The 247,935-nt window shown below is 48.6% G+C and overlaps 1 protein-coding gene across 1 annotated transcript; it reads right to left on the reverse strand.

The window, feature by feature from the left end:
* Positions 1 to 5,513: 5,513 nt before the first annotated feature.
* Positions 5,514 to 181,411, reverse strand: LOC137299725 (myosin-7B-like). Its single transcript, XM_067968664.1, has 42 exons — positions 181,321 to 181,411; positions 177,504 to 177,607; positions 174,592 to 174,735; positions 172,624 to 172,780; positions 165,114 to 165,141; positions 160,887 to 160,983; positions 160,690 to 160,716; positions 157,345 to 157,437; positions 155,502 to 155,565; positions 153,611 to 153,709; positions 152,922 to 153,025; positions 149,984 to 150,122; positions 139,506 to 139,624; positions 129,956 to 130,105; positions 127,997 to 128,167; positions 127,133 to 127,312; positions 118,240 to 118,372; positions 116,524 to 116,603; positions 113,383 to 113,470; positions 110,892 to 111,009; positions 107,732 to 107,855; positions 100,984 to 101,120; positions 97,781 to 98,015; positions 96,067 to 96,309; positions 92,781 to 92,957; positions 87,813 to 87,958; positions 82,767 to 82,857; positions 67,509 to 67,898; positions 44,986 to 45,112; positions 44,371 to 44,489; positions 40,635 to 40,831; positions 38,755 to 39,104; positions 37,628 to 37,752; positions 35,851 to 35,966; positions 32,737 to 32,929; positions 31,687 to 31,890; positions 26,670 to 26,795; positions 23,886 to 24,056; positions 21,373 to 21,477; positions 14,285 to 14,380; positions 7,594 to 7,743; positions 5,514 to 5,671 (listed from the first exon to the last, which is right to left on the reverse strand). Exons 1-41 carry the CDS (start codon positions 181,409 to 181,411, stop codon positions 7,609 to 7,611), a joined length of 5,793 nt encoding a protein of 1,930 aa, XP_067824765.1. The 3' UTR covers positions 5,514 to 5,671; positions 7,594 to 7,608.
* Between the last annotated feature and the right edge of the window lie 66,524 nt (positions 181,412 to 247,935).

The following is a 247,935-nucleotide window of genomic DNA, read 5'->3' on the forward strand; positions in this document are numbered from 1 at the left end:
CAAGGGTCAGGGATGTATCGGAGCGGCTGCAGGACATTCTGGAGGGGGAGGGTGAACAGCCAGTTGTCGTGGTGCATATAGGTACCAACGATATAGGTAAAAAACGGGATGAGGTCCTACAAGCTGAATTTAGGGAGTTAGGAGTTAAACTAAAAAGTAGGACCTCAAAGGTAGTAATCTCAGGATTGCTACCAGTGCCACGGGCGAGTCAGAGAAGGAATGACAGGATAGCTAGGATGAATACGTGGCTTGAGAGATGGTGCAAGAGGGAGGGATTCAAATTCCTGGGCCATTGGAACCGGTTCTGGGGGAGGTGGGACCAGTACAAATTGGACGGTCTGCATCTGGGCAGGACTGGAACCAATGTCCTGGGGGGAGTGTTTGCTAGTGCTGTTGGGGAGGGTTTAAACTAATGTGGCAGGGGGATGGGAACCGATGCAGGAAGTCAGTGGGAAGTAAAGTGGTGACAGAAACAAAAGGCAGTAAGGGAGAGTGTACAAAACATGACCGGACAGATGGTCTGAGAAAGCAGGGCAAAGACCAAGGGAAGTCTAGATTAAACTGCATTTATTTCAATGCAAGAAGTCTGATGGGCAAGGCAGATGAACTCAGGGCATGGATGGGTACATGGGACTGGGATGTTATAGCTATTACTGAAACATGGCTAAGGGAGGGGCAGGACTGGCAGCTCAATGTTCCAGGGTACAGACGCTATAGGAAAGATAGAGCAGGAAGTAAGAGAGGAGGGGGAGTTGCGTTCTTGATTAGGGAGAACATCACGGCAGTCGTGAGAGGGGATATATCCGAGGGGTCGCCCACTAAGTCTATATGGGTAGAACTGAAAAATAAGAAGGGAGAGATCACTTTGATAGGATTGTACTACAGACCCCCAAATAGTCAACGGGAAATTGAGGAGCAAATATGTAAGGAGATTACAGACAGCTGCAAGAAAAATAGGGTGGTAATAGTAGGGGACTTTAACTTTCCCAACATTGACTGGGACAGCCATAGCATTAGGGGCTTGGATGGAGAGAAATTTGTTGAGTGTATTCAGGAGGAATTTCTCATTCAGTATGTGGATGGCCCGACTAGAGAGGGGGCAAAACTTGACCTCCTCTTGGGAAATAAGGAAGGGCAGGTGACAGAAGTGTTAGTGAGGGATCACTTTGGGACCAGTGATCATAATTCCATTAGTTTTAAGATAGCTATGGAGAATGATAGGTCTGGCCCAAAAGTTAAAATTCTAAATTGGGGAAAGGCCAAATTTGATGGTATTAGACAGGAACTTTCAGAAGTTGATTGGGAGAGTCTGTTGGCAGGCAAAGGGACGTCTGATAAGTGGGAGGCTTTCAAAAGTGTGTTAACCAGGGTTCAGGGTAAGCACATTCCTTATAAAGTGAAGGGCAAGGCTGGTAGAAGTAGGGAACCTTGGATGACTCGGGAGATTGAGGCCCTAGTCAAAAAGAAGAAGGAGGCATATGACATGCATTGGCAGCTGGGATCAAGTGGATCCCTTGAAGAGTATAGAGATTGCCGGAGTAGAGTTAAGAGAGAAATCAGGAGGGCAAAAAGGGGACATGAGATTGCTTTGGCAGATAAGGCAAAGGAGAATCCAAAGAGCTTCTACAAATACATAAAGGGCAAAAGAGTAACTAGGGAGAGAGTAGGGCCTCTTAAGGATCAACAAGGTCATCTATGTGCGGAACCACAAGAGATGGGTGAGATCCTAAATGAATATTTCACATCGGTATTTACGGTTGAGAAAGGCATGGATGTTAGGGAACTTGGGGAAATAAATAGTGATGTCTTGAGGAGTGTACATATTACAGAGAGGGAGGTGCTGGAAGTCTTAACGCGCATCAAGGTGGATAAATCTCCGGGACCTGATGAAATGTATCCCAGGATGTTATGGGAGGTTAGGGAGGAAATTGCGGGTCCCCTAGCAGAGATATTTGAATCATCGACAGCTACAGGTGAGGTGCTTGAAGATTGGAGGGTAGCAAATGTTGTGCCTTTGTTTAAGAAGGGCGGCAGGGAAAAGCCTGGGAACTACAGACCCATGAGCCTGACATCTGTAGTGGGTAAGTTGTTAGAGGGTATTCTGAGGGACAGGATCTACAGGCATTTGGAGAGGCAGGGACTGATTAGGAACAGTCAGCATAGTTTTGTGAGAGGAAAATCATGTCTCACGAATTTGATTGAGTTTTATGAAGGGGTAACCAAGAAGATAGATGAGGGCTGTGCAGTAGACGTGGTCTACATGCACTTTAGCAAAGCCTTTGACAAGGTACCGCATGGTAGGTTGTTACATAAGGTTAAATCTCACGGGATCCAAGGTGAGGTAGCCAATTGGATACAAAATTGGATTGACGACAGAAGACAGAGGGTGGTTGTAGAGGGTTGTTTTTCAAACTGGAGGCCTGTGACCAGCGGTGTGCCTCAGGGATCGGTGCTGGGTCCGCTGTTATTTGTTATTTATATTAATGATTTGGATGAGAATTTAGGAGGCATGGTTAGTAAGTTTGCAGATGACACCAAGATTGGTGGCATTGTGGACAGTGAAGAAGGTTATCTAGGATTGCAACTGGATCTTGATCAATTGGGCCAGTGGGCCAATGAATGGCAGATGGAGTTTAATTTAGATAAATGTGAGGTGATGCATTTTGGTAGATCGAATCGGGCTAGGACCTACTCCGTTAATGGTAGGGCGTTGGGGAGAGTTATAGAACAAAGAGATCTCGGAGTACAGGTTCATAGCTCCTTGAAAGTGGAGTCACAGGTGGATAGGGTGGTGAAGAAGGCATTCAGCATGCTTAGTTTCATTGGTCAGAACACTGAATACAGGAGTTGGGATGTCTTGTTGAAGTTGTACAAGACATTAGTTAGGCCACACTTGGAATACTGTGTACAGTTCTGGTCACCCTATTATAGAAAGGATATTATTAAACTAGAAAGAGTGCAGAAAAGATTTACTAGGATGCTACCGGGACTTGTTGGTTTGACTTATAGGGAGAGGTTGGATTGACTGAGACTTTTTTCCCTGGAGAGTAGGAGGTTTAGGGGTGATCTTATAGAAGTCTATAAAATAATGAGGGGCATAGATAAGGTAGATAGTCAAAATCTTTTCCCAAAGGTAGGAGAGTCTATAACGAGGGGGCATAGATTTAAGGTGAGAGGGGAGAGATACAAAAGGGTCCAGAGGGGCAATTTTTTCACTCAAAGGGTGGTGAGTGTCTGGAACGAGCTGCCAGAGGCAGTAGTAGAGGCGGGTACAATTTTGTCTTTTAAAAAGTATTTGGACAGTTACATGGGTAAGATGGGTATAGAGGGATATGGGCCAAGTGCAGGCAATTGGGACTAGCTTAGTGGTATAAACTGGGCGACATGGACATGTTGGGCCGAAGGGCCTGTTTCCATGTTGTAAACTTCTATGATTCTATGATTCTATCCTTTGTCTCAATCCATATGGATACTGTTTGTACCTTAATGTTACTTATGTCCCTTTTTTCTATGGCCATTACGTTGTTTCTAATTAGTACAGCTACTCCACCCCCCTTCCTTCCCTTTCATTTCTAAATACATTGGGGCAGAACTTACTCAGCTTGCGTGCCGTTCCTCAGTGACGTCCTGTCCAACCGCCGTGAAATCCATCGGAGCAAGTTCGCGAATGCGCACGTGCACATTAAAACCCTGAAGTCGCGAACGTGCTCTGATTGGTTCACCGGCCCATTGACAGTTACGAATTAAAGGGCCACCTACGCTACAATTAATACAATCACCAAACAATCATAAACTTATCCCTCTGCCCATCTGGAATGAAAATACTTACACCACAAGAAGGTACGCGTGAAAATACCAGCCCTACACTACTTTTTAAAAGCGCGATGATTTATAATGACTGTAAAACATCAAAAAATTAAATTTTAAAAATGTGGAATGTCGAAATATTATTTTAATTTTTTTGATCATTAAAAAAATTTATTAAAAAAACCTAACTTTTAATTTATGTATGTTTCAGTACATTATAAATCATTTCCTTGCCTTTTTATAATAAGGTATGTTATGTTAAATTTTTATTTAGACTAACATAGGGACGACCACTTTAAATGAATGAGTATTACTTGCCTGCCTGTGGGCGGGGCTTGCGTTCCCACAGTCTTTGCATGCGCTGATCTCTGAGCGGGCGTGGCCTGCGCTGATCTCTGAGCGGGCGTGGCCTGCGCTGATCTCGGAGCGGGCGTGGCCTGCGCAGATCTCGGAGCGGGCGTGGCCTGCGCTGATCTCTGAACGGGCGTGGCCTGCGCTGATCCTGGAGCGGGCGTGGCCTGCGCTGATCTCGGAGCGGGCGTGGCCTGCGCTGATCTCGGAGCGGGCGTGGCCTGCGCTGATCTCGGAGCGGGCGTGGCCTGCGCTGATCTCGGAGCGGGCGTGGCCTGCGCTGATCTCGGAGCGGGCGTGGCCTGCGCTGATCTCGGAGCGGGCGTGGCCTGCGCTGATCTCGGAGCACACCACTGGAGAAGATTTCAAAATTCACCAAATGGACGTCGTGGCCTACGGAGTGAGTACATTCGTACTTTTTATCCGCAGGCTGTGCAGAGAGCCTTGCCACACCGGTCAGAGCAAGTTCGGGCCCATTATATCCTGCAATATTTAACTGCCAGTCCTGTTCCTTATGTCACCATGTTTCAGTTATCCCTGCCACATCTGGCCCCTCTCAGGGGAACTGGAGGCAATAATTCACAGTTTTGTTTCGGATGCTGTGCACATTTCCAGCAACATTCTGCGAGCACATATAGTCAACGATGTGCAAGGAGGAACTTGCATTTATAAAGTGGCTTTCTTGTCCTCAGGACGTCCCAAACTACTTCACAGACAATGAATCACTTTGAAGCGCAATCACTGTTGTTAATGTAGGTAAATACTGCAGTCAATCTGGAAGTGATCAGTTAATCTGTTTGGTGATGCTGGTTGAGTGGTAAATATTGACCAGGATACTGAGAGAACTCTCCTGCTGCTCTTCAAACAGTGCCATCTTTTATATCTACCTCAGCTGGCAGATGGGGACCTTGATTAAACATCTTATCTGAAAGACAGCATCTGCGACAATGCAGGGCTCCCTTGGTAGTGCACTGAAGTGTCAGTCTGGGCTATGAGCTCAAGTCCTCCAGCGGGACTTGAACCCACAACCTTTAGACTCAGAGAGGAGAGAGCTACTACTGAGTCACAGTTGACACGTGTATGTTTCTGTGTTTTCTTGATTGAGCAGAGATCCATGAAATATTAAAATGGTGCAGTGATGGAGTGGGGGTTTTACACTACTGAGAGCACACAGCAGGGAAGAGAAGCAATGACATTCTCCTTTCCCCCGGGAGTTGATATCAGCATACAGTGTTACAAGTGTCAAAAGAGCCAACATTTTCTTCATCTCTTTCAACTCTAATAAAGATTTTCTGTTTAATTGTTCAATTACATAAAATAACTCTTTCAATATAATGGCAAAAACCTGGGCCCCACTCCTCTCCCATAATCTATGATTCTAAGCGTGGGAATAACCTCTTCAGCAATGTGTCCATGACTGTTGCAGTCTAAGCCAGTGGGTCAGGGCAAGCGGGGAAATTTCACGGCAGCTCCTAACCAGTCGGGTCATCTTGCGTTCCCGTCGGTCGCTGCCCTAGAAGTGATGATAAGAAAATGAATAGCAAAAAAAAATTATTCGCTATCTGCCACCATTTTGGCCCAGCAACCTATAATCCTTAAATATTCTGGCTGCATAGTTCCTCAATGTTTGCGCTGCTTCCTATTTTGGTATCAAGTGGAAGCCAATATCCAAGTCATTAAAGCTACTTTTATTTTAAAATGTTGCATAGGATACAAACTTCCTGTCCACAAACCTTACTTCCTGTTGTCACGATTTTTAGTTATACTTTTGTCAACATTTACCACTGTAATTTGCTATGGCAACATTTCCCATTCAAATTTTCTATGTCAACTGTCACAATTTAGTGGCAGGCTCTGACCATTAGGTGGTTCTGTGGAGTGAGTTTCTGAAGTCTCCCAACTCTGTTGCCAACTTAGAAATTTTAAAAAAAGCTTCTATTCATCAACTGACCAACCTTTCCCCATGCTGCCAAACCCCAGGACTTATGCAGTGTCGCTAAACCGTACAGTCCTTACTCAGTTCTGCTAAATGCCACTTAATACTTCAAACCTGGTACGTGTTATCTATCATCTTGCTTTGTATCCTTGGTTTTAAAAAGATAACAGCAGTACAAATATAACATAATCTGAACTGGTTGATGTAAGACAGTTTGACGAGCTAAATTTGGACATCATTCTCTCTTAGACGGTAAACCCCAGATGATTCCTTGATGAGGGGGTTAAGGATTTGTCCGGTGCCCGTAATAAATATTCGTGCCAGGGTGCTGGTTCCAGTGTTCTTACATAACCTCATTCCAGTCTGAAAAGTTCCCATTTTTCGCTACACTCTGCTCAGTCAATTTTTTATCCCACTATTTTGAAACTTCTTACCTTTGTTCCATATTGGTGATCAGTAACTATGATACCGGGGCTAAATGGGTTAAACTAGAAGAACAGGTTCCATAGACTAGTCTTACATTCCCTCAAGTTTAGAAGATTAAGGGGTGATCTAATTGAGGTGTTTAAGATGATTAAAGGATTTGATAGGGTAGATAGAAAATATTTCCTCTGGTGGGGGAGTCCAGAACGAGGGGGCATCGTCTTAAAATTAGAGCTAGGCCATTCAGGGGTGATTTCAGGAAGCACTTCTTCACACAACTGAGATTGATAAATTTTTGTCAGGCAAGGGTATTAAGGGATATGGAACCAAGGCAAGTAAATGGAGTTAAGATACAGATCAGCCATGATCTGATTGAATGGCGGAGCAGGTTTGAGGGGCTGAATGGCCTACTCCTGTTCCTGTGTTCCTAACCTCATGAAATGATTTCTAAAATGCTGGTAATGTCTTTCAAGAATAGTTGTTCTATGTAAAGTATCCAGGGAAATTTGATTGGTTCTATATTGTTCTTTACTGAGATTTTGTTTTTGCTGATGATTTGTCAGACTCCCATTTATTTCAGTGGATGCTACGGGGGAGTGTAAACCTCATCCCCGGAATTTCTGACCCCAGCGGGAGCGTAGCAGGAAATCAATTTCCACGTGGATAAAACCCATTCGAAGGCCTGCTGGACCCACTTCTGCCAGAGATTTCGACCTGGCACCACCTTGTTGGGTGGATCAGACGGAACTTCCCTGACATCATTCCATCCCTCCTCCCTCTACTGGTGCCGTCACCATGGGAGGGGTGAAGGTCTCCCCTCTCCCATCAGAGTTTTGACTCGGGGGTGGGGTGGGGTGGGGAGGGGCAAGAGACCAGGCGGAACCTGGTTCCACCAAATTCCTCCCTTGGATTGCAAAATTTGTGCTATAAAAGCACGGGAATTTCTAGCCTCCTGTATCTATTGTTACCTTATAATATGCTCCTATCTGGGTGTTACTCTCTGTGTAATATTTATAAGAGTGTTATGCCACTATAGAGCAAAAGGCTGTTTTATAAATGAGGAATCTGATGTCCACCTGTCAATTCTTCATCTATCCACAGAGCTGCTTTGAAGTTGGCCGCAGTTTGGTCACTTGAGTTTCTGCTGCATCCGCTCGCTCCTCTGCATCTTGCAGTTCATGCCGTATCTTCCGGAACTTTGAAAGGTTGGTGTTGGCCTGTTCCTCCTGCAGTCAGGAAAACACACAACTCATGTAGTGATCTATTCACGTTGATTAGCCATACAGCTCGCTGCACACTCAGGACATGGTCACCAGATCCGTGCTGGTATACTGCACTCTCAATATGTGCACACTCAATATATGACATTCACACTGGCTACACCTCACTGAACACACCTCGTGTACACATTACACCATCTGCTGCACACATATGCTGTGTGCTTACTGAATACATATATATTAATGGTCCAAAATTGGGTCTTAAATTTAAATAAAGCCAATTCCGTAGGTATGAGGGGCGAGTTGGCTAAGGTAGATTGGGAAATTAAAAGATATGACAGTAGATAAGCAATGGCACACATTTAAAGAAATAATTCATAATTCTCAACGAATATACATTCCCTTGAGGAATAAAAACTCCACGGGAAAAATTATCCCAACCGTGGTTAACTAGGGAAGTTAAGGATAGTATAAGATTAAAAGAAGAGGCCTAAGAAAAGGACAAAGACAGGGCAGGAGATAAAGTTTTCAATTGGGGAAAGGCCAATTTTACTAAACTGAGAAGTGATTTAGCAGAAGTAAACCGGAAACAGCTACTTGAAGGTAAATCAGTGTCAGAGCAGTGGGAGGCATTCAAGGGGGTGATTCAAGGGGTTTAGAGTAAACATGTTCCCACAAAGAAAAAGGGAGGGACTGTCAAATCTAGAGCCCCCTGGATGACAAGAAGCATTCAGGGTAAGATAAGGCAGAAAAAGAAAGCCTATGATAGACACCGGGAACTCAATACTACTGAAAGCTTAGAGAAGTATACAAAGTGCAGGGGTGAAGTTAAAAAGGAAATTAGGAAAGCAAAGAGCGGGCATGAAAAAATATTAGCAGGTAAAATCAAAGAAACCCAAAGATGTTTTATAAATACATTAAGAGTAAGAGGATAACTAAGGAAAGAGTAGGGCCCATCAGAGACCAAAGAGGTAAACTATGTGTGGAGATGGAAGATGTGGGTATGGTTCTTAATGAATACTTTGCATCTGTCTTCACAAAGCAGAGGGATGATACAGGGATTGAAGTTAAGGAGGAGGAGTGTGAATATTGGATGGGATAAACATAGTGAGAGAGGAAGTATTAAGGGGATTAGCATCTTTGAAAGTGGATAAATCATCAGGGCCGGATGAAATGTATCCCAGGATATTAAAAGAAGCAAGGGAGGAAATAGCGGAGGCTTTAACAACCATTTTCCAAACTTCACAGGATACAGGCATGGTGCCGGAGGATTGGAGGACTGCTAACGTTCTACCGTTGTTTAAAAAGGGAGTGAAGGATAGTCTGAGTTAACACAGGCCAGTCAGTCTAACCTCGGTGGTGGGCAAATTATTGGAATCAATTCTGAGGGACAGGATAAACCGTCACTTAGAAAGGCACGGAGTAATCACGGACAGTCAGCGTGGATTTGTTAAGGGGAGGTCGTGTCTGACTAACTTGAATAATTTTTCGAGGAGGTGACAAGGAGGATCGATGAGGGTAGTGCAATTGATGTAGTCTACATGGATTTTAGCAAGGCTTTTGACAAGGTCCCACATGGCTGATTGGTCAAAAAAGTAAAAGTCCATGAGATCCAAGGGAATGTGGCAAATTGGATCCAAAATTAGCTCAGTTGCAGGAAGCAAAGGGTAATGGTCGATGGGTGTTTTTGCGACTGGAAGGCTGATTCCAGTGGGGTTCCGCAGGGCTCGGTACTAGGTCCTTTGCTTTTTGTGGTATATATTAACGATTTGGACTTAAACGTAGGGGGCATGATTAAGAAATTTGCGGATGATACAAAGATAGGCCGTGTGGTTCATAGTGAGGAGGAAAGCTGTAGACAGCAGGAAGATATCAATGGACTAATCAGATGGGCAGAAAAGTGGCAAATGGAGTTCAATCCGGAGAAGTGTGAGGTAATGCATTTGGGGAGAGCAAACAAGGCAAGGGAATACACAATAAATGGGAGGATACTGAGAGGTGTAGAGGAAGTGAGGGACCTTGGAGTGCATGTCCACAGTTCCCTGAAGGTAGCAGGACAGGTAGATAAAATGGTTAAGAAGGCATATGGAATGCTTTCCTTTATTAGCCGAGGCATAGAATATAAAAGCAGGGCTGTTATGCTGGAACTGTATAAAACACTAGTTAGGCCACAGCTTGAGTACTACATACAGTTCTGGTCACCACATTACAGGAAGGATGTAATTGCACTAGAGAGGGTGCAGAGGAGATTTACGAGGATGTTGCCAGGACTGGAGAATTTTAGCTATGATGACGGATTGGATAGGCTGGGGTTGTTTTCCTTGGAACAAAGGAGGTTGAGGGGTGATTTGATTGAGGTGTACAAAATTATGAGGGGCCTAGATAGAGTGGATAGGGAGGACCTATTTCTCTTAGTGGAGGGGTCAATAATCAGGGGGCATAGATTTAAAGTGATTGGTGGAAAGATTAGAGCGGAAACGAGGAAATATTTTTACATCCAGAGGGTGGTGGGGGTCTGGAACTCACTGCCTGAGAGGGTGGTAGAGGCAGAAACCCTCAACTCATTTAAAAAATACCTGGATGTGCACCTGAAGAGCCGAGACCTGCAGGGCTACGGACCAAATGTGGGAAAGTGGGATTAGGCTGGGTGGCTCATTTATCAGCCGACGCGGAAAAAATGGGCCGAATGGCCTCCTTCTGTGCCGTAAATTTTCTATGATTCTATAATGTTGCCAAGAAGAGTAGTAAGGCTGAGGATTGGGAAGGTTTTAGAAATCAGCAAAGGATGACCAAAAAATTGGTAATTGTAAACAATTTTACAACACCAAGTTATAGTCCAGCAATTTTATTTTAAATTCACAAGCTTTCGGAGGCTTCCTCCTTCATCAGGTGAACGATGTGAAAATGAAATCCTCGAGATGAAATCGCATTTATAATTCACAGAACAATGCTTGGTGAGTACAGACAGTTTTTTCAACTGCCCGTTGCCAAGGCAATCAGTGTGCAGACAGACAGGTGTTACCTGCCAGGTCTCACAGAATATACAAATCACCAAAAAAAACCAACAACTCGAGGATTTCATTTTCACATCGTTCACCTGAGGAAGGAGGAAGCCTCCGAAAGCTTGTGAATTTAAAATAAAATTGCTGGACTATAACTTGGTGTTGTAAAATTGTTTACAATTGTCAACCCCAGTCCATCACCGGCATCTCCACATCAAAAAATTGGTAGTGGGAGAAAATTGAATGAGAGTAAACCAGCAAGAAATATAAAAACAGATTGTAAAAAGTATGTAAGAAGAAAGAGATTAGGAAAAGTAAATGTGGATCACTTAGAGGCTGAGACAGGAGAAATTATAATGAGGAATAAGGAAATGGCAGAGACGTTAAACAAATATTTTGTGTCTGTCTTCACATTAGATGATATAAAAAACACACCGGAAATAGTGGGGAACCAAGGGTCTAATGAGAGTGAGGAACTTAAAGTAATTAAGATTAGTAAAGAAAATGTACTGGAGAAATTAATGGGACTAAACGCTGATAAATCCCCTGGACCCGATGGCCTACATCCCAGGGTTCTAAAAGAGGTGGCTGCAGAGATAGTGGACGCATTGGTTTTGATCTTCCAGAATTCCCTAGATTCTAGAATGGTCCCTGTGGATTGGAAGGTAGCAAATGTAACCCCACTATTCAAGAAAGGAGGGAGAGAGAAAACAGGGAACTACAGGCCAGTTAGCCTGACATCAGTCATCGGGAAAATGCTAGAATCCATTATTAAAGACGTAATAACAGTGCACTTAGAAAATCATAATATGATTAGGCAGAGTCAACATGGTTTTATGAAAGGGAAATCATGTTTGGCAAATTTATTAGAGTTTTTTTGAGGATGTAACTAGCAGGGTAGATAAAGGGGAACCAGTGGATGTCGTATATTTGAATTTTCAAAAGGCATTCGATAAGGTGCCACACAAAAGGTGGTTACACAAGATAAGGGCTCATGGGATTGGGGGTAATATATTAACATGGATAAAGGATTGGTTAAAGGACAGAAAACAGGGAGTAGGAATAAATAAATTCTCAGGTTGGCAGGTTGTAACTAGTGGGGTGCTGCAAATACCAGTGCTTGGGCCTCAGCTATTTACAATCTATTTTAATGACTTAGATGAAGGGACTGAGTGTAATGTATCTAAGTATGCTGACGATACAAAGCTAGGTGGGAAAGTAAGCTGTGAGGAGGATGCAAAGAATATTTCGCATCGGTATTTACCGTTGAGAAAGGCATGGATGTCAGGGAACTTGGGGAAATAAATAGTGATGTCTTGAGGAGTGTACATATTACAGAGAGGGAGGTGCTGGAAGTCTTAACGCGCATCAAGGTAGATAAATCTCTGGGACCTGATGAAATGTATCCTAGGACGTTATGGGAGGTTAGGGAGGAAATTGCGGGTCCCCTAGCAGAGATATTTGAATCATCCACCGCTACAGGTGAGGTGCCTGAAGATTGGAGGGTAGCAAATGTTGTGCCTTTGTTTAAGAAGGGCGGCAGGGAAAAGCCTGGGAACTACAGACCGGTGAGCCTGACATCTGTCGTGGGTAAGTTGTTAGAGGGTATTCTGAGAGACAGGATCTACAGGCATTTGGAGAGACAGGGACTGATTAGGAACAGTCAGCATGGTTTTGTGAGAGGAAAATCATGTCTCACGAATTTGATTGAGTTTTTTGAAGGGGTAACCAAGAAGATAGATGAGGGCTGTGCAGTAGACGTGGTCTACATGGACTTTAGCAAAGCCTTTGACAAGGTACCGCATGGTAGGTTGTTACATAAGGTTAAATCTCACGGGATCCAAGGTGAGGTAGCCAATTGGATACAACATTGGCTTGACGACAGAAGACAGAGGGTGGTTGTAGAGGGTTGTTTTTCAAATTGGAGGCCTGTGACCAGCGGTGTGCCTCAGGGATCGGTGCTGGGTCCGCTGTTATTTGTTATTTATATTAATGATTTGGATGAGAATTTAGGAGGCATGGTTAGTAAGTTTGCAGATGACACCAAGATTGGTGGCATTGTGGACAGTGAAGAAGGTTATCTCGGATTGCAACGGGATCTTGATAAATTGGGCCAGTGGGCCGATGAATGGCAGATGGAGTTCAATTTAGATAAATGTAAGGTGATGCATTTTGGGAGATCGAATCGGGCCAGGACCTACTCCGTTAATGGTAGGGCGTTGGGGAGAGTTATAGAACAAAGAGATCTGGGAGTACAGGTTCATAGCTCCTTGAAAGTGGAGTCACAGGTGGATAGGGTGGTGAAGAAGGCATTCAGCTTGCTTGGTTTCATTGGTCAGAACATTGAATACAGGAGTTGGGATGTCTTGTTGAAGTTGTACAAGACATTAGTTAGGCCACACTTGGAATACTGTGTACAGTTCTGGTCACCCTATTATAGAAAGGATATTATTAAACTAGAAAGAGTGGAGAAAAGATTTACTAGGATGCTACCGGGACTTGATGGTTTGACTTATAGGGAGAGGTTAGACAGACTGGGACTTTTTTCCCTGGAGAGTAGGAGGTTGAGGGGTGATCTTATACAAGTCTATAAAATAATGAGAGGCATAGATAAGGTAGATAGTCAAAATCTTTTCCCAAAGGTAGGGGAGTCTATAACGAGGGGACATAGAGTTAAGGTGAGAGGGGAGAGATACAAAAGGGTCCAGAGGGACAATTTTTTTTCACTCAAAGGGTGGTGAGTGTCTGGAACGAGCTGCCAGAGGCAGTAGTAGAGGCGGGTACAATTTTGTCTTTTAAAAAGCATTTGGACAGTTACATGGGTAAGATGGGTATAGAGGGATATGGGCCAAGTGCAGGCAATTGGGACTAGCTTAGTGGTATAAACTGGGCGACATGGACATGTTGGGCCGAAGGGCCTGTTTCCATGTTGTAAACTTCTATGATTCTATGATTCTATGAAAGAGTCTGCAAAGGAATTTAGACAGATTAAGTGAGTGGGCAAGAAGGTGGCAGATAAAGGGGAACCAGTGGATTGGTGGAAGGGTCAAGGACCAGAGGGCACAGATTTAAGGTGATTGGCAAAAGAACCATAGGTGATATGAGGAAAAACTTTTTTACACAGCGGGTGGTTAGGATCTGGAACGCACTGCCCGAGGGGTTGGCGGAGGCAGATTCAATCATGGCCTTCAAAAGGGAACTGGATAAGTACATGAAATGAAAAAATGTGCAGGGCAACAGGGATACGGCAAGGCAGTGGGACCGGCTGGATTGCTCTTGCATAGAGCCAGCACGGACTCAATGGGCCGAAGAGCCTCCTTCCATGCTGTAACCATTCTATGATATCTGACCCAGGAGTGTTTGACACTGATACCAGGAGCAGATGGTCGCAAAATGTTATATTGCCCGACTATAAGACCCCTCATTTTGATAATCACTCCTGTACGGTGAGTCACAACAGCTACTCATCGCTCGGTCAACCTGCATGTAACAGAGGCCCAGTTGTTCAACATCTGCTCAGCCCATCAGTAACGCGCTTTACTCACCGCCTGCTCAGTTTGCAGCTTGTAACTCTTTATCTTCAACTGGAGCTGGTCGATGATATCCTGCAGCTTTTTCAGATTTTTTTGATCTTCTTCAGACTGTTTTAAAATATAATTAAATAAAATATATAAAAAATCAAAAGCAGTTGAAGAATAGCCTCAGCTCATAATTGTGATTTTTTTTGCTGTGAAAATACACAGCACTTTATTGAAGAATGCTCCTCATCCCAAAGTTCAGTCAATACACAGGTGGGACGACAACTTTGGGATCAATAGCACTGTTGGTCTGAATAAATCGGCATGTTCTCCTTTTAAAAATTCCTTTCTATTGAACTTTCTACAGTATACATTATAACAAAAGTAAATGCTCAGAATGCCAGGTATTCTCACTAACAGAGGATGCACACCTAGAGACGATAAGGATATTAGGTATTATGGAATGGAAGAAGGTCGTTCGGCCCATCAAGCTCACAAAGACCCTGTACAATCTATCCTAACATGGACTGAAACCACCAGATCTACAATCTATCCTAACATGGACTGAAACCACCAGATCTACAATCTATCCTAACATGGACTGAAACCACCAGATCTACAATCTATCCTAACATGGACTGAAACCACCAGATCTACAATCTATCCTAACATGGACTGAAACCACCAGATCTACAATCTATCCTAACATGGACTGAAACCACCAGATCTACAATCTATCCTAACATGGACTGAAACCACCAGATCTACAATCTATCCTAACATGGACTGAAACCACCAGATCTACAATCTATCCTAACATGGACTGAAACCACCAGATCTACAATCTATCCTGATATGGACTGAAACCACCAGATCTACAATCTATCCTAATTGCAGTTCCAGAACTAGCCGCGCCCCTAGCCAAGCTGTTCCAGTACAGCTACAACACTGGCATCTATGTGGAAAATTGCCCAGGTATGTCCTGTCCACAAAAATGCTGGACAAATCCAATCCGGCCAATTACCGCCCCATCAGCCTACTCTCAATCATCAGCAAAATGATGGAAGGTGTCGTCGACAGTGCTATCAAGCAGCACTTACTCACCAATAACCTGCTCACCGATGCTCAGTTTGGGTTCCGCCAGGACCACTCGGCTCCAGACCTCATTACAGCCTTGGTCCAAACATGGACAAAAGAGCTGAATTCCAGAGGTGAGGTGAGAGTGACTGCCCTTGACATCAAGGCAGCATTTGACCGAGTGTGGCACCAAGGAGCCCTAGTAAAATTGAATGGGAATGGGAATCAGGGGAAAACTCTCCAGTGGCTGGAGTCATACCTAGCACAAAGGAAGATGGTAGTGGTTGTTGGAGGCCAATCATCTCAGCCCCAGGACATTGCTGCAGGAATTCCTCAGGTCAGTGTCCAGGCTCAACCATCTTCAGCTGCTTCATCAATAAGGTCAGAAATGGGGATGTTCGCTGATGATTGCACAGTGTTCGTTTCCATTCGCAACCCCTCAGATAATGAAGCAGTCCGTGCCCGCATGCAGCAAGACCTGGACAACATCCAGGCTTGGGCTCATAAGTGGCAAGTAACATTCGCGCCAGACAAGTGCCAGGCAATGACCATCTCAAACAAGAGAGAGTCTAACCACCTCCCCTTGACATTCAACGGCATTACCATCGCCGAATCCCCCACCATCAACCTCCTGTGGGTCACCATTGACCAGAAACTTAACTGGACCAGCCATATAAATACTGTGGCTACAAGAGCAGGTCAGAGGCTGGGTATTCTACGGCGAGTGACTCACCTCCTGACTCCCCAAAGTCTTTCCACCATCTTGAAGGCACAAGTCAGGAGTGTGATGGAATACTCTCCACTTGCCTGGATGAGTGCAGCTCCAACAACACTCAAGAAGCTCGACACCATCCAGGACAAAGCAGCCCACTTGATTGGCACCCCATCCACCACCCTAAACATTCACTCCCTTCACCACCGGCGCACTGTGGCTGCAGTGTGTACCATCCACAGGATGCACTGCAGCAACTCGCCAAGGCTTCTTCGACAGCACCTCCCAAACCCCCGACCTCTACCACCTAGAAGGACAAGGGCAGCAGGCACATGGGAACAACACCACCTGCACGTTCCCCTCCAAGTCACACACCATCCCGACTTGGAAATATATCACCATTCCTTCATCGTCGCAGGGTCAAAATCCTGGAACTCTCTTCCTAACAGCACTGTGGGAGAACCTTCACCACACGGACTGCAGCGGTTCAAGAAGGCGGCTCACCACCACCTTCTCAAGGGCATTTAGGGATGGGCAATAAATGCTGGCCTCGCCAGTGACGCCCACATCTTATGAACAAATAAAAAAAAATGGACTGAAACCATCAGACATTCTACAATCAAGGACTGTGTAGCACCAGCGTTCTGGCCATTTTTATGAATCATATTTTAATTCCAATACCCCCAAGAAAGACTGTACGGTTTGGCAAGCTTGTGGGAGTGGCTTAGAGAACAGGATTGACTGGCAGGAGTTTCGAGCCAGGCTAACCTGACTAAGGTGCATTCATATGCAAACGGACATTTCACACTGACAGCTTGGGTGGAAGGGAACCCAGGCCAATTGACGTCATCACCATTTAACATGAGCACTGGGAGCAGTAACCCGAGAGGTAACTCACAGACACTCAGTCCCAACCCAAACTGGTGGAAGGCAGGAGATGGCCGGGCCATTGTCTTCCAGGAGAAAAGCCAGTTAAGCAAGATCGGTTTGAGATCGAAACCCATGACCTGCTAATGGGGGCCAACAACTCAGGAAACAACAGACACCCAGTAATCAGCACCCATTGTCTCTCCAGGTGCAAGGCCTGGGAGCGGGAAAATTAAATAGCATTTTTCACAAAGATTTCAAAGGTTATGAGTCACTCCAGGTCACGGGGGGGGGGGTCCAGACAGATCACCTGAGTCAATACATTGATCAGTATTGGCGGGAGAAAAGGTGATGGGTTTTGGGGATATAAGGAGCCGTTTGGCAACGGTTCCTGGCTTGGCTCTGCTCTCTGCTCTGCTCTCTGCTCTCTGCTCTCTTCTCCTCGGCATCAATCTACAACGAGTCCCCCGAGTGGGGCTCGGCTCAATTCAACGGAACACCACCAGAAGCTGAGCGCTGCTCTTCATCCCTCATTAACGGACCTCGATTCAAACTGGAACTTGGATACTGCGTCGGAAGTACGGAACCAGGAGCGAAACGTGCAGGAAGAAACTGCAAGCAACAACGAGCAATCGGGGTGAGCATATTGCCTGCGCCTACACATCCACAAGACCACTTAGCTGTGTGAGGAGGTGAATGTAAGTCCTAACCAAACCTTAGAGGGTCTTAGTGCTGGGGGGTCCTGTGTTAGTTTATTTCACGGGGGAGGGGGTTTTCTCTTATTAGGCCGTAGTAATTTAGCACGGTAGGGTTTATTGGACAAGCCAGGGTTGTACTGTTTGTACTGTTTACTGGTGTCATTGTTAATCTTATTAAACACAATACAGTTGAGCCCGAAAGCTTGTGTCCAAGACTGATCGGTCCTTATAATCCCTATAATTCCAGAACTTATAGTAAGAGGTGTGTCTTCGGTACGCCCGGGAAAACCACTTACAACTGAAACTATCAGATCTACAATCTATCTTATCATGGACTGAAACCATCAGATCTACAATCTATCTTATCATGGACTGAAACCATCAGAGATTCTACAATCTATCTTATCATGGACTGAAACCATCAGAGATTCTACAATCTATCTTATCATGGACTGAAACCATCAGAGATTCTACAATCTATCTTATCATGGACTGAAACCATCAGAGATTCTACAATCTATCTTATCATGAACTGAAACCATCAGAGATTCTACAATCTATCTTATCATGGACTGAAACCATCAGAGATTCTACAATCTATCTTATCATGGACTGAAACCATCAGAGATTCTACAATCTATCTTATCATGAACTGAAACCATCAGATCTACAATCTATCTTATCATGGACTGAAACCATCAGAGATTCTACAATCTATCTTATCATGAACTGAAACCATCAGATCTACAATCTATCTTATCATGGACTGAAACCATCAGAGATTCTACAATCTATCTTATCATGGACTGAAACTATCAGAGATTCTACAATCTATCCTAATATAGACTGAAACTATCAGAGATTCTACAATCTATCTTATCATGGACTGAAACCATCAGAGATTCTACAATCTATCTTATCATGGACTGAAACTATCAGAGATTCTACAATCTATCTTATCATGGACTGAAACTATCAGAGATTCTACAATCTATCTTATCATGGACTGAAACTATCAGAGATTCTACAATCTATCTTATGGACTGAATCCTCTATGTGTTAATCTAATGCAGCTTAGTGTAGGAACAGGAAAATCTGCCCCATAATACATTATAAATTATATGGGGAGTACGTACTATACAAACCATAAAATAAATATCTATGTGTAGCACAGTCAGTGTATGTTATGAATGACTACAACAGCAAATTGCACTTCTATAGAGCCTTAATGCACAAGACAAGACATCTTACAGAGAAATAGTAAGAGGGATGGATGCTGAGCCAAGGGAGACAGGTTTTGAGAGGGGAATGAAGACTAAGCTGAAAAGATGGCCTTCGGGGAGGGTTTTAAAGGAGAACAGAGAAGTTGAGAAACAAAGGGATTTAGGGAGGGGGTTTCAGCGAGTCGGGCCAAGGTGACTGAAAGCTCTATCACCAATGGTGGGGCAAAGCGAGGAGAAGCAAACGAAGCCAGAGTCAGAGGACAAATGTATAACTGGAGAAGGTTGCAGAGGTAAGGAGGTGTGAGGCCATAGAGGAATTTGAAGACATAGTCAAGGATTTTAAATTGGATGTATTGAGGATGGGGAGCCAGTGTTGGCCAGCAAGGGCAGGGGGGATGACAGAGTGGGACTTAACGTGGAACACAATACAAGCCGGTGCATTGTGGAGCGCTGGGGTGTGACAATTTGGATTTTGCGTGAGTTGATTTTTTTTTACATATTTCTGCAATGCTAAATTCAGCATAACTTCTCAATAATAATCTAGCAGCCTGGAGCCAGGCTACAACGGTGATTTGAAGCATTAATTAAAAGGAAGATCGTTATGTACAATCACAAACATTTCGGCCTATTGTGAAAAGATGGCTTGTTAAAACACCCAATTGGATTTTCATAATGGGGAGGGGGATAGAGCTTAACTAGATAGAAGCTAACAAGCATTCTATTCCCACGTCAAAGGGTTGACATTCACCTCAGGATAGTAACTGATTGAAAGCACGGTGGACTGAGTTTCCGTTGCATTGACTTAAGGCGAGGGGGTTGGGAGGACTAACAGAGAGTAATTTCGCCCTGATACAGTAGTCTGCAGCATGAAGCTATGTGTGTTTTAAAAGTCTGGACCAACTTAGATTCAAAGCTTAAGCTAGAGAAGCTGAGCCCACATTTAGAGAGTTAGTAATTTGTGCCTTTATTGTTTTCCATAACTGAGAAGCATAGAAATAGTGATTGTTCTCACTGTGAAAATAGTATATTGTTCATTCATGTATTTTATGTAAACAACTCGGTTGATGAGCTGAATCTCTGCCCCATCTCGGTGAAGTGCTATTTCAGTCCTCCTTCCGTGAAGAGAGGAAAATTCAAGTGGCAGCACGAGATACCTTTCAGTTTCCGAGATACAGAGTAAGGGTTCTCTGTTACAATCCCTGGGCCATTCTATCATTTACCTAGATTCGGGCCAAGAAAAGTGCACTCTGGATCGTAAGGGATGTGAGGTCCACTTACAGGAGTGACCGGTAATGCTGAACTTCAGAGAATATCTAGCACAAAAACCTATGGAACTTATGACATCGAACTTATGGAGGGTGGACAGTGGAAGGCCAAGGATACTGTTGGAGTAATTGAGTCTGGAAGTGAGCATAGCGTGGATAATCATGTTTTAGTAGTTCCGGGGTGGGGGGTGGGGGCAGAGATAGGCCATGTTATGGAGATGGAAGTAAGGAGATTCGGTGATGGAGAGGATGTGAGGTATGATGCTTAGCTCAGGATCGAACATGACACTGAAGTTACACACAATTCTCTTCAGCCTAAGGAAGTGGCTGGGACTAGTTCACGGGATAAATGCCGGTAAGGAAGGCCATTTGGCTATTTTAGCTCATCCAATCAAAGAGACTGTACAACTCTCCCATCACTGTTTCTTAAACGATTTCATTCTTTTCCTCTGTTACCCTATCCTACCTAGTTCATTCCAAGTGTCGATCACTCTGTGTGAACAATTTTCTGACATCAGTCCTCAATTTTCTTTTTACTAGTTTAAAACCATGCCCACTGGTCCTAATATGATGGTTTAGTTTGGAGTAGTGCTCTGGGTTTATCTATTGTATACTGTTTACCATCGTATCTAACTCTATGAGGTCACCTCTCAGTCTTTCCAAGACTGAAAAGTCCAAGATTCTTCAGCCGTTTCTCACAATTCAGTCCTCTGATACCAAGTGGGACAACTCAGTGAATACAAGTGCACCATGTACACATGGTGTGGTCTGGCCACAGTTTGTACTCTACTGCTTTGGCTACATAGTTCAGCTTTCATCTCCCATGGTGTTTACAGACAAAAGGATTGTGTCTCTAATCCTCCAATTATCCTCCTCATCCCCTTCCTCTATTGTTCTGTATTTTCTCTCTCTCTCTCTCTCTCTGTATGGCAATGTCACTCTTCCTTTCGCTGAAGTCTCTGATTATTTTTCTCCCTCTTAAGATGCTCCTCTTTGTCTCTCCTCTACCACACTTTGTCTCCCCTTCTCTCTCTTTCTCTTTATTTCTCCGACTCCCTCCATTTCCTCTCCCCTCCCCCAGTGATCCGGAGCCACACCTTGGCCTCCAATCCTGTGATAGCTGCACAAATCCCTTCCCGGGTACGACGGAGAGAGTTGGAAGAGGCAGCCGGGGTCTGAAGGGGAATGAGGCCTGGGCTGTGGAGTAGCTGTACCGTGGGCCAGATTGTGTTACCTTCACAGCAGCTTGTAGTGTGAAGATACAGTCAGTTACCTGGAAGGTGAGTTCTTTAACAGAACGTTCTTGCTTTCTTATTCCTCTCTGTAACTCTGCATTTTTCTTCTTTTCGATGGAAATGTCCTGATCCAGCTCCCGAATCTGCAGTTCAAAAAAAACATTACAACATTCTTTGAAGGCAGATCACTCACTTGAACTGGCAATTTAATAAAAAGGATAGAGCCCGACTTTACAGTCATGAAGTATAAGATCTTCCAAGTGTGCAATCAGTCAGAGTCAACACGGCTTTGTGAAAGGGAAATCGTGTTTGACTAATTTATTAGAGTTCTTTGATGAAGTAACAAGCAGCCTGGATCAAGGGGATCCTGTGGATGTGGTGTACTTGGATTTCCAGAAGGTTTTTGACAAAGTGCCATGTCAAAGGCTACTGCACAAAGTAAGAGCTCATGGTGTCGGGGGTAACATATTAGCATGGATAAAGGATTGATTAGCGAACAGGAAACAGAGTAGGCATAAATGGGTCATTTTCAGGTTGGCAAGATGTAACGAGTGGAGTGCCACAGGGATCAATGCTGGGGCCTCAACTATTTACAATCTATATCAATGACTTGGATGAAGGGTCCGAATGTATGGTTGCTAAATCTGCTGATGACACAAAGGTAGGTAGGAAAGTAAGTTGTGAAGAGGACATAAGGAGTCTGCAAAGGGCTATAGTTAGGTTAAGTGAGTGGGCAAAAATTTAGCAGATGGAGTATAATGTGGGAAAATGTGAACTTGTCCACTTTGGCAGGAGGAATAGAAAAGCAGTATATTATTTAAATGGAGAGAGATTGCAGAACTCTGAGGTACAGAGAGATCTGGGTGTCCTAGTACATGAATCACAAAAAGTTAGTATGCAGGTACTGCAAGTGATTAGGAAGGCAAGTGGAATGTTGTCATTTATTGCAAGGGGAATGGAATATAAAAGTAAAGATGTTTTGCGACAGTTGTACAGGGCATTGGTGAGACCACATCTAGAATACTGTGTGCAGTTTTGATCTCCTTATTTAAGAAAGGACTTAATTGCTCTGGAGACGGTTCAGAGAAGGTTCACTCAACTGATTCCTGGGATGAGGGGGTTATCTTATGATGAAAGGTTGGACAAGTTGGGCCTGTATACATTGGAGTTTAGAAGAATGAGAGGTGATCATATTGAAACATATAAGATCGTTAGGGGACTAGAAGGGGTAGATGCTGAGAGGATGTTTCCCCTTGTGGGAGAGACTAGAACCAGGGGACACAGTTTAAAAATAAGGGGTCTCCCATTTAAGATGGAGATGAGGAGAAATGTTTTCTCTCAGAGGGTCATGAGTCTGTGGAACTCCCTTCCCCAGAGAGCGGTGGAGGCAGGGTCATTGAATATTTTTAAGGCTGAGTTAGATAGATTCCTGATTAACAAGGGGGACAAAGGTTATAGTAGGTAGACGGGAAAGTAGGGTTGAGGTCAGAAACAGATCAGCCATGATCTTATCAAATGGCAGAGCAGGCTCGAGGGGCCGAATGGCCTACTCCTGCTTTTAATTCATATGATTTGTATGAATTAGTGGAAGTTGCCAGAGAGGTTTCACCTGGCCCAGGGGCATGTACCATGTTTGCATTTAGTGCAGTGAATGCGAGCCTGTGCTTGGCGCAGTTTTACATGTGCCAAGTCTAGGTGTGGTATTAAGAGTGGCAATTTGACACATATAAAGCCTAGTACTATGGAGGGTGAGCAGTTTTACAGGGACCCACAGTTTGGTGCAGTGAGTGCAGTATTAGATGTAAAGTTTTTAGGGAGTAAGGACAGTTTTCCACATACACAGTCTGTACACTGTGCAGTGGGAGTCTCTTTTCCATTTACACAGTCTGTACAGTGTGCAGTGGGAGTCTGTGTTCCATGTACACTGTGCAGTGGGAATCTGTTTTCCATGTACACTGTGCAGTGGGAATCTGTGTTCCATGTACACTGTGCAGTGGGGGTCTGTTTTCCATGTACACTGTGCAGTGGGAATCTGTTTTCCATATACACTGTGCAGTGGGAATCTGTTTTCCATGTACACTGTGCAGTGGGAGTCTGTGTTCCATGTACACCGTGCAGTGGGTGTCTGTGTTCCATGTACACCGTGCAGTGGGAGTCTGTGTTCCATGTACACTGTGCAGTGGGAGTCTGTGTTCCATGTACACTGTGCAGTGGGAGTCTGTGTTCCATGTACACTGTGCAGTGGGAGTCTGTGTTCCATGTACACCGAGCAGTGGGAGTCTGTGTTCCATGTACACCGTGCAGTGGGAGTCTGTGTTCCATGTACACCGTGCAGTGGGAGTCTGTGTTCCATGTACACCGTGCAGTGGGAGTCTGTGTTCCATGTACACTGAGCAGTGGGAGTCTGTGTTCCATGTACACCGTGCAGTGGGAGTCTGTGTTCCATGTACACCGAGCAGTGGGAGTCTGTGTTCCATGTACACTGAGCAGTGGGAGTCTGTGTTCCATGTACACCGTGCAGTGGGGGGTTACTCTGCTCTGGAGCTCTCACCCGGGTCTCCATCTTGTACAGTTGCTTCTTGCCGCTCTTCAGCGCCACCGTCTCAGCCTCGTCCAGGCGATGCTGCAAGTCTTTGGCCGTCAGCTCCAAGTTCTTTTTGGCGTGATTCAGACTTGAGTTGATTTGCTGTTCCTTCTGAAGCTTCTCCGTCAGTGCCGTAACCTAAATAATGAAAAACACTTTCATTCCGCTCTCACCGAACTGGCCATCTCATTCACAGAGAATGTCACCACAACAACAACAACTTGCATTTATATAGCGCCTTTAATGTCCCAAGGCACTTCACAGGAGCGATTGTCAAATAGAATTTGACACCGAGCCACTTAAGGAGATATTAGCACAGGTGACGAAAAGCTTGGCCAAAGAGGTAGGTTTTAAGGAGCGTCTTAAAGGAGGAGAGAGAGGTAGAGAGGTTTAAGGAGGGAATTCCAGAGCTTAGGGCCCAGGCAGCTGAAGGCACGGCCACCAATGGTGGAGCGATTAAAATCGGGGATGAGCAAGAGGCCAGAATTGGAGGAGTGCAGAGATCTCGGAGGGTTGTAGGGCTGGAGGAGGTTACAGAGATAGGGAGGGGCGAGGCCATGGAGGGATTTGAACACAAGGATGAGAATTTTAAAATCAAGGCGTTCCCGGACTGGAAGCCAATATAGCGAGGTGATGGGTGAACGGGACTTGGTGTGAGTTAGGATACAGGCAGCAGAGTTTTGGATGAGCTCAAGTTTTTGGAGGGTGGAAGATGGGAGGCCGGCCAGCAGAGCATTGGAATAGTCGAGTCTAGAGGTAACAAATGGAAAAATGTTACCAAGATACAGTTGAGATATTGGATGAGCTAAAAATTGATAAAGAAGAGGTACTTGAAAGGCTAGCTGTACTTAAAGTAGATAAGTCACTTGGTCCGGATGGGATGCACCCTAGTTTGCTGAGGGAAGTAAGGGTGGAAATTGCGGAGGTACTGGCCATAATCTTCCAAACATCCGTAGATACGGGGATGGTGCCAGAGGACTGGAAAATTGCAAATGTTACATCCTTGTTCAAAAAAGGGTTTAAGGATAAACCCAGCAACTACAGGCCAGTCAGTTTAACCTCGGTGGTGGGGAAACTTTTAGAACGATAATCCGGGACAGAATTAACAGTGTGGATTAAGGAAAGCCAGCATGGATTTGTTAAAGACAAATCATGATTAACTAACCTGATAGAATTTTTTGATGAGGTAACGGAGAGGGTAGATAAGGGCAATGCAGTTGATGTGATGTATATGGATTTTCAAAAGGCGTTTGATAAAGTGCTGCATGGTAGGCTTATCATCGAGATTGCGGCCCATGGAATAAAGGGGGCAGTAGCAACATGGATACAGAATTGGCTAAGTGACAGGAAATAGAGAGTAGTAGTGAACAGTTGTTTTTCGGACTGGAGGGAGGTGTACAGTGGTGTTCCCCAGGGGTCGGTGCTGGCACCACTGCTTTTCTTGATATATATTAATGACTTGGACTTGGGAGTACAGGGCACAATTTCAAAATTTGCAGTTGACACAAAACTTGGAAGTGTAGTGAACAGTGAGGAGGATAGTGATAGACTTCAAGAGGCTATAGACAGGCTGGTGGAATGGACGGACACATGGCAGATGAAATTTAACGCAGAAAAGTGCGAAGTGATACATTTCGGTAGGAAGAACGAGGAGAGGCAATATAAACTAGAGGCACAACTCTAAAAAGGGTAAAGAAACAGAGAGATCTGGGGGTATATGTATACAAATCGTTGAAAGTGGCAGGGCAGGTTGAGAAAGCAGTTAAAAAAGCATACGGGATCCTGGGCTTTATAAATAAAAACATAGAGTACAAAAGTATGGAAGTCTTGATGAACCTTTATAAAACTCTGGTTCGGCCACAACTGAAGTATTGTGTCCAGTTCTGGGCACCGCACTTCAGGAAAGATGTGAAGGCCTTAGAGAGGGTGCAGAAGAGATTTACTAGAATGATTCCAGGGATGAGGGACTTCAGTTTCGTGGATAGACTGGAGAAGCTGGGATTGTTCTCCTTGGAACAGAGAAGGTTGAGAGGAGATTTGTTCGTGGTATTCAAAATCATGCAGGGTCTAGAGAGAGAAACTGTTCCCATTGGCGGAAGGGTCAAGAACCAGAGGGCATAGATTTAAGGTGATTGGCAAAAGAACCAAAGGTGACATGAGGAAAAACATTTTACACAGCGAGTGGTTAGGATCTGGAATGCACTGCCTGAGGGGGTGGTGGAGGAAAATTCAATCATGGCCTTCAAAAGGGAACTGGATAAGTACTTGAAAGGAAAAAAATTACAGGGCTACGAGAATAGGGCGGGGGAGTGGGACTAGCTGGATTGCTCTTGCATAGAGCCGCCATGGACTCGATGGGCCGAATGGCCTCCTTCCATGCTGTAACCTTTCTATGATTCTATGATGGTCTATGAGGGTGGGGCTGAGACACTTTGCTTTCAGTGATGTATGTGAAGGGAGCCTCGGCAGTAACATCACTTGGCACATTCTCACTTGTGTATTAAACCATCAAGGAAACACAAGGAGACGGGGAGCATTGGCACGTCCACTCCAGAACACTTCTGTGGGACTCCAGAGACTCACCATCTGTACAATTGCAATTAAGAACAATTCTCCGTACTGTGGATACACAACTGAAGCCTTTAAATTTTAATGGGGAGTGGAGCAGTGGTGCAGGGAGTGCTGTGCAGGACTAGTGACAGACCAGTCAAGCAATGTGTGAACTTACTAAGAAAAGGATATTGGATTTACCTCGCACTTGGCCTTCCTGAAGTTTTCTGCTTCAGTCCTGAATTCCTGCACCAATTTCTCAACTTGCTGGTTCAGTTCCTCAATGTCACATTCATACTTTTTCTTCTGGTTGATAAGGCCTATGTTCTGTGAATGGAAAGGAAAGAACTTGTATTTATATAGCGCCTGTAACATCCCTCAGGATGTCCCAAAGCATCTTTGAAGTGTCGTCACTGTTGTAATGTAGGGAAACACAGCAGCCAATTTGCACACAGCAAGGACCCACAAACAGCAATGAGATAATGACTGATTAATCTGTTTTAGCGATGTTTGTTGAGGGATAAATATTGGCCAAGACACCGGGAGAACTCGCTTGCTCTTCTTCAAAATAGTGTCATAGGATTTCTTATATGCACCTGAGAGGACAGACGGCACCTCCGACAGTTCAGCACTCCCTGAGTATTGCCCCTCCAACAGTGCAGCACTCCCTGAGTATTGCCCCTCCAACAGTGCAGCACTCCCTGAGTATTGCCCCTCCAACAGTGCAGCACTCCCTGAGTATTGCCCCTCCAACAGTACAGCACTCCCTGAGTATTGCCCCTCCAACAGTGCAGAACTCCCTGAGTATTGCCCCTCCGACAGTGCAGCACTCCCTGAGTATTGCCCCTCCGACAGTACAGCACTCCCTGAGTATTGCCCCTCCGACAGTACAGCACTCCCTGAGTATTGCCCCTCCGACAGTACAGCACTCCCTGAGTATTGCCCCTCCGACAGTACAGCACTCCCTGAGTATTGCCCCTCCGACAGTGCAGCACTCCCTGAGTATTGCCCCTCCGACAGTACAGCACTCCCTGAGTATTGCCCCTCCGACAGTACAGCACTCCCTGAGTATTGCCCCTCCGACAGTACAGCACTCCCTGAGTATTGCCCCTCCGACAGTGCAGCACTCCCTGAGTATTGCCCCTCCAACAGTGCAGCACTCCCTCAGTTCTGCCCCTCCGACAGTGGAGCACTCCCTCAGTACTGACCCTCCGACAGTACAGCGCTCCCTCAGTACTGACCCTCCGACAGTACAGCGCTCCCTCAGTACTGACCCTCCGACAGTGCAGCACTCCCTCAGTACTGCCCCTCCGACAGTGGAGCACTCCCTCAGTACTGACCCTCCGACAGTACAGCGCTCCCTCAGTACTGACCCTCCGACAGTACAGCGCTCCCTCAGTACTGACCCTCCGACAGTACAGCGCTCCCTCAGTACTGCCCTCCGACAGTGCAGCACTCCCTCAGTACTGCCCCTCCGACAGTACAGTGCTCCCTCAGTACTGACCCTCCGACAGTGCAGCACTCCCTCAGTACTGCCCCTCCGACAGTACAGCGTTCCCTCAGTACTGCCCCTCCAACAGTACAGCGCTCCCTCAGTACTGCCCATCCGACAGTGCAGCGCTCCCTCAGTACTGCCCCTCCGACAGTGCAGCACTCCCTCAGTACTGACCCTCCGACAGTGGAGCACTCCCTCAGTACTGACCCTCCGACAGTACAGCGCTCCCTCAGTACTGACCCTCCAACAGTACAGCGCTCCCTCAGTACTGACCCTCCGACAGTACAGCGCTCCCTCAGTACAGCCCATCCGACAGTGCAGCGCTCCCTCAGTACTGCCCCTCCGACAGTGCAGCACTCCCTCAGTACTGACCCTCCGACAGTACAGCGCTCCCTCAGTACTGCCCCTCCGACAGTGCAGCACTCCCTCAGTACTGACCCTCCGACAGTACAGCGCTCCCTCAGTACTGACCCTCCGACAGTACAGCGCTCCCTCAGTACTGACCCTCCGACAGTACAGCGCTCCCTCAGTACTGCCCCTCCGACAGTGCAGCGCTCCCTCAGTACTGCCCCTCCGACAGTACAGCGCTCCCTCAGTACTGCCCCTCCGACAGTACTGCGCTCCCTCAGTACTGACCCTCCGACAGTACAGCGCTCCCTCGGTACTGACCCTCCGACAGTGGAGCACTCCCTCAGTACTGACCCTCCGACAGTACAGCACTCCCTCAGTACTGACCCTCCGACAGTGCAGCACTCCCTCAGTACTGCCCATCCGACAGTGCAGCGCTCCCTCAGTACTGCCCCTCCGACAGTGCAGCACTCCCTCAGTACTGACCCTCCGACAGTGGAGCACTCCCTCAGTACTGCCCATCCGACAGTGCAGCACTCCCTCAGTACTGACCCTCCGACAGTACAGCGCTCCCTCAGTACTGACCCTCCGACAGTACAGCGCTCCCTCAGTACTGACCCTCCGACAGTACAGCGCTCCCTCAGTACTGCCCCTCCGACAGTGCAGCGCTCCCTCAGTACTGCCCCTCCGACAGTACAGCGCTCCCTCAGTACTGCCCCTCCGACAGTACTGCGCTCCCTCAGTACTGACCCTCCGACAGTACAGCGCTCCCTCGGTACTGACCCTCCGACAGTGGAGCACTCCCTCAGTACTGACCCTCCGACAGTACAGCACTCCCTCAGTACTGACCCTCCGACAGTGCAGCACTCCCTCAGTACTGCCCATCCGACAGTGCAGCGCTCCCTCAGTACTGCCCCTCCGACAGTGCAGCACTCCCTCAGTACTGACCCTCCGACAGTGGAGCACTCCCTCAGTACTGCCCATCCGACAGTGCAGCGCTCCCTCAGTACTGCCCCTCCGACAGTGCAGCACTCCCTCAGTACTGCCCATCCGACAGTGCAGCGCTCCCTCAGTACTGCCCCTCCGACAGTGCAGCACTCCCTCAGTACTGACCCTCCGACAGTGCAGCACTCCCTCAGTACTGCCCATCCGACAGTGCAGCACTCCCTCAGTACTGACCCTCCGACAGTGCAGCACTCCCTCAGTACTGACCCTCCGACAGTGCAGCACTCCCTCAGTACTGACCCTCCGACAGTACAGCACTCCCTCAGTACTGACCCTCCGACAGTGCATCACTCCCTCAGTACTGACCCTCCGACAGTACAGCACTCCCTCAGTACTGACCCTCCGACAATACAGCGCTCCCTCAGTACTGACCCTCCGACAGTGCAGCGCTCCCTCAGTACTGACCCTCCGACAGTACAGCGCTCCCTCAGTACTGCCCCTCCGACAGTACAGCACTCCCTCAGTACTGACCCTCCGACAATACAGCGCTCCCTCAGTACTGACCCTCCGACAGTGCAGCACTCCCTCAGTACTGACCCTCCGACAGTACAGCACTCCCTCAGTACTGACCCTTCGACAGTGCATCACTCCCTCAGTACTGACCCTCCGACAGTACAGCACTCCCTCAGTACTGACCCTCCGACAGTACAGCACTCCCTCAGTACTGACCCTCCGACAATACAGCGCTCCCTCAGTACTGACCCTCCGACAGTGCAGCACTCCCTCAGTACTACACTGAAGTGTCAGCCTGGATTATGTGCTCGAGTCTCTGGAGTGTGGCTTGAACCCATGACCTTCTGAGCCAGAGGTGAGAGTGCAACCCACTAAGCCAATGCTGGCACCAAGCGAGCAAAACGTGGGTGGGAGAGGGGAATAACTCGATGTTTCGAAGAAACTTACAATCAAATTCAAACACAAAATGCTGCAATGCTACCCCCAGATTGGGCTGTGGGCAACTCCCACTAACCCAGATTACATTCAGGATAAAAATAACATCGGGGTGTCTGCGAGGTCCCTCCGACCTCGCGCCGTAACTTTGGCAGAACATCAGCGGAAACCCTGGAGAAATGGTGGAGACGGCCGTTTCCGACGTATTCTCCAGGGTTTCAGTCAATCTCCCGCATCATTTACAGCGGGAGAACGGGAGAACCCACTGTGGAAATTCCAAACGATAGTCTTCAGTTTAGTCTGATGTGAATAGGAGTAGGATTAGTTCTGGATTGTTCCAGTAAAGAACTGGCCCAGAGAGGTCAAGAGAGGCTGGCGCCTTGGGAAAAACATCAACATTTTCAGGAACATAAGAACATAAGAAATAGGAGCAGGAGTAGGCCAATCGGCCCCTCGAGCCTGCTCCGCCATTCAATAAGATCATGGCTGATCTGATCCTAACCTCAAATCTAAAGAACACAAGAAGTAGGAGCAGGACCCGGCCACTCAGCCCCTGGGCCCTCTCCGCCACCCACAGGGCATTGACCGATCCGAACTCAGCTTCATGTCCAATTTCCTGCCCGCTCCCCGTAACCCCTAATTCCCTTTACTTCTAGGAAACTGTCTATTTCTGTTTTAAATTTATTTAATGATGTAGCTTCCACAGCTTCCTGGGGCAGCAAATTCCACAGACCTACTACCCTCTGAGTGAAGAAGTTTCTCTTCATCTCAGTTTTGAAAGAGCAGCCCCTTATTCTAAGATTATGCCCCCTCGTTCTAGTTTCACCCATCCTTGGGAACATCCTTACCGCATCCACGGGGTTGTTCGAGGGGTTGTTCATTAAGTTATAGTCCAACAAATTTATTTTAAATTCCACAAGCTTTCGGAGGCTTCCTCCTTCCTCAGGTGAATGGTGTGGAAATGAAATTTAAAATAAAATTGTTGGACTATAACTTGGTGTTGTAAAATTGTTTACAATTGTCAACCCCAGTCCATCACCGGCATCTCCACATCTTGTTCATTAAGAGCAGATAATGAAAGGAAAAGAAGCACAGTTTAAAATCCTTTAATTTAGCAGCAACTCTTCCTAAGTTTGCAGATCAAATTTTATAGGAATAAAGGATAGGAGACTTAATAAACATTAAAAAGAAATTTCCAGGCTCCCAGAAGGTCAACCACGTTCGAAGGGAGCACAGGTCAGAGATGAGGCTACAGCACTGTCACCCCAATTCTCTGATCCACACTCCCTTCACTCATTTCCTCCCTCCTGGGGATCTTGGGATTGATGAATTTCCCCTAACTTTCTACACCTCGTTCTTTAATCTACTCCAGTGTTGATCACTTACACACACGCGCTGCAAATCTAAAGGCAATTGCAGTCCTGGCCGCCTAATGCTTTATGACGTGAGCACTTTCCCCCTGACACCAGGCCGACGGGATACCTGAGAGAGAAGCAGCTCCGATCTTTCCCTGCTGTCGTGCAGTTCGTGTTCTGCCGCTTTCCAGTCACGTTCTGCGTTCTCCAGAGCGCTACGCAGCTCCTCGAGCTCAGCGCTCAGCATGGCCCCTCGTCGATCAGAGACGCTCAGCTCATCCTTCAGTTCCTCGTTTTGCTGAGTACTGGACTCGAGCTGAGCCTGTAATTCCTGGACACGCGGGAAAGAAAAAACCCAGCGGCGTTAACACTGGGAACGGTTAAATCGAAGGTACGAGTGGAAGCTCAGTGCAATACGCTGGACATGATTCACCCACCGAAACAGAAAGGTCACACCACCCAATGGGTCGCACACTTCCCAATCCAACTGGTTAAATTATTTCCCCACATGCCCCCATTTTCCTAAGTCCGCCATTCTATTTGTATTGTTAAAAATGGCTTTAAAAAATTGTTGTTTCAAGGCACAGGTCCAGTGACCTGAAATTATGTCTCATCATTACTCACAGATTGTTAAAAATGAATAAATTGTAGGATCATATAGCACAGAAGAAGGCCATTCGGCCCATCGTGCCTGTACTGGGTCTTTGAAAGAGCTATCCAATTAGTCCCACTCATGAATTACATAGAATGTACAGCACAGAAACAGGCCATTCGGCCCAACTGGTCTGTGATGGTGTTTATGCTCCACATGAGCCTCCTTCCACCCCTCTCCGTCTAACCCTATCAGCATATCCTTCTATTCCTTTCTCCCTCATGTGTTTATCTAGCTTCCCCCTTGAATGCACCTACGTAGGAGAAGCTTGATGGGTTAACTCTCTTTCTTCCGTTCCAAGGTTGTATGTAAGAAACAACCTTGACTTATTGAGTGCCTGTTATTGAGACTGATATTACTGCAATAACACACTGGCCCAATGAAGCAGTTCAATTCTTTCTCACCGGTGGGAGTGAGCAAGGAGTAGCCAGGGGGTATTTCTGAAGGTACCCGAGGAACGGGGATGGAGAAGTGACAGTGAATGAAGGAGTGCCGAGATTTTTTTTTGAAAGGAAGGAAACTCACTTTTGTTTGCAAAAGTAAATTACGAATGGCTCTCTGAGCCTCGCTGGCTCGTCGGATCGCTTGGTTCATTTGTTGCTCCATCTCATTGAGGTCGTTCTCCATTTTCTTCTGGATTCGGAGAGCTTCGTTTTTACACTTTGTTTCCCTCTCCAGGTCTGTTTCCAGGAACTCGACGGCACGCTGGTGGTTCCGTCTGAAAGGGACACCATTTAGATTGAGTTGGTTAGAGTCACAATGTGGGGGGGTTAGAGTTTACCTAACTCGCCGAGCGGGAAACCCAAGGGATGGGGTGGAACACCGGTTTTACACTCCGCCCAATATTACTTTCCACTGACTTCATTGGAGAGTAAAGCTGGGCAGGGTGTGAAACCAGCGATGCACCCAATCCCGTGGGCTTCCCGACAGGCGGGTTAAGTTAAAATTGCCCCAGTGGCCGGGAATTTCCACGGAGCTGCTCCCGCTCCGTTGCCGTAACCTCGCCGGAAGACGGTAACCCCATGTACGTGCATAAACGGGTCTTCCACCGCACTTACGGTGAAGTTACGGCAGCGGAGCGGGAGCAGCTCCGAGGGAATCCCTAGCCTGTATTGTGCATTCTACCAGGCAAGCTATACCTTCAAGTATTTGAGTGTGTCCAGCAACACTCACCACAATGATGCCCCTTTGAGGAGACTGAGTACTGAGTAACCTTGGGTTATGTTCCCTGGAGATGAGGTTGAGAGACAATTAGATCGAGGTATTTAAAATAATGAAAGCTGATGACAGCTGAGAAATGACACAGCCCAGTGGTGGGGATCCAGAACAAAGAGATGTAATCTTAGAATGTTACAATAGAATCTTACAGCACAGAAAGAGGCCATTTGGCCCATTGTGCCTGCTGGCTTTTTGGAAGAGCTATCCAGTTATGTTAAACTTGTAAAGAACCTTGGCTAGACCACACTTGTAGTATTGTGCACAGTTCTGGTCTCAGAGACTCAAACACAACCAAAGCAAACACAATGGTTGGAACTTTCTGTCTCCACCTCTTCTGTTTCTGGGGGGAGGAGAGAAAATAAGTTGAGACTGAAGGAGTGTATTTCCGATGTTTTTTTAAAAATTCATTCTCACACTTGGAGTATCGTGCACAGTTCTGGTCTCCATATTATAAAAAGGATATAGAGGCATTGGAGAGGGTGCAAAAAAGATGCACAAGGATGATACTGGAACTGAGAGGATATACTTATCAGGAAAGGCTGAATAGGCTGGGGCTCTTTTCTCTAGAAAAGAGAAAGCTGAGGAGTGACCTGATGGAGGGCTTTAAGATAATGATACGGTTTGATAGGGTAGACGTAGAGAAAATGTTTCCACTTATGGGGGAGTCCAAAACCAGAGGTCGTAAATATAAAATAGTCACTAGTAAATCCAACAGGAAATTCAGGAGAAACTTCTTTACCCAAAGAGTGGTTAGAATGTGGAACTCGCTACCACAGGGAATAGTTGAGGCAAATAGCATTGATGCATTTAAGGGGAAGCTAGATAAACACATGAGGGAGAAAGGACTAGAGGATATGCTGATAGGGTTAGATGAAGTAGAGAGGGAGGAGACTCGTGCGGAACATAAACACCAGCAGAGACCAGTTGGGCCGAAGGGCCTGTTTCTGTGCTGTAGTTTCAATGTAACTCGATGTAATTAGCCCCATTCCCCCTGCTCTTTCCCCATAGCCCTGCAAATTTTTCCTTTTCAAGTATATATCTAATTCCCTTTTGAAAGGTGCTACAGAGATAAGCCAGTTAATAGTGAATCCAGAAAAAGCCTTCGTCACACAAGGGAATGTGAGAATGTAGAACACACTGCCCCAGGAGATCATAGGTGTAAAGTTAACTGAGGTATTTCATAGAATCACACAGCACAGAAGGAGGCCATTTGGCCCATCGTGCCTGTGTCGGCTCTTTGGAAGAGCTGTCCAATTAGTCCCACTCCCCTGCTCTTTCCCCATAGCCCTGCAAATTTTTCCTTACATAAGAACATAACATAAGAAATAGGAGCAGGAGTAGGCCATTCGGCCCCTCGAGCCTGCTCCGCCATTCAATCTGATCATGGCTGATCTTCGACCTCAACTCGTCTTTCCCGCCCGATCCCCATATCCCTTGATCCCCTTAGAATCCAAAAATCTATCAATCTCAGTCTTGAATATACTCAACGACTGAACATCCACAGCCCTCTGGGGTAGAGAATTCCAAAGATTCACAATCCTCTGAGTGAAGCAATTCCTCCTCATCTCAGTCCTAAATGGCCGACCCCTTAACCTGAGACTATGTCCCCTAGTTCCAGACTCTCCAGCCAGGGAAAACATCCTCTCAGCATCTACCCTGTCAAGCCCCCATGGAATCTTATATATTTCAATGAGATCACCTCTCATTCTTCTAAACTCCAGGGAATATAGGCCCGTTTTACTCAATCTCTCCTCATAGGACAACCCTCTCATCCTAGGAATCAATCTAATGAACCTTTGTTGCATCACCTCCAAGGCAAGTACATCCTTCCTTAGGTAAGGAGACCAAAAATGCACACAACATGCCAGGTGTGGTCTCACCAAAGCCCTGTAGAATTGCAGCAAGACTTCCTTACTCTTGTACTCCAGCCCCCTTGCAATAAAGGCTGACATACCATTTGCTTTCCGAATTGCTTGAAAATATTCAGTTTTTCTATTTTTCCTCCCTGTTGGGAGAGGGTATCCACTCCATATCAAACAAATGGAATTTCTGCTTGTGTGGATGTTTTGGTCGGTTAGTTTGGAGACTCTTAAGCACAGCGATGGGTTCCCACAAATGTCAGACACTGGGTGGAACAGAAATGTTACCCCTGTCCATCCGCTGATGTTAATCCAGCTCTCTTAGACTTCCTTTAATGCCCCAGTGGCTGCATCCTCATTGGTATCCAAATCCCTCACTTTATTGGCTCAATAACACCCCCCCCCCCCAAACCCACTCCAGATAGTGTCCTATGTTAGTGGCCACATTGAACAGAGTAATTGTGCTCCAACCATTTTCCCCTCCGTATAAGATTCACATTCCTCCATGCACATTTGCAGTCTACAGATTGCCCAGCTCTGTACTGTACGCATTCCTCGGTACCTCATGGTGGCAATCTCTTCATCCTTCTCTTTCAGCTGCCTCTCGTTCTGGCTTTGAAGCTGAGTCAGGTCCAGCTGAAGTCGACTGTTCTTGTTCTCTGCAGTCTCGAGCACATTCTAACACATAAGGAAATAGACGGTTACTTGTTTCAGGTTGACTGCATCGCTGATGGAAAGATCCTGGAGAATACAATCAATGTTCATCTAAAGAGCACAAGAGGCCACAGGGTGTAATCGACATAGACCTAGAAGCAATAGCCTCATTAATCTGATACAATTCTTTGAGGCTATCCAGCGTATATAATTTACTTATATTTTCAAAAGGTAATTGAGCTCCCTCACTAACACCCTGTGACTCCTAACTCCCTCTTCTAGGAACATAGGAACAGGAGGAGGCCATTCAGCCCCTCAAGGCTGTTCCGCCATTTAATTAGATCATGGCCGATCTGAATCTAAATTCCATTTACTCCTCGCATCTGTTGACCAGTGAACTGTTGACCTTTGATTCTGTAGCATTTTGATCATTACCCTCATTGCTTGAATTGCTTTATAATATTTCTGTAACCTTAATTCAGCTGGTCGTCTTAGCGTTAAGCCTGCAGACATGGAACTCGGTTGGCTGCCCTGGTAATTTGAAATTTTAATTAGCTTCACAAAGAGGCAGGCTGGCATCAAAACTGCTTATTTATGTAGTTTTGAAACAATGGATAGACCTCCCAACATTGACAAGATTCTCAGGCAGTCAACTAAGTGGTTTCTATTTCAATGTTGATAGCACACCTACATGGGGTTAATTAAACAATGGCAAATGTGTTGTTCCCCACGTTTCTATGGGTGAGTCCAGTTTGGAGCCCTCGGTGATTGGCAGCTTGGTTGACCCCTGATCTCACAGTCTTACAAAGACAGACCCTTCCTTTCTCTGTCACTCTCTCTGAAACACTTGTAAGGAATCTTACAACACCAGGTTATAGTCCAACAGTTTTATTTGAAAATCACAAGCTTTCGGAGGCTTTCTCCTTCGTCAGGTGAGTGTCTCCGAAACCTTGTGATTTTCAAATAAAACAGTTGGACTATAACCTGGTGTTGTAAGATTCCTTACATTTGTCCACCCCAGTCCATCACCAGCATCTCCACATCATCTCTGAAACACAGGATGGGCAAATGAACCCAAGCAGCCTGTAAATCAGAGCCAATTAGATTTGGAATAGCTAGCCCGAAAGTGGGCTTACACCTAGACCATCAGTAAGGTTGCATCTTTGTTATTTTTCATGAAACGAGGAGCATAGAAAGTTGACCAATTTCACTGTGAAAATTCATATATTTCATGTAAAATAAACCAATTTGTTGCCCTGTCTCATCTTGATGAAGTGCTTCTCAGTCTGTGTTCCCTAAAGACCGGGGAACACACATGCGGCACATGCAATATTACAATGGCCAGTGTACACAGCAAGGGTTCTGTATAATCACTGGGTATTGCCATGGTTTTGGCTTGGATATTGGACAGTAAAAGCTGATCTCTGGATCGTGGTACAAGATCTGGGAACGACCAGTGACACTGGAGAAAATATCTGGTGCAAGATCCCAAACAATTGTGACAGATGCCCTGGTCCCACCAGGTCCTTCACACTGTCTTCCACCCTGCCATTCCCCTGGGATTGTTTCCATCTCTGTCCCTCAAGTCTTAGGGCCACAGACTCGGGCATATCCCGCACACGACTGGTCTGGTCATTCACAACCACATCCGGTTTGACCACCAGACCAAGGTTAAAAAAATATACCTGAAGATCTTCCACCGTTGCTTGCAGCTGAACCTCTTCCTCCTGGAGTTGTCTCTTAATTTTGTCAAGCTCGTTGTAGCTCTGAGTGCCTTCGGTCAGCTGATCTGTCAATGAAGCTATCTCCTCTGTTTTGAGAGAGAAAACGTGGAATAAACAAACACAAAGTTGGTACAGCAACAAGTTCATCTCAAAGCCCTTTGGGGAGGGACCTCCAACCTGCTTACCTACATGTCACAAAGAGCAAATTCATAGAATCTTACAACACAGAAGGAGACCATTCGGCCCTTCGTGCCTGTGCTGGCTCTTTGAAAAAGCTATCCAATTAGTACCACAATCCCCTGCTCTTTCCTGGTAGCCCTGCAAATTTTTCCTTTTCAAGTATTTATTCAATTCCCTTTTGAAAGTTACTATTGAATCTGCTTTTTTTTCATTCTTTCATGGGATGTGGGTGTCGCTGGCGAGGCCGGCATTTATTGCCCATCCCTAATTGCCCTTGAGAAGGTGGTGGTGAGCCGCCTTCTTGAACCGCTGCAGTCCGTGTGGTGAAGGTTCTCCCACCGCCCTTTCAGGCAGTGCATTCCAGATCATAACAACCATGGGGGAAATTTTCCCATCTCCTTGAACTGTGTACAGTGATCTCCCTAAGAGAGGCAACTAAGAGACAACAGATATCTGTGTAGATAGTGGGGGAGTCCAGAACAAGGGGGCATAACCTTAAAATTAGAGATAGGCCGTTCAGGGGTGATGTCAGGAAGCACTTCTTCACACAAAGGGGAGTGGAAATCTGGAAAACTCTCCCCCAAAACCCTGTTGAGGCTGGGGGTCAATTGAAAATTTGAAAACTGAGATTGGTAGATTTTTGTAAGGCAAAGGTAGTAACGGACGTGGAACCAAAGCAGGCACATGGAGTTAAGATATAAATGAGCCATGATCTAATTGAATGGGGGGGGGCAGAATGGCCTACTCCTGTCCCCGTGTTCCTATCTCCCCAAGGGAGAGGGCTGAGTCAACATTCAGTATATGATGTCTCCCTTTACAATACCCGGGATTATATTGGCAATTTCTGACAATGCACCTCTCTCTTATGCTCTGATCTCTGCTGTCAGTGCCGTGTGGCTGCCTCATACCCAGTAGGTGTTTATTGTCCCTCTTCAGCCCCTCTGTGCTTTCCACTGCCTCGTCAAAGGCGTTTTTGAGCTTGAGCAGCTGCGTGCTGATCTCCCTCGCCTCTCTCTGCGCAGTTTCCAGGTCCGCCTGTGACAGCTCGGACTTCAGTTTCCATTCGTTTAGGATCTTGTCGAAGCTCTGCTGTTTCCTGTCAAGGGCGGCCGCGGCAGCCTGCGACCTTTCGATTTCAAAGTTCAGGTCCTCCACCTCCGCCTGAAGTCGGTTCCTCGCCTTCTCCATGGAAGAGCACTTGCTGTTCACCGTCTCGATGCGCTCCTCCGCCTCTTGAAGACGTGCCAGCAGCTTCTTCCTGAGGGAGGAACACGCAATAATGTGAAGGGACGGTACAGTCCCCACAAAGAGGGACACAGTTCACTCCTGGCTTGTGCTGTACAACACTTGCATGTCTCAGGGCCGCCTCCTGTACATTGTGCCGTGCTGTGAGTTAGTTGAATGACTGGGTTCAAGTCCCACTCCAGAGACTCGAGCTCTTAATCTAGGCCGACACTCCCAGTGCAGTACTGAGGGAGTGCTGCACTGTCGGAAGTGCCGTCTTTCAGATGACACATTAAACCGAAGCCCCGTCTGCCCTCTCAGGTGGATGCAAAAGATCCCCCGGCACTATTTAAAGAACGGCAGGGGAGTTCTCCCCAGTGTCCTGGCCAATATTTATCCCCCAACCAACATCACGAGATTATCTGGTCATTTATCTCATTGCTGTTTGTGGGATCTTGCTGTGCACAAATTGGCTGTCATGTTTCCTACATTACAACAATAACTACACATCAAAAAGTACTTAATTGGCTGTAAAACGCTTTGGGACATTCCGAGGTCGTGAAAGGCGCTATATAAATGCAAGTCTTTTCTTTCTTTAACACATCAGAGTAGCTGAAATTTGACCATAAGATAGCATGCAGGGGGAGGGTGAAAAAAAGGTGATTTAACATCGTGAGATCACCCCTCCCTGGGAGACAAGCTGTGCTGAGCATAGAACGTTCATTTACTCAGCGCTTCGGATGGACAGAGCACACATCACTAATGGTATATGTCTGGCTCCTGTACAAAAAATGAGAGGTTGTCTCTGTCATTTTGTGGCTGGAACTTTCAACTTCAGCAGGGGTTCAATGCAAAGGACAATCGGCCGGGGTGTATAATGGCCGATCCGATCCGATCTCGCCCGTTATACGCCCCGCCCCCTCTCCCGAAGGTGGAAGTACTCACTGTCCATCGCTCCTATCTCTCCTTCTCTTCATCTTTCATCCCCTTCTCTCTTTCCCTCTGTGCAGATCTCTTTCACTCACTTAATCTATCAATGCCCCTTTGCAACTTCCTGCTCCCATCTACACAACTTACTGTGCCTCCTAACTTAGTGTCATCTGCAAACTCGGATATACAACTCCCCATTCCTTCATCCACGTTATTAATAAATATGGTGAAAAATTGAGGCCCCAGAACAGGTCCCTGGGGAACACCACCTGTCACATTCTGCCAATCAGAGAACGAACCCTTTATCCCCACTCGCTGGCTCCTAACTCCCATCCAATTTCCAACCCAATTCAAAAGACTCCCTCCAATTGGTGCCTCTTATTTTTGCTTTGACTATTGCTGTGCTAAGCCTCCTCCTCGACCAATGGCACAAGCTACTTGTTGGGGAGATACAGTTTTGTTTGTCTTTATGCAGAATATCGCTGTGACAGCCACGTGTTCCCAGTGTTCTTACAGCCAGGTGAGAGACCTTCAGAACGAGCTCCTGCTCATGTTATTTGAATTCCATGTTTGCATTCTGAACCTGTACCCCCTGCCCGTGGAAATGTGTGCGGTTTAAATTCAAAGATCATACTTGGCCTCCTCCAATTCCATCAGCTTCTGAATGCCGTCCGTCTCGTATTTAGCTTTCCACAGTAACCCGTCCGCGTTGGCTTTGCAGAGAGACTTCTGAAGGTTCAATCTTTCCTCCTGTTCTTCCTCGACCTGCCCCCGAAGGACATCGCAGTCATTGCGCGCATCCTGCAGATTGTGAGATAATCCCATCTTTGCCTGTGGACAGAGGGGAAAACGCTAACAATCAAATACAACAACAACAGCTTGCATTTATATAGCGCCTTTAACGTAGTAAAACCTCCCAAGGCACTTCAGACAAAAATTGACACCGAGCCAAAGAAGGAGGGTAATTAAAAGTTTGGTCAAAGAGGTAGGTTTTACAGAGCATCTTAAAGGAGGAGAAAGAGGTGGAGAGGTTTAGGGAGGGAATTCCAGGGCTTGGGGCCTAGATAGCTGAAGGCACGGCCGCCAATGATGGGGTGAAGGAAGCGGAGGATGGACAAGAGGCAAGAATTGGAGGAACGCAAAGTTCCCTGAGGGTTTTAGGGCTGGAGGAGGTTACAGAGATAGGGAGGGGGCGAGGCCACGGAGGGATTTGAACACAAGGATGAGAATTTTAAATCGAGGCGTTCCTGGACCGGGAGCCAACGTAGGTCAGCGAGCACAGAGGTGATGGGTGAACGGGGCTTGGTGCGAGTTAGGATACAGGCAGCAGAATTTTGGATGAGCTTAAGTTTATGGAGGATGGAAAATGGGATGCTGGCCAGGGGAGCATTGGAATGGTTGAGTCTCAAGGTAACAAAAGCATGGTTGAGGGTTTCAGCAGCAGATGGGCTGAGGCAGATTCACTTAAAATGTTTGTGTCTGTCACTGTACATAATTGTCACCATATTTTTGAAAAGTACAATCACTATTATGTTTATTTAAAAACATTGTGCAGGGTAATACTTTTTCACTCAGATCAGGGTACACAACTAAAAATAACATCGCTAGCAAAACAAATACATAAAGAATTTCACAATTCTGAAAATAATCAAAAAAGTTCTGCCTACTGTTATTATTTAATGCTAGATATACCTTTAAGAAGTTCCCTCCACAGGCCTGTCCTTCTGTATGAGGAAGGGAGGGGTGGGGGATGGGGATGGGCGGCAGAGCCTGAGTTGGAAATTTCGCCTGGTCCTTGAGTGTGAAGAATTTCCAGATGCTAATTGGTGCACCAAGGACAACTGGTGCAAAAATTGCAAATTCCCCACGGGAATTAAGGAGACGAACGCTATTTTTTATAACCATGTAAATAACTGAGAAAAGAGAGGTTTTGGGCAGGGGGGAGAGTAGAATAATAAATGAATTAGATACATACTTGAAAAGGAACAATTCTCAGGGCTATGGGGAAAGAGTGGGGGAGTGGGGCTAATTGGATAACTCTTTCACAGACACTAAATCAAAAGCAAAATACTGCGGATGCTGGAAATCTGAAATAAAAGCAGACAATACTCTGACTGACGAAAGGTCATCGACCTGAAACGTTAGCTCTGTTTCTTTCTCTACAGATGCTGCCTGACTTGCTGAGTATTTCCAGCATTTTCTGTTTTTATTTCTTTCAAAGACACAATGGGTTGAATGACCTCCTTCTGCGCTCTATGATTCCATGAGATTAAGCACTTACATTTTAAGCAAACATTGCAATTCTACATTGGGAGTTAGGGCCAAAAAAATTACTAATGTAAAAAACTGAGAATATGAGTTTTCAGGATAAAGAACATCTAAAGCAAATAAGTGGAGCGGTTTGTAAATAGTAATGCAAAATCTGTGTGGTATATCAGTATCAGTAAGGTATATAACTACTTTTACTTCACATCAGTCATGTATGACAGCGATCGGTGAAGTGCTGTTGTGTTTAGGCCACAGCAGGACTGCAGCAAATATATCTCAGGAGAACCTTCACCACACGGACTGCAGCGGTTCAAGAAGGCGGCTCACCACCACCTTCTCAAGGGCAACTAGCGATGGGCAATAAATGCCGGCCTCGCCAATGATGCCCACATCTAACTGAGTTCCCTCGAGTCTACAGCACAGGAACAGGTCATTCGGCTCAAAAGGTTCATGTTGGTGTCTATGCTGCACTCGAGCCTCCTCCCTCCCTACTTCATCTAACCCTATCAGCTCATCCTTCTATTCCTTTCTCCTTCATGTGTTTATCTAGCTTCCCCTTAAATGTATTTATGCTGTTCACCTCAACTACTCCTTGTAGTAGCGAGTTCCACATTCTTACCACTCTTTGGGTAAAGAAGTTTCTCCTGAATTCCCTGTTGGATTTATTAGTGACTATCTTATATTCATGGCCCCTAGTTTTGGACTTCCCCACAAGCGGAAACATTGGGCGCTAAATTGGGCCGTGTCGCGCCTGTTGTTTTGGCGCTACACAGCCTCTCCGATATCCAAGATGGCGTCTTGGATGCGCAAGCATGTTTCCTGCGTGACGTGCGCCAGATGCCATCTTGGTATAGGAGTTTGCGCAGGCGCAGATAACGAACGCTGGAATCATGTAAAGTAGGGAGAAAATGGCTTCAATCAGTGTACAACGCTGATTTAAAGTGATAGATACCATTTTGGGTCTTAACGCTCAACTCACGTACAGTCTTAATCCCGACCATCTGAATGTGTCTTAGAGTGCCTGGAGGACCCCCCAACAGCGCTATTTAATGGGACCATGCAGGATTTACAGGTTAGTGGCTGGATTATTGCCTCTGGCTGCCGAGACATTTGTAACTGTTTTTGGAGCTCTCCTGGACTTGAATACTAGGACGTGGGGACATAGTCCAACATTTAGAGTCAGGACGTGCAGAAGTGAAGTTAGGAAATGCTTCTACACGCAAAGGGTGGGAGAGGTTTGGAACGCTCTTCTGCAGACAGCAGTTGATGCTAGCTCACTTGTGAATGTTAAATCTGAGATTGATAGATTTCTGTGAACCAAGGATATTAAGGGATATGGGGCTAAGGCGGGTATATGGAGCTAGGTCACAGGTCCACCATGATCTCACTGAATGGTGGAACAGGCTCGAGGGGCTAAATGCCACTGCCACTTGCTGCCTCTTGATATGCGCCACCTTCTCCTGCAAGAAAGCGAGGCGTGTGCCTGGGTGATGTGCCTGTCATGGTTGAACAGCTGCCAGTGTGTGTGGCCTGTGAATTGTGGGTGGGCGGCTTGAAACAGTGGTAATGTGTAAGGGTGGGAAGAAGCATCTGATTGGAAGAGTTGTGTACTGATGGAAAGAGTTTATTGGTATGTGGGGCCTGGAATGGAACTCGATTGCAGGTAAGTGCTCCCTTGGGACCAAACCTGTGTCTTGCCTGCCCAGGGCCCATCGGACGCAGGGTGTTTCGCGCTAATATCGCCCAGAATGGACCCTTAACCAATTTTCCCCCCATTTTCTCTACGTCTACCCTATCAAACACTTTCATTATCTTAAAGACCTCTATCAGGTCACCCCTCAGTCTTCTCTTTTGTAGAGAGAAGAGCCCCAGCCTGTTCATCCTTTCCTGATAAGTATATCCTCTCAGTTCCGGTATCATCCTTGTGAATCTTATTTGCACCCTCTCCAATACACCTATATTCTTTTTATAATATGGAGACCAGAATTGCGCTCAGTACTCCGAGTGTGAGAATGAATTTTTTTTTTAAATTGGAAATTTCACTCCGGGTTCCCGGGCTGCTTTTGAGGAAGGGCCACAGGAGGCCAAACACAGACACAAACCCTCGATTCCTCCTCCAGCTGATTCTTCAGCTCCTCTATTTGTTGGGTGAAGGCCACTTTCATCCGTGTGAAGCGTGCGATTAGTGCATCCTGCTCCTCCAACTGGTGCGACAGGTTTCCTACAGCCAGAGATGTTCAAACACTGATCGTAAGAAAAACCCAAACAAGGCAATGACCTTACCCACAGAATACTCACTTTCATGCATCCCTTCAGTCTGGAGTTATTGTCTCCCCTCCTCCCAGAAACAGAAGAGGAGGAGACTGAAAATTCCAATCATTGTTTTTGCTTTGGTTGTGTTTTTTTTGGTTCTTATTTTGTATTGTGGAGCCTGACCCACGCCTTTCCTGCCCGGATCTGACCCACTGCAATTTTAAATTGCAGGCGACATGATCGCCCGCCCCCAAGCCACTGGGGTCCTCTCCAAATATGCAGATCGGGCTCCGATGACGTCATCGGCCAGGCCTGCTGGGTTTGGGCGGGAGTCAAGACCTGGATCTGGAAACGAGTTTGAATCTCTCCGGGCCTTGACGTATGAGTTTGTTGCTCGCCCTAGGCATCCCCCCGCATGCACCGTCCCCACCGCCGAGTTAAAATCGAGGCCTGTGTCTCCTTACCCTGCTCCAATTTCGCCCCGGTCATCTGAGTTCTCATATCGCTCAGTTGCCGTTGAAGCTCCTCGACTTTGTTCTTTGTGTCGCTCACTTCAACTTCATGCACTCGACAGAGTCTCTCAAAATTAACCTAAATTACACAGAAAACTTGTATTAAAGCACAAGGTGTGTCACTGCCGTGTGACGCTATCCTCGCCGGGGCTCAGCGGGCAGTACTCTCGCCTCTGAGTCAGAAGGTCAGTGGGTTCACAGTCTCACTCCAGAGGCTTGAGCACAAAATCCAGGCTGATGCTCCCAGAGCAGTGCTGAGGGAGTGCTGCACTGTCAGAGGTGCCGTCTGTCTGATGAGATGTTAAACTGAGGCTCTGTCTGCCCCCTTCAGGTGAATGTAAAAGATCCCATGGCATTATTTCAAAGAAGAGCAGGGGAGTACCCCACCCCTGTGTCCTGGGCCAATATTTATCCCTCAATCAACATCACTAAAAAACAGATTATCTGGTCCTTATCACATTGCTGTTTGTGGGACCTTGCTGTGCATAAATTGGCTGCCGCGTTTCCTACTTTACAATAGTGACTAAACTTCAAAAGTACTTAATTGGCTGTAAAGTGCTTAGGGTCGTCCTGAGGTCATGAAAGGCGCTATATAAATGCAAGTTCTTTTTTTTCTTTATAATGCAGAGATTTCCCTCCCTCCCACATTCTTCCCATCTCTCCTGAAAACATTGGTTCTGGGAGTATGAGGTGGCCTCTGGAACCTGGCCACAAACGGCCCTATCTGGAGTCTGGGCTATGAGAATTGGCCATGTTATCCGACAGTGAGGTGCATCACACACAAGCCCAATCCTGCCCTTACCCAATGCCCAAACATACCTTCCCCAGCAGGGATTGCTGACTAGCAAACAGGAGTTGCAGGCCTGACTGATTTTACCCTCTCTAAAGCACCGAGGTCCATTCTACACCCTCTTTCACCTCCCTGGCTTCTATCAGCTGCTAACCCAACACAAACTGGGGAATGAATCTGGGTTTTTTTTGGTCTGACACCGAATACCAAAAAAGAAACTTCGCAGAAGAAATTTGGGCGAGGCGGATATTATTTCCACCACCCTTCGTGTGAGGAAGTGCTTCCTGATTTCACTCCTAAATGGTCTGGCTCTAATTTTAAGATTATGTCCCTCGTTCTTGTTCTGGATTCCCTCACCAGAGGAAATAGTTTCTCTGTGAATCCCTTAATCATTTTAAATAGTTTAATTTAACGAGGTTTGTCAGCTGATTAAACGCTGTGTCATTGTTGGGTAGAAGCTCTCTGACCCAGTGGAGTGTGTAATACTCAGGGTATGAAGGAGGAGGCTGACTTGGTGAGGATCTGTCTCACAGGATGCAGTACTGAGACACAAGGCTCAATGTGGAAATAGTGGCGGGTTGGCAGCGGGGGGAGGGCGGTGAAGGTGCGTGTGGCAAACCCGAATGAATAAAACTTACTGTTTCCGACTCGATCGCATCGTAATTGATGGTGATTAACGGCCTCTCCGGGTTTCGCGCCCGGCAGCCAGCCTGATTGACAGCCTGGCTGCTGTCAGGAGCTGCAACATGAAGGGCGGGGGAGGGGGAGAGTGGAAGATCGGGGAGGGGAAGATCGGGGGGGGGAGAGTGGAAGATCGGCGGGGGAGAGTGGAAGATCGGGGAGGGGAAGATCGGGGGGGGAGAGTGGAAGATCGGCGGGGGAGAGTGGAAGATCGGGGAGGGGAAGATCGGGGGGGGGAGAGTGGAAGATCGGGGAGGGGAAGATCGGCGGGGGAGAGTGGAAGATCGGGGGGGGGAGTGGAAGATCGGGGGGGGGGAGAGTGGAAGATCGGGGGGGGGAGTGGAAGATCGGGGGGGGGAGTGGAAGATCGGGGGGGAGAGAGTGGAAGATCGGGGGGGGGAGTGGAAGATCGGGGGGGAGAGTGGAAGATCGGGGGGGGGAGTGGAAGATCGGGGGGGGGGAGTGGAAGATCGGCGGGGGAGAGTGGAAGATCGGGGGGGAGAGTGGAAGATCGGGGGGGGGAGAGTGGAAGATCGGGGGGGGGAGTGGAAGATCGGGGGGGAGAGTGGAAGATCGGGGAGGAGAGTGGAAGATCGGGGGGGGGAGGGGAAGATCGGGGGGGAGAGTGGAAGATCGGGGGGGAGAGTGGAAGATCGGGGGGGAGAGTGGAAGATCGGGGGGGAGAGTGGAAGATCGGGGGGGGGAGTGGAAGATCGGGGGGGAGAGGGGAAGATCGGGGGGGAGAGAGTGGAAGATCGGGGGGGGGAGTGGAAGATCGGGGGGGAGAGTGGAAGATCGGGGAGGAGAGTGGAAGATCGGGGGGGGGAGGGGAAGATCGGGGGGGAGGGGGAAGATCGGGGGGGAGAGTGGAAGATCGGCGGGGGAGTGGAAGATCGGGGGGGAGAGGGGAAGATCGGGGGGGAGGGGGAAGATCGGGGGGGAGAGTGGAAGATCGGCGGGGGAGAGGGGAAGATCGGGGGGGGAGAGGGGAAGATCGGGGGGGGAGAGGGGAAGATCGGCGGGGGAGAGGGGAAGATCGGGGGGGAGAGTGGAAGATCGGGGGGGGGAGAGTGGAAGATCGGGGGGGGGAGAAGGGAAGATCGTGGGGGAGAGTGGAAGATGTTGGGGGAGAGGGGAAGATCGGGGGGGGGAGAGTGGAAGATCGGGGGGGGGAGTGGTAGATCGGCGGGGGAGGAGGAAGATCGGGGGGGGGAGTGGAAGATGTTGGGGGAGAGGGGAAGATCGGGGGGGGGGGAAGTGGAAGATCGGGGGGGGGGAGTGGAAGATCGGGGGGGAGAGTGGTAGATCGGCGGGGGAGGAGGAAGATCGGGGGGGGGAGTGGAAGATCGGGGGGGAGAGTGGAAGATCGGCGGGGGAGGGGGAAGATCGGGGGGAGAGTGGAAGATCGGGGGGGGGAGTGGAAGATCGGGGGGGGGAGTGGAAAATCGGGGGGGGAGGGGGAAGATCGGGGGGGAGAGTGGAAGATCGGGGGGGGAGAGTGGAAGATCGGGTGGGGGGAGAGTGGAAGATGTGGGGGAGAGGGGAAGATCGGGGGGGGTGGGAAAGTGGAAGATTGGGGGGGGGAGTGGAAGATCGGGGGGGGAGAGTGGAAGATCGGGGAGGGAGAGTGGAAGATCGGCGGGGGAGGGGGAAGATCCGGGGGGAGAGGGGAAGATCGGGGGGGGGGGAGAGTGGAAGATCGGGGGGGAGAGTGGAAGATCGGGGGGGAGAGTGGAAGATCGGCGGGGGAGAGTGGAAGATGTTGGGGGAGAGGGGAAGATCGGGGGGGGGGGGAAGTGGAAGATTGGGGAGGGGAGTGGAAGATCGGGGGGGGAGAGTGGAAGATCGGGGAGGGAGAGTGGAAGATCGGGGAGGGAGAGTGGAAGCTCGGCGGGGGAGGGGGAAGATCGGGGGGGAGAGTGGAAGATCGGGGGCGAGGGGGAAGATCGGGGGGGGGGAGAGTGGAAGATAGTGGGGGGGAGAGTGGAAGATCGGGGGGGGAGAGGGGAAGATCGGGGGGGGGAGAGGGGAAGATCGGGGGGGGAGAGTGGAAGATCGGGGGGGAGAGTGGAAGATCGGGGGGGAGAGTGGAAGATCGGGGGGGGGAGTGAGGGGAAGATCGGTGGGGGGAGTGGAAGATCGGGGGGGGGGAGAGGGGAAGATCGGCGGGGGAGAGTGGAAGATCGGGGGGGGGAGAGTGGAAGATCGGGGGGGGCAGTGAGGGGAAGATCGGTGGGGGGAGTGGAAGATCGGGGGGGGGGAGAGGGGAAGATCGGCGGGGGAGAGTGGAAGATCGGGGGGGGGAGAGTGGAAGATCGGGGGGGGGAGAGTGGAAGATCGGGGAGTGAGAGTGGAAGATCGGGGGGGGGAGTGAGGGGAAGATCGGTGGGGGGAGTGGAAGATCGGGGGGGGGGAGAGGGGAAGATCGGCGGGGGAGAGTGGAAGATCGGGGGGGGGAGAGTGGAAGATCGGGGGGGGGAGAGTGGAAGATCGGGGAGTGAGGGGAAGATTGGGGGGGGAGAGTGGAAGATTGGGGGGGAGAGTGGAAGATGTTGGGGGAGAGTGGAAGATCGGGGGTGGAGTGGAAGATCGGGGGGGGGAGAGTGGAAGATAGTAGGGGGGAGAGTGGAAGATAGTAGGGGGGAGAGAAGGGAAGATCATGGGGGAGAGTGGAAGTTGTTGGGGGAGAGGGGAAGATCGGGGGGGGTGGGAAAGTGGAAGATTGGGGGGGGGAGTGGAAGATCGGGGGGGGGAGAGTGGAAGATCGGGGAGGGAGAGTGGAAGATCGGGGAGGGAGGGGGAAGATCGGCGGGGGAGGGGGAAGATCCGGGGGGAGAGTGGAAGATCGGGGGGGGGGAGAGGGGAAGATCGGGGGGGGAGGGGGAAGATCGGGGGGGGGAGAGTGGAAGATAGTGGGGGGGAGAGTGGAAGATCGTGGGGGGGGAGAGGGGAAGATCGGGGGGAGAGGGGAAGATCGGGGGGGGAGAGTGGAAGATCGGGGGGGAGAGTGGAAGATCGGGGGGGAGAGTGGAAGATCGGGGGGGAGAGTGGAAGATGTGGGGGGAGAGTGGAAGATCGGGGGGGGGGGAGAGTGGAAGATAGTGGGGGGGAGAGTGGAAGATCGGGGGGGGAAAGTGGAAGATCGGGGGGGGGAGAGTGGAAGATAGTGGGGGGGAGAGTGGAAGATCGGGGGGGGGGAGAGTGGAAGATATTGGGGGGGAGAGTGGAAGATCGGGGGGGGGGGGAGAGTGGAAGATATTGGGGGGGAGAGTGGAAGATCGGGGGGGGGAGAGTGGAAGATCGGGGGGGGGAGAGTGGAAGATATTGGGGGGGAGAGTGGAAGATCGGGGGGGGAAAGTGGAAGATCGGGGGGGGAGAGTGGAAGATCGGGGGGGAGAGGGGAAGATCGGGGGGGGAGAGGGGAAGATCGGGGGGGAGAGGGGAAGATCGGCGGGGGAGAGTGGAAGATCGGCGGGGGAGGGGGAAGATCGGCGGGGGAGGGGGAAGATCGGGGGGGAGAGTGGAAGATAGTGGGGGAGAGGGGAAGATCGGGGGGGAGAGTGGAAGATCGGCGGGGGAGGGGGAAGATCGGGGGGGAGAGTGGAAGATAGTGGGGGAGAGGGGAAGATCGGGGGGGAGGGGGAAGATCGGGGGGGAGAGTGGAAGATCGGGGGGGGAGAGTGGAAGATCGGGGGGGGGAGAGTGGAAGATCGGGGGGGGGGAGAGTGGAAGATCGGGGGGGGAAAGTGGAAGATCGGGGGGGGGAGAGTGGAAGATCGGGGGGGAGAGGGGAAGATCGGGGGGGAGAGGGGAAGATCGGGGGGGGAGAGGGGAAGATCGGGGGGGGGAGAGTGGAAGATCGGGGGGGAGAGAGGAAGATCGGGGGGGAGAGTGGAAGATCGGGGGGGAGAGTGGAAGATCGGGGGGGAGAGGGGAAGATCGGGGGGGGGGAGAGTGGAAGATCGGGGGGGGGAGTGGAAGATCGGGGGGGAGAGTGGAAGATCGGCGGGGGGAGAGTGGAAGATCGGCGGGGGAGGGGGAAGATCGGGGGGGAGAGTGGAAGATCGGGGGGGGGGAGAGTGGAAGATAGTGGGGGGGGAGTGGAAGATCGGGGGGGGGAAGTGGAAGATCGGGGGGGAGAGTGGAAGATCGGGGGGGGGAGTGGAAGATCGGGGAGGGGAGTGGAAGATCGGGGGGGGAGAGTGGAAGATCGGGGGGGAGAGGGGAAGATCGGGGGGGAGAGTGGAAGATCGGGGGGGGGAGTGGAAGATCGGGGGGAGAGTGGAAGATCGGGGGGGGGAGTGGAAGATCGGGGGGGGGAGTGGAAGATCGGCGGGGGGGGGAGAGTGGAAGATCGGGGGGGGGGGAGAGTGGAAGATCGGGGGAGTGAGGGGAAGATTGGGGGGGGAGAGTGGAAGATCGGGGGGGAGAGTGGAAGATCGGGGGGGAGGGGAAGATCGGTGGGGGAGAGGGGAAGATCGGGGGGGAGAGTGGAAGATCGGGGGGGAGGGGAAGATCGGTGGGGGGGGAGTGGAAGATCGGGGGGGAGAGTGGAAGATCGGGGGGGGGAGTGGAAGATCGGGGGGGGGGGGGAGAGTGGAAGATCGGGGGGGGAGAGTGGAAGATCGGGGGGGAGGGGAAGATCGGTGGGGGAGAGGGGAAGATCGGGGGGGAGAGTGGAAGATCGGGGGGGAGGGGAAGATCGGTGGGGGAGAGGGGAAGATCGGGGGGGAGAGTGGAAGATCGGGTGGGGGAGTGGAAAATCGGGGGGGGAGGGGGAAGATCGGGGGGGAGAGTGGAAGATCGGGGGGGGGAGTGGAAGATCGGGGGGGAGAGGGGAAGATCGGGGGGGGAGAGTGGAAGATCGGGGGGGAGAGTGGAAGATCGGGGGGGAGAGTGGAAGATAGTGGGGGGGGGAGAGTGGAAGATCGGAGGGGGGAGAGTGGAAGATCGGGGGGGGGGGAGAGTGGAAGATCGGGGGGGGGAGAGTGGAAGATCGGGGGGGGGAGAGTGGAAGATGTGGGGGGAGAGTGGAAGATCGGGTGGGGGGAGAGTGGAAGATCGGGTGGGGGGAGAGTGGAAGATCGGGGGGGGGAGAGTGGAAGATCGGGGGGGGGAGAGTGGAAGATCGGGGGGGGGAGTGGAAGATAGTGGGGGAGAGTGGAAGATCGGGGGGGGGAGAAGGGAAGATCGTGGGGGGAGAGTGGAAGATCGGGGGGGGGAGAGTGGAAGATAGTGGGGGAGAGTGGAAGATCGGGGGGGGGGAAAGTGGAAGATCGGGGGGGGAGAGTGGAAGATCGGGGGGGGAGAAGGGAAGATCGTGGGGGGAGAGTGGAAGATCGGGGGGGGGGAGAAGGGAAGATCATGGGGGAGAGTGGAAGATGTTGGGGGAGAGTGGAAGATCGGGGGGGGTAGAGTGGAAGATCGGGGGGGGAGAGTGGAAGATCGGGGGGGGGAGAAGGGAAGATCATGGGGGAGAGTGGAAGATGTTGGGGGAGAGGGGAAGATCGGGGGGGGGGGGAAAGTGGAAGATTGGGGGGGGGAGTGGAAGATCGGGGTGGGGAGTGGAAGATCGGGGGGGGGGAGTGGAAGATCGGGGGGGGGGAGAGTGGAAGATAGTGGGGGAGAGTGGAAGATAGTGGGGGGGGGAGAGTGGAAGATCGGGGGGGGGAGAGTGGAAGATCGGGGGGGGGGGGAGAGTGGAAGATCGGGGGGGGGGAGAGTGGAAGATCGGGGGGGGGAGAGTGGAAGATGTGGGGGGAGAGTGGAAGATCGGGTGGGGGGAGAGTGGAAGATCGGGTGGGGGGAGAGTGGAAGATCGGGGGGGAGAGTGGAAGATCGGGTGGGGGGAGAGTGGAAGATCGGGGTGGGGAGTGGAAGATCGGGGGGGGGGGAGTGGAAAATCGGGGGGGGAGGGGGAAGATCGGGGGGGCGAGTGGAAGATCGGGGGGGGGAGTGGAAGATCGGGGGGGAGAGGGGAAGATCGGGGGGGGAGAGTGGAAGATCGGGGGGGAGAGTGGAAGATCGGGGGGGAGAGTGGAAGATCGGGGGGGAGAGTGGAAGATCGGGGGGGAGAGTGGAAGATAGTGGGGGGGGGAGAGTGGAAGATCGGGGGGGGGAGAGTGGAAGATCGGGTGGGGGGGAGAGTGGAAGATCGGGGGGGGGGAGAGTGGAAGATAGTGGGGGAGAGTGGAAGATAGTGGGGGGGGGAGAGTGGAAGATCGGGGGGGGGAGAGTGGAAGATCGGGGGGGGGGAGAGTGGAAGATCGGGGGGGGGAGAGTGGAAGATCGGGGGGGGGAGAGTGGAAGATGTGGGGGGAGAGTGGAAGATCGGGTGGGGGGAGAGTGGAAGATCGGGTGGGGGGAGAGTGGAAGATCGGGGGGGAGAGTGGAAGATCGGGTGGGGGGAGAGTGGAAGATCGGGGGGGAGAGTGGAAGATCGGGGGGGGGGAAAGTGGAAGATCGGGGGGGGAGAGTGGAAGATCGGGTGGGGGGAGAGTGGAAGATCGGGTGGGGGGAGAGTGGAAGATCGGGGGGGAGAGTGGAAGATCGGGGGGGGGGAAAGTGGAAGATCGGGGGGGGAGAGTGGAAGATCAGGGGGGAGAGTGGAAGATAGTAGGGGGGAGAGTGGAAGATCGGGGGGGGAGAGTGGAAGATGTTGGGGGAGAGTGGAAGATCGGGGGGGGGAGAGTGGAAGATCGGGGGGGGGGAGAAGGGAAGATCATGGGGGAGAGTGGAAGATGTTGGGGGAGAGGGGAAGATCGGGGGGGGGGAAAGTGGAAGATCGGGGGGGGAGAGTGGAAGATCGGCGGGGGAGGGGGAAGATCGGGGGGGGAGAGTGGAAGATCGGGGGGGAGAGTGGAAGATCGGGGGGGGGAGAAGGGAAGATCGTGGGGGAGAGTGGAAGATGTTGGGGGAGAGGGGAAGATCGGGGGGGGGGAAAGTGGAAGATCGGGGGGGGGAGTGGAAGATCGGGGGGGGGAGTGGAAGATCGGGGGGGAGAGTGGAAGATCGGGGGGGGAGTGGAAGATCGGGGGGGGAGAGTGGAAGATCGGGGGGGAGAGAGGGGAAGATCGGGGGGGAGAGTGGAAGATCGGGGGGGGAGTGGAAGATCGGCGGGGGAGGGGGAAGATCGGGGGGGAGAGTGGAAGATCGGGGGGGAGAGTGGAAGATCGGGGGGGGGAGTGAGGGGAAGATCGGGGAGGGGAGTGGAAGATCGGGGGGGGGAGAGGGGAAGATCGGGGGGGGGAGAGTGGAAGATCGGGGGGGGGAGAGTGGAAGATCGGGGAGGGGAGTGGAAGATCGGGGGGGAGAGTGGAAGATCGGGGGGGGGAGAGTGGAAGATCGGGGGGGGGGAGAGTGGAAGATCGGGGGGGGAGAGTGGAAGATCGGTGGGGGGAGTGGAAGATCGGGGGGGAGAGTGGAAGATCGGGGGGGGGAGAGTGGAAGATCGGGGGGGGAGAGTGGAAGATCGGGGGGGGGAGAGTGGAAGATCGGGGAGGGGAGTGGAAGATCGGGGGGGAGAGTGGAAGATCGGGGGGGGAGAGTGGAAGATCGGGGGGGGAGTGGAAGATCGGGGGGGGAGAGTGGAAGATAGTAGGGGGGAGAGTGGAAGATAGTAGGGGGGAGAGAAGGGAAGATCATGGGGGAGAGTGGAAGTTGTTGGGGGAGAGGGGAAGATCGGGGGGGGTGGGAAAGTGGAAGATTGGGGGGGGGAGTGGAAGATCGGGGGTGGAGTGGAAGATCGGGGGGGGGAGAGTGGAAGATAGTCGGGGGGAGAGTGGAAGATAGTAGGGGGGAGAGAAGGGAAGATCATGGGGGAGAGTGGAAGTTGTTGGGGGAGAGGGGAAGATCGGGGGGGGTGGGAAAGTGGAAGATTGGGGGGGGGAGTGGAAGATCGGGGGGGGAGAGTGGAAGATCGGGGAGGGAGAGTGGAAGATCGGGGAGGGAGAGTGGAAGATCGGCGGGGGAGGGGGAAGATCCGGGGGGAGAGTGGAAGATCGGGGGGGGGGAGAGGGGAAGATCGGGGGGGGGGAGAGTGGAAGATAGTGGGGGGGAGAGTGGAAGATCGGGGGGGAGAGTGGAAGATCGGGGGGGGGAGAGTGGAAGATAGTGGGGGGGAGAGTGGAAGATCGGGGGGGAGAGGGGAAGATCGGGGGGGGGGAGAGGGGAAGATCGGGGGGAGAGGGGAAGATCGGGGGGGGGAGAGTGGAAGATCGGGGGGGAGAGTGGAAGATCGGGGGGGAGAGTGGAAGATGTTGGGGGAGAGGGGAAGATCGGGGGGGGGGGGAAGTGGAAGATTGGGGAGGGGAGTGGAAGATCGGGGGGGGAGAGTGGAAGATCGGGGAGGGAGAGTGGAAGATCGGGGAGGGAGGGTGGAAGCTCGGCGGGGGAGGGGGAAGATCGGGGGGGAGAGTGGAAGATCGGGGGGGGGGGAGAGTGGAAGATAGTGGGGGGGAGAGTGGAAGATCGGGGGGGAGAGTGGAGTGGAAGATCGGGGGGGGGGGAGAGTGGAAGATCGGGGGGGGGAGAGGGGAAGATCGGGGAGGGAGAGTGGAAGCTCGGCGGGGGAGGGGGAAGATCGGGGGGGAGAGGGGAAGATCGGGGGGGAGGGGGAAGATCGGGGGGGGGGAGAGTGGAAGATAGTGGGGGGGAGAGTGGAAGATCGGGGGGGAGAGTGGAAGATCGGGGGGGGGAGAGGGGAAGATCGGGGGGGGAGAGTGGAAGATCGGGGGGGAGAGTGGAAGATCGGGGGGGAGAGTGGAAGATCGGCGGGGGAGGGGGAAGATCGGGGGGGAGAGTGGAAGATCGGGGGGGGAGAGTGGAAGATCGGGGGGGGGAGAGTGGAAGATCGGGGGGGAGAGGGGAAGATCGGGGGGGAGGGGGAAGATCGGGGGGGGAGAGTGGAAGATCGGGGGGGGGAGAGTGGAAGATAGTGGGGGGGAGAGTGGAAGATCGGGGGGGGAAAGTGGAAGATCGGGGGGGGAGAGTGGAAGATCGGGGGGGAGAGGGGAAGATCGGGGGGGGAAAGTGGAAGATCGGGGGGGGGAGAGTGGAAGATCGGTGGGGAGAGGGGAAGATCGGGGGGGGGAGAGTGGAAGATAGTGGGGGGAGAGTGGAAGATCGGGTGGGGGGAGAGTGGAAGATCGGGGGGGAGAGAGTGGAAGATCGGGGGGGGAGTGGAAGATCGGGGGGGGGAGAGTGGAAGATCGGGGAGGAGAGTGGAAGATCGGGGGGGGGAGTGGAAGATCGGGGGGGAGAGGGGAAGATCGGGGGGGAGGGGGAAGTTCGGGGGGGAGAGTGGAAGATCGGCGGGGGAGAGGGGAAGATCGGGGGGGGAGAGGGGAAGATCGGGGGGGGGGAAGATCGGCGGGGGAGAGGGGAAGATCGGGGGGGAGAGTGGAAGATCGGGGGGGGGGAGAGTGGAAGATCGGGGGGGGGGAGAGTGGAAGATCGGGGGGGGGAGAAGGGAAGATCGTGGGGGAGAGTGGAAGATCGGGGGGGGGAGAGTGGAAGATCGGGGGGGAGAGGGGAAGATCGGGGGGGGAGAGTGGAAGATCGGGGGGGGGGAGAGTGGAAGATCGGGGGGGGGAGAGTGGAAGATCGGGGGGGGGAGAAGGGAAGATCGTGGGGGAGAGTGGAAGATGTTGGGGGAGAGGGGAAGATCGGGGGGGGGAGAGTGGAAGATCGGGGGGGGGAGTGGTAGATCGGCGGGGGAGGAGGAAGATCGGGGGGGGGAGTGGAAGATGTTGGGGGAGAGGGGAAGATCGGGGGGGGGGGGAAGTGGAAGATCGGGGGGGGGGAGTGGAAGATCGGGGGGGAGAGTGGTAGATCGGCGGGGGAGGAGGAAGATCGGGGGGGGGAGTGGAAGATCGGGGGGGAGAGTGGAAGATCGGCGGGGGAGGGGGAAGATCGGGGGGAGAGTGGAAGATCGGGGGGGGGAGTGGAAGATCGGGGGGGGAGAGTGGAAGATAGTAGGGGGGAGAGAAGGGAAGATCATGGGGGAGAGTGGAAGTTGTTGGGGGAGAGGGGAAGATCGGGGGGGGTGGGAAAGTGGAAGATTGGGGGGGGGAGTGGAAGATCGGGGGGGGAGAGTGGAAGATCGGGGAGGGAGAGTGGAAGATCGGCGGGGGAGGGGGAAGATCCGGGGGGAGAGGGGAAGATCGGGGGGGAGAGTGGAAGATCGGGGGGGAGAGTGGAAGATCGGCGGGGGAGAGTGGAAGATGTTGGGGGAGAGGGGAAGATCGGGGGGGGGGGGAAGTGGAAGATTGGGGAGGGGAGTGGAAGATCGGGGGGGGAGAGTGGAAGATCGGGGAGGGAGAGTGGAAGATCGGGGAGGGAGAGTGGAAGCTCGGCGGGGGAGGGGGAAGATCGGGGGGGAGAGTGGAAGATCGGGGGCGAGGGGGAAGATCGGGGGGGGGGAGAGTGGAAGATAGTGGGGGGGAGAGTGGAAGATCGGGGGGGGAGAGGGGAAGATCGGGGAGGGAGAGTGGAAGCTCGGCGGGGGAGGGGGAAGATCGGGGGGGAGAGGGGAAGTTCGGGGGGGAGGGGGAAGATCGGGGGGGGGGAGAGTGGAAGATAGTGGGGGGGAGAGTGGAAGATAGTGGGGGGGGGAGTGGAAGATCGGGGAGGGGAGTGGAAGATCGGGGGGGGGGAGAGTGGAAGATCGGGGAGGGGAGTGGAAGATCGGGGGGGGGAGTGGAAGATCGGGGGGGGGAGAGTGGAAGATCGGGGGGGAGAGTGGAAGATCGGGGGGGAGAGTGGAAGATCGGGGGGGGAGAGTGGAAGATCGGGGGGGGGAGTGGAAGATCGGGGGGGGGAGAGTGGAAGATCGGGGGGGAGAGTGGAAGATCGGGGGGGAGAGTGGAAGATCGGGGGGGGAGAGTGGAAGATCGGGGGGGGGGGAGTGTGGAAGATCGGGGGGAGAGGGGAAGATCGGGGGGGGGAGAGTGGAAGATCGGGGGGGAGAGTGAAAGATCGGGGGGGGAGAGTGGAAGATCGGGGGGGGAGAGTGGAAGATCGGGGAGGGGAGTGGAAGATCGGGGGGGGGGAGAGTGGAAGATCGGGGGGGGAGAGTGGATGATCGGGGGGGAGAGGGAAGATCGGGGGGGGGGAGAGTGGAAGATAGTGGGGGGGAGAGTGGAAAATCGGGGGGGAGAGTGGAAGATCGGGGGGGGAGAGTGGAAGATCGGGGGGGAGAGTGGAAGATCGGGGGGGGAGAGTGGAAGATCGGGGGGGGGGGGAGTGTGGAAGATCGGGGGGAGAGGGGAAGATCGGGGGGGGGAGAGTGGAAGATAGTGGGGGGGGGAGTGGAAGATCGGGGAGGGGAGTGGAAGATCGGGGGGGGGGAGAGTGGAAGATCGGGGAGGGGAGTGGAAGATCGGGGGGGGGAGAGTGGAAGATCGGGGGGGAGAGTGGAAGATCGGGGGGGGGAGAGTGGAAGATCGGGGGGGGAGAGTGGAAGATCGGGGGGGGAGAGTGGATGATCGGGGGGGGAGAGTGGAAGATCGGGGGGGGAGAGTGGAAGATCGGGGGGGGGGGAGAGTGGAAGATCGGGGGGGGAGAGTGGAAGATCGGGGGGGGGAGAGTGGAAGATCGGGGGGGGAGAGTGGATGATCGGGGGGGGAGAGTGGAAGATCGGGGGGGGAGAGTGGAAGATCGGGGGGGGGGGGAGAGTGGAAGATCGGGGAGTGAGGGGAAGATCGGGGAGGGGAGAGTGGAAGATTGGGGGGGGAGAGTGGAAGATCGGGGAGGGGGAGAGTGGAAGATCGGGGGGGGAGAGTGGAAGATCGGGGGGGGAGAGTGGAAGATCGGGGGGGGGGGAGAGTGGAAGATCGGGGAGTGAGGGGAAGATCGGGGAGGGGAGTGGAAGATCGTGGGGGGAGAGTGGAAGATCGGGGGGGGGAGAGTGGAAGATCGGGGAGGGGAGAGTGGAAGATCGGGGGGGGGAGTGGAAGATCGGGGAGGGGAGTGGAAGATCGGGGGGGGGAGAGTGGAAGATCGGGGAGGGGAGTGGAAGATCGGGGGGGGAGAGTGGAAGATCGGGGGGGGGAGAGTGGAAGAGCGGGGTGGGGGAGAGTGGAAGATCGGGGAGGGGAGTGGAAGATCGGGGAGGGGAGTGGAAGATCGGGGAGGGGAGTGGAAGATTGGGGGGGGAGAGTGGAAGATCGGGGGGGGGAGAGTGGAAGATCGGGGGGGGAGAGTGGAAGATCGGGGAGGGGAGTGGAAGATCGGGGAGGGGAGTGGAAGATTGGGGGGGGAGAGTGGAAGATCGGGGGGGGGAGAGTGGAAGATCGGGGAGGGGAGTGGAAGATCGGGGGGGGGGAGAGTGGAAGATCGGGGGGGGGAGTGGAAGATCGGGGGGGGAGAGTGGAAGATCGGGGGGGGGAGTGGAAGATCGGGGAGGGGAGTGGAAGATCGGGGGGGGAGTGGAAGATCGGGGGGGGGAGTGGAAGATCGGGGAGGGGAGTGGAAGATCGGGGGGGGAGTGGAAGATCGGGGAGGGGAGTGGAAGATCGGGGGGGGAGTGGAAGATTGGGGGGGGGAGAGTGGAAGATTGGGGGGGGGGAGAGTGGAAGATTGGGGGGGGGGAGAGTGGAAGATTGGGGGGGGGGAGAGTGGAAGATTGGGGGGGAGAGTGGAAGATCGGGGAGGGGAGTGGAAGATCGGGGGGGGGAGAGTGGAAGATCGGGGAGGGGAGTGGAAGATCGGGGAGGGGAGTGGAAGATTGGGGGGGGGGAGAGTGGAAGATCGGGGAGGGGAGTGGAAGATTGGGGGGGGGAAGTGGAAGATCGGGGGGGGAGTGGAAGATCGGGGGGGAGAGTGGAAGATCGGGGAGGGGAGTGGAAGATCGGGGGGGGAGTGGAAGATCGGGGAGGGGAGTGGAAGATCGGGGGGGGGAGTGGAAGATTGGGGGGGGGAGAGTGGAAGATCGCGGGAGGGAAGTGGAAGATCGGGGGGGGGGAGAGTGGAAGATCGGGGGGGAGAGTGGAAGATCGGGGGGGGAGAGTGGAAGATCGGGGAGGGGAGTGGAAGATCGGGGGGGGGAGAGTGGAAGATCGCGGGAGTGAGGGGAAGATCGGGGGGGGGAGAGTGGAAGATCGGGGGAGTGAGGGGAAGATCGGGGGGGGGAGAGTGGAAGATCGGGGGAGTGAGGGGAAGATCGGGGGGGGGAGTGGAAGATCGGGGGGGGGAGTGGAAGATCGGGGAGGGGAGTGGAAGATCGGGGGGGAGAGTGGAAGATCGGGGAGGGGAGTGGAAGATTGGGGGGGAGAGTGGAAGATCGGGGGGGGAGAGTGGAAGATCGGGGAGGGGAGTGGAAGATTGGGGGGGGGAGAGTGGAAGATCGCGGGAGGGAAGTGGAAGATCGGGGGGGGGAGAGTGGAAGATCGGGGGGGGAGAGTGGAAGATCGGGGGGGGGAGAGTGGAAGATAGTCGGGGGGAGAGTGGAAGATCGGGGGGGGGAGAAGGGAAGATCGTGGGGGAGAGTGGAAGATCGGGGGGGGGAGAGTGGAAGATCGGGGGGGGAGAGTGGAAGATAGTCGGGGGGAGAGTGGAAGATCGGGGGGGGGAGAAGGGAAGATCGTGGGGGAGAGTGGAAGATGTTGGGGGAGAGGGGAAGATCGGGGGGGGGAGAGTGGAAGATCGGGGGGGGGAGAGTGGAAGATCGGGGAGGGAGAGTGGAAGATCGGGGAGGGAGAGTGGAAGATCGGGGGGGGGAGAGGGGAAGATCGGGGGGGAGGGGGAAGATCGGGGGGGGGAGAGTGGAAGATCGGGGGGGAGAGGGGAAGATCGGGGGGGGAGTGGAAGATCGGGGGGGGGGAGAGTGGAAGATCGGGGGGGAGAGTGGAAGATCGGGGGGGGGAGAGTGGAAGATCGGGGGGGAGAGGGGAAGATCGGGGGGGAGAGTGGAAGATCGGGGGGGGGAGAGTGGAAGATCGGGCGATGGGAGTGGAAGATCAGGGGGGAGAGGGGAAGATCGGGGGGGGGAGAGTGGAAGATCGGGGGGGGGAGAGTTGAAGATCGGGGGGGGAGAGTGGAAGATCGGGGGGAGAGTGGAAGATCGGGGGGGGGAGAGTGGAAGATCGGGGGGAGAGTGGAAGATCGGGGGGGGGAGAGTTGAAGATCGGGGGGGGAGAGTGGAAGATCGGGGGGAGAGTGGAAGATCGGGGGGGGGAGAGTGGAAGATCGGGGGGAGAGTGGAAGATCGGGGGGGGGAGAGTGGAAGATCGGGGAGGGGAGTGGAAGATCGGGGAGGGGAGTGGAAGATCGGGGGGGGGAGTGGAAGATTGGGGGGAGGGAGAGTGGAAGAGCGGGGTGGGGGAGAGTGGAAGATCGGGGGGGAGAGTGGAAGATCGGGGGGGGGAGAGTGGAAGATTGGGGGTAGAGTGGAAGATCGGGGGGGGGGAGTGGAAGATCGGGGGTAGAGGGGAAGATCGGTGGGGGAGAGTGGAAGATCGGGGGGGGAGAGTGGAAGATCGGGGGGGGGAGTGGAAGATCGGGGGGGGGAATGGAAGATCGGGGAGGGGAGTGGAAGATCGGGGGGGGGAGAGTGGAAGACAGTGGGGGGGAGAGTGGAAGATCGGGGGGGGAGAGTGGAAGATCGGGGGGGGGAGAGTGGAAGATCGGGGGGGGGAGAGTGGAAGATCGGGGGAGGGGAGTGGAAGATCGGGGGGGGGAGAGGGGAAGATCGGGGGGGGAGAGTGGAAGATCGGGGGGGGGAGTGGAAGATCGGGGGGGGGAATGGAAGATCGGGTGGGGGGAGAGTGGAAGACAGTGGGGGGGAGAGTGGAAGATCGGGGGGGGAGAGTGGAAGATCGGGGGGGGGAGAGTGGAAGATCGGGGGGGGGAGAGTGGAAGATCGGGGGAGGGGAGTGGAAGATCGGGGGGGAGAGGGGAAGATCGGGGGGGGAGAGTGGAAGATCGGGGGGAGAGGGGAAGATCGGGGGGGGGAGAGTGGAAGATCGGGGGGGGGAGAGTGGAAGATCGGGGGGGGGAGAGAGTGGAAGATCGGGGGGAGAGGGGAAGATCGGGGGGGGGAGTGGTAGATCGGGGGGGGGGGAGAGTGGAAGATCGGGGGGAGAGGGGAAGATCGGGGGGGGGAGTGGTAGATCGGGGGGGGAGAGTGGAAGATTGGGGAGGGGAGTGGAAGATTGGGGGGGGAGAGTGGAAGATCGGGGGGGGAGAGTGGAAGATCGGGGGGGGGGAGAGGAAGATCGGGGGGGGGAGAGTGGAAGATCGCGGGAGGGAAGTGGAAGATCGGGGGGGGGAGAGTGGAAGATCGGGGAGGGGAGTGGAAGATTGGGGGGGGAGAGTGGAAGATCGGGGAGGGGAGTGGAAGATTGGGGAGGGGAGTGGAAGATTGGGGGGGGAGAGTGGAAGATCGGGGGGGGAGAGTGGAAGATTGGGGGGGGAGAGTGGAAGATCGGGGGGGGAGAGTGGAAGATTGGGGGGGGAGAGTGGAAGATCGGGGGGGGAGAGTGGAAGATCGGGGAGGGGAGTGGAAGATTGGGGGGGGAGAGTGGAAGATCGGGGGGGGAGAGTGGAAGATTGGGGGGGGAGAGTGGAAGATCGGGGGGGAGAGTGGAAGATCGGGGGGGGAGAGTGGAAGATCGGGGAGGGGAGTGGAAGATTGGGGGGGGAGAGTGGAAGATCGGGGAGGGGAGTGGAAGATTGGGGAGGGGAGTGGAAGATTGGGGGGGGAGAGTGGAAGATCGGGGGGGGAGTGGAAGATCGGGGGGGGAGTGGAAGATCGGGGGGAGAGGGGAAGATCGGGGAGGGGAGTGGAAGATCGGGGGGGGGGAGAGTGGAAGATCGGGGGGGGAGTGGAAGATCGGGGGGGGGAGTGGAAGATCGGGGGGGGGAGGGGAAGATCGGGGGGGGGAGTGGAAGATCGGGGGGGGGAGTGGAAGATCGGGGGGGGGAGTGGAAGATCGGGGAGGGGAGAGTGGAAGATCGGGGGGGGGAGAGGGGAAGATCGGGGAGGAGAGGGGAAGATCGGGGGGAGAGTGGAAGATCGGGGGGGGGGAGAGGAAGATCGGGAGGGAAGTGGAAGATCGGGGGGGGGAGTGGAAGATCGGGGAGGGGAGTGGAAGATCGGGGGGGGGAGTGGAAGATCGGGGGGGGAGAGTGGAAGATCGGGGGGGGGAGTGGAAGATCGGGGGGGGGAGTGGAAGATCGGGGGGGGGAGTGGAAGATCGGGGAGGGGAGAGTGGAAGATCGGGGGGGGGAGAGGGGAAGATCGGGGGGGGGAGTGGAAGATCGGGGGGGGGAGTGGAAGATCGGGGGGGGGAGTGGAAGATCGGGGGGGGAGAGTGGAAGATCGGGGGGGGGAGAGTGGAAGATCGGGGGGCAGAGTGGAAGATCGGGGGGGGGAGAGTGGAAGATCGGGGGGGAGAGTGGAAGATCGGGGGGGAGAGTGGAAGATCGGGGGGGAGAGTGGAAGATCGGGGGGGAGAGTGGAAGATCGGGGGGGAGAGTGGAAGATCGGGGGGGGGAGAGTGGAAGATCGGGGGGTGGAGAGTGGAAGATAGTGGGGGGGGGAGTGGAAGATCGGGGGGGGAGAGTGGAAGATCGGGGGGGGAGAGTGGAAGATCGGGGGGGGGGGAGAGTGGAAGATCGGGGGGGGGGAGAGTGGAAGATCGGGGAGGGGGAGAGTGGAAGATCGGGGGGGGAGAGTGGAAGATCGGGGGGGGAGAGTGGAAGATCGGGGGGGGGGGAGAGTGGAAGATTGGGGGGGGGGAGAGTGGAAGATCGGGGAGGGGGAGAGTGGAAGATCGGGGGGGGAGAGTGGAAGATCGGGGGGGGAGAGTGGAAGATCGGGGGGGGAGAGTGGAAGATCGGGGGGGGAGAGTGGAAGATCGGGGGGGGGGGAGAGTGGAAGATCGGGGAGTGAGGGGAAGATCGGGGAGGGGAGTGGAAGATCGTGGGGGGAGAGTGGAAGATCGGGGGGGGGAGAGTGGAAGATCGGCGGGGGGAGTGGAAGATCGGGGAGGGGAGTGGAAGATCGGGGGGGGGAGAGTGGAAGATCGGGGGGGGGAGTGGAAGATCGGGGAGGGGAGTGGAAGATCGGGGGGGGGAGAGTGGAAGATCGGGGGGGGGAGTGGAAGATCGGGGAGGGGAGTGGAAGATCGGGGGGGGGAGAGTGGAAGATCGGGGAGGGGAGTGGAAGATCGGGGGGGGAGAGTGGAAGATCGGGGGGGGGAGAGTGGAAGAGCGGGGAGGGGAGTGGAAGATCGGGGGGGGGGAGAGTGGAAGATCGGGGAGGGGAGTGGAAGATCGGGGGGGGGGAGAGTGGAAGATCGGGGAGGGGAGTGGAAGATCGGGGGGGGGAGTGGAAGATCGGGGGGGGGAGTGGAAGATCGGGGAGGGGAGTGGAAGATTGGGGGGGGAGAGTGGAAGATCGGGGGGGGGAGAGTGGAAGATCGGGGAGGGGAGTGGAAGATCGGGGGGGGGGAGAGTGGAAGATCGGGGGGGGAGTGGAAGATCGGGGGGGGGAGTGGAAGATCGGGGGGGGAGTGGAAGATCGGGGGGAGAGGGGAAGATCGGGGGGGGAGTGGAAGATCGGGGGGGGAGTGGAAGATCGGGGGGGGGAGAGTGGAAGATCGGGGAGGGGAGTGGAAGATCGGGGGGGGGGAGAGTGGAAGATCGGGGGGGGAGTGGAAGATCGGGGGGGGAGAGTGGAAGATCGGGGGGGGAGTGGAAGATCGGGGGGGGAGTGGAAGATCGGGGGGGGGAGAGTGGAAGATCGGGGGGGGAGTGGAAGATCGGGGGGAGTGGAAGATCGGGGGGGGAGTGGAAGATCGGGGGGAGAGGGGAAGATCGGGGAGGGGAGTGGAAGATCGGGGGGGGGAGAGTGGAAGATCGGGGGGGGAGTGGAAGATCGGGGGGAGTGGAAGATCGGGGGGGGAGTGGAAGATCGGGGGGAGAGGGGAAGATCGGGGGGGGTAGTGGAAGATCGGGGGGAGAGGGGAAGATCGGGGGGGGGGAGAGGGGAAGATCGGGGAGGGGAGTGGAAGATCGGGGGGGGGAGAGTGGAAGATCGGGGGGGAGAGTGGAAGATCGGGGGGGGGAGTGGAAGATCGGGGGGGGGGGAGAGTGGAAGATCGGGGGGAGAGGGGAAGATCGGGGGGGGGAGTGGAAGATCGGGGGGAGAGGGGAAGATCGGGGGGGGGGAGTGGAAGATCGGGGGGGGGGAGTGGAAGATCGGGGGGGGGAGAGTGGAAGATCGGGGGGGAGAGTGGAAGATCGGGGGGGGGAGAGTGGAAGATCGGGGGGGGAGTGGAAGATCGGGGAGGGAAGTGGAAGATCGGGGGGGGAGAGTGGAAGATCGGGGGGGGGAGTGGAAGATCGGGGGGGGAGTGGAAGATCGGGGGGGGAGTGGAAGATCGGGGGGAGAGGGGAAGATCGGGGAGGGGAGTGGAAGATCGGGGGGGGGGAGAGTGGAAGATCGGGGGGGGAGTGGAAGATCGGGGGGAGAGGGGAAGATCGGGGGGGGGAGTGGAAGATCGGGGGGGGAGTGGAAGATCGGGGGGGGGAGAGTGGAAGATCGGGGGGGGAGTGGAAGATCGGGGGGAGAGGGGAAGATCGGGGGGGGGAGAGTGGAAGATCGGGGGGGAGAGTGGAAGATCGGGGAGGGGAGTGGAAGATCGGGGGGGGGAGAGTGGAAGATCGGGGGGGGGAGAGTGGAAGATCGGGGGGGAGAGTGGAAGATCGGGGGGGGGAGAGTGGAAGATCGGGGGGGGAGTGGAAGATCGGGGGGGAGAGTGGAAGATCGGGGTGGATAGTGGAAGATCGGGGAGTGAGGGGAAGATCGGGGGGGGGGGAGAGTGGAAGATTGGGGGGGGGGAGAGTGGAAGATTGGGGGGGAGAGTGGAAGATCGGGGAGGGGAGTGGAAGATCGGGGGGGGGAGAGTGGAAGATCGGGGAGGGGAGTGGAAGATCGGGGGGGGAGAGTGGAAGATCGGGGGGGGAGTGGAAGATCGGGGAGGGGAGTGGAAGATTGGGGTTGGAGAGTGGAAGATCGCGGGAGGGAAGTGGAAGATCGGGGGGGGGAGAGTGGAAGATCGGGGGGGGGAGAGTGGAAGATCGGGGGGGGGAGAGTGGAAGATCGGGGGGGAGAGTGGAAGATCGGGGAGGGGAGAGTGGAAGATCGCGGGAGTGAGGGGAAGATCGGGGGGGGGAGAGTGGAAGATCGCGGGAGTGAGGGGAAGATCGGGGGGGGGAGAGTGGAAGATCGGGGGAGTGAGGGGAAGATCGGGGGGGAGAGTGGAAGATCGGGGGGGGAGAGTGGAAGATCGGGGGGGGGAGAGTGGAAGATCGGGGAGGGGAGTGGAAGATCGGGGGGGGGAGAGTGGAAGATCGGGGGGGAGAGTGGAAGATCGGGGGGGAGAGGGGAAGATCGGGGGGGAGAGGGGAAGATCGGGGAGCCGGGCTCCGAACCCGAACAGGATTTCCCCGATTTTCGGAGCCTCCCTGCCCCCAACGCACCAGCAATTTCCCGGGATAATCGAGCCCATCCTGACCAGATGGACCAGGTTCAATCCCTGCCTGAGTTGGCTGTGACCTCACGCAGGCAGCAGTTGGAGCAGGACAATTACCCTCAGCACCCTGGGGTAGGGACATGAAAAATTAAATCAGATTCCCAATTTCTAGCTCATGATTCCTGCTGGAAAGAGACACAGTGTGTGTGTCTGTACATGCCTGTGTGTGTCTGTGTGCCTGTCTGTATGAGTGTGTGTCTGTGTGCATGTGCATCGGTATGCGTGTGCTTGTGTACTTGTCCGTGTGTGTCCGTGTGTGTCTGTGCGTGTGCATGCCGGTGCGCATGTGTCGGTTGTGCATGTGTCAGTTGCGCGTGCGTGTCTGTGCATGTGTATGTCTGTATGTGTGTGCGTGCATGTCTGTACGCGTCTTGTCTATGCATGCCTGTGTGCAGCCTGTGCACGTGCGTGCCTGTGTGTGCGCGTGCGTGTCACTATGCATACCTGTGTGTGCACGTGTGTGTCTGTGTGTGTGTGTGTGTCTATCCACTTATGTCTATGCGCATGCTTGTCTGTCTCCATGCCTGTCTGTCTGTGTGCGTGTCTGTCTCCGTGCCTGTCTGTCTGTGTGCGTGTCTGTCTATGTGCGTGTCTGTCTGTGTGCTTGCATGTCTTTGCGCATGCTTCTCTGTGCGCGTGTGTATGCCTGTGTGCGTGCGTGTCTGTGCGCATTCATCTCTGTGTGCATGTGTGTCTGTGCACGTGCGTGTTTGTGTGCATGCGTGTCTGTATGCTGCATGTCTGTGTGTATGTGAATGCCTGTTTGTGTGCATGTCTGTGTGCGTGTATGTCTGTGCGCTTGTGTGTCTGAGTGAGAGTCTATGCGCATGCATGCCTGTGTGTTTGTGTCTGTGCACGTGTGTCTGTGTGCGTGCATGTGTGTATGTGTGTGTGTGTGTGTGTGTGTGTGTGTGTCTGTGTGTGTGTGTCTGTGTGTGTGTGTGTGTGTGTGTCTGTGTGTGTGTGTGTGTCTGTGTGTGTGTGTGTGTCTGTGTGTGTGTGCTCACAGCACCAGGTAAAGCAGCACTAAAGCTAACAGTGATGGCTCCTGCAGTCCAGTAACCCGCCAGTATTCACTGTTCAGGCTCACATGTAAAATATGTCCACTTGGGCAAAGTACAAGGGGACTGCCAGTGCCCATGGACCCATACTCCAGCCAGGTTAAGTGCCTTTGGGAAAAGAAGAAAGAATAAGGAGGAAGAGATTTCCAAGTTTATTTCCCTGGTCCTGTCATCCTTTGAATTCTAAAGCCCCGATTTTAACCTAACCCGCCCGGTGGGAACGGGGCCTGTTCGGATCTGACGCCCATTTTACACCCCGTCCAATTTTACTCTCCAATGAAGTCAGTAGAGGGTAAAATGGGGCGGGACTTAAAACGGGCGTCTGACCTGAACCCACTGGGCAAGTTGGGTTAAAATTAGGGCTTAAGTCCCCAAACTAAGTTAAACTCCTAGTAGATGTACCTTCGCCTTGGAAAGCTGATCGATGTTTGAAACCATCATATCCATGTCCATTTTCATGGCCTGCTTGTCTTTCTCCAGTTTTTGCTTCACATGCTGCAGCAAGTCCACCTGCTCCTCCAGCTCGCCCGCCGTGCCCACCTGCTTCCTCCGCAGCTCATCAGCCGCCTTCTCATGGTCGAGGCGGGTTTGTTCCAGCTCTCTCCGCAGGCGTTGGCATTCAGTCTCCTGCCTCTTGTTGAGCTCGGCCTGGACGCTGGTCGCCCCTCCCGCCTCCTGAAGCCGCTCGGAGAGCTCCTGCATCCGCAGGTCCAACTCGGCTCGCTGCTTTTCAGCTCTTGCTCGAGCACTTCGCTCCGCCTCCAGCTCCTGCGTCAACTCCTCGTTGTGAGACTGAGGAAAGAATCCAACAATTAATGCCTCCTATTGTCACAGCAATGCGTGTGTGGTTACAAGTGAGTACGTGTGGGTGTACGTGGGTGTGTGTGTGTGGGTGTGGGTATGTGTGTGGGTGTTTGTGTGGGGGTGTGTGTGTATGTGGGTATGTGTATGTGTGTGTAGGTATGTGTAGGTGTATGTGTGTGTGTGGGTGTGGGTATGTGTGTGCGGGTGTCTGTGTGTGGGTCTGTGTGTGTGTGTTTAGGTGTGTGTGTGTAGGTGTGTGTGGGTTTGTGTATGTGTGTGTGGGTGGGTGTGTGTAGGTGTGTGTGTGGGTGGGTATGTGTGTGTAGGTGTGTGTGTGTATGTGTGGGTGTGTATGTGTGTGTGTGGGTGTGTATGGGTGTATGCGTGGGTGTGTATGTGTGTGTGTGGCTGTGTATGTGTGTGTGTGTGTGGGTATGTGGTGTGTGTGTGGGTATGTATGTGTGGGAATGGGTTTGTGTGTGTGTGTGTGTGTGTGTAGGCATGCGTGTTGGTGTGTGTGTGCGGGTGTGTGGGCATGTGTGTGTGTGGGTGTGTAGGTGTATATGTGGGTATGTGTGTGGGTATGTGTAGGTGTGTGTGTGTGGGTGTGTGTGTGGGTATGTATGTGTGTGTGGGTATGGGTTTGTGTGTGTGGGTATGGGTTTGTGTGTGTGGGTGTGTAGGTGTGTGTGTGGGTATGTGGGTGGGTGTGTGTCGGTGTGTGTGTGGGTGTGTGTGTGGGTATGTGTCGGTGTGTGTGTGGGTGTGTGTGTGGGTATGTGTAGGTGTGTGTGTGGGTGTGTGTGTGGGTATGTGGGTGGGTATGTGTCGGTGTGTGTGGGTGTGTGTGTGGGTGTGTGTGTGGGTGTGTGTGTGGGTATGGGTTTGTGTGTGTGGGTATGGGTTTGTGTGTGTGGGTGTGTGTGTGGGTATGTATGTGTGTGTGGGTATGGGTTTGTGTGTGTGGGTGTGTAGGTGTGTGTGTGGGTATGTGGGTGGGTATGTGTCGGTGTGTGTGTGGGTGTGTGTGTGGGTGTGTGTGTGGGTATGGGTTTGTGTGTGTGGGTATGGGTTTGTGTGTGTGGGTGTGTAGGTGTGTGTGTGGGTATGTGGGTGGGTATGTGTCGGTGTGTGTGTGGGTGTGTGTGTGGGTATGTGGGTGGGTATGTGTCGGTGTGTGTGTGGGTGTGTGTGTGGGTATGTGTAGGTGTGTGTGTGTGTGTGTGTGTGGGTATGTATGTGTGTGTGGGTATGGGTTTGTGTGTGTGGGTGTGTAGGTGTATGTGTGGGTATGTGGGTGTGTAGGTGTGTGAGTATGTGTGTGTGTGTGTAGATGTGTGTGTGGGTGTGGGTGTGTGTAGATGTGGGTGTGGGTGTGTGTAGGTGTGTGTGTGTGTGTGTTTGAGTATGTGTGTGGGTGTGTGTGAGCTTGGAGGACAGAATGAGGTTAAACGAAAACAAGAAAATCCTATGAGTAAACATTCAGATGGGACTTAAGGTCTAATCACAGTTTGTCATAGTTGAGTCCCATTGATACGAACCGAAGGAGGCCATTCAGCCCCTTGAACATGTTTCACCATTGAAGTAGAACATGGCTGACCTGTACCTCAACTCCATTTACCAGACTTTGTTCCATATCCCTTGATACCCTTACCTAACAAAGATCGTTCAATCTTCAACCTGGAAATCAGGAAATCTGGAAAATTTCAATTGTTCCCCGGCCTCAACAGCCTTTAGATGGAGAAAGTCCAGATTTCCACTACTCTTTGTGTGAAAAAGTGTTTCCTGATGTCACTCCGAAGTAGCCTAGCTATCATTTTCAGATTATGCCCTCACCAGAGGAAATAGTTTCTCTGTGAATCCCTTAATCATTTTGAGAATGAAGTGGAGCAGGTACAGCATGTTTCAATGGGGGAGTATTTTGGGAACAGTGATCATAATATCATTGGCTTTACAATAGTTATGGAAAAGGTCAAGGAACAATCAAATGTGAAAATATTTAACTGTTAGGCAAAACAGTAGTTGAACAATGGGAGGCCTTCAAGGGGGAGTTGGTTCAGGTACAGAGTAGACACATCCCTTTGAGAGGAGGGGGTGTGGGACAGGAAGAGCTCCCTGGATGCCTAAAAATAGAGAGATTAAAGTGAAACAGAAAAGGAGACTTATGACAAATGTAAGGTTCATAATACAGTAGAGAACCAGGCTGAGTACAGAAAGTACAGAGGAGATCTAAAAAAGGGAATAAGAGGGGCAAAGAGAGAGTATGAGAATAGATTAGCGACTAACATAAAAGGGATATGAGTCTTTTATAAACATGTAAATAGTAAAAGGGTAGTCAAAGGAAGCTTGGGACTGATTAGGGACAAAAAAGATCTTATTTTGGAGGCAGAGGGTACGGCTGAGGCACTAAATGAGTACTTCACATCTGTCTTCTAGAGAAGAGGATGTTGCCATTGTAACAGTAAAGGAGGAGGTAGTAACGATATTGGATAGGATAAAAATAGATAAAGAGGAGGTGCTTAAAAAATTGGCAGTACTCAAAGTCACCCGGTCCAGATGGGATGCATCCTAGGTTACAGAGCGGCGGCAGACCTGATCGGGAGCAGAGGAGAGAGACCGAGAGCGGGGATAAAAGAGCGGCGGCCCCAGGCCCGAGACCAGAGCGGCGGCGGACCTGATCGGGAGCAGAGGAGAGAGACCGAGAGCGGGGATAAAAGAGCGGCGGACCCAGGCCCGAGACCAGAGCGGTGGGGGACCTGATCGGGAGCAGAGGAGAGAGACCGAGAGCGGGGATAAAAGAGCGGCGGACCGAGGCCCGAGACCAGAGCGGTGGGGGACCTGATCGGGAGCAGAGGAGAGAGACCGAGAGCGGGGATAAAAGAGCGGCGGACCGAGGCCCGAGACCAGAGCGGTGGGGGACCTGATCGGGAGCAGAGGAGAGAGACCGAGAGCGGGGATAAAAGAGCGGCGGACCGAGGCCCGAGACCAGAGCGGCAGCGGACCTGATCGGGAGCAGAGGAGAGAGACCGAGAGCGGGGATAAAAGAGCGGCGGACCCAGGCCCGAGACCAGAGCGGTGGGGGACCTGATCGGGAGCAGAGGAGAGAGACCGAGAGCGGGGATAAAAGAGCGGCGGACCGAGGCCCGAGACCAGAGCGGCAGCGGACCTGATCGGGAGCAGAGGAGAGAGACCGAGAGCGGGGATAAAAGAGCGGCGGACCCAGGCCCGAGACCAGAGCGGTGGGGGACCTGATCGGGAGCAGAGGAGAGAGACCGAGAGCGGGGATAAAAGAGCGGCGGACCCAGGCCCGAGACCAGAGCGGTGGGGGACCTGATCGGATCAAAAACAACAACAGAAAACCAAGGAGTGACGTCACAGGACAGCAGGTAAGTGATTGGTTGGTGAGTATTACTGTTTTGTTTTTCTTCTCTAAATTAGGGCATTGGTTTAAACTAAGAGCTGGGAAACTAAGCAGCTTTTATAGCAGGTAGTTTTTTTTTAGTGAACCTAGGTCCCTGGTATAGTTAACATTTTCAAATTTCAACGTAATTTAAAAGGGGTAACTAAGCTAAGGCAAGTCATGGCAGCAGACCTCGCACCCGTGATATGCTCCTCCTGCAAGATGTGGGAAGTCATGGACACTACCAGTGTCCCTGCCGACCATGTGTGCAGGAAGTGTGTCCACCTGCAGCGACTGACCGATCGTATCTCGGAGCTGGAGTTGCGGGTGGACTCACTGTGGAGCATCCCCGATGCAGAGAAACTCGTGGATAGCACGTTTAGCGAGTTGGTCACACCGCAGGTAAAGGCAGTACAGGCAGGAAGTGAATGGGTGACCACCAGGAAGAGTAAGAGGTGCAGGCAGGTAGTGCAGGGGTCCCCTGTGGCCATCCCACTCTCAAACAGGTATACCGTTTTGGATACTGTTGGGGGAGATGGCTCACCAGGGGAAGGTGGCAGCGGCCAGGTTCATGGCACCGTGGCTGGCTCTGCTGCACAGGAGGGCAGGAGAAAGTGTGGCAGAGCTATAGTGATATGGGACTCGATTGTAAGGGGAATAGACAGGCGTTTCTGCGGACGCAACCGAGACTCCAGGATGGTATGTTGCCTCCCTGGTGCAAGGGTCAGGGATGTATCGGAGCGGCTGCAGAACATTCTGGAGGGGGAGGGTGAACAGCCAGTTGTCCTGGTGCATATAGGTACCAACGATATAGGCAAAAAACGGGATGAGGTCCTACAAGCTGAATTTAGGGAGTTAGCAGTTAAACTAAAAAGTAGGACCTCAAAGGTAGTAATCTCAGGATTGCTACCAGTGCCACGGGCTAGTCAGAGTAGGAATGACAGGATAGCTAGGATGAATACGTGGCTTGAGAGATGGTGCAAGAGGGAGGGATTCAAATTCCTGGGACATTGGAACCGGTTCTGGGGGAGGTGGGACCAGTACAAATTGGACGGTCTGCATCTAGGCAGGACTGGAACCAATGTCCTGGGGGGAGTGTTTGCTAGTGCTGTTGGGGAGGGTTTAAACTAAAGTAGCAGGGGGATGGGAATCGATGCAGGAAGTCAGTGGGAAGTAAAGTGGTGACAGAAACAAAAGGCAGTAAGGGAGAGTGTACAAAACATGACCGGACAAATGGTCTGAGAAAGCAGGGCAAAGACCAAGGGAAGTCTAGATTAAACTGCATTTATTTCAATGCAAGAAGTCTGATGGGCAAGGCAGATGGGTACATGGGGCTGGGATGTTATAGCTATTACTGAAACATGGCTAAGGGAGGGGCAGGACTGGCAGCTCAATGTTCCAGGGTACAGACGCTATAGGAAAGATAGAGCAGGAGGTAAGAGAGGAGGGGGAGTTGCGTTCTTGATTAGGGAGAACATCACGGCAGTAGTGAGAGGGGATATATCCGAGGGTTCGCCCACGGAGTCGATATGGGTAGAACTGAAAAATAAGAAGGGAGAGATCACGTTGATAGGATTGTACTACAGACCCCCAAATAGTCAACGGGAAATTGAGGAGCAAATATGTAAGGAGATTACAGACAGCTGCAAGAAAAATAGGGTGGTAATAGTAGGGGACTTTAACTTTCCCAACATTGACTGGGACAGCCATAGCATTAGGGGCTTGGATGGAGAGAAATTTGTTGAGTGTATTCAGGAGGAATTTCTCATTCAGTATGTGGATGGCCCGACTAGAGAGGGGGCAAAACTTGACCTCCTCTTGGGAAATAAGGAAGGGCAGGTGACAGAAGTGTTAGTGAGGGATCACTTTGGGACCAGTGATCATAATTCCATTAGTTTTAAGATAGCTATGGAGAAGGATAGGTCTGGCCCAAAAGTTAAAATTCTAAATTGGGGAAAGGCCAATTTTGATGGTATTAGACAGGAACTTTCAGAAGTTGATTGGGAGAGTCTGTTGGCAGGCAAATGGGACGTCTGGTAAGTGGGAGTCCTTCAAAAATGTGTTAACCAGGGTTCAGGGTAAGCACATTCCTTATAAAGTAAAGGGCAAGGCTGGTAGAAGTAGGGAACCTTGGATGACTCGGGAGATTGAGGCCCTAGTCAGAAAGAAGAAGGAGGCATATGACATGCATAGGCAGCTGGGATCAAGTGGATCCCTTGAAGAGTATAGAGATTGCCGGAGTAGAGTTAAGAGAGAAATCAGGAGGGCAAAAAGGGGACATGAGATTGCTTTGGCAGATAAGGCAAAGGAGAATCCAAAGAGCTTCTACAAATACATAAAGGGCAAAAGAGTAACCAGGGAGAAAGTAGGGCCTCTTAAGGATCGTAAACAATTTTGCAACACCAAGTTATAGTCCAGCAATTTTATTTTAAATTCACAAGCTTTCGGAGGCTTCCTCCTTCGTCAGGTGAACGATGTGAAAATTCGTGAGACATGATTTTCCTCTCACAATCGTTTTCACATCGTTCACCTGACGAAGGAGGAAGCCTCCGAAAGCTTGTGAATTTAAAATAAAATTGCTGGACTATAACTTGGTGTTGTAAAATTGTTTACAATTGTCAACCCCAGTCCATCACCGGCATCTCCACATCACTCTTAAGGATCAACAAGGTCATCTATGTGCGGAACCACAAGAGATGGGTGAGATCCTAAATGAATATTTCGCATCGGTATTTACGGTTGAGAAAGGCATGGATGTTAGGGAACTTGGGGAAATAAATAGTGATGTCTTGAGGAGTGTACATATTACAGAGAGGGAGGTGCTGGAAGTCTTAATGCGCATCAAGGTAGATAAATCTCCGGGACCTGATGAAATGTATCCCAGGACGTTATGGGAGGTTAGGGAGGAATTTGCGGGTCCCCTAGCAGAGATATTTGAATCATCCACCGCTACAGGTGAGGTGCCTGAAGATTGGAGGGTAGCAAATGTTGTGCCTTTGTTTAAGAAGGGCGGCAGGGAAAAGCCTGGGAACTACAGACCGGTGAGCCTGACATCTGTAGTGGGTAAGTTGTCAGAGGGTATTCTGAGGGACAGGATCTACAGGCATTTGGAGAGGCAGGGACTGATTAGGAACAGTCAGCATGGTTTTGTGAGAGGAAAATCATGTCTCACGAATTTGATTGAGTTTTTTGAAGGGGTAACCAAGAAGATAGATGAGGGCTGTGCAGTAGACGTGGTCTACATGGACTTTAGCAAAGCCTTTGACAAGGTACCGCATGGTAGGTTGTTACATAAGGTTAAATCTCACGGGATCCAAGGTGAGGTAGCCAATTGGATACAACATTGGCTTGACGACAGAAGACAGAGGGTGGGTGTAGAGGGTTGTTTTTCAAATTGGAGGCCTGTGACCAGCGATGTGCCTCAGGGATCGGTGCTGGGTCCGCTGTTATTTGTTATTTATATTAATGATTTGGATGAGAATTTAGGAGGCATGGTTAGTAAGTTTGCAGATGACACCAAGATTGGTGGCATTGTGGACAGTGAAGAAGGTTATCTAGGATTGCAACGGGATCTTGATAAATTGGGCCAGTGGGCCGATGAATGGCAGATGGAGTTTAATTTAGATAAATGTGAGGTGATGCATTTTGGTAGATCGAATCGGGCCAGGACCTACTCCGTTAATGGTAGGGCGTTGGGGAGAGTTATAGAACAAAGAGATCTAGGAGTACAGGTTCATAGCTCCTTGAAAGTGGAGTCACAGGTGGATAGGGTGGTGAAGAAGGCATTCAGCATGCTTGGTTTCATTGGTCAGAACATTGAATACAGGAGTTGGGATGTCTTGTTGAAGTTGTACAAGACATTAGTAAGGCCACACTTGGAATACTGTGTACAGTTCTGGTCACCCTATTATAGAAAGGATATTATTAAACTAGAAAGAGTGCAGAAAAGATTTACTAGGATGCTGCCGGGACTTGATGGTTTGACTTACAGGGAGAGGTTGGATAGACTGGGACTTTTTTCCCTGGAGAGTAGGAGGTTGAGGGGTGATCTTATACAAGTCTATAAAATAATGAGGGGCATAGATAAGGTCGATAGTCAAAATCTTTTCCCAAAGGTAGGGGAGTCTATAACGAGAGGACATCGATTTAAGGTGAGAGGGGAGAGATACAAAAGGGTCCAGAGGGGCAATTTTTTCACTCAAAGGGTGGTGAGTGTCTGGAACGAGCTGCCAGAGGCAGTAGTAGAGGCGGGTACAATTTTGTCTTTTAAAAAGCATTTGGACAGTTACATGGGTGAGATGGGTATAGAGGGATATGGGCCAAGTGCAGGCAATTGGGATTAGCTTAGTGGTATAAACTGGGCGACATGGACATGTTGGGCCGAAGGGCCTGTTTCCATGTTGTAAACTTCTATGATTCTATGATTCTATAAGAGTGGAAATTGAGGAGGCTCTGGCCACAATCTTCCAATCCTGCTTAGATATGGGGGTGGTGCCGCAGGACTGGAGAATTGGAAATGTTACACCCCTGTCCAAAAAAGGGAGAGGGATACACCCGGCAATTACAGGCCAGTCAGCCTAACATCATTGGTGGGGAAACTTTGAGAGACAATAATCCAGGATAAAATTAATTGGCACTTGGAAAAATAGAGGCTAATAAATGAAAGTCAGCACGGATTTGTTAAAGGAAAATCATGTTTGACTAACTTGATTGAGTTCTTTGATGAAGAAACGGAGAGCGTTGATGAGGGTAGTGCGATTGATGTTGTGTATATGGACTTTCAAAAGGCATTTGATAAAGTAATACATTATAGACTTGTTAGCAAAATTAAAGCCCATGGGATTAAAGGGACAGTGGCAGCGTGGATACAAAATTGGCTAAGGGATAGAAAGCAGAGAGTAGTGGTGAATGGTTGTTTTTCAGACTGGAGGGAGGTATACAGTGATGTTCCCAAGGGGTCAGTATTAGGACCACGGCTCTTTTTGATATATATTAATGACCTGGACTTGGGTATAGAGGGTATAATTTCAAAGTTTGCAGATGACACGAAACTCGGAAATGTAGTAAACAATGTGGAGGATAGTAACAGGCTTCAGGAGGACATAGACAGACTGGTGAAATGGACAGACACATGGAATCATAGAATGGTTATAGCACAGTAGGAGGTCATAAGAACATAAGAACATAAGAAATTGGAGCAGGAGTAGGCCAATCGGCCCCTCGAGCCTGCTCCGCCATTCAATAAGATCATGGCTGATCTGATCCCAACCACAAATCTAAAGAACACAAGAAGTCGGAGCAGGACCCGGCCACATAGCCCCTGGGCCCTCTCCGCCACCCACAGGGCATTGACCGATCCGAACTCAGCTTCATGTCCAATTTCCTGCCCGCTCCCCATAACCCCTAATTCCCTTTACTTCTAGGAAACTGTCTATTTCTGTTTTAAATTTATCTAATGATGTAGCTTCCACAGCTTCCTGGGGCAGCAAATTCCACAGACCTACCACCCTCTGAGTGAAGAAGTTTCTCCTCATCTCAGTTTTGAAAGAGCAGCCCCTTATTCTAAGATTATGCCCCCTAGTTCTAGTTTCACCCATCTTTGGGAACATCCTTACTGCATCCACCCGATCAAGACCCTTCACAATCTTATATGTTTCAATAAGATCGCCTCTCATTCTTCTGAACTCCAATGAGTAGAGTCCCAATCTACTCAACCTCTCCTCATATGTCCGCCCCCTCATCCCCGGGATTAACCGAGTGAACCTTCTTTGTACTGCCTCGAGAGCAAGTATGTCTTTTCTTAAGTATGGAGACCAAAACTGTATGCAGTATTCCAGGTGCGGTCTCACCAATACCTTATATAACTGCAGCAATACCTCCTTGTTTTTATATTCTATCCCCCTAGCAATAAAAGCCAACATTCCGTTGGCTTTCTTGATCACCTGCTGCACCTGCATACCAACTTTTTGATTTTCTTGCACTAGGACCCCCAGATCCCTTTGTACTGCAGTACTTTCCAGTCTCTCGCCATTAAGAAAATAACTTGCTCTCTGATTTTTCCTGCCAAAGTGCATAACCTCACATTTTCCAATATTATATTGCATCTGCCAAATCTCCGCCCACTCACCCAGCCTGTCTATATCCCCTTGCAGGTTTTTTATGTCCTCCTCACTCTCTACTTTCCCTCCCATCTTTGTATCATCTGCAAATTTTGATATGTTGCACTCGGTCCCCTCCTCCAAATCGTTAATATAGATTGTAAAGAGTTGGGGACCCAGCACCGACCCCTGTGGAACACCACTGGTTACTGGTTGCCAGTCCGAAAATGAACCATTTATCCCAACTCTCTGCTTCCTGTTTGATAACCAATCCTCCACCCATGCCAGAATATTACCCCCAATCCCGTGATTTTTTATCTTAAGTAATAATCTTTTATGTGGCACCTTGTCGAATGCCTTCTGGAAGTCTAAATACACTACGTCCACTGGTTCCCCTTTATCCACCCTATACGTTATATCCTCGAAGAACTCAAGCAAATTTGTCAGACATGACTTCCCCTTCATAAAGCCATGCTGACTTTGTCCTATTAAATTATGCTTATCTAAATGTTCCGTTACTGTCTCCTTAATAATAGACTCCAAAATTTTACCCACCACAGATGTTAAGCTAACTGGCCTATAATTTCCAGCCTTCTGCCTACTACCCTTTTTAAATAACGGTGTTACATTAGCAGTTTTCCAATCTGCCGGGACCTCTCCTGAGTCCAGGGAATTTTGGAAAACTATCACCAAAGCATCCACAATCCCTACTGCCACTTCCCTCAAGACCCTAGGATGGAAGCCATCAGGTCCAGGGGATTTATCCGCCTTGAGTCCCATTATTTTACTGAGTACCATCTCTTGAGTGATTTTAATCGTATTTAGCTCCTCCCCCCCGAGAGTCCCCTGTTTGTCCAGTGTTGGGATATTCTTAGTGTCCTCTACTGTAAAGACTGAAACAAAATATTTGTTCAGCATTTTTGCCATCTCCATGTTTCCCACCATTAATTTCCCGGTCTCATCCTCTAAGGGACCTATGTTTGCCTTAGCCACCCTTTTTCTTTTTATATAACTATAGAAACTCTTGCTATCTGTTTTTATATTTTTTGCTAATTTCTTTTCATAATCTAACTTCCCTTTCTTAATCAATCCTTTAGTTACTTTTTGCTGTCTTTTGAAGAATTCCCAATCTTCTATCTTCCCACTAAGTTTGGCTACCTTATATGTCTTTGTTTTTAGTCGGATACTATCCTTGATTTCTTTACTTAGCCACGGGTGGCTGTCATTTCTTTTACACCCTTTTTTCCTCAGTGGAATATATTTATTTTGAAAGTTGTAAAATAACTCCCTAAATGAACACCACTGCTCATGTACCGTCTTACACTTTAATCTATTTTCCCAGTCCACTTTAATCAATTCCGCTCTCATACCATCATAGTCTCCTTTATTCAAGCTCAGTACGCTTGTTTGAGAATCAACCTTCTCACCCTCTAATTGGATATGGAATTCAACCATGTTGTGGTCGCTCGTTCCAAGGGGATCCTTAACTAGGACATTATTAATTAATCCTGACTCATTACACAGGACCAGGTCCAAGGTTGCCTGCCCCCTTGTAGGATCAGTTACATACTGCTCAAGAAATCCATCCCTGATGCATTCAATGAACTCGTTCTCAAGGCTGCTCTGCCCAATTTGATTTGTCCAGTTAATATGATAATTAAAATCCCCCATAATTATGGCTGTTCCCTTATTACATGCCCCGACTATCTCCTGATTAATACTTCTTCCAGCAGAGTTGCAACTATTAGGAGGCCTATATACTACGCCCACTAATGTTTTTTTTCCCTTATTATTCCTTATCTCCACCCAAACTGTTTCATTATCTTGATGCTTTGTCCCAATATCATTTCTCTGTATTACAGTGATTCCTTCCTTTATTAACATAGCCACCCCACCTCCCCTTCCTTCCTGCCTGTCCTTCCTGATTGTTAAATACCCTGGCATATTTAATTCCCAGTCGTTGTCACCCTGCAGCCATGTTTCTGTAATGGCCACAAGATCATACCCATACGTAGTTATTTGTGCCGTTAACTCGTCCATTTTATTACGATTCGGCCCATCGAATCTGTGCCAGTTCTTGGTAAGAGCAATCCAGTTAGTCCCATTCCCCTGCTCTTTCCCCTTAGCCCTGCAAGTTTTTTCCCATCAAATATTTATCCAGTTCCTTTCTGAAAGCCATGATTGAATCTGTTTCCACCCCCCCACCCCTGACAGCGCATTCCAGATCACACTCGCTGCGTAAAAAAGTTTTTCCTCAAGTTGTGTTTGGTTCTTTTGCCAATCACCTTAAATCTGTGTCCTCTGGTTCTCGACCCTTCCACCAATGGGAACAGTTTCTCTTTATTTACTTTATCTGAACCCTTCATGATTTTGAATACCTCTATCAAATCTCCTCTCAACCTTCTCTGCTCTAAGGGGAACTAAATTGAAAGAAGTACAAGTAAATCGCTGTTTCACCTGGAAGGAGTGTTTGGGGCCCTCGATGGTGAGAAGGGAGGAGGTGAAAGGGCAGGTATTGCATGTGGCAGATGAAGTTTAACGCAGAGAAGTATGATGTGATACATTTTGGTAGGAAGAATGAGGAGGGGCAATATAAACTAAATGGTACAATTTTAAAGGGGGTGCAGGAACAGAGAGATCTGGGGATGTATGTACACAAATCTTTGAAGGTGGCAGGACAAGTTGAGAAGGCTGTTAAAAAAGCATACGGGATTCTGGGCTTTATTAATAGAGGCATAGAGTACAAAAGCAAGGAAGTTAGACTAAACCTTTATAAAACACTGGTTAGGCCTCAGCTGGAGTATTGTGTTCAATTCTGGGCACCATAGTTTAGGAAGGATGTGAAAGCCTTAGAGAGGGTGCAGAAGAGATTTACTGCAATGATACCAGGGATGAGGGACTTCAATTATGTGGAGAGACTGGAGAAGCCGGAGTTGTTCTCCTTAGAACAGAGGAGGTTAAGAGGAGATTTGATAGAGGTGTTCAAAATCATGAACGGTTTTGACAGTAAATAAGGAGAAGCTGTTTCCAGTGGCAGAAGGGTGGGTAACGAGAGGACACGGATTTAAGGTGATCGGCAAAAGAGCCAGAGGAGACATGAGGAAACACTTTTTTACGCAGTGAGTTGTAATGATCTGGAATGCACTGCCTGAAAGGGTGATGGAAGCAGATTCAATAGTAACTTTCAAAAGGGAATTGGATAAATACTTGAAGGGAAAAACTTTACAGGGTTATGGGGAAAAAACAGGAGAATGGGACTAATTGGATCGCTCTTTCAAAGAGCCGGCACAGGTACGATGGGCTAAATGGCCTCCTCCTGTGCTGTATCTGCTATGATACTATGATTTTAAAAACCTCAATTAGATTGCCCCTCGACCTTCTAAATTCAAGGGAATATAAGCCAAGTTTATGCAACCTGTCCTCATGATTTAATCCTTTAAGCCCTAGTATCATTCTGGTGAATGTGCGCTGGAGCCCTTCCAAGGCCAATATATCTCTCCCAAGGTTCAGTGCCCAAAACTAACTGCAATACTCCAGATGGGGTCTGAAGAAGGTTCTGTACAACTGAAGCATAATGTCAATGTCCCTTTGTAACTTTCTCTTCCCATCCAGACAACTTACTGTGCCTCCTAATTTAGTGTCATCTGAAAACTTGGATATACAACTCTCCATTCCTTCATCCAAGTCATTAATATATATGGTGAAAAGCTGAGGCCCCAGTACAGATCCCTGGGGAACACCACCTGCCACATCTCGCGAATCAAAGAACGAACCCTTTATCCTTACTCTCTGTCTCCTACCTCCCAACCAATTAGCAACCCATGTCGTAAGGGTGAGTTGAGACAGTGTTTGCCTTTGTCGGGTTAAAGATAGAAGCACAGGCAAACTCCCATCTGTAGAAAAAGCTCCTCGTAAAATGGGAACATAAGAACATATGGAACATAAAAAGGCCCGTCAGCTAATTGAGCCACTCAATCAAACAGACCAGGTGGCTGCGTGAAGGGAGAGTGCCCAGACGCACGGAGCTTTAGTGCTCAGCATGATCGGGCTTGCGTTGTCTCCTAAATTAGAGAGTTCTATGTGGAGGAGGGAAAGAAAACACAGAAGGAGTCAACTTCAGCACTCTTGCCATCCTCTGCCTCCCAACTAACTTCCAACTCAAAACTAGCATGGCTTGCAAACTGGGGGCATGACAGCTCCCTGCCTTCTGAGTAAGGAGATGATTCAAGACTAGGGGCAGCTAAAACGAGAAAAGAAATTACAAATACTCACCGACGTTATCCTAAAGATTTTATAGTTTCTGCATTTACAGATTTTCATATCGCCCTGTGTCAGTTTGTGCTGCTGTGGTCTGTTCTGGTGAAAGATCTTTAAAATAGCTCAAAACCATAATTAAAACTGGCTGATCGCTCAGTGGTATTGTTCACGGGTAGTCTGGGATCAGCTAATATTTATCTGCCAACCTGCACTGTTCCTTTAAGACTATGGTCAGGTACTGCCTGTGGGGAAGTGGTCAACGTAGATACTGAGGTCAACTGGAGGTTAATTATTGTCGTTGGGAGTTTCTCCAGATTGGCAGCTGTTTGGCTGCTCCCCTTTTAAAACTTGTTCTCAGGATGTGGGTGATGCTGGCAGGGCTGCATTTATTGCCCGTCCCTAGTTACCCTAAGGTGTTGAAGATGGGCCTTCTCCGTACACGGCTGCAGTCCTTGTGGTGGTAGTGCACCCACAATGGTGTTTGATGGGGAATTCCTGGATATTATTAACTCAACATTCTCTCCAGGTTATCTCAAAGTCATAAAAACATAACAGGCAGTAATTGGGTCTCTCGCTCCTTTTGTATATTTTTGAAAAAAGTGTTCTGTTGTAATTATTTGGTACTTTCTGTAAAATGTGATTTTCATTTTTTATTGCCCATCCCTGGTTACCCTGAGAAGATTCTTGAACCACTGTAGCAGTTTGATATAATCAAGTAGCTTACTCAGCCACTTCAGAGGACAATTAAGAATCAATCATTTTGGTGGAGGACTGGAGTCACAAATGGGACAGACCAGGTAAGGACAGTAGGTTTCCTTCCCATCAATGAATCAGTTGGGTTTTTACAACAATCAAACAGCTTGGTCACAATGGTCACTTTTTATTTCCAGATTTATTTTAACTGAATTCAAATTCTCAAAGTGCTGTGGTGGGATTTGAACTCAATGTTCATCTAGATCATTAGTCCAGTAATATGACCACTACACTACCATGACTTTGGTGCATGAGGGATATTGTCAAATGGGAGTGGTATATGGGAGCGGAACCAGAGTAAGACTGGGAAGATAATGAGGAGGGGGTAGGAGTACATAAAACAAATACCTGTGCTTCTTTCAGCCTTTTCTGCAGTTTTGAAATTAAATTCTGTTCCTCGTTGATCTTTGATTGCAGCTCACTGATCTCAAACTCTTTCCTGGAAAGCAGCAGATGGAAACCATTAAACACGTACAGGACACCTGATGGAGATCTGGGATGCTCCTGAAAATAGTCACAAAGCAGCACTGGCCACGTGAGTCTCAAACATCACAAGTAACGGTGAGTCCTGTCCCCAGTGCTTTCAGTTCAGCAAACCCCGGCACTGGAACATGCTGTATCGTGTTAAACCTACCTACACTATTTTAGCCATGATGTGGAGATGCCGGTGATGGACTGGGGTGGACAAATGTAAGGAATCTTACAACACCAGGTTATAGTCCAACAATTTTATTTTAAAATCACAAGCTTTCGGAGATTATCTCCTTCGTCAGGTGACGAAGGGGATAATCTGACACCTGACGAAGGGGATAATCTCGGAAAACTTGTGATTTTAAAATAAAATTGTTGGACTATAACCTGGTGTTGTAAGATTCCTTACATTTACACTATTTTAAGAAGTTTCTGAGGTACTTTCATTAGTTTAATTCCCTTTTTAAAACTTTATTTTTTTTTTACCTTTCAATAAACAGCATGGACTCACAAGAATAACAGTGAAATTAGAAACTCTAGTAGCAGGAAGAGTGTAACATGAGAGTGGACGCTGACTAAATGAGACATCAAAAATACCTGCATTGGGTGAAAGAGGTCCCCTCTGGCTGGAGGCTGGACACTTACAGCATTGCCAAAACTCCAGAAGTCCCAACGCAACATTTAAATGGGTGCGTTGAGGTACTGCTGGAGCTGAAACAAAGCAGATAACTTCACTGCTTTTTGGGGTCGGGCCTCCGTTTGAAAACCGCAAGTGTTGGCAATACTGCACTCATATACAACGGCAGGGCTCTTGAGGCCAAGTTGATTACAAGAGTTAGGTCTCTCCAAGGGTTATGGCAACATGCTCTGTAGAGGGAGGTACAAACCGCTCCCAATTCCCAGTGGCGAAGTTTTTATAGCAGAATCAATCAGGGGGGGAATACAAGGAGGTGTTGACATCTCTCTTAGGGTAAGGGGAAGGGAGAGACAATAGAGCTTTACAGTGCGAAAAATCCTTTCACTCCTCAGTCCCGGTGCCCCATGGGTGTGCCTGAGAGGCCTGATGGATCTAAGAGTGTCCTGAATGCATGTGTTGCTCATAGCAGGGTTAATTCCCTGATCCTGCACTCCCAGTACGGAAGCCACATGTGAATGGGACTAAGCTGCAACAAAGTGTTCCAGAAAAGAGTCTGCTGGAATTTGTCTTGATGAAGATGGAGAGTTTTTCTACATTGGGCTATTTTTCATAACCTGTGAATCCAGTCAAATCTGGTTGATTGTCTCACCTGTAACCACATAGCTGGTATATGGAGTAAAGTAACAAATCAATTAGGTGAACTCTCCCAGGATTGAGAGGTATATTCACTTGCTGCCCTAAATAGCATTTTTTTCCGCCATTTTTGAGTACACTGACTGATTTTCATGTCAATGCTTTTGATATGTTTGACAACTGCATCATGTGATGCTGACATATCGTAGAAATAAAACGACACCATTCATTCGTGGGAAGGGTGATCATTGATGTAAGCACCAGTTAAGAGGTCACATGCACTGTGTACATCCACGTCCCATATCCACAGGCACAGAATGTCTGTCACTGAGAATCCACTGTCCTTCGATTTAAAAAGCCAGTGTCACACTCATTTTCTAAAATTAAAGTTGTTTATATATAGTTATTTTTTGGGGGGGAAGTGCAGTGTTGTTCTCGTAAGAAGTTATAGAACAAGAAAAAGCCATTGTGTCCATACTTGCTTGGGAGGAACAGGTGACTTTGGACTATGGTTCCCAAAGCTCTCCGCCACTGGGGGTTTAAATAAGGGCAATTATAAAGGAATGAGGGCAGAATTGGCTAAAGTGGACTGGGTAAACAGATTAGATGGTATGATGGTGGATAAGCAGTAGCAAACATTTAAAAAGATATTTTATGACTCAACAAAAATATATCCCTGTGAGGAGGAAAGACTCCACAAAAAGGGTGAACCAACCATGGCTAACTAAGGAAGTCTAGCATGGTATCAGGTTAATAGAAAAAGTATACAACATGGCAAAGATTACTGGTAAGCCCGAAGATTGGGAAAACTTTAAAAACCAGCAAAGGACTAAAAGAATAAGAAAGAGGGAGAAAATAAATTATGAGAGTAAACCAGCAAGAAATATAAAAACTGACAGTAAAAGCTTCCACAAGTATTTAAAAAGGAAGAGGGTAGTTAAAGTAAACATTGGTCCCTTAGAGGATGAGACTGGGGAAATAATAATGGAAAACAAGGAAATGGCAGAGGAATTGAACAGATATTTTGTATCTGTCTTCACAGTAGAAGACACTAATAACATACCAATAATAGTAGAAAATCAAGGGGCAAAGGGGAGGGAGGAACTAAAAACAATCACTATGACTAGAGAAAAAGTACTAGGTAAACTAATGGGTCTAAAGGCTGACAAGTCCCCTGGACCTGATGGCTTGCATCCGAGGGTCTTAAAGGAAGTGGCTACAGAGATAGTGGATGCATTGGTTGTAATCTTCCAAAATTCACTAGATTCTGGAAAGGTCCCAGCGGATTAGAAAACTGCAAACGTAACACCCCTATTCAAGAAGGGAGTGAGACAGAAAGCAGGGAACTATAGACCAGTTAGCCTAACATCTGTCATTGGGAAAATGCTAGAAACCATTATTAAGGAAGTAGTTGCAGGACATTTGGAGACTCATAATACAATCAAGGAGAGTCAACATGGTTTTATGAAAGGGAAATCATGTCTGACAAATTTATTAGAGTTCTTTGAGGAAGTAACAGGCAGGGTGGATAAAGGGGAACCAATGGATGCAGTATATTTGGATTTCCAAAAGGCATTCGATAAGGTGCCACATAAAAGATTACTGCACAAGATAAGAGCTCATGGTGTTGGGGATAATATACTGGCATGGATAGAGGATTGGCTAACTAACAGAAAACAAAGAGTCGGGATAAAAGGGTAATTTTCAAAATGGCAATCTGTAACTAGTGGGGTGCTGCAGGGATCAGTGCTGGGGCCTCAACTATTTACAATATATATCAATGACTTGGATGAAGGAACAGAGTGTCTTGTGGCCAAATTTGCTGATGATACAAAGATAGGTGGAAAAGCAAGTTGCAATGAGGACACAAAGTGTCTGCAAAGGGATAGTGACAGGTTAAGCGAATGGGCAAAAATTTCCAGATGGAATATAATGTGGGAAAATGTGAAGTCATCCACTTTGGGAGGAAAAACAAAAAAGCAAAATATTATTTGAATGGAGAAATACTGCAAAATGCTGCGGTACAGAGGGACCTGGGTTTCCTCGTTCATGAAACACAAAAAGCAAGCATACAGGTGCAGCAGGTAATCCGGAAGGCAAACGGAATATTGGCCTTTATTTCTAGGGGGATAGAGTACAAAAGCAGGGAAGTCATGCTACAACTGTACAGGGTGCTGGTGAGACCACACCTGGAGTACTGCGTACAGTTCTGGTGCCCTTATTTAAGGAAGGACATACTTGCATTGGAGGCAGTTCAGAGAAGGTTCACTAGGTTGATTCTGGGTATGGAAGGGTTGTCTTATGAGGAAAGATTGAACAGGTTGGGTCTATACTCATTGGAGTTTAGAAGAATGAGAGGAGATCTTATTGAAACATACAAGATTCTGAGGGGACTCGATAGGGTAGATGCTGAGAGGATGTTACCCCTCATGGGGGAATCTAAAACTAGGGGACGTAGTCTCAGAATAAGGGGTCACCCGTTTAAGACGGAAATAAGGAGGAATTTCTTCTCCCAGAGGGTCGTGAACCTTTGGAATTCTTTACCCCAAACAGCTGTGGAGACTGAGTCATTGAATACATTCAAGGCTGAGTTAGACAAATTTATGATCAGCAAGGAAGTCAAAGGATATGGGGAAAGGGCGGGAAAGTGGAGTTGAGGTAAAAATCAGATCAGCCATGATCTCATTAAATGTGGAGCAGGCTCGAAGGGCCGAGTGGCCTACTCCTGCTCCTATCTCTTATGGTCTTATGGTTTTCCTCGCCTCATGTCTGGATCGTTAGTAGACTAACTGATAGAGATTGATTGCCATGATTAGTCAACAACTCCATTATCGTCATGTCATGCGACTACCAGGATGGTAGAAGGCAAACTAGATGGACTTTGGTCTTTTCTCGTCTAGCAATTCCTATATCCCTCTGTCCACTTGTTTAGAATGCATGGGATTAGGAACGATCACTACGGCCTTCTGGCTGGTCCCAAAGTTCCATCTATTGGACCATCTACTCTGCCTTCAAGTTAAGGGTTTTGTTGTTGGGTTGTCCACTGCTTATGCCCAGTGTCGGTCTGAGGCACTCTCAGGGCATGTGTACCATCGGTTAGTTGCAGAGTAAAGCTTCTTCTTCTTTGCACCAAAGTGTTTTAATCCCCGCCTCAGAAGACTAGCTGCATTGTACCAGTGTGATATTTCCCATTCCCCCGCCACCCATCCTTGTGATCCCGTGAGCGAGTTTTCCAATTTAGTGCCAACTGAATACAATGTAAGAAATATGAAACAAGGAAAGCCCAATCCAGTCTGTTCCTTCTACAATCCATTGTACAATCCACTCTACCACGGACTCAGCACCCATTTAATCTCCAAAGAGAAAGTTTTCAGAAGTTTTGCTTGCCCTGAAAAGTAAACCAGGCCTGTGCCGAATTGTTCCCGGTGGGTAAAGTGGACAGCAGGAATAGTTCATAAATCATAGAAATCATAGAAAATTAACAGCACAGAAGGTGGCCATTCGGCCCATCGTGTCCGCGCCATGTCTGCTCATAAGCAGGAGCTAATTCAAGACAATATTTGTATATAACAGGGTCAGGGCTGCCAGTCCCACCTCCACTCCCTGCCACCCAAACTCACCCACCCTGCAGCTTCAGATCTTACTCCATTTACCTTTTCAGTCTTTCCTCCATTTGCACCTTGTCACCTTCCAGGTCGATCACTGTTTCAAGTGTCTGTTTCAGATTTTCCTCCAGCTTCTTCCTGGTTCGATCAAGTTCCATCCTGATCTTCTTCTCCTCCTCGAGCGATACTCCCAACTTCAGAGAAAAGAAATCTTTTAGAAATTGATCCAAAGATTTTAGAAATTCCCTGTATATTTCAAGCCAGCCAATCCATTATTCCCGTGTATTTCAATTCTGGATATCTATCATTTCCTGCGTATTTCAATCCTGCCTCACGAAAGATCATTGACCTGAAATGTTATCTCTGTTTCTCTCTCCACAGGTGCTGCCTGACCAGCTGAGTATTTCCAGCATTTTCTGTTTTTAGTTCAGATTTCCAACATCCACATATTTTGCTTTTGCTATCCATTATTCCCGTGTATTTCAATCCTAGATATCCATTATTCCCATGTATTTCAATCCTAGATATCCATTATTCCCGTGTATTTCAATCCTAGATATCCATTATTCCCGTGTATTTCAATCCTAGATATCCATTATTCCCATGTATTTCAATCCTAGATATCCATTGTTCCCTGTGTATTTCAATCCTAGATATCCATTATTCCCATGTATTTCAATCCTAGATATCCATTATTCCTTGTGTATTTCAATCCTAGATATCCATTATTCCCTGTGTATTTCAATCCTAGATATCCATTATTCCCTGTGTATTTCAATCCTAAATATCCATTAGGAACACAGGAACAGGAGTAGGCCATTCAGCCCCTCGTGCCTGCTCCGCCATTTGATAAGATCATGGCTGATCTGTGATCTAACTCCATATACCTGCCTTTGGCCCATATCCTTTAATACCTTTGGTTGCCAAAAAGCTATCTATCTCAGATTTAAATTTAGCAATTGAGCTAGTATCAATTGCCGTTTGCGGAAGAGAGTTCCAAACTTCTACCACCCTTTGTGTGTAGAAATGTTTTCTAATCTCACTCCGGAAAGGTCTGGCTCTAATTTTTAGACTGTGCCCCCTACTCCTAGAATCCCCAACCAGCGGAAATAGTTTCTCTCCATCCACCCTATCCGTTCCCCTTAATATCTTATGAACTTCGATCAGATCACCTCTTAACCTTCTAAACTCTAGAGAATACAACCCCAATTTGTGTAATCTCTCCTCGTAACTTAACCCTTGAAGTCTGGGTATCATTCTAGTAAACCGACGCTGCACTCCCTCCAAGGCCAATATGTCCTTCCGAAGGTGCGGTGCCCAGAACTGCTCACAGTACTCCAGGTGCGGTCTAACCAGGGTTTTGTATAGCTGCAGCATAACTTCTGCCCCCTTGTACTCCAGTCCTCTAGAGATAAAGGCCAGCATTCCATTAGCCTTCTGATGATTTTCTGCATCTGTTCATGACACTTCAATGATCTATGTACCTGAACCCCTAAGTCCCTTTGGACATCCACTGTTCTTAACTTTTTACCATTTAGTAAGTACCCTGTTCTATCCTTTTTTGATCCAAAGTGGATGACCTCACAGTTGTCTACATTGAATTCCATTTGCCACAGTTTTGCCCATTCACCTAATCTATCAATATCGCTTTGTAATTTTATGTTTTCATCTACACTGCTTACAATGCCACCAATCTTTGTGTCATCGGCAAACTTAGATATGAGACTTTCTATGCCTTCATCTAAGTCGTTAATAAATATTGTGAATAATTGAGGCCCCAAGACAGATCTCTGCGGGACTCCACTAGTCACATCCTGCCAATGTGAATACCTTCCCATTATCCCTACTCTCTGTCGCCTTTCGCTCAGCCAACTTCCTAACCAAGTCCATACTTTTCCCTCGATTCCATGGGCTTCTATCATTATTCTCTGAATATTTCAATCCTAGATATCCATTATTCCCATGTATTTCAATCCTAGATATCCATTATTCCCTGTGTATTTCAATCCTAGATATCCATTATTCCCATGTATTTCAATCCTAGATATCCATTATTCCCGTGTATTTCAATCCTAGATATCCATTATTCCCTGTGTATTTCAATCCTAGATATCCATTATTCCCGTGTATTTCAATCCTAGATATCCATTATTCCCTGTGTATTTCAATCCTAGATATCCATTATTCCCATGTATTTCAATCCTAGATATCCATTATTCCCTGTGTATTTCAATCCTAGATATCCATTATTCCCTGTGTATTTCAATCCTAGATATCCATTATTCCCGTGTATTTCAATCCTAGATATCCATTATTCCCTGTGTATTTCAATCCTAGATATCCATTATTCCCGTGTATTTCAATCCTAGATATCCATTATTCCCGTGTATTTCAATCCTAGATATCCATTATTCCTGTGTATTTCAATCCTAGATATCCATTATTCCCGTGTATTTCAATCCTAGATATCCATTATTCCCTGTGTATTTCAATCCTAGATATCCATTATTCCCATGTATTTCAATCCTAGATATCCATTATTCCCTGTGTATTTCAATCCTAGATATCCATTATTCCCGTGTATTTCAATCCTAGATATCCATTATTCCCTGTGTATTTCAATCCTAGATATCCATTATTCCCGTGTATTTCAATCCTAGATATCCATTATTCCTGTGTATTTCAATCCTAGATATCCATTATTCTCTGTATATTTCAATCCTAGATATCCATTATTCCCTGTGTATTTCAATCCTAGATATCCATTATTCCCGTGTATTTCAATCCTAGATATCCATTATTCCTGTGTATTTCAATCCTAGATATCCATTATTCCTGTGTATTTCAATCCTAGATATCCATTATTCCTGTGTATTTCAATCCTAGATATCCATTATTCCTGTGTATTTCAATCCTAGATATCCATTATTCCCGTGTATTTCAATCCTAGATATCCATTATTCCTGTGTATTTCAATCCTAGATATCCATTATTCCCTGTGTATTTCAATCCTAGATATCCATTATTCTCTGCGTAACTCACTCCACGAGGGGTGCTTTGTTGATGTAGGAGTTTTTCAATCTAGCAGTGTTGGGGCACCTCTGATAATCGGAGCAGGCATGTAATTTCTCCCCTCATCCCAGCAGTAGTCACTGCCTTGGAGAAAGGACATAGAATACATAGAATGCACAGCACAGAAACAGGCCATTCAGCCCAACAGGTTCATGCCGGTGTTTGTGCTCCACATGAGCCTCCTCCTGCCCTTCTTCATCTAACCCCATCAACATATCCTTCTATTCCTTTCTCCCTGATGTGTTTATCTAGCTTCCCCGAAAATGCATCTATGCTAGTCGCCTCAACTCTCCTTGCGGTAGCAATTTCCACATTCTAACCACTCTTTGGGTAAAGAAGGTTCTCCTGAATTCCCTATTGGATTTATTAGTGACTATCTTATATTTATGGCCCCTAGTTTTGGACTCCCCCGCAAGTGGAAACATCTTCTCTACGTCTACCCTATCAAACCCCTTCATAATTTTAAAGACCTCTATCACCTCACCCCTCAGCCATCTCTTTTCCAGAGAAAAGAGTCCCAGCCTGCTCAATCTTTCCTGATAGGTATGACCTCTCAGTTCTGGTATCAGCCTCGTAAATCTTTTTTGCACCTTCTTCAGTGCATCTCCATCCTTTTTATAATATGGAGATCAGATCTGTGCCCAGTACTCCAAGTCTAACCAAGGTTCTATACAAGTTTGACATAACTGCTCTGCTTTTCAATTCTATCCCTCTGGAAATGAACCCCAGTGCTTGGTTTGCTTTTTTTATGGCCATCAATTTGTTTTTAAAAGGATCAAAAAACAGTCGTGGTGTGTGAAGACACCATCGTGTTTTTGGCCATGTGATTGTCTCCTCCTCTGCTGACTAACCTGGCAGTTTACCAGCTGACGTTTCCCCTTTAAGTAAAAGTCTGCTGCTGGCCCATGTACCTCAGCGGTCAATGTGACATCATCAGAGCTCAGTGTTTCTCCAGGCCATTTCCAGTTGTTTATCCTGCCTGGAAACTCCCCACTGCAGCAACTCTAACATTAAAAAATATCGAGCTCCCCCATAGCCTCAGTGCAATACTCAGTGTGGAATCGAGTCACGCAGAGATAGACAATCTTAGGATCGATGCCGGTACGTAGTCAGCTATCTGATGAGCAGCAGGTGAGCTGCACTTGATCTCAGCACACTGTTTTAGCCACTCCTGCTCACTTTCCACTCCTGCTGCAAAGAGTGAACATTGGGTGAGAAAAGAATCGGGCTCAATTCTGGTGCCCCTCCCCACCCGTTGGTCAAATATTCCGCTGACACTCACTGTCTAGGCACAGGCGTGAAGAATGGCCTCTTGTGTGAGGTACAGAGGACAGCCAGTATTTGTGGAACTGCTCCCAGCAAGGCCTTCAGGAGAGAAATTGCCGGAAAAACCTTGGCAAGAGAAGTCATGAACCCAGTGAGGTCACCTCAGCATCTGTTTTAAAATTCTCATCCTTGTTTTCAAATCCCTCCATGGTCTCGCCCCTCCCTATCTCTGTAACCTCCTCCAGCCCTACAGCCCTCAGATCTCTGCGCTCCTCCAATTCTGACCACTTGCAGATCCCCGATTTTTATCACTCCACCATTGGCGGCCGTGCCTTCAGCTGCCTAGGCCCTAAGCTCTGGAATTCCCTCCCTAAACCTCTCCCCCTCTCTCTCCTCCTTTAAGACGCTCCTTAAAATCTACCACTTTGACCAAGCTTTTGGTCACCTGTCCTAATATCTCTTTATATGGCTTGGTGTCAAATTTTATCTGATAACGTTCCTGTGGAGCGCCCTGGGACGTTTTACTATGTTAAAGATGCCATATAAATGCAAGTTGTTGTTTCTAAACAGGTCAAATTGTCTTGAAGAAAGTTTATTTTCCCTCTGGGCAGTGATCGACCCTCCCCCGCTCCCCCCCCCCCCCCCCGCCTTCCCCTTTAACACCTTTGATGCACTTACATCGTCAGCCTGCTGCTCAAGTTTGGCTTTGGCCTTGCTTAAAGTGTTGACCTTCTCCTCCTCCATTTGCAGATCATCCATAATGTTCTGATGGGCCTCCTGCAGAAACTTCTTCTCCTTATTCAGCTTTGCAATCAGTTCAGCCATCGCCGCCATTTCCTCCGTTAGGTTTCTTACCTTCAACCAAAGATGGAGCTTGAGTTGAGAGTGCCCCCATGAACACAAAGCTACTCAAACATTTGACGGCTGCTACAAAATGCAGAAATATTCCAGCCAGTTGCAAAATCCTTATACCACGGAGAAAAAGGAACCATTGCAGTTCCCTCAATCACTGGTTAGGCCCCAGCTGCAATATTGTGTCCAATTCTGGGCACCGCACTTTAGGAAGGATGTGAAGGCAATGGAGAGGGTGCAGAGGAGATTTACTAGAGTGGTGCCAGGGATGAGGGACTTCAGTTATGTGGAGAGACTGGAGAAGCTGGGATTGTTCTCCTTAGAGCAGAGAAGGTTAAGGGGAGATTTAATAGAGGTGTTCAAAATTCTGAGGGGATTTTATAGAGTGAATAAGGAGAAACTGTTTCCGCAGGCAGGAGGGTCGGTAACCAGAGGACACAGATTTGAAATAATTGGCTAAAAAGCCAGGGGGGAGAGGAGGAGAAATTTTTTTACGCAGCGAGTTGTTCTGATCCGGAATGCGCTGCCTGAAAGGGTGGTGGAAGCAGATTCAGTAATAACTTTCAAAGGAGAATTGGATAAATACTTAAAAAGGAGAAAGTTGAAAGGCTATGAGGAAAGAGCAGGACTAATTGGATAGCTCTTTCAAAGAGCCGGCAAAGGCACGATGGGCCGAATGGCCTCCTCCTGCGCTGTATGATTCTATGCTTCTCAATAGCCCAGTGGGTAAATGTGTCTCTGATTATGGAACTGAGACATGAGACCTGAGGGTCCCATGGTTCCTGCTCCTCATCACTGTCCAATGATTTCTGATGGGAGGTGGGTGTGTTTATGGACATGTGGTGAGGGCAGCGGCAGGCTCCACTGTGATGTTGCCCCATAGTTGAATATCTTCCCATTATTCACTGCCTAGGTTGACACTTGCAAAAAGCCTCTTTGCTAAGGTACTGGAGGGTGGCTCGCACTCATTGAATCGTACCCCAGCAACAGTCAGCACTTTCAGGAGAGGAGGGGAGAAGTGATGAGACTCCACCACAAGTTAGACTTCCAAGTGATATTTGCGGATGAACTGATCATGCTCACTGCATGTGGTGAGCGACGAAAATCAGACAGCAATCAGGAAGTAGTTCATGCCTGGATTGGGTATGTAAGAAGTGTGTCCAGGACTTAATGGCACAATAGGTAGCCAAAGGAAGGCTAGGACCCCCAAGGGATGAAGATGACCATCTGATAGACATATGGCAAATGCAGTGAAGATCAATGTGAAGTGGTACATTTAGGAAAAAGAACAGAGAACAAATATGTACCCTAAATGGTAAAATTCTCAATGGAATGGAGGAACAGAGAGATAGAGATACACAGATCTTTAAAGTACAAATCTGGGTTTTGTATATTGGATACAAAAACAAGAAGGTGAAGTAACCTGCACAAGATGCTGGTTGGGCTATAGTTGGAGTAATGTGTACAGCTTTGGGCACCACATTATAGAAAGGATATTGCAGTCATGGAAAGAGTAATATAGATTGACTAGGATGTTCTTATGTTCTCAACCCCACAAGCTCAGGCAGAGTCAGTGCTGAGGGCACTGGTCGGCCCTGATTAAGTCCCTGAGAAGATTAAGAGGAGATCAACTAGAAGTGATCAAAACTATGAAAGGAATTGAGAGGGTAAATGGTGAAAGATGAAAGGTGAATGTGGACTAAATTACCACAAGTGGCAACTGAAGTCGATCAAACGGAATGTTTAAGAGGGAACTGATAAGCATGTGAAAGAAGAAAAATGTTAAAGGGTCTAGGGAAAAAGTAGTGAATTGGTCCCAGAGTAGATGCTCTGCTATGGAGCTGGCAGTGACCCAGGAATGATGGGCAGAAGTGGCTTCCTTCCGTGCTTAAATATCTGTGACGAGGTTAGAACATTGTCCTTCCTAGGTCCAAATTGAGCCCAAACCGATGGGATTAAGATCTCCCCTCCGTTGAATGCAAGGATCCTGTGTGAAACGAGTTTGGGCAAACTCAGCCCAGTTCCCAGTAGATGTGGGCTCATGTCGCATAATGTTCTGCAACCTGGTATTAAATTGGCAAATTCACTCAGAGATGGTTGGTTTGGAAATGGAAGTGTCATATTGATGCAGTAGCTGTTGCTCTGCTTAAGCCACATTGTTGGGACAGAGTTGGTTGGAGCTTTGCCATTGAAGCTGAATCAATCTTGGCATTAAAGGGGGAACAGATCAGAAAGATGGGATCTGACCCCAGCACAGGCACGATGGGCCGAGCGGTCTCCTTCTGTACTGTAACTTCTACGATTCTGTGCTTTACTCTACATCCGGGTGTTTTTTTTTTAACCTGACTTGACCGTGCTGATTGCTAACAAAGTGGAGATGTTTTCAGCTGCCCAGGACTGACAGTATGAGTTGTAATGAGAACCTTGGATAGATGGATTCTGTGGAGTACCTTTGGGGATCAGCGAATATTTAAACAGAGCAGAGGATTAAGTGCGTGGGGAGCAGAAATCATGAGAGTAAGGATTGTTATATAGGTCGGTGGAAGAACTGATGGGCAAATGGCTCCTTCTCCTTATGTTCCTATAATATGAGCGCCCAGGAATATATCAGAAAGTGTTAGGCTTGTATTCATTGGTAAAGAGACGTTGAAAAGACCAAATCGAAGTTTTCCAGATTATGAAGGAAATGGGCAAAATCAATCTAAATTATTCCCACTGACAAAGAATACAGAAATCAGGGGAAACAATTAAGAAATTGGGATTAAATATTTAACACATAAAGTAATCAACATTTAGAATGAATTACCAGGGAAGAACATTAAAATATATTGTATAAATTGGTCCCAGAGACAATTCGATATTTTTCCAGAGAGGTGATTATCGTGGCAAAAATGGGAAAGCTCATTGGGTCAAATGACCTCTTCCTAAAATTTCCAATGCCGCCTATGTCATCATAGGGTAAATGCCGGCCTTGCCAGTGACGCCCACATCCCAAGAATGATTTTTCAAAAAAATCAGTCTGTCCCTGGAGACAGCAGGTGCCAAATTTAGGAGCTGCCGGCGGACAAAGCAGCTCGCCAGCCACCAAGGGGCTCCTTTCCTCAGGCAGTACCTTGTTTTCTACAGCATGTTTCTCCTTGCCCACTTTATTCAGCGCGGTTTCCAGGAGGTCAACGTTGGACTTCAGCTCCCCGCATTCCGCCTCCAATTTCCTCTTTCTCATCCCCAGCTCTTGGCTCATTTCCGCCTGACTGTCCAGCCCTTCCAGGAGCTCTTGGATTTTGGAATCCAGTTGTCGCTTTGTCTTCATCAGCAGCTCACACCTCTCCTCAGCGTCAGCCAGGTTTTCCTGATCCTGAAAACATTTCGAGAAAAAGGGATAGCAAGAAAATAAAAGATTCGGCGGGAAAAGATTCTACCCTAAAATTTGTAAAATGAGCGACAGAACAAGAGTCCCAAATCTCATGTGAGTCCTTAGGGTGAAGAACGTTGAACTGCCAGTGGAATCTATTTTGAAACGCTAAATATTCTCCTAGTAGCTCAGATGTAACTCAGCCGAGGTTGTCTTAAGAAGTGTATAAGGCAGATTGGATTTTAGGTATTGGCTGAGGGAGAAATATTGTCCAGGACATCAGGAGAAAGCGACTGTTCTTCTTCAAATAGTGGCCGTGGGATCTTTAACGTCCACTTGAGAGGGCAGACGCGGCCTTGGTTTAACTTCTCATCCAAAAGACGGCACCTCCGACAGTGCAGCACTCCCTTAGTACTGGGTGTGGGGGGTGGGGCTGCGTAGGGTATGGGGTGGGTGCGGGGGTGGGATTGTGGGGGGGTGAGGGGCAGGTTGGGGGAGGTGGAGGGTGTGGGGGAATTGGGGGGCTGGTGTGCGGGGAAAGGCAGCAGCGGCTCACCATAAAATGGGAAGTTATGGTGGTGGCAGAAATGTGGGCTACTCGTTCACAGTGCCACACAAGGTACATTGAAACTGAGGAGCTGGCGATCCAGCTGCAGAAGGAAGGTGGCCCTATTTGGGACTTAAGTCCACCCTCCAGTAAAAGCACAGGTGTCTGGAGGAAGGCCAACAACCGAGTCAATGCAGCCACCTAACCCCCTTATAACTAGTGGCAAATATCAGGAGCAGATTGTGTGCACTTCATTTCTTGTAGCGGCCTATCAAGCATGGCACAAACCCAAGTTGAGAACTGCCTCTCCCTTCAGGAGGTACCATTTGAAGCACTGTGCACAACCACTGCACTTTTGCACACTTGTACCTAAGTTTCATGGCACACCTTGGCTCAGTGGTAGCACTCTCGCCTCTGAGTCAGAGGGTTGTGGGTTCATGTCACACTCCAGGGACTTGAGCACATAATCCAGACTGACACTCCAGTGCAGTACTGAGGGAGGTGCCGTCTTTTAGATGAGAAGTTAAACCGAGGTCCCGTCTGCCCTCTCAAGTGGACGTTAAAGATCCCACGGCACTGTTTGAAGAAGAGGAGGGGAATTCTCCCAGTGTCCTGGTCAATATTTATCCCTCAACCAACACCTAAAAACAGATTATCTGGTCAGTTATTTCATTGCTGTTTGTGGGACCTTGCTGTGCACAAATTGATTGCCCGTTTCCTACAATGCAACAGTGACTACACTTGAAAAAGTACTTAATTGGTTGTAAATCGCTTTGGGACGTCCTGAGGTCTTGAAAAGCGCTGTGTAAATGTAAGTTCTTTCTTTACTAGTTGACACAGTGCAAAATCCTCCAGCATTAGTCTATCTTATCCCAAAAATTCACAAAAAATTGATGAGGAAACATATAGTAACGATGTCAAGCTTACGGTCTGCATTTGCTGGAGTAGATCATCTTTTTCATAAATAAGCTTCTGATGTTTCTCCTCAATCTCCTTCCTCATGTACTCCGATTTCTCAAATGATTCCTTCAGCCGCAGAAGCTCCTTCTCAGTCTCAGCGCACTTGAGCAGGGGCTTGATTTTGAAAAACAGCTTCATCCAACACCAGTTCTTGACCATCCGGAATGCACGGAAGTTTCTCTGGATTATCTGGGCAGCATTCCTGAGCAAAAACAATAAACAACAAATAACAAGATGAGAAGAGTCCATGATGAGGAAAGAACACCTTTCCAGTACCGGTACCCGGTGTCAAGATCAGACAGTCCCGGGGTCTCTGGGGTCAATCGAAAGTTTCAAGACTGAGATCGATAGATTTTTGTTGGGGGTAAGAGTATCGAGGGATATGGAGCAAAGGCGGGTAAATGGAGTTGAGCTACAGATCAGCCATGATCTGATTGAATGGCAGAACAGACTCGAGGGGCTGAATAGCCTACTGCTGTTCCTATGTCCCACAGAAGTAGGGGAATTGGAAAATAGTGAGAAATACTGTACAAGACTTCAGGAGAACGTGGACCAATTAGTGAAATGGGCTGGCAGAGGGCAGATGCAATATGATGCAAAGATACGAGGGGTACTGTATTCTGGGAGGAAAAACCGGGAATGGGAGTATGGCGATGATGATGATCTGTCCATTGTTGCTGATGGTGACAGCCTATGATTCATCTCCAATTAATACAGGTTGTGGGTTCTCATATGACTGGAAAGTCCGATTTTCGCGAGGACGGTTTTTGAGCACATAATCCAGACTGACACTCCAGTGCAGTACTGAGGGAATGCTGCACTGTCGGAGGTGCCGTCTTTTAGATGAGAAATTAAACCGAGGTCCCGTCTGCCCTCTCAAGTGGACGTTAAAGATCCCACGGCACTGTTTGAAGAAGTGGAGGGGAATTCTCCCAGTGTCCTGGTCAATATTTATCCCTCAACCAACACCGAAAAACAGATTATCTGGTCAGTTATTTCATTGCTGTTTGTGGGACCTTGCTCTCCACAAATTGATTGCCCGTTTCCTACGATACAACAGTGACTACGCTTAAAAAAGTACTTAATTGGTTGTAAAGCGCTTTGGGACGTCCTGAGGTCTCGAAAAGCGCTGTGTAAATGTAAGTTCACACACAGGACATCAAATGTCAGAGGGCTAATTTTTCCTTGATTTCCTTCGGGCTCTCTTTTTATCGGCTAGCTGGATGCATAAGAGCATAAGAATTAGAAGCAGGAGTAGGCCATTCATTCCCTCGAGCCTGCTCCACCATTCAATAAGATCATGGCTGATCTTCGACCTCAACTCCTCCTTCCTGTCTGATCCCCATTTCCCTTGATTCCCCTAGAGTCCAAAAATCTATCCATCTCAGCCTTGAATATATTCAGTGACTCAGCAACCACAGCCCTCTGGGGTAGAGAATTCCAAAGATTCACAACCCTCTGCATGAAGAAATTCCTCCTCATCTCAGTCTTGAATGGCCCCTTATCCTGCGACTATGTCCCCTAGATCTAGACTCTCTAGACAGGGGAAACAACCTCTCAGCATCTACCCTGTCAAGCCCCCTAATAATCTTATATGTTTCAATGAGATCACCTCTCATTCTTCTAAACTCCAGAGAGAATAGGCACATTCTACTCAACCTCTCCTCGTAGGACAACCGTCTAATCCCAGGAATAAATCTAGTGAACCTTCGTTGCACTGCCTCCAAGGCAAATGTATCTTTCCTTAGATAAGGAGACCAAAACTGTATGCAGTACTCCAGGTGAGGTCTCACTAAAGCCCTGTACAACTGTAGTGAGACTTTCTTACTCTTGTACACCAACCCCCTCGCAATAAAGGCCAACATGCCATTTGCTTTCCTAATTGCTTGCTGTACCTGCATACTAACTTTTTGTGTTTCTTGTACGAGGACACCCAAATCTCTCTGAACACCAACATTTAATAGTTTCTCACCATTTAAAAAATATTCTGTTTTTCTATTCTTCCTACCAAAGTGAATAACCTCACATTTCCCCACATTATACTCCATCTGCCATCTTCTTGCCCACTCACTTAACCTGTCTTTATCCCTTTGCAGACTCTTTGTGTCCTCCTCACAGCTTACTTTCCCACTTAGCTTTGTATCGTCAGCAAACTTGGATACATTACACTCGGTCCCTTCATCTAAGTCATTAATATAGATTGTGAATAGCTGAGGCCCAAGCACCGATCCTTGTGGTACCCCACTAGTTACAGCCTGCCAACCTGAAAATGACCCGTTTATTTCTACTCTCTGTTTTCTGTCCTTTAACCAATCCTCTATCCATGCTAATATGTTACACAACTTGCTTCAAGCTTTGTTGTGCCATCATGTATCAACTTTTGCCATTTTTTCCTGTCACAAACACCAAGTCAGTTGAGATGCTACATTTGTTTAGATTGGTCTATAGGCAATCCTTATATCTTATTAACTGACCATCACGAGCGCAATTACCCATCTTCAGCTCACTGTAGGATACCTTCTTGGGTGGTCTAGTATCAGGCATTCGGACTAAGTGACCAGTCCACCTTAGCTACGCCTTTACTATCACTGCCTCTGTGCCTTGGCATATTTGCTCTTCTAAGGAGTGTCTGGAATCTTGTGGCACCATCGAATTTTTATGATCTTTCTGAGGTAACCCAGGTGGTTTTCTGATGTGGTGACTGTAAGTGATGCATCTTTCACACACATACGGTATGGATTTTATAACTATTGCCCTGTAGACCTTAAATTTTGAAGAGTTTTGATAGGCTGCATAGGAAAAGACCACTTTCTCTGGTTGAGGAAGTTTCATCAATGTAAGATTGTTACCACTCCCGCTCAGACCCCGGTTAAGATGTCTTCGGCATTCTATTGATGCAATAAGACCCTGATTTGCATAAATTCATTAGACTCCCATGACAGGTTGGATGACAGTTTTCTGGCCCAGATTTTCACTTGTTCTTTTTTTACCGTAAAGGATTTTTTCATATCACAAAATTCTTTTCAGGATCCAGGGATCCTATCAGCACAAAGTAGTCTGTCAGATCCTCTTAATATTGTTGAAACCCAAGCAGCCTGTCACATCCCATAGATTCTGTCAGGAAGAAAAGATGCTATCAGATCGCCTCTGTTTTCTCCCTCTTTTCTTACCTTATCTTGACCATGTTCCCAAATTCCAAGCGTGCCAATCTGCTGCGACATCTGGCTTGGATAAGGGTCAGAATCTTGGCCAATCGTTCATCTCTCATTTCCTCCAGTAGACCCAGCAGTCCAGCTCGGAAGAATACCTGTAGTGCAGGGATTTACTTTCAGTTACAAAGATTTAACATGGTCTCTGGTTATTTTATCTTCTCCCCTCTCTCTAGCTTTGCTTCAACCATTCACCACTTCTACCTACGTCCTCCTAAGCCTCTGCCAGAGTTGCTCTTGACCTGCCTCCTAGGAGGTGCAAGACTTCCCTTGCACACTTGTTCAGGGAATAGTGTGTGACACTGGGGTTTCTAAAGTGAGGAAGAATATAAGTCAGTAAGTAGAGAACAATGTCTGGTAGTGACTGATACATTTGCTTCTAAAGAGGATGCCTCATTGAAGCAGACATTGATTTCATGCCATGTACATATTATACTGGAGCAGTATGCAATGACCAACATAATGGCCCAATATTTCTCTCCTACCTGCCCGGGAAATGTTCAGTTTATAGGCGCAAAGGAGAGGAAAAATCCATTCATGCTTTTGTTACCTCAAGACTCGACTACTCCACTGCTCTATTGGCTGGCCTCCTTTTTTTATTCATTCATGGGATGAATGAGAGGAGCCGAGCGGAGCGGAGGGAGTGTCCGATAAAAGGCGGGATTTCAGAGGGAGCTGCGACTGAGTTCGAAGTGACGTCAGGAACCAGATCGGGACGCGACACAGGGGAGGCACCTGATTGGTGAGTAGGTTCAGGTGAGTATTTCTACTTTTATACAGTAACTAAAGTAAAAAGAAAGGGAAGGTCTGCAGGTCTTATAGGAAGTAGCGTTTTTTTTTTAGTGAATCAAGGTCCCTAGTGTAGTTAACATTCTCTAAATTAAGAACAATTTAAAGGAGTAAACTCCTTAAAGGGAGTGGTAAGCAGTTTTTCTTTTTTTTTCTCTTGACATTGCAGTTGTTGTTAAGCTAACTTAAGGGTTAAGTCATGGCAGGAGATCCCACAGCCGTGTCATGTTCCTCTTGTGGGATGTGGGAATTCAGGGATCCTTCCTGTATCCCTGATTCCTTCACCTGCGGGAAGTGTGTCCAGCTGCAGCTATTGTTTGACCGCTTGACGGCTCTGGAGCTGCGGATGGACTCACTTTGGAGCATCCGCGATGCTGAGAAAGTCGTGGATAGCACGTTCAGTGAGTTGGTCACACCGCAGATAAAAATTACTGAGGGAGATAGTGAATGGGTGACCAACAGACAGAGGAAGAGTAGGAAGGCAGTGCAGGGGTCACCTGCGGACATCTCCCTCCAAAACAGGTATACCGTTTTGGATACTGTTGGGGGAGATGGCTCACCAGGGGAAGGTGGCAGTGGCCAGGTTCATGGCACCGTGGCTGGCTCTGCTGCACAGGAGGGCAGGAAAAAGAGTGGCAGAGCTATAGTGATAGGGGACTCGATTGTAAGGGGAATAGACAGGCGTTTCTGCGGACGCAACCGAGACTCCAGGATGGTATGTTGCCTCCCTGGTGCAAGGGTCAGGCATGTATCGGAGCGGCTGCAGGACATTCTGGAGGGGGAGGGTGAACAGCCAGTTGTCGTGGTGCATATAGGCACCAACGATATAGGTAAAAAACGGGATGAGGTCCTACAAGCTGAATTTAGGGAGTTAGGAGTTAAACTAAAAAGTAGGACCTCAAAGGTAGTAATCTCAGGATTGCTACCAGTGCCACGGGCTAGTCAGAGTAGGAATGACAGGATAGCTAGGATGAATACGTGGCTTGAGAGATGGTGCAAGAGGGAGGGATTCAAATTCCTGGGACATTGGAACCGGTTCTGGGGGAGGTGGGACCAGTACAAATTGGACGGTCTGCATCTGGGCAGGACTGGAACCAATGTCCTGGGGGGAGTGTTTGCTAGTGCTGTTGGGGAGGGTTTAAACTAACGTGGCAGGGGGATGGGAACCGATGCAGGAAGTCAGTGGGAAATAAAGTGGTGACAGAAACAAAAGGCAGTAAGGGAGAGTGTACAGAACATGACCGGACAGATGGTCTGAGAAAGCAGGGCAAAGACCAAGGGAAGTCTAGATTAAACTGCATTTATTTCAATGCAAGAAGTCTGATGGGCAAGGCAGATGAACTCAGGGCATGGATGGGTACATGGGACTGGGATGTTATAGCTATTACTGAAACATGGCTAAGGGAGGGGCAGGACTGGCAGCTCAATGTTCCAGGGTACAGATGCTATAGGAAAGATAGAGCAGGAGGTAAGAGAGGAGGGGGAGTTGCGTTCTTGATTAGGGAGAACATCACGGCAGTAGTGAGAGGGGATATATCTGAGGGTTCGCCCACTGAGTCTATATGGGTAGAACTGAAAAATAAGAAGGGAGAGATCACTTTGATAGGATTGTACTACAGACCCCCAAATAGTCAACGGGAAATTGAGGAGCAAATATGTAAGGAGATTACAGACAGCTGCAAGAAAAATAGGGTGGTAATAGTAGGGGACTTTAACTTTCCCAACATTGACTGGAACAGCCATAGCATTAGGGGCTTGGATGGAGAGAAATTTGTTGAGTGTATTCAGGAGGAATTTCTCATTCAGTATGTGGATGGCCCGACTAGAGAGGGGGCAAAACTTGACCTCCTCTTGGGAAATAAGGAAGGGCAGGTGACAGAAGTGTTAGTGAGGGATCACTTTGGGACCAGTGATCATAATTCCATTAGTTTTAAGATAGCTATGGAGAAGGATAGGTCTGGCCCAAAAGTTAAAATTCTAAATTGGGGAAAGGCCAATTTTGATGGTATTAGACAGGAACTTTCAGAAGTTGATTGGGAGAGTCTGTTGGCAGGCAAAGGGATGTCTGATAAGTGGGAGGCTTTCAAAAGTGTGTTAACCAGGGTTCAGGGTAAGCACATTCCTTATAAAGTGAAGGGCAAGGCTGGTAGAAGTAGGGAACCTTGGATGACTCGGGAGATTGAGGCCCTAGTCAAAAAGAAGAAGGAGGCATATGACATGCATAGGCAGCTGGGATCAAGTGGATCCCTTGATGAGTATCAAGATTGCCGGAGTAGAGTTAAGAGAGAAATCAGGAGGGCAAAAAGGGGACATGAGATTGCTTTGGCAGATAAGGCAAAGGAGAATCCAAAGAGCTTATACAAATACATAAAGGGCAAAAGAGTAACTAGGGAGAGAGTAGGGCCTCTTAAGGATCAACAAGGTCATCTATGTGCGGAACCACAAGAGATGGGTGAGATCCTGAATGAATATTTCACATCGGTATTTACGGTTGAGAAAGGCATGGATGTTAGGGAACTTGGGGAAATAAATAGTGATGTCTTGAGAAGTGTACATATTACAGAGAGGGAGGTGCTGGAAGTCTTAACGCGCATCAAGGTAGATAAATCTCCGGGACCTGATGAAATGTATCCCAGGACGTTATGGGAGGTTAGGGAGGAAATTGCGGGTCCCCTAGCAGAGATATTTGAATCATCCACCGCTACAGGTGAGGTGCCTGAAGATTGGAGGGTAGCAAATGTTGTGCCTTCGTTTAAGAAGGGCGGCAGGGAAAAGCCTGGGAACTACAGATCGGTGAGCCTGACATCTGTCGTGGGTAAGTTGTTAGAGGGTATTCTGAGGGACAGGATCTACAGGCATTTGGAGAGACAGGGATTAATTAGGAACAGTCAGCATGTATTTGTGAGAGGAAAATCATGTCTCACGAATTTGATTGAGTTTTTTGAAGGGGTAACCAAGAAGATAGATGAGGGCTGTGCAGTAGACGTGGTCTACATGGACTTCAGCAAAGCATTTGACAAGGTACCGCATGGTAGGTTGTTACATAAGGTTAAATCTCATGGGATCCAAGGTGAGGTAGCCAATTGGATACAAAATTGGCTTGACGACAGAAGACAGACGGTGGTTGTAGAGGGTTGTTTTTCAAACTGGATGCCTGTGTCCAGCGGTGTGCCTCAGGGATCGGTGCTGGGTCCGTTTTTATTTGTTATTTATATTAATGATTTGGATGAGAATTTAGGAGGCATGGTTAGTAAGTTTGCAGATGACACCAAGATTGGTGGCATTGTGGACAGTGAAGAAGGTTATCTAGGATTGCAACGGGATCTTGATAAATTGGGCCAGTGGGCCGATGAATGGCAGATGGAGTTTAATTTAGATAAATGTGAGGTGATGCATTTTGGTAGATCGAATCGGGCCAGGACCTACTCCGTTAATGGTAGGGCGTTGGGGAGAGTTATAGAACAAAGAGATCTAGGAGTACAGGTTCATAGCTCCTTGAAAGTGGAGTCACAGGTGGATAGGGTGGTGAAGAAGGCATTCGGCATGCTTGGTTTCATTGGTCAGAACATTGAATACAGGAGTTGGGATGTCTTGTTGAAATTGTACAGGGCATTGGTGAGGCCACACTTGGAATACTGTGTACAGTTCTGGTCACCCTATTATAGAAAGGATATTATTAAACTAGAAAGAGTGCAGAAAATATTTACTAGGATGCTACCGGGACTTGATGGTTTGACTTATTGGGAGAGGTTGGATAGGCTGAGACTTTTTTCCCTGGAGAGTAGGAGGTTTCGGGGTGATCTTATAGAAGTCTATAAAATAATGAGGGGCATAGAGAAGGTAGATAGTCAAAATCTTTTCCCAAAGGTAGGGGAGTCTATAACGAGGGGGCATAGATTTAAGGTGAGAGGGGAGAGATACAAAAGGGTCCAGAGGGGCAATTTTTTCACTCAAAGGGTGGTGAGTGTCTGGAACGAGCTGCCAGAGGCAGTAGTAGAGGCGGGTACAATTTTGTCTTTTAAAAAGCATTTGGACAGTTACATGGGTAAGATGGGTATAGAGGGATATGGGCCAAGTGCAGGCAATTAGGACTAGCTTAGTGGTATGAACTGGGCGACATGGATATGTTGGGCCGAAGGGCCTGTTTCCATGTTGTAACTTCTATATGATTCTATGGGTGTCACTGGCAAGGCCAGCATTTATTGCCCATCCCTAATTGCCCTTGAGAAGGTGGTGGTGAGCCGCCTTCTTGAACCGCTGCAGTCCGTGTGGTGAAGGTTCTCCCACAGTGCTGTTAGGAAGGGAGTTTCAGGATTTTGACCCAGCGACGATGAAGGAACGGCGATATATTTCCAAGTCGGGATGGTGTGTGACTTGGAGGGGAACGTGCAGGTGGTGTTGTTCCCATGTACCTGCTGCTCTTGTCCTTCTTGGTGGTAGAGGTCGCGGGTTTGGGAGGTGCTGTCGAAGAAGCCTTGGCGAGTCGCTGCAGTGCATCCTGTGGATGGTGCACACTGCAGCCACTGTGCGCCGGTGGTGAAGGGAGTGAATGTTTAGGGTGGTGGATGGGGTGCCAATCAAGCGGGCTGCTTTGTCCTGCATGGTGTCGAGCTTCTTGGGTGTTGTTGGAGCTGCACTCATCCAGGCAAGTGGAGAGTATTCCATCACACTCCTGACTTGTGCCTTGTAGATGGTTGAAAGGCTTTGGGGAGTCAGGAGGTGAGTCACTCGCCTATCTTCCACCGTCCATAAACTTGAACTCATCCAAAATTTTGCTGCCCATATCCTAACTTGCACCAAGTCACCTTCACACATCACCCCTGTGCTCACTGATCTACACTGACTCCCGGTCCGGCAACGCCTTGATTTTAGAATTCTCATCATCATGTTCAAATCCTTCAGTGGTCTCACTCCTCCCTAACTCTGTAATCTCCTCCAGCCCTACAACTCTCCATATCACCCACTCCCTTCACCCCACCACTGGCGGCCGTGCCTTCAGTCATCTAGGCCCTACGCTCTGGAATTCTCTCGCTAAACCTCTCCACCTCTTCACCTCTCTCTCCTCCTTTAAGATGCTCTGTAAAACCTACCTCTATGACCAAGTTTTTGGTCACCTGTCCTAATATCTCTGGTTCATTGTCAGTGTTTGTCTGATTCCACTCCTGTGAAGCACTTTGGAAAATTTTATTACATTAAAGGCGCTATATAAATGCAAGTTGTTGTTGTGTTAGTGTTACAGTGACTGTGTTAGTGTCACAGTGACTGTGTTAGTGTCACAGTGACTGTATTGGTGTTATAATGGCTGTGTTAGTGTCACAGTGACTGTATTAGTGTCACAGTAACTGTATTAGTGTTATAATGGCTGTGTTAGTGTTACAGTGACTGTATTAGTGTTACAGTGACTGTATTAGTGTTGCAATGGCTGTGTTAGTGTCATTTTGGAACTACTGTTATTCGCAGAGAGTCATTGACTGTTGGAGTAAGTTGCCGGCACATGCAGTGAGTGCAGATTCCCGCAAAAGGGAGCCAGACAAGCTCCTTGGGAGTGGCAAACATATCTACATCTAGAAGGTTGGTGGGTTACTGGGGGTTGTGTCACCAGCCACCATGATCTCCTGGAGCATGACCACCTACAAGGGTCAGAAGAACTTTAAAGTGTTTGACTACTTTTTTTTGTCCTCTCCCAGGAGATTGCGTGGCTGGGTGTGGGAGGGAGGATGAGATGGGGGTGACGGTATGCAGAAGTTACACTGCGCCAGGATGCGACAGTCTCGCTGGACCAGCTGGGTCTTTCTCCTGTCCTTTTACCCACGTTGGTACGTGGTTGGATTTGTGGGGCCTTGAGGCCATGTCATGCTGTAAGGTCTGTGAGCGCCACCTCCGCGGTTCAACTGGACTGACGCCCGCAGTCTTCTCTCACCTTTGTGTGCCCAAAGCAATACTGATTGTGATCAATGTCCAGTGAAGCCAGAAGAGCTTCTGCCGCCGTTCTGCTGTCCACGTACGTTTCCTCCGGTATGATGTTAGGATTCAAGATCCAGTATCTGCAACAATCACATTCACTTAATTGTAAAGGTAATGTTATGTTTTATCAGGATTTGGGTATCAGGGTATGGCAGGCCAGTGGTTTTGGCAGTGGACCAGAGAGAGTTCAAATCCCACCCAGAGTTTTTTGATGAGGTAACAGAGAGGGTTGATGAGGGCAATGCGGTTGACACTGTGTATATGGACTTTCAAAAGGCGTTTGATAAAGTGCCATATAATAGGCTTATCATCAAGATTGAAGCCCATGGAATAAAGGGGGCAGTAGCAGCATGGATACAGAATTAGCTAAGTGACAGGAAGCAGAGAGTAGTGGTGAACGGTTGTTTTTCGGACTGGAGGGAGGTGTACATTGGTGTTCCCCAGGGGTCGGTGCTGGGACCACTGATTTTCTTGATATATATTAATGACTTGGACTTGGGTGTACAGGGCACAATTTCAAAATTTGCAGATGACACAAAACTTGGAAGTGTAGTGAACAGTGAGGAGGATAGTGATAGACTTCATGAGGATACAGACAGGCTGGTGGAATGGGCGGACACATGGCAGATGAAATTTAATGCAGAAAAATGCAAAGTGATACATTTTGGTAGGAAGAACGAGAAGAGGCAATATAAACTAGAGGGGTACAGGAACAGAGAGATCTGGGGGTTTATGTGCACAAATTGTTGAAAGTGTAGAGCAGGTTGAGAAAGCGGTTAAAAAAGCATAGGGGATCCTGGGCTTTATAAATAGAGGCATAGAGTACAAAAGCAAGGAAGTCATGATGAACCTTTATAAAACACTGGTTCGACCACAACTGGAGTATTGTGTCCAGTTCTGGGCACCGCACTTTAGGAAAGATCTGAAGGCCTTAGAGAGGGTGCAGAAAAGATTTACTAGAATGATTCCAGGGATGGGGGACTATAGTTACGTGGATAGACTGGAGAAGCTGGGGTTGTTCTCCTTGGAACAGTGAAGGTTGCGAGGAGATTTGATAGAGGTATTCAAAATCATGAAGGGTCTAGACAGAATAGATAGAGAGAAACTGTGCCCATTGGTGGAAGGGTCGAGGACCAGAGGACATAAATTTAAGGTGATTGGCAAAAGAACCAAAGGTGACATGAGGAAAAGCTTTATTATACAGCGAGTGGTTAAGATCTGGAATGCACTGCCCGAGGGGGTGGTGGAGGCAGATTCAATTGTGGCCTCCAAAAGGGAACTGGATAAGTACTTGAAAGGAAAAAAATTGCAGGGCTACAGTGACAGGGCGGGGGGAGTGGGACTAGCTGGATTGCTCTTGCATAGAGCCGCCATGGACTCGATGGGCCGAATGGCCTCCTTCTGTGCTGTAACCTTTCAATGATTCCATGACAGGTTTGTGGGCTGACATCAGAAGAATGGCCTTGGAAAGTTGCCGGATTGTCATAAAAACCCACGGCTCACTCATGTCCTTCAGGGAAGGGAACCTGCAACCCCAAGTCCTCTGGTCGACTTGTGACTCCAGACCCACACTATGTGGTTGACTCTTAATGCCCTGTAAAGTTGCCTCCACCATCTTCTCAAGGCAACCAATGAGGAGCAGTAAATGTGGCCTTCTCAGTGTCTCCAACATCCCGATAACAAATTACATTTTTTTAAAATCTTGCTGTCCACTTTGGGACCCCTGTACAGGAGGGTGACCTGGTCCCTCTACCAATATTGCTCTGTAATTGATCCCTATGTAGAATGGTCTTTGGGGGTGAACTTTCCATAAGCTTTTCTCCATTTCTGAAGTGAGGACAGTATCTGGCCTCTACCTAATGACTTCTCATTGTTGGCATGGACAAGGCCAATGGCTACAGCCCATTGGAGTCAGAGGGTTCGGGTTTGAGGCTCCCATTCAGTGACTCCGAGTGATGTTCAGGACACTCCCGTTCAGTGACTCCGAGTGATGTTCAGGAGACTCCCGTTCAGTGACTCCGAGTGATGTTCAGGAGACTCCCGTTCAGTGACTCCGAGTGATGTTCAGGACACTCCCGTTCAGTGACTCCGAGTGATGTTCAGGAGACTCCCGTTCAGTGACCCCGAGTGATGTTCAGGAGACTCCCGTTCAGTGACTCCGAGTGATGTTCAGGAGACTCCCATTCAGTGACTCCGAGTGATGTTCAGGACACTCCCGTTCAGTGACTCCGAGTGATGTTCAGGAGACTCCCGTTCAGTGACTCCGAGTGATGTTCAGGACACTCCCGTTCAGTGACTCCGAGTGATGTTCAGGAGACTCCCGTTCAGTGACTCCGAGTGATGTTCAGGACACTCCCGTTCAGTGACCCCGAGTGATGTTCAGGACACTCCCGTTCAGTGACTCCGAGTGATGTTCAGGAGACTCCCGTTCAGTGACTCCGAGTGATGTTCAGGACACTCCCGTTCAGTGACTCCGAGTGATGTTCAGGAGACTCCCGTTCAGTGACTCCGAGTGATGTTCAGGACACTCCCGTTCAGTGACTCCGAGTGATGTTCAGGAGACTCCCGTTCAGTGACCCCGAGTGATGTTCAGGAGACTCCCGTTCAGTGACTCCGAGTGATGTTCAGGAGACTCCCGTTCAGTGACCCCGAGTGATGTTCAGGACACTCCCGTTCAGTGACTCCGAGTGATGTTCAGGAGACTCCCGTTCAGTGACTCCGAGTGATGTTCAGGACACTCCCGTTCAGTGACTCCGAGTGATGTTCAGGAGACTCCCGTTCAGTGACTCCGAGTGATGTTCAGGACACTCCCGTTCAGTGACTCCGAGTGATGTTCATGAGAGTCCCGTTCAGTGACTCCGAGTGATGTTCAGGACACTCCCGTTCAGTGACTGTGTACTTGGGGCTCAGGACAGAGCCCAGGGAAATTGGTCCTTTTTGCTCAAGGTTTTCCATCTGGATAACGGGCTCAATGATGACCAATTTCTCCCCCTTTATCAGGCAGTGGTGTCTGCGTATGACTGACGTGGGAGGATTCATTTTGGGTCGGGGTCAAGGAGGAAAACAAATGGAAATTTTTAAGGTTATTTCAACAAAGGTTTAAGGTTTTTTTTTACCTCTGCTTGAAGTCACCGTAGAAGACCCGGTTGGGAAAACCTTTTCGGCAAATTCGGATTCCTTCCAGCACACCGTTACACCGCAGCTGGTGGAGGACCAGGTGAGGCTCGATCACACCTTAAAAATAAACACTCTTCGATTACATCTCAGCCATTGCCCATCATGAAGTGATCGCAATCCCTCACCTCCACACACAACCCTCCCCTCCCCCACAATTTCTGCCTCCTCTCTGAAAGTCACTTGACTCCTTAATGGGAGATAGTTACATCGGCTCCACAAGAGCCCTCCTGTGACTAATCTTCACATGTGAGCATAGACAGTCAAGTTTGGGATGGAGGGAAGGAGGAAGTGGAGAGGGAGGGAAGGAAGGAAATGAATTAAGGAAGGAAAGAAATTAGGAAGGAAGTGAGGAGGGAAGGAAGGAAGTGAGGAAGGAATTGAGGAAGGGAGGAAGAAAGAGAGGAAATGAAGGAAGGAAGGATGGAAGGAAGAAAATGAGGGAGGAAGGAAGTGAGGGAGGGATGGAGGGAGGGAGGGAGGAAGGAAGGATAAGAACTTGCATTTATACAGCGCCTTTCAAGAACTAAGGACATTCCAAAATGCTTTACAGCCAATTAAGTACTTTCCGAAGTGTAGTCACTGATGTAATGTAGGGAAATGTGACAGCCAATTTTCGTACAGCAAGATCCCACAAACAGCAATGAGATAAATGACCAGATAACATGATTAAGTGCTGTTGATTGAGCGATAAATATTGGCCAGGACACTGGGGAGAACTCCCCTGCTCTTCTTCGAAATAGTGTCATGGGATCTTTTATGTCCACCTGAGAGAGCAGACGGGGCCTCGGTTAAACGTCTCATCTGAAAGATGGCACCTCCGACAGTGCAGCACTCCCTCGGTACTACTCTGTAGTGTCAGCCTAGATTATGTGCTCAAGTCTCTGGAGTGGGACTTGAACCCAAAACCTTCTTACTCAGAGGTGACAGTGCTACCCTCTGCTGAGTTGATGATGACAACAACAACAATAACAACTTGCATTTATATAGCACCTTTAATGTGGTAAAACATCCCAAGGAGTTTCACTGGAGCGTTATCAAAAAAAATTTGACACCGAACCACATAAAGGAGATATTAGCACAGGTAGGTTTTAAGGAGTGTCTTAAAGGAGGAGAGAGAGGTCGAGAGTTGGAGAGGTTTAGGGAGGGAATTCCTGAGCTTAGGCACGGCCGCCAATGGTGGAGCGATTAAAATCAAGGATGCGCAAGAGGCAAAATTTGGAGGAGCGCAGAGATCTCGGAGGGTTGTAGGGCTGGAGGAGGTTACAGAGATAGAGAGGGGTGAGGCCATGGCGGGATTTGAAAACAAGGATGAGAATTTTAAAATCGAGGCGGTCCCAGACCGGGAGCCAAAATAGGTCAGCGAGCACAGGGGTGATGGGAGAACGGGACTTGGTGCGAGTTAGGATACGGGCAGCAGAGTTTTGGATGAGCTCAAGTTTATGGAGGGTGGAAGATGGGAGGCCGGCCAGGAGAGCATTGGAATAGTCCAGTCTAGAGGTAACAAATGCATGGATGAGGGTTTCAGCAACAGGTGAGCTGAGGTGGGGCGGAGATGGGCGATGCTACGGAGGTGGAAGTAGGTGGTCTTGGTGATGGAGTGGATATGTGGTCGGAAGCTCATCTCGGGGTCAAATAGGGCACTGAGGTTGCGAACGGTCTGGTTCAGCCTCAGACAGTGGCCAGGGAGGGGGATGGAGTCGGCGGCTAAGGAATGGAGTTTGCAGTGGGGACCAAAGGCAATGGCATCAGTCTTCCCAATATTTAGTTGGAAGAAATTTTTGCTCATCCAGTACTGGATGTCAGACAAGCAGTGTGACAAGTGAGAGACAGTGGAGGGGCCGAGAGAGGTGGTGGTGAGGTAGAGCTGGGTGTCGTCTGTGTACATTTTTTAATCTGACGTTGTGTTTTCAGATGATGCCGCCAAGGGGCAGCACGTAGATGAGAAATAGGAGGGGGCCAAGGATAGATCCTTGGTTGGACTCCAGAGGTAACGGTGCGGGAGTGGGAAGAGAAGCCATTGCAGTTGATTCTCTGGCCACGACTGGATAGATAGGAATGGAACCAGGGGAGCGCAGTCCCACCCAGCTGGACGATGGAGGAGAGGCACTGGAGGAGGATGGCGTGGTCAACCGTGTCAAAGGCTGCAGACAGGTCGAGTCTCACACTGGTCGGCTGGAATGGAGCGACACTGATGTCCAAAATGTTCCTGCAAGACATCCCAGATTCTGAACCGCAGCAGAGGAAAATGGTGCAGAGAAAGAGGGAAAAAAATGATCGAAATAGAGGTCAAGAGAGACAACAGATGTGAAGCGACTAAGTTGGTTTCCAGATCTTCATACTAATGAATTAAAACCCTCGTGCAGTGTCATATCTGTAACTCTGTACAATCTCCTTGCCCAGTGAAAAGTCTCCTGTTCCTGTTAACTGTACCTGGGGTCTTGGTCTCGTTGGGAATGATGCAACGGACAAAGTGGGGCTGTGTCAAGCGGAGGTTCGTCATCAGCTTATTCAAGTTTTCCTGAAAAGCGGAAGAACAAATTTGTAGGTTGATGGTTTCAGGGAAATCGAACTGTTCAAAGTCAGGACCCCTGCACATCCCCAAAAACAAAAAAAAAAGGCAAGTTTAGCCAGATGGACAGAAGATGTAATTTAATGTGGATAAGTATATGTTTTGGGAGAAAAAAATGAAGAATGGGAGTATGCACTTACAGGAAAGACACTGAAGGTGTGCATGAACAGAGACCTGGGATTCAAATGCTTCATTCACTGAAAGTGTGAGTGCAGGTAGGTAAAGCTATAAAAAAAGGCCCACAGAATTGCAGGTTTTATAAATAAGGCCATAGAGTACAAGAGTGAAGAGGTTTTGGTGAAATTATGCAAAATGTTGGTTAGGTGAAATTTTGGGTGTCCAATTATAGAATGGACACTAAAGCCTTGGAGAGCATAGATTGACCAGGATGATGCCAATGATGGGAAACTATAGTTAAGAGGAGAGTCTTGGAGATATTAGAACTATTTCCACTGGAGCACAGAAGCCTAAGAGGAGATTTAGTAGAAGTTTTTAAAATTATGAAGAGTTTTGATAGTGTGACAGTAGGGAAAATCTATTTTCTCTGGTTGGGGGGGGTCAGAGACAAAGGGATCATCAATTTAAAATTGTCACTAAGAGGATGAGGAGAGAGATTAGGAGAAACCTCTTTACATGGGAGGTTATTGGAGTATGGAATGCTTTGCCACAGAGATTGGTTGAGGCAGAAATCACTGCTTCTTTTAAGGGACAGTTGGATAAATATTTGAAGAGGAAGATAGAGAAGCCTAGTGCAAGAGCAGGGCAGTGCGATTAGTTTTGGATTGCTCTTGCAAAGAGCAGGCACAGCCACTACGGGCCGAACGGCCTCCTTCTGTGTTGTAAACGTCTATGGTTCTAATTAGGCATTAATCACATTCAGTTAACGTGAAGCTGCCAGCAAAGCACCATTCGGAGCTACTGTCGTTAGCTTATTCCGGCCATTATGTTTCAACCATCCAGCAGGGAGTTAGATGAAATTAATCAAACGTAACACACGCTTAACTGTGGGCAATGTGTCAGCTGCCATTTGTAAATTAGCCTGGCAATACCTGTCTGGTTGTAAAGGATGGAAACTAGCAACTAAAGCAAAGGCACAGCATAGAGCTTATTTTAATAAGTTATCTCTTCCATTTCTCTTTTATGCCTAATGGCACACGAAGCAACACATCTCTTCCACATCTTTTACATCCAGCAGATCGTACTCTGGGTTGTTTCCGTAACAAAGTCCCTTTTTAACTGGATAATGGCTGTGTTAGTGTTACAATGACCGTGTTAGTGTTACAATGACCGTGTTAGTGTTACAATGACCGTGTTAGTGTTACAATGGCCGTGTTAATGTTACAATGGCCGTGTTAGTGTTACAATGACCGTGTTAATGTTACAATGACCGTGTTAATGTTACAATGGCCGTGTTAGTGTTACAATGGCCATGTTAGTGTTACAATGACCGTGTTAATGTTACAATGGCCGTGTTAGTGTTACAATGACCGTGTTAATGTTACAATGACCGTGTTAATGTTACAATGGCCGTGTTAGTGTTACAATGACCGTGTTAATGTTACAATGGCCATGTTAGTGTTACAATGACCGTGTTAGTGTTACAATGACCGTGTTAATGTTACAATGACCGTGTTAATGTTACAATGACCGTGTTAATGTTACAATGGCCGTGTTAGTGTTACAATGACCGTGTTAGTGTTACAATGGCCGTGTTAATGTTACAATGACCGTGTTAATGTTACAATGACCGTGTTAGTGTTACAATGGCCGTGTTAATGTTACAATGACCGTGTTAATGTTACAATGGCCGTGTTAGTGTTACAATGACCGTGTTAGTGTTACAATGGCCGTGTTAATGTTACAATGACCGTGTTAATGTTACAATGACCGTGTTAGTGTTACAATGGCCGTGTTAGTGTTACAATGGCTGTGTTAATGTTACAATGACCGTGTTAGTGTTACAATGACCGTGTTAGTGTTACAATGGCCGTGTTAATGTTACAATGACCGTGTTAATGTTACAATGGCCGTGTTAATGTTACAATGACCGTGTTAATGTTACAATGACCGTGTTAGTGTTACAATGGCCATGTTAGTGTTACAATGGCTGTGTTAATGTTACAATGACCGTGTTAATGTTACAATGACCGTGTTAGTGTTACAATGGCCGTGTTAATGTTACAATGACCGTGTTAGTGTTACAATGGCCGTGTTAATGTTACAATGACCGTGTTAGTGTTACAATGGCCATGTTAATGTTACAATGGCCATGTTAGTGTTACAATGGCCGTGTTAATGTTACAATGGCCATGTTAATGTTACAATGGCCATGTTAGTGTTACAATGACCGTGTTAATGTTACAATGGCCATGTTAATGTTACAATGACCGTGTTAATGTTACAATGGCCGTTAAAGTTACAATGGCCGCGTTAGTGTTACAATGGCCGTGTTAGTGTTACAATGACCGTGTTAGTGTTACAATGGCCATGTTAATGTTACAATGACCGTGTTAGTGTTACAATGGCCATGTTAATGTTACAATGGCCATGTTAGTGTTACAATGGCCATGTTAGTGTTACAATGGCCATGTTAGTGTTACAATGGCCGTTAAAGTTACAATGGCCGCGTTAGTGTTACAATGGCCATGTTAATGTTACAATGGCCATGTTAGTGTTACAATGGCCGTTAAAGTTACAATGGCCGCGTTAGTGTTACAATGACCGTGTTAATGTTACAATGGCCGTGTTAATGTTACAATGGCCATGTTAGTGTTACAATGACCGTGTTAATGTTACAATGGCCGTGTTAATGTTACAATGGCCATGTTAGTGTTACAATGGCCGTTAAAGTTACAATGGCCGCGTTAGTGTTACAATGGCCATGTTAATGTTACAATGGCTGTATTATTGGTCAATGGTTGTGTTAGTGTGACAGTGGTTGTATTAGTGTCATTTTACAGTGGCTGTGTTTATTACACAATGTTTTTTGGCGCTATACCTACTTTGTACAGCTGTGACACAGTCTGGAATGAGGCAGCCTTCTTCCTCCTGATCTTCACTCCAGGCTTTGGATGTTCTTGTTCTGGAAAAACAAACTTTTTCATAATTAAATAGTCTCACAATTTTCAAAAAATTAACTATGGACACTAGGTGAATTGTATCTGAGGCATTTTCAGTCAGTCAATAGCTGAGGCACTAAAAACATCAATATAGTTAAAAGCAGTAAGGTGCAACCATCACATAGGATACAATGTGACCCGTCCAATGTGGGTTGATGGAGGTAGTGTGGTTGATGTTGTGTATATGGACTTTCAAAAGGCATTTGATGAAGTACCACATAATAAGCTTGTTAGCAAAATTAAAGCCCATTGGATTAAAGGGACAGTGGCTGCATTGATATGAAAATAGCTAAGGGACAGAAAGCAGAGAGTAGTGGTGAATGGTGGTTTTTCAGACTGGAGGGAAATATACAGTGATGTTCCCCAGGGGTCAGTATTGGGATCACTGCTCTTTTTTGATATATATTAATGACCTGGACTTGGGTATAGAGGGTATAATTTCAAAGTTTGCAGATGACACGAAACTTGGAAATGTAGTAAACAATGTGGAGGATAGTAACAGACTTCAGAAGGACAGAGACAGACTGGTGAAATGGGCAGACACATGGCAGATGAAATTTAATGCAGAGAAGTGTGAAGTGATGCATTTTGGTAGGAAGAATGAGGAGAGACAATATAAACTAAATGGTACAATTTTAAAGGGGGTGCAGGAACAGAGACATGGGGGTGCACATACACAAATCTTTGATGGCGATAGGACAATTGAGAAAGCATATAGGATCCTTGGCTTTATAAACAGAGGCATAGAGTGCAAAAGCAAGGAAGTTATGCTAAACCTTTATAAAACACTGGTTCTGCCCCAGCTGGAGTATTGTGTTCAATTCTGGGCACCTCACTTTAGGAACGATATCAAGGCCTCAGAGAGGGTACATAGGAGATTTACTAGCTGGAACTAGGGGTGAGGGACTTTAGTTATGTGGAGAGACTGGAGAAGCTGGGGTTGTTCTCCTTAGAGCAGAGAAGGTTAAGGGTAGATTTAATAGAGGTGTTCAAAATCATGAGGGGTTTTAATAGAGTAAATAAGGAGAAACTGTTTCCAGTGGCAGAAGGATCGGTAACCAGAGGACACGGATTTAAGGTGATCGGCAAAAGAGCCAGAGGCGAGGTGAGGAGAATTTTTTTATGCAGTGAGTTGTAATGATCTGGAATGCACTGCCTGAAAGGGCGGTGGAAGCAGATTCAATAGTAACTTTCAAAAGGGAATTAGATAAATAGTTGAAAGGGAAAAATTTTCAGGGTTATGGGGAAGGGGCGGGGGAATGGGACTAATTGGATAGCTCTTTCAAAGAGCCAGCACAGTCACGGTGAGCCAGATAGCCTCCTCATGACCTGTATCATTCCATGATTCTATGATCTCTGTTCTTTAATGCACCCCCTTTTTCACCCGAAAGGAATAGATTTGTTTTGTACTCTAAGCATCCCATATTTGATGATTTACCCCTGCTCATCCATTGAGCTGTTTACTAACTTTTCTGCCCAGTTACTTTGGGCCAGTTCCCCTTTTACCTCACAGAACACCCCTACTTCCAATCACTCAGTGACGAGTGAGAGGAGCAATACTTCGGCCAACCATTGGTAAGAAGGCAATCTTCTATCCACCTGTATCTGTGCTGACATAATCCTGGTACAGTGCAGCCAGCAGCTCATTCGAGGATTTCTGGAAGAGTTCCACCATAGTTTCATTCAAAGGGTCTTTGTTCTTGTCCAGCCAACCATTGAGATTGTAAGGGACCTGCAAAGGAAAGTAATCATTTATTAAAATCGGAGCCATCCAAGTCATTCATACTACAGCCTCTCTCTGAGTGGACAGTGGGTTTACAGCTCTGTCTAGCCGTGACCCCTGGGCTGAGAGTTTCCTCTCTCCACTGGCTGCGGTTGGGTTAATCTCAGCCAGTTTCTAATGGGCAAAGACCCACAAGAAAGTACTGGTCACAGTTTTCAACCTGCAACCCTCACTCATAGAGAGATCGCTTGCAAATGAAAAATGGCAAATTACTAAGACTTGTATTTATATGACGCCTGTCACAACCTCAGGATGTCCCAATGAAGTATTTTTGAAATGTAGTATTGTAATGTAGGAAACATGGCAGCCAATTTGTACACAGCAAGATCCCACAAACAGCAATGTGATAATGACCAGATCATCTGTTTCAGTGATAGGTTGGTTGAGGGATATATATTGGCCGACACACCAGGAGAACTTCCCTGCTCTTCTTCAAATAGTGCTGTGGGATGTTTTACATCCACCCGAGAGAGTAGATAGGACCTTGGTTTAACGTCTCACCTGAAAGGCAGCACCCTCTGACAGTGCAGCACTCCCTCATTACTGCACACGAGTGTCAGCCTGGATTTTGTGCACAAGTCTCTGGAGAGGGACTTGAACCCACCACCTTCTCACTCAGAGGTGAGTGTGCTACCCACTGAGCCATGGCTGACAGATCAGAGTTCTTCTGAGACTGAGGGTTAGGGCATATCATTGGGTGATATAGTGAGTGCTTTATCAATTTGTACCAGGCGTGACCTAATAGTATTTGATGTGCAGAGTCAAAAAAAAATTCCATTTTAGCACTGAGGTCCTGCACTTTAATGAATTCGCCACCTCCCAAAAATAAAAACAGGTGACTGCAGACAATTATTTACAGATGGACACCTCTGAGGATGTGTTTCCTTCAGTCACTAATGCGAATGTGGAAGTCGACTTTTTTGCTCACATTAGCGACCAGGGAAATATCCCCCTGGACAATTGTCACTCTGCCTAGTCCCTGTGACCTGAGCTCTGACTTCAACACTGCACCAATCCCACAACAGCCATCCTTGAGATGTCTCTATAGTGCCAATTTGTACTGACTTACAGATAGATCTATGTTATGAATTCATACCCATTCGGGACTGGATTGACACCTCATTTCATATACATTGCTTGCAGGCAGAAGACATTGGGACAGATTATTCTCTCTAGCCCTTGGACATAGAGCATAGCCTGGCTCCATCACCAAGACCCACCTACTTTCACCTCCATAACATCGCCCGTCTCCGCCCACCTCAGCTCATCTGCTGCTGAAATCCTCATTCATGCCTTTGTTACCTCCAGACTGGACTATTCCAATGCTCTCCTGGCCGGCCTCCCACCTTCCACCCTCCGTAAACTTGAGCTCATCTAAAACTCTGCTGCCCGTATCCTAACTCGCACCAAGCCCCGCTCTCCCATCGCCCCTGTGCTCGCTGACCTACATTGGCTCCCGGTCTGGCAAAGCCTCAATTTTAAAATTCACATCCTTGTTTTCAAATCCCTCCGTGACCTCGCCCCTCCCTATCTCTGTAACCTCCTCCAGCCCTACAACCCTTCGAGATCACTGCGCTCCTCCAATTGTGGCCCCTTCAACATCCCCGATTTTAATTGCCCCACCATTGGCGGCCGTGGCTTCAGTTGTCTGAGCCCTAAGCTCTGGAATTCCCTCCCTAAACCTCTCCGCCTCTCCGCCTCTCTGTCTCTCCTTTAAGACGCTTCCTGAAACCTGCCTCACCTGTCCACTATTTCCCGGTGTCAAATTTTGTTTGATGGCGCTGCTGTGAAACACCTTAGGGACGTTTTACTACATTAAAGGCACTATATAAATACAAGTTCTTGTGGCGAAATAGGAACAGGAGTAGGCCATTCAGCCCCTCAAGCTTGTTCTGCCATTCAATTAGATCATGACTGATCTGTAGTTCAACTCCATTTACTCACCTTAGCTCCGTACCCTTTGATCCCCGTACCACCGCAGTAATCAAAGTGCGAGAGCCTTTGCTCCACAGTTTTTGAATATTTGCTGCATTTTAGTACAGTAATCGTTCAAGAGGGAAAATGTAGTCATTCCGTCTTGTCTGTCCCACTGATATTAAGATGAGACAATGTACCACAATGGTGTTTCTATTGCCGGGTGAACACAGATGTAGGAAAGTGGCGGATTGTATTCCGACAGCAGAACCAAGCACTGAAGAGGAAAATCAGCCCCATCCAGTCCATTTGAGAAAGCCTCTTAAAATGGTTTAAAGATTGTTTGTGAATAACGTCTCTCTGATCAGATATTAAGCTGAGGCCACGTCTGCCTGTTCAGGTAAATGTAAAAGATCCCATGGCCCATCATTGGGAGAAGAGCACCCAGTGCCTTGGTCAATATTCATCTCTCAACCAACACCACCCAAACACAATATTCATCTCATTTACCGCCTGCCGCGTTTCCCTACATTATAACAGTGACCACATTTCAAAAGTACTTAATTGGCTGTCAAATGCTGTGGTTGCCCTCAGGATGTGAAAGGTGCTATATAAATGCAAATACTATTTTTCTAGGTATTGGTATAATTTCATCAACATTTTCTTTGTTTATATGAATACAAAGTTTGTCCTTCTCCACCATGCTTGATGGCACATTTCCTGCTCATTATCTAAAATGCTCCTAAGTAAAGTACCAGAATGGAATGCGTTGATTTCCTCTGGGAAGTCCCTCGCTTTCACTCAGTGCTCTCCCCCGACCCGTCCTCTCTTGAGATAGGGATGTCATTGTGTGGTGATCGTAGGAAGAATCCTATAGGTGTGTGTGTGTGTGAGATTGTGAGATGTGTGCGAGTGTGTGCGGAGTGTGTGTGTGTGATTGAATGTATGTTTGTGAGTTGTATATGTGTCGATTGTGCATGTGTGAGTGCGTATGTGTGTGTTTTTGTGATGTGCGTGTGTGCGAATGTGTGTGTTTGTGTGTGTGAGATGTGTGTGTATGTGTGTGTTTGTCAGATGTGTGTGAGAGATGTGTTTGTGTTTGTGTATGTATGTGAAATTGTGTGTGTTTGTGAGATAAGTGTGAGCATGTGTGTGTGTGAGTGTCTGTGCATGAGATATGTGTGAGTGTGAGTGTGTGTGAATATATGTGTATGTGTGTGTTTATAAAAATGTGTGTGTGTATATGGGTGTGTGAGTATATGTATATGTGTGTATTTGTGTATATGCGTGTGTACATGTGTGTGCATATGTATGAGTGTGTGTATATGTGTGTGTGAATGTGAGTGAGTGAGTGTGAGTGAGTGTGAGTGAGTGTGTGTATATGTGTGAGTGAGTGTGTGTATATGTGTGAGTGAGTGTGTATATGTGTGAGTGAGTGAGTGTGAGTGTGAGTGAGTGAGTGTGTGTATGTGTGTGAGTGTGTATATGTGTGAGTGTGAGTGTGTGTGTATATATGTGAGTGTGCGTGTATATGTGTGAGTGCGTGTATATGTGTGTGTGTGTATATGTGTGAGTGTGAGTGTGAGTGTGCGTGTATATGTGTAAGTGTGTGTGTGTGAGTGAGTGTGTATATGTGAGTGTGAGTGAGTGTGTGTGTGCGAGTGTGTGTGAGTGTGAGTATACGTGTGAGTGAGTGTGTGTATATGTGTGAGTGTGAGTGAGTGTGTGTATATGTGTGAGTGAGTGTGTGTGTATATGTGTGAGTGTGTGTGTGTGTGAGTGAGTGTGTGTGTATATGTGTGAGTGTGAGTGAGTGTGTGTATATGTGTGTGTGTGTGTGTGTGTGAGTGTGAGTGAGTGTGTGTATGTGTGAGTGTGAGTGAGTGTGTATATGTGTGAGTGTGAGTGAGTGAATGTGAGTGAGTGAGTGAGAGTGTATGTGTATGTGTATGTGTGAGTGTGAGTGTGAGTGAGTGTGTATATGTGAGTGAGTGTTTGTATGAGTGTGTGTGTGAGTGTGAGTGAGTGTGTGTGTATGTGTGAGTGGGTGAGTGTGTGTGTATATGTGTGAGTGTGAGTGAGTGTGTGTGTATATGTGTGAGTGAGTGTGTGTGTATATGTGAGTGAGTGTGTGTGTATATGAGTGTGAGTGAGTGTGTGTGTATATGTGTGAGTGAGTGTGTGTGTATATGTGTGAGTGAGTGTGTGTGTATATGTGTGAGTGAGTGTGTATGTGTGAGTGTGAGTGAGTGTGTGTGTATATGTGTGAGTGAGTGTGTGTGTATATGTGTGAGTGAGTGTGTGAGTGTGAGTGAGTGTGTGTGTATATGTGTGAGTGAGTGTGTGTGTATATGTGTGAGTGTGTGTGTATATGTGTGAGTGAGTGTGTGTGTATATGTGTGAGTGTGTGTGTGTATATGTGTGAGTGTGTGTGTGTGTATATGTGTGTGAGTGTGTGTGTATATGTGTGAGTGAGTGTGTGTGTATATGTGTGTGAGTGTGTGTGTATATGTGTGAGTGAGTGTGTGTGTATATGTGTGAGTGAGTGTGTGTGTGTATATGTGTGAGTGTGTGTATATGTGTGAGTGTGTGTGTGTATATGTGTGAGTGTGTGTGTGTATGTGTGAGTGTGTGTGTGTATATGTGTGTGAGTGTGTGTGTATATGTGTGTGAGTGTGTGTGTATATGTGTGAGTGAGTGTGTGTGTATATGTGTGAGTGTGTATGCTACATCCGTAATCACATTTTGATGAGCCAGACTGTATCTGTCAAACTCACCAAAGGTCGAGAACTGCTTCACTCAACGTGTCATGGAGCAATTCCACTACAGCTAGTCAGAATGGGGGAGGGAGCTCCCAGTGATGGGCCTGTGATACAGCTCACCTCACAGGTAGCAGGCCTCTCTCCGGCTGAGTGCACTGGATACAGCAAAGGCTATGGGCCCCGACAATGTCCCAGCTGTAGTGCTGAAGACTTGTGCTCCAGAACTAGCTGTGCCTCGATCCAAGCTGTTCCAGTACAGCTACAACACTGGCATCTACCCGACAATGTGGAAAATTGCCCAGGTATGTCCTGTCCACAAAAAGCAGGACAAATCCAATCCGGCCAATTACCGCCCCATCAGTCTACTCTCAATCATCAGCAAAGTGATGGAAGATGTCGTCGACAGTTCTATCAAGCGGCACTTACTCACCAATAACCTGCTCACCGATGCTCAGTTTGGGTTCCGCCAGGACCACTCGGCTCCAGACCTCATTACAGCCTTGGTCCAAACATGGACAAAAGAGCTGAATTCCAGAGGTGAGGTGAGAGTGACTGCCCTTGACATCAAGGCAGCATTTGACTGAGTGTGGCACCAAGGAGCCCTAGTAAAATTGAAGTCAATGGGAATCAGGGGAAAAACTCTCCAGTGGCTGGAGTCATACCTAGCACAAAGGAAGATGGTCGTGGTTGTTGGAGGCCAATCATCTCAGCCCCAGGACATTGCGGCAGGAGTTCCTCAGGGCAGTGTCCTAGGCCCAACCATCTTCAGCTGCTGCATCAATGACCTTCCCTCCATCATAAGGTCAGAAATGGGGATGTTCGCTGATGATTGCACAATGTTCAGTTCCATTCACAACCCCTTAAATAATGAAGCAGTCCGTGCCCGCATGCAGCAAGACCTGGACAACATCCAGGCTTGGGCTGATAAGTGGCAAGTAACATTTGTGCCAGACAAGTGCCAGGCAATGACCATCTCCAACAAGAGAGAGTCTAACCACCTCCCCTTGACATTCAACGGCATTACCATCGCCGAATCCCCCACCATCAACATCCTGGGGGTCACCATTGACCAGAAACTTAACTGGACCAGCCATATAAATACTGTGGCTACGAGAGCAGGTCAGAGGCTGGGTATTCTGCGGCGAGTGACTCATCTCCTGACTCCCCAAAGCCTTTCCACCATCTACAAGGCGTGTGATGGAATACTCTCCACTTGCCTGGATGAGTGCAGCTCCAACAACACAAGAAGCTCGACACCATCCAGGACAAAGCAGCCCGCTTGATTGGCACCCCATCCACCACCCTAAACATTCACTCCCTCCACCACCGGCGCACTGTGGCTGCAGTGTGTACCATCCACAGGATGCACTGCAGCAACTCGCCAAGGCTTCTTCGACAGCACCTCCCAAACCCGCGACCTCTACCACCTAGAAGGACAAGAGCAGCAGGCACATGGGAACAACACCACCTGCACGTTCCCCTCCAAGTCACACACCATCTTGACTTGGAAATATATCGCCGTTCCTTCATCGTCGCTGGGTCAAAATCCTGGAACTCCCTTCCTAACAGCACTGTGGGAGAACCGTCACCACACGGACTGCAGTGGTTCAAGAAGGCGGCTCACCACCACCTTCTCAAGGGCAATTAGGCATGGGCAATAAATGCCGGCCTCGCCAGCGACACCCACATCCCATGAACGAATAAAAAAAAAGTTCACCTCACAGGTAGCAGGCCTCTCTCCCGGGGTCCCAGTGATGGGCCTGTGATACAGCTCACCTCACAGGTAGCAGGCCTCTCTCCCGGGGTCCCAGTGATGGGCCTGTGATACAGCTCACCTCACAGGTAGCAGGCCTCTCTCCCGGGGTCCTAGTGATGGGCCTGTGATACAGCTCACCTCACAGGTAGCAGGCCTCTCTCCCGGGGTCCCAGTGATGGGCCTGTGATACAGCTCACCTCACAGGTAGCAGGTCTCTCTCCCGGGGTCCCAGTGATGGGCCTGTGATACATCTCACCTCACAGGTAGCAGGCCTCTCTCCCGGGGTCCCAGTGATGGGCCTGTGATACAGCTCACCTCACAGGTAGCAGGCCTCTCTCCCGGGGTCCCAGTGATGGGCCTGTGATACGGCTCACCTCACAGGTAGCAGGTCTCTCTCCCGGGGTCCCAGTGATGGGCCTGTGATACAGCTCACCTCACAGGTAGCAGGCCTCTCTCCCGGGGTCCCAGTGATGGGCCTGTGATACGGCTCACCTCACAGGTAGCAGGCCTCTCTCCCGGGGTCCCAGTGATGGGCCTGTGATACGGCTCACCTCACAGGTAGCAGGCCTCTCTCCCGGGGTCCCAGTGATGGGCCTGTGATACAGCTCACCTCACAGGTAGCAGGCCTCTCTCCCGGGGTCCCAGTGATGGGCCTGTGATACAGCTCACCTCACAGGTAGCAGGCCTCTCTCCCGGGGTCCCAGTGATGGGCCTGTGATACGGCTCACCTCACAGGTAGCAGGCCTCTCTCCCGGGGTCCCAGTGATGGGCCTGTGATACAGCTCACCTCACAGGTAGCAGGCCTCTCTCCCGGGGTCCCAGTGATGGGCCTGTGATACAGCTCACCTCACAGGTAGCAGGCCTCTCTCCCGGGGTCCCAGTGATGGGCCTGTGATACGGCTCACCTCACAGGTAGCAGGCCTCTCTCCCGGGGTCCCAGTGATGGGCCTGTGATACAGCTCACCTCACAGGTAGCAGGCCTCTCTCCCGGGGTCCCAGTGATGGGCCTGTGATACAGCTCACCTCACAGGTAGCAGGCCTCTCTCCCGGGGTCCCAGTGATGGGTCTGTGATACAGCTCACCTCACAGGTAGCAGGCCTCTCTCCCGGGGTCCCAGTGATGGGCCTGTGATACAGCTCACCTCACAGGTAGCAGGCCTCTCTCCCGGGGTCCCAGTGATGGGCCTGTGATACAGCTCACCTCACAGGTAGCAGGCCTCTCTCCCGGGGTCCCAGTGATGGGCCTGTGATACAGCTCACCTCACAGGTAGCAGGCCTCTCTCCCAGGGTCCCAGTGATGGGCCTGTGATACGGCTCACCTCACAGGTAGCAGGCCTCTCTCCCGGGGTCCCAGTGATGGGCCTGTGACACAGCTCACCTCACAGGTAGCAGGCCTCTCTCCCGGGGTCCCAGTGATGGGCCTGTGATACAGCTCACCTCACAGGTAGCAGGCCTCTCTCCCGGGGTCCCAGTGATGGGCCTGTGATACGGCTCACCTCACAGGTAGCAGGCCTCTCTCCCGGGGTCCCAGTGATGGGCCTGTGATACGGCTCACCTCACAGGTAGCAGGCCTCTCTCCCGGAGTCCCAGTGATGGGCCTGTGACACAGCTCACCTCACAGGTAGCAGGCCTCTCTCCCGGGGTCCCAGTGATGGGCCTGTGATACAGCTCACCTCACAGGTAGCAGGCCTCTCTCCCGGGGTCCCAGTGATGGGCCTGTGATACAGCTCACCTCACAGGTAGCAGGCCTCTCTCCCGGGGTCCCAGTGATGGGTCTGTGATACAGCTCACCTCACAGGTAGCAGGCCTCTCTCCCGGGGTCCCAGTGATGGGCCTGTGACACAGCTCACCTCACAGGTAGCAGGCCTCTCTCCCGGGGTCCCAGTGATGGGCCTGTGATACAGCTCACCTCACAGGTAGCAGGCCTCTCTCCCGGGGTCCCAGTGATGGGCCTGTGATACAGCTCACCTCACAGGTAGCAGGCCTCTCTCCCGGGGTCCCAGTGATGGGCCTGTGATACAGCTCACCTCACAGGTAGCAGGCCTCTCTCCCGGGGTCCCAGTGATGGGCCTGTGATACAGCTCACCTCACAGGTAGCAGGCCTCTCTCCCGGGGTCCCAGTGATGGGCCTGTGATACAGCTCACCTCACAGGTAGCAGGCCTCTCTCCCGGGGTCCCAGTGATGGGCCTGTGATACAGCTCACCTCACAGGTAGCAGGCCTCTCTCCTGGGGTCCCAGTGATGGGCCTGTGATACAGCTCACCTCACAGGTACTCACCACTCCAGCATAGTGCACAATCTCAAAGTGCGTCTCGTATTTTCTCTTCTTATCGGGCTTGGGTTTAACGAAGTTCGGGGACTTTCCCAGCAGGTTGTCGTGGAGTTTTGCTTTGATGGTCATGTCTGTGGCTTTTGGGAACATGCATTCCTCCTCCAGGATGGACAGGATTCCCATTGGCTGCAGCGTTTAAACAGAACAGGAAGAAAAGTTACATCTCCTCAACATGTGATGCTGAGCCCCGAAGGGGAGAAAGGATGACAGACTCATTTTAACAGCAGTTTTATTTTGAACTCCTGGGGGCCGGGACTCCCAGGCCTTCTGCTTCACGCCACGGAAGAGCCTGTCAATCTGGCTGGCCGTCTCACGGGAAACTAACAGAAAAAATTTGAAAGACGTCCTTACGTCAAAATTGTAAGGATGTCCGGGAAACCCATACTTCCGGGTTTCCCATCCAGAAATCTTTCCCCCCCCCCAACCCCACTCTCCCCCGCAATCCCGAGTAAATATCGGGACCCTGGTATCATGGATCTCCACCCCCCCCCCTGTTTTCCTCTCCATTGCTGAGTGATCCCTAAGGAACACTCCTTGCCTGTGATTCTGAGTAAATCCAGACTCTGTTGAATTGTTTTTCAGGTTCCTAATATTCAATCAAGGGAAAAAAATTAATTCATTTAAGTTTTAAACAACCTTACAGAGACCTTCACTCAACAGCCCACAAACTCCATCTTGCAGACTGCCTTATTTGTCCAAGGCTGGATCTAACCTCTTGCCTAATCTCAGTATTAATACATCTCTAGGGACCGTCTCCAAATTCTCATGCTCTGTTCCAGGCACTGGACCTGTTTCCAGCGAGCCACAGACCTTCTCGATGAGATCAATGCAGGACTGCAGATCCAGGCCGAAGTCAATGAAAGTCCACTCGATGCCCTGCATCTTGTACTCTTCCTGCTCCAATACAAACATGTGGTGGTTGAAGAACTGCTGCAGCTTCTCATTGGTGAAGTTAATGCACAGCTGCTCAAAACTGTTCAGCTGGAAAAAGAGAAGCAGCCGTCAGCCAAGGGGCCGTGCGCACAGAGCCTATCATCGAGTCTACAGGACAGAAACAGGCCATTTGGCCCAACTATTCGCCTCAACTACTTCTTGTGGTAGCCCATTCCACATTCTTACCACTCTTTGGGTAAAGAAGTTTCTCCTGAATTCTCTATTAGATTGATTAGTGACTATTTTATATTTATGACCTCTAGTTCTGGTCTCCCCCACAAATGGAAACATTTTCTCTACGTCTACCCTATCAAACCCTTTCATTATCTTAAAGACCTCTATCAGGTCACCCCTCAGCCTTCCCTTTTCTAGAGAAAAGAGCCACAGGCTGTTCAATCTTTCCTGATAAGTACATCTTCTCAGTTCTGGCATCATTCTTGTGAATCTTTTTTGCACCCTCTCCAGTGCCTCTATATCCTCTTTATAATATGGAGACCAGAACTGTGCCCAGTACTCCAAGTGTGGTCTAACCAAGATTCTATACAAGTTTGACATAACTTCTCTGCTTTTCAATTCTATCCCTCTAGAAATGAACCCCAGTGCTTGATTTGCCTTTTATATCGCCTTACGAAAAATCAAAAGACAAACATCGTGATGATTGGAATTCAGCCTCTCGATGCTCTCTGACTGCTGCAGCTACAAGATCACATGATAAATACCTACAGATAAGACCATTCGGCCCATCCTAATATATCCATCCAGAACAACCCTACACACCCTCCATGGCTGCACCCTATTGTTTCTTAAATGATTCTCGGGTTTTCGCCTCCACCACTCTGGACGTCCATTCCAAGTATTGATCACTCAGTCTGCATGCAGAAGAACCTCCTGATATCAGTCCTAAAGTTACGTTTTACTAGTTTGAACCTGTATCTTACTTTGACTGTTTAAAATAGTATTCCGGATTAACCTTTTCCATACCATTAACTATCTTCTGCACCTCTATACCATCACCTCTCAGACGCCTCCTTTCCAGGCTGGAATGCCTAAGCCTCTCCAGTCTTTCCTCATAACTCAGACCTTCTAGACCAGGGATCAGCCTCAAGGCTTTTCTCTGCACTGCCTCTAGCTGTGGTTTCTCGGTGACTAGAACTGGTCACAGTGCTCAAGGTGTGATCTGACCAGAGCACCGTACAGTTTGATCACTGTTGCAAGCATAGGAATTGCTAAAGAACAAGGTCCATCTAGTTTGCTTTCTACCATCCTGGCAGTCGCATGATCCAATGATGATGGAATTGTTGACTGATCAGAGCAATCAACCTTCATCAATTAGTCTACAACAGACCCAGACATGAGCCAGTGGTGGAGAGCTTTGGAAACCATAGGTCCAAAGTCACCTGTTCCTCCCAAGCAAGTTACACTTAACCACAAGTCCCAAATTACTCACATACTGTATCCCAAAATGACATTTTCTGAAAGAAATCTATCTAATTTGCATTTGAATGAATCAGCAGGAGCTGCTCCCACCGCCTCCCTCGAGAGCCTGTTCCATAGATTGATCACTCGCTCACTGAAATAATATTTCTCGCAGATTAGTTTTGAATTCAAATGTAGGCTTTGTCCTCTGGTTCTACTTTAATGGAGAAGATGAAATAGTTGGTCATGGTCTACATTATCTAGAATCCTAAAAACAGCAATCATATCAGCTCTCATCCTTTTCTTTTCCAGTGAGAACATCTGTGGATGGTACAAGGAACACCCAGTTTAGGGCGCGGGAAGAGCAATAACGACAAATTGGATTGCCACCATAATAAAAAGAACTGAAGTGAGGCTCACTTGAAAAATCTCGAACCCAGCGATGTCCAACACGCCGATAAAGAACTTTCGAGGCAGCTTCGAGTCCAGAGTCTTGTTTATCCGTATCAGGAGCCATTTAAACATCCGGTCGTACGTGGCTTTCGCCAAAGCTCCGACTGCATAGAGGACCTGTCACCAGTTAGAAAAAGTTCCAAGAGAAACACCTGAGTCTTTAAAGAAGGCAGAAACTTATGGAGTTAGTAGGAAAACGAGCTGAGATGAAAAGCGGCTTTGCAACAGGAAGCAGAAGGCGATGGTGAATGGCAGGAGCCCTGTCTGAGGACAATGACTAAATGGGACTTGCATATTGTTAATAGAACACGAGATGCCTCCTGATGGGATTCAGCACAGCAAAGCAATTGCACTCCAAGGTATATTGCATATATCTCGTATTGTTTTTGTTATCGGTGTCAGCTGTTGGCTCAGTAGCACTCTTGCCTCTGAGTCAGAAGGTTGTGGGTTCAAGCCCCACTCCAGAGACTTGAGCACATAATCCAGGCTGACACTCCCAGTGCAGTACTGAGGGAGTGCCGCACTGTCAGAAGTGCCGTCTTTTGGATGAGTCGTTGAATGGAGACCCCGCCTGCCCTCTCAGGTGGACGTAAAAGATCCCAACGCACTATTCGAAGAATCATAGAATCATAGAAAGGTTACAGCAAGGAAGGAGGCCATTCGGCCCATTGAGTCCGCGCTGACTCTATGCAAGAGCAATCCAGCTTAGTCCCACTCCCCCGCCCCCCGATCATCCCCGTAGCCCTGCAAACTTTTTCCTTTCAATTTCTTATCCCGTTCCCTTTTGAAGGCCATGATTGAATCTGCCTCCACCATCCCCTCGGGCAGTGCATTCCAGATCCTAACCACTCGCTGCGTAAAAAAGTTTTTCCTCATGTCATCTTTGGTCACCTTAAATCTATGTTCTCTGGTTCTTGACCCTTCCGCCAAAGGGAACAGTTTCTCTCTATCTACTCTGTCTAGACCCTTCATGATTTTGAATACCTCGATCAAATCTCCTCTCAATCTTCTCTGTTCCAAGGAGAATAACACCAGCTTCTCCAGTCTATCCACGTAACTAAAGTCCCTCATCCCTGGAATCATTCTAGTAAATCTCTTCTGCACCCTCTCTAAGGCCTTCACATCTTTCCTAAAGTGCGGTGCCCAGAACTGGACACAATACTCCAGTTGTGGCCGAACCAGTGTTTTATAAAGGTTCATCATGACTTCCATACTTTTGTACTCTATGCCTCTATTTATAAAGCCCAGGATCCCGTATGCTTTTTAACCGCTTTCTCAACCTGCCCTGCCACCTTCAACAATTTGTACATATATACCCCCAGATCTCTCTGTTCCTTTACCCCTTTTAGAGTTGTGCCCTTTAGTTTATATTGCCTCTCCTCGTTCTTCCTATCGAAATGTATAATTTCGCATTTTTCTGCATTAAATTTCATCTGCCACGTGTCCGTCCAAGCCACCAGCCTGTCTATGTCCTCTTGAAGTCTATCACTCTCCTCCTCGCTGTTCACTACCCTAACCTAGTTTTGTGTCATCTGCAAACTTTGAAATTGTGCCCTATACACCCTAGTCCAAGTCATTAATATATATCAAGAAAAGCAGTGCTCCCAGCACCGACCTCTTCCTCCAGTCCAATAAACCACCGTTCACCACAAGAGATGGGTGAGATCCTGAATGAATATTTCACACCGGTATTTACGGTTGAGAAAGGCATGGATGTTAGGGAACTTGGGGAAATAAATAGTGATGTCTTGAGGAGTGTACATATTACAGAGAGGGAGGTGCTGGAAGTCTTAACGCGCATCAAGGTAGATAAATCTCCAGGACCTGATGAAATGTATCCCAGGACGTTATGGGAGGTTAGGGAGGAAATTGCGGGTCCCCTAGCAGAGATATTTGAATCATCGACAGCTACAGGTGAGGTGCCTGAAGATTGGAGGGTAGCAAATGTTGTGCCTTTGTTTAAGAAGGGCGGCAGGGAAAAGCCTGGGAACTACAGACCGGTGAGCCTGACATCTGTAGTGGGTAAGTTGTTAGAGGGTATTCTGAGAGACAGGATCTACAGGCATTTGGAGAGACAGGGACTGATTAGGAACAGTCAGCATGGTTTTATGAGAGGAAAATCATGTCTCACGAATTTGATTGAGTTTTTTGAAGGGGTAACCAAGAAGATAGATGAGGGCTGTGCAGTAGACGTGGTCTACATGGACTTCAGCAAAGCCTTTGACAAGGTACCGCATGGTAGGTTGTTACATAAGGTTAAATCTCACGGGATCCAAGGTGAGGTAGCCAATTGGATACAAAATTGGCTTGATGACAGAAGACAGAGGGTGGTTGTAGAGGGTTGTTTTTCAAACTGGAGGCCTGTGACCAGCGGTGTGCCTCAGGGATCGGTGCTGGGTCCGCTTTTATTTGTTATTTATATTAATGATTTGGATGAGAATTTAGGAGGCATGGTTAGTAAGTTTGCAGATGACACCAAGATTGGTGGCATTGTGGACAGTGAAGAAGATTATCTAGGATTGCAACGGGATCTTGATAATTTGGGCCAGTGGGCCGATGAATGGCAGATGGAGTTTAATTTAGATAAATGTGAGGTGATGCATTTTGGGAGATCGAATCGGGCCAGGACCTACTCCGTTAATGGTAGGGCGTTGGGGAGAGTTATAGAACAAAGAGATCTAGGAGTACAGGTTCATAGCTCCTTGAAAGTGGAGTCACAGGTGGATAGGGTGGTGAAGAAGGCATTCGGCATGCTTGGTTTCATTGGTCAGAACATTAAATACAGGAGTTGGGATGTCTTGTTGAAGTTGTACAAGACATTAGTAAGGCCACACTTGGAATACTGTGTACAGTTCTGGTCACCCTATTATAGAAAGGATATTATTAAACTAAAAAGAGTGCAGAAAAGATTTACTAGGATGCTACCGGGACTTGATGGTTTGACTTATAGGGAGAGGTTAGACAGACTGAGACTTTTTTCCCTGGAGAGTAGGAGGTTTAGGGGTGATCTTATAGAAGTCTATAAAATAATGAGGGGCATAGATAAGGTAGATAGTCAAAATCTTTTCCCAAAGGTAGGGGAGTCTATAACGAGGGGGCATAGATTTAAGGTGAGAGAGGAGAGATACAAAAGGGTCCAGAGGGGCAATTTTTTCACTCAAAGGGTGGTGAGTGTCTGGAACGAGCTGCCAGAGGCAGTAGTGGAGGCTTTTAAAAAGCATTTGGACAGTTACATGGGTGAGATGGGTATAGAGGGATATGGGCCAAGTGCAGGCAATTGGGACTAGCTTAGTGGTATAAACTGGGCGACATGGACATGTTGGGCCGAAGGGCCTGTTTCCATGTTGTAAACTTCTATGATTCTCTGTTTCCTGTCACTTAGCCAAATCTGTATCCATATTGCTATTGCCCCCTTTATTCCATGGGTCGCAGTCTTGATGATAAGCCTACCGTGCGGCACTTTATCAGACGCTTTTTACACCACATCAACTGCATTGCCCTCATCTCCCCTCTCTGTTACGTCATCAAGAAACTCTATCAAGTTCGTTAAACACAATTTGCCTTCAACAAATCCGTGCTTGCTTTCTCTAATCAATCCACACTCGTCCAAGTGACTGTTAATTCTTTCCCGGATTATCGTTTCTAAAAGTTTTCCCATCACCAATGTTAAACTGACTGGCCTATAGTTGCTGGGTTTATCCTTGCACCCTTTTTTGAACAAGGGTGTAACATTTGCAATTCTCGAGTCCTCTGGCACTACTCCCGTATGTAAGGATGATTGGAAGATTATGGCCAGTACCTTCGCAATTTCCACCCTTACTTCCCTCAGCAATCTAGGATGCATCCCATCTGGATGCTATCTACTTTATCTACTTTATGTACAGCTAGCCTTTCTAGTACCCCTTCTTTATCAATTTTTAGCCCATCCAGTATCTCAACTACATCTTCCTTTACTGAGACTCTGGCAGCATCTTCTTCCTTGATAAAGACAGATGCAAAGTACTCATTTAGTACCTCAGCCTCCATGAGTAGATCTACATTCTGGTCACTAATTGGTCCCACCTCTCCTCTTACTACTCATTTACTGTTTACATGCCTGTAGAAGACTTTTGGATTCCCTTTTATGTTGGCCGCCAGTCTATTCTCATACTCTCTCTTTGCCCCTCTTATTTCCTTTTTCACTTCCCCTCTGAACATTCTATATTCTGCCTGGTTCTCACTTGCGATATCAACCTGACATCTGTCATATGCCCCATTTTTCCGTTTCCTCTTACTCACTATCTCATTTATCATCCAGGGAGCTCTGGCTTTAATTGCCCTACCTTTCTCCCTCGTGGGAATGTGCCTAGACTGTACCCAAACCATCTCCTCTTTAAAGGCCGCCCACTGTTCAAGTACAGTTTTGCCTGCCAATCTTTGATTCCAATTTACCCGGGCCAGATCCGTTCTCATCCCATTGAAATTGGCCCTCCTCCAATTGAGTATTTTTAGTTTAGAGTTGTCCATGTCCTTTTCCATAGCTAAGCAGAGCAGGGGAGTTCTCCCAGGTGACCTGGCCAATATTTATCCTTCAATCAACACCACTAAGACAGATTGTCAGGTCATTATCTCATTAGCATGCAACCTTCCCCACCCGATGTTCATCAATGCCCTTCACTCTGGCGATCGTTTCCACCCAAACACCAAAGAGGGAAAATCAGCCCCACCCCCCAATAATTCAACCCAATCCATTGTAAGTTTGTTTAACCTGTATATGCAATGATTTACAATGAGCAGTGTTGAATTTCACCTGCCTGATCACAAAGCCTATCTAAATCATTCTCTAATTCTGCTGCTGCTGTAACCTGGGCCCCAACAGTCACCAGGATTAGGTTCTGAGCAACTTAGCATTTCCTCAACCTGTAGTCTGTGGTTGTGCAGTGAGCAGGTGGCCATTTTACCTGTAGTCTGTGGTTGTGTAGTGAGCAGGTGTCCATTTTACCTGTAGTCTGTGTTGTGCAGTGAGCAGGTGGCCATTTTACCTGTAGTCTGTGTTGTGCAGTGAGCAGGTGGCCATTTTACCTGTAGTCTGTGGTTGTGTAGTGAGCAGGTGTCCATTTTACCTGTAGTCTGTGGTTGTGTAGTGAGCAGGTGGCCATTTTACCTGTAGTTTGTGGTTGTGTAGTGAGCAGGTGTCCATTTTACCTGTAACCTGTGGTTGTGCAGTGAGCAGGTGTCCATTTTACCTGTAGTCTGTGGTTGTGTAGTGAGCAGGTGGCCATTTTACCTGTAACCTGTGGTTGTGCAGTGAGCAGGTGTCCATTTTACCTGTAGTCTGTGGTTGTGCAGTGAGCAGGTGGCCATTTTACCTGTAGCCAATGGTTGTGTAGTGAGCAGGCGTCCATTTTACCTGTAACCTGTGGTTGTGCAGTGAGCAGGTGTCCATTTTACCTGTAGTCTGTGATTGTGTAGTGAGCAGGCGTCCATTTTACCTGTAGTCTGTGGTTGTGTAGTGAGCAGGTGGCCATTTTACCTGTAGTCTGTGATTGTGTAGTGAGCAGGTGGCCATTTTACCTGTAGTCTGTGGTTGTGTAGTGAGCAGGTGGCCATTTTACCTGTAGTTTGTGGTTGTGTAGTGAGCAGGTGGCCATTTTACCTGTAGTCTGTGGTTGTGCAGTGAGCAGGTGGCCATTTTACCTGTAGCCAATGGTTGTGTAGTGAGCAGGCGTCCATTTTACCTGTAACCTGTGGTTGTGCAGTGAGCAGGTGTCCATTTTACCTGTAGTCTGTGATTGTGTAGTGAGCAGGTGGCCATTTTACCTGTAGTCTGTGGTTGTGTAGTGAGCAGGTGGCCATTTTACCTGTAGTTTGTGGTTGTGTAGTGAGCAGGTGGCCATTTTACCTGTAGCCAATGGTTGTGTAGTGAGCAGGCGTCCATTTTACCTGTAACCTGTGGTTGTGCAGTGAGCAGGTGGCCATTTTACCTGTAGCCAATGGTTGTGTAGTGAGCAGGCGTCCATTTTACCTGTAACCTGTGGTTGTGCAGTGAGCAGGTGGCCATTTTACCTGTAGCCAATGGTTGTGTAGTGAGCAGGCGTCCATTTTACCTGTAACCTGTGGTTGTGCAGTGAGCAGGTGGCCATTTTACCTGTAGCCAATGGTTGTGTAGTGAGCAGGTGGCCATTTTACCTGTAACCTGTGGTTGTGCAGTGAGCAGGTGGCCATTTTACCTGTAGCCAATGGTTGTGTAGTGAGCAGGTGGCCATTTTACCTGTAACCTGTGGTTGTGCAGTGAGCAGGTGGCCATTTTACCTGTAGTCTGTGGTTGTGCAGTGAGCAGGTGTCCATTTTACCTGTAGCCAGTGGTTGTGCAGTGAGCAGGTGGCCATTTTACCTGCAGGGTATGGTTGTGCACATGGAATTACATAGAATTACATAGAATGTACAGCATAGAAACAGACCATTCGGCCCAACTGGTCCATGCCGGTGTTTATGCTCCATATGAGCCTCCTCTCTCCCCACTTCATCTCACCCTATCAGCATATTCTTCTATTCCTTTCTCCCTCATGTGCTTATCTAGCTTCCCCTTAAATGCATCTACACTATTCACCTCAACTACTCCTTGTGGTAGCGAGTTCCACATTCTAACCACTCTCTGGGTAAAGAAGTTTCTCCTGAATTCCCTATTGGATTTATTAGTGACTATCTTATATTCATGGCCCCTAGTTCTGGTCTACCCCGAAAGTGGAAACACCTTCTCTACGTCTACCCTGTCAAACCCTTTCATAATCTTAAAGACCTCTATCAGGTCACCCCTCAGCCTTCTTTTTTTCGAGAGAAAAGAGCCCCAGCCTGTTCAATCTTTCCTGACAGGTATAACCTCTCAGTTCCAGTATCATCCTCATAAATCTTTTTTGCACCTTCTCCAATGCCTCTATATCCTTTTTATCATCTGGAGATCAGAACTGTGCACAGTTCTCCAAGTGTGGTCTAACCAAGGTTCTGTGCAAGTTCAACATAACTTCTCTGCTTTTCAATTCTATCCCTCGAGAAATGAACCCTAGTGATTGGTTTGCTTTTTTTATGGCCTTATTACCCTGCTTCGATACTTTTAGTGATTTGTGTATCTGTACCCCCAGATCCCTCTCTCTTCCTCTACCCCATTTAGACTCTTTTTATCCAAACAATATCTGGCCCCTTTATTCTTCCTACCAAAATGCACCACCTCACACTTACCTATATTGAAATTCATTTGCCAATTACATGCCCATTCTGCAAGTTTCTTGAAGTCTTCCTGTATTTTGTCACAGTCCTCCTCGATATTAACTATACCCCCTAATTTGGTGTCACCCGCAAATTTTAAAATTGTACTTCAAATTCCCAAGTCCAAATCGTTTCTGTAAATAGTGAACAACAGTGATCCCAGCAGCAATCCTTATGGAACACCACTTCCTACCTTTTGCCAGTCTGGATAACTATCTTTAGCCCCTGTTCTCTGTTTTCTGTTTTGTGGCCAGTTTGCTATCCATTCTGCTACCTGTCCCCTGACTCCACATGCTCTGACCTTAGTCATCAGTCTACAATGCAGTACCTTATCGAAGGCTTTTTGAAAATCCAAAAATATTACATCAACTGCATTACCCTTATCGACCCTTTCTGGTACTTCTTCAAAGTATTCAATAAGGTTGGTCAAGCATGTCCTTCCCTTTTGAAATCTGTGCTGACTATTCTTTATTCCACATGGGAGACTGGTCAAAAAAGTACAAGCCAATGGGATCCAAGGGAGAGTGGCAAGTTGGATCCAAAATTGGCTCAGTGGCAGGAAGCAAAGGGTAATGGTCGACGGGTGTTTTTGTGACTGGAAGGCTGTTTCCAGTGGGGTTCCACAGGGCTCAGTATCAGGTCCCTTGCTTTTTGTGGTATATATTAAAGATTTGGACTTAAATGTAGGGGGCATGATTAAGAAGTTTGCAGATGATACAAAAATTGGTCGTGTGGTTGATAGTGAGGAGGAAAGCTGTAGACTGCAGGAAGATATCCATGGACTGGTCAGGTGGGCAGAAAAGTGGCAAATGGAATTCAATCTGGAGAAGTGTGAGGTAATGTATTTGGGGAGGGCAAACAAGGCAAGGGAATACACAATAAATGGGAGGATACTGAGAGGTGTAGAGGAAGAGAGGGATCTTGGAGTGCATGTCCACAGATCCCTGAAGGTAACAGGACAGGTGGATAAGGTGGTTAAAAAGGCATATGGAATACTTTCCTTTATTAGCCGAGGCATAGAATATAAGAGCAGGGATGTTATGCTGGAACTGTATAAAACATTGGTTAGGCCACAGCTTGCGTACTGTGTACAGTTCTGGTCACCACATTACAGGAAAGATGTAATTGCACTAGAGAGGGTGCAGAGAAGATTTGTGAGGATGTTGCCAGGACTGGAGAATTTTAGCTATGAGGAAAGATTGGATAGGCTGGGGTTGTTCTATTTGGAACAGAGGAGGCTGAGGGGTGATTTAATTGAGGTGTACAAAATAATGAGGGGCCTAGATAGAGTGGATAGCGAGGACCTATTTCCGTTAGTAGAGAGGTCAATAACCAGGGGGCATAGATTTAAAGTAATTGGTAGAAGGATTAGAGGGGAGCTGAGGAAATTTTTTTTTACCCAGAGGGTGGTGGGGGTCTGGAACTCACTGCTTGAGAGGGTGGTAGAGGCAGAAACCCTCAACTCATTTAAAAAGTATCTGAATGTGCACCTGAAGTGCTGTATCCTACAAGGCTACGGACCAAGTGCTGGAAAGTGGGATTAGGCTGGGTGGCTCATTTTCAGTCGGCGCGGACACGATGGACCGAATGGCCTCCTTCTGTGCCATAAATTTTCTATGATTATATTTTTGGTTTCTAGATGTTTATCTATTACAATTTTGAGTAAGGATTATATTATCTTTCCTGCCACCGATGTTAAGCTAACTGGTCTATAGTTCCCTGGACTTGTTCTATCTTCCTTTTTAAATATAGGAATCACCTCAGCTGTCTGCCAGTCCTCTGGCACTATTCCCTTTTCTAATGAATTTTTATATATATGTAAGAGTGCCTCTGCTATCACCTCCCTAACTTCTTTTATTATGCGTGGATGCAATCCATCCGGTCCTGGCATTTTATCCTCTCTAAGTTTGATTAGTTTATTAATTATCTCCCCCTTTCTATCTTAAATGTCTTTGTATCTTTTTTGATCTCTTCTTCTAATGTCATGCCCACCATCTTAATCTCCCTGGGAAATACTGAGGCAACCACAGACAACAGGTAAAATAGGGACCTGCTCTTTATCTGTGTAGTGAGCAGGTGTCCATTTTACCTGTAGCCTGTGTTTACCTGTAGCCTGTGTTTACCTGTAGCCTGTGTTTACCTGTAGCCTGTGTTTACCTGTAGCCTGTGTTTACCAGTAGCCTGTGTTTACCTGTAGCCTGTGTTTACCAGTAGCCAAGGGTTTCTTGTGTTGGTTACAATGTAATCAGCACGATCAAGTTTCACACTCATGTACCTGCCCAACACTTTGATCCTTGGTCACACATTCATTGCCGATTTTCACGTGGGGATGCAGTAGGCCCGAGATGAGATCTGATGCGCGGATTCCCATTAGGCAGGCGGCTTTGTCAACACCTGTTGAGGAAGGCAGGATGACAGTGATTTCCGTGTAAAATTTCTTGGATTACTAAGTATCTCCATGAATAAGGCAACAAATTTACTGGTTTAAAAGTCTGATTGATGGTATTTTTATCCCTACTCCCAGAATTCCGCACCATGTCACCTACAGGTCAGGCAGCCGATCTATTCATTGACCACCCGCTCTCTACCGCACTCAACTCGTTTTTAAAAATCATTCTCAGGATGTGGACATCATTGGCAAGGCCGGCATTTATTGCCCATCTCTGGTTGCCCCTGAGAAAGTGGTGGTGGGCCTTCTTCTTGAAAAATCACAGTCCCGTGTGGTGAAGTTGCTCCCACAGAGCTGTTAGGTAGGGAGTTACAGGAGTTTGATCCAGCGACCATGAAGGAACGGGGTATAGATACCCAGGAATGAGATATAGGCTAGGATCTAATCGAGGAGTTCGGGTGGTTTATATATAGAATAATGGATACCCAGGAGTGAGTTACAGTCTGGAATCTAATCGAGGAGTTCGGGTGGTTTATATATAGAATAATGGATACCCAGGAGTGAGTTACAGACTGGAATCTAATCGAGGAGTTCAGGTGGTTTATATATAGAATAATGGATACCCAGGAGTGAGTTACAGTCTGGAATCTAATCGAGGGGTTCGGGTGGTTTATATATAGAATAATGGATACCCGGGAGTGAGTTACAGTCTGGAATCTAATCGAGGAGTTCGGGTGGTTTATATATAGAATAATGGATACCCGGGAGTGAGTTACAGACTGGAATCTAATCGAGGAGTTCAGGTGGTTTATATATAGAATAATGGATACCCGGGAGTGAGTTACAGACTGGAATCTAATCGAAGGGTTCAGATGGTTTATATATAGAATAATGGATACCCGGGAGTGAGTTACAGTCTGGAATCTAATCGAGGGGTTCAGGTGGTTTATATATAGAATAATGGATACCCGGGAGTGAGTTACAGACTGGAATCTAATCGAGGGGTTCGGGTGGTTTATATATAGAATAATGGATACCCGGGAGTGAGTTACAGACTGGAATCTAATCGAGGGGTTCAGGTGGTTTATATATAGAATAATGGATACCCGGGAGTGAGTTACAGACTGGAATCTAATCGAGGGGTTCGGGTGGTTTATATATAGAATAACGGATACCCGGGAGTGAGTTACAGTCTGGAATCTAATCGAGGGGTTCGGGTGGTTTATATATAGAATAATGGATACCCGGGAGTGAGTTACAGACTGGAATCTAATCGAAGGGTTCAGATGGTTTATATATAGAATAACGGATACCCGGGAGTGAGTTACAGACTGGAATCTAATCGAGGAGTTCGGGTGGTTTATATATAGAATAATGGATACCCGGGAGTGAGTTACAGTCTGGAATCTAATCGAGGAGTTCGGGTGGTTTATATATAGAATAATGGATACCCAGGAGTGAGTTACAGTCTGGAATCTAATCGAGGAGTTCGGGTGGTTTATATATAGAATAATGGATACCCAGGAGTGAGTTACAGTCTGGAATCTAATCGAGGAGTTCAGGTGGTTTATATATAGAATAATGGATACCCAGGAGTGAGTTACAGTCTGGAATCTAATCAAGGAGTTCAGGTGGTTTATATATAGAATAATGGATACCCGGGAGTGAGTTACAGACTGGAATCTAATCGAGGGGTTCGGGTGGTTTATATATAGAATAATGGATACCCAGGAGTGAGTTACAGTCTGGAATCTAATCGAGGAGTTCGGGTGGTTTATATATAGAATAACGGATACCCGGGAGTGAGTTACAGTCTGGAATCTAATCGAGGGGTTCAGGTGGTTTATATATAGAATAATGGATACCCGGGAGTGAGTTACAGACTGGAATCTAATCGAAGGGTTCAGATGGTTTATATATAGAATAACGGATACCCGGGAGTGAGTTACAGACTGGAATCTAATCGAGGGGTTCAGGTGGTTTATATGTAGAATAATGGATACCCGGGAGTGAGTTACAGACTGGAATCTAATCGAGGGGTTCAGGTGGTTTATATATAGAATAATGGATACCCGGGAGTGAGTTACAGACTGGAATCTAATCGAGGGGTTTGGGTGGTTTACATATAGAATAATGGATACCCGGGAGTGAGTTACAGACTGGAATCTAATCGAGGGGTTTGGGTGGTTTATATATAGAATAATGGATACCCGGGAGTGAGTTACAGTCTGGAATCTAATCGAGGGGTTCAGGTGGTTTATATATAGAATAATGGATACCCGGGAGTGAGTTACAGACTGGAATCTAATCGAGGGGTTTGGGTGGTTTATATATAGAATAATGGATACCCGGGAGTGAGTTACAGTCTGGAATCTAATCGAGGGGTTCAGGTGGTTTATATATAGAATAATGGATACCCGGGAGTGAGTTACAGACTGGAATCTAATCGAGGGGTTCGGGTGGTTTATATATAGAATAATGAATACCCGGGAGTGAGTTACAGTCTGGAATCTAATCGAAGGGTTCAGGTGGTTTATATATAGAATAATGGATACCCGGGAGTGAGTTACAGACTGGAATCTAATCGAGGGGTTCAGGTGGTTTATATATAGAATAAAGGATACCCGGGAGTGAGTTACAGTCTGGAATCTAATCGAGGGGTTCGGGTGGTTTATATATAGAATAATGGATACCCGGGAGTGAGTTACAGTCTGGAATCTAATCGAGGGGTTCGGGTGGTTTATATATAGAATAATGGATACCCGGGAGTGAGTTACAGTCTGGAATCTAATCGAGGGGTTCAGGTGGTTTATATATAGAATAATGGATACCTGGGAGTGAGTTACAGTCTGGAATCTAATCGAGGGGTTCAGGTGGTTTATATATAGAATAATGGGTACCCGGGAGTGAGTTACAGTCTGGAATCTAATTGGCTGAGAGGAATGCTTAAGTGACTCTTACCTTAAAATCTTAAAATTAGAGCTAGGCCATTTAGGAAAGGAATCAGGGACCACGTTTTCACACAAAAGGCCGTGGAAACCTGGAACTCACTCCCCCAAAAAGCCGTGGATGTTGGGGACAAAAGGAGCTTTCAGGAATGAGATCGATAGATTTATATCACACAGAATTGTAGAAAGGTTACAGCATGGAAGGAGGCCATTCGGTCCATCAAGTCCATGCCGGCTCTATGCAAGAGCAATCCAGCTAGTCCCACTCCCCCGTCCTTTCTCCGCAGCCCTGCAAATTTTTTCCTTTTAAGTACTTATCCAGTTCCCTTTTGAAGGCCATGATTGAATCTGCCTCCACCACCCCCTCGGGCAGTGCATTCCAGATCATAACCACTCGCAGCGTAAAAATTTTTTTCTTCATGTCACCTTTGGTTCTTTTGCCAATCACCTTAAATCTATGTCCTCTGGTCCTTGACCCTTCCACCAATGGGAACAGTTTCTCTCTATTTACTCTGTCTGGACCCTTCATGATTTTGAAAACCTCTATCAAATCTTCTCTCAACCTTCTCTGTTCCAAGGAGAACAACTCCAGCTTCTCCAGTCTATCCACGTAACTAAAGTCCTCCATCCCTGGAATCATTCTAGTAAATCTCTTCTGCACCCTCTCTAAGGCCTTCACATCCTTTCTAAAGTGCGGTGCCCAGAACTGGACACAATATCCGGTTGTGGTCAAACCAGAGTTTTATAAAGGTTCAACATAACCTCCCTACTTTTGTACTCTACCCCTATATTTGAGGGGCAATTTTTTCACTCGAAGGGTGGTGAGTGTCTGGAACGAGCTGCCAGAGGCAGTAGTAGAGGCGGGTACAATTTTGTCTTTTAAAAAGCATTTGGACAGTTACATGGGGAAGATGGGTATCGAGGGATATGGGCCAAGTGCAGGCAATTGGGACTAGCTTAGTGGTATAAACTGGGCGACATGGACATGTTGGGCCGAAGGGCCTGTTTCCATGTTGTAACTTCTATGATTCTATGATTCTATGATTTATAAAGCCCAGGATCCCGTATGCTTCACCTTCAATGATTTGTGCACATATACCCCCCAGATCTCTCTGTTCCTGCACCTCTTTTAGAGTTGTGCCCTCTAGTTTATATTGCCTCTCCTCGTTCTTCCAATCGAAATGTATCACTTCGCATTTTTCTGTGTTAAATTTCATCTGCCATGTGTCTGCCCATTCCACCAGCCTCTCGATATCCTCTTGAAGTCTATCTCTATCCTCCTCACTGTTCACTACCCTTCCAAGTTTTGTGTCATCTGTAAATTTTGACATTGTGTCCTGTACACTCAAGTCCAAGTCATTAATATATATCAAGAAAAGCAGTGGTCCCAGCACCGAAACCTGGGGAACACCACTATACACCTCCCTCCAGTCCAATAAACAACTGTTCACCATTGCTGTCTGTTTCCTATCACTTAGCCAATTGTGTATCCATGTTTACTATTGCCCCCTTTATTCCATGGGCAGCAATCTTGATGATAAGCCTACCATGCGGCACTTTATCAAACGCGTTTTGAAGTCCATATACACCGCATCAACTGCATTGCCCATATCTACCCTCTCTGTTACCTCATCAAGAAACTCTATCAGGTTAGTTAAACATGATTTGCTTTTAACAAATCCGTGCTGGCTTTCCCTAATCAATCCACACTCGTCCAAGTGACTGTTAATTTTGTCCCAGATTATCGTTTCCAAAAGTTTCTCCACCACTGAGGTTAAACTGACTGGCCTATAGTTGCTGGGTTTATCCTTACAACCTTTCTTGAACAAGAACATTTGCAATTCTCCAGTCCTCTGGCACCACCCCCGTATCTACGGATGTTTGGAAGATTATGGCCAGTACCTCCGCAATTTCCACCCTTACTTCCCTCAGCAACCTAGGATGCATCCCATCCAGACAGGGCGACTTATCTACTTTAAGTATGGGTAGCCCTTCTAGTACCTCTTCTTTATCAATTTTTAGCCCATCCAGTATTTCAACTATATCTTCCTTTACAGAGACTCTGGCAGCATCTTCTTCCTTGGTAAAGACAGATGCAAAGTACTCATTTAGAACCTCAGCCATGCCCTCTGCCTCCATGAGTAGATCTCCTTTATGGTCCCTAATCGGCCCCACCCCCCCTCTTACTACCCGTTTACTGTTTACATGCCTGTAGAAGACTTTTGGATTCCCTTTTATGTTAGTTGCCAGTCTATTCTCATACTCTCTCTTTGCCCCTCTTATTTCCTTTTTCACTTCCCCTCTGAACTTTCTATATTCAGCCTGCTTCTCACTTGTGTTATCAAACTGTCATCTGTCATACGTCCCTTTTTTCCATTTCATCTTACTCACTATCTCTTTTGTCATCCAGGGAGCTCTGGCTTTAATTGCCCTACCTTTCTGCCTTGTGGGAATGTGCCTAGACTGTACCCGAACCATCTACTGCTTAAAGGCCGCCCACTGTTCAATTACAGTTCTGCCTGTCAATCTTTGATTCCAATTTACCCGGGCCAGATCTGTTCTCATCCCATCGAAATTGGCTGTCCTCCAATTGAGTATTTTTACTTTAGAGTAGTCCGTGAATTTTCCATAGCTATTCTAACCCTAATGATACTATGATCGCTGCTCCCTAAATGCTCCCCCACTGACACTTGGCCCACCTCATTCCCTAGAATCAAGTCCAGCAATGCCTCCTTCCACATTGGGCTGGAAACGTACTGGTCAAGGAAGTTATCCTGAACACACTTCAAAAATTCCTCCCCTCTTTGCCCCTTATATTATGATTGTTATCCCAGTCTATATTAGGATAGACTTACGTCAGGGTATGAAGGAACATGAAGCAAAGGCAGGTAAATGGAGTTGAGACACAGATCAGCCACGATCTGATTGAATGGTGGAGCGAGCTCGAGGGGCTGAACGGCCTCCTCCTGTTCCTTTGCTCCTTGTTTGCCACCTAGACCGTGATATTCTTGCGTACCTCAACCCCATGGATTTCTTAGTGATCATTATCTGCACCAGGCAGGAAACTTTAATTAAAACCTGTCTCCTGATGGCACAGGGTTGAATTTTGTCTGTGTGCTACTTTAAGTGCACTGATTCCCATTTGTGTCAGCTTTGTGTGTGTGTGCGTGTGTCACATGTGTGTGTCTCGTGTGTGTGCCGTGTGTGTCAGGTATGTGTGTGTGGAGAGTGTATGTGTGTGGAGTGTGTGTGTCAGGTGTGTGTGTCGAGTGCATGTGTGTGAGTGTGGGTGTCGGGTGTGTGTGTGTGTGTGTGTGTGTGTGAGTGTGGGTGTCGGGTGTGTGTGAGTGTGGGTGTCGGGTGTGTGTGAGTGTGTGGAGTTTGCATCAGTAAAGAGGATAGCATGCCGGAAATCCCAAGAAAACTAATATTGAATCGGAGACAGGGACTCAATAAAATTAACATAAGTAAAGCAACAGTAATGAAGAATATAATAGCACGAAAGAGTGACAAATCCCCAGGACCAGATGGTTTCCATACCAGGGTTTTAAAGGAAGTAGGTGAGCACATTGCAGATGCCCTAACTATAATCTTTCAAAGTTCTCTAGATTCAGGAACTGTCTCTCTAGATTGGAAAATTGCACATGTCACTCTGCTTTTTAAGAAAGGAGAGAGAGGGAAACCGGGGAATTATAGACCAGTTAGCCTAACATCTGTTGTGGGGAAAATGCTGGAGTCTATAATTAAGGATAGGGTGACTGAACACTTCGAGAATTTTCAGTTAATCAGAGAGAGCCAGCATGGATTTGTGAAAGGTAGGTCGTGCCTGACAAACCTGATTGAATTTTTTGAAGAGATGACTAAAGTAGTGGACAGGGGAATGAAAATGGATGTTATTTATATGGACTTCCAGAAGGCATTTGATAAGGTCCCACATAAGAGACTGTTAGCTAAGATAGAAGCCCATGGAATCGAGGGAAAAGTACGGACTTGGTTAGGAAATTGGCTGAGCGAAAGGCGACAGAGAGTAGGGATAATGGGAAGGTACTCACATTGGCAGGATGTGACTAGTGGAGTCCCGCAGGGATCTGTCTTGGGGCCTCAATTATTCACAATATTTATTAACGACTTAGATGAAGGCATAGAAAGTCTCATATCTAAGTTTGCCGATGACACAAAGATTGGTGGCATTGTAAGTAGTGTAGATAAAAACATAAAATTACAAAGCGATATTGATAGATTAGGTGAATGGGCAAAACTGGGGCAAATGGAATTCATTGTAGACAAATGTGAGGTCATCCACTTTGGATCAAAAAAGGATAGAACAGGGTACTTTCTAAATGGTAAAAAGTTAAAAACAGTGGATGTCCAAAGGGACTTAGGGGTTCAGGTACATCGATCATTGAAGTGTCATGAACAGGTGCAGAAAATAATCAAGAAGGCTAATGGAATGCTGGCCTTTATATCTAGAGGACTGGAGTACAAGGGGGCAGAAGTTATGCTGCAGCTATACAAAACCCTGGTTAGACCGCACCTGGAGTACTGTGAGCAGTTCTGGGCACCGCACCTTCGGAAGGACATATTGGCCTTGGAGGGAGTGCAGCGTAGGTTTACTAGAATGATACCCAGACTTCAAGGGTTAAGTTACGAGGAGAGAGTACACAAATTGGGGTTGTATTCTCTCGAGTTTCGAAGGTTAAGGGGTGATCTGATCGAAGTTTATAAGATATTAAGGGGAACGGATAGGGTGGATAGAGAGAAACTATTTCCGCTGGTTGGGGATTCTTGGAGTAGGGGGCACAGTCTAAAATTTAGAGCCAGATCTTTCAGGAGTGAGATTAGAAAACATTTCTACACACAAAGGATGGTAGAAGTTTGGAACTCTCTTCCGCAAACGGCAATTGATACTAGCTCAATTGCTAAATTTAAATCTGAGATAGATAGCTTTTTGGCAACCAAAGGTATTAAGGGATATGGGCCAAAGGCAGGTATATGGAGTTAGATCACAGATCAGCCATGATCTTATCAAATGGCGGAGCAGGCACGAGGGGCTGAATGGCCTACTCCTGTTCCTATGTTCCTATAAGTGTGTGTGTATGTGGAGTGTATGTGGGGTGTGTTTGTGTCGGGTGTGTGTGTCTGGAGTGTGTGTGTGTGTCAGGTGCGTGTGTGTGTGGAGTGTGTGTGTGTGTGTGTGTCAGGTGTGTGTGTATCGGGTGTGTGTGTGTTGGGTGTGTGTGTGTGTTGGGTGTGTGTTTGTGTGGAGTGTGTGTGTGTGGTGTGTGTGTGTCGGGTGTGTGTGTGTGGAGTGTGTGTGTGTCGGGTGTGTGTGTGTGGAGTGTGTGTGTGTGTGTCAGGTGTGTGTGTGTGGAGTGCGTGTGTGTCGGGTGTGTGTGTGTGTGTGGAGTGTGTGTGTGTGTGGAGTGTGTGTGTGTGGAGTGTGTGTGTGTGTCGGGTGTGTGTGTGTGTGGAGTGCGTGTGTGTGTCGGGTGTGTGTGTGTGTGTGTGTGTGTGTGGAGTGTGTGTGTGTGTGGAGTGTGTGTGTGTGGAGTGTGTGTGTGTGTCGGGTGTGTGTGTGTGTGGAGTGTGTGTGTGTGTGGAGTGTGTGTGTGTGGAGTGTGTGTGTGTGGAGTGTGTGTGTGTGTGGAGTGTGTGTGTGTGGAGTGTGTGTGTGTGTCGGGTGTGTGTGTGTGTGGAGTGCGTGTGTGTGTCGGGTGTGTGTGTGTGTGGAGTGCGTGTGTGTGTCGGGTGTGTGTGTGTGTGGAGTGCGTGTGTGTGTCGGGTGTGTGTGTGTGGAGTGCGTGTGTGTGTCGGGTGTGTGTGTGTGTGGAGTGTGTGTGTGTGTCGGGTGTGTGTGTGTGGAGTGCGTGTGTGTGTCGGGTGTGTGTGTGTGTGGAGTGCGTGTGTGTGTCGGGTGTGTGTGTGTGTGGAGTGCGTGTGTGTCGGGTGTGTGTGTGTGTGGAGTGTGTGTGTGTGTCGGGTGTGTGTGTGTGTGGAGTGTGTGTGTGTGTCGGGTGTGTGTGTGTGGAGTGTGTGTGTGTCGGGTGTGTGTGTGTGGAGTGTGTGTGTGTGTCGGGTGTGTGTGTGTGTGGAGTGCGTGTGTGTCGGGTGTGTGTGTGTGTGGAGTGTGTGTGTGTGTCGGGTGTGTGTGTGTGTGGAGTGCGTGTGTGTGTCGGGTGTGTGTGTGTGTGGAGTGTGTGTGTGTGTGGAGTGTGTGTGTGTGTGTCAGGTGTGTGTGTGTGGAGTGTGTGTGTGTCGGGTGTGTGTGTGTGGAGTGCGTGTGTGTCGGGTGTGTGTGTGTGAGTGTGTCGGGTGTGTGTGTGTGTGGAGTGTGTGTGTCAGGTGTGTGTGTGTTGGGTGTGTGTTTGTGTGGAGTGTGTGTGTGTGGTGTGTGTGTATCGGGTGTGTATGTGTGTGTGTGTGTGTGTGTCAGGTGTGTGTGTGTGGAGTGTGTGTGTCAGGTGTGTGTGTGTGGAGTGTGTGTGTGTGTTGGGTGCGTGTCGTGTGTGTGTGTCGAGTGTGTGTGTGTGTGTGTGTTGGGTGTGTGAGTGTGTCGGGTGTGTGAGTGTGTCGGGTGTGTGTGTGTGGAGTGTGTGTGTGTGGAGTGTGTGTGTGTGGAGTGTGTGTGTGTGGAGTGTGTGTGAGTGTGTGTGAGTGTGTCGGGTGTGTGTGGAGTGTGTGTGAGTGTGTCGGGTGTATGTGTGTGTGTGTGTGTGTGTCAGATGTGTGTGTGTGGAGTGTGTGTGTGTGGTGTGTGTGTATCAGGTGTGTATGTGTGGGTGTGTGTGTGTGTGTGTGTGTGTCAGGTGTGTGTGTGTGGAGTGTGTGTGTCAGGTGTGTGTGTGTGGAGTGTGTGTGTGTGTGTGTGTGTGTTGGGTGTGTGAGTGTGTCGGGTGTGTGAGTGTGTCGGGTGTGTGTGTGTGGAGTGTGTGTGTATGTTGGGTGCGTGTCGTGTGTGTGTGTCGGGTGTGTGTGTGTGAGTGTGTCGGGTGTGTGAGTGTGTCGGGTGTATGTGTGTGTGTGTGTGTGTGTCAGATGTGTGTGTGTGGAGTGTGTGTGTGTGTGTGTGTGTGTGTGTCGGGTGTGTGTGTGTGTCGGGTGTGTGAGTGTGTCGGGTGTGTGTGTGTGTGTGTGTGTGTGTGTCGGGTGTGTGTGTGTGTCGGGTGTGTGAGTGTGTCGGGTGTGTGTGTGTGCCTGTGTATGCACTGTTTACTCAGAGCTGTTTAGTTGGAGGTACTGCTCGTGTGACAGGACCCTGCAGTGTTTACTAGATGACCGAGGCAGCCACTCTGGACTATATAACGTGCCCTCGAGCAGGTCTAAGAACAGGAGAATATTTTAGTAACAGGAGCAGGCCAGCGGCCCATCGAGCCTGTCCCTTATTTGATCGACCCTCGAATGATGTAAATCACTCACTTTCCGTCCCGTCTGCCTCAGCCTGCTCCTCACGAACTCTCCGCTTGAACTTCATGTTCCCGAAATGTAAGATTATCCCCACCATTTTGTAGCAGCTGTATTTCTCCTCCGAGGTAAAACCCAAGATGTCCATGGCATGCTAATAGAAAACCAAACAAGAGTCATCCAACCATTTATTTCTAAGTCCACATTTATCTTTTAGTTTACATTTTAGTGCGTGCTCAAGGTGAGGGACAGAATACTCCACCGCTTTTTACACCCAGCGATAAGTGCTCCCACATCAAGTGTAAATCAGATGCAGGGTTACACTTCCTCTACTCTGTCCCATTAATCAATCTCAAACCAGGAAGCACGGTTAAATTCAGAGTAAGGATCATTCTGCCCTGTCTCATCCGGCATTCCCAACAGTTAAAGGCAAAGTAAAGTTTCCCCCTTTAAAACTGGGCTCCAGGAAATCATCAGATTTCTGTTACATACAAACATACAAAACTGACGGGCAGGAAAAGTCGAGCTGGTCCATCAAGCCTGCCCCAGACACCACGATGGCTGCAGCATCCTGACTAGACAATTCCTACCCCTCCCTCGCAGCCGTGTAATCTTCATGTCTTCTCAGGATGGAGACACCACCACACTTTTTGGCCATCCACAGTTGCCCTGGGAAGGTAGTAGTGGGCCACTTCAGAGGGCATTAAGAGTCAACTACATCGTGTGGACGTTTAGCTCACACCTCCTCGGATACGCAGAAATAACAAAAGGTCCAAAGTTTCGCTAAAGAACCTGGACCAGCAACTGTAACATAAAACGTATATAGCAGATTTCAACTGCCACAGTGGCTCTCCCCCATCAAAGAATCATAGGAAATTTACAGCACAGAAGGAGGCCGTTCAGCCCATCGTGTCAGCGCCAGCTGAAAATGAGCCACCCAGGCTAATCCCACTTTCCAGCACTTGGTTCATAGTCTTGTAGGTTTTGGCACTTCAGATGCATATCCAGGTACTTTTTAAATATGATGAGGGTTTCTGCCTCTACCACCCTTTCAGGCAGTGAGTTCTAGACCCCCACCACCCTCTGGATGAAAAAAGGTTTTCCTCTGCTCCCCTCTAATCCTTCTACCAATCACTTTAAATCTATGCCCCCTGGTCACTGACCCCTCTGCTAAGGGAAATAGGTCCTTCCTATCCACTCTATCTAGGCCCCTCATAATTTTGTGCACCTCAATTAAATCACCCCTCAGCCTCTGCTCTTCCAAAGACAACAACCCCAGCCTATCAATCTTTCCTCATAGCTAAAATTCACCAGCCCTGGCAACATCCTCGTAAATCTCCTCTGTACCCTCTCTAGTGCAATCACATCTTTCCTGTAATGTGGTGACCAGAACTGCTCAGTACTCAAGCTGTGGTCTAACTAGTGTTTTATACAGTTCCAGCATAACCTCCCTGCTCTTATATTCTATGCCTCGGCTAATAAAGGAAAGTATCCCGTATGCCTTCTTTAACCACCTTATCTACCTGTCCTGCTACCTTCAGGGATCTGTGGACATGCACTCCAAGGTCCCTCTGTTCCTCTACACCTCTCAGTACCCTCCCATTTATTGTGTACTCTATTGCCTTGTTTGCCCTCCCCAAATGCATTACCTCACACTTCTCCGGATTGAATTCCATTTGCCACTTTTCTGCCCACCTGACCAGTCCATTGATATCTTCCTGCAGTCTACAGCTTTCCTCCTCACTATCAACCACATGGCCAACTTTTGTATCATCTGCAAACTTCTTAATCATGCCCCCTACATTTAAGTCCAAATCATTAATATATACCACAAAAAGCAAGGGACCCAGTACTGAGCCCTGCGGAACCCCACTGGAAACAGCCTTCCAGTTGCAAAAACACTCGTCAACCATTACCTTTTGCTTCCTGCCACTGAGCAAATTTTGGATCCAACTTGCCACTTTCCCTTGGATCCCATGGGCTTTTACTTTTTTGACCAGTCTGCCATGTGGGACCTTGACTAAAGCCTTGTTAAAATCCATGTAGACTACATCAAATGCACTACCCTCATTGACCCTCCTTGTTACCTCCGCAAAAAATTCAATCAAGTTAGTCAGACACGACCTTCCCTTAACAAATCCATGCTGACTGTCCTTAATTACTCCGTGCCTTTCTAAGTGACAGTTTATCCCATCCTTCAGAATTGACTCCAATAATTTGCCCACCACCGAGGTTAGACTGACTGGCCTGTAATTACTCGGTCTATCTCTTTCTCCCTTTTTAAACAACAGTACAATGTTAGCAGTCCTCCAATCCTCCGGCACCACACCTGTATCCAGTGAGGATTGGAAAATGATGGTCAGAGCCTCCGTTATTTCCTCCCTTGCTTCTTTTAACAGCCTGGGATACATTTCATCCGGCCCTGGTGATTTATCCACTTTCAAAGATGCCAAACCCCTTAATACTTCCTCTCTCACTGTGTTTATCCCATCCAATATTTCACACTCCTCCTTAACTACAATCTCTGCATCGTCCCTCTATTTTGTGAAGCCAGACGCAAAGTATTCATTAAGAACCATACCCACATCTTCCGCCTCCACACATTGGTCACCTTTTTGGTCTCTAATAGGCCCTACTCTTTCCTTAGTTATCCTCTTTCTCTTAATGTATTTATAAAACATCTTTGGGTTTTCCTTGATTTTACTTGCCAATATTTTTTCATGCCCTCTCTTTGCTTTCCTAATTTCCTTTTTAATTTCACCCCTGCACTTTTTATACTCCTCTCGGCTTTCTGTAGTGTTGAGTTCTTGGTGTCTGACATAAGCTTTCCTTTTCTCCCTTATCTTACCCTGTATGCTCCTTGATATCCAGGAGGCTCTAGATTTGCACCAGTGCGACGTTGATAGAGGAGGCGAGAAAAGAGGGATGTAAAATCCGAGCAAAGCTTACTTACATCAGTCGCTATTAGCTCGGCGCCATCGTCAAGTTGGTCCACCGTGACTGCACCTTGTGAACAGCAGTGATAGTCCAAGGGGTTTGTGGAAACCATCAGGATGTCTGGAACAGGAAGGTGGAATGTGTGTGATTCAGTCTCTTATTTAGATGATGGTAATCGTCCCTCAATTATTTTAGTTTTAGTTACTTTCTACTCGTGTCACGGCCCATTCCTGGACAGGAAAGTAAACTGCCACCCCGCCGGGTCAGCAGCCCTGCCCCTTTAAATACAGCAACAACTTGCATTTATATAGCACCTTTAACATAGTAAAACGTCCCAAGGTGCTTCACAAGAGCGTTATTAGACAAAAATTGACACTGTTCCAAAGAAGGAGGCATTAGGACAGGTGACCAAAAGCTTGGTCAAAGAGTTGGGTTTTAAGGAGCGTCTTAAAGAAGGAGAGAGAGGCTGAGAGGTTATGGGAAAATATCGCACAGCTTGGAGCCGAGTCAGCTGAAGGTACTGCCGGCAATGGTGGGGCAATGGAAGTGAGGGATGTAGGACTGGAGGAGGTTACAGAGATAGGGAGGGGTGAGGCCCATGGAGTGATCTGAACACGAGGATGACAGACGATTTTATTATTCAACTAAGATATATGTGATTCCAATACCTTACTGGATTAATCCCTCACTCATGCTTTTGTTTACCTTGAAGTTCCTTTTTTTTCCCCGACAGGATTTGATAGTAAATGTGGTAGCTCCGCTCTCCGGGCTGTTGGAATATGACGCGGGATTTTTCCAGCAAGTCTGAGAACGTGAAGAAATAACAATTAAAGTCACGGCTGAAAGTTACCAATACTCTTCAATACAGTGCAGCTGGGATTCAGGTCCTGTGGGAAAATCAATCAGGTTGAATAAGAATGAGTTTTTCCCTCACCCTACAGCCTTACGTTCTCATGCTGACTATTCACGAGGTGCTCATGCTTCCTTTGCCTCACTGTGGTCAATTGTACCGGGCCCGCCCGGTCGTCAAACCTTCTGTCCACCTCAGTCTGAACAAGAGATGGCGTGGTGCCTGGGAAGGAACAGCGAAGGAGGCTTCTTTTTTCCTATCTTTTTTATTGTCACAAAGTCACGAATGACATTCTCTGTGTCCTCTTCAACCTCCCTGCAGAGTTTGACATGTTGCAGGAAATCCTCCTCCACTTCCTTTCCTCCACTGTCCAGCTCCAGGGAACTGCCCTTGCATAGTTCCGTTCCTATCTCTCTGTGGATGAAGCCACCTCATCTCCAGCTGACGGCTTCTTCCATCCTCCCCCCAGTACTGTGATCTCTGGAGATCCCCCTCCTTGGCCTTCCCAGGTGCTCTGGTTACATTATGGGGCTTCCCCCTCACTGATGTGTAATTTTTACATAGAATGTACAGCACAGAAACAGGCCATTCGGCCCAATTGGTCCATGCCGGTGTTTATGCTCCACAAGAGCCCCCTCTTTATCGAACCCTATCAGCATATCCTTCTATTCCTTTCTCCCTCATGTGTTTATCTAGCTTCCTCTTAAATGCATCTATTTAATTGGAGGCCTTATGTACCCTTACACATAGTGCATGCGCAGGCTCTGAATGCACAGAGCATTTCCAGTCTGCGCTGCCACGCCTACTGCACATAAGGGCATGGAACAGGCCTCAGGCCTCCATGCCCGATAATGCGGGGTTTCAGATGCTCCCGATTGCATCATCATTTTTAATTCATTCTCGGGATATGGGCATCACTCGCAAGGCCGGCATTTATTGCCCATCCCTAATTGCCCTTGAGAAGGTGGTGGTGAGCCGCCTTCTTGAACCGTGCAGTCTGTGTGGTGACGGTTCTCCCTCAGTGCTGTTAGGAATAGAGTTCCAGGATTTTGACCCAGGCGACTATGAAGAAATGGCGATATATTTCCAAGTCGGGATGATGTGTGACTTGGAGGGGAACGTGCAGGTGGTGTTGTTCCCATGTACTTGCTGCCCTTGTCCTTCTCAGTGGTGGAGGTCGCAGTTTTGGAGATGCTGTTGAAGAAGCCTTGGGGAGTTGCTGCATTACATCCTGTGGACGGTACACACTGCAGCCATGGAATGGTTTGAGGAAACAATTAAACTAGTGACTCAGCGCCAATCAGCGCACAGAATTTACTTGGTTTATCAAACGTTTTCATTGAAATTCTTCATCACAAGATGCTGGTCCTCTTCCCTCTCCCAGTTCATGCTGGCGCTCTCTCTCCTCATTCCCTCTCAGTTAATGCTTTGAGCTCCTGCCCTCTTCAACCGTTCGGTCCTACAGCCCAAGAACGAATTTCAGTCCCTGAATTCATGAGTACCTTCATAACCCATGCTTTACATTCCCACTCGAAAATTTCTTTGCAGTCCTCACCTTTGAAGAATTCACACAGCATATCTGCCATTTCCTGATTCCCTAGAATATTTCCACCCACCTCCCCCCTTCAAAGACTTTCCTGCTCTTTAGCACTCCATCCATTTGTTGACCGGAGTCAACAGAACCCACTATGTCACACCCCACTCACTGAGAACGGTTTCAGGACTCCACTCATTTCAGATACGTACATATCTCGATATCGGCAGATGACAGCTTGCCCGTGTGACCAAAATGGATCCTTATGAATTTGCCCTGGAATCAATGTAGATATTTTACAATAAGTAATGCTGTTCACAAAAAGAAACACATCATAATAATGTACAGTGGGGACTGAGTTAATGTAGCCAGTTAGCACACTGTCCCTTTCACCCCTGAGATTTGGGTCCCAATCCAGCCCAGACTGATGAGTTAAAAGCCTTCGTAGGAACATAGAAACAGAAGGAGGCCATTCAGCCCCTCGAGCCTGTTCCAACATTCAATTAGATCATGGCTGATCTGTATCTTAACTCCATCTACCTGCCTTGGTTCCATAACCCTTCATTCCCTCGCCTAACAAAAATCGATCAATCTCAGTTTTGAAATTTTCAATTGACCCCCAGCCTCAACAGCTTTTTGGGGGAGAGAGTTCCAGATTTCCACTGCCCTTTGTGTGAAGAAATGCTTCCTGACATCACCCCCTGAACGGCCTCTGAAGGGTGTCTGGGTCATAAGTGAAACAAGTTTGTGACAATCTGAACCCAGTTCCTAGTTCATGAAATTCACAACCTGTAATCGAGTCCAAGAGAGTGATTAATGTCGTACAATCCAACAGAAATATAATTCAACCTCAGAAATGACCCCCATCCCTCACCCCCCAATTCCCCGCCACAACAATTCCAGAGATCTTTTCAGGCAGCTTTTCATTTTATGATAGGTATGTAACGATGAACTATCTTTCTACCCTTTCTTCATCGGTTTCTTGTCTTCAAAGCTAACATTGGATCGCCAGGAATACCCTCAGGGATTCTCCCAATCAGCCGGCATAACCTCGGCAGAAGATTGGCAGGAAGTGTCTATCCGGGATATGCGCCCGATCTCCTGTCGAAGTTACTGCGGCCGATCGGGAGAGCCCCTCCCACCGATGAAACTCCCGGCGATTGTTACCAGTGAAAAATACTTGGTCTTCGTAGGAATGTAGTGTAATCATTAGAAAGTAGGGGAGGGTCAGATGTGTAGTGAGGAGGCCCAATGTTTACACTCAGTTGTGCCATCTGAGGGCAGGACCTTGTGAAGACTGCGTCCTAACCATGAGGAGAATTGAGAGGGAGGTGCCACTCTTTTGCACTGCCCGGTGGCAGGAACCTGCCATTTTGGAAGGGGAATGACGCATGGCAGGAGTGAGGAATCACTAAAAGAGGGCACTTTATTTTTTGTTGACATTCTTATGAACTTATTAAAAAGTGCTTGTGGAATAAGTTTGAAAGACTAGAGGAACAAAGGAAGCAATTTTTGTCTGTTCATTTTGTGCATTTGCGTTGTCACAGGCCACAAAGGGTGAAGTAATTGTGCAATGTTAGATTTAAAAATTAAACTAGTCGCTTCAGAAATCAAGGAAAACTTCATCGGTGACTATGGAAGCTGTTAGGGGTGTAATTCAAAGACTATACAGCTACATCACATTGTGAGATAACACACATCACAATATATAATGAAGTGTTGTATAATGGAACAGGCACGTGGAGGCATCGCCTGTGTGGTGCTTTGATCTTTGATCCCACCCGAGCCATTGGGGAAAAAAAAGCACTTCCCTACCGTCCACCCCTCCCCCCTCTCCTCGGGGGAAAGAGGAATATTCATGAGATTTCCTGCCCCCTAAAGCAGCATTGGCTTTGGGCTGACAGAGGGCCTCCTTGGTTAGGGAGTCGGTTAAGACGGGGATTGGGGGGGGGTGGTCGTGGGGGGCAGGAGGAGGAGACAATGGGCAGCAAAATAAATTGTGACGAACTTAGGGAAAGGAGATAGAAACATCAAACGGGGAATTTTTCCACTTACAAATCTGGAAGAATTATCGTTGCGAATAGTCTTTGCGTTTCCAAAGGCTTCCATGGCTGGGTTAGCTTCAATGATCTGGTTTTCTAGGGTCCCCTGTGTGATGAATAAATAAAAGATAATAAGACGGTAACAAAGTGTGTAATGAAGTGGGCCCATCGAGCCCCTTCCTCCCACAAGCCATGTACAATCTACCCTATCATTGATTCTATCCACCCTTCTGTTTAAACCTCATGAAGGAAGATTTTGGCAAATTTCCCCATCCCCCCACCTTCACCACCCCCCCCCCCCGACTTAAAAATAAACCAAGCAAAAATTTCACAAGAAAATTTAAAAGAGTTTTTCTCCCATTTCCTTTTGTTTCCATCATTCTGTGTTACACCCGGTCTCCAGCTGACAGGGGGTACTCGAGGGCACATGCCAATACCAGTCTCAGGGAGAGCTGAGATCTAACCCCCTCAGCCCCGTAATTCTCCTCTCCTCCAATTCCTTCCCACTTGCCCAAGTTCCACCCTTCCCTCCTATTCCCCAACAGGAAGTATCTGGACTTCACTTGGCACCACATGGGAGAATCATCAGCATCGACCCATCTTTGAGACAGGCGCAAAGTTGTTGAAGCAGCCGTGGTGCCCACCTGATGCCAGCGTTGAGAGGCCCAAACCACTTTCAGTGCCGGCCCCATACCCTCCCCATCATCAAGACTGCCTACTTCCACCTCTGTAACATCGCCCGTCTCCACCCCTGCCTCAGTTCACCTGCTGCTGAAACCCTCATCCAATGCCTTTGTTACTATTCCAATGCTCTCCTGGCCAGCCTCCCATCTTCCACCCTCCATAAACTTGAGTTCGTCCAAAACTCTGCTGCCCTAACTCACACCAAGTCCCATTCACCCATCCACCACTGTGCTCGCTGATCTACTTTGGCTACTGTTCCCCGGACGCCTTGCTTTTAAAATTCTCATCCTCGTGTTCGAATCCCTGCACAGCATCGCCCCTCCCTATCTCTGTATCCTCCAGCAGCTCTACAAACCTCCGAGAACTCTGCATTCCTTCAACTCTTGTGCATCTCCCACTTCCTTCTCCCTACCATTGGCAGCTGTTCCTTCAGCAGTGTAGGCCCTAATCTCTGGAATTCCATCCCTAAATCTCTCCCTCCTTCTTTAAGACGCTCCCTAAAAACTACCTCTTTTAATCAAGCTTTTTGTCACCTGTCTTAATATCTCCTTCTTTGATTCAGTGTCAATTTTTATCTGATTAGCTCCTGTGAAGCGCCTTGGGACATTTTACTGTGTTAAAGGCGCTATATAAATGCAAGTTGTTATTATTGATACATACATTAAACACCAATACTTTAGTGCACTACTGATTTTATTTAATCCCTGTTATGTACTTCAATATACTTTCCTAGTACTTGTTTTACCCCATTGTATGGTGCTTAACCCACTGCCTCTTAGACCTTATTTGGGGTGTATACTCATTGCCTTTCACCCTGGATGCATGGTGTAACTGTAAATAATCCATTGCTTCTCACACCCATAAATGAACTATAACTATCAAAAATGTGCTATCTCTAACAGCCAGTGTGGGTATAACTCTAAATACCCCCCACATCTCAGACCCCACATGGGCATAACTCTAAATACCCCCCTCACTACTCAGACCCCACATGGGTATAACTGTAAATACTCCCCTCACTTCTCAGACCCCACATGAGTATAACTGTAAATACTCCCCTCACTTCTCAGACCCCACATGAGTATAACTGTAAATACCCCCCTCACTTCTCAGACCCCACATGGGTATAACTCTAAATACCCCCTCATTCTAACCCCACATGGGTATAACTGTAAATACCCCCTCATTCTAACCCCACATGGGTATAACTGTAAATACCCCCTCATTCTAACCCCACATGGGTATAACTGTAAATACCCCCTCATTCTAACCCCACATGGGTATAACTGTAAATACCCCCTCATTCTAACCCCACATGGGTATAACTGTAAATAACCCCCTCATTCTAACCCCACATGGGTATAACTGTAAATACCCCCTCATTCTAACCCCACATGGGTATAACTGTAAATACCCCCTCATTCTAACCCCACATGGGTATAACTGTAAATAACCCCCTCATTCTAACCCCACATGGGTATAACTGTAAATAACCCCCTCACTTCTGACCCCACATGGGTATAACTGTAAATACCCCCCACATCTCAGACCCCACATGGGTATAACTGTAAATACCCCCTCATTCTAACCCCACATGGGTATAACTGTAAATACCCCCTCATTCTAACCCCACATGGGTATAACTGTAAATACCCCCTCATTCTAACCCCACATGGGTATAACTGTAAATACCCCCTCATTCTAACCCCACATGGGTATAACTGTAAATACCCCCTCATTCTAACCCCACATGGGTATAACTGTAAATAACCCCCTCATTCTAACCCCACATGGGTATAACTGTAAATAACCCCCTCACTTCTGACCCCACATGGGTATAACTGTAAATACCCCCCACATCTCAGACCCCACATGGGTATAACTGTAAATACCCCCTCATTCTAACCTCACATGGGTATAACTGTAAATAACCCCCTCACTTCTGACCCCACATGGGTATAACTGTAAATAACCCCCCACATCTCAGACCCCACATGGGTATAACTCTAAATACTCCCCGCATCTCAGACCCCACATGGGTATAACTGTAAATACCCCCCGCATCTCAGACCCCACATGGGTATAACTCTAAATACCCCCTCACTTCTGACCCCACATGGGTATAACTCTAAATACCCCCTCACTTCTGACCCCACATGGGTATAACTGTAAATACCCCCCCACTTCTCAGACCCCACATGGGTATAACTGTAAATAACCCCCCACGTCTCGGACCCCACATGGGTATAACTGTAAATAACCCCCCACGTCTCGGACCCCACATGGGTATAACTGTAAATACCCCCCACATCTCAGACCCCACATGGGTATAACTCTAAATACCCCCCACATCTCAGACCCCACATGGGTATAACTGTAAATACCCCCCACGTCTCGGACCCCACATGTGTACAACTGTAAATAATCCCCCACGTCTCGGACCCCACATGGGTATAACTCTAAATACCCCCCACGTCTCGGACCCCACATGGGTATATCTATAAATAGCCCCATACTTCTTAATCCCTTTCATGTGGTACAATTATAAGAGACCCCCTGCCTCTCTGATCACACTAAGACTAACACACACTGGGTGTTCAGTGTTCACTGTGACAGTGCCCCTATCTCACTTCCAGTTCCCTCTACAAATTAGTGAAATATTCAGAGTACTTACCCCGGTTTTTGTGGCAGGCTCATGACTCTGTTCAATAGAAAAGGAGAGTTATTACCAAATCAGGCGGAAATTCATAACAAATGAAACAATCAATTCCTAATCTAGCCATTTCCTATTTGTCTCAGTGGTGAGATGATATGGTTAATGTTAGACAAAACATGTAACTAATTTAACACAAAAATGAAGCAATTCCTTACCGCCTTCTTGCCCAGTACCTCTCCCTGTGCCGCAATAATAGCAAAATACTGGATCACCCGCTTGGTGTTGACTGTTTTCCCGGCACCGGACTCACCCCTGTGGAATAATAATTAGATTAAAAGGCACGCAGTCGAAGATGGAGCTATTCACCGGTGTCACAGAGTCACAGCCAACTCATTCCTCACATACTGCTCACAGGAACAGGAGGAGGCCATTCAGCCCCTCGAGCCTGTTCCACCATTCAATTAGATCATGGCTGATCTGTATCTTAACTCCATTTACCCGCCTTTGCTCCATATCCCTTGATGCCGTCACCCAACAAAAACCTAACGATCTCAGTCTTGAAAGCTCCAGTTGTCCCAGTACCCAAAGCTTTTTGGGGAAGTGAGTTCCAGATTTCCACTACCCTTTGTGTGATAAAGTGATTCCTGATTTCACTCCTGAATGGCCTGGGTCTAATTTTCAAATTAAGCCCCTTTGTTCTTGATTCCCCCATCAGAGGAAATACTTTCTCTGTATCGACCCTATCAAACCCTTTAAACATTTTAAACACCTCAATTAGATCACTCCTTAATCTTCGATATTCGAGGGAATGCAAGCCTGGTCTATGCAACCTGTCCTCATAATTTAACCTTCTAAGCCCTGGTATCATTCTGGTGAATCTGCGTTGCATCCTCTCCAAGACCAATATAGTTCTGGTTATGGTGAATTTATATCAAAGTGATAGCGCTGTGTTTGTTAACTAGTGTTTAGCTAATTTGTATATTGATTTTAAGTAAACTTCTTACTGAATTACATTCCATTCCAAGGTGCTAAAATGAGATTAACAAATGCAGGTATTGCAGCATACACAAACTGGCAGTTCGAGCCACTCACACTGAGCACCATTCCCCACAGGAGTTCCATTCTCACAGGGCTCCTTCCAATCAGTTTACCTTACCCACAGAGTGCTCATTCCCCACAGAGTGCTCATTCCCCACAGAGTGCTCATTCCCCACAGAGCGCTCATTCCCCACAGAGTGCTCATTCCCCACAGAGCGCTCATTCCCCACAGAGTATTCATTCCCCAGACAGCAATCATTCCCCACAGAGTGCTCATTCCCCACAGAGCGCTCATTCCCCACAGAGTGCTCATTCCCCACAGAGTATTCATTCCCCACAGATCACTCAGTCCCCACAGAGCACTCATTCCCCAGACAGCAATCATTCCCCACAGAGTGCTCATTCCCCACAGAGTGTTCATTCCCCACAGATCACTCAGTCCCCACAGATCACTCATTCCCCAGACAGCAATCATTCCCCACAGAGCGCTCATTCCCCACAGAGTGCTCATTCCCCAGACAGCAATCATTCCCCACAGAGTGTTCATTCCCCACAGATCACTCATTCCCCACAGAGTACTCATTCCCCACAGAGCACTCATTCCCCAGAGAGCGCTCATTCCCCACAGAGCACTCATTCCCCACAGAGTGCTCATTCCCCACAGAGTATTCATTCCCCACAGAGTGCTCATTCCCCACAGAGTGCTCATTCCCCAGAGAGCGCTCATTCCCCACAGAGCACTCATTCCCCACAGAGTGCTCATTCCCCACAGAGCACTCATTCCCCACAGAGCGCTCATTCCCCACAGAGTGCTCATTCCCCACAGAGTGCTCATTCCCCACAGAGCGCTCATTCCCCACAGAGCACTCATTCCCCAGACAGCAATCATTCCCCACAGAGCACTCATTCCCCAGAGAGCGCTCATTCCCCACAGGGCACTCATTCCCCACAGAGTACTCATTCCCCACAGAGTGCTCATTCCCCACAGAGTGCTCATTCCCCACAGAGTACTCATTCCCCACAGAGTGCTCATTCCCCACAGAGTGCTCATTCCCCACAGAGCACTCATTCCCCACAGAGTGCTCATTCCCCACAGAGCACTCATTCCCCACAGAGCGCTCATTCCCCACAGAGTATTCATTCCCCAGAGAGCGCTCATTCCCCACAGAGCACTCATTCCCCACAGAGTGCTCATTCCCCACAGAGTGCTCATTCCCCACAGAGCGCTCATTCCCCACAGAGCACTCATTCCCCACAGAGTGCTCATTCCCCACAGAGCACTCATTCCCCACAGAGCACTCATTCCCCACAGAGCGCTCATTCCCCACAGAGTATTCATTCCCCAGAGAGCGCTCATTCCCCACAGAGCACTCATTCCCCACAGAGTGCTCATTCCCCACAGAGTGCTCATTCCCCACAGAGCGCTCATTCCCCACAGAGCACTCATTCCCCACAGAGTGCTCATTCCCCAAAGAGCACTCATTCCCCACAGAGTGCTCATTCCCCACAGAGTATTCATTCCCCAGAGAGCGCTCATTCCCCACAGAGCGCTCATTCCCCACAGAGCACTCATTCCCCACAGAGCGCTCATTCCCCACAGAGTGCTCATTCCCCACAGAGCGCTCATTCCCCACAGAGCACTCATTCCCCACAGAGTGCTCATTCCCCACAGAGCACTCATTCCCCACAGAGTGCTCATTCCCCACAGAGCGCTCATTCCCCACAGAGCACTCATTCCCCAGACAGCAATCATTCCCCACGGAGCGCTCATTCCCCACAGAGTGCTCATTCCCCACAGAGCACTCATTCCCCAGAGAGCGCTCATTCCCCACAGAGTGCTCATTCCCCACAGAGTACTCATTCCCCACAGAGTGCTCATTCCCCACAGAGCGCTCATTCCCCACAGAGTGCTCATTCCCCACAGAGTACTCATTCCCCACAGAGTGCTCATTCCCCACAGAGCGCTCATTCCCCACAGAGCACTCATTCCCCACGGAGCGCTCATTCCCCACAGATCACTCATTCCCCACGGAGCGCTCATTCCCCACAGAGCGCTCATTCCCCACAGAGTGCTCATTCCCCACAGAGCACTCATTCCCCACAGAGTGCTCATTCCCCACAGAGTACTCATTCCCCACAGAGCGCTCATTCCCCACGGAGCGCTCATTCCCCACAGAGTGCTCATTCCCCACAGAGTGCTCATTCCCCACAGAGCGCTCATTCCCCACAGAGTGCTCATTCCCCACAGATCACTCATTCCCCACAGAGTGCTCATTCCCCACAGAGTGCTCATTCCCCACGGAGTGCTCATTCCCCACAGAGCGCTCATTCCCCACAGAGCGCTCATTCCCCACAGAGTGCTCATTCCCCACGGAGTGCTCATTCCCCACAGAGCGCTCATTCCCCACAGATCACTCATTCCCCACGGAGCGCTCATTCCCCACAGATCACTCATTCCCCACGGAGCGCTCATTCCCCACAGAGTGCTCATTCCCCACAGAGCGCTCATTCCCCACAGATCACTCATTCCCCACGGAGCGCTCATTCCCCACAGATCACTCATTCCCCACAGATCACTCATTCCCCACAGAGTGCTCATTCCCCACAGATCACTCATTCCCCACAGAGCGCTCATTCCCCACAGAGTGCTCATTCCCCACGGAGTGCTCATTCCCCACAGAGCGCTCATTCCCCACAGAGTGCTCATTCCCCACAGAGCACTCATTCCCCACAGAGCACTCATTCCCCACAGAGTATTCATTCCCCACAGATCACTCATTCCCCACAGGGCACTCATTCCCCACAGAGCGCTCATTTCCCACCGGGCCCTCATTCACTGGTAATGGTTTGATACAACTGAGTGTCTCACTAGGCCACTTCAGAGGGCAGTAAAGTGTCAACCACGTTGTTGTAGGACTGGATTCACATATAGTCCAGACTGGGTAAAGACGGCAGGTTTCCTTCCCTAAAGGAGATTAATGAACCAGTTGGGTTTTTACAGCAATCCGAAAGCTTCATGGTCACTTTTACTGATACCAGCTTTTTATTTCCAGCTCTTTAAAACTGTATTCAAGTTCCCACAGTACCGTGCTGGGATTTGAACTCATTCTCACAGAGTAATGTTATCCACAGGGTATCCATCCCTCCCCCACCAAATGTAACCATTCCCTACTGGGTACCCAGCCCCTCAGAGTAACCAGCTCCACATACTCATCCTCACTCAGCGTTAAAAAAAATAGACTAAATGGGATGAGACGTCAAACAGTAAGAAACATTTAGAACAAAGGAGCAGATCTGATTTAATGCGGCCCCTCTCTCTGCTCCCAGCAACTATTCCAAATATAAGATTACACATGGAGTGAGATGAATTTATCTTTGTCGCTGGTATCTCAAGGGTTACTCACGTGATCAGCATGGACTGGTTCTCACGATCTGGAATCAAGAATAACAGTGATTTAGACAACCTTGAATCCTCTCCGTAAACATCCTGAAGCCATCAGCCCCACACCACCCCCACACCACCCCAGACCCCATCACCCCCACACCACCCCCCGACCCCACCACCCCCACACCACCCCAGACCCCACCACCCCCACACCACCCCCCGACCCCACCACCCCCACACCACCCCAGACCCCACCACCCCCACACCACCCCCCGACCCCACCACCCCCACACCACCCCAGACCCCACCACCCCCACACCACCCCAGACCCCACCACCCCCACACCACCCCCACACCACCCCCACACCACCCCCCGACCCCACCACCCCCACACCACCCCAGACCCCACCACCCCCACACCACCCCAGACCCCACCACCCCCACAACACCCCCACACCACCCCCACACCACCCCCCGACCCCACCACCCCCACACCACCCCCGACCCCATCACCCCCACACCACCCCAGACCCCACCACCCCCACAACACCCCCACACCACCCCCACACCACCCCCCGACCCCACCACCCCCACACAGCCCCCCGACCCCACCACCCCCACACAGCCCCCCGATCCCACCACCCCCACACAGCCCCCCGACCCCACCACCCCCACACCACCCCAGACCCCATCACCCCCACACAGCCCCCCGACCCCACCACCCCCACACAGCCCCCCGACCCCACCACCCCCACACAGCCCCCCGACCCCACCACCCCCACACCACCCCCCGACCCCACCACCCCCACAACACCCCAGACCCCATCACCCCCACACCACCCCCACACCACCCCCCGACCCCACCACCCCCACACCACCCCAGACCCCACCACCCCCACACCACCCCAGACCCCACCACCCCCACACCACCCCCACACCACCCCCACACCACCCCCACACCACCCCCACACCACCCCAGACCCCATCACCCCCACACCACCCCAGACCCCACCACCCCCACACAGCCCCCCGACCCCACCACCCCCACACCACCCCAGACCCCACCACCCCCACACCACCCCAGACCCCACCACCCCCACACCACCCCAGACCCCACCACCCCCACACAGCCCCCCGACCCCACCACCCCCACAACACCCCAGACCCCATCACCCCCACACCACCCCCACACCACCCCCCGACCCCACCACCCCCACACCACCCCAGACCCCACCACCCCCACACCACCCCAGACCCCACCACCCCCACACCACCCCCACACCACCCCCAGACCCCACCACCCCCACACCACCCCAGACCCCACCACCCCCACACCACCCCAGACCCCACCACCCCCACACCACCCCCCGACCCCACCACCCCCACACCACCCCCGACCCCACCACCCCCACACCACCCCCGACCCCACCACCCCCACACCACCCCCGACCCCACCACCCCCACACAGCCCCCAGACCCCACCACCCCCACACCACCCCCACACCACCCCCACACCACCCCCCGACCCCATCACCCCCACACCACGCCCCGACCCCACCACCCCCACACCACCCCAGACCCCACCACCCCCACACCACCCCAGACCCCACCACCCCCACACAGCCCCCAGACCCCACCACCCCCACACAGCCCCCCGACCCCACCACCCCCACACAGCCCCCCGACCCCACCACCCCCACACCACCCCCCGACCCCACCACCCCCACACCACCCCCCGACCCCACCACCCCCACACAGCCCCCCGACCCCACCACCCCCACACAGCCCCCCGACCCCACCACCCCCACACAGCCCCCCGACCCCACCACCCCCACACCACCCCCCGACCCCACCACCCCCACACCACCCCAGACCCCACCACCCCCACACAGCCCCCCGACCCCACCACCCCCACACAGCCCCCCGACCCCACCACCCCCACAACACCCCAGACCCCACCACCCCCACACCACCCCCGACCCCACCACCCCCACACCACCCCCCGACCCCACCACCCCCACACCACCCCCCGACCCCACCACCCCCACACCACCCCAGACCCCACCACCCCCACACCACCCCAGACCCCACCACCCCCACACCACCCCCAGACCCCACCACCCCCACACCACCCCCCGACCCCACCACCCCCACAACACCCCCGACCCCACCACCCCCACAACACCCCCCAGACCCCACCACCCCCACACAGCCCCCAGACCCCACCACCCCCACAACACCCCAGACCCCACCACCCCCACACCACCCCCAGACCCCACCACCCCCACACCACCCCAGACCCCACCACCCCCACACAGCCCCCAGACCCCACCACCCCCACACAGCCCCCCGACCCCACCACCCCCACACAGCCCTCCGACCCCACCACCCCCACACAGCCCCCCGACCCCACCACCCCCACACCACCCCCCGACCCCACCACCCCCACACCACCCCAGACCCCACCACCCCCACACAGCCCCCCGACCCCACCACCCCCACACAGCCCCCCGACCCCACCACCCCCACAACACCCCCCGACCCCACCACCCCCACACCACCCCAGATCCCACCACCCCCACACCACCCCAGACCCCACCACCCCCACACCACCCCAGACCCCACCACCCCCACACCACCCCCGACCCCACCACCCCCACACCACCCCCCGACCCCACCACCCCCACACCACCCCCCGACCCCACCACCCCCACACCACCCCCCGACCCCACCACCCCCACACCACCCCCCGACCCCACCACCCCCACACCACCCCCCGACCCCACCACCCCCACACCACCCCCGACCCCACCACCCCCACACCACCCCCCGACCCCACCACCCCCACACCACCCCCCGACCCCACCACCCCCACACCACCCCAGACCCCACCACCCCCACACAGCCCCCCGACCCCACCACCCCCACACCACCCCCTGACCCCACCACCCCCACACCACCACCCCCACACCACCCCAGACCCCACCACCCCCACACAGCCCCCCGACCCCACCACCCCCACAACACCCCAGACCCCACCACCCCCACACCACCCCCCTGACCCCACCACCCCCACACAGCCCCCCGACCCCACCACCCCCACAACACCCCCCAACCCCACCACCCCCCTGACCCCACCACCCCCACACCACCCCCCTGACCCCACCACCCCCACACCACCCCCCTGACCCCACCACCCCCACAGCACCTGCACCCCCCGCCGATTGTTTTTGAGTTTGGCCAGTCAGTAGCTAAGCCAGAAAGGGAGGGATTCCCATTCTTGACCGTGATCCAGTACTTCCTGCTGGAAGTGCCCATATGTGGATGTTCAGCACAGAACTCTTCCCGGGAGGCCCCACCATCACAGATGCCAGTCAATCTGGTTCACTCCGCGTGATGTTAAGAAGTAACCGAGTGCACTTGGACACAGCAAAGGATTACAGGCCCTGACAACATCCCGGCTGTAGTGCTGAAGATCTGTGCGCCTGAGCTAGCCGCTCCCTTGGCCAAGCTGTTCCAGCACAGCTATGACACAGGCATCTGTGGAACAATGTGAAAGATTGCCCAGGTATGTTCTAGCCACAGAATCATAGAATCGTAGAAAGGTTACAGCACGGAAGGGGACCATTCGGCCCATCGAGTCCGTGCCGGCTCTATGCAAGAGCAATCCAGCTAGTCCCACTCCCCCGCCCTTTCTCCGTAGCCATGCAAATTTTTTCTTTTCACGTTCTTATCCAGTTCCCTTTTGAAGGCCATGATTGAATCTGCCTCCACCACCCCCTCGGGCAGTGCATTCCAGATCCTAACCACTCGCAGTGTAAAAAAGATTTTCTTCATGTCACCTTTGGTTCTTTTGCCAATCACCTTAAATCTGTGCCCTCTGGTTCTTGACCCTTCTGCCAATGGGAACAGATTCTTTCTATCTACTCTGTCTAGACCCTTCATGATTTTGAATACCTCTATCAAATCTCCTCGCAACTGTCACGGTTCCAAGGAGAACAGCCCCAGCTTCTCCAGTCTATCCACGTAACTGAAATCCATCATCCCTGGAATCATTCTAGTAAATCTCTTCTGCACCCTCTCTAAGGCCTTCACATCTTTCCAAATTGCGGTGCCCAGAACTGGACACAATACTCCAGTTGTGGCCAAACCAGTGTTTTATAAAGGTTTTATAACTTCTTTGCTTTTGTACTCTATGCCTCTATTTATAATGCCCAGGATCCCTTATGCTTTTTTAACTGCTTTCTCAACCTGCCCTGCCACCTTCAACGATTTCTGTACATATACCCCCAGATCTCCCTGTTCCTGTAGCCCTGTTAGAGTTGTACCCTCTAGTTTATATTGCCTCTCCTTGTTCTTCCTACCGAAATGTATCACCTCGCATTTTTCTGTGTTAAATGTCATCTGCCACGTGTCCGCCCATGCCACCAGCCTGTCTATATCCTCATGAAGTCTATCATTATCCTCCTCACTGTTCACTATACTTCCAAGTTTTATGTCATCTGCAAATTTGGAAATTGTGCCCTGTACACCCAAGTCCAGGTCATTAATATAGATCAAGAAAAGCAGTGGTCCTAGTACCGACCCCTGGGGAACACTACTATGATGACAAGCCGATTATGCGGCACTTTATCAAACGCCTTTTGAAAATGGAATAAATCTAACCTGGCCAATTATCTTACTATCAGCGCACTCCCGATCATTACCAAAATGATGGGAGTCATCAATAGCGCCATCAAGTGACACTTTCTCACCAATAACCTGCTCACCGAAGCTCAGTTTAGGTTCCATCAGGACCACTCGGCCCCAGACCTCGTCACAGCCTTGATACAGACACATAGTCAAGCCGTTTACCAGGGGAGAGCTGAAGAACAACTGCCTGTCTGACATCAAGGCAGCATTTGATAGAGTTTGACATCAAGGAATCTGAGCGATACTGAGGTCAAAAGGGGTGAAATGGAAAACTTTCCAGTGGCTGGAGTCGTACCAGACACAAAGGAAAATAGCTGTGGTTGTCAGAGGCCAATCATTACAGCCTCTGGACGTTGCTGCAGGAGTTTCTCAGGGAAGCATCCTCGGCCCAACCATCTTCAGCTGCTTCATCAATGGCCTTTACTCTGTCATAAGATTCAATCATGGCCTTCAAAAGGGAACTAGATAAGTACTTGAAAGTAAAAAATTTGCAGGGCTACGGGGATAGGACGGGGGAGTTGGACTAGCTGGATTGCTCTTGCATAGAGCCGGCACGGACTCGATGGGCCAAACGCCCTCCTTCCGTGCTTTAACCTTTCTATGATTCTATGATGTTACGGAGGTCGAAGTAGGCGGCCTTGGTGATGGAGCGGATATGATGTTGGAAACTCATCTCAGGGTCAAATTGGACGCCAAGGTTGAACACGGTCTGATTCAGCCTCAGACAGTGGCCAGAGAGAGGGATGGAGTCAGTGGCGAGAGGGAACGGAGTTTGTGGCGGGAACCGAAGAGAATGGCTTCGGTCTTCCCAATATTTAGTTGGAGGAAATTTCTGCTCCTTCAGTACTGGATGTCGGACAAGCCATGTGACAAATCAGAGACAGTGGAGGGGTCGAGAGAGGTGGTGGTGAGGTAGAGCTGGGTGTCGTCAGCGTACATGTGGAACCTGCCGTTGTGATATATATGACCGCCCCTTCCTTATCGCTGGTCGATATCCTGGAATTCAATACCTAACACTATTGTAGGAGCACCATCAGTGCACAGATTGTAGCAATTTAAGGTGAAGGTCCATCACCATCTTCTCATCGCCGAGGAATGGGCAATAAATTCCGGCCTTGTCAGTCTCGCCTACATCCAAAGAACAAATTAAAAACAGCCATACCCATGGCAACACTCCCCCCAACCCCACTACTATCAGAAACTCTCCATCTGAACACATGCTCGTGGTGTCTTGAGCGTTCCCACCATGCTTGGATTCATCCAGGGACAAAAATGGACTGGCTCTGGATATGAAAGATTGTGCGAAATTAAGGGACAATCAGGGAAATTTTCAGATCAGTTCTGGAGATTCAAAGATAGTCCTGGACATTCAGGATCAGCCATGGAGATTTAGAGATAATCGGGGAGATTTAGGGCCATTTGGAGATTTAAGGACAATTTTTTTTATTCGTTCATGGGATGTGGGCGTCGCTGGTGAGGCCAACATTTATTGCCCATCCCTAATTGCCCTCGAGAAGGTGGTGGTGAGCCGCCTTCTTGAACCGCTGCAGTCCGTGTGGTGAAGGTTCTCCCACAATGCTGTTAGGAAGGGAGTTCCAGGATTTTGACCCAGCGACGATGAAGGAACGGTGATATATTTCCAAGTCGGGATGGTGTGTGACTTGGAGGGGAACGTGCAGGTGGTGTTGTTCCCATGTCCTTCTAGGTGGCAGAGGAGGCGGGTTTGGGAGCTACTGTCGAAGAAGCCTTGGCGAGTTGCTGCAGTGCATCCTGTGGATGGTACACACTGCAGCCACAGTGCGCCGGTGATGGAGGGAGTTGTTTAAGGTGGTGGATGGGGTGCCAATCAAGCGGGCTGCTTTGTCCTGGATGGTGTCGAGCTTCTTGAGTGTTGTTGGAGCTGCACTCATCCAGGCAAGTGGAGAGTATTCCATCACACTCCTGACTTGTGCCTTGTAGATGGTGGAAAGGCTTTGGGGAGTCAGGAGGTGAGTCACTCGCCGCAGAATACCCAGCCTCTGACCTGCTCTTGTAGCCACAGTATTTATGTGGCTGGTCCAGTTTAGTTTCTGGTCAATGGTGACCCCCAGGATGTTGATGGTGGGGGATTCGGTGATGGTAATGCCGTTGAATACCAAAGAGAGGTGGATAGACTCTCTCTTGTTGGATTATGTAAATCTAGGGACAATTATGGAGATTTAGGGACAATTACGGGGATGTAGGGACAGTCCTGAGGGTTCGTCCTTCTTTCGCATTCTATCTGCACCCAATTTTTAAACTCCAGTTTAATCTTTGTGAACTAATCTACTTTTTCTATATCTTATTTCTCAAAAGAAATCTTTTAAATCCTTGCCTTACTTTGTTTCTTCTTCCCTGCTTATTTCGCGTATTTTGGAGATGGCAGCCATCCCAAGAAAAAGATGGGTTTGAATAGGTTTGAATAGCTTCAAAGAGCAGATTTGTCATCCATTGAAAACCAAAAGAGTGATGACTGACTTGATCACAACATAGATATGGCCAGGTCAACCTCCGAAAGATTTTCACTTGTCAAAACAGAGAGACATAAAGGACTATATTCGCCAGTAGCCCACAGAACAATGCCACGCCTGAATGGGTAAAGGGTTAGGTTCAGTCTTTCAGTTCGTTTATCCTTGGATGAAGCAGAGTGATGTGGAAAGTTTAATGATTTTGTGGGATAAACCCACAATGCTAATGCTGATGGGATCTGCCCACACACTCATCGATTATGACAATAAAATGACAGTAAATGCTTATTACACAGGTGATGTTCCATTTGGACCTCAGTGTAAACGTTAACTGTGTCCCTCTGTACTTACTGCGCAACATGTCGAAATAGGCGTTGTCTGCGATGGAGTATATATGTGGGGGAGCATCGCCTTTGCGTTTCCGTTTATAGGCTGCCACCACTGTCGGTGTGTACACAGGAAGCCACTTATAGGGGTTCACTGTCAAGCAAAATAGTCCCGAATAAGTCTGCGAAGAAATATAAGGCTTCTGTTAATCTGGTCATTTCACATCCTCTTCAAATTTACAGTCACTGACCAACAAACCCCTCCCTGTGGAGAGAATTAGCTATTCAGCTGTCTCTTCCCATTAAACATTCGCCAGAATGATATAAATGACAAAATTATAATCAACATTGAACTGAGGGTGTGTTGCTTTCCAGATAAAAATCAAAGTGCCTCAGGTGCTCGAAAGATTGCTTCTCTGCGAGATCTTCAGTCCTTCGCTTTGTCTTCCCATCTTCAATTCTCCAGGAAGAAGCAGCCTGCAAGCAAGTGAGGCACTTTGATAATTTTACCTGGAAGGTAACACACCCATAGTTCAATGTTAATTAGAATTTTCTCTATCTACAGGCTTTTCATATTATTATTTCTCCACTGACAGTCCTTAGAACAATTAACTTTCCATCTACAGACCTTCCGTGTGATTAACTTTTGATGAGGTAACAGAGAGAGTAGATGCAGTTGATGTGGTGTATATGGACTTTCAAAAGGCGTTTGATAAAGTGCCGCATGGTAGGCTTTTATGATCAAGATTGCGGCCCAAGGAATAAAGGGGGCAGTAGCAACATGGATACAGAATTGGCTAAGTGACAGGAAACAGAGTAGTGGTGAACGGTTGTTTTTCGGACAGGAGGGAGGTATATAGTGGTGTTCCCCAGGGGTCGGTGCTGGGACCACTGCTTTTCTTGATTTATATTAATGACTTGAACTTGAGTGTACAGGACACAATTTCAAAATTTACAGATGACACAAAACTTGGAAGTGTAGTGAACATTGAGGAGGATAGTGATAGACTTCAAGAGGATATGGACAGGCTGGTGGAATGGGCGGACACGTGGCAGATGAAATTTAACGCAGAAAAATGCGAAGTGATACATTTCGGAAGGAAAAACGAGGAGAGGCAATATAAACTAAAGGGCACAATTCTAAAAGGGGTACAGGAACAGAGAGATCTGGGGGTTTATGTGCACAAATCGTTGAAGGTGGCAGGGCTGGTTGAGAAAGCGGTTAAAAAAGCATACAGGATCCTGGGCTTTATAAATAGATGCATAGAGTACAAAAGTATGGAAGTCATGATGAACCTTTATAAAACACTGGTTTGACCACAATTTGAGTATTGTGTCCAGTCCTGGCCACCGCACTTTAGGAAAGATGTGACGGCCTTAGAGAGGGTGCAGAAGAGATTTACTAGAATGATTCCAGGGATGAGGGACTTTAGTTACATGGATAGACTGGAGGACCTACGGTTGTTCTCCTTAGAACAGAGACGGTTGCGAGGAGATTTGATAGAGGTATTCAAAATCATGATGGGTCCAGACAGAGTAGATAGAGAGAAACTGTTCTAATTGGCGGAAGGGTCAAGAACCAGAGGGCATAGATTTAAGGTGATTGGCAAAAGAACCAAAGGTGACATGAGGAAAAACTTTTTTACACAGTGAGTGGTTAGGATCTGGAATGCACTGCCCGAGAGGGTGTTGGAGGCAGATTCAATCATGGCCTTCAAAAGGGAACTGGATAAGTATTGAAAGGAAAAAATTTGTAGGGCTACGGGAATAGGGCGGGGGAGTGGGACTAGCTGGATTGCTGTTGCATAGAGCTGGCGTGGACTCGATGGGCCGAATGGCCTCCTTCCGTGCTGTAACCTTTCTATGATTCTATGATTCTATGATCTACAGTCCTTCCGTGTGATTAACTCGTTACTGACAGTCTTTAACTAGACTACATGCCTCAGAAACACAGTGGTTGCAACTCTGCTCTCACTATCCTGCTAGTACTCACATAGATAAGCCAGTTTGCATATCTTATCCTGAGGTTGTGGAGCACAGTGGCATCGCTCAGATGAGTTAGCATCGCGATGTCTTCAACCAACTCAAACTTAGGTGGGTTCATCTCCTCAACCTCCTCTTCCTTAAAAGTTACTTTCTAACAAGGAGATTTAAAACAAGGTGCATTAGAAAACAAAATTAAATTCACAAGTAACAAGAGAATGCTTACCTGTTGACATCCATTGCTCATACCTCATCCAAGTTGTCAGCCATTCAAACATGAGGCATCACTGCCGATCTCAATCCTATCTTTATCTGACTAATAACTAGTAACACGAGTAACTGGAGGATGATCAGGAGCAGAAAGTCTAACTGACTTATTTATTCCCTTACGGAAGGGGCGTTGATCTGACTGTACCTCCCATACCACTGCCCCAGCTATGATCAACTAAATCAGCACAGACATGGGTGCCGATTGAATATAGGACCTTCCTGGTCAGTGTGACTCCGTTGCACAATGGTTGAACCATCAGGGAAGCTCAAGGGATCTTTTTGCCCAATGCATGGTGTGGAATGAAAGCACTTGAGAAAGGCTGACTTCTCCAATCATTCCCGATTTGGCCATACATCCCATCATGGGTGGTTGACATTCCAATTAGACATTACAGAAAGGATTTACTCCCTTCCAATTGGGAAATCTATGAATAGAATACAGCGGTCAGCACATTGTCAATATATCATTGCGAGTCATTGCCTATTTAGCCAATAGTGCAATTGTCTAACAGATAAGACCACTTAGTAAGTATCTATTTGTAATGAGCCCCTTGTATAATGTACAGATTTAAATGGTGTGAATTGCATACAATGTTACTCCATATTAATAACGCTTGTGTATAATGAACAAATTTACAAAATTACATCAAGGTCGTGAGGGACAGAGAGGTGAGGAATTGAATTCTACTTGGTGGGAGAAGCAAAATGACATCACTGAACCGATTACGTTCATAGTCTATATTATTAAACTTAACACAATGCTGCAAATTAGACCTGACAATTTTAATGGACTCGTGCTGTTAGAATCCAAGATCTAACAGGAGGTAGGATTGCTAGTCACCACTACACAACTTTCCCAATCCCCAGCACGATCAACAAGCCTGTCCCAGGCATTTCTGCCATCCACAGATTCTCCACCCAATTCTCACAAAATACGGAAAGAAAAATGAGTAGGAGACACAAAACTCCCCCTATAATGAGACCATCAGGAAAGAAAATAACGTGTGGGGTCGACTCTGGGCTTGGTGCGGGCAGGGGGGGGTGCAATTGTCCCCCTCCTCTCCAATTATGCTAAACATTCTAGGTTAAAGTGTTTGGACAGTCAGCAGGACAGTGGCATTAGACTTGATGGCTCATGTGGAGAAAGATACTGGCACAGGCTTGATGGGCCAAGTGGCTTGTCTCTGTGTTGGAACATTCTATGATTCTATTAAACAGAGACCAGGCATTCCTGCATAGTGTAAATAGGAAAATGTGCCAGCCCAGGCTGCTCTTGGCTGAGATGCTACCTTACAAGTGGCATACTATAGGGTAATTTTCTGACTACAGGCTCCTGTATGGAGCGCCGCACTCTGGGAGCGCACACCAAAAACACAGGCAAGCGCTGTATGCGATTTCCAGCCATAAAGTTACACCTGACTGAGGAGTGCTCGATGCTAAGACATTCATCCTTCACTTTAATCAACACCGATATTTTATGTTTTTCCTGCCCGTTCTCTCTCCACTCCTTGAAGTCACCGATTGCTTGCATATTGACTGGTTCCAGAGCCACCAATAGAAACGGGAAGAGAAGGTGTCAGCGCAGATTTTGGTAACCCCTCCCTCTTCCACCAAATGGCCACTCTCCATGAGCGAGTCCAGACAGAGAGTGTGGGCAGGTTTGATCAAGGCCAGCAACACAACCCAGCCCAATCCCACATGCACCCCTCTGGCCGGAGCAATCAGGATTGGGGATTGTGGCCAGCTGTCCTCTCCCTAACCCAGGAGCACTCAGGTCAATTGTTAGCACCCTTACCACTACCCTGGTTGAAATCAGCGAACTCAACATAACCCAAGGATCAAACCCGGGATCTTGGCTAGCTTAACAACAACAACAACTTGCATTTATACAGGCTCTTAACATAGCAAAACGTCCCAGGAGCATATCAGACAAAACTTGACACCAAGCCGCATAGAGATATTAGGTCAGGTGACCAAAGGTTTGGTCAAAGAGGTAGGGTTTAAGGAAGTAGAGAGAGGTGGGGGGGTGGAGAGGTTTAGGGAGGGAATTCCAGAGCTTAGGGCCTCGACAGCACGGCCAATGGTGGAGCGATTAAAACCGGGATGCACAAGAGGCCAGAATTGGAGTAGCGCAGAAATCTCGGAGGGTTGTAGGGCTGGAGGAGGTTACAGAGATCTCGGAGGGTTGTAGGGCTGGAGGAGGTAACAGATCTCGGAGGGTTGTAGGGCTGGAGGAAGTTACAGAGATCTCAGAGGGTTGTAGGGCTGGAGGAAGTTACAGAGATCTCAGAGGGTTGTAGGGCTGGAGGAGGTTACAGAGATCTTGAAGGGTTGTAGGGCTGGAGGAGGTTACAGGGATAGGGAGGGGCGAGACCATGGAGGGATTTGAACACAAGGATCAGAATTTAAAATTCAAGGCGTTTCTGGACCAGGGGCCAATATAGGTCAGCGAGCACAGGAGTGATGGGCTTGGTGCGAGTTAGGATATGGGCAGCGGAGTAATTTGCTTAGCCAGCTGAATTATCAGACAGCCACAAAATTAATTGAAAACTAACAGCAATTAGCATATAACTGGAATGTTGCATTGCCCAGGGAGGGAATAAAATAAATTATAAAAACACATTCAACATAACATACAAGGTTGATACTTACTCGTCCAGTAATGGTCTCTGCGATGACTTTCCCTTTGCTTCGTTCCTTTATCTCCGCTTCAATGTAAGCTTCTTTCTCGTCAGGGACCCAGATTTTCTTTTTACCTTTGAGACAATAAAAATGTTTAGTTGAAATAAAATGGCACAAAGCATCTTGTTTGAGTCCAGCCCAGACGGATGAGCTGTAGCTCTAATCTCTCCCACATGATTTGCAATGAGTTGGGCAATCGGCCCAATGCACGTCCATATCACAAAACTGCTCCGAATTTACCGCTAAACTGGGAAATGGAGAAGTCTTACCCTGAGGTTAAATGCAGCTGTATCATACACTAACCTATTAGAGTCAGCTGTAGCTCAGTGGTAACACACTTGTTCCACTCCAGAGACTTGAGCACATAATCCAGGCTGACACTTCAGTGCAGTACTGAGGGAGTGCTGCATTGTCGGAGGTGCCGTCTTTCGGATAAGATGTTAAACCGAAGCCCGGTCTGCCCTCTCAGGTGGACGTAAAAGATCCCATGGCACTACTTTGAAGAAGAGCAGGGGATCTCTCCTGGCATTCTGGCCAATATTTATCCCTCAACCAACATCACTAAAAAAAGATTATATGTTTAGAAATTTAAAACATCTGTTTGTGGGATCTTCCTGTGTGAAAATTGGCAGCTGTGTTTCCCTACTTTAGGACAGTTACTACACATTGAAAACACTTAATTGGCTGTAAAGCACTTTGGGAGGTCCAGAGGGTGCTATATAAATGCAGGTCTTTCTTTTCCTAACTCAAACAACAATGCTTGTACCTGTTGATTTATCCAAAGAGAAATACCAACAATTGTACTGAAGTATCTTCTCTGACTGGTTTCCAATCACCTACCAATGCTGCACTTCTCCTCTGTCAGTCTTCATTGAGTTCCTCCCATTCTTTGCTCTTGATAGTGATGGTGCTCTCCCAAACAAGAGAGGATTGACATTCATGATTTGGATGCTGCCCACTCCCACCCACAACTGATTTGTTTAAAATACACACACTGAGGTGTAAAACAAAAACAAAAAGCATATATCAATGGGGGCAGCCATCTTACTGGGTGTTGGAAACTCACTGCAGCTTCCTGCTCAGGCGGTGGAGTTAAAATGGCAGTTCGGTCCTGACAATTTCATTGAGATCTGACATGCCTACGTTAAAAAGAAATGAACCCCACCGGCTTGGCGGGGCGGGCGGAGCAGTCAGCTTTAAGAACTGTCAGCTCCCGCTGTCTCCAAGGCGGGTAAATAACCAGGGCAATTTTAACTGTCTACTCTACCGGTTTCCATCGGGTGGGCAGGGTTAAAATCACCACCCCCCCCCCATCCCCCACCCTTGGCTTTTACTGCACCTTTAGACCAGTACATTGAGGAGCCAACCAGGGAACAGGCTATCCTAGATTGGGTATTGTGCAATGAGAAGGGGTTAATTAATAATCTTGATGTGCGGGGTCCTTCAGGGAAGAGTGACCATAACATGATAGAATTCTTCATTAAGGTGGAAAGTGAAGTAGTCCAATCTGAAACTAGGGCCCTAAATCTAAACAAAGGAAATGACGAAGGTATGAGGAGTGAGTTGGCTGTGATAGATTGGGAAGCTTCATTAAAAGGCATGACGGTGGATCGGCAATGGCTAACATTTAAGGAACGAATACATGAATTGCAACAGTTATACATTTGTTTCTGGCGCAAAAACACAAAAGGAAAAGTGGCCCAACCATGGCTAACAAAAGAAATTAAGGATAGTATTAGATCCAAAGAGGAGTCATTATAAAGTTGTCAGAAAAAGTAGCAAGCCTGAGGATTGGGAGCAGTTTAGAATTCAGCAAAAAAGGACCAAGAGATTGATTAACAGGGGAAAAATAGAGTGTGAGAGTAAACTTGCAAAGAACATAAAAGCGGACTGTAAAAGCTTCTATAAGTATGTAAAAAGAAAAAGATTAGTGAAGACAAATGTAGGTCCCTTACAGTCAGAAACAGGAGAATTTATAATGGGGAACAAGGAAATGGCAGAGCAATTAAAACAAATACTTGGTTCTGTCTTCATGGAAGAGGACACAGATAACTTCCCAGAAATGCTAGGGAACCAAGGGTCCAGTGAGAAGGAGGAATTAAAGGAAATTAGTATTAGTAAAAAAATAGTGCTGGAGAAATTAATGGGACTGAAAGCTGATAAATCCCCAGGGCCTGATAATCAGCATCCCAGAGTACTAAAAGAGGTAGCCATGGAAATAGCGGATGCATTGGTTGTCATCTTCCAAGATTCTATAGATTATGGAACAGTTCCTGCAGATTGGAGGGTGGCAAATGTAACCCCACTATTTAAAAAAGGAGGGAGAGAGAAAACAGGCAACTACAGGCCAGTTAGCCTAACATCAGTAGTAGGGAAAAATGCTAGAGTACAGGACACTTAGAAAATATCAACAGGATTAGACAAAGTCAACATGGATTTATGAAAGGGAAATCATGTTTAACAAACCTGCTGGAGTTTTTTGAGGATGTAACTGGTAGAATAGATAAGGGAGAACCAGTGGATGTGGTTTATTTGGATTTTCAGAAGGCCTTTGATAAAGTCCCACATAAGAGGTTAGTGTGCAAAATTAAAGCACATGGGATTGGGGGCAATATACTGGCATGGATTGAAAATTGGTTAACAGACAGGAAACAGAGAGTAGGAATAAATGGGTCTTTTTCGGGGTGGCAGGTGGTGACTAGTGGGGTACCACAGGGATCAGTGCTTGGGCCCCAGCTATTCACAATACATATCAATGATTTGGATGAGGGAACCAAATGTAATATTTCCAAGTTTGCTGACGACACAAAACTAGGTGGGATCGTGAGTTGTGAGGAGGATGCAAAGAGGCTTCAAGGAGATTTAGACAAGTTGAGTGAGTGGGCAAATACATGGCAGATGTAGTATAATGTGGATAAATGTGAAGTTCTCCACTTCGGAAGGAAAATCAGAAAGGCAGAGTATTATTTAAATGGTGATAGATTGGGAAATGTTGATGTACAAAGGGACCTGGGTGTCCTTGTACACCAGTCACTGAAAGCAAACATGCAGGTGCAGCAAGCAGTTAGGAAGGCAAATGGTATGTTGGCCTTCATTGCAAGAGGATTTGAGTACAGGAGCAAGGATGTCTTACTGCAGTTATACAGGGCCTTGGTGAGACCACACCTGGAATATTGTGTGCAGTTTTGGTCTCCTTACCTAAGAAAGGATATACTTGCCATAGAGGGAGTGCAGCGAAGGTTCACCAGACTGATTCCTGGGATGGCAGGATTGTTGTATGAGGAGAGAGTGGGTCGACTCGGCCTGTATTCACTCGAGTTTAGAAGAATGAGAGGGGATCTCATTGAAACATATAAAATTCTGACAGGGCTAGACAGACTGGATGCAGGGAGGATGTTTCCCCTGGCTGGGGGGTCTAGAACGAGGGGTCACAGTCTCAGGATATGGGGTAGGATATTTAGGACTGAGATGAGGAGAAATTTCTTCACTCAGAGGGTGGTGAACCTGTGGAATTCTCTACCACAGAAGGCAGTGGAGGCCAAGTCACTGAATATATTTAAGAAGGAGCTAGATAGATTTCTAGACACAAAAGGCATCAAGGGGTATGGGGAGAGAGCGGGAATATGGTATTGAGATAGAGGATCAGCCATGATCATATTGAATGACAGAGCAGGCTTGAAGGGCCGAATGGCCTACTCCTGCTCCTATTTTCTATGTTTCTATGTTTTGTAGACCACAGCCTGGGGTGAGCTGGTAATGTCTGCACAGAACCAGATAAAGAACTTACTGTCAAACGGAACATTCTGAATTGCCTTCAGTTCTGCTGCACTTTTCCTCAGGTAAGGAGCTGCTTCACCAAAGATCGACAGGTCCTCCATTTTGTCCAGTTCCTCAGACCAAAGCAGTCACGGAGTTCTCTGCGAAGGGAAAGAATGGACCCCAGATAATAATCAAAAAGGCTAATGGAATGCTGTCCTTGATATCTCGAGGACCAGAACACAAGGGGGTACAAGTTATGCTACAGATATACAATGCCCTGGTTAGATCACACCTGGAGTACCGTGTACAAGGGATATGGGGATAGGGCAGGAAAGTGGAGTCAAGGCAGAAGATCAGCCATGATCTGATTGAATGGCGCAGCAGGCTCGAGGGGCCGTATGGCCTACTCCTGCTCCTATTTCTTACGTTCTTATGTTGTTATGTTCAGCTCTGAGCACTGCACCTTAGGAAGGATATGGAGGGAGGGGGTGCAGCTTAGATTTACTAGAATGATACCTGGACTCCAAGGGTTAAACTACAAGGAGAGATTACACAAACCAGGGTTGTATTCCTTGGAATTTAGAAGATTAAGGGGTGATTTGATCAAAGTTTTCAAAATATTAAGGGGAACTGATAGGGTAGATAGAGAGAAACTATTTCCACTGGTTGGGGAGTCTGGGACTAGGGGACACAGCCTAAAAATTAGAGCCAGGACTTTCAGGAGTGAAGTTGGGAAACACTTCTACACACAAAGGGTAGTAGGAGTTTGGAACTCTCTTCCACAAACGGCAGTTGATGCTAGCTCAATTATTAATTTTAAATCTGAGATTGATGGATTTTTGTTAACCAAAGGTAATAAGGGATATGGGGCTAAGGCGGGTATATGGAGTTAGGTCACAGATCAGAATTAATCTCATTGAATAGCGGAACAGGCTCGAGGGGCTAAATGGCCTACTCCTGTTCCTATGTTCCCATCAAAACCTCGCATCACATTGTGAAAAATATGAAACGTCTGTGGAACCTGGGGGATCTGGGTCTGGACTCCTGACAATGAAAGTCCAATGAAACCTGGAAAAAACTTAACACAGTGGCTCTGGCAGTGTCAGCTTGTGTCCCAGTTAATGAAACTCCACAATGTAATGGGGGGGAATTTGGACTTTTTGCGATGGTATAAAACGGGTGATAGCAAATCGGCAGCGTGTTTTGCATCTCTCCTGATTTTTATTTCTGTTGAAGTCAATGGAAATAAAAAGCAGGAGAGATATAAAACGGGCGACCGATTTAACACTATCGCACAAAGTCAAAATTACCCCAATGTGCCCACAAAGTTAGCATCTGTCAGTGACCACTCATGGGATGTAAAGTGGGAGGGGGGGAACGGTCAGGCAAAGCTGCAGTGCCTACTTGGTGAACGCTGGCAGCTCACTCACACCTGGTGCTGTGCCAACTCCAGTACATACACAATACACCAGCGTGGTTAAGCCATAGTCCCTATGTACAATGTCTTTGATCTTGGGTGTTTGACAGCTCTGTCTTTGGAAACCGAGAAAGCTGTAAAAATGTTACAGAATTCTCCTAAAGGTCTGACAAAAATGTACAAACTCTGGATTTTGTATGGTCCACGTACATGGAACTTGATGTCGTACCAAGAGATGAACCCAACTGTTCCATCCAACAGGCCCTTATCTTAATAGATCCTGTAATAAATACCCGGGTTGATTTTCCTGTTTATGCACCCGGGTACATTAGATCGCAGCACATAAAGGAAAATCGGGTGATAAAGATTTGCCCCCGCCTGAATTTCCTCAATGCACCGTCAGCAAGTGACCCAAAACACCCAGACACAGGAAAATCTGCCCCACTCCTGGTGGACTGACTCCAATGTCATTGTTTTGTGTTGTGGAGATGCCGGTGATGGACTGGGGTTGACAATTGTAAACAATTTTACAACACCAAGTTATAGTCCAGCAATTTTATTTTAAATTCACAAGCTTTCGGAGATTTTCTCCTTCCTCAGGTAAATGTTTCAAGATCTCCTTGAAGCCTACGCATTTATACATATTGAATAATACATGGTGTTTACAGACTGCCCCTGCAACTGCCCGTTGCCAAGGCAATCACCGTGTTCAGACAGAGAGGTGTCACCTGCAGAACCCCCGAATACACATTCAACAAAAAAACAAACAGGGAAAAAAAACAGAGAAAAAAAACACAGAGAGAGGCAGAAACATCCGGAAGGCAGAGAGAGCCAGCAAATGACCCATTATATTAAAAACAGATAACATTTGTTCGCTGGTGGGGTAATGTGTAGCGTGACATGAACCCAAGATCCCGGTTGAGGCCGTCCTCATGGGTGCGGAACTTGGCTATCAATTTCTGCTCGACGATTTTGCGTTGTCGTGTGTCTCTCTGTGTTTTTTTTCTCTGTTTTTTTTCCCTGTTTGTTTTTTTGTTGAATGTGTATTCGGGGGTTCTGCAGGTGACACCTCTCTGTCTGAACACGGTGATTGCCTTGGCAACGGGCAGTTGCAGGGGCAGTCTGTAAACACCATGTATTGTTCTATATGTATAAATGCGTAGGCTTCAAGGAGATCTTGAAACATTTACCTGAGGAAGGAGAAAATCTCCGAAAGCTTGTGAATTTAAAATAAAATTGCTGGACTATAACTTGGTGTTGTAAAATTGTTTACAATTGTTTTGTGTGGTGCTGTTCAGTGCCTCAAAGTTTCTTTATAATATTTGTTCTGGTTTCAGCCCATCGCACTCTTCCCCCCCCGGCGACAGGGGGGATGTGAAGGGATCCCGTGTTCAACCTGCTCCCTGCGGCCCCACGCACGACACGGGCGGCGGCAGGTTGGGCTTCATCGGAGAGCCACGCCGTCCGGTAAGGGAAGGGAAACTTGCCCCTGGGTTTTTTTTTCCTCATGTTGTTGCCGGGATGGAGACTGAGAACCGACTCCAAAAAAAAACAAAAGGTTCATTCAGTTTAAATTCTGTATCGGCGGAGATCTGGCCGTGTTTTCGGCGGAGATCTGGCCCTATTTTCGGCGGAGATCTGGCCGTGTTTTCGGCGGAGATCTGGCCCTGTTTTCGGCGGAGATCTGGCCCTGTTTTTGGCGGATCGCTGGCCCGGTTTTCGGCGGAGATCTGGCCGTGTTTTCGGCGGAGATCTGGCCGTGTTTTCGGCGAAGATCTGGCCGTGTTTTCGGCGGAGATCTGGCCGTGTTTTCGGCGGATCTCTGGCCGGGTTTTCGGCGGAGATCTGGCCGTGTTTTCGGCGGAGATCTGGCCGTGTTTTCGGCGGATCTCTGGCCGGGTTTTCGGCGGAGATCTGGCCGTGTTTTCGGCGGAGATCTGGCCGGGTTTTCGGCGGAGATCCGGCCGTGTTTTCGGCGGAGCGAGTGCCGGCCTCTCACCGCCCCCCCGGTGTGGCCCCGGCAACTCGCCAAGTCTCCGCCCTCCGGCCGCGGGCGGTCTCGGAGGTGGAGTGCGAGGAACTCGACGTTTAATAAAACAAAAAACAAATCGAAGCGCCCGTGTGTGTCCGGCGTTCACTAAAGGTTTTACTGCATTTCATTCCTGATTCTTCCCCGCCGTCGCCCAGCGCTGATTCCTGTCACTGAATAAAAACAGGAAAATCCCGCTGGGAATTCTCAGCAGCTCAGGTCGGTTCTGTGGGGAAAACTCTCGAGTCAAGGGTTTCAGGTCGCTGGGGGTTTTTTCCTACCGTTGTATCCTGACCCGCTGAGTGGTTCCAACTTTGCTGTGTTTTTATTTTCGGGAATTACAGCGGCGTCTGCATTTTGGGTTTTTTTTTATTTGCGTGTAATTCTCACCCATTCTCCCAAATACCGGCCAACATTTCCGGGGGGAAACGCTGCAAGTGGCGGGGAGCTCGCGGAACGGCTCCCGAACAACTTAACCCGCGCTTTCCACTGAAGTTATCCGGGAGGCGGAAAATCAGAGCCATCGACTCCATTTCAAAAAATTGTTCAAATCAAATCTGTGTTTTTTGAAAACTGACCTCAGTATTTAGTGATTGGGGGTTAATTCAGGGCGCAGCGTGAGCAGAAAGATAAACTGCTGAATAGCATAATGGGGTTAGCAAGAGCAGAGAGTGAGGTCACCGAGACAGTGATACGGGAGAGTGAGGTCACCGAGACCGTGATACGGGAGAGTGAGGTCACTGAGACCGTGATACGAGAGAGTGAGGTCACAGAGACAGCGATACGGGAGAGTGAGGTCACCGAGACAGTGATACGAGAGAGTGAGGTCACAGAGACAGCGATACGGGAGAGTGAGGTCACAGAGACAGCGATACGAGAGAGTGAGGTCACCGAGACAGTGATACGAGAGAGTGAGGTCACAGAGACAGTGATACGGGAGAGTGAGGTCACAGAGACCGTGATACGAGAGAGTGAGGTCACAGAGACAGTGATACGGGAGAGTGAGGTCACAGAGACCGCGATACGGGAGAGTGAGGTCACAGAGACCGTGATACGAGAGAGTGAGGTCACAGAGACAGTGATACGGGAGAGTGAGGTCACAGAGACCGCGATACGAGAGAGTGAGGTCACAGAGACAGCGATACGAGAGAGTGAGGTCACCGAGACCGCGATACGAGAGAGTGAGGTCACCGAGACAGCGATAGGAGAGAGTGAGGTCACCGAGACCGCGATACGAGAGAGTGAGGTCACAGAGACAGCGATACGGGAGAGTGAGGTCACAGAGACAGCGATAGGAGAGAGTGAGGTCACCGAGACAGCGATAGGAGAGAGTGAGGTCACAGAGACCGTGATACGAGAGAGTGAGGTCACCGAGACAGTGATACGAGAGAGTGAGGTCACAGAGACAGCGAAACGAGAGAGTGAGGTCACAGAGACAGCGATACGAGAGAGTGAGGTCACCAAGACAGCGATAGGAGAGAGTGAGGTCACAGAGACCGTGATACGAGAGAGTGAGGTCACCGAGACAGCGATACGAGAGAGTGAGGTCACCGAGACAGCGATACGAGAGAGTGAGGTCACCGAGACAGCGATACGAGAGAGTGAGGTCACCGAGACAGCGATACGAGAGAGTGAGGTCACAGAGACCGTGATACGAGAGAGTGAGGTCACCGAGACCGTGATACGAGAGAGTGAGGTCACAGAGACAGCGATAGGAGAGAGTGAGGTCACAGAGACAGCGATAGGAGAGAGTGAGGTCACAGAGACAGCGATACGAGAGAGTGAGGTCACCGAGACAGCGATACGAGAGAGTGAGGTCACAGAGACAGCGATAGGAGAGAGTGAGGTCACCGAGACCGCGATACGAGAGAGTGAGGTCACGGAGACAGCGATAGCAGAGAGTGAGGGCACGGAGACAGCGATATGAGAGAGTGAGGTCACGGAGACCGCGATACGAGAGAGTGAGGTCACAGAGACCGTGATACGAGAGAGTGAGGTCACCGAGACCGTGATACGAGAGAGTGAGGTCACAGAGACCGTGATACGAGAGAGTGAGGTCACAGAGACAGCGATACGAGAGAGTGAGGTCACAGAGACCGTGATACGAGAGAGTGAGGTCACAGAGACCGTGATACGAGAGAGTGAGGTCACAGAGACCGTGATACGAGAGAGTGAGGTCACAGAGACCGTGATACGAGAGAGTGAGGTCACCGAGACCGCGATACGAGAGAGTGAGGTCACCGAGACAGCGATAGGAAAGAGTGAGGTCACAGAGACCGTGATACGAGAGAGTGAGGTCACCGAGACCGCGATACGAGAGAGTGAGGTCACAGAGACCGTGATAGGAGAGAGTGAGGTCACAGAGACAGCGATACGGGAGAGTGAGGTCACAGAGACCGTGATACGAGAGAGTGAGGTCACCGAGACAGCGATACGAGAGAGTGAGGTCACAGAGACAGCGATACGGGAGAGTGAGGTCACCGAGACAGCGATACGAGAGAGTGAGGTCACCGAGACAGCGATGGGAGAGAGTGAGGTCACAGAGACCGTGATACGAGAGAGTGAGGTCACAGAGATCGTGATACGAGAGAGTGAGGTCACCGAGACTGTGATACGAGAGAGTGAGGTCACAGAGACTGTGATACGAGAGAGTGAGGTCACAGAGACAGCGATACGGGAGAGTGAGGTCACAGAGACAGCGATAGGAGAGAGTGAGGTCACCGAGACAGCGATAGGAGAGAGTGAGGTCACAGAGACCGTGATACGAGAGAGTGAGGTCACCGAGACAGTGATACGAGAGAGTGAGGTCACAGAGACAGCGAAACGAGAGAGTGAGGTCACAGAGACAGCGATACGAGAGAGTGAGGTCACCAAGACAGCGATAGGAGAGAGTGAGGTCACAGAGACCGTGATACGAGAGAGTGAGGTCACCGAGACAGCGATACGAGAGAGTGAGGTCACCGAGACAGCGATACGAGAGAGTGAGGTCACCGAGACAGCGATACGAGAGAGTGAGGTCACCGAGACAGCGATACGAGAGAGTGAGGTCACAGAGACCGTGATACGAGAGAGTGAGGTCACCGAGACCGTGATACGAGAGAGTGAGGTCACAGAGACAGCGATAGGAGAGAGTGAGGTCACAGAGACAGCGATAGGAGAGAGTGAGGTCACAGAGACAGCGATACGAGAGAGTGAGGTCACCGAGACAGCGATACGAGAGAGTGAGGTCACAGAGACAGCGATAGGAGAGAGTGAGGTCACCGAGACCGCGATACGAGAGAGTGAGGTCACGGAGACAGCGATAGCAGAGAGTGAGGGCACGGAGACAGCGATATGAGAGAGTGAGGTCACGGAGACCGCGATACGAGAGAGTGAGGTCACAGAGACCGTGATACGAGAGAGTGAGGTCACCGAGACCGTGATACGAGAGAGTGAGGTCACAGAGACCGTGATACGAGAGAGTGAGGTCACAGAGACAGCGATACGAGAGAGTGAGGTCACAGAGACCGTGATACGAGAGAGTGAGGTCACAGAGACCGTGATACGAGAGAGTGAGGTCACAGAGACCGTGATACGAGAGAGTGAGGTCACAGAGACCGTGATACGAGAGAGTGAGGTCACCGAGACCGCGATACGAGAGAGTGAGGTCACCGAGACAGCGATAGGAAAGAGTGAGGTCACAGAGACCGTGATACGAGAGAGTGAGGTCACCGAGACCGCGATACGAGAGAGTGAGGTCACAGAGACCGTGATAGGAGAGAGTGAGGTCACAGAGACAGCGATACGGGAGAGTGAGGTCACAGAGACCGTGATACGAGAGAGTGAGGTCACCGAGACAGCGATACGAGAGAGTGAGGTCACAGAGACAGCGATACGGGAGAGTGAGGTCACCGAGACAGCGATACGAGAGAGTGAGGTCACCGAGACAGCGATGGGAGAGAGTGAGGTCACAGAGACCGTGATACGAGAGAGTGAGGTCACAGAGATCGTGATACGAGAGAGTGAGGTCACCGAGACTGTGATACGAGAGAGTGAGGTCACAGAGACCGCGATACGAGAGAGTGAGGTCACAGAAACAGCGATATGAGAGAGTGAGGTCACCGAGACCGTGATACGAGAGAGTGAGGTCACAGAGACAGCGATACGGGAGAGTGAGGTCACAGAGACAGCGATACGAGAGAGCGAGGTCACAGAGACGGCGATACGAGAGAGCGAGTTCACGGAGACGGCGATACGAGAGAGCGAGGTCACGGAGACGGCGATACGAGAGAGCGAGGTCACGGAGACGGCGATACGAGAGAGCGAGTTCACGGAGACGGCGATACGAGAGAGCGAGGTCACGGAGACGGCGATACGAGAGAGCGAGGTCACGGAGACGGCGATACGAGAGAGCGAGGTCACGGAGACGGCGATACGAGAGAGCGAGGTCACGGAGACGGCGATACGAGAGAGCGAGGTCACGGAGACGGCGATACGAGAGAGCGAGGTCACGGAGACGGCGATACGAGAGAGCGAGGTCACGGAGACGGCGATACGAGAGAGCGAGGTCACGGAGACGGCGATACGAGAGAGCGAGGTCACGGAGACGGCGATACGAGAGAGCGAGGTCACGGAGACTGCGATAGCAGAGAGTGAGGTCACGGAGACAGCGATATGAGAGAGTGAGGTCACAGAGACAGCGATACGAGAGAGTGAGGTCACGGAGACAGCAATATTAGAGAGTGAGGTCACAGAGACAGCGATACGAGAGAGTGAGGTCACAGAGACCGCGATACGAGAGAGTGAGGTCACAGAGACAGCGATACGAGAGAGTGAGGTCACAGAGACCGCGATACGAGAGAGCGAGGTCACAGAGACAGCGATACGAGAGAGTGAGGTCACCGAGACAGCGATACGAGAGAGCGAGGTCACAGAGACGGCAATAGGAGAGAGCGAGGTCACGGAGACGGCGATACGAGAGAGCGAGGTCACGGAGACGGCGATACGAGAGAGCGAGGTCACGGAGACGGCGATACGAGAGAGCGAGGTCACGGAGACGGCGATACGAGAGAGCGAGGTCACGGAGACTGCGATACGAGAGAGCGAGGTCACGGAGACGGCGATATTAGAGAGCGAGGTCACGGAGACGGCGATATTAGAGAGTGAGGTCACAGAGACAGCGATACGAGAGAGTGAGGTCACAGAGACCGCGATACGAGAGAGTGAGGTCACAGAGACAGCGATACGAGAGAGTGAGGTCACCGAGACAGCGATAGGAGAGAGTGAGGTCACCGAGACAGCGATACGAGAGAGTGAGGTCACAGAGACAGCGATAGGAGAGAGTGAGGTCACCGAGACCGCGATACGAGAGAGTGAGGTCACAGAGACAGCGATACGAGAGAGTGAGTCACAGAGACAGCGATACGAGAGAGTGAGGTCACAGAGACCGTGATACGAGAGAGTGAGGTCACAGAGACAGCGATACGAGAGAGTGAGGTCACCGAGACAGCGATACGAGAGAGTGAGGTCACAGAGACAGCGATAGGAGAGAGTGAGGTCACCGAGACCGCGATACGAGAGAGTGAGGTCACGGAGACAGCGATAGCAGAGAGTGAGGTCACGGAGACAGCGATATGAGAGAGTGAGGTCACGGAGACCGCGATACGAGAGAGTGAGGTCACAGAGACCGTGATACGAGAGAGTGAGGTCACCGAGACCGTGATAGGAGAGAGTGAGGTCACAGAGACCGTGATACGAGAGAGTGAGGTCACAGAGACAGCGATACGAGAGAGTGAGGTCACCGAGACAGCGATACGAGAGAGTGAGGTCACAGAGACGGCGATAGGAGAGAGCGAGGTCACGGAGACCGCGATACGAGAGAGGGAGGTCACAGAGACAGCGATACGAGAGAGTGAGGTCACCGAGACAGCGATACGAGAGAGTGAGGTCACAGAGACCGCGATACGAGAGAGTGAGGTCACAGAGACAGCGATACGAGAGAGTGAGGTCACCGAGACAGCGATACGAGAGAGTGAGGTCACAGAGACCGCGATACGAGAGAGTGAGGTCACAGAGACCGTGATACGAGAGAGTGAGGTCACAGAGACAGCGATACGAGAGAGTGAGGTCACAGAGACCGCGATACGAGAGAGTGAGGTCACAGAGACAGCGATACGAGAGAGTGAGGTCACAGAGACAGCGATACGAGAGAGTGAGGTCACCGAGACCGCGATACGAGAGAGTGAGGTCACAGAGACAGCGATACGGGAGAGTGAGGTCACAGAGACAGCGAAACGAGAGAGTGAGGTCACAGAGACAGCGATACGAGAGAGTGAGGTCACAGAGACAGCGATACGAGAGAGTGAGGTCACAGAGACAGCGATAGGAGAGAGTGAGGTCACCGAGACAGTGATACGAGAGAGTGAGGTCACCGAGACAGTGATACGAGAGAGTGAGGTCACAGAGACAGCGAAACGAGAGAGTGAGGTCACAGAGACAGCGATACGAGAGAGTGAGGTCACCAAGACAGCGATAGGAGAGAGTGAGGTCACAGAGACCGTGATACGAGAGAGTGAGGTCACCGAGACAGCGATACGAGAGAGTGAGGTCACCGAGACAGCGATACGAGAGAGTGAGGTCACCGAGACAGCGATACGAGAGAGTGAGGTCACCGAGACAGCGATACGAGAGAGTGAGGTCACAGAGACCGTGATACGAGAGAGTGAGGTCACCGAGACCGTGATACGAGAGAGTGAGGTCACAGAGACAGCGATAGGAGAGAGTGAGGTCACAGAGACAGCGATAGGAGAGAGTGAGGTCACAGAGACAGCGATACGAGAGAGTGAGGTCACCGAGACAGCGATACGAGAGAGTGAGGTCACAGAGACAGCGATAGGAGAGAGTGAGGTCACCGAGACCGCGATACGAGAGAGTGAGGTCACGGAGACAGCGATAGCAGAGAGTGAGGGCACGGAGACAGCGATATGAGAGAGTGAGGTCACGGAGACCGCGATACGAGAGAGTGAGGTCACAGAGACCGTGATACGAGAGAGTGAGGTCACCGAGACCGTGATACGAGAGAGTGAGGTCACAGAGACCGTGATACGAGAGAGTGAGGTCACAGAGACAGCGATACGAGAGAGTGAGGTCACAGAGACCGTGATACGAGAGAGTGAGGTCACAGAGACCGTGATACGAGAGAGTGAGGTCACAGAGACCGTGATACGAGAGAGTGAGGTCACCGAGACCGCGATACGAGAGAGTGAGGTCACCGAGACAGCGATAGGAAAGAGTGAGGTCACAGAGACCGTGATACGAGAGAGTGAGGTCACCGAGACCGCGATACGAGAGAGTGAGGTCACAGAGACCGTGATACGAGAGAGTGAGGTCACAGAGACAGCGATACGGGAGAGTGAGGTCACAGAGACCGTGATACGAGAGAGTGAGGTCACCGAGACTGTGATACGAGAGAGTGAGGTCACAGAGACAGCGATACGGGAGAGTGAGGTCACCGAGACAGCGATACGAGAGAGTGAGGTCACCGAGACAGCGATGGGAGAGAGTGAGGTCACAGAGACCGTGATACGAGAGAGTGAGGTCACAGAGATCGTGATACGAGAGAGTGAGGTCACCGAGACTGTGATACGAGAGAGTGAGGTCACAGAGACCGCGATACGAGAGAGTGAGGTCACAGAGACAGCGATATGAGAGAGTGAGGTCACCGAGACCGTGATACGAGAGAGTGAGGTCACAGAGACAGCGATACGGGAGAGTGAGGTCACAGAGACAGCGATACGAGAGAGCGAGGTCACAGAGACGGCGATACGAGAGAGCGAGTTCACGGAGACGGCGATACGAGAGAGCGAGGTCACGGAGACGGCGATACGAGAGAGCGAGGTCACGGAGACGGCGATACGAGAGAGCGAGTTCACGGAGACGGCGATACGAGAGAGCGAGGTCACGGAGACGGCGATACGAGAGAGCGAGGTCACGGAGACGGCGATACGAGAGAGCGAGGTCACGGAGACGGCGATACGAGAGAGCGAGGTCACGGAGACGGCGATACGAGAGAGCGAGGTCACGGAGACGGCGATACGAGAGAGCGAGGTCACGGAGACTGCGATAGCAGAGAGTGAGGTCACAGAGACAGCGATAGGAGAGAGTGAGGTCACCGAGACAGCGATACGAGAGAGTGAGGTCACCGAGACAGCGATAGGAGAGAGTGAGGTCACAGAGACCGTGATACGAGAGAGCGAGGTCACCGAGACCGTGATACGAGAGAGTGAGGTCACAGAGACAGCGATAGGAGAGAGTGAGGTCACAGAGACAGCGATAGGAGAGAGTGAGGTCACAGAGACAGCGATACGAGAGAGTGAGGTCACCGAGACAGCGATACGAGAGAGTGAGGTCACAGAGACAGCGATAGGAGAGAGTGAGGTCACCGAGACCGCGATACGAGAGAGTGAGGTCACGGAGACAGCGATAGCAGAGAGTGAGGGCACGGAGACAGCGATATGAGAGAGTGAGGTCACGGAGACCGCGATACGAGAGAGTGAGGTCACAGAGACCGTGATACGAGAGAGTGAGGTCACCGAGACCGTGATACGAGAGAGTGAGGTCACAGAGACCGTGATACGAGAGAGTGAGGTCACAGAGACAGCGATACGAGAGAGTGAGGTCACAGAGACCGTGATACGAGAGAGTGAGGTCACAGAGACCGTGATACGAGAGAGTGAGGTCACAGAGACCGTGATACGAGAGAGTGAGGTCACCGAGACCGCGATACGAGAGAGTGAGGTCACCGAGACAGCGATAGGAAAGAGTGAGGTCACAGAGACCGTGATACGAGAGAGTGAGGTCACCGAGACCGTGATATTAGAGAGCGAGGTCACAGAGACCGTGATACGAGAGAGTGAGGTCACAGAGACGGCGATATTAGAGAGCGAGGTCACAGAGACCGTGATACGAGAGAGTGAGGTCACAGAGACAGCGATACGGGAGAGTGAGGTCACAGAGACCGTGATACGAGAGAGTGAGGTCACCGAGACTGTGATACGAGAGAGTGAGGTCACAGAGACAGCGATACGGGAGAGTGAGGTCACCGAGACAGCGATACGAGAGAGTGAGGTCACCGAGACAGCGATGGGAGAGAGTGAGGTCACAGAGACCGTGATACGAGAGAGTGAGGTCACCGAGACTGTGATACGAGAGAGTGAGGTCACAGAGACCGCGATACGAGAGAGTGAGGTCACAGAGACAGCGATATGAGAGAGTGAGGTCACCGAGACCGTGATACGAGAGAGTGAGGTCACAGAGACAGCGATACGGGAGAGTGAGGTCACAGAGACAGCGATACGAGAGAGCGAGGTCACAGAGACGGCGATACGAGAGAGCGAGTTCACGGAGACGGCGATACGAGAGAGCGAGGTCACGGAGACGGCGATACGAGAGAGCGAGGTCACGGAGACGGCGATACGAGAGAGCGAGTTCACGGAGACGGCGATACGAGAGAGCGAGGTCACGGAGACGGCGATACGAGAGAGCGAGGTCACGGAGACGGCGATACGAGAGAGCGAGGTCACGGAGACGGCGATACGAGAGAGCGAGGTCACGGAGACGGCGATACGAGAGAGCGAGGTCACGGAGACGGCGATACGAGAGAGCGAGGTCACGGAGACGGCGATACGAGAGAGCGAGGTCACGGAGACGGCGATACGAGAGAGCGAGGTCACGGAGACGGCGATACGAGAGAGCGAGGTCACGGAGACGGCGATACGAGAGAGCGAGGTCACGGAGACGGCGATACGAGAGAGCGAGGTCACGGAGACTGCGATAGCAGAGAGTGAGGTCACGGAGACAGCGATATGAGAGAGTGAGGTCACAGAGACAGCGATACGAGAGAGTGAGGTCACGGAGACAGCAATATTAGAGAGTGAGGTCACAGAGACAGCGATACGAGAGAGTGAGGTCACAGAGACCGCGATACGAGAGAGTGAGGTCACAGAGACAGCGATACGAGAGAGTGAGGTCACAGAGACCGCGATACGAGAGAGTGAGGTCACAGAGACAGCGATACGAGAGAGTGAGGTCACCGAGACAGCGATACGAGAGAGCGAGGTCACAGAGACGGCGATAGGAGAGAGCGAGGTCACGGAGACGGCGATACGAGAGAGCGAGGTCACGGAGACGGCGATACGAGAGAGCGAGGTCACGGAGACGGCGATACGAGAGAGCGAGGTCACGGAGACGGCGATACGAGAGAGCGAGGTCACGGAGACTGCGATACGAGAGAGCGAGGTCACGGAGACGGCGATATTAGAGAGCGAGGTCACGGAGACGGCGATATTAGAGAGTGAGGTCACAGAGACAGCGATACGAGAGAGTGAGGTCACAGAGACCGCGATACGAGAGAGTGAGGTCACAGAGACAGCGATACGAGAGAGTGAGGTCACCGAGACAGCGATAGGAGAGAGTGAGGTCACCGAGACAGCGATACGAGAGAGTGAGGTCACAGAGACAGCGATAGGAGAGAGTGAGGTCACCGAGACCGCGATACGAGAGAGTGAGGTCACAGAGACAGCGATACGAGAGAGTGAGTCACAGAGACAGCGATACGAGAGAGTGAGGTCACACAGACCGTGATACGAGAGAGTGAGGTCACAGAGACAGCGATACGAGAGAGTGAGGTCACCGAGACAGCGATACGAGAGAGTGAGGTCACAGAGACAGCGATAGGAGAGAGTGAGGTCACCGAGACCGCGATACGAGAGAGTGAGGTCACGGAGACAGCGATAGCAGAGAGTGAGGTCACGGAGACAGCGATATGAGAGAGTGAGGTCACGGAGACCGCGATACGAGAGAGTGAGGTCACAGAGACCGTGATACGAGAGAGTGAGGTCACCGAGACCGTGATAGGAGAGAGTGAGGTCACAGAGACCGTGATACGAGAGAGTGAGGTCACCGAGACCGCGATAGGAGAGAGTGAGGTCACCGAGACAGCGATATTAGAGAGTGAGGTCACAGAGACAGCGATACGAGAGAGTGAGGTCACAGAGACAGCGATACGAGAGAGTGAGGTCACAGAGACGGCGATAGGAGAGAGCGAGGTCACGGAGACCGCGATACGAGAGAGGGAGGTCACAGAGACAGCGATACGAGAGAGTGAGGTCACCGAGACAGCGATACGAGAGAGTGAGGTCACAGAGACCGCGATACGAGAGAGTGAGGTCACAGAGACAGCGATACGAGAGAGTGAGGTCACCGAGACAGCGATACGAGAGAGTGAGGTCACAGAGACCGCGATACGAGAGAGTGAGGTCACAGAGACCGTGATACGAGAGAGTGAGGTCACAGAGACAGCGATAGCAGAGAGTGAGGTCACAGAGACCGCGATACGAGAGAGTGAGGTCACAGAGACAGCGATACGAGAGAGTGAGGTCACAGAGACAGTGATACGAGAGAGTGAGGTCACAGAGACAGCGATACGAGAGAGTGAGGTCACCGAGACAGCGATAGGAGAGAGTGAGGTCACCGAGACAGCGATAGGAGAGAGTGAGGTCACAGAGACCGTGATACGAGAGAGTGAGGTCACAGAGACCGTGATACGAGAGAGTGAGGTCACAGAGACAGCGATACGAGAGAGTGAGGTCACAGAGACCGTGATACGAGAGAGTGAGGTCACAGAGACCGTGATACGAGAGAGTGAGGTCACAGAGACAGCGATACGAGAGAGCGAGGTCACGGAGACGGCGATACGAGAGAGCGAGGTCACGGAGACGGCGATACGAGAGAGCGAGGTCACGGAGACGGCGATACGAGAGAGCGAGGTCACGGAGACTGCGATACGAGAGAGCGAGGTCACGGAGACGGCGATATTAGAGAGCGAGGTCACGGAGACGGCGATATTAGAGAGTGAGGTCACAGAGACAGCGATACGAGAGAGTGAGGTCACAGAGACCGCGATACGAGAGAGTGAGGTCACAGAGACAGCGATACGAGAGAGTAAGGTCACCGAGACAGCGATAGGAGAGAGTGAGGTCACCGAGACAGCGATACGAGAGAGTGAGGTCACAGAGACAGCGATAGGAGAGAGTGAGGTCACCGAGACCGCGATACGAGAGAGTGAGGTCACAGAGACAGCGATACGAGAGAGTGAGTCACAGAGACAGCGATACGAGAGAGTGAGGTCACAGAGACCGTGATACGAGAGAGTGAGGTCACAGAGACAGCGATACGAGAGAGTGAGGTCACCGAGACAGCGATACGAGAGAGTGAGGTCACAGAGACAGCGATAGGAGAGAGTGAGGTCACCGAGACCGCGATACGAGAGAGTGAGGTCACGGAGACAGCGATAGCAGAGAGTGAGGTCACGGAGACAGCGATATGAGAGAGTGAGGTCACGGAGACCGCGATACGAGAGAGTGAGGTCACAGAGACCGTGATACGAGAGAGTGAGGTCACCGAGACCGTGATAGGAGAGAGTGAGGTCACAGAGACCGTGATACGAGAGAGTGAGGTCACCGAGACAGCGATATTAGAGAGTGAGGTCACAGAGACAGCGATACGAGAGAGTGAGGTCACAGAGACAGCGATACGAGAGAGTGAGGTCACAGAGACGGCGATAGGAGAGAGCGAGGTCACGGAGACCGCGATACGAGAGAGGGAGGTCACAGAGACAGCGATACGAGAGAGTGAGGTCTCCGAGACAGCGATACGAGAGAGTGAGGTCACAGAGACCGCGATACGAGAGAGTGAGGTCACAGAGACAGCGATACGAGAGAGTGAGGTCACCGAGACAGCGATACGAGAGAGTGAGGTCACAGAGACCGCGATACGAGAGAGTGAGGTCACAGAGACCGTGATACGAGAGAGTGAGGTCACAGAGACCGTGATACGAGAGAGTGAGGTCACAGAGACAGCGATACGAGAGAGTGAGGTCACAGAGACCGTGATACGAGAGAGTGAGGTCACAGAGACCGTGATACGAGAGAGTGAGGTCACAGAGACAGCGATACGAGAGAGTGAGGTCACAGAGACAGCGATAGGAGAGAGTGAGGTCACAGAGACCGCGATACGAGAGAGTGAGGTCACAGAGACAGCGATACGAGAGAGTGAGGTCACAGAGACAGCGATAGGAGAGAGTGAGGTCACAGAGACAGCGATACGAGAGAGTGAGGTCACAGAGACAGCGATACGAGAGAGTGAGGTCACAGAGACAGCGATAGGAGAGAGTGAGGTCACAGAGACAGCGATACGAGAGAGTGAGGTCACAGAGACAGTGATACGGGAGAGTGAGGTCACAGAGACAGCGATACGAGAGAGTGAGGTCACAGAGACAGCGATACGAGAGAGTGAGGTCACAGAGACAGCGATAGGAGAGAGTGAGGTCACAGAGACCGCGATACGAGAGAGTGAGGTCACAGAGACAGCGATACGAGAGAGTGAGGTCACAGAGACAGCGATAGGAGAGAGTGAGGTCACAGAGACAGCGATACGAGAGAGTGAGGTCACAGAGACAGTGATACGGGAGAGTGAGGTCACAGAGACAGCGATACGAGAGAGTGAGGTCACAGAGACAGCGATAGGAGAGAGTGAGTCACAGAGACAGCGATAGGAGAGAGTGAGGTCACAGAGACAGCGATACGAGAGAGTGAGGTCACAGAGACCGTGATACGAGAGAGTGAGGTCACAGAGACAGCGATAGGAGAGAGTGAGGTCACAGAGACAGCGATACGAGAGAGTGAGGTCACAGAGACAGCGATACGAGAGAGCGAGGTCACAGAGACAGCGATACGAGAGAGTGAGGTCACAGAGACAGCGATAGGAGAGAGTGAGGTCACCGAGACCGCGATACGAGAGAGTGAGGTCACGGAGACAGCGATAGCAGAGAGTGAGGGCACGGAGACAGCGATATGAGAGAGTGAGGTCACGGAGACCGCGATACGAGAGAGTGAGGTCACAGAGACCGTGATACGAGAGAGTGAGGTCACCGAGACCGTGATACGAGAGAATGAGGTCACAGAGACCGTGATACGAGAGAGTGAGGTCACAGAGACAGCGATACGAGAGAGTGAGGTCACAGAGACCGTGATACGAGAGAGTGAGGTCACAGAGACCGTGATACGAGAGAGTGAGGTCACAGAGACCGTGATACGAGAGAGTGAGGTCACAGAGACAGCGATACGGGAGAGTGAGGTCACAGAGACCGTGATACGAGAGAGTGAGGTCACCGAGACTGTGATACGAGAGAGTGAGGTCACAGAGACAGCGATACGGGAGAGTGAGGTCACAGAGACAGCGATACGAGAGAGTGAGGTCACAGAGACCGTGATACGAGAGAGTGAGGTCACAGAGATCGTGATACGAGAGAGTGAGGTCACCGAGACCGTGATACGAGAGAGTGAGGTCACAGAGACCGCGATACGAGAGAGTGAGGTCACAGAGACAGCGATATGAGAGAGTGAGGTCACCGAGACCGCGATACGAGAGAGTGAGGTCACAGAGACAGCGATACGGGAGAGTGAGGTCACAGAGACAGCGATACGAGAGAGCGAGGTCACAGAGACGGCGATACGAGAGAGCGAGTTCACGGAGACGGCGATACGAGAGAGCGAGGTCACGGAGACGGCGATACGAGAGAGCGAGTTCACGGAGACGGCGATACGAGAGAGCGAGGTCACGGAGACGGCGATACGAGAGAGCGAGGTCACGGAGACGGCGATACGAGAGAGCGAGGTCACGGAGACGGCGATACGAGAGAGCGAGGTCACGGAGACGGCGATACGAGAGAGCGAGGTCACGGAGACGGCGATACGAGAGAGCGAGGTCACGGAGACGGCGATACGAGAGAGCGAGGTCACGGAGACGGCGATACGAGAGAGCGAGGTCACGCAGACGGCGATACGAGAGAGCGAGGTCACGGAGACGGCGATACGAGAGAGCGAGGTCACGGAGACGGCGATACGAGAGAGCGAGGTCACGGAGACTGCGATAGCAGAGAGTGAGGTCACGGAGACAGCGATATGAGAGAGTGAGGTCACAGAGACAGCGATACGAGAGAGTGAGGTCACGGAGACAGCAATATTAGAGAGTGAGGTCACAGAGACAGCGATACGAGAGAGTGAGGTCACAGAGACCGCGATACGAGAGAGTGAGGTCACAGAGACAGCGATACGAGAGAGTGAGGTCACAGAGACCGCGATACGAGAGAGTGAGGTCACAGAGACAGCGATACGAGAGAGTGAGGTCACCGAGACAGCGATACGAGAGAGCGAGGTCACAGAGACGGCGATAGGAGAGAGCGAGGTCACGGAGACGGCGATACGAGAGAGCGAGGTCACGGAGACGGCGATACGAGAGAGCGAGGTCACGGAGACGGCGATACGAGAGAGCGAGGTCACGGAGACGGCGATACGAGAGAGCGAGGTCACGGAGACTGCGATACGAGAGAGCGAGGTCACGGAGACGGCGATATTAGAGAGCGAGGTCACGGAGACGGCGATATTAGAGAGTGAGGTCACAGAGACAGCGATACGAGAGAGTGAGGTCACAGAGACCGCGATACGAGAGAGTGAGGTCACAGAGACAGCGATACGAGAGAGTGAGGTCACCGAGACAGCGATACGAGAGAGTGAGGTCACAGAGACAGCGATAGGAGAGAGTGAGGTCACCGAGACCGCGATACGAGAGAGTGAGGTCACGGAGACAGCGATAGCAGAGAGTGAGGTCACGGAGACAGCGATATGAGAGAGTGAGGTCACGGAGACCGCGATACGAGAGAGTGAGGTCACAGAGACCGTGATACGAGAGAGTGAGGTCACCGAGACAGCGATAGGAGAGAGTGAGGTCACCGAGACAGCGATATTAGAGAGTGAGGTCACAGAGACAGTGATATTAGAGAGTGAGGTCACAGAGACAGCGATACGAGAGAGTGAGGTCACAGAGACCGCGATACGAGAGAGTGAGGTCACAGAGACAGCGATACGAGAGAGTGAGGTCACCGAGACAGCGATACGAGAGAGTGAGGTCGCAGAGACCGCGATACGAGAGAGTGAGGTCACAGAGATCGTGATACGAGAGAGTGAGGTCACAGAGACAGCGATACGAGAGAGTGAGGTCACAGAGACAGCGATACGAGAGAGTGAGGTCACAGAGACAGCGATACGAGAGAGTGAGGTCACAGAGACAGCGATACGAGAGAGTGAGGTCACAGAGACAGCGATACGAGAGAGTGAGGTCACAGAGACCGCGATACGAGAGAGTGAGGTCACAGAGACAGCGATACGAGAGAGTGAGGTCACAGAGACAGCGATACGAGAGAGCGAGGTCACAGAGACAGCGATACGAGTGAGGTCACAGAGACAGCGATACGAGAGAGGGAGGTCACAGAGACAGCGATACGAGAGAGTGAGGTCACAGAGACAGCGATACGAGAGAGTGAGGTCACAGAGACCGCGATACGAGAGAGTGAGGTCACAGAGACAGCGATACGAGAGAGTGAGGTCACAGAGACCGCGATACGAGAGAGTGAGGTCACAGAGACAGCGATACGAGAGAGTGAGGTCACAGAGACCGTGATACGAGAGAGTGAGGTCACAGAGACCGTGATACGAGAGAGTGAGGTCACAGAGACAGCGATACGAGAGAGTGAGGTCACAGAGACCGTGATACGAGAGAGTGAGGTCACAGAGACAGCGATAGGAGAGAGTGAGGTCACCGAGACAGCGATACGAGAGAGTGAGGTCACAGAGACAGCGATAGGAGAGAGTGAGGTCACCGAGACCGCGATACGAGAGAGTGAGGTCACAGAGACCGTGATACGAGAGAGTGAGGTCACAGAGACCGTGATACGAGAGAGTGAGGTCACAGAGACAGCGATACGAGAGAGTGAGGTCACAGAGACAGCGATAGGAGAGAGTGAGGTCACAGAGACCGTGATACGAGAGAGTGAGGTCACAGAGACCGTGATACGAGAGAGTGAGGTCACAGAGACAGCGATACGAGAGAGTGAGGTCACAGAGACAGCGATACGAGAGAGCGAGGTCACCGAGACCGTGATACGAGAGAGTGAGGTCACAGAGACCGTGATACGAGAGAGTGAGGTCACAGAGACAGCGATACGAGAGAGTGAGGTCACAGAGACAGCGATACGGGAGAGTGAGGTCACAGAGACAGCGATACGAGAGAGTGAGGTCACAGAGACAGCGATACGAGAGAGTGAGTCACAGAGACAGCGATACGAGAGAGTGAGGTCACAGAGACCGTGATACGAGAGAGTGAGGTCACAGAGACAGCGATACGAGAGAGTGAGGTCACAGAGACCGTGATACGAGAGAGTGAGGTCACAGAGACAGCGATAGGAGAGAGTGAGGTCACAGAGACCGTGATACGAGAGAGTGAGGTCACAGAGACAGCGATACGAGAGAGTGAGGTCACAGAGACAGCGATAGGAGAGAGTGAGGTCACAGAGACAGCGATACGAGAGAGTGAGGTCACAGAGACAGCGATACGAGAGAGTGAGGTCACAGAGACCGTGATACGAGAGAGTGAGGTCACAGAGACAGCGATACGAGAGAGTGAGGTCACAGAGACAGCGACACGAGAGAGTGAGGTCACAGAGACAGCGATACGAGAGAGCGAGGTCACAGAGACAGCGATACGAGAGAGTGAGGTCACGGAGACAGCGATACGAGAGAGTGAGGTCACAGAGACAGCGATAGGAGAGAGTGAGGTCACCGAGACCGCGATACGAGAGAGTGAGGTCACGGAGACAGCGATAGCAGAGAGTGAGGGCACGGAGACAGCGATATGAGAGAGTGAGGTCACGGAGACCGCGATACGAGAGAGTGAGGTCACAGAGACCGTGATACGAGAGAGTGAGTTCACCGAGACCGTGATACGAGAGAATGAGGTCACAGAGACCGTGATACGAGAGAGTGAGGTCACAGAGACAGCGATACGAGAGAGTGAGGTCACAGAGACCGTGATACGAGAGAGTGAGGTCACCGAGACCGCGATACGAGAGAGTGAGGTCTCCGAGACAGCGATAGGAAAGAGTGAGGTCACAGAGACCGTGATACGAGAGAGTGAGGTCACCGAGACCGCGATACGAGAGAGTGAGGTCACAGAGACCGTGATACGAGAGAGTGAGGTCACAGAGACAGCGATACGGGAGAGTGAGGTCACAGAGACCGTGATACGAGAGAGTGAGGTCGCCGAGACTGTGATACGAGAGAGTGAGGTCACAGAGACAGCGATACGGGAGAGTGAGGTCACCGAGACAGCGATACGAGAGAGTGAGGTCACCGAGACAGCGATAGGAGAGAGTGAGGTCACAGAGACCGTGATACGAGAGAGTGAGGTCACAGAGATCGTGATACGAGAGAGTGAGGTCACCGAGACCGTGATACGAGAGAGTGAGGTCACCGAGACCGCGATACGAGAGAGTGAGGTCACAGAGACAGCGATACGGGAGAGTGAGGTCACAGAGACAGCGATACGAGAGAGCGAGGTCACAGAGACGGCGATACGAGAGAGCGAGTTCACGGAGACGGCGATACGAGAGAGCGAGGTCACGGAGACGGCGATACGAGAGAGCGAGTTCACGGAGACGGCGATACGAGAGAGCGAGGTCACGGAGACGGCGATACGAGAGAGCGAGGTCACGGAGACGGCGATACGAGAGAGCGAGGTCACGGAGACGGCGATACGAGAGAGCGAGGTCACGGAGACGGCGATACGAGAGAGCGAGGTCACGGAGACGGCGATACGAGAGAGCGAGGTCATGGAGACGGCGATACGAGAGAGCGAGGTCACGGAGACGGCGATACGAGAGAGCGAGGTCACGGAGACGGCGATAGCAGAGAGTGAGGTCACGGAGACAGCGATATGAGAGAGTGAGGTCACAGAGACAGCGATACGAGAGAGTGAGGTCACGGAGACAGCAATATTAGAGAGTGAGGTCACAGAGACAGCGATACGAGAGAGTGAGGTCACAGAGACCGCGATACGAGAGAGTGAGGTCACAGAGACAGCGATACGAGAGAGTGAGGTCACAGAGACCGCGATACGAGAGAGTGAGGTCACAGAGACAGCGATACGAGAGAGTGAGGTCACCGAGACAGCGATACGAGAGAGCGAGGTCACAGAGACGGCGATAGGAGAGAGCGAGGTCACGGAGACGGCGATACGAGAGAGCGAGGTCACGGAGACGGCGATACGAGAGAGCGAGGTCACGGAGACGGCGATACGAGAGAGTGAGGTCACAGAGACCGCGATACGAGAGAGTGAGGTCACAGAGATCGTGATACGAGAGAGTGAGGTCACAGAGACAGCGATACGAGAGAGTGAGGTCACAGAGACAGCGATACGAGAGAGTGAGGTCACAGAGACAGCGATACGAGAGAGTGAGGTCACAGAGACAGCGATACGAGAGAGTGAGGTCACAGAGACCGCGATACGAGAGAGTGAGGTCACAGAGACAGCGATACGAGAGAGTGAGGTCACAGAGACAGCGATACGAGTGAGGTCACAGAGACGGCGATACGAGAGAGGGAGGTCACAGAGACAGCGATACGAGAGAGTGAGGTCACAGAGACAGCGATACGAGAGAGTGAGGTCACAGAGACAGCGATACGAGAGAATGAGGTCACAGAGACAGCGATAGGAGAGAGTGAGGTCACAGAGACCGTGATACGAGAGAGTGAGGTCACAGAGACAGCGATACGGGAGAGTGAGGTCACAGAGACAGCGATACGAGAGAGTGAGGTCACAGAGACAGCGATACGAGAGAGTGAGGTCACAGAGACCGTGATACGAGAGAGTGAGGTCACAGAGACAGCGATAGGAGAGAGTGAGGTCACAGAGACCGTGATACGAGAGAGTGAGGTCACAGAGACAGCGATACGAGAGAGTGAGGTCACAGAGACAGCGATACGAGAGAGTGAGGTCACAGAGACCGTGATACGAGAGAGTGAGGTCACAGAGACAGCGATAGGAGAGAGTGAGGTCACAGAGACAGCGATAGGAGAGAGTGAGGTCACAGAGACCGTGATACGAGAGAGTGAGGTCACAGAGACAGCGATACGAGAGAGTGAGGTCACAGAGACAGCGATACGAGAGAGTGAGGTCACAGAGACAGCGATACGAGAGAGTGAGGTCACAGAGACCGTGATACGAGAGAGTGAGGTCACAGAGACAGCGATACGAGAGAGTGAGGTCACAGAGACAGCGATAGGAGAGAGTGAGGTCACCGAGACCGCGATACGAGAGAGTGAGGTCACGGAGACAGCGATAGCAGAGAGTGAGGGCACGGAGACAGCGATATGAGAGAGTGAGGTCACGGAGACCGCGATACGAGAGAGTGAGGTCACAGAGACCGTGATACGAGAGAGTGAGTTCACCGAGACCGTGATACGAGAGAATGAGGTCACAGAGACCGTGATACGAGAGAGTGAGGTCACAGAGACCGTGATACGAGAGAGTGAGGTCACAGAGACCGTGATACGAGAGAGTGAGGTCACCGAGACCGCGATACGAGAGAGTGAGGTCTCCGAGACAGCGATAGGAAAGAGTGAGGTCACAGAGACCGTGATACGAGAGAGTGAGGTCACCGAGACCGCGATACGAGAGAGTGAGGTCACAGAGACCGTGATACGAGAGAGTGAGGTCACAGAGACAGCGATACGGGAGAGTGAGGTCACAGAGACCGTGATACGAGAGAGTGAGGTCACCGAGACTGTGATACGAGAGAGTGAGGTCACAGAGACAGCGATACGGGAGAGTGAGGTCACCGAGACAGCGATACGAGAGAGTGAGGTCACCGAGACAGCGATAGGAGAGAGTGAGGTCACAGAGACCGTGATACGAGAGAGTGAGGTCACAGAGATCGTGATACGAGAGAGTGAGGTCACCGAGACCGTGATACGAGAGAGTGAGGTCACCGAGACCGCGATACGAGAGAGTGAGGTCACAGAGACAGCGATACGGGAGAGTGAGGTCACAGAGACAGCGATACGAGAGAGCGAGGTCACAGAGACGGCGATACGAGAGAGCGAGTTCACGGAGACGGCGATACGAGAGAGCGAGGTCACGGAGACGGCGATACGAGAGAGCGAGTTCACGGAGACGGCGATACGAGAGAGCGAGGTCACGGAGACGGCGATACGAGAGAGCGAGGTCACGGAGACGGCGATACGAGAGAGCGAGGTCACGGAGACGGCGATACGAGAGAGCGAGGTCACGGAGACGGCGATACGAGAGAGCGAGGTCACGGAGACGGCGATACGAGAGAGCGAGGTCACGGAGACGGCGATACGAGAGAGCGAGGTCACGGAGACGGCGATACGAGAGAGCGAGGTCACGGAGACGGCGATAGCAGAGAGTGAGGTCACGGAGACAGCGATATGAGAGAGTGAGGTCACAGAGACAGCGATACGAGAGAGTGAGGTCACGGAGACAGCAATATTAGAGAGTGAGGTCACAGAGACAGCGATACGAGAGAGTGAGGTCACAGAGACCGCGATACGAGAGAGTGAGGTCACAGAGACAGCGATACGAGAGAGTGAGGTCACAGAGACCGCGATACGAGAGAGTGAGGTCACAGAGACAGCGATACGAGAGAGTGAGGTCACCGAGACAGCGATACGAGAGAGCGAGGTCACAGAGACGGCGATAGGAGAGAGCGAGGTCACGGAGACGGCGATACGAGAGAGCGAGGTCACGGAGACGGCGATACGAGAGAGCGAGGTCACGGAGACGGCGATACGAGAGAGTGAGGTCACAGAGACCGCGATACGAGAGAGTGAGGTCACAGAGATCGTGATACGAGAGAGTGAGGTCACAGAGACAGCGATACGAGAGAGTGAGGTCACAGAGACAGCGATACGAGAGAGTGAGGTCACAGAGACAGCGATACGTGAGAGTGAGGTCACAGAGACAGCGATACGAGAGAGTGAGGTCACAGAGACCGCGATACGAGAGAGTGAGGTCACAGAGACAGCGATACGAGAGAGTGAGGTCACAGAGACAGCGATACGAGTGAGGTCACAGAGACGGCGATACGAGAGAGGGAGGTCACAGAGACAGCGATACGAGAGAGTGAGGTCACAGAGACAGCGATACGAGAGAGTGAGGTCACAGAGACAGCGATACGAGAGAATGAGGTCACAGAGACAGCGATAGGAGAGAGTGAGGTCACAGAGACAGCGATACGAGAGAGTGAGGTCACAGAGACAGCGATACGGGAGAGTGAGGTCACAGAGACAGCGATACGAGAGAGTGAGGTCACAGAGACAGCGATACGAGAGAGTGAGGTCACAGAGACCGTGATACGAGAGAGTGAGGTCACAGAGACAGCGATAGGAGAGAGTGAGGTCACAGAGACAGCGATACGAGAGAGTGAGGTCACAGAGACCGTGATACGAGAGAGTGAGGTCACAGAGACAGCGATAGGAGAGAGTGAGGTCACAGAGACAGCGATACGAGAGAGTGAGGTCACAGAGACCGTGATACGAGAGAGTGAGGTCACAGAGACAGCGATAGGAGAGAGTGAGGTCACAGAGACAGCGATAGGAGAGAGTGAGGTCACCGAGACAGCGATAGGAGAGAGTGAGGTCACAGAGACAGCGATAGGAGAGAGTGAGGTCACAGAGACAGCGATAGGAGAGAGTGAGGTCACAGAGACAGCGATAGGAGAGAGTGAGGTCACAGAGACAGCGATAGGAGAGAGTGAGGTCACCGAGACAGCGATAGGAGAGAGTGAGGTCACAGAGACAGCGATAGGAGAGAGTGAGGTCACAGAGACAGCGATAGGAGAGAGTGAGGTCACAGAGACAGCGATAGGAGAGAGTGAGGTCACAGAGACAGCGATACGAGTGAGGTCACAGAGACGGCGATACGAGAGAGTGAGGTCACAGAGACCGCGATAGGAGAGAGTGAGGTCACCGAGACAGCGATACGAGAGAGCGAGGTCACCGAGACAGCGATACGAGAGAGCGAGGTCACCGAGACAGCGATACGAGAGAGCGAGGTCACCGAGACAGCGATACGAGAGAGTGAGGTCACAGAGACAGCGATACGAGAGAGCGAGGTCACCGAGACAGCGATACGAGAGAGCGAGGTCACCGAGACAGCGATACGAGAGAGCGAGGTCACCGAGACAGCGATACGAGAGAGCGATACAATGTGTAATGAGAGAGTGTAGGGTATGAGGATACGATGTGTACTGACAGGGTCTGAGGTATGGAGGATACGATGTGTCGGGAGAGGGTGAGGGGTGTGAGGGTACGATGTGTAGGGTGAGGGGTGTGAGGGTACGATGTGTAGGGTGAGGGTGAGGGGTGCGAGGATACGATGTGTAGGGAGAGGGTGAGGGGTGTGAGGATACGATGTGTAGGGAGAGGGTGAGGGGTGTGAGGGTACGATGTGTAGGGAGAGGGTGAGGGGTGTGAGGGTACGATGTGTAGGGAGAGGGTGAGGGGTGTGAGGATACGATGTGTAGGGAGAGGGTGAGGGGTGTGAGGGTACGATGCGTAGGGAGAGGGTGAGGGGTGTGAGGGTACGATGCGTAGGGAGAGGGTGAGGGGTGTGAGGGTACGATGTGTAGGGAGAGGGTGAGGGGTGTGAGGGTACGATGCGTAGGGAGAGGGTGAGGGGTGTGAGGGTACGATGTGTAGGGAGAGGGTGAGGGGTGTGAGGGTACGATGCGTAGGGAGAGGGTGAGGGGTGTGAGGGTACGATGTGTTGGGAGAGGGTGAGGGGTGTGAGGGTACGATGCGTAGGGAGAGGGTGAGGGGTGTGAGGGTACGATGTGTAGGGAGAGGGTGAGGGGTGTGAGGGTACGATGCGTAGGGAGAGGGTGAGGGGTGTGAGGATACAATGTGTAGGGTGAGGGGTGTGAGGGTAGGATGTGTAGGGAGAGGGTGAGGGGTGTGAGGATACGATGTGTAGGGAGAGGGTGAGGGGTGTGAGGGTACGATGTGTAGGGAGAGGGTGAGGGGTGCGAGGATACGATGTGTAGGGAGAGGGTGAGGGGTGTGAGGGTACGATGTGTAGGGTGAGGGTGAGGGGTGTGAGGATACGATGTGTAGGGAGAGGGTGAGGGGTGTGAGGGTACGATGTGTAGGGTGAGGGTGAGGGGTGTGAGGATACGATGTGTAGGGAGAGGGTGAGGGGTGTGAGGGTACGATGTGTATTGAGAGGGTGAGGGGTGTGAGGATACGATGTGTAGGGAGAGGGTGAGGGGTGTGAGGGTACGATGTGTAGGGAGAGGGTGAGGGGTGTGAGGATACGATGTGTAGGGAGAGGGTGAGGGGTGTGAGGATACGATGTGTAGGGAGAGGGTGAGGGGTGTGAGGATACGATGTGTAGGGAGAGGGTGAGGGGTGTGAGGGTACGATGTGTAGGGAGAGGGTGAGGGGTGTGAGGATACGATGTGTAGGGAGAGGGTGAGGGGTGTGAGGGTACGATGTGTAGGGAGAGGGTGAGGGGTGTGAGGGTACGATGTGTAGGGAGAGGGTGAGGGGTGTGAGGATACGATGTGTAGGGAGAGGGTGAGGGGTGTGAGGGTACGATGAGTAGGGAGAGGGTGAGGGGTGTGAGGATACAATGTGTAGGGTGAGGGGTGTGAGGATACGATGTGTAGGGTGAGGGGTGTGAGGATACAATGTGTAGGGTGAGGGGTGTGAGGATACGATGTGTAGGGTGAGGGGTGTGAGGATACGATGTGTAGGGAGAGGGTGAGGGGTGTGAGGGTACGATGTGTCGGGAGAGGGTGAGGGGTGTGAGGGTACGATGTGTAGGGAGAGGGTGAGGGGTGTGAGGATACGATGTATAGGGAGAGGGTGAGGGGTGTGTTGGGCTTTGAACGTGACCTGAGGTTGTGGGGAAATGAGGACTCTGCGGAAAGTGGGTGGGCAAATGTTGGCTGAGTGGGTGAAGGGAGAGCCATTGGAGGGCTGAGTGTCTGGGGAGATATCAGTGCAGCGAGCGGTTCGGGGCAGTACATGGCACGAATATTTACTGAGAAGGGGAATGGGTAGAGAATGTCATAGGAGCAAAAGGGTGGTGCGAAGAGGAGGGTGTTACTTGGAAGGGATAGTAGGAACGTGTGTGGGCTGAATTGCGAAGGGATGTGGTGGGAAACAACGACCTCAGTGGAAAACATAACCTCCCGTGGCTTCCTTCCCCACCACCTCCATCAGCAACCCCCACCTGACAGCAAAGAAGAATAGGAAGCACAGATCTCGGGAAGCAGAAAGGAAGGAAATACACAGATCAGCAGAAAAGGGGGGAAAGAGACATGGAAGCAGAAGACAGCGACGGGGAGAAAATGACAGACACATATTCTCTGACATATCATGAGCAATACCACGGGAATGTATACTATACACGAATAATGTACTGAATGTATTGCATAGAGAAGCACTTCTTAAAAGTCTCACACTTATTTTTTTTATTGGTTCATGGGATGTGGGCGTCGCTGGCGAGGCCAGCATTTATTGCCCATCCCTAATTGCCCTTGAGAAGGTGGTGGTGAGCCGCCTTCTTGAACCGCTGCAGTCCGTGTGCTGTTAGGAAGGGAGTTTCAGGATTTTGACCCAGCGACGATGAAGGAACGGCGATATATTTCCAAGTCGGGATGGTGTGTGACTTGGAAATATATCGGGAATGTGCAGGTGGTGTTGTTCCCATGTACCTGCTGCCCTTGTCCTTCTAGGCGGTAGAGGTTGCGGGTTTGGGAGGTGCTGTTGAAGAAGCCTTGGCGAGTTGCTGCAGTGCATCCTGTGGATGGTGCACACTGCAGCCACAGTGCGCCGGTGGTAAAGGGAGTGAATGTTTAGTGTGGTGGATGGGGTGCCAATCAAGCGGGCTGCTTTGTCCTGGATGGTGTCGAGCTTCTTGAGTGTTGTTGGAGCTGCACTCATCCAGGCAAGTGGAGAGTATTCCATCACACTCCTGACTTGATGTGGAGATGCCGGTGATGGACTGGGGTGGACAAATGTAAGGAATCTTACAACACCAGGTTATAGTCCAACTATAGCCTTGTAGATGGTGGAAAGGCTTTGGGGAATCGGTGCTTTGGGAAAGCGATATTGATAGATTAGGTGATTGGGCAAAACTGTGGCAAATGGAATTCAATGTAGACAAATGTGAGGTCATCCACTTTGGATCAAAAAAGGATAGAACAGGGTACTTTCTAAATGGTAAAAAGTTAAAAACAGTGGATGTCCAAAGGGACTTAGGGGTTCAGGTACATCGATCATTGAAGTGTCATGAACAGGTGCAGAAAATAATCAATATGTCTAATGGAATGCTGGCCTTTATATCTAGAGGACGAGAGTACAAGGGGGCAGAAGTTATGCTGCAGCTATACAAAACCCTGGTTAGACCGCACCTGGAGTACTATGAGCAGTTCTGGGCACCGCACCTTCGGAAGGACATATTGGCCTTGGAGGGAGTGCAGCGTAGGTTTACTAGAATGATACCCAGACTTCAAGGGTTAAGTTACAAGGAGAGATTACACAAATTGCGGTTGTATTCTCTGGAGTTTCGAAGGTTAAGGGGTGATCTGATCGAAGTTTATAAGATATTAAGGGGAACAGATGGGGTGGATAGGGAGAAACTATTTCCACTGGTTGGGGATTCTAGGAGTAGGGGGCACAGTCTAAAAATTAGAGCCAGACCTTTCAGGAGCAAGAATAGAAAACATTTCTGCACACAAACGGCAATTGATACTAGCTCAATTGCTAAATTTAAATCTGAGATAGATAGCTTTTTGGCAACCAAAGGTATTAAGGGATATGGGCCAAAGGCGGGTATATGGAGTTAGATCACAGATCAGCCATGATCTTATCAAATGGCGGAGCAGACACGAGGGGCTGAATGGCCTACTCCTGTTCCTATGTTCCGAGGAGGTGAGTCACTCGCCACAGAATACCCAGCCTCTGACCTGCTCTTGTAGCCACAGTATTTATGTGGCTGGTCCAGTTAAGTTTCTGGTCAAGGTGATGGTGGGGGATTCAGTGATGGTAATGCCGTTGAATGTCAAGGGGAGGTGGTTAGATCCTCTCTTGTTGGAGATGGTCATTGCCTGGCACTTTTCTGGCGCGAATGTTACTTGCCACTTATCAGCCCAAGCCTGGATATTGTCCAGGTCTTGCTGCATGGGGGCATGCGGGCACGGACTGCTTCATTATCTGAGGGGTTGCGAATACAACTGAACGCTGTTGAATCATCAGCGAACATGACCATTTCTGACCTTATGATGGAGCGAAGGTCATTGATGAAACAGCTGAAGATGGTTGGGCCTTGGACACTGCCCTGAGGAACTCCTGCAGCAATGTCGTAGGTCTGAGATGATTGGCCTCCAACAACCACTACCATCTTCCTTTGTGCTAGGTAACGTACAGAGTGGATAAAGGGGAACCAGTGGACGTAGTGTATTTAGACTTCCAGAAGGCATTCGACAAGGTACCACATAAAAGATTATTGCTCAAGAAAAAGAATCACTGGATTGGGGGTAATATTCTGGCATGGGTGGAGGATTGGTTATCTAACAGGAAGCAGAGAGTTGGGATAAATGGTTCATTCTCGGACTGGCAACCAGTAGCCAGTGGTGTTCCGCAGGGGTCGGTGCTGGGTCCCCAACTCTTTACAATCTATATTAACGATTTGGAGGAGGGGACCGAGTGTAACGTATGAAAGTTTGCAGATGATGAATACGTGGCTTGAGAAACGGTGCAAGAGGGAGGGATTCAAATTCCTGGGCCATTGGAACCGGTTCTGGGGGAGGTGGGACCAGTACAAATTGGACGGTCTGCATCTGGGCAGGACTGGAACCAATGTCCTAGGGGGAGTGTTTGCTTGTGCTGTTGGGGAGGGTTTAAACTAATGTGGCAGGGGGATGGGAACCGATGCAGGAAGTCAGTGGGAAGTAAAGTGGTGACAGAAACAAAAGGCAGTAAGGGAGAGTGTACAAAACATGACCGGACAGATGGTCTGAGAAAGCAGGGCAAAGACCAAGGGAAGTCTAGATTAAACTGCATTTATTTCAATGCAAGAAGTCTAATGGGCAAGGCAGATGAACTCAGGGCATGGATGGGTACATGGGACTGGGATGTTATAGCTATTACTGAAACATGGGTAAGGGAGGGGCAGGACTGGCAGCTCAACGTTCCAGGGTACAGACGCTATAGGAAAGATAGAGCAGGAGGTAAGAGAGGAGGGGGAGTTGCGTTCTTGATTAGGGAGAACATCACGGCAGTAGTGAGAGGGGATATATCCGAGGGTTCGCCCACTGAGTCTATATGGGTAGAACTGAAAAATAAGAAGGGAGAGATCACTTTGATAGGATTGTACTACAGACCCCCAAATAGTCAACGGGAAATTGAGGAGCAAATATGTAAGGAGATTACAGACAGCTGCAAGAAAAATAGGGTGGTAATAGTAGGGGACATTAACTTTCCCAACATTGACTGGGACAGCCATAGCATTAGGGGCTTGGATGGAGAGAAATTTGTTGAGTGTATTCAGGAGGAATTTCTCATTCAGTATGTGGATGGCCCGACTAGAGAGGGGGCAAAACTTGACCTCCTCTTGGGAAATAAGGAAGGGCAGGTGACAGAAGTGTTAGTGAGGGATCACTTTGGGACCAGTGATCATAATTCCATTAGTTTTAAGATAGCTATGGAGAATGATAGGTCTGGCCCAAAAGTTAAAATTCTAAATTGGGGAAAGGCTAATTTTGATGGTATTAGACAGGAACTTTCAGAAGTTGATTGGGAGAGTCTGTTGGCAGGCAAAGGGACGTCTGGTAAGTGGGAGGCTTTCAAAAGTGTGTTAACCAGGGTTCAGGGTAAGCACATTCCTTATAAAGTGAAGGGCAAGGCTGGTAGAAGTAGGGAACCTTGGATGACTCGGGAGATTGAGGCCCGAGTCAAAAAGAAGAAGGAGGCATATGACATGCATCGGCAGCTGGGATCAAGTGGATCCCTTGAAGAGTATAGAGATTGCCGGAGTAGAGTTCAGAGAGAAATCAGGAGGGCAAAAAGGGGACATGAGATTGCTTTGGCAGATAAGGCAAAGGAGAATCCAAAGAGCTTCTACAAATACATAAAGGGCAAAAGAGTAACTGGGGAGAGAGTAGGGCCTCTTAAGGATCAACAAGGTCATCTATGTGCAGAACCACAAGAGATGGGTGAGATCCTGAATGAATATTTCACATCGGTATTTACGGTTGAGAAAGGCATCGATGTTAGGGAACTTGGGGAAATAAATAGTGATGTCTTGAGGAGTGTACATATTACAGAGAGGGAGGTGCTGGACGTCTTAACGCGCATCAAGGTAGATAAATCTCCGGGACCTGATGAAATGTATCCCAGGACGTTATGGGAGGTTAGGGAGGAAATTGCAGGTCCCCGAGCAGAGATTTTTGAATCATTGACAGCTACAGGTGAGGTGCCTGAAGATTGGAGGGTAGCAAATGTTGTGCCTTTGTTTAAGAAGGGCGACAGGATCTACAGGCATTTGGAGAGGCAGGGACTGATTAGGAACAGTCAGCATGGTTTTGTGAGAGGAAAATCATGTCTCACGAATTTGATTGAGTTTTTTGAAGGGGTAACCAAGAAGATAGATGAGGGCTGTGCAGTAGACGTGGTCTACATGGACTTTAGCAAATCCTTTGACAAGGTACCGCATGGTAGGTTGTTACATAAGGTTAAATCTCACGGGATCCAAGGTGAGGTAGCCAATTGGATACAAAATTGGATTGACGACAGAAGACAGAGAGTGGTTGTAGAGGGTTGTTTTTCAAACTGGAGGCCTGTGACCAGCGGTGTGCCTCAGGGATCGGTGCTGGGTCCGCTGTTATTTGTTATTTATATTAATGATTTGGATGAGAATTTAGGAGGCATGGTTAGTAAGTTTGCAGATGACACCAAGATTGGTGGCATTGTGGACAGTGAAGAAGGTTATCTCGGATTGCAACGGGATCTTGATAAATTGGGCCAGTGGGCCGATGAATGGCAGATGGAGTTTAATTTAGATAAATGTGAGGTGATGCATTTTGGTAGATCGAATCGGGCCAGGACCTACTCCGTTAATGGTAGGGCGTTGGGGAGAGTTATAGAACAAAGAGATCTAGGAGTACAGGTTCATAGCTCCTTGAAAGTGGAGTCACAGGTGGATAGGGTGGTGAAGAAGGCATTCGGCATGCTTGGTTTCATTGGTCAGAACATTGAATACAGGAGTTGGGATGTCTTGTTGAAGTTGTACAAGACGTTAGTAAGGCCACACTTGGAATACTGTGTACAGTTCTGGTCACCCTATTATAGAAAGGATATTATTAAACTAGAAAGAGTGCAGATAAGATTTACTAGGATGCCACCGGGACTTGATGGTTTGACTTATAGGGAGAGGTTAGATAGACTGGGACTTTTTTCCCTGGAGAGTAGGAGGTTAAGGGGTGATCTTGTAGAAGTCTATAAAATAATGAGGGGCATAGATAAGGTAGATAGTCAAAATCTTTTCCCAAAGGTAGAGGAGTCTATAACGAGGGGACATAGATTTAAGGTGAGAGGGGAGAGATACAAAAGGGTCCAGAGGGGCAATTTTTTCACTCAAAGGGTGGTGAGTGTCTGGAACGAGCTGCCAGAGGCAGTAGTAGAGGCGGGTACAATTTTGTCTTTTAAAAAGCATTTGGACAGTTACATGGGTAAGATGGGTATAGAGGGATATGGGCCAAGTGCAGGCAATTGGGACTAGCTTAGTGGTATAAACTGGGCGACATGGACATGTTGGGCCGAAGGACCTGTTTCCATGTTGTAAACTTCGATGACTCTATGACTCTATGATACAAGGAAGGGAGTGAATGTTTCGGGTGGTGGATGGGGTGCCAATCAAGCGGGCTGCTTTGTCTGGATGGTGTTGAGCTTTTTGAGTGTTGTTGGAGCTGCACTCATCCAGGCAAGTGGAGAGTATTCCATCACACTCCTGACTTGTGCCTTGTAGATGGTGGAAAGTCTTTGGGGAGTCAGGAGGTGAGTCACTCGCCGCAGAATACCCAGCCTCTGACCTGCTCTTGTAGCCACAGTATTTATATGGCTGGTCCAGTTAAGTTTCTGGTCAATGGTGACCTCCAGGATGTTGATGGTGGGGGATTCAGCGCTGGTAATGCCGTTAATGTCAAGGGGAGGTGGTTAGACTCTCTCTTGTCGGAGATGGTCATTGCCTGGCACTTGTCTGACGCGAATGTTACTTGCCACTTATCAGCCCAAGCCTGGATGTTGTCCAGGTCTTGCTGCATGCGGGCTCGGACTGCTTCATTATCTGAGGGGTTGTGAATGGAACTGCACACTGTTCCTGTATTTCCTGTATACATTTCTGTCACACTTTCCCTGCAACACATTGTTTGGAACAACCCAATTGATATCAAACAATGCGCCCCGGACTCACTGTGAGCAACTCCACTGGAGATTAATAATATAATATAGAATATATATTACTGGGTACAATGCTCGATTTTATATATATGATGTTACAGTGCTGTATATATAACACACACTGTTAATAACCATAACACTAAGTGATTGGGGGACAGGTTCGGAGAAACATTTTTGTGCAGCATGCACTGCTTTGTCATGGAGAGCAGTTAAGGAAGAGACAATTTCATCTTTTAAGGCAATAGTGTATAAATATTTGAAGTTTAGGAAGGTGCTCGGCCATGGGGAGAGAGCAGGGCATTGGGATTAGATACTGTAGAGCTGTATGTTCTATGGTATATGACGCACTCTGTTAATGGGTATAACACTTGAGTATTGTATAATACACTGGATATAACACTCACGTATAGTCAGAGTTAAAGGTCGTTACTCAGACTGGCAAAAGATGGGAAGTGGTGTTCCACAGGGATCGCTGCTGTGACCATGTTGTTCACCACATACATAAATGATTTGGACTCAGGAATCGGAAATACAATTTCACAATTTGTGGACGACAACAAATTGGGGTTAATACCGAGGAGGACTGGGCAGAATACAGGAAGACATTAGTAAACATGTAGAATGGGCGTGTAATTGGCAAATGAATTTCAATATAGATATGTGTGAGGTGGTACATTTTGGTAGGAAGGATAAGGAGGCCACAAACTGCTTGGATAATAAAAGTCTAAATGGGGTAGAGGGGCAGAGGGATCTCGGGGTACTGATACACAAATCACTAAAAGTAGCAACTCAGGTTAATAAGGCCATAAAAAAAAAAGCACTCGGGTACATTTCTAGAGGGATAGAATTGAAAAGCAGAGAAGTTATATTAAACTTGTATAGAACCTTGGTTAGACCACACTTGGAGTACTGTGAACAGTTCTGGTCTCCATATTCTAAAAAGGATGTAGAGGCACTGGAGAATGTACAAAAAATATTTACTAGGATGATACCAGAACTGAAAGGTTATACCTATCAGGAAATATTGAACAGGCTGGGGCTCTTTTCTCTAGAAAAGAGAAGACTGAGGAGTGACCTGATAGAGGTCTTTAAGATTATGAAAGGGTTTGATAGGGTAGATGTAGAGAAAATGTTTCCACTTGCGGGGGAGACTAGAACTAGGGGCCGCATTTCCTACATTACAACAGTGACTGCAATTTAAAAAAGAACTTCATTTGTCGTAAAGCACTTTGAGATGTCCCCAGGTCATGAACAGCGCCATATAAATGTAAGTCTTTCTTTATGTAATAGTATATACCACACTCTGTTACTGGGTATAACACTCGGGTATATTATATACCACACTCTGTTATTGGGTATAACACTCGGGTATATTATATACCACACTCTGTTATTGGGTATAACACTCGGGTATAGTATATAACACACTCTGTTATTGGGTATAACACTCAGGTATATTATATACCACACTCTGTTACTGGGTATAACACTCGGGTATATTATATACCACACTCTGTTATTGGGTATAACACTCGGGTATAGTATATAACACACTCTGTTATTGGGTATAACACTCAGGTATATTATATACCACACTCTGTTACTGGGTATAACACTCGGGTATATTATATACCACACTCTGTTATTGGGTATAACACTCGGGTATAGTATATAACACACTCTGTTATTGGGTATAACACTCAGGTATATTATATACCACACTCTGTTACTGGGTATAACACTCGGGTATATTATATACCACACTCTGTTACTGGGTATAACACTCGGGTATATTATATACCACACTCTGTTATTGGTTATAACACTCGGGTATATTATATAACACACTCTGTTATTGGTTATAACACTCAGGTATATTATATACCACACTCTGTTACTGGGTATAACACTCGGGTATATTATATAAGACACTCTGTTATTGGGTATAACACTCAGGTATATTATATACCACACTCTGTTACTGGGTATAACACTCGGGTATATTATATAACACACTCTGTTATTGGTTATAACACTCAGGTATATTATATACCACACTCTGTTACTGGGTATAAAACTCGGGTATATTATATAAGACACTCTGTTATTGGGTATAACACTCGGGTATATTATATAACACACTCTGTTACTGGGTATAACACTCGGGTATATTATATACCACACTCTGTTATTGGGTATAACACTCGGGTATAGTATATAACACACTCTGTTATTGGGTATAACACTCAGGTATATTATATACCACACTCTGTTACTGGGTATAACACTCGGGTATATTATATACCACACTCTGTTATTGGGTATAACACTCGGGTATAGTATATAACACACTCTGTTATTGGGTATAACACTCAGGTATATTATATACCACACTCTGTTACTGGGTATAACACTCGGGTATATTATATACCACACTCTGTTACTGGGTATAACACTCGGGTATATTATATAGCACACTCTGTTATTGGGTATAACACTCAGGTATATTATATAAGACACTCTGTTATTGGGTATAACTCTCACATATAGTATATAACACACACTGTTAATGGGTATAACACTCACATATAGTATATAACACACTATTATTGGGTATAACACTCACATATAGTCTATAACACACTCTGTTATTGGGTATAACACTCACATATAGTATATAACACACTCTGTTAATGGGTATAACACTCACATATAGTATATAACACACTATTATTGGGTATAACACTCACATATAGTCTATAACACACACTGTTAATGGGTATAACACTCACATATAGTATATAACACACTCTATTATTGGGTATAACACTCACATATAGTATATAACACACTATTATTGGGTATAACACTCACATATAGTCTATAACACTATTATTGGGTATAACACTCACATATTGTATATAACACACACTGTTAATGGGTATAACACTCGAGTATAGTATATAACACACTATTATTGGGTATAACACTCACATATAGTATATAACACACTATTATTGGGTATAACACTCATATAGTATATAACACACTCTGTTAATGGGTATAACACTCGGGTATAGTATATAAGACACTCTGTTATTGGGTATAACTCTCACATATAGTATATAACACACTCTGTTATTGGGTATAACTCTCACATATAGTCTATAACACACTCTGTTATTGGGTATAACACTCACATATAGTATATAATACACTATTATTGGGTATAACTCTCACATATAGTATATAACACACTCTGTTAATGGGTATAACTCTCACATATAGTATATAACACACTGTTAATGGGTATAACACTCACATATAGTCTATAACACACTGTTAATGGGTATAACACTCACATATAGTCTATAACACACTGTTAATGGGTATAACACTCACATATAGTCTATAACACACTCTGTTATTGGGTATAACACTCATATAGTATATAACACACTCTGTTATTGGGTATAACACTCACATATAGTCTATAACACACTGTTAATGGGTATAACACTCACATATAGTCTATAACACACTCTGTTATTGGGTATAACACTCACATATAGTATATACCACACTCTGTTATTGGGTATAACACTCGGGCATAGTATATAACACACTCTGTTCTTGGGTGTAACACTCATATGGAGTATATAACACACTGTTCTTAGATATAACAGTCACATATTGTATATAACACACTTTGTTATTGGGTATAACACTCACATATACAACATCAACTTGCATTTATATGGCGTCTTTAACGTAGTAAAACATCCCTAGGCGCTTCACAGGAGTGTTAACAAACAAAATTTGACACCGAGCCACATATATTAGGATAGGAGATATTAGGACAGAAGACAAAAAGCTTTGTCAAAGAGGTAAAGGAGCGACTTAAAGGAGGAGAGAGAGGCGGAGAGGTTTAGGGAGGGAATTCCAGAGCTTAGGGCCTAGGCAGCTGAAGGCACGGCCGCCAATGGTGGTGTGATTAAAATCGGGGACGCACAAGAGGCCAGAATTGGAGGAGTGCGGAGATATTGGAGGATTGTAGGGCTGGAGGAGGTTACAGAGATAGGGAGGGGTGAGGCCATGGAGGGATTTGAAAACAAGGATGAGAATTTTAAAATCAAGGCGTTGCTGAACTGGGACAAAGGGTTAGCAGGTCAGACGGGTACAAAGAGTACTGAAGTATTCAGACATGAGAATTGGGGATAGAACACAGCCTCTCATTATTTCCAACTGGACCCTATCGGAGGGCTTTGCAACCCTCTTTCTGATGCAACCCCTGAAGAGTTAAAGCCCAGTTTGTATTGTGGTGACGTCTGTCGTGTTGCCAATGCCATTAATACGGCGGAACAAAATAAAAATAATTTCTACGTTACACGGCTGAAGTTTATGTGCAACAAGTTGCGTGATCTAGGCTGAGTCAGGACACTGTCCAATGCTGATGCTTAAAGTTGGCACACTCCAGGTTAGGCGATTTGAATATTATTTCTCACCCTTTCCTGCCATGGATGATGACTCATACTAAGGTACAATTCCATTGGTGCCCGTCACCGCCTGGTACCTTGTTCAAGTGGCCATTATTTGGGTGGGCACCTTGACAGTCAGTGTCAGTGGGCTATTCTACCACAGTATGGTGTCACAGTCATTGCCCCATCCCATCCTCACCTGGTGTCCACATGTACCGCAATTAAGCATGTAACACACTCTGTTATTGGGTATAACTCACATATAGTATATAACACACTCTTATTGGGTATAAGTTGTGAAGGGGACATAAGGAGTCTGCTAAGGAGTATGGATAGGTTAAGTGAGTGGGCAAAATGTGGGAAAATGTGAACTTGTTCACTTTGGCAGGAATAGAAAAGCAGTATGTTATTTAAATGGCGAGAGATTGCAGAACTCTGAGGTACAGAGAGATCTGGGTGTCCTAGTACACGAATCACAAAAAGTTAGTATGCAGGTACAACAAGTGATTAGGAAGGCAAATGGAATGTTGTCATTTATTGCAAGGGGAATGGAATATAAAAGTAGAGATGTTTTACTACAGCTGTACAGGGCATTGGTGAGACCACATCTAGAATACTGTGTGCAGTTTTGGTCTCCTTATTTAGGAAAGGATATAATTGCTTTAGAGGCGGTTCAGAGAAGGTTCACTCGACTGATTCCTGGGATGAGGGGTTATCTTATGAGGAAAGGTTGGACAAGTTGGGCCTGTATACACTGGAGTTTAGAAGAATGAGAGGTGATCTTATTGAAACATATAAGATCCTGAGGGGACTAGAAGGGGTAGATGCTGAGAGGATGTTTCCCCTTGTGGAAGAGACTAGAACTAGGGGCCACAGTTTAAAAATAAGGGGTCTCCCATTTAAGACGGAGATGAGGAGAAATTTTTTCTCTCAGAGGGTCGTGATTCTGTGGAACTGTCTTCCCCAGAGAGCGGAGGAGGCAGGGTCATTGAATATTTTTAAGGCTGAGTTAGATAGATTCCTGATTAACAAGGGAGACAAAGGTTATAGTAGGGAGATGGGAAAGTAAGGTTGAGGTCAGAAACAGATCAGCCATGATCTTATCAAATGGCAGAGCAGGCTCGAGGGGCTGAATGACCTACTCCTGCTCTTAATTCATATGTTCGTATGTTCGTATTGCTATAGTATATAACACACACTGTTATTGGGTATAACACTCACATATAATATATAGCACACACTTATTTATGTGTTGTATATAACACACAGTTATTGGGTATAACACTCATGTATATAACACACACTGTTATTGGGTATAACACTCGTGTTGTATATAACACACAGTTATTGGGTATAACACTCATGTTGTATATAACACACACTGTTATTGGGTATAACACTCGTGTTGTATATAACACACACAGTTATTGGGTATAACACTCGTGTTGTATATAACACACAGTTATTGGGTATAACACTCGTGTTGTATATAACACACAGTTATTGGGTATAACACTCGTGTTGTATATAACACACAGTTATTGGGTATAACACTCGTGTTGTATATAACACACAGTTATTGGGTATAACACTCATGTTGTATATAACACACAGTTATTGGGTATAACACTCGTGTTGTATATAACACACAGTTATTGGGTATAACACTCGTGTTGTATATAACACACAGTTATTGGGTATAACACTCGTGTTGTATATAACACACACAGTTATTGGGTATAACACTCGTGTTGTATATAACACACAGTTATTGGGTATAACACTCGTGTTGTATATAACACACAGTTATTGGGTATAACACTCGTGTTGTATATAACACACACAGTTATTGGGTATAACACTCGTGTTGTATATAACACACAGTTATTGGGTATAACACTCGTGTTGTATATAACACACAGTTATTGGGTATAACACTCATGTTGTATATAACACACAGTTATTAGGTATAACACTCATGTTGTATATAACACACACTGTTATTGGGTATAACACTCACATATAGTATATAACACACACTGTTATTGGGTATAACACGTATAGTATATAACACACACTGTTATTGGGTATAACACTCATGTGTTGTATATAACACACACTCTTACTGGGTATAACACTCATGTGCTGTATATAACACACACTGTTATTGGGTATAAGGCTCCTGTATTGCGATACTATATAACACACTTTGTTATAGGTTATAACACTCGCATATAGCATATAATATACTATGTTACTTGGTATAACGCTTCTGTGTATAGTAAATAGCACACTCTGTTATTGGGTACAAAATATATATTGAAAATAATAATACTCTATGGGGTTTAATTTTCACCTTACACTTTTTTTTAGTAAAAGTTGATACACTTGTTAAATTCCTGGTTGTGTTATTTTATCACTGTTGTTGCCCCGATGAAAATCAACACAACAATGTATTTAACATAATGTGTTATACAGTATGCAAAAAGTAGCATCCAGAAGAAATTAAACTCCACTTATCACACTCATTCGCATACGGTATAATAATTAACTGTGTCATTGAAAAATTACTCTGTGGGATAACCGTTAAGAACTCATATTGCCTCCATCGGAGATTAATTTCTGTTATTTAATTGTAGGGAAATGGGTTAATACCTCCACTAAAATAGTGCAGAGAGGAATTTCAGAATAACATGTTAAATGTTTGTACCTATAACATAGCATAATCTCAAGCCAGTGAGGTACTGGCTGCAACGTGCACATATTACACTGGATTTAACATTCTCATAATATATAACCCACTGTGTTACTCGATATAACACTCCCATAATATGTATCATAGAGTAACCCACTGTGTTACTGGATATAACACTCCCATAATATGTATCATATAGTAATCCACTGTGTCACTGGATATAACACTCCCACAATATGTATCATAGAGTAACCCACTGTGTTACTGGATATAACACTCCCATAATATGTATCATATAGTAATCCACTGTGTCACTGGATATAACACTCCCACAATATGTATCATAGAGTAACCCACTGTGTTACTGGATATAACACTCCCATAACATTGTATAATAACCGTTATCATTATCCCACAGAGTAATTTTTCAATGACATAGTTAATTATTATACCGTATGTTCTGGATATAACACTCCCACAATATATGTTGTATAATAACCCACTGTGTACTGGATATAACACTCCCATAACATTGTATAATAACCCACTGTGTCACTGGATATAACACTCCCACAATATATGTTGTATAATAACCCACTGTGTTACTGGATATAACACTCCCCCAATATATGTTGTATAATAACCCACTGTGTTACTGGATATAACACTCCCACAATATATGTTGTATAATAACCCACTGTGTCACTGGATATAACACTCCCCCAATATATGTTGTATAATAACCCACTGTGTTACTGGATATAACACTCCCACAATATATGTTGTATAATAACCCACTGTGTTACTGGATATAACACTCCCACAATATATGTTGTATAATAACCCACTGTGTTACTGGATATAACACTCCCACAATATATGTTGTATAATAACCCACTGTGTTACTGGATATAACACTCCCACAATATATGTTGTATAATAACCCACTGTGTTACTGGATATAACACTCCCACAATATATGTTGTATAATAACCCACTGTGTTACTGGATATAACACTCCCACAATATATGTTGTATAATAACCCACTGTGTTACTGGATATAACACTCCCACAATATATGTTGTATAATAACCCACTGTGTCACTGGATATAACACTCCCACAATATATGTTGTATAACATCCCACTGTGTTACTGGATATAACACTCCCCCAATATATGTTGTATAATAACCCACTGTGTCACTGGATATAACACTCCCACAATATATGTTGTATAATAACCCACTGTGTCACTGGATATAACACTCCTACAATATATGTTGTATAATAACCCACTGTGTTACTGGATATAACATAATATATTATAATGCACTGTGTTATGAAGTGTAACACTGCTGTGTCTATTGGAGGATGTTCGGTTGGATAAATTAGCAATACAAACAAGCACATCAAAAAAAAATTGTAAAGAACACACATCAACTACTTACCTTGTTGATAGACCCAACAATTAATACAATTATCAGGCATGTAACTGCGGGGTGAACCTCACTAATAAATGCAGATACATCAAAGGGTCCTGTGCTATTGGTCCCTATTTGTAGATAGAGCCCAAAGCATTAGCAAGATTGAGAGAAAGGAAGACTTTCCGATGACTCACTGCTTATTCAGGGAATAGAAACTCAACAAGACAATTGACTCATTGTTATTTTTGATAAAGTTTGTAGCACAGAACAAACCCTACAAATGTAGCCCGAGGGAAGGAAAGGAGCCAAGAATCAACATCACAGCAGCTCAAAAGGGAGCCAGCTGGACCTCTGTGAGACATTGCCTCATGGACCCTTAGAAAAGATGAGTGTCATCATTCGGACAATTGTAAAAGAGGGAACCTCAATATCAAGACCGGTGTAGCTAAAGGAGCGACTACCTTCAGACCCCTGTAAAAAAGGGCAAATTGCCATCAAGACCTTTGTGACAGTACAGAATCACCATCCAGACCCCCATGAAAGAAGGAGCCTCAATATCCAGCCCACTGTAAAAGAGAAAGCATCACTCTTCAAACCTCTGCATCGATACTCAGACCCATGTAAAATAGATGGAGAATATTGGAAAAAAAAGCATGGTTTTCTAAAAGGAAGGTCATGTTTAACTAATCCTATTAAATTTTAAAGATGTAACGAAAGAATGGACAAGGGTATTGCAGTGGATGTGATGTGATATACATAGACTTTCAAAAGGCCTTTGATAATGTGCCACATAAGAGATTCATGACAAAGATCAGAGTGTGTGGGGTCAGGGGTCAGGCAGCAGAATGGATTGAAAAGATGTCTTGAAAAATGATAGAACTTGCATTTCTACAGCACCTTTCACAACCTCAGGACGTTCCAAAGTATTTTACAGCCAATGAACTACCTTTGAAGTGCAGTCACTGTTGTAATGTAGGAAAAGCGGCAGCCAATTTGTGCACAGCAAGATCCCACAAACAGCAATAGGATAATGACCAGATCATCTGCTTTTTTAGTGATGTTGGTTGAGGGATAAATATTGGCCCGGGACACCGGGAGAACTCCTCTGCTCTTCTTCGATATTGTGCCATGGGATCCTTTATATCCACCTGAGAGGGCAGACAGGGCCTCAGTTTAACATCTCATCTGAAAAGCGGCTCCTGCGACAGTGCAGCATTCCATCAGTACTATACTGGAGTGTCAGCCCAGAAAGAGAAGAAAAGAGAAGAAACTTTTAATAAGAGAAAGTTTCATCCCTTCAACCAACAAAAAAATAAAAGTTTCAGAGATTGAGCTAATATATTAAATCTCAGTTGACTTTTAAGCCTTGTCCTGAAGCGCATTCAGTGACAACGTGCAGTTTTGTTATGAAACTTTCTATGTTCCATATTAAATATAAAATTAAATGTATGAGGTTCAGTTTGTTTCACAAACAAACAAACATTCCCAAATCAGACAAATGGCAATTTTAACATTTACCAGAAGACTGGGAGGCCAAAGAGCACAAGGTTAAAATTGGACATTTATGCCCAATGATGTCACCCTATTTTATTTTTGAAATTGGTCTTCAGCGATAGCTAACCGGCAGCCGATTTAACAAGATGCCCAATTTTGGAGGCAGAGGGCATGGCTGAGGTACTAAATGAATACTTTGCATCTGTCTTCACTAAAGAACAATGTCACAGTAAAGGAGGAGTTAGTAGAGAAATTGGATAGGATAAAAATAGATAAAGAGGAGGTACTTAAAAGATTGACAGCTCTCAGAGTAGAAGAGTCACCCGGTCTGGATGGGATGCATCGTAGGTGCTGAGGGAAGTAAGGTGGAAATTGTGGAGGCTCTGGCCATAATCTTCCAATTGTTCTTAGATATGGGAGCAGTGCCAGAGGACTGGAGGATTGCAAATGTTATACCCCTGTTCAAAAATGGGGAGAGGGATAAATCCGGAAACCACAGGCCAGTCAGCCTAACATTGGTGGTGGGGAAACTTTTAGAGACAATAATCCGAGACAAAAGTAATTGTCACTTGGAAAAATATGGGTTAATAAATGACAGCCAGCACGGATTTGTTAAAAAGTAAATTGTGTTTGACTAACTTGATTGAGTTAATTGATGAAGTAACAGAGAGGGTTGATGAGGGTAGTGCGGTTGATGTTGTGTAAATGGACTTTCAAAATACCACATAATAAACTTGTTAGCAAAATTAAAGCCCATGGGATTAAAGGGGCAATGGCAGCATGGATACAAAATTGGCTAAGGGACAGAAAGCAGGGAGGTTTTTTTTATTTGTTCATGGGATGTGGGCGTCGCTGGCGAGGCCGGCATTTATTGCCCATCCCCAATTGCCCTTGAGAAGGTGGTGGTGAGCCGCCTTCTTGAACCACTACAATCCGTGTGGTGAAGGTTCTCCCACTGTGCTGTTAGGGAGTTCCAGGATTTTGACCCAGCGACGATGAAGGAACGGTGATATATTTCCAAGTCGGGATGGTGTGTGACTTGGAGGGGAATGTGCAGGTGGTGGTGTTCCCATGTGCCTACTGCTCTTGTCCTTCTAGGTGGTAGAGGTCGTGGGTTTGGGAAGTGCCGTCGAAAAAGCCTTGGCGAGTTGCTGCAGTGCATCCTGTGGATGGTACACACTGCAGCCACAGTGCGCCGGTGGTGAAGGGAGTGAATGTTTAGGGTGGTGGATGGGGTGCCAATCAAGCGGGCTGCTTTGTCCTGGATGGTGTCGAGCTTCTTGAGTGTTGTTGGAGCTGCACTCATCCAGGCAAGTGGAGAGTATTCCATCACACTCCTGACTTGTGCCTTGTAGATGGTGGAAAGGCTTTGGGGAGTCAGGAGGTGAGTCACTCGTCGCAGAATACCCAGCCTTTGACCTGCTCTTGTAGCCACAGTATTTATATGGCTGGTCCAGTTAAGTTTCTGGTCAATGGTGACCCCCAGAATGTTGATGGTGGGGGATTCGGCGATGGTAATGTCTTTGAATGTCAAGGGGAGGTGGTTAGACTCTCTCTTGTTTGAGATGGTCATTGCCTGGCACTTGTCTGGCGCGAATGTTACTTGCCACTTATCAGCCCAAGCCTGGACGTTGTCCAGGTCTTGCTGCATGCAGGCTCAGACTGCTTCATTATTTGAGGGGTTGCGAATGGAACTGAACACTGTGCAATCATCAGCGAACATCCCCATTTCTGACCTTATGATGGAGGGAAGGTCATTGATGAAGCAGCTGAAGATGGTGGGGCTTAGGACACTGCCCTGAGGAACTCCTGCAGCAATGTCCTGAGGCCTCCAACAACCACTACCATCTTCCTTTGTGCTGGTTATGACTCCAGCCACTGGAGAGTTTTTCCCCTGATTCCCATTGACTTCAATTTTACTAGGGCTCCTTGGTGCCACACTCGGTCAAATGCTGCCTTGATGTCAAGGGCAGTCACTCTCACCTCACCTCTGGACTTCAGCTCTTTTGTCCATGTTTGGACCAAGTCTGTAATGAGGTCTGGAGCCGAGTGGTCCTGGCGGAACCCAAACTGAGCATCGTGAGCAGGTTATTGGTGAGTAAGTGCCGCTTGATAGCACTGTCGACGACACCTTCCATCACTTTGCTGATGATTGAGAGGAGACTGATGGGGCGGTAATTGGCCAGATTGGATTTGTCCTGCTTTTTGTGAACAATTGTTTTTCAGACTGGAGGGAAGTATACAGTGGTGTTCCCCAGGGTTCAGTATTAGGACCACTGCTCTTTTTGTATATATTGGGTATACAGGATATAATTTCAAAGTTTGCAGATGACACGAAACTTGGAACTGTAGTAAGCAGTGATGAGGATAATAACAGACTTCAAGAGGACATAGACTACGCAGCGAGTTGTTGTAATCTGGAATGCACTGCATGATAGGGCAGTGGAAGTAGATTCAATAATAACTTTCAAAAGGGAATTGGGTAAATACTTGAAGGAGAATAATTTGCAGGGCTGTGGGGAAAGGGCAGGGGAGTGGGACTAATTGGATAGCTCTTTCAAAGAGCCGGCACAGGCACGACGGACTGAATGGCCTCCTTCTGTGCTGTATCAGTCTCTGATTCTTTGGTTCTATTTTCTTTCCCATCGAGCAGCCAATTTGCTATCGTCCAATTTGCGAGACCACCAAAGATCAATTTCGCCCCTCCCCCCTTGGATCGTCTCCGTTCTTCTCTAAAGACAATTATATTCTAATTGAATTGACCTGCTGCAACATATCCTTAAAGGTCCTGTCTAATTATACTTACAGAAGCTTTAAATGTGATGACAGGAGTCTATTAATGGTCACCAGTTAAAATGCTGCTGCAAAGTGGTGTGGAGTAAACTCACAGTGGAACAAGTTAATGCTGCACCAATTGATGCCGGATGGGTATTTTAATTAAAAATGTTTAAATTTACCTGTTGATGGCGGCCGCAGAGACTGCCGAAGAATCCTGAGCGGTCCAGGCCTGACTCTTGCCCCACTCATCGTTCCCAAATTTTGAAAAGCCTAAACAAAAGTATGGAGTGAGAAAAGGCCATTCAGCCCATCAGGCAAGATCCTTCCGCCATTACAGTTGCCCCTTGTGTGGACCCTAGCCCATCTATTTAATCTCCCGAGCAAAACTCTGTGTAGATACTCCCGGATACCCAAATGCTAATCAAACAGAACTCCAGAATATTCATACGTCCCCTCTATTGAAACCTGGCCTGCTGCCTCCCAGAGACAACACCTTCCCTTCCCTAAGAACACAGGAATCTCGTTGTTCCATGTGACCCAGGTGGATGCCTAAAACAGGAGTTAGGCTGCTTAAATATGCAAATTAGGGGCCTAATGGCTGTTAAAGCAATGGTGCAGCACAGAAGGAGGCCATTCGGCCCATTGTGCCTATGCCGGCTCTTTGAAAGAGCTATCCAATTAGTCCACTCCCTCGCCCTTTCCCCATAGCCCTGTAATTTTCTCTCCTTTAAGTATTTATCCAATTCCCTTTTGGCGCAATATAAATACAAGTTGTTGTTGTTCTTGTATCTCCCTGTTTTACCAGAGTTTGAATAGACTGATTAACTGTCTATGAATTTCTTTCAGGTAATCTGATTTATCAATCTTCCTGCTAAACATGTAACTTACTGAACACCTACAACACAAAAGTATACTTCTACAGATGTAGAAGTATATTAGACAACAACTTACATTTATATAGCGCCTTTAATGTAGATAAAACATCCCAACACTCACTGTAGTACGGCAAATGAACACCATGTCATTTAAATTGTAATGTAGCCGTCTAAACATCTGGGCTCGCGTTTGACAAAACGATTAGAGTTTTTTGAGAGTGTAACTGGCAAGGTAGATAAAGGGGAACCAGTGAATGTTGTATATTTGGATTTTCAAAAGGCATTCGATAAGATAGAACCATAGAAAAGACAAAGCACAGAAGGGGGCCATTCGGCCCATCGTTTCCGCGCCAGCTCGAAGAACAACCAGGTGCCCATTCTAATCCCACCTTCCAGCACCCAGTAAGATGCCACATAAGAGGTTGTTACACAAGATTAGGGCTCATGGGATTGAGGGTAATATATTAGCATGGATAGAGGATTAGTTGACGATCAGAAAACAAAGAGTAGGAATAAACGGGTCATTTTCGGGTTGGCAGTCTGTAACTAGTGGGGTGCTGCAAGGATCAGTGCTTGGGCCTCAGCTATTTACAATCTATATTAATGACTTAGATGAAGGGTCCGAGTGTAATGTATCCAAGTTTGCTGACAATACAAAGCTAGGTGGGAAAGTAAGCTGTGAGGAGGACACAAAGAGTCTGCAAAAGGATATCAACAGGTTAAGTGAGTGGGCAAGAAGGTGACAGATGGAGTATAATGTGGGGAAATGTGAGGTTATTCACTTAGGTAGGAAGAATAGAAAAACAGAATATTTTTTAAATGGTGAGAAACTATTAAATGTTGATGTTCAGAGGGATTTGTGTGTCCGTGTACATGAAACACAGGAAGTTAACATGCAGGAACAGCAAACAATTAGGAAGGCAAATGGTATGTTGGCCTTTATCACAAGAGGGTTGGAGTACAAGAGTAAGGAAGTCTTGCTGAAATTGCACAGGGCTTTGGTGAGACCTCACCTGGAGTACTGTGTACAGTTTTGTTCTCCTTATGCAGGCATGAGGGGCCGTATGGCCTACTCCTGCTCCTATTTCTTATGTTCTTATGAATGAAAGGTGATCTCATTGAAACATATAAGGTTCTGAGGGGGCTTGACAGGGTGGATGCTGAGAAGATGTTTCCCCTGGCTGGAGAGTCTAGAACTAGGAGACATTGTCTCAGGATAAGGGGTCGGACATTTAGGATTGAGATGAAGAGGAATTTCTTCACTCAAGGGTTGTGAATGTCTGGAATTCTTTACCCCAGAGGGCTGTGGATGCTGAGTCGCTGAGCATTATCAAGATTGAGATCAATAGATTTTTGGACTCTAAGCGAATCAAGGGATATGGGGATCTGGCAGGAAAGTGGAGTTGAGGTCAAAGATCAGCCGTGATCGTATTGAATGGCGAAGCAAGCTCGACGGGCCATACGGCCTACTCTTGCTCCTATTTTTATGTTCTTATGTTAGAATCTTAGAAAGGTTACAGCACAGAAGGAGGCCATTCGACCCATCAAGTCCATGCCGGCTCAATGCAAGAGCAACCCAGCTAGTCACTCCCCCGCCCTATCCCCGTAGAACCCTGCAAATTTTTTCCTTTCAAGTACTTATCCAGTTCCCTTTTGAAGGCCATGATTGAATCTGCCTCCACCACCCCCTCAGGCAGTGCATTCCAGATCCTAACCACTCGCTGTGTAAAAAAGTTTTTCCTCATGTCAACTTTGGTTCTTTTGCCAATCACCTTAAATCTGTGCCCTCTGGTTCTTGACCCTTCCGCCAGTGGGAACAGTTTCTCTCTATCTACTCTGTCTAGACCCTTAATGATTTTGAATACCTCTATCAAATCTCCTCGTAATCTTCTCTGTTCCAAGGAGAACAACCCCAGCTTCCCCAGCCTATCCACATAACTGAAGTCCCTCATCCCTGGAATCATTCTAGTAAATCTCTTCTGCACCCTCTCTGAGACCTTCACATCTTTCCTAAAGTGCGGTACCCAGAACTGGACACAATACTCCAGTTGTGGCCGAACCAGTGTTTTATAAAGGTTCATCATGACTTCCATACTTTTGTACTCTATGCCTCTATTTATAAAGCCCAGGATCCCATATGCTTTTTTAACCGCTTTCTCAACCTGCCCTGCCATCTTCAATGATTTGTGCACATATCCCCCCAGATCTCTCCGTTCCTGTACCCCTTTAAGAATTGTGCTCTCTAGTTTGTATTGCCTTTCCTTGTTCTTCCTACCAAAATGTATCACTGCATTTTTCTGCGTTAAATTTCGTCTGCCATGTATCCGCCCATTCCACCAGCCTGTCTATATCCTCTTGAAGTCTTTCACTATCCTCCTCACTGTTTACTACCCTTCCTAGTTTTGTGTCATCTGCAAATTTTGAAATTGTGCCCTGTACACCCAAGTCCAAGTCATTAATAAAAATCAAGAAAAGCAGTGGTCTCAGTACCGATCCCTGGGGAACAGCACTGTACACCTCCCTCCAGTCCGAAAAACAACCGTTCACCACTATTCTCTGTTTCCTGTCACTTAGCCAATTCCGTATCCATATTGCTAACCATAATGCCCCCTCTATTCCATGGGCCGCAATCTTGATGATAAGCCTACCATGCGGCACTTTATCAAATGCCTTTTGAAAGTCCATATACACCACATCAACTGCATTGCCCTCATCTACCCTCTCTACCTCATCAAAAAACTCTTATCAGGTTAGTTAAACATGATTTGCCTTTACAAATCCGGGTTGGCTTTCCCTAATCAATCCATCCTCGTCCAAGTGACTGTTAATTCTGTCTTAGATTATCGTTTCTGAAAGTTTCCCCACCACTGAAGTTAAACTGACAGGCCTATAGTTGCTGGGTTTATCCTTACACCCTTTTTTGAACAAGGGTGTAACATTTGCAATTCTCCAGTCCTCTGTCACCACCCCCCGTATCTATGGATATTTGGAAGATTATGGCCAGTACCTCCGCAATTTCCACCCTTACTTCCCTCAGCAACCTTGGATATTCCAAATATTGGTGTATACTATAGAACATTTAGTATAATGAGAGAGGCAAAGAGAGAGTATGAGAATAAACTGGCGGCCAACATAAAAGGGAATCCAAAAGTCTTCTGTAGGCGTGTAGACAGTAAACGGGTAGTAAGAGGAGGGGTGGGACCGATTAGGAACTATAAAGGAGATCTACTCATGGAGGTAAAGGGGATGGCTGAGGTACTAAATGGGGTGGTGCCAGAGGACTGGAGGATTGCAAATGTTACACCCTTGCATTCCATCCAGACCGGGTGACTTATCTACTTTAAGTACAGCTAGCCTTTCAAGTACCTCTTCTTTATCAATTTTTAGCCCATCCAGTATCTCAACTATATCTTCCTTTACTGAGACTCTGGTAGCATCTTCTTCCTTGGTAAATGTAAACAATTTTACAACACCAAGTTATAGTCCAGCAATTTTATTTTAAATTCACAAGCTTTCGGAGGCTTCCTCCTTCCTCAGGTAAATGTTCAGGAGCTCCTCGAAGCCTACGCATTTATACATATAGAACAATACATGGTGTTTACAGAATGCCCCTGCAACTGCCCGTTGCCAAGGCAATCACCGTGTTCAGACAGAGAGGTGTCACCTGCAGAACCCCCGAATACACATTCAACAAAAAAACAAACAGGAAAAAAAACAGAGAGAGGCAGAAATATCCGGAAGGCAGAGAAAGCCAGCAAATGACCCATTATATTAAAAACAGATAACATTTGTTCGCTGGTGGGGTAACGTGTAGCGTGACATGAACCCAAGATCCCGGTTGAGGCCGTCCTCATGGGTGCGGAACTTGGCTATCAATTTCTGCTCGACGATTTTGCGTTGTCGTGTGTCTCGAAGGCCGCCTTGGAGTACGCTTACCCGAAGGTCGGTGGATGAATGTCCTTGACTGCTGAAGTGTTCCCCGACTGGGAGGGAACCCTCCTGTTTGGCGATTGTTGCGCGGTGTCCGTTCATCCGTTGTCGCAGCGTCTGCATGGTCTCGCCAATGTACCATGCTCTGGGGCATCCTTTCCTGCAACGTATGAGGTAGACAACGTTGGCCGAGTCACAGGAGTATGAACCGTGCACCTGGTGGGTGGTGTCCTCTCGTGTGATGGTGGTATCTGTGTCGATGATCTGGCATGTCTTGCAGAGGTTACCGTGGCAGGGTTGAGTGGTGTCGTGGACGCTGTTCTCTTGAAAGCTAGGTAATTTGCTGCGAACGATGGTCTGTTTGAGGTTGGGTGGCTGTTTAAAGGCGAGTAGTGGAGGTGTGGGGATGGCCATAGCGAGGTGTTTGTCCTCATTGATGACATGTTGAAGGCTGCGGAGAACATGGCGTAGTTTCTCCGCTCCGGGGAAGTACTGGACGACAAAGGGTACTCTGTTGGTTGCGTCCCGTGTTAGTCTCCTGAGGAGGTCTATGCGATTTTTTGCTGTGGCCCGTCGGAACTGTCGATCGATGAGTCGAGCGTCATATCCCGTTCTTACTAGGGCGTCTTTCAGCGTCTGTAGGTGTCCATCGCGTTCCTCCTCGTCTGAGCAGACCCTGTGTATTCGCAGGGCCTGTCCATAGGGGATGGCCTCTTTGACGTGGTTAGGGTGGAAGCTGGAAAAGTGGAGCATCGTGAGGTTGTCCGTGGGCTTGCGGTAGAGTGAGGTGCTGAGGTGCCCGGCTTTGATGGAGATTCGTGTGTCCAAGAAAGAAACTGATTCTGAGGAGTAGTCCATGGTGAGCTTGATGGTGGGATGGAACTTGTTGATGTTATCGTGTAGTCTCTTTAGTGATTCCTTGCCGTGGGTCCATAGAAAGAAAATGTTGTCGATGTATCTGGTGTATAGTGTTGGTTGGAGGTCTTGTGCAGTGAAGAAGTCCTGCTCGAACTTGTGCATGAAAATGTTGGCGTATTGGGGTGCGAATTTGGTCCCCATGGCTGTTCCATGTGTTTGGGTAAAGAACTGGTTATCGAAGGTGAAGACATTGTGATCCAGGATGAAGCGGATGAGTTGTAGGATGGCGTCCGGAGATTGGCTGTTGTTGGTGTTGAGTATTGAGGCTGTCGCAGCGATGCCGTCATCGTGGGGGATACTGGTGTATAGTGCCGAGACGTCCATCGTGGTGAGAAGTGTTCCTGGTTCCACTGGTCCGTGGGTACTGAGTTTTTGTAGGAAGTCTGTAGTGTCGCGACAGAAGCTGGGGGTTCCCTGTACGATGGGTTTCAGGATGCCCTCGATGTATCCAGAGAGGTTCTCACACAGGGTTCCGTTGCCTGATACGATGGGACGTCCGGGTGTGTTGGCTTTGTGTATCTTTGGGAGGCAGTAGAAGTCTCCCACGCGGGGATTACGTGGGATGAGAGTGCGTAGGATGCTTTGAAGGTCTGGATCGAAGGTCTTGATCAGTTTGTTGAGCTGGTGGGTGTGTTCTTTGGTCGGATCTGCGGGTAACCGTCTGTAGTGTTCCTGGTTGTCCAGTTGTCGGTATGCTTCTTTGCAATAGTCTGTTCTGTTCTGTATGACTATGGCTCCTCCTTTGTCCGCTGGTTTGATGACGATGTTGCGGTTGGTCTTGAGAGCGTTGATGGCGTTGCGTTGTGCTCGGGTGACATTCTGGACTGTCTTCTGAGTGCGGCTGATGAATCTGGCATTGACGCATTTCCTGACAGCTTGAGCATACATGTCAAGCTGAGGGCAGCGACCCTCCGGAGGAGTCCAGTTTGACTCTTTCCTCTTCGGTTGCTGTACCGCGGATCCCTCTGTCTGCTGTTCCGGATCGTCGATTGTCTCATTGGGTTCGCTGCTGAAATCTTGGGGTTTGTGGTAGAATTCCCGGAGCCTCATTCTCCTGATGAATTCCTCTGTGTCCGCCGCGAGACTAATGGGGTCCATTTTGGTAGTGGGGCAGAAATTGAGCCCTCGGCTGAGAACTTCGATTTCGTCTGGTTGAAGGGTGTGGTCGGATAAATTGACAATAGACTTCCCTGTGGTTGCAACCGTGGTACCAGGGGAAGCTTGGTCGTTGCTGGTGGTGATGCCGAGTTTCTCAAGCTTCCTGCTCTTGGTTTTCATGTAGGCAGCGTAGTTCCGTTGCCTCGTCTGTTTGGCGGTATAACGTAGCTGGTCTGCTGTGTCCTGAGTACAGGTTGAGAGTATGGACTCTATCTTGGTTTCGAGGTTGTGGCGTCTGCTGTAGAGTTGGTGTATGAGATGGTTGCGGAGTGTGCGAGAGGTACGGCGGCAGAGTCTCTCAGCGTAATCCGAGTTGTATGTGGACTTGAGTGGGTTCGTGATCTGGAGTCCTTTCGGGATCTTGTCTGCTTTCTTGCAGCTCTGTAAAAACTTTCCTGTTTGTTTTTTTTTGTTGAATGTGTATTCGGGGGTTCTGCAGGTGACACCTCTCTGTCTGAACACGGTGATTGCCTTGGCAACGGGCAGTTGCAGGGGCATTCTGTAAACACCATGTATTGTTCTATATGTATAAATGCGTAGGCTTCGAGGAGCTCCTGAACATTTACCTGAGGAAGGAGGAAGCCTCCGAAAGCTTGTGAATTTAAAATAAAATTGCTGGACTATAACTTGGTGTTGTAAAATTGTTTACAATTGTCAACCCCAGTCCATCACCGGCATCTCCACATCATTCCTTGGTAAAGACAGATGCAAAGTACTCATTTAGTACTTCGGCCATGCCCTCTGCCTCCATGAGTAGATCTCCTTTATGGTTCCTAATCGGTCCCACCCCTCCTCCTACTACCCATTTACTGTTTACATGCCTATAGAAGACTTTTGGATTCCCTTTTATGTTGGCCACCAGTCTATCCTCATACTGCATATTCTGCGCTGTCTAATCTGCCCAGAGCTGGGCTTGACTCCTTGGTTGTTTTGGATGCCTGCAGCACTGTTGCTGGATTCTCATTGCCATTGGTCAGTTGTTGCAGCATGACTGCTCTCATTTCTGAGATTTCTGCTTTCCTGATTCATAGCATCATAGTAGGTACAGCAGCACAGGAGGCCATTCGGCCCATCATGCCTGTGCCGGCTCTTTGAAAGAGCTATCCAAATGGTCCCATTCCCCTGCTCTTTTCCCGTAGTCCTGTAAATTTTTTCCCTTCAAGTATTTCTATAATTCCCTTTCGAAAGTTACTACTGAATCTGCTTCCACCGCCCTTTCAGGCAGCACATTCCAGATCATCACAACTGGCTGCGTAAAAAAATGTTTCCTCATCTGGCTCTTTAAATCTATGCCCTTTGGTTACCGACGCTTCTGCTACTGGAAATACTTGAAGGGAAAAAATTTACAGGACTATGAGGAAAGTGCAGGGGAATGGGACTAATTGGATAGCTCTTTCAAAGAGCTGGCCCAGGCACGAATGGCCTCCTCCAATGCTGTACCTATTATGATACTATGATAAAAGACTTTTGGTTTCCCCTTTATGTTAGCCACTAATCTATTCTCATACTCTTTCATTGCCCCTTTTATTCCCTTCTTTAGATCTCACCAGTACTTTCTGTATTCAGCCTGGTTCTCTACTTACATTCGTCATAAGCCTCCGTTTTCTGTTTCATTTTAATCTCTATATCTTTAGTCATCCGGGGAGCTCTAGCTTTGGATGCCCTTCCTTTCCCCCTCATAGGGATGTGTCTATTCTGTACCTGAACCAACTCCTCCTTGAAGGCCTCCCATTGTTCAATTACTGTTTTGCCTGCCAATGTTTTTTTTCCAATCCTGCCTGCCAATCTTTTTTCCAGTCCACCAGGGAAAGATTCCTTTTTAACTCACTGAAATTTTCCCTCCTCCAGTTAAGCCCTCCACCTAGAAGTTTTGGTTTCACCCGTTGGCAGCATTGGTGGAGGTATCTCAACAGGTGGACCTCGATCCTGGATGTTCCAATGTGATGATATGATGCTCCATGATCAGAGCTGATGTAACTGTCTGCGTTTCTGATATTAATTGCAGGTTTCCACACCTATTTCTCTGGATTCTTACTGTGTCAACTTTTCTCATAGGTTTCAGAGGTTTTGCTGCTCGATCATGATAGTGTTTCTCATTTTCCTGACATACTGGGCATGACTGCTGAATCCCCCTGATCTTGGCTGGCCACTACACCTGATCTCTAGCCTTTCTTTTGCAGCATTCTGTGGGCAAATTGGCTGCTGTGTTTCCCTACATTACAACAGTGATTACACTTCAAAAGTTCTTCATTGGCTGCAAAGTACTTTGAGTCGTCCTGAGGTTGTGAAAGGTGTAAGTTCTTTCTTTCAAATATTGACCAGGACACAGGGAGGACTCCCTCCTTCTTCTTCGTCAAATAGTGCCATGGGATCTTTTACATCCACCTGAGAGGACAGACAGGGCCTCAGTTTAACGTCTCATCCGAAAGACAGGGGGGACATTAAGTACCCGAGGCCAGATTACGCAGCCAGATATTGTGAGCCGCAGGTATCGGTAGAATCGGCAGGTTATTGTTTTAACTATATAAGTAAATTGGAGCTCAGTGTTGACCTTACTAATCATCGCCACCACTGTTAAAAATTATCTCCATGAATCCATTTAGGAACATAAATATCAGCAGTCAAATTAAAAAATCCATCTATCACAAGTAATCTAATGGGGTTTATACATTTCAATGACTTTGGTGTGAGCAATGTTTTGCGGTGATGGTGTACTTATTTGGCTTTGTTCTGTTCATTTCCCGGCGACCTTGAGCCATGTGTTCCCTTCAATGCTTTCAACACCTTAGTAGGTGACAAACATTGTCCAATAACTCAGCATTCATGGCAGTCACTGCAGTCTCTTTTGTGGATAACAAGGGGACAGCTGGTTGCTAGGAATAGCCTTGGGAAAGCTGCCAAGCTTTCTACCAGCTATGACAGCTCTTTGTTGGCGACCACTATTAGTCTGAATGCACATGGCTGAATGATGAGCGGAAGTGATGGGCCTTGTCTATTTTCCCTGCTGGGAACTCTGAATATGATCAAATGAAGGTGTGATAATGAGACAGAGTGGGTGTGGAAGAAAGAGTTATGCATTTCTGAGGAAACTGAACATTCTTCGAATAAGGACAGAATGTATCTGAGAGAGACGGCTGTGCAGTGACAGTTTTGAAATGTTTTGTACTAGTGTCAAAGAGTTTAATGGCGATTAGTCTGTATATTAACCCTTTGAGGATCATAATGATACATCAGCACCACATTCCAAATCAAGTAGGGGGATTGCGAGGGAATGTAGCAGTGTTTCGATGGATTATTTTTCAAAGTTTCTAGGATTGCAACGGGATCTTGATAAATTGGGCCAGTGGGCCGATGAATGGCAGATGGAGTTTAATTTAGATAAATGTGAGGTGATGCATTTTGGTAGATCGAATCGGGCCAGGACCTACTCCGTTAATGGTAGGGCGTTGGGGAGAGTTATAGAACAAAGAGATCTAGGAGTACAGGTTCATAGCTCCTTGAAAGTGGAGTCACAGGTGGATAGGGTGGTGAAGAAGGCATTCAGCATGCTTGGTTTCATTGGTCAGAACATTGAATACAGGAGTTGGGATGTCTTGTTGAAGTAGTACAAGACATTAGTAAGGCCACACTTGGAATACTGTGTACAGTTCTGGTCACCCTATTATAGAAAGGATATTATTAAACTAGAAAGAGTGCAGAAAAGATTTACTAGGATGCTACCGGGACTTGATGGTTTGACTTATAGGGAGAGGTTGGATAGACTGAGACTTTTTTCCTTGGAGAGTAGGAGGTTTAGGGGTGATCTTATAGAAGTCTATAAAATAATGAGGGGCGTAGATAAGGTAAATAGTCAAAATCTTTTCCCAAAGGTAGGGGAGTCTATAACGAGGGGGCATAGATTTAAGGTGAGAGGGGAGAGATACAAAAGGGTCCAGAGGGGCAATTTTTTCACTCAAAGGGTGGTGAGTGTCTGGAACGAGCTGCCAGAGGCAGTAGTAGAGGCGGGTACAATTTTGTCTTTTAAAAAGCATTTGGACAGTTACATGGGTAAGATGGGTATAGAGGGATATGGGCCAAGTGCAGGCAATTGGGACTAGCTTAGTGGTATAAACTGGGCGACATGGACATGTTGGCCCGAAGGGCCTGTTTCCATGTTGTAAACTTCTATGATTCTATGATTCTATGAAAGTTTCAGGAAAATCAATGGTACCATACACAACCTGACCTCAGGAATGCTGCAATTACACCCTCCCCCATACAGATTAGAGACACTCTTCAACACCCACACGCACACAATCTAAAGAGAGTCAAAACCCATCGTGTGCATGTACACACACACACACACACACACACACACTCTCCACCTATGGTGGGTCCAAATTTGTAAATTCATCTCACTATAATGATTTTTTAAACATCTTATATACAATGGTATAAAATAAGAACGTAAGAAGTAAGTGCAGGACTAAGCCATAAGGCCCCTCGAGCCTGCTCCGCCATTCAATAAGATCATGACTGATCTTCTACCTCAACTCCACTTTCTCGCCAAATCCCCATATCCCTTGATTCCCTTATTGTCCAAAAAGCCAACGATTTCAGTCTTGAATATACTCAACGACTGAGTATCCACAGCTCTCTGGGGTAGAGAATTCCAAAGATTCACAATCCTCTGAGTGAAGAAATTTTTCCTCATCTCGGTCCTAAATGGCCGACCCCTTATCTAAAGTCTATGACCCCTAGTTCTAGACTCACCAGCCAGGGGAAGCAGCCTCTCAGCATCTACCCTGTCAAACCCTCTAAGAATTTTATACGTTTCAATGAGATCACCTCTCATTCTTCTAAACTCCAGAGAATACAGGCCCATTCTACTCAATCACGCCTCATAGGACAACCCTTGGCCTTGCCTGTCTTTATTAATCATGATTGATATGCCTTTTCTAAAACAATTTTAAATACCAAGAATTTCCCCCATCAAAGTACCATTTCCTCTGGGTCATATCCTGCTGTGCATATTCATAGTTTCGATTTGGGACAGTTTAAGAAAGAAAAAAACTTGCATTTATATAGCACCTTTCACGATCTCAGGACGTCCCAAAGCGCTTTACAGGCAATGAAGTACTTTTGAAGTGTAGTCACTGTTGTAATGTAGGGAAACACAGCAGCCAATTTGTGCACAGCAAGATCCCACAAACAGCATAGAATCATAGAAAATTTACGGCACAGAGGAGGCCATTCAGCCCATCGTCTCCGTGCCGGCTGAAAATGAGCCACCCAGTCGAATCCCACTTTCCAGCACTTGGTCCGTAGCCTTGTAGGTTACGGCACTTCAGGTAGTCCAGATAGTCTGTGTTAGTGACGTTGGTTGATGGATAAATATTATCCAGGACAGCGGGAAGAACTCTAAATAGTGCCATGAGATCTTTTACCTGAGAGAGCGGATGGGGCCTCGGTTTAACCTCTCATCCAAAAGGAGACACCGCTGACAGTGTAGGATTCCCTCAGTACTGCACTGGAGTGTCAGCCTGGATTTTGTGCTCAAATCTCTGGCGTGGGACTTGAACCCCCCCACGATTTTCTGATTTAGAGGTGAGAGTGATGCCCACTAAGCCATGGCTAATACCTGTAAGCCATTTAGCACCTATGTGCTAAATGTGCTTCAGGAGTGAAGAGCTGGCCAGTGGGCATTCCATGAGATGCGTATAGTCTTCTTGTGATTGGAGTGTGGCTCTTTGAATGCTTTAATTCTGTAACCTTTATAAAATGAAGAATAAGAGAGACGAGGGCGGAGGGCACCTTTCGCTTTCTGTTTTTCTGAAATCTGGTTGAAACAAAACGTAAAGGCAGACAAATTAATAGTCTGCCTCCTTTTAAGCAATAATCTGGTCCAAAGCAGAAGAAAAGGTTAAGAAAGGGGAAAAGAGGAATGAAATCGGGGAGAAAGGTGTAAAAGAGAGGAAATGTGAGCATGAAGAAAAAAGGGAATGAGGTGGAAAGTGAGGAAATTAGAGAAGTGGAAAGAATGAATGAGATAATGAGTTTGGTATTTTGGGGTAGGGAGACTGGTGGAAAAAAGGGAATGAGAGAGGCCTTAGAGAGTACAATTCAGATTTCAAGTAAATAGTTGGAAACAAGAAGTGTCAAAAGGCACATTGATGGGCTAGATTTCAAGATACTTGTACAAGTTGTACTTACAGCCTGAATACCAGTGAGCATATGCGTACCCTATATTTAAAACATGTGTTCTTTTGCCCATATACAATTTCTTATTCTGGCTTTTGAGCTTTGATAGACTGGTACTCTTGGCAAAGGGGGAAGCTAAGGCCCTGCTGTGTAGATGCCGACAGTGAGACGTCCTCTTTAAAAACAAACCTTATGGCTCCCTCTTTCAAAGGGGTCCTGAGAGGGACGCCCTCTGTAAACAGGCCGTAAGCTGAAACTTGTATCCATGGCTAGCCTGGAAACAACAGAGGGTGGTAGAAAAAAGAACTTGCATTTCTACAGCAGCTTTCACGACCTCAGGACATCCCAAAGCACTTTACAGCCAATGAAGTCTTTTGAAGTGTAGTCACTGTTGTAATGTTGGAGCCTTTTGAATTAACCAAATTCCTCCTTATCGTGGAGTATAACATCAGCTGTACCTCCTTCCTCCAAAGTGGTGTATCTGCATAAGGAGTTACGGCATATTAAATATACATTAACATTTTAAAAGCACACAGCTCCTTAAGAATAGGGCTATGATATCAGCATGAGAATGTTAGCAGTTGTTGGAAAGAGGTCCTGTCTGATGGGAGTGTCAAAACTACTACATAATTGGTCACTATAATAAAACATGTTACTTATTTAGGCACTGAATAACACAGTGTGCTGATATATAGCATCTCTTTTCTTAATGGGGAAGAGATTAGAAACTGTGGAGGAGCAAAGGGATTTGAGTGTCCAGGTACAAAAGCTAGTGCACAGGTACAAAAAGGATAATGGAATGTTGGCCTTTATCTCAAGGGAGCGGAAGTAATGCTTCAGTTGTACAGAGCCTTGGTCAGACCCCATCTGGAGAACTGCGTTCAGTTCTGGGCACTGCACCTCAGGAAGGATATATTGGTCTTGGAGGGGGTTCAGCGCAGATTCACCAGAATGACACCAGGGCTTAAAGGGTTCAATTATGTGGCCAGGTTGCATAAACTCGGCTTGTATTCCCTTGAGTTTAAAAGGCTAAGCGGCAATCTAATTGCGGTGTTTAAAACGATAAATGGATTTGATAGTTTAGATACTATTTCCTCTTGTGGGGGAATCCAGAAAAAGGTGTTAAGATTGAGAAATAGTAAAAGGAAACCATCTTGTACAAAAAGAATTTATTTATGTTAAGTTCCATTTGATATTAAGCTCCATAGTTGAAAGTCTACGACTGAAAGACAGCAAATATAACAGACAATGGTTAACAGTACAACTTCTGTACAGAGGTTGTGTGCAGCCTGGTTCTGGGCCAGGCTGCACATTGTTCACAGTTAGAACTTAAGTTCTATAATTAATTTAAGTTCTATAACTAGCATAATAATATTCTATGCCATGCTAACCCTAAACACCAGCCTGCTTGTCTTGGAATTGCAGATAGAGATAAATGTTTAGGACGCCAGGAACTTCTTGATAAGAATGGTGAGAATTGGTGCCAAGTTCATCAAGATCATGTGAAATAATGTAGTTAGAGATATAAAAATGGGGAAATAGTAATGTGAGGTTGGGAGATGAAGGAAGACATCTGGAGGGTTGAGCTCCACTGACTGTGATGTGAGTATCTTTTGGAGCAAAACATCATTTGTAACCTTGGTGTTGGCCATGAGCACGTAATACTTAACTTTTAATAAATGAGCAAATTGTTTGACAGAACAACAACAACTTGCATTTATATAGCGCCTTTAACGTAAAACATGCCAAGGCGCTTCACAGGAGCGATTATCAAACAAAATTTGACACCGAGCCACATGAGGTATTAGGACAGGTGACCAAAAGCTTGGTCAAAGGGATAGGTTTTAAGGAGCGTCTTAATGGAGGAGAGAGAGGCGGAGAGGTTTAGGAAGGGAATTCCATAGCTTAGGGCCCAGGCAGCTGAAGGCACGGCCGCCAATGGTGGAGCGATTAAAATTGGGGATGCGTAACTGGCCACAAGTGGAGGAGCGCAGAGGTCTCGGAGGGTTGTAGGGCTGGAGGAGGTTACAGAGATAGGGAGGGGCAAGGCCATGGAGGGATTTGAAAACAAGGATGAGAATTTTAAAATTGAGACGTTCCTGGACCGAGAACCAATGTAAGTCAGCAAGCACAGGGGTGATGGGTGAATGGAGTTGGTGGCTAGGGAACAGAGTTTGTGGTGGGGACCAAAGACAATGGCTTCGGTCTTCCCAATATTTAGTTGGAGAAAATTTTTGCTCATCCAGTACTAGATGTCGGATAAGCAGTGTGACAAATCAGAGACAGTGGAGGGGTCAAGGAAGGTGGTGGTGAGGTAGAGCTAGGTGTCGTCAGCGTACATATGGAACCTGACGTGTTTTCAGATGATGGCGCCAAGGGCAGCATGTAGATGAGAAATAGGAGGGAGCCAAGGATGGATCCTTGGGGGGACTCCAGGGGTAGCGGTGCGAGAGTGGGAAGAGAAGCCATTTCAGGTGATTCTCTGACTACGACTGGATAGATAAGAATGGAACCAGGCAAAGGTAGCCCCACCCAGCTGAACGACAGAGGAGGTATTGGAGGAGAATGGCATGGTCAACCATGTCAAAAGCTGAAGACAGGTCAAGAAGGATGAGGAGGGATCGTTTACCATGGCCACAGTCACATAGGATGTCATTTGTGACTTTGATAAGGGCCATTTCAGTACTGTGGAGGGGCGGAAAACTGATTGGAGGGATTCGAACATAGAGTTGGGGCAAAGATGGGCACGGATTTGGGAGCCAACACGTCCAAGGACTTTGGAGAGGAAAGGGAGGTTGGAGATGGGGCGTTAGTTTGCAAGGACAGAGGGGTCATAGAAAGGTTACAGCACGGAAGGAGGCCATTTGGCGCCGGCTCTATGCAAGAGCAATCCAGCTAGTCCCACTCCCCCGCCCTATCACCGTAGCCCTGCAAATTTTTTCCTTTCAAGTACTTATCCAGTTCCCTTTTGAAAGCCATGATTGAATCTGCCTCCACCGCCCCCTCGGGCAGTGCATTCCAGATCCTAACCACTCACTGTGTAAACAAGTTCTTCCTCATGGTGGTTTTTTTAAGGAGGGGGGTAATTACAGCAGATTTGAAAGGGAGGGGGACAGTACCTTAAGAGAGGGAACCATTAACAATATCAGCTAACCTGGGGGCCAGGAAGGGAAGTTGGGTGGTCAGCAGTTTGGTGGGAATAGGGTCGAGGGAGCAGGAGGTGGGTCTCGTGGACAAGATGAGCTCAGAGAGGGCATGAGGGGAGATAGCAGAGAAATTAGAGAAAGATGCGAGTTCAGGGCTGGGGGAACCGTAGGGGAAGTTTGGATTGGTGGGCTAGGGGAAGGGAGGGAAGTGGTAGAGGCAGCTGAATGGATGATCTCACTCTAAGGGACGAGGAAGTCTATGAGCTTCTCGCACTTGATGTTGGAGGTGAGGTTGGAGGGGGCAGGGGAGTGGGGTTTAAGAAGACGGTTCGTAGTGAAGAGAAGCTGGGGGTTATCTTTGCATTCCAGGATGATCCTGGAATAGTGAGCAACTTTGGCAGAGGAGAGCAATGTCAGTGTCCAAGGACTCATTTTTGGCATGTAGGCAATATAGTATTACAAAAATACATTTCTAGCAAAGGGCACAATCTTAAAATTAGAGCTAGGCCATTTAGGAGTGAAATGAGGAAGCACTTTTTCACACAAAGGGTAATGGAAATCTGGAACTCTCTTCCCCAAAAGGCTGAGGATGCTGGAGGAAATTTTCAAGACTGAGATCTACAGATTTTTATTAGGTAATGGTATTAAGGGATGTGGAACAAAGGCGGGTAAATGGAGTTGAGGTACAGATCAGCCATGATCTAATTGAATGGCGGAACAGGCTCGAAGGGCTGAATGGCCTCCTCCCCATTCAGTTCAAGCACTTGCATCAAGCCCAATGATATAGAAAAGATGAATCCAAGATGTTATGTCCAGGTATATCATGAAAGTAGCAGCAGGGACACAGAATCAAGTAGGAAAAAGGCAAATAGGATGGACTGTCTCATCTCTACCTCAGCTGCAAAGGCCATTGCAACTTTTAAGTATCTTTATTGCCATAATATTAGGGTTTGTTTCATCATGATGTGAGCTGAAAGCTTATTAAAAAATGGCCAGCCCACAGAGTCTGAAATTCAATCCTTACACTGATCTTTGTAAACAATTTTACAACACCAAGTTATAGTCCAGCAATTTTATTTTAAATTCACAAGCTTTCGGAGATTTTCTCCTTCCTCAGGCAAATGTTTCAAGATCTCCTTGAAGCCTACGCATTTATACATATTGAACAATAATAAATGGTGTTTACAGACTGCCCCTGCAACTGCCCGTTGCCAAGGCAATCACCGTGTTCAGACAGAGAGGTGTTACCTGCAGAACCTCCGAATACACATTCAATAAAAAAAACAAACAGGGAAAAAAAACAGAGAAAAAAAAACAGAGAGAGAGGCAGAAACATCCGGAACTTGATCTTGGGAACGTTCCATGAACAATTTTCCATACTTAAGAAAAGACATACTTGCTCTCGAGGCAGTACAAAGAAGGTTCACTCGGTTAATCCCGGGGATGAGGGGGTGGACGTATGAGGCGAGGTTGAGTAGATTGGGACTCTACTCATTGGAGTTCAGAAGAATGAGAGGCGATCTTATTGAAACATATAAGATTGTGAAGGGGCTTGATCGGGTGGATGTGGTAAGGATGTTCCCAAGGATGGGTGAAACTAGAACGAGGGGGCATAATCTTAGAATAAGGGGCTGCTCTTTCAAAACTGAGATGAGGAGAAACTTCTTCACTCAGAGGGTAGTAGGTCTGTGGAATTTGCTGCCCCAGGAAGCTGTGGAAGCTACATCATTAAATAAATTTAAAACAGAAATCGACAGTTTCCTAGAAGTAAAGGGATTTAGGGGTTACGGGGAGCGGGCAGGAAATTGGACATGAATTTAGATTTGAGGTTAGGATCAGATCAGCCATGATCTTATTGAATGGCGGAGCAGGCTCGAGGGGCCGATTGGCCTACTACTGCTCCTATTTCTTATGTTTAATTTTGCTTCAAATGGCATTCCTGAACCTACCAAACTGTAAATAAGCAGAACAGTGGAAGATGAAGTTCAGCACGGATCAGTGTAAGATACTGTACACTGGAAGAGGTGGGCGACATACGCAGTGCAGGAATGGAGTTAAACTAGCCAAGAGTGAAACTGAGAGAGATCCCGGAATATTAAACCTTCGCACTTAAAACACGTGGTCCTTGTGAAGAAGCAAATTGAACGCTACCTGATTATCTCAGTAAAACCGTACTGTACAAGTCACAGGCCATCGCCTTCAAACTGGACGACACTCTGGTCAGTTTTGGACCCCAAGATGCATGGCAAATATTCAAGTCCTGGCACCAGTACACAGGTGAGCCACGAGACTGACTAGTAATATCAGAGGACTGAGTTACAAGGCATGGACTGTTCAGCCTTGAAAAGAGGGAGCTGAGAAGGGATCTTAAAAAGGTACATAAAATATTAAATGATACAGAAAAGATAAATCCAGAACACTACATCAAAGTGTATCATGAAAGTGGGACACAGGATCAAACAGGCCAAAGGTAAATTTCTGACCAATGTCAAGAGATACCTATCTTATGAGGTACACAATACTCAGCTGCATGTTTGTTTATTTTTACATTTTTTTTAACCAATTCTCCAGTCGCCCCCCCGAGGGGGTTCACTCCTTTCTGGAATATGATATGATTTGATACAATATATATATAATTGGCTAAAGAACCAGGCGGAGACGAGGAGAATTTTTTTTTTGCACAGCGAGTTGTTACGATCTGGAA

This window comes from Heptranchias perlo, chromosome 2 (assembly GCF_035084215.1).
Source record: "Heptranchias perlo isolate sHepPer1 chromosome 2, sHepPer1.hap1, whole genome shotgun sequence".
In the NCBI taxonomy this organism is placed as follows: domain Eukaryota; kingdom Metazoa; phylum Chordata; class Chondrichthyes; order Hexanchiformes; family Hexanchidae; genus Heptranchias; species Heptranchias perlo.

Excerpts from the sequence above, each read along its gene's own strand:
- LOC137299725 (XM_067968664.1), bottom strand. The coding sequence starts at position 181,411 with ATGGAGGACCTGTCGATCTTTGGTGAAGCAGCTCCTTACCTGAGGAAA. Across the intron at positions 153,026-153,610 it reads GAAAAAAAAGGAACTTCAAG|ACATCCTGATGGTTTCCACA; the intron begins GTAAACAAAAGC and ends TTCCTGTTCCAG. Across the intron at positions 87,959-92,780 it reads TTGAGCAGCAGGCTGACGAT|TTGGGAGTATCGCTCGAGGA; the intron begins GTAAGTGCATCA and ends TTTTCTCTGAAG.